This window comes from Aethalodelphis obliquidens, unplaced genomic scaffold, assembly GCF_003676395.1.
Source record: "Aethalodelphis obliquidens isolate GAN/ISIS:26980383/991018 unplaced genomic scaffold, ASM367639v1 scaffold48, whole genome shotgun sequence".
Taxonomy (NCBI): domain Eukaryota; kingdom Metazoa; phylum Chordata; class Mammalia; order Artiodactyla; family Delphinidae; genus Aethalodelphis; species Aethalodelphis obliquidens.
Window position 1 is genome coordinate 730,073 of NW_020837992.1, and position 286,833 is coordinate 1,016,905.

A 286,833-nucleotide genomic window follows, 5' to 3' on the forward strand; every position below is an offset into this window, starting at 1 on the left:
GGTAGCTTCTCTTGTTGTGGAGCACAGGCTCTAGGTACATGGGCTTCAGTAGTTGTGGCACACAGGCTCAGTAGTTGTGGCACACGGGCTTAGTTGCTCTGTGGCATGTGGGATCTTCCCAGACCAGAGCTCGAACCCATGTCCCCTGCATTGGCAGGCAAATTCTTAACGACTGTGCCACCCGGGAAGTCCCTCCTTTTATATTTGCACTCCTGTAATGATATCATTGATTTATGTCAGTGTCAAGATTGAAAAATTCTGATTCATGTGATATGTCATTAAATTACATAATTATGATAATAAGAAAATTAGAAGGTCCAGTAACAAAAGAAACTTGGTAAGTACAGCTGTATTGATGAAGCATAAGTGCACAAGCATTCTTGTCAGTGGTCAGCCTTGAGCACTTTGTGTGCCCTGGTCATCACTCATTGTGTTTTATGGAGGAAAGGGAGAATGCCAGTTAATTGGGTTAGTGAGTTGATTTAGTGTGAGTCTACTAAGAGACTTTCTACTGTTCCAACTTCATAGGGTTGTTGGGAATATTAATGAGATATCCATGTAAGATGCTTTATATTGCCTTATATCAATAGTATCGATTGACATTTTGGACTGGATAATCCTTTGTTGTGGGGGCTTGTCCTGTGCATTTTAGGTTGCTTAGCAGCATCCTCAGCCTCTGCCCACTAGATGCCAGTAAGAACCTCCTAGTTGTGACAACCAAAAATATCCCCAGATATGGCCAAATGTCTCCTGCAGAGTAAAATCATTCAAGGTGTGACCCACTGCTTTTTATGGTGCCAGGCACTTACTAACAATTTATTATGCTTTGGTTCCCTTCTCCTCTGCATCCCCTACCACCATATCTTCCACCAAAGATTCCTCTGCCTCAGCAACGTGATGATGAGTTGATGAGTCCATGAGAGAAACAGCCCTCTTGACTCAAAAGTGGGAAAGGAAAATTAATAATATATTGAATTCATGTGGCATTTTACCAGTCTTCTAATTTCTCATACTTTGGTGCTAGAAAATAAGATTGCCATCTGAGAGTTAAAATAGCAAAACTCATACACAGTGAATGAGGTGTTGTGTGGAAAGTGTGACTGAAGAGTTTAGAAATGCCTTCCAATCAAAGTAAATTGGGTGTAATTTCAGAAAGATAAAATTGTAATTTGTTGAGGGTAAGCTTAATCAATTGTACCCTGTTCAAAGAAAGATTATGTAACAGAAATAGGGAATGAACTAGTTTTGTCTTGTTTTTTTATTCTTGTCAACTGCTAAATAAAACATCTTTTACCCATATATTACTTATGATTGTACATGGATAAGTATTTCTATAGGATGAATTCCTAGAAATTGAATTAAAATTGAATAGATATTACACATTGCCTTCCAAAACTTGGTATGAATTTAGATTTCTACTCCTACCAAGGATGTGTGTGATTGCTCATTTCCCAAAAGCATGAATTATATATTATTTTGCTTTTTAACTTTAGCCAATGTGATGGGTAGAAAATAGCAAATCAGCCTTATTTTAGTTTGCTGGTGAGATGAGTTTCTAAGTTGTTCGTATTCTTTTATAAATTATCTTTTCAAATAATTGGATTGTTTTTATTAACTTGTAGAAACTTTTTATATATAATGGATAGTAACCTATTCTCTGCTCTGTATGTTGCAAATATTTTCTTCCTCTCTGCTGCTTGTCTTTTTTTTGTTTTGTTTTGTTTTGTTTTGTTTTGCCTGCACTGGGTCTTTGTTACTGCACGTGGGCTTTCTCTAGTTGTGGCCAGAAGGGGCTACTCTTCATTGCGGTGTGCAGGCTTCTCATTGCGGTGGCTTCTCTTGTTGCAGAGCAAGGGCTCTAGGCACACGGGCTTCAGTAGTTGTGGCATGTGGGCTCAGTAGTTGCAGCTTGCAGGCTCTAGAGCGTGGGCTCAGTAGTTGTGTACTTATTTGCCCCACAGCACGTGGGATTTTCCCCCACCAGGGATGGAACCAATATCCCCTGCACTGGCAGGCAGATTCTTAACCACTGGACCACCAGGGAAATCCCCTCTGCTGTTTGTCTTTTGATCTTATTTATGACATCTTTTTTCAAAAAGAAATTTTCATACTGTCAAATCTGACAGTATTTTCTTTTATGGCTTCTGGTATTTATGGTTTACTTTTAAAATAAAAACTTTCCCTGTTCAATGTTATTTTTTGTACTGCTTTTTTATAATTTGGTTGTTATTTTTCCTTATATTTAGATCTTTAGTTCACCTGGAATCTTATCTTTGGATACAGTGTTAGTTGTAATTCTAATTTTATTTTATTTCCAAATTTATAACTAATAATCACAACATTTTATCCCCAATGATCTGAAATGCCACTATGATCATTTACTAACTTCCCAATTATATAGCGTGCTTGGATTATTTATTCTATTGCACTGATTTATTTATTCCTATGTTAATACATATTGTTTTAATTACTGAAGCTTTGTGGTATGTTTTGAGATTCTCTGCTATTATTCTCATTAACTATATCTTGGCTATTGCACATTTCCCCCCAGATAAGCATTAAAGTGTGGCACTGTATTTCCCATTGTAAATATATTGATGCTCTGCTTCAAGCGTGTGGGAGTTCACTTCTGCCTGGTGCCTGGCCAACTGTGGACAGAGTAAGACTCCCTATTTGTTTGAATCAAGCACAGAAGTGTGTTCTTTCCATAGAAACCCAGTGGGCTGTCTGTCTCTTCTAAGGAATTCTACTGGTTCCAAGCCAGTGACAGAAATTTGTTGGGTCAGACTGCTTCCTCAATGCTTGGCCTGAGGGGTTGTTTAGAAAGAGCACTGCAAGTGTTCTGGGGTGACCATTTCTGCAGGGGTTCTGTTGCTTAGCAACAACCTAGGCTACACCCAGCTCTATCTTTGTTTCTTACCTACTCTTCCTCAGAGGGGAAAAATGGACTGGATCTTCTTTCTCATGTTTGCTCTCAAGCTTGACACCCAGAACTCACTATACACTTGGCCTGGTCAAAGAATGCATTTTATAGTGGAATGCAACATGACATTGATTTACAGGGTATGCAGTGGGAAGCTCTCTGGAGGGGCTTGGTTTACTCACTTCTCAGTTATGCACATTTCCACTTATGAGGACCCCTTTCTTTTTTAATCAAGGCATTAACTTGAGTCACGAAAAGGGGATGGCAGAGAATTCATCTGTTATAATTTGGCAAGATGAATTAATAATTTATTGATAAGGTCCCCATCAGCTCAGAAAGGGCATCCCACAAAGAGATTAACTACATAATTGCCCTATGTGCTTTCAACTGGGTAACCTAGGCTAGAGTTTCTCCCTTTCTTGCCATACTCCATGCAAGGTTTCAGGAAAGAACCAGCACAGTTAGTCTCATGTTTTACAGCTGTACAGTTCCCCAAAACCTTGATCTCGGTGGGCTAGACCATGTCTAGGTTCTGAGAGGCTGAGGGTACTAAAGGCCACTGGTCACTTGTCCTGAAAGGAAGAGATCGTCACACACCATTCCACTTCAGCACAACCCATATCCCATCTCAACTCCACAGCCCATTCGATATTTTCTCTGTCAGTCTACTGATTACAAATCCTCTTCTTTATACTATTTTACGTCTTAGTAAAGCAGAGGTCGCCAGATGTGGTGCCACAAGTGGTCCAAGACTGTGCTATGCAAGTACTAGTATTTTCTGTCTGCAGTGGAAATGTTTTGGAAAGCATGCTAGTAAAGAATCATTTGATTGGAAGAAGTAAAATTCACTCAAACTTGCTTTAGCAAAAAAAAGACCATGGAGATGCCTCGTAAAACCAAAAACAGGGGGCTTCCCTGGTAGCGCAGTGGTTGAGAGTCCGCCTGCCGATGCAGAGGACACGGGTTCGTGCCCCGGTCCGGGAAGATCCCACATGCCGCGGAGCGGCTGGGCCCGTGAGCCATGGCCGCTGAGCCTGCGCGTCCGGAGCCTGTGCTCCGCAATGGGAGAGGCCACAGCCGTGAGAGGCCCTTGTACCGTAAAAAAAAAAAAAAAAACCAAAAACAGGAAACACAACTGGAACTCAGAAAGAATGGAAACTTTCCTTCCTCTCCCCAATAGACCTTTTCTGTTCCATTTGCTTATTAAAACGAACATAGCTGCCTCAACCAAAATTCACATAACTTCCCACTTCCAGAAAGTTTAGGGTTTCTGAGCCCCCTCCCCCCATTTCAAAATCCTGAGACAATTTAATTGACCCAGTGTAATTCGGGTGGCCACTATAGCCATGCCTGGTGCAAAATGCAACAAAAAGGGTTATGAAGTTTCATACCCCACTAGCCTCCTGTTGGTGATGAAAGGAGACAAAAGGGGTTAGACAAAAGGCCTGGGCAGGGCAAACTGACCCACCAGTCTGCCATGAAGATTTAGGCACATACAAGGTACGGCCCCCTCCTGGGCCCCAGTGAACTCACCTGGGCAAAGGCTCCGTATGAACAGTCAGGAATCACTGGCTGATGGCATCAGTACTGGAATATCCAACAATTTGAGTATTTCCATTTGGGAGAATTTGTTGAAATTCCTTTCGATTTGTCTTTATTCTCTGGATCTCCTCTTTCTATGGAGCACAACCCTGACATTCACGGACAGGTTCAAACATTTTTTGGGGGAGGAGTGGAAAATGCCTGGATTCTTTTCAAAGGGGTTGCTACAATAATGTCACAAGGGTAACTATAGGATCTAAGGTCACCGGGAAATGAGTGGGAACTGCAGAGTAACTCATCAAATAAAATAATTTATTCTCCCCGTGAGATGTGTATCCCAGATATCCGGCATCACAATCAACTGAGGTGCTTGTTAAAATGTAGATTCCTCTAACAACAACATTATAAATCAACTATACTCCAATATAAAATAAAAATTAAATTTAAAAAAAAAGGAGATTCCTAGTCTGGCCCCAGATCTACCAAATCAGACTCCCTATGAAATTGAGCAGGACCCTGTGGGGCTCCTGGGCACCCAAAGCTCTGTCTCCAAGATTTGATTTGGCACCAGTGCACAGAGACCAAGTTTCAACATCACCTGGAGTGGCAGCGCATCTGCATTTTAACAAGCTCCCTGGGTGAGACTGATGCTCACTAATGTTTGGGAACCTCTGCCCTAGAACTTGACACTAGAGTTCATTGGAACGAGCCAACTCACACCAACACTCAGGGTCTCATAACCATTCAAGAATGCAATAAAAGCAATGGTATCTCTTCCCAGAAACACATACGTGAGTATCTACACATAAAATGTACGTGTCTTTCAAAAGCTTCACTGATTCCCTGAAGCTCTTCTGTAAACCCAGATTCCCTGAAACTCTTCTGCAAACCCAGATTAAGACCCTCTGCACTGGAGAATATATAGACCCTGAAATGTCTTAAGGGACAAAGAAGAAGATAACATACAATTTAAGCAAGTGGATCAGGGAAGGAAGCCAATTACACAAACTCATTAAGATTCTGAAGTCAGGGAGGTTTCAGTCCCAACCTTGGCTTGGTCATTTACCAGCTGTGTGACATCAGTCAAGTTAATCTCACTAGGACTCAATTTCTTCATACATCAAATGAGAAGATAGTATCTCTTAATAAGATTGAAAAGAATTTTAAGTGAGAATTTTTAATGAGATGATATATCTGAAGCACTTAGCATAATAACAATAGTAGTTGATGATAAAGAAGAGACATCAATAGGTAGGTATGTAGGTCAATAGGTCAGTAAATGATCAGGTTCTCTCTTGGAAATTCCCAGCAAGAATATACTTAACAGCGATAAGATAGTTGGGAGGACATCTCCACAAATCACAACTGTTCTGTCAGCCCATTGTGCTGACAACATTTTCACTGGAGTCTTTCCTCACCATTGATACAAAAATCAGCATGCAAATGTGATGAACACAGAAGAAACAAAGACTTAGAGCTGAAGGGAGCCTCAGGGATCAGCCAGCAAGCCCATTATTAACAAAACCTTCTGATCAGCCTTTTTTCCACATCTCTGTACATTTTGTCAAAAGTAATATTCACTTTGATGTTGCAAAGCCTTAGTTTGCTTTTTTTTTAATTATTAATTAATTTATTTATTTTTGGCTGTGTTGGGTCTTCGTTTCTGTGCAAGGGCTTTCTCTAGTTGCGGCGAGCGGGTGCCACTCTTCATCGCGTTGCGCGGGCCTCTCACTGTGGCGGCCTCTCCCGTTGCGGAGCACAGGCTCCAGACGCGCAGGCTCAGTAGTTGTGGCTCACGGGCCCAGTCGCTCCGCGGCATGCGGGATCCTCCCAGACCAGGGCTCGAACCCGTGTCCCGTGCATTAGCAGGCAGACTCCCAACCACTGCGCCACCAGGGAAGCCCCCTTAGTTTGCGTTTTGTTTTCTCTCTCCATAAGTGAATGTTAGGTCATCCTTTTGTATAGGCAAACTGCTGTGACAAAATGAGCATTATAAATTGCAACAATATAAACAAATTCTCCCAGCTCTAAAATTCTCTTTCGATTCAAACGATTGACACAAATAATTTAAGGATGATGGAATTCCTCAAGTGCAGAGGGCAACAGAGTTCATTCTTCCACAGGCCGACAGAAAGAATTGTCTCCCTGCACAGCTTGGGAGACAGGGGCTACCGCTCTCTAGGGAGGGCAAGACACTCACTGGTCCCCCTTTCTAGACAGCTTGGCACTGGAGCTGAAAGCTGACTCCTCTTTCCTGAAAGTCTTGTTAGGGGACATGGGGCCTGTGCTTCCAGGTGCCCCGCCTCTGTTGTAACCTGAGACCTTTGAACCTCTGGCAACAAAATTTCAGGCTTTTGAGGGGCCTGAGACAGGGTGATGGGGCTTGAAGGGTCAGAGCCCAGGCAGGACATTCTGTAACAATTAGGATGTCGGAGGGCTGAGGGTTACATACCACCGCTCCTGATGGTACCACCTGGGCATGCCTTACAGATGCTACCCGAAAACTGGTTCACCTCTTGGTTGGTGTCAAGCTGAAAGACACAACAAAGCCAAAGATCAAGAGAAGGAAGGACTTATTATTTTCAACAAGTAAGGAGGACACCAGGATCTTTCCCAAAGCAGTGTCTCCCCAACGGCAAAACTGGGGAAAATTTCAACTAAGAGTACAGGCATATTCATGATGGGGCTTGAGTGGTAGATACATATTCATGAAGGGGCTTGAACAGAAGAATTCAGTATAGAACTGGGGCAAAAGTCTACAAGTGTCCAAGCTTTAGCTGATTGAAGTCACCAGGGTCAGAAAAGTCAATGACATCATCTTTTAGGTTCCAGTAGATCTGGTGGTTGAGCACTCGAGGTGGGTTTAAATTCTGCAAAACAGCTCAAGAAAATGCTTCAGGCTAATTTTTAACATTGAAACAGAACTGGGAGTCTTTACAACTGATTTATTATCTTTGCTATTGTTACTTCTCTTTCCTGTTAACAGTCGTTTGTTCTTTTGTGCCCTTAAGATCATTATTACTGAGACCTGCTCAAGGGCAAGCATCGTGGCCAGGCTTAGATCCCAAAACGGCTTAGGCCTAAAATGGCTTCTCTTATGTCAAGAAAGCCAGGCTTGGTTCTCTTTCTCCGGGGACCCCTACCCTATTCACTTACACCTGGACCTTTCCCTACACTTCCTGCTGTCAGGAATTGTGCTAGGTCTGGACCAGGAGTGCCAGGGCCATCTTCCCAGGGCTTCCTTAGGAGGGCCTAACAGGACTTGCTCCTATTCCATTCTCATCTGTCTAGAAGGGAATTGAAACCACTGCAAAATGCAAGGAGGTTAGCTTTTGAAGCAAGGTTGTTTCAGTATCACGATCCTTATCATAAAGGCTCATTACTCTCCACCCTCTATAAAAACACATGACCCAACATAGTCTTGCTTCCAAACAGGCCAGCTGTGGGTGGCAGATGCTCTAAGTTTCAGGGCTTTTCAGTGAGCTGCTGAGAAAATTCCTGGTGCGAGTATCTTTCAAGAAATGAAGTTCGTCAAATGTACATTATGCTGCTGACCTCCAAGCCCACGGAGTCATTTATTAATTTATTTAAAATATAATCTAGCTCCTAGTCTATGCCAGGTGCTGGGTTACATGCTGTGGTGGCCAGAATGAGTAAGATACAGCTCCCACTCACATCTTGGGAAGATGGAAACTTAAGAACTTTACTCCAACACAATGAAATAAGGGTTGCAACTTGTTTTAATTTGGCTTCAACTCTTGGGCAAAAAAGAACTGAATAGTTCATAGAATCTAAGAAAGATTAAAAATCAAAACATGGCCAAGGCAGGGAGGTCTCAAGAACAGCTGGAACCTGCAATTCGAACACTGTCAGAATTGTCTCCCTCTCTCCGCTCTGCTTCTGCCTGCACATCCAACATGTTCTCTCAATAAAGACCAGTCCTGTTCACGTGTAAGAAATCGAGGCTGCCATTAGTCCCTGAGCTTAGTGTTTTCCAAACTCTTACACCTGAGAGTACTTAATTGTTTCTTACTTCCTGTCTGAAAAATTCTGGGAAGGCACCTTGGTCCATTTTGTATAAGGTGCCTACCCTTAAACCAACCATCTGGTAAATTATATGGCCACTCCTAAAGATGCACTTTACATATTACGGTAAGGGGCAGGAGAAACGGGTAAATGTGGGTGAGTGCTTTTATATCAACCCCGAAAGATGAGACATCATTTTCTTCCCTGGGTAGGGCTGCCAGATACAACACAGGGTGCCCAAAAATTGCATGAGACATAGTTATACTAAAAAATTATGTCTATCTGAAATCAAACTTAACTGGGTATCCTGTATTTTTGTTTACTTTTTTACATTTCAAATGTGATAATGCTATTCCTGGAGCACTTAAAGGAAAAGGGAAGCAAGTCTAGTTGCTGGATGGTTGAATAGCAGTGGGTTGTGGGAGAATGGCTAAAGATTCCAGGTTAGCTTCTTTGGTTGTAACCCTCAAGAACTGACTTGTGCTAACTTAAACAACAACGAGGAATGTACTGGAAGGCTATGGGGCAGTGCCACCTCTTTGCACAACACCAGAGATGACATGTGAATGGTTCCTCCTAAAGTTGTGCAGTGTGGTTGCTCGGATTACAGGGAAGCTCCCAGAATGAGAGGGGGACTTGGGCAACAATGCCTGGGAAGGACAGGACCTGGGGTCCTGCCCATTATGCAGCTTTCCTACCTGTTAACTCTAGTGTGAGTCTTCTCTCTCCACTTCAAGAAGACATATTGAAATGCAGGAGAGAGTGACTGCATTTAAGGATAATCTTGAATTTGCTCTAATTAATTATGTAAATTAATACTCAGTATCCAGAGTAGTGAGAATTCATGAGTCAAGACAATTCAGTCCCAACTGTTATACATCTTGTTACCTGGGACACAACACTGGGTGAGAGAGAGAGAGAGAGAGAGAGAGAGAGACTGTAGTCAGGTTTGGGTCACATGCCTAAACTTTGAAAAGAGCAGACGTTTGAACACATGGAATAGGCAGTAGGTGCTCCCTGAAGGGAAAGCAAGACACTGTAAGCAGAAGGCAGAAGGAATACTCAGGGAGTGCAAAACTGGCCCATGTTCTTTTTTATGACATCCGTGTGTTCTGTCCACACTGAAGAGCTAGCACCCCATTGTCCTTGCCCTGTGGTGCTGCAGACCGTGCGAGGGAAAGCTGACCAGCTGCAGACATGACCAATGACTGAAGCAGTCCCTCAGGCTGGTGGTTCCCCACAGCAGTGTCATTACAACCGATCCACCACAGTCAAATGAGGGGGTGAAGAAAGATTTGTTACTAATAGTGCTCAAAAGACTTATGGAGGAATCCACCTTCTAAAAAATAAATTAGAACAAATTCAAGACTCATCCTCAATAATGTCACTCCGACTCCCCTGCACTGCAATAGGCGTTCCTGAGTGGGAAGGAAGAGTGGGGGTAGGACCGGTATACAGACTACTGCATGTAACCACAGCCATCAAGCAGGGATCGCCACTCCTACTCCACGTGAAGGATCGTTAAATTGGGGGGGCGGCTATGTCTTAGTCTGAGTTTATTCATAGATGTGGGCTCTTCATATGTGCATGATCCATTGCATGGTATGTGGCGGAGACAATGAGGGCTGTGAGGCAGATACCCCAACAACCTGACCTTGCCTGGATAGGATAGGGAGGGGAGGAGAGATATGTCTGGGGTGTTGAGGGTCAGGACAGCATGCTGCTCACCAACTCACTGGCTTAGGAGGAGATTAAATTAAATGCTACGTGTAAAACCCCCAGTACAGTGATGGATACACAGGAAGCTCTCAGCAACTGTTGGCTGTGTTATTTACATAGGTATGATACAAGTTCAGCTGCTGTGACAAAGTCATGCTAAGAGTGGCTTCACCAAGAGAGAGTCCTATGGCAGTTTCACAGTGCAGGACAGACTCATCCTACTTTGTCACTCTGCCATCCTCAACATGTGGCTTCCATGTCAAGATCTAAGGTAATTGCTCCAGCTCCTGCCATCACATCCACATCTGGTCAGAGAGAAGGGGGAAAAGGGCAGTGGAGTGTATGTCTTTCCCTTTAGGGTACTACCCAGAAGTGGCACCCATCCCTTCCACTCACATGCCATTGGCTAAAACTTCACCCTAAAGCCACAGCTAGGAGCAAGGGAAGCTGGGAGATGGGGTCTTGAGCTGAGGAGCCAGGTGCCTCACTGAAATTCTGAGTTTAACTACTCAGAGAAGAAGGGATAGATACATTTTTAGGGACCGTAATCACGCCTTGGTATGCTGTTGTTTCTGACGTTGCCTTTCACACAGAGTCAGAACTTCCCAGAATTAGTTCCTGAAAACTCTCAGATCTCTACAGGTAAAATAGAAATGTGGGAGAGCTTACGGCAGTTCAACAGGGACAGAACGCTGTGCTGGGGGTTGGTGGAGGTTGTAATATCCCCTCCCCCTCCGACCATGCTCTTCTTGCCTCAGCCTTCGACCACTGATCTTCGACAGACATATGCGTCCTTTCCCGCACACCCCACCCTCTGTTGTCCCCCAATTCAGCTGACTCCTGTCCAGACCTCTTTCTTTTTTTTTTATTTCATTTTTTTCTTTTTCTTCCAGTTTTATTGAGATATAATTGACATACACCACTGTATAAGTTTAAGGTGTGCAGCATAGAAACTTGGCTTACATACATCATCAAATGATTATCACAGTAAGTTTAGTGAACATCCATCATTTCAAATAGATACAAGATTAAAGAAGTAGAAAAAATATTTTCCTTGTGATGAGAACCCTTAGGATTTACTCCTTAACACCTTTCATATGTAACATACAGCAGTGTTCATCGTATCTACCATGTTGTACATCCCTAGTATGTATTTATCTTTTTTTTTTTGGCCGGGCCACACAGCTTGTGGGATCTTAGTTCCCCAACCAGGGATGGAACCTGGGCCCCAGCAGTAAAAGCGTGGAGTCCTAACCACTGGACCAGTAGGGAATTCCCTGAATTTATCTTATAACTGGAGTTTGTACCTTTTGACTGCCTTCAACCAATTCCCCTCTCCCCACTCCCACCCCCAACCCCTGCCTCTGGTAACCACAAATCTGATCTCTTTTGATAAGTTTATTTGTTTGCCTCTTTGTTTTTGAAGTATAATTGACCTACAACACTATGTTAGTTGCTGGTACACAACATAGTAAGTCAATATTTCTATACATTTCAAAATGATCACCATGTAAGTCTCCTTCTTTCTGTTCCCACCCTAGGTGTTCCCTTCCAGGTCATACCACAGCCCCACTGTACTGCTGGAGAATCCAGGAATACAAGATGGCAACCCAGATGTTCTAAGGTAATATTGCAACTGCCCCTTAGAAAGAGACAGTCTCCTGCAGTTACTGAGACATGAAAACTGGAAAACCCAGCAGCTGGCCCCAAATGTCCCCTCAGAGGTACAGAGCCCTTCTCCTCATCGTCACACACACTTCCTTCCTATTCCCAGGGAAGCAGGAAAGACAGAAAGAGGGAGCATTGGGCTTGGCCCCAGCACCTTTCGAGAGAAAACTGGCCTGACATAGAATAAGTCACTCCCCTTTGGCCTTCCCTCCTGGCCTGGCACAGCGACCACTTCCCCACACACATTTCCCTTCCATAGCCACCCCCTCTCAACACCTCACCACCAGCTGATAACGTCCTCCCTGCCCCTGGCAGGCCTTCTCCCTGATGAACCACGTGGCCACCTTTCTGGCTGGAGCCAGCCGGGCCCGGGTGACCCCCCCTTCCCAAGCGATGCCTTCTTAATAACCTTCCGAAAGAAGAAAGATAACTAACAACCCCTGTTCTGCTTTGATGAGCTGACCCTGCTTTTTCCAGTCACGAGGACAGTCTGAGGCCAAACTTTCCATCCAGGGAGAAAGGCGGGAATCAGGGCGAGCTGGGGGGAAGGGGGATCGCGAGGGGTGGCCGCACGGCTAGTCCGTCTCCTGTCTTCTTGGTTTTAATAAGTGGGTGCCAAAAGATTCAGCCTAGTTCTAAGAGGCCAGGCACGGCTCGGGGAGAAAGGCAGAGAGAACACATTTCTATCTGATGGAAAACAGATTTGAGAGGGGGGGAAATGAGAATTATAGAGGAATGAAACCCCAGAAATTCCAGCATAGCAGCGGGCAGCTGGCCCAGCAGGACTTCCCACGATGGCCTGCCCACCACTCCACCCAGTTCCTCCTCCTCAGGGTTGCATCTCCTGGAGCACAGCCCTCTCTCTGCCCATTTTTCCATCCACTTCTCCCAAGGGCCCTGTGAGGCAGGCTGACAGGAATCACTAGCCCACTAGGTCAAGGAGAATCCTAAGAGTCCGAGAGGTTACATGGTTGTTCCAGGTCCAGCAGAAGGGAGGAGGAACGATGGGGGGCCTGAGATGTAACTACGGTGATGGCATCATCAGGTCCCACCAGCCTGCAAGGGATTTGCATGCATTTGCTTAAGTTATGCATCAGTACAAACTCTTTGCCTATATTTAGATGTAATGAAATAACTTTATCCTTTTTAAAACTGAGATGGGGGCTATTTTAAGGTAGCCAAAGGTTACCTATTCATGTATCATGCATGCAAAACTATATGAAGAATCACACAATTACACAAACAATGCTACAACCACACAGGATCCCAGAGAAAATTCTTTTTTCCTTTTCCACCACTAGTGGAGAGAGTACCCCTTCCTCAGTTTAGAAGGTGAGTAAACCACTCCCTCTTCCCCCCAACAATTAAACCCTAAGTGTTGTATTAACCACTGACCCCAGTCCTGCGATTAAGGAATCAACCAGAGGGAAAAAAGGAAACCAGGATTTTCTTTTCTTTAATTTATTTTATTTTTATTTTATTTTTGGCTGTATTGGGTCTTTGTTGTTGCACGCGGACTATCTCTAGTTGCAGCGAGCCAGGGCTACTCTTCGTTGCAGTGCGTGGGCTTCCCATTGTGGTGGCTTCTCTTTCTACGGAGCACGGGCTCTAGGCACGTGGGCTCAGTAGTTGTGGCTTGCAGGCTCTAGAGCGCAGGCTCAGTAGTTGTGGCGCACGGACTTAGTTGCTCCGCGGCATGTGGGATCTTCCCAGACCAGGGCTCAAACCCATGTCCCCTGTACTGGCAGGTGGATTCTTAACCACTGCGCCGCCAGGGAAGCCCGGAAACCAGGATTTTCATCTGCAAGACATGTAATGGCTCCTGTTTCTCCTTTTCAGTCCCTTTGAATCAGCTTTCACGGTGTCTGCAGGTGGGGGCCGACTGGGAGCCAGGCACTGTGCTGGGTGCAAGGGTTACACACTTGAGTAAGACCTCAAGTTTCTTGAGTAAGGCCGCAAAGTTCTCAGGAGAGATGGAGAAAGTGATCTTATCAGTATAAAAAGATATGTGAGAAGACAGAATTATGTACCAGTGCCGTGGGAACACGGAGGAGAGGCACTTGGCCCAGTGAGTGGGCTGGGAGTTTATGGAAGGTTTCCAGGAGAAAAAAAAAACAAACAACTGAGCAGAGTCTTAAAGGATGAGTAAGAACTGGGGGAAGAGGCTGCAGGAGGTGGGTGGCGCAGGGTTTTCCAGAAGCGGGAACAGGGTGAGGATGGCACGGAGGCATAAAATAGCAAAGGTAGGAGATGGGCCTAGAGTTGTGGGTGGGGACCAGGCTGAGGAGGGCCTTGCGTGACTGCTAAGTGTTTGCCCGTTATCCAGTAGGCAATGGCGGTTTTAAGGTGAAGAGTGGCTTGGTCATCTTGAACATGGGTGTTCCTGGTTGCACCATGGGGCTGGCAGGCTGGAGGGAGGGAGGCTGTGAGGAGGTTGAGGCAAACATCCAGAAAGGAGATGAAGGGCACTGTCAGTTGGGGTAAAGAAGAGAGAGCAGGTCTGAGAAAGACCTAGAAGGTTAATTAATCAGTAGTATCTGGATAGGAGGGAAACTATGAGGAGGAGGGAAAGCGTTACCTAAAAACTGGGTTTGCCTCTTGGTGGGTGTTGAGCCAAAAGATACAACTAAGCCAAAGTTTGGGAGAAGGAAGGATTATTACTTGCAGCAAGTAAGGGGAACACTGGGGATCTTTCCCAAAGTAGTATCTCCCCAAACAGCAAAAGTGGGAAAGTTTTATTTTATTTTTTATTTATTTATTTTTTTGGTACGCGGGCCTCTCACTGCTGTGGCCTCTCCCGTTGTGGAGCAACAGGCTCCGGACGCGCAGGTTCAGCGGCCACGGCTCACAGGCCCAGCCGCTCCGCGGATTGCGGGATCTTTCCGGACCAGGGTACGAACCTGTGTCCCCTGCACTGGCAGGCGGACTCTCAACCACTGTGCCACCAGGGAAGCCCAAAGTGGGGACGTTTTAAGCTAAGAGTACTTGCATATTCATGGAGGGGCTTCAGCAGAGGAGAATTCAGCATAGAAGTGGGGCAAAGTTTGACAGAGTCCAAGCTTTAGTTGACTGAAGTCAGGAGGGTCAACATCATGGTTCCTTCCTCCACCTGGGTGGGGGCCTTTGAGTTCCTGCGGAACTCAAAGATACATATCTGATTGTTAGGTGCTTTTCTTGAGGAGGAACTAGGACTCTGTTATATTGCTGAACTATTGTTTCTTTCCTTTTTTTTTTTTTCTTTCCTTTTTTTTTTTTTTTTTTTTTTTTTTTTTTTGCGGTACATGGGCCTCTCACTGTTGTGGCCTCTCCCGTTGCAGAGCACAGGCTCTGGACGCGCAGGCTCAGCGGCCATGGCTCACGGGCCTAGCGGCATGTGGGATCTTCCCGGACGGGGGCACGAACTCGTGTCCCCTGCATCGGCAGGCAGACTCTCAACCACTGTGCCACCAGCGAAGCCCTTCTTTACTGTTTTTAAATCAGATGATCTGCTTATATATTCTGATTTTTCTTTTCTTTTCTTTTCTTTTTAAATTGAAGTATAGTTGATTCACAGTGTTATGTTTCTGGTATACAGCAAAGTGATTCGGTTATATATATATTCTTTTTCATATTCCTTTTCATTATAAGTTATTACAAGATATTAAATATAGTTCCCTGTGGTGTACGGTAGGACCTTGCTGTTTATCTGAACTATTGTTTCTTAACTGCTTTTCCTTTGTTCCTACATTTCCTCACTTCCCTTAAGATCATTAATTACTAGACCTGTTCAAAGGCAAGCATTGTGGCCAGGCTTAGATTACAAAATGGCTTAGGCAAAAAAATGTCTTCTCTTATGTTAAGAAAGCCACGCCTGGTTCTCTTTCTCAAAGGACCCCCACCTTATCTTACAAAAGAGGACATGGAGGGGCCAGAGCACCTCTGAAGTTACTGCAGACAGCCATTGTTCTCTAGGCTGGAGCGATCTGGAAGCAGAGAGGCTAAGACTGTCAGTGAGATGGAGACCAAAGAAGGGCAGAATCCCTCCTCCTCTTTCTTTCTTTTTTTTTTTTAATTATAGTTACTTTACAATGTTGTGTTAGTTTCTGCTGCACAGAAAAGTGAATCAGCTATACGTATACATATTTCCCCTCTTTTTTGGATTTCCTTCCCATTTAGGTCACAACAGAGCATTGAGTAGAGTTCCCTGTGCTATACAGTCAGTTCTCATTGGTTATCTATTTTATACATAGTAGTGTATGTATGTCAACCCCAGTCTCCCAATCCGTGCCACACCCTCTGCAGCATTTACTGTTTGTAGATTCTTTGATGATGGCCATTCTGACCCGTGTGAAGTGACACCTCCTTGTAGTTCTGATTTGCATTTCTCTAATGATTAGTGATGCTGAGCAACTTTTCATGTGTTTGTTAGACATACAAATGGCCAGCAAACACATGAAAAGATGCTTAACATCCTTCTTTTTCTTTCTAATGGCCAAATAGGGTTGTCAGGTGGCCTCTCAAGCTGAGGAGCTGCCCCTGATTAGAGACTCTGTAACTCCAGCTGCATTCAAGCTCAGGCTACATCCTGCAGCCTCTTGAGGATTTAATTCAATTCAACAAATGCTTATTGAACAGGTACTCCTCATAAGGGAAAGGAGAAGAGAAGAGATCTAACAATTATTGAGTACTTAAATTGTGTTAGCAGAATGTTAAGTGTATTTACATGTAATCTCATCTCCAGTCACAGTCCCCTCAGCCCTGAGAGTCTGGGGTATTTACCTCCAGGGTCCTGAGAGGTCAAGTAATTTGTCCAAGTGTTGAGGGGTAGTGCCAGGATGCAAGCCTAGAAGTAGTGCTCTATCTCTAAGACATGTTCTTCCATGAACCCAGGAGGTTGCAAGTGACTGATACACAAACTATTTTAAGCAAAGAGAGAATGCACTGGCTTATTTAACTAAAAAGCACATGAGTCAGCTGGCTCCAGGCACAAACGATGTTGTCAGTTCTCCCTTGCACTTGTTCATAAATGAATAAATCCATCTATCTCCCATTTATGTTCGTCTTGGCTCATATGGAATAGCATAGCATGATAGTTTTGGGGTCCCACAGGCTGGATTCAAATCCTGGCGCCACCACCTATCTAGCTGGTATCTGAAAACAAGTTGCTTAACTTCTTAGTACCCTTGTTTCCTCATCTGTAAAATGGCTATAATAATAGTATCTGCTTCATAGTTCTTGTGAGGAGTAAATGAGATCATCCACACAATGTGCTTGGAATAGTGTCTAGTGTAAAGCCAGCTCTGAACACGCCAGCTATTATTGTTTCTGTGTCTGCTCCCTTTGAGGTAGGCCTCACTCTCTCCTGTAGCTTTCTCCATGTTGGCTAGAGAGACGGCCACAGAAAGGCCAATCTACCTCTTCCCCATAGCTTCTGGTCTTAGAAGAAGAAAGACCTTTCTCAGTGTATGCATGTAGCAAATCTCAAGGCAGACTCTTTTGTTCTGATTAGGTTGTGTGTCATCTCTAAGGCTGGGAATGGAGTATTTTCATTGGCCAGCCTGTATTTTCTGCCCAACTTTGTGGGACACCATAATTTACAGCTCCACTTTAATCATATAGACATAGAAGGAGGATCCCTTAAAAGATGGGATGCTGTGAAGACAAAATAACATCTGTCCACTGTTCTGCGCTAGGTACTGTTATGAAGGGGTGTGACAAGAAGATGAGTGAGGCACAGCCTCCTCTCCATGAAAACTTACATCAAACTAGAGAAGGTGAGGCAAAGACACACATAACAATACTAGAAGGCAGATGTTATGGACTGAATTCTTGTGTCCCCCAAAATTTATATGTTGAAATCCTAACCCCAATATGATGGTGTTAGGAGGTGGGATCTTTGAGAGGTGATTAGGTCATGAGTGTGGGACCCTCATGAGTGGGATTAGTACCCTCTTAGAAGAGACCCTAGAAAGCTCCCTTGTCCCACTTCTGCTGTGTAAGGCTTACAGCTAGAAAGCTCCACCTGTGAATCACGAAGCAGGCTCTCACCAGACACAAAATCTGCCAGGGCCATGATTTTGGACTTCCCATCCTCCAGACCTGTGAGAAGTAAATTTAGTTGTTTAAGCCATCCACACTATGGAATTTTTGTTGTGGCAACCTGAATGGACTAAGACAGCAGACTATGACACATTCCATAAGAGAAGGACAAGTAAGATTCTCTGCAATTTTCAGGAAAGAGGAGATCACAGCTAGTTGGGTGAATCAGCACAAGTCCTGTGAAGAAGGCAATGTTTAAGCTTGCCTGTGAAGTATGGGTGGCATGTTGGTTCATGGGGATGGTGCCCATTCAACATGGACAATTGTGTTGGGGGACATGGCCACCTAGGTTGATAATACAAGGTGTAAAAAGTAATCTTGAAAATAAGGCTGGAAAGCTGAGCTAGCAACCAACACACAAAAAAAATGGGCCAAGGTCAAGAATCATTAGATCAGGGGGCTAGAGAAGAAACAACTATACACAGATATTGAATTGCCGAGATTGAGAACAGAGTGTGCATGGTGTGCAAGAGAACTGTGAGTCAGATGCTGAGGTCATTTGGAAAGTCCTGGAGTTATGAGCATCCTCAGTCAAGATGGGGAGAAGCCAGGATAAGCAGATGGCCAGATGGCAAAGATTTTTAAAAGAAGAGTCTTAATTCTTGATCCTGAATGCCCTCCAGAGACTTCTACATGACTCATGTGAATGCCAGTTAATCCAAGAGAAATTGGCTTTCTAGAGGTAATTTTATATCCAGAAGCATGCAACGATTCATTCAGTAACTCATGTATTCACTCATGCGTTTACATTTGGTGGGCATTGAGCTGGGATCCAAGGCACAAATAAATGAGACTTGGTCCCTGACCTCGAGGAGCTCACTACCACTTTGCTCATACCCACTGGTCATACACTGTAAACTGATTATCTGTTAAGTGGTTGGTTCCTCACTGGACTGGGCATTCCAGTCAATAAAGGTTTTTGACTGATTAATTGTAACTCTATCTTCATCCTCCATTTGGATTGAGAGACTTTAATGAAATAATTTCATTTCCATTATGTACTGTTTTGTGCAGAGTCTGAAGTCACGATAGGAAGCAAGAGAGCTGAGCCCTCTTCATGAGAGAAGCAGCAGCTGTCATTGAAAATTGCCAGTAGGAAGCAGCTGCATAGCACAGGGAGCTCAGCTCGGTGCTTTGTGACCACCTAAAGGGGTGGGATAGGGAGGGTGGGAGGGAACCGCAAGAGGGCGGAGATATGGGGATATATGTGTATGTATAGCTGATTCACTTTGTTGTAAAGCAGAAAGTAACACACCATTGTAAAACAATTATACTCCAATAAAGATGTTAATAAATAAATAAGATAAATAAATAAATAGAAATCCAAAAAAAAAAGAAGAAAAGAAAATTGCCAGTAAAGATCTGGTTCTGTCTGAGGAAAAGTTCTATTTCACGAGGGAAGAGAAAGGGGAAGGATTACCCAAAATGAAGTTCACAACAGAAGAGGGTCCAGATGGGCCTGTGAAAGGAGCTAATAGAGGGGCTGAGATAGAGGGGTCAGGGAAAAGGGGGTGACCCTGGAGGGCGGTAATGACTGTGCAGGAACGGAGGGCTTAGAGACAGAGGCCAGAGGAAAGGGTCTGTGCTTAAGGCAGGTGAGAGGAATGCAGGAGGCAACAGGTTAGGAGCAGGTAATAGGGGAGTAGGAGGGGAAAGGACTGAGTGGGAGGCATGCGTGGCAGAATAGAAATGACCAAGAGTTTATTGACATTCCACCCAGGAAGAAGTGGCTCTATTGCTACTCCAATGGCATCAGGGCTGGCCTGTGACTGTGTTGCCTGTGTCGTACTTCTGTGTTGCAGAAGTGATGCTATGCCAGTGCCAGGCCTAAACTCTAAGGGGGCTGGGGTCTTCCTCCTTGGTCTCCTGGAGCCCTGAGCAGGTCTATCTTTAACCCTGATCACCCATAGTAGTAACTAACCTGTCACCATGGAGATCTCACTATCTCTCAGTGCTGAGCCCAAAAAGGTTACCATAGACCCCAGTACTGGTAGGTATACTCTCCTCCCATCCCTCCCCCCACCCCCAGTTTCCCAGAGCTGCTGACCTTTTCTACGAGAGTAGGTTTTACTTTCAAAACACCTCCCAGTAGTGATTTTCTTGCATCCTGATTGGGAACCCATTCAGTCCTACACTTGGCCCTGATGTCCCATTGAATTTTCTCAGTGTAGCCTGAATCCACTTGGTTTTCCTCCCTTAGACCTTAAACAGGTATCTCCGATAGGACCGTGGTAGGATCCCCTGGATCAGCCCTGGTGCCCACATTTCAGAGGTGACTATGTGCTACACTTTTGCCCTATTTCTTCTGTGTTCCAGTCTGGTTGCCATGAGTGATGCCTCCCTTGAATTCCGGTTGTTGCCCCAATTACTACTGCAGGCCTTTAGTCTTCCTTCAGCCGTTCTCTTCTCTTTCTCTGTTCATTCATAGGCTAGATCTTCCCAAGGGAGCCCTAATCCCTCTCAGAGACCCTATGTCTTCAGTGACAAATATTCTAGAAATGGGTAAATCGAAACTGCATGGGGTGATGGGGGACAGAGGAGGGGCCAAAGGGGACAGGTGTGTGCTGGCCCTGGCTTCCCCCGCTCCCCTTCTCCTCCAGCAGCATTTTCGAATGGGAGATGGACAGGTAACACTCATCATCAACACAGCTCATCATTTTCCTCATCCAAGGCTGGGAGAAAGAAGCCACTAAACCCCTCCCAATGTGCAGGGAAACCGAGGCTCAGAGGAGAAATGTACCCGTCCAAGGTCATAAAACTCGTCACATGGCACTCAAGCCTCCTAATTCCCAACCCAATTCTTTCTTAGCAGTGCTCTTTTTCACGTCTGAAATGTCATGCATCAGACCTAAAGGGTCAGATTCTGAACTTGGTTGAGATGAATGAACCACAGTCAATCTTGCTCTCCAGAAAGTGACGTCCCAGGCTTCCCTGGTGGCACAGTGGTTAAGAATCCACCTGCCAATGCAGGGGACATGGGTTCGAGCCCTGGGCTGGGAAGATCCCACATGCCACGGAGCAACTAAGCCCGTGTGCCACAACTACTGAGTCTGCACTCTAGAACCTGCAAGCCACAACTACTGAGCCCGCGTGCCACAACTACTGAAGCCCACACGCCTAGAGCCCATGCTCCGCAACAAGAGAAGCCACCACAATGAGAAGCCCACGCACTGCAATGGAGAGTAGCTCCTGCTTGCTGCAACTAGAGAAAAGCCCGAGCGCAGCAACGAACACCCAACACAGCCAAAATAAATTAATTAATTAAATAAAATAATAATAATAAAAAAAGAAAGTAACATCCCAGTGGGAAAGGGGATATTCATTCAGTCTATTAAAAAATGTTTTATTAAGCACCAACTATGTATAAGATGTATATTAGGAACTGTTAAGAATACGAAAATGAGTGAAACATGGTCTCTGACCTCAAGAGATGATCTAGCAGGAGAGACAAGACATGTACAAGTGAAGATACAACCAGCAATTAAAAAGCAGAACATAATGATGAATGTGGGTTACAGGGAGTTCGTGCAAGGAGAGGTTGAGGTGACTGGGGTGCATCTATTTGCCCTATGGCCTAGCGTTCCCATTCCCACTGTGGGAAAAACACTGCCTCGGGCTGATGAAGAGAGGTGTAAAGATTCTCATTGCAGCACAGTTGCTAGTGCCTAGGAGCTGGATAGTAACCATGGTATTTGCATATGATGGACTATTATGCTGTAAAAAATATGCATGACAACACGCATTGATCTTAAGTCATTACCATTGAGTGAACGAAGAAACAGTGAGATTTACAGCACAAAACCAATGATGCAGGTTAAGAACACACACACACAATAACATCATGAATCTTTTTTCAAGAATACACATATATCTCTATCAGCATATGAAAGGCAGACTGGAGAGCTATGTATTTAATGCACTGAAATGAGTGTCTATGGTAAAGGAGTTAACAGGAGTGAGGGAAGAAAATAATAAAATAGCATAAAACACAGGCTTAGAACAGACCAGTGACTTAAGGGACGTGATTAAATCTGTGCTTCTGAGGGGTAAAAATGAAGTCATTTAAGAGAAGTAAGAAGTCCTGCTTGAGGAGAAGCTTGGGCAGAGAGTTCCATGAATGAGATAGACCCTGACCCAGTCAATCACCACCTCATATTTCCTTGACAAAACCTACATTTCTAGTATCTGCCAGTTTCTGATTCCAGTGACTTAGCCAGATTTCTCTCCCATGGGTACCCGGGACCAGTCACTGGACGCCTCCTCTTCTGCATCAGCAAACCTACTCACTGCCCTATTGCAGTGGCTCCTGTGAGCCACCTGTACAGTCTCCCCTCTTTCCACCTCACAGCTCCAGAGTTCCCCAGCTTGGCCCTTAAGGAGAAAAAGAGGCTGGACTGCAAGGCGCCTGTGAGTACTTACTGACTCTTGAGGTGAGACAAACCTGAGTTCAAATCCAGACTCCCGCCTCTTACTGTGTGACCTTGAGCAAATTACTTAACCTCTCTGAGCTTCATTTCTCCAATCAGTAAAATATACATAACAACACTTACCTCACAGTGGGGTTGTAAGGATTAAATCAGATACTGTATAAAGCACAAAACAATGGTGGTTCCTTTGTTTATCTGTAGGTGAAATTCATGGTTCTGGAAGGGACACACAGCAGCTGGGGTCCGGGTCCTCATCCCAGCCTACACACTGATCTATGGTGCAACACTTGGCCCCACTCTCTTCCTTTTCCCCAGGCCCTGCTCCAGTCTCTTCTGTTTTCACCCATCCCTGGGCTCTGCCTGAGCAGGATCTGCTCTTATCACCAGACTCCCAAACGCTCAAGAGTTTATAAGATTAAAAAGACTGCAGTGAGAGCTGCTCAATCCTCAGACTACAGTATCCCCTTCCCCTGACCCTTTGCCCCCTTCATGTGCTGTAGAAGAAAGCCTAACACTGCAGCGCTGGCCCTTTTTCTCCTTAAAATGCCGAAAGGAGATGAACTCAGTGGGGCCTCAGGTTTAAATATGATTTCTCCCTTCTGAGGCGCTATTCGTGATGGGAACTCCAAATAAATTTATCATAGTAATGATTGCTGATTCTAGAGCATCAGGGTGACTGACAGCCATGCTACCTCACACTTGCCTTCCTGGCTTTCTCTTTCACTAGAGAGAAATTGTGTGGAGTGGTGCTGGGTGGGGGTGGCTATAATTGCTCTGAGGCAAGTAGACAGTCATGGCTCAGCTTGTTACCAACCCTGGGGTGGGAGGGACAAAGGGAGGGGTGCAAAAATAACAGTCAGCCGAGATGGCTCATAGAGAAAATTCAAAATCTGTGCGTTTAGGTGGGTTGTTTCATCTGAATGTCTCTGCTGTATCCTCTCCAGGTGAGAATATTCACCACCGAAACAGGGAAAGACATGATGATAAATGTTTCCTCAGCATTAGCAGAGTGGTAGGTCAGGAGGAGGTTGCTCTACTCCAACCTCACGGACAGACCAAGAGGAAACACGGCTGAGCTGCTGCAAGATGGATTAAGGGAGGCTTGAGAAAGGCACTTGTCTAGTTAACAAGAAGCAGTTCAAGGTACAGTTTTATTTTCCAAGGAAACATTCTGGACATTTGTCTTTCTTTTGGATGGAGGAGGAACATTCCTGCCCAAGGTGGGAGCGGGGTTCAACAGCTTTTTCTTTGCAACTTTCTGGGAGGCTCAGGGTAACAAGGGGGTGGGGAAGGTGGGTCTCAGTTTCAGGTCCCAGTGTCCTCTGACCACCCTGACCTGCGACACCCCAACAAGCAGGTGGTGAACAAACCTGTGGAGGTCTTCTCAGCTCCTCCTGAGATCTGGTGTAAGGGTGCAATTAGGGGATGTTTTGGGTTGAGGAGTGTCTCCCCAACATTCATGACCACTCGGAAACCTCAGACTGTGACTTTATGTGGAAATAAGATCTTTGCAGGTATGATTAGTTAAGAATCTCAAGATGAAGCCATCCTGGGTTCAGGGTAGGCTCCACATCAGATATCCTAATAAAATGAGGAGAAGACATACAGAGAACGCCATGTGAAGATGGAGGCAGAGATTAGAGTGATGCGTCTACAAGCCAAAGGGTGCCAGCAACAACCAGAAGCCAGGAGAAAGGCATGGAATGAGGCTCCCTCAGAGCCTCCAGAAGGAACCAACCCTGTGGACACCTTGATTTCTGACTTTTGTCCTCCAGAACTGTGAAAGAATAAACTTCTGTTATTTTAAACTCCACGTTTGTGGTAAGTTGTTTCATCAGCCCCAGGAAACTAATACAAGGGAATTGGGCAGAAGGGTTCCAGAGGTGCCCCAAGGGCCCCAAAGTACCCTGGAGTATCACCTGGTTTAATGGCCTACACTTTAATGTCTGCAGCATCTCTCAGTAGAGCATCTTCAGAAGTTAGAGATTCTATTACATAGTCCCCCCAATTCCTGCTCCCTCATAGCCACTCCAGGCGCATATGAACCCCACCCTGAACTGCCCTCTGCACCACTCAGTGTGGGCTTCAGGCCAAGCCTGAGGATTGCCACCTCCTCTCTGTACCACCACATCTGCTCACAGCTTCTGGCCTCAGTTTGCTCAGTCCTCCCCCATACAGATTTCTCAGAGGCTCAGGATGGGAGATGAGGCCAAATGGTGACTGTCCACCATGGATCTCTCACCTGCCTGACCTCCAGCGGCTCTCTCCTCAATCTCAGCCAGGGCTGCCAGTCACAGGGGTCTCTTTGGCCTGGGGGAAGCAGAGGACCCACAGGTATAAGGTTAAGGGAGGTCAAAGCCAGTGGAAACCAGGATCCCAGCACTCAAAGTAGGGACCTCAGAGAACCCGCAAAAGAAGACACTCTTTTATCCATTGTCCCCAGTTCCTCCCATAAGGTACCTGAGAAAGATCCTTCCCTTTAAATGGGGTGTATGTGCATACATGATGTTTGGGAAGAACATTCCAGAGTGGACAAAGGGCCCAACGCTGAGGCCTCTCTACTGGCAACCCACGTGGTTACACTACTACTTAGGAAGGAGCCTGATCTCCTGAGTCATTCTCCCTCCCTCCCCATACTGTGCTCATTCTTGTTAGACACTGCCCTCCTCATAAGCAGTTCTCAGCCACCTACTGGAGAGTCCTAAAATTATCACAGTCTCAAAGCTGTCTTGTCCTCCTAGAGCCGTGGGGGTTGGCAACTCTCAAGACTCAGTCTTCTCTGCTCTCCTGGGTGGGTTTCAAGCTCTGCTGCTCTCCTGGGAGCCAGGAGGAGGAGGTGGGCACTGTCTTCTCCTCGCCTGGGCTTGGACTGGGGCGGGAGATGGGGGGGCCTGGGCCACGACGCCTTGCTGAGGGTGAGGGAGCTGAGAGGAAGGGGCAGCAGATAGGGAGGAGGCAGAGGGAACATGCCCTGGAACCCTGGACTCCCTGGAGTCAGAAAGCCAGGCAGATCTTGACAAACATCCTGGGAGTTATGGGCCCAGCACGCATGGAGAGAGACAGAAAGGCCAGACTCAGAAAGGGATCATGGTCATAGCAACCATCTGTTTCATTGCAAATCTTCTGATTCATTGACCTGCCCACCCCCCACATGCATGTCAGACTGTGTTCCAATGTTTGGCTTGGGACTGTGGCCACCAGAAGTGTGGCTGTCTTCCTCCAACCAGTCAGCTGGTTGGAGCCTGGGCCAGACTGGAGCCCTGGCCTTGTCACTCCCTGCCCAGCACCCCTTCCTCCATTCAAGCCTCAGACTAACCCATCAGGGGACACTGTGAGTGTCTCCCCCTGCCTTCTACCTGCTCGCTAAATACATTTGACACCTCAACAAGGCAGGGCTTCTCTGAGTGCCCAAAGGAGCCCAAAGCCTGGTGTCTGGTCTGCACCAAGGCCGGGCTGGGCACCCAGCACTAAGGTTTAATTGCAGGACTAGTACAGCATCAGCGTTGCTTGGTTTTAAAATTTTATGCAAAAATGCCTTCAGAGCCTCCATAATTCTCAAGTAAAGGAACTCTAGTGCCCAAGACAAGGGACCAGGGATCAAGGACAGGGCTAATTTGATCCAGAGGCCTCCACGCTGGGAAGGACCAGAGGGCTGTCAAGAATTGCCAGGCACAGGTCTTCCCGGGAGTTGGTTCTGGGGAGATGCTATGAGCACATTCGCTTGGGAGGGGACCTTGCAGTTGGGGAGGCAGCTTTACTAACTACTAAGAAATGACTTTTGTTCCTAGTGAACAGTCTCAGCTTTCCGCCTCCTGCTTTCTAGGAGTAGAGCGGTCCCAAAGTTCAGCGGGTGGGATCAGGAGAGACACCCGCCCCTCGCTGCCCCTCCCACTCCTCTCAGGTAGAGAGAGTCCAGGGTTCTGGTCTTTCTTGGGTTAGTTTGGGAGGGGAGGGATCCTCAAAGCTGCCAGGAGAAGAAAGCGAGGGACGCGAATGGTAGAGGGAGAGAAGTCACCTTTGTAAGAAAGGAGAACCGAGGGTGCCAGATTCCTCCAGAAATTGCTTCTGGAACCCAGCTCTTGCTTCCCTTACCTGAGGGGGCACCTCTGTTCCCTCACTGCTGTCTGTCCTCCCTCCCCGTTTCCCAGGAGAACGTTGGGACCAGGTTAACATTTTATCCTAAGCTATTGTGAGGGGGAAAGACAGGGGCTGAAGCTGGTGGTCGACCCAAATCACTCCCTTCTCTCTGATTCCCACCATTCCCTCTCCCATCCATGTTTTGGGGTTGTCAGGGAAACTGTGCAGCCTATCTGCAGCTTCTGTTCTGTTCCTGTCAAACCCAGGAAACTTTCTAAGGCCAATTCAGTGGGAGCGCTGTCAGAGCCTGAGTTGGTCGGCAAGGAGAGGCTGCTCCCTCTTGAAGCCTCCCGCACGGATGTCCTCCCACACAGCTGTGCACACACGCGCGCGCACGCACACACACACGTACACGCACACGTGCAAGCACACAAGCACACAGGCTTGTGCTGCCCACACACACACCAGCAGTTTCAATCGCCCAGCCGAACCTAATAGGAGGAAAGAGAATGAAAACCAAACAGGAAAACAATCTGCCCTGCCAGCCTCCCGGTGGAGCTGCATGCCCCAATTACCTCCATCCTCCTCTCCTCTGAGCCCTGCAGAGCTGGCGAGGTCTGGGTGCCCCAGGCAGCCCACCCACTCGGGTAGCACCCTGCCACCTCAGGCTGGTCAGTCCAGAGAGAGCTAACAAGTCAGACTACCTGAGGGGATGAGTCCTTAGGAACAGGAAGAGGCACCACGCAGAGAAAGGAATGTGCAGGAATGATCCAGAAGCTCCACAGTGGGAGTCAGAGTGGAGTCTGACCTTGAGAAGGTCACCCAAATACATCACCCTCTGTGATGGGGGGACACGGACCTCAGCCTCTCCAGATGTTCCAAAAGTGAACTGAGATACTATGAGGCAGGGAGATGGGCTAAAAAAGCATGGTGAAAGGCAACTGGTTGTAAAGTGGACCATGTTTAGCATCTTTCTACAGCTCCTAAATCCCAGGACTCAGACCAAGGTCACCATCAAACAAGGACCTTTCCAGTGATTTGAGCTGTCCAGCCAAGACACAAGCTGCTACAATGAGTACTGAGTTTTTCATCACAGGAGGTATGGAAGCAGAGGCTGGGTACCCACTGACAAGGCTACCATGAGTGGCAACTTAGGTCAAATGACCTCTGAGATTCTGGTGGCAGGAAGAGTCCAGAGTCCATAGTTCAGAGTCTTTGCATGAAACAGGCCCTCTCAGTGCATGATGGCTGAGGGCAGGGGGCCAACCCTTCCTTCCATACACTGGCATTCACCAGTGCAGCTGACCTTCCCACTGATCAGCCAAGGGACCTGGCCACTGTTTTCCCTGGAGGACTTGAATAGACCGAAGAGAAGATGCCTAAAGAAAAACTCAATGGAAGATTTCTGTGTGTAGGAATTAGAGAAACACAACCACGTGGGGTAGAGGCCCTGACTATAAAGCCAATTTCTACTTGAAATGAAGGGTTGTGTCTTGAGAACCAGCAAAGAAAGCTTTGTTTTGTTTTGTTTTGTTTTGTTTTGTGGTACGCGGGCCTCTCACTGTTGTGGCCTCTCCCGTTGCGGAGCACAGGCTCAGGACGCGCAGGCTCAGCAGCCATGGCTCACGGGCCCAGCCGCTCCGCGGCATGTGGGATCTTCCCGGACCGGGGCACGAACCCGTGTGTCCCGCATCGGCAGGCGGACTCTCAATCACTGCGCCACCAGGGAAGTCCTTGGGGAGGTTTTTTGGTTCTTTGTTTTTTAATTTTTTTATTTTGGCCATGCCACGTGTCTTGTGGGATCTCTGTTCCCCAACCAGAAACTGAACCTGGGCCACAGCAGTGAAAGCACTGAATCCTAAGCACTAGACAACCAGGGAACATATGTACAATGGAATATTACTCAGCCATAAAAAAGAACAAAATAATGGCATTTGCAGCAACATGGATGGACTTAGAGATTGTCATACTGAGTGAAGTAAGTCAGACAGAGAACGAGAAAGACAAATACCATGTTATTGCTTATATGTGCAATCTAAAAAAATGGTACAAATGAACTTATTTACAAAACAGAAATAGAGTCACAGATGTAGAAAACAATCTTGTGGTTAGCGGGGGTGGGGGGTGATAAATTGGGAAATTGGGATTGACATATACACACTACTATACATAAAATAGATAACTAATAGGGACCTACTATATAGCACAAGGAACTCTACTCAATACTCTGTAATGATCTATATGGGAAAAGAATCTAAAAAAGAGTGGATATATGTATATGTATAACTGATTCATTTTGCTGTACAGCAGAAATAACAACATTGTAAATCAACTATACTCCAATAGAAAGTTTTTTTAAAAATTGGCTTCGTTTCCTCAGAAATCAGGGACAGAGAGGCAGTCTCTCTGGTGAGAAGGGAAGGAGGTTTGTGTCAGAAGAAAGCAAGGTAGAGGTGATACTGTAAGCTCCTTAGGGTCAGGGATAGTGTTGTGGCCTAAATTCCAGGCTATTGAGAACTGTTGTACCACCTGTGCTCTGCACAACAGAGCGAGCGAATTGCGGTTGAAATCCAGTCACGTTCTGCTAGCCAAGCAATACAACCCACAGGATAGAGGCTGCCTGGAAGAGGCACCTTTTTGCTAAATCTCCCCGAGGGGCAGCAGTGGCCCTGCTCCAATCGATCCCTGTATGGATCTCCTGTGATCTTCCTAAAGTCCAAGTCTCACCATGACCCTCCTCACTTAAACTCTTCAATGGCTGCTCATCTCCTATGAGGAAAAAGGCAAATGTCTTAGCCTGGTTGAGAAGACCCTTCATCGTGAGCCTCTGCCCCTCCTCCCAGTCTTGTGAACCCTTTTTCTTTACATTCTCCTGTACTCCAGCTATATCACCCTACCCACCTTTCCCCAAACACTGCGCTCTGCTCTTCTTAGCTTCTTCAAGACTCTTCCCAGCCTAGACTAGACAGGAAACTTGGCTGCAAACGACAGAAACCAACTATCACTAATTAAGCAGATAAGGAGTATTCTGGAAAGAGAAATTCTGGTGGCTCAAGAGTTGATGGGTAGGCTGGAGCGGTAGCTCCCACCACAAGCAGGAACAAAGGGAGGCTAGATGGCAGAGAACACTCCAAGGTCAATGACAAGGGCATCTGGTTAGACACTGCTGCTAGTTCTGCCCCCTTCCCATCCACCCTCAACTGACACCCCCCCAGGCTAGATATCTTTGCTGTGACGATTCCCAATTGTACCTGCCCTTCCTGTCAAAGTCCCAAAGACCCTGTGGGGGCATCAGATTGGCTGAGCTCAGGTTGCAGGGCCCACCCTCCCTCTACCCTTACGCTGTCCACACCCATGCTGTGGGGGAAGCAGGGAGAGAAAAAATCTGCACCACCATGCTCCCCCCGCCCCTACCCACCATGTGGAGTAGAAGGTGGAATCCTGCCTGCACTGAGACTCATGCGATAGGGAATTCCCTCTGAAATAAGAAGGGCGCTCAGACACTGGGCAATCAAACACATGACAAATGTCCACTTCACTGTCTCCTTGTCTGCCTCATCAATTCCCGTTCAGTCCTCAAATGTCATTTGTCTAAAACCTTCCTCCAACGCAGGCATGCTCAGGTGCTCCTTTCATGTTCCCATAGCACCTGGTACCCCCACCACACCTTTCTTACTTTATTAAATTGTTTTGCATATTTGTCTTCCACTCCAGACCATGAGTCCCTTTGGATCTTTGAGCAGGGCATACTCATCCATGACCCCTTGTCTGTATCCAGTGGGTGGCATTAGTGGGAGCTCAGTAAGTTTACAAGTGAAAGACGGAATGAATGTGTACCCCCGAGACCCCTCACATGGTAGTAGATCAGCTTATAACACGGTAAATGCCTGGACGCATGTGATGAATGGGATCCTTACAGAGATGGGGTGCCAAGGAGCAAAGTTAGGCTCTTACGCTTACAGGTATTAGAGAGAAAAGCCTGTTAGCAAGTTACCCTCTTCCCTAAAGGGCTGTGAAGATACATTTTCCGTAAGACACTCCAGTTAGAGGCCTAGTGGGGTGTGAGTTCAATTGTAAGCGTAAAGTCTTGGTTGCTGTAAATCTGGAATTGTGTGGGTTGAGATGAAAATGCTTTACAATCATTAAGCTCCATTGTGAAGTAATTATATAAAGTCCTACACCAGACCCCTGGGCCAGGAGTGGGCTGGAACTGCCCTGAGTGGCCCCCACAAGGGAGGATAGTGGGAGAGAAGCATCTGGAAAGATACGAGAGGGTAGCAAGAGCTGTTGAAAATAGAAGGGAAGAAGCAGAAGAGAACGTGAGGGAGGAAAGCAGCAGAAGGAGCATGTAGGAGCAAAGCCCGGGGATAGGGACAGAGGGGGAAGGTGGAGCAGAGGCTGGAGGCCAGGGCTGGGACAGAGAAAGAGGCGATGTGTGGTCAAGTGTACTGCAGCCAGGAGGAGGGGGGAGAGATGTGGAGAAGGCCAGAGCGAATGTCCACCTCCTCTGAGCAAACATTTATTAGCGTCTACCATGCGCCAGGCACTGTGTTAAGACACTAAGGATATAAAGGTATATAATTGTATATAAAGATATGCAAACCCCTTACCTTCCAGGGTTTACAGAGCAGTGAGGGAGACAAACACAAAACCAAGATATTAAAAATTGTTTGGTAGATGGATAGATACAAGAAAGAAAAAGAATGCAATTACACGTGAAAGGGACACTCCTCCTAACCTATAGGAGATGCCCATTGAGCTCAGTGTTGAAGGATGGGTTAGCCAAGGAAAGAAAGGTGAGAGGAGGTCCCTGTAAGGAAAACAACTTCATCAGACACATGGAGGCATGGGCTGATGGGGATGGGGCGGGCAGTGGCGCGAGATACGCTGGAGAGGCTGGGAGGAGCCACATGTGCCAGCCTAAGGATCTTGGACCTGCAGGGGATGAGAGCCATCGACAGGGCAAGACACAATAAGATTTGCATTTAAGGATTGTCACTTTGACAGAGGGGGATTATGTGGCAGAAGACTGTAGTCTGGGAGACCAATTAGGAGTTGATTACAGTTGTCAAAGTGAAAGATGGTGGTGCTATTACCTGAGATGAAGGACACACAGAAGAGAACAGTTAGCAGGAGGGAGGGGAGATGATGATGCGTTTGAGACTGTTGAGTTCAGAATGCTTGTAGACCATCTAAGGGCATATGTGTCTAACAGGCATTTGAATATGGGCATCTGAAACTAAAGGGAGAGATGGTGGCTGCAGATATGATGTGGGCTTCATCAGCATAGAGACAGGAGTTTTAGTAAATGAAAGTGGATGAGCTCTCCCAAAGAGAAAATACACACAGCCAAGTCGTGGGCCCAGGCTGAAACTCTGAGAAACCCCAGTGTTTAAAGGGTGCTGGAAAGGAGGGCCCTGAGAAGGAGAACACAAAAGGAGAGTTGGAGAAGCAGAGGAGATTTAGGCCGAGGGACAGCAGGCCTTTCAGGAAGCTCTGAGGACAGCAGGGTCAGAAGCAGGAGAGAGGTCTAGAAGTAAAGTGGCCACTGGAGTTTGCAAAATGGAGGTAAGCTTTTCACAAATGTGTGTTGTGTGGGGCAAGATGGAAGCCAGTGCTGAGCCTGGGTAAAAAGTATAACGAGTTCCTCTACTGTTTGTTTTTTTTTTGTTTTTTTTTTTTTGCTGTACACGGGGCCTCTCACTGTTGTGGCCTCTCCCATTGCGGAGCACAGGCTCTGGACGCGCAGGCTCACCAGCCCAGCCGCTTCACGGCATGTGGGATCTTCCCAGACCGGGGCACGAACCCATGTCCCCTGCATCAGCAGGCGGACTCTCAACCACTGCGCCACCAGGGAAGCCCTCTTCTTTTTTTTTAATTGAAGTATAGTTGAATGCCTTTACTATTCTTGCAACTTGTCTCTGGGTTTGAAATTGCATCAAAATAAAGAGTTAGCAATTAAAACAGGAGACTTTTGTTTGAAATAATACAGGTTCATTTTAAAGATCAAACAACTCTAAAAGGCATAAAATAGAAAAAGAAAATTCTGCCTTCTCTCTATCTGTATCCAAATTCCACCCCTTAAAGGTAACTTCACCATTGTTAATATTTCAATAGTTTCCTTCCAGATCCGTTTTATTTACTTGTTGCTATCATTGTTACAAAAATAGAATCATACTATCTACATCCTGTTTAGCAACTTACAAGCATATCACAAGTAGGTATTTCCCTGGTGGCGCAGTGGTTAAGAATCCCCCTGCCAATGCAGGGGACACATGTTTGAGCCCTGGTCCAGGAAGATCCCACATGCCACGGAGCAACAAAGCCCGTGCGCCACAACTACTAAGCCTGTACTTTAGAGTCCGCGAGCCACAACTACTGAAGCCCACGTGCCACAACTACTGAAGCCCATGCACCTTGAGCTCGTGCTCCTCAACAAGAGAAGCCACCGCAATGAGAAGCCTGCATACCACAACGAAGAGTAACCCCCAATCGCCGCAACTAGAGAAAAGCCCATGTGCAGCAACGAAGACCCAACACAGCCAAAAATAAATTAATTTTTTAAAAATTCTTAAAAAAAAAATCACAAGCATTTTGTCATGACAGAATACGTATTTCACTTTCATTCTTCAATACTGCACAGTATTCTATCATATGGATGCACAAAAATTCATTTTTAATTTTGAAATTTGAAAAGTACAGAGAATAAAATAACATATACTCATGTACCCACTGCCCTTTTTAAATAAATGCTAACAGTTTGACATACATGTTTCAGATTCTTTTTTAGAATATAGTGGTCTTGGATGAGACATGATTGAAAAAACCCAAGGTGGCTGAAAGTTGCCTAAAAATGCAAACTTGACCTCATCACATCCCTGATTTAACCCTTTCAGTGGCTGGGATCAGGGCAGGCTCCACAGCATGGTGTTCCCAGGCCCTCTTGAACCCTAGGTCCATTTCTGCTTGCATCCCCTCCCCAATGGCAGCTGGGTCAGGCTGTTCAAATTCCAGCATTTTTTTTTGAACTTTTTTTTTTTAAATTTATTTTTGGTTGTGTTGGGTCTTTGTTGCTGCACACAGGCTTTCTCTAGTTGTCTCGAGCGGGGACTACTTTTCGTTGCAGTGTGCAGGCTTCTCATTGCGGTGGCTTCTCTTGTTGCAGAACAGGGGCTCTAGGCATGTGGGCTTCAGTAGTTGTGGCACATGGGCTCAGGAGTTGTGGCTTGCGGGCTCTAGATCGCAGGCTCAGGAGTTGTGGCACACGGGCTTAGTTGCTCCATGGCATGTGGGATCTTCCCGGACCAGGGCTTGAACCCATGTCCCCTGCATTGGCAGGCAGATCCTTAACCACTGCGCCACCATGGAAGTCGGCATTATTTATTTATTTATTTTTTGCGTTACGCGGGCTTCTCACTGTTGTGGCCTCTCCCGTTGCGGAGCACAGGCTCCGGACGCGCAGGCTCAGCGGCCATGGCTCATGGGCCCAGCCGCTCCGCGGCATGTGGGATCTTCCCAGACCGGGGCACGAACCCGAGTCCCCTGCATCAGCAGGCGGACTCTCAACCACTGCGTCACCAGGGAAGCCCAAGTCCGCATTTTTTAAACAGGCTTTTTCACATGTCCTTTCCTCAGGCTCATCTCTTTAGCTAGATTAATTCCTCACTCCATCCTGCTGCCCCACCCCACTCCTGCCCCAATCCACCTAGAGAACACTTAGTCATCTTCAGGACACAGTCACCTAGGTGCCTTTCCTCACTCCCCCCACCCCCACCAGATAGGATTGGCATCGCCACACTTTGGGCCCCATGATGTCCTCTATTTGCCTCCATCACAGTGCTTTTATCCTTTGCACTCCTCTGTTGACCTGCTGACTGCCCGCCCCTGGACTATAAATCCCTTGAGGACAAGATCCACGCCTTATTAATCTCCAGCTCTTTAAAGCCTGGCACACTCAGCAAAGGCTCTTTAAATAGCCTGTGGATTCCTGAAGCACTGGTGACAAAGCAGAGGGTTAGGTGGCCCCAGCCTGACTGTTTCTGGAGGCCTCCCACAATGATGGTGCCCAAGACTGCTCTGGATCCTCCAGGGCACCTGCAGAAGCACTGCCCCCACTTTCCCCTGTGTCCTGACTGAGCTGTACAGCCTCCGGCCTCCCCTGCCCGTTCTCTGGCTCACCCACCCATGTTCCCAGCCAGATCCCCCCTCCACAGAGTCAACAGGGAGCACTCAGTGGAGTTCATTACTTAACAGTCAATGGCCTAGACTCCCATCTCCCCTCAGAGTCCACAGAGGCTGTTTGGAGCCCAGCCCCGGTTCCTGTAAGTGGAAAGCAAATTGCACTCATTCCCAAGATGAATCATTTTGTTTTAATCGCCCGTCCTTTTGCTGGCACGGCCACTGCCACGGCTGCCTGCTCTGCCTTTTGGCCGTCTGTTGGCAGGATGCCCTCCCAGGCCCTGCTAATAACCAAGAAGAGAGGTACAAGGAGGAGGAAGGAGAGGGAGCCCCCTAGAAGGAGCAGGTAGTGTGCAGCAATGAGCCAAAGCTTATGAAAATGACACCACTGTCCTTCTGGAACCCAAGCAAAGATTCCAAACAGGCAGAGAGCAGCTTCCAACTTGCGGCGCCCTTGGGGGGCTGCTCCAGAGACCAGATGGCTAACGTGGTGGAAGCACCCCACCTCTCCCAGCCTCTAAGGAGAGCCTCCCCACCTGGAGTTCCTCTGAGCTGGATGGGCTGGGTGACCCGGGAGACCATGGGAGGAGGAGGCTAACAATGAACAGGGAAATTGCAAGACCCAGAATTAGTTCCCTGGATTCTGGTATGAAATGGGTAGCAGGTAGGGAGAAGCAAATCTACACCCATTTTCCTTCTCAGGCAGCGATTCCAGGAGACCATGTAGAATGGCAGCCATGTTTTCTTCCCACCTACAGGAGGGCTCATTCTAGATCTGTGGGGGAGAGTCCAGCCTGCCGTCGGCAAGAGGCTGCCCAGGTTCCAGCCTCTGCCACGGTGCTGGCACTGGGCCCCACAGACTATTGGCACTGAAGCCTAGGGCACAGACTGTGCCACTGAATGAAGTGCTTGTGGCCACCTGGAGCCTAAGGAGGTGCTCGCCCCTCCACAGTGGGATGGACTTGTAACCTTGCTCAGGTCCTAAGCTGGCTGGAAAGGGGTTACGTAGGGACGGGAATTCTTTGCAAGGGAAACAGGAAGATTGAATGACCCAGAGGACACTGGTCTCCCTTTCTGACCAGTTTGCCAGTCAGGAGGCACCCAAGGTGCCTGCGGCAGAGGAATGACCTCTGGAGGACTCTTCCTGCCCAAGGTGCTCAAGGTGCTTCACAAACATGACCTGGGCCGGGAGGGTACGGAAACAGTGTTCTCTCTGCACCTGGTAACCGAGCCTCTGGGAGAGGTTCCCTCCACCCCAGCCCAGCCATCTCTAAAGAGTTTGTGGGGTTGAGAGGAAACACCTGTTTGTAATAATTTACTCTGCAGTGGCAAGCCTCGAGTGGCCGTGTTTGGAGTTTGCCAAGAAGAACCCTGTCCTCCACTGTGCTTTGCTCCACCAGAGGAAGGGATGGTCTGGTATTTCCACAGCAGGGTACTGAGCCTGCTGGGAAGCCAGGACCCCAAGGAAGCTGTGTGAGAACATCCAGAACCTGCATCTCTCCATGTGCTGCACACACTGCTGCCAGGAGCAAGTGCAGGGGCAGAGAGGTGTGGGCTTCCTGGGAAAGGATGTCTCTCTGAGGGAAGAAAGGATGGGAGACTCATTCAACAAATATTTTTCGAGGGTCTACTATGCACCAGGCACTGTTCCAGCACAACTGTGCACAAAACAGGCAAAGTCCCTGCCTCATGGAGCTTACATTCTACTGCAAGTTCGATTCTGGAAGGTCAGAATTGTTCCAGGCCTTGAGAAATAGCCCCTGAGCTCCCACCAAGGAGGAATTGAAGCCTTGAGAGGAAGAGTGAGTGAGGAGTAAGCCCCAGCCTCCCAATCAGCAGCAGGAGAGGAGAGAATGGACATAGGCTGTGACTCCAGTCCAGTATCCTTCCCAGAGCGCCTGTCAAGGGCAAGGGTTTCTGTGCTGATTGGGGAAGATGAAGAGCAGTGTTGAGTCCCCTCGTCCCTCCCTCTTCCTCCCCCTCCTCCCCCTCCAAGCCTGTTACGCAAGTCTCCAGCTGACTGTCTGCTCCATTCCTGGCTTGGAGTCTTGAGTCAGTGACAGCCAGGAGGCCCTGTAAACTGTTTCCTTGACGCAACGACTCCAAGACAGCCCCTGGGGATAGAAACTCAGAGGGAATGTGGACCTGAGTTCCAAAGGCCCAGATGGAGGAAAGGTAAACAGGGAGAAGCTGTGGGAGGCAAGGAGTTACCCTTAGACTGCAGCTGCCTAGGTTAAACTACAGAGATAAGGTGTGTGAAAGCTCCCAGCAGAGCGCCTGATATGTCAGCGCTCAATAAATACTAATCTTCCTCCTTCCCTCCCTCCCTCCCTCCCTCCCTTTCTTCCTTCCTTCCTTCCTCATCTCCACTGGACAAGCCTCCATTTCAAATGCCCTATTAATCATTTACAACATCACTGATAGTAATAAGATTCATAAAAACTGAAATTGTAGGAGGTTTACCCCACCCTTCTGGCTTCAGATCGGAGAGCTACATATCCCACCTTCTGTTGGGAAAGAGGAAGCACTATCCTTTGGAATTCTCTCGCCCCCATTTAGGCTTTCCATTCAGATTATCTCACTCCTTTGGATGTCCTCAAGAAACATGAGTGTCTCACCTGCCCAGAATGTGGCTGAGATATGGATGAACAGGCGACCATGCCCAGCCTCCTTAATGCTTGCTTTCCTCGGCTGCAGTTCCAAGGCCCCCAATTGGCAGGTGTCAGACAAAACGCCAAGGACCTCTGTGTCCATGCTGGGTCCTAGCATCTGATCTCAGGCTCTGGCCTCCTCTCTGCCCCTTTTCTGCTGTTCATGCACTGCGAATGGATCTCTCCTGCATGAATTCTTAGCACCTGCAGATACATGCCTTGATTTGGATAAAATCTTTATGTATTGCCATTGATTTTAAAGATACCAACAGGAGCAAGTTTAACCTCTAATGTGATATAACAGTAGCTCCAGATCACAAAACACACCAACCTCCCAAAGGAATTCTGAGGACTTACCAAGTTCTTCTCTGTGCACGCAACTGTTGCCCCCAGTCCCGGGAAAGTAAGACAAAGTGAAGCCAATGTTTGTTGGGGAAGCAGGGTGACAAGGGGATGGGGTGGGGTGTGCTTATTTGAGAGGGTGGGAGAGAGGGGTTAATGTTTGGAAGCAATCGGTAAATGCATCTTTTTCCATTCTTCCTCCTGGGGCAGGCAGACACACGGTGAGAAGAGGAAAGCAGACCTCCCCCACCCCCTGCCCATGGCAGTCTTGGCTATCGTCAGGCCTGGGCTGGGTGCCCAGAAGATGTGGGTGCAAACCTCTCCCACACTCTCCTGCACCCGCCAGGCTTCCAGTGGTTTCCTGCCTGCCTCTGTCTCTTCCCTGCCACACCTCCCCATCCTCTTCAGTACCAATTTACTTCTCCCCTTGTCAGCCATACTCTTAAAAGCTTGAGGGGTGTCACTCTTAGAAGCTGGAGACGGGGTGACCAAGGACAACTTGGTCCCTTCCCTACCAGCCCTCCTTGCCCTTTTCAGCCAAGTCTTAGTTTCTGCCTTGCATTGGCCCCATCCATCTCTCCGTGAAGGGCCCTCCTCTGTCAGCCTGCTGCTCTGGCCAGCTTGCTTTAGTATCTGGCTCTTGGTCTCAGCAGGAAGTGATCTGTCCATCCTTAGGCTCAGCGGCCTTCCCCCTGCAGCCCCCAGGTCAGCCTTGCAGACAGGCCCTTCCACAGCATTCCTTGCCTGCCTCTCAGCCTCACTCCCCTCTTCTTTTATTCTATTTCTTCATCTCCCTTTATGGTGTTTGGAAACTTGCCTTCAGTCAGACCAGTGGTTCTCTTCTGTATGCACGCAGCCCCTCGTCTGACCAGTCTCACTATACAGCCAGACAGAATGATCCATTATCAGGAGCAAGTGAGTGGAGTGACTGCATAAAACCACCGAGGGCTGGTGAGCTGTTTCAATAGCTCTTATTGATGCCAATGAGCTAATCTTCCAACTTATTTAAAATCCCACCAGATAGGGGTACGGGGGCCAAGCTGAGGACTGGAGACAGAAGGGCTCTGCATTTGAACTCTGACTTTGTTACTCCCAGATGTGTCTGTCTGGCTAAAATGCTAGGTTTCTCAGGGGTTCCCTACTCTGATAGAGAAAAGTAGTGATTTTGTCCTCTGGTTTCCCAGACGTCGTAAGAGGACATATAGATCTTCATAAAGTGCTTTGGAGGTTTCTTTGGAGGTTTTTGGAAGAAGAAGCTGATGAATTTGCTCCATGCTCTCACCACCTTCCTGCCAGCCCAGGACTCCCAGCAGGAGGCAAGTTTCCCAATCAGTCAAAACCATGCTCAACCCCCATCCCCACCCCCACCCCACTGGGCACCCTACATGCCCAGAAGGCAGGATATAGGGAAAAGGTAAGGAGCCCTTAAGGGGCTCCATGCTGGGGACATATGGCCTCTGCCCTGGAAATTTCCAGTCTGATCCCTGCTTTCTGAGACGGCTACCTGCAGAGAACCAAGGGCTACGTGAGGGCAAAGGGCCAGAAGCTTGCCCAGATTATTCTCATCCGAGGCAACCAAGGCTTCTCTGACAGTCAGAGGGGAAGACTTGGATGCTGGTGTGTGCTGGCCAAGCTTGCCACAGGCTGGCCCATCCGCGCCCGTTCCAAAGTGCTGCAAGGGGCTGAGGGCCCACTCTGTTCTGCCCGGCCCAGCCTGGGCTGCTGAAGTAGGAGGGAGGAGGGACAAGGAGAGAAGAATGGTAAGAAGGTGGGAAGGTGCCAACCTGGTGATTCCAGTTTTAGCTGCTGAGCTTCCCTGGAAAAGGAAAAATTCAGGAGAAAGCCAGGGAAAGTTTGGATGTAAGGAATCCCCTGCTCTGTCACAACTATCCCCACAGAACCCAGCAAAAAAGAACCTCATTAAAACATATGTTGGGTGAGCTTTGGTGAATCAGTTCCTAAAAACTACCCATCCTTCTGGCCCTCCTCCCTGCAGGCTGGGCTGTTACCAGCCTCATCAGAGAGGAAAGCAGAGTTTCTCCCCATTTGATTCCATCTGGGCCCGGGCCTCTCCGCAGCCAATTTGCAGCATCACAGTGCAAAACGATGCAGCTGAGCCCAGCCAAATCCAAGGTCCCAGATCCCATCCCCTGATCAGCAGGAGAGCTAGATGGGCCCTCAGGCCACAGAAGAGAAACACCTCAGAAGGACCAAGAGGGTTTGTTAATAATAACAGTCGGGGCGGGACTTCCCTGGTGGCACAGTGATGAAGAATCCGCCTGCCAATGCAGGGGACACGGGTTCAAGCCCTGTTCCGTGAAGTTCCCACATGCCACGGAGCAACTAAGCCTGTGCGCCACAACTACTGAGCCTGTGCTCGAGAGCCCGCAAACCACAACTGCTGAAGCCCACGCGCCTAGAGCCCGTGCTCCGCAGCAAGAGAAGCCACTGCAATGAGAAGCCTGCGCACCGCAACAAAAGAGAAGACCCAGCTCACGGCAACTAGAGAAAAGCCCACACGTAGCAACGAAGACCCAATGCAGCCAAAAATAAACAAATAAAAATTAATTAATTAATTTTAAAAAAACAGTCGGGGTATGGCCCTGGGTCTCATGTACATACATACACATACGCTCCCATTTACACAGATTTACAAAAACATGTCTTTTTCAGGTACAATTTAATTTTTAACTTTTTTTTTTCTTTTTGGCCACGCCGTGTGGCATGTGGGATCTTAGTTCACACATAGACTCATAAAAGCAGAGATGCATACTTTAAGATCCTGATGTACCCTCCCCCCCCCCACCCCCACATACGAGAAAGTCAAATGAAATCACTCACCTTCTACCCCACCTCACCTTGCCTCTCCCTCCTGCAGGGTGGGCTTCTCCCAAAAAGCAGTCTAGGGGGCTCAGGGCTAGGGGAGTAACTGCACCATTTGCATTTTTTCCAGGAGGGGAGTGGCACCAGCAGCCCAAGAATCTGCATGTCCCAGAGACTGACAGTCTGACATCCTTGGATTTGACCCAGTTGCTCTGGGGAAACCTGTCTTCCTGCTGTCCCTTCCCTACCAATCTAATTTCATTATGATGGTTCTTGGCTCCAACCTGTGAAACTAAATGCACAGTTCCTGAACGCAACACAACCTGGGTACCCTCACCTGCCCTCTGAGAGGACCTGGGCCATTATTCTCTATCTTGGTGTCCGCGCCCTCCCCCCAGTCCTCTTTTCAATCCCTGCTGTATACTCACCTCCTCCAAGAAGTCTTCTCTGATTAAATCTGTTTTGTTCTAAATGGCACGGCTCTTCAGTGCTCAGGAAGAAAATTGCTTTCTATTTATTGCTTGTTTTCTGAGCTTGTGTCAGGTCTGACTCATGAGAGTGCTGACTCTCCCATTAGATGAGAGCTTCCTAATCCTCCAAACAACGTCCCCTCCCTCCAGGGTCCTGCAGAATCCGGACCTGGGAGTGGACTCAGAGAAGGAGTCCATTGCCTGGATGACACGATTTTCAAGGCCTTGCTGTTGGTTTGCAGAGGACCCTGATGGAGACTGGGGCCCTTGGGAAGTAGGAGCAATAACCATGGGATAGGAGCCATTTGGGTTCCAAGAGTTAAGAGCTGTTCCCAGAAATGACTGATTATCAAACATGGCCTCCGTGGACAGCAGCTACCTGTCTGGTTTCTTTTCGCTCATTTCCTTGAATGCACTAAGGAGGGTCATCCTATGCCTTGAATAGAGGAATGTGAAACAGAGCCAGCAAGGTGAGAAGTACAGTCACACAGAGGCCCTGGAGGGTAGGAATCAGGAGAAAGAAGGAGGGAAAGAAGAAGGGAGGGAGGGGGTGGAGAGGAAGATAATTAAGAAAGTGGGTTGGGGGAAAGGTAATGAGAGAAACAGAAAGGGGAGAAAGAAAAACTGAAAAAAAAAAAAAAAAAGAGCTATGACAGAATCAGAAACGAGACGACACAGAAACAGACTAAGACAAGGACAAAGATATAAGAACATCTCCATCAGGAGCTTCAAGAAGCTTCCCGGGAATTGAACTGCTCAGGATGGGGGCTGGGGACTTTAGGATTTTAGCACCAATTATGGACCAGCTGCATTCTGTACATCAGATCATTTACCCATGCAATGCCCCATGAGGTAGGCACTATCATTATTGCCTTTTTACAGATCAGGGAACCCCAGAGTAGAGAGGTGAAGTGACACCCCCCTGTCACACAGCTGATATGTGTCAGGGCTCAGGTTCAAATCCAGGTCTGACCCCAAAGCTTGTGACCTTTGTGTCACGCTTCCCCAGCTATGAAAGCACCCTCACCTGGGCTGATTTTTCCCCAGCGTTTCAACTAACACTGATTAGGTGCCTGCTGTGTGCCCAGCGCCATCACAGGAGGGGTCTCTGCCCCCACAGAGTTTACAGTCTGACTGGGGGACTTCAGGAATGCTATAGGGTTGCTGCCCAGAGCCCAGAGAAGGAACAACGTCCCCGACAAAGCTGGAGGAAGAGCAGGTAGCAGGATGCCGCCTGGGTTGTGTTGGGGTCTTGGGAATTCCTTCTTCAAAGCTTTAAACTTAGGCTAGAACATCACCAATTTCCAGTACATTGCTGAAGTCTTGCCTACAGGCTTGAGGAAGGAGTCAGTGAACTCTCAATGTCACTAAACAAAATGTATTATGAACTATTCAGACATAGAGAAGGATACAAAGAACAAGATCAGGAACAGGCGTGTAGCCCTTCTTCGCTTAAGAAATAAACCACCACGAATACCACCGTAGACCCCCTTGGTCTCTCTGCTGGCATGCTCCTCGTCATGAGTGCTCGAGGTTAGCACTCTTCTGAATTTGGTGTGTACCAACCTCCAGGGTGTTCTCCACCCTAGGATTCCTGCCTCTCCTACGGGGAGAAGGCCAAAGAGGGCCTTGGTCAGCCTTCAGTGTGAGCACTCTATCCATCCAGGGCTGCCTGATAGGGCTCTCCCCACTGCCCGGCTTCGCGCTCTCTCTCTCCCTCTCTCTCTCTCTCCCTTCCCAGATGGCTGAGCAGACAATCAATATTTATGTGAATCCACCAGGCCAGCTGGACAGAGAGACCCAGCAGACAGAGGCAGAGTCGCCATCCCCAACATGGGCAGGTTTCAACTCAGACACAAAGCAGGTGACCCAGGTGCCTGGTGCCTCTGGCTAGACTGAGGTCAGCATGAGCCAGGAGCCAACCAGGCCCTGCCACTCCAGTGGCCAGATCTGATGTGAGCCCCTGCCAGACGTTTACAGGTCCCTTTCACTCTGGTGTTTAGCAGGGTGAGCTGCCTGGGTGAGGCTGAGGGGAAAATAATAAGCAGTTTATTCCCCCCTACAGAGCAAGGCAGCAATACAGCTGCATGGCAGATGGGAGCTTTGGAGAGGGGCCCATACTGCCCCAGGGCCTCAGTCCACCTACCAGCAGCCCTCTTAGCTCGTCACACATCACTCTCCTGAAGGGACACCCCCCCTCCCCTCAGTGTGGCCTCTTGGTTCTGGTCCCACTAACCTAGCTCCAGCCTCCTCAGGAAGCCTTTCTTAGTTGAGCCTCCCTGGCCTTGAGCACTCATGCCCCATGTTCGTTCAGTTCTCACAAAATTAGTTGGCACAGTGGTAATTTCTCTTATGAAAATACAGCCTTATGTGCCATGAATGATCTTCCCTGGTACACTATAAGCTTCTAGAAAGCAGGGACCATGGCTGATCCATTCTGTGCATCTTTCACAACCATTTTCACAAGTGGCTCCATAAGTGTTTGTTGAATGACTGAATGATCTCTGCCCCCACATTTGCCTGAGGGTTTCTCAAGGATGGGGCCACCCATGTCTTATCTTTTCTTAGAATCTCCCAATAGAACCAATAAAGGGATACCCATTCCTGATTGTTGAATGAGTGGAGAAAAACCCCAGAAAAGTCTCTGCAGCTAGCCCACTCAGCCTCTCTTCCCTACCCAGTGCTCACCTGCCCACCCATAGGTCCCTCCCAAGCAGCAGGAGCAGAACTAGCACAGCCTCATCATGTTCCTTTGAAACCCCTGGAGGATCCTGTTTTGGTTTGACTTGACTTGAGGCCCATTTCAGTCTCCACAACTGTTTGTAACACAACCATCCTAAGAAAAAGAAAGTGTGCTTCAGGCAGATTTCCTGCTAACACAGTGCTTTTACTGTATATTTGATCATCACAGGTGCATCTCCATTCTACAGATGAGAAAACTGAGGCTAAGGGAGTTGGAGTGAAGGACCTGGAGCTCACAGTTTGGACAGATATCTTCTGACTCCAGCCTGCCAGGTCACCTGGCAGCCCTCTGCCTCTCTCCCCACCTGATGTGGGGGTCACACAAAGTGCAACCTCCAGAAAGTCATCGCCTTTGGTCTGGAGAGAAAGTCTTTGAAGACAACTGAAAGCTCCTTGCAGAAAAGAAGATAGACATAGCCTTCAAGTTGGAGCAAGGCTGGGGTTGCCCTCAGGGTTTCTGGCCAGATGGAGACTTTTGGTGGGGCCCAGCAGTTCCCGGTGGAGGCCAGCTCTGCCCAGGCAAGAGGGCGCTGCTACTGAGCCAGCACAGCCAGCGTGATGAATTCCATACTTCCTCCTGCCCCGGCAACTCAGAGGACGCCAGGTTTTCAAGCGGCACAGGTATGCTCAGGGATGCTCTGAACCAGTGAGGCATCAAGAAGCAGTGAGGCGTTCCTACTCCTGACCAGACATGAACAGCACCCAAGCTCTCCTTCTCTTTGTTTTTTCCAGGGCCCATGGTGGCACAGCTGCCACTTTCTGAGATTCAGCACAGAGAGGTACTCTAAGTGCCTGCCTGCACCGTCACCCGTCTTCCCCACGAGGAGGGAGAGTCCCTAGTTACATGTGTCAACTGGGATTCAATGAGGTGAAGTAACTTGTCTGAAGACCTGGAGCTGCGTCAGTGTGCAGATCCAAATCCAGGTTTTTCTAAAGCCAATATCAACAACCTCTCCACTGCTGCCCTAAACTGTCATCTCCACCTTCCTGCTCATTAAGACTGCACCTCGCCTAGGCCAGGACATTTGTTTTTAATTCTATTTCTTTATTTGTAATAGGTCATATATTCAAAAAGCCCAAAACTCATGTTACAAAAGAACATACCATGAAAAGTCTTCCTCCACTCTTGATCCCCAAACATGTAGTTACTCTTCCCAGAAGCAACTACTGTTACCTGTTTTCTATACCTCCTTCCATGGATACATTGTGCAAAAGAAGTAATTATGTATAAATATTCTTTCCCCCCTTTTAAAAGAAATGATCATATATTAAACACATTGCTCTGTGCTTGTATTTTTTTACTAAACAATGTGTTCCTGTAATTATTCCATATCCATACATAAAGTGTTCTCCACTTCTTTATTATTTTTTTTTAAGAATCAATTTTATTTATTTATTTTTGGTTGCATTGGGTCTTCATTGCAGCATGCGGGTTTCTCATTGCAGTGGCTTCTCTTGTTGCGGAGCACGGGCTCTAGGCATGCGGGCTTCAGTAGTGGCACACGGGCTTTGTTGCTCTGCGGCATGTGGGATCTTCCTAGAACAGGGATCGAACCCGTGTTCCCTGCATTGGCAGGTGGATTCTTAACCACTGCACCACCAGGGAAGTACCTCTCCACTTCTCTTGATGATTGCAGGGTATTCCATTGTCTACAAATCCATTTAACCAGTCCCCTATGATGGACACTAGGTCGTTTCCAATCCTTTGCTATGAAAAAGGATGTTACAGTGAGCAACTTTGTATACAAGGTCATTGTGCTCACGTGCAAGGACATCTGTAGGATAAATTCCTAGACATGAAATTGCTGAGTGGCAGGCTCTGGAATTAAACATTCCCAATGGGAAACAGAACAGAATGGTGAGGAAAAGACTGCTATCTTTCATCCTGGCTCTGTCACTAACCAGCTGGGTGACCTCCAGCAAGCTATATGACCTCACTGATCCTTGGTTCCCTAGTCTGTTAAAATATTTGCTTCCTTGTAGGGTAGCTATGAGGGGTCAAGTAAAAGGTAATGTATATAAAGTGCCAGGCACAAAGCCTGGCTCACGGGGGTAAGGAGGCGATGGAGCAGTGATCATCCCTGCCCCCCTCCCGCCCCATTCCCCATCCTGAGAAAGAGCTTCTCCCATCGACTTGTCCTTCTCGCCTTCTCTATCCCCCTCCTGTATGACTTTGTCATGCTCCCAGTGCCTGCTGCGCCATCTGCCTAGTACCACAGTTCTTTGTGTAGTTCAATATGTCTCTTTGCCCATCAGACAATAAGTTCCTAGAGGACCAAGACCCTCTTACTCTTTCTGAAACACCTCACCACCTGTCAGAGGTCCTGGCACACAGTAGAAGCTTGGTAAAAGTCTACTGAACTGGGCTTCCCTGGTGGCGCAGTGGTTGAGTGTCCACCTGCCGATGCAGGGGATGCAGGTTCCTGCCCCGGTCTGGGAAAATCCCACATGCCGCTGAGCGGCTGGGCCCATGAGCCATGGCCGCTGAGCCTGCTTGTCCGGAGCCTGGGCTCCGCAACAGGAGAGGCCACAACAGTGAGGCCGCGTACAGCAAAAAAAAAAAGCGCCTACTGAACTGAAATCAGCTCTGGAAATTACTCCTCACGGTGCAGCCTCCTGGATTCTTGGTACCTTAGCGAAGACAGGTGTCACCTCCAGCTGTCAGGGTGAAGAGGCAGCCAGCCTCCCTGTGCCGCTCTCTGAGGTTTGGTAATCAGGAAAGGTTTTCCAAAGGTACCATATTTAAAATCCCCGCTTCTGCACCCCACCCCATCTCCCACACCACCCCCACACCCAGAGCCCAGTGTAAAGCGTTCAGATATGCCACCCCTGGGAAGGGGGTGGAGGATCCTCCCTGGCCCCTGTCCATCCCTTCCCTAGTGAGTCCCAGGTTTGGACAGCACACCACCGGGAAGATCATCGCTAGGGACCGTTGCCCAGAGAGCGTAGGGAGGTGGGAGGAAATCATTTCGATTTCTCTCTGGAAGCATAAATGCTTTTTTAATTGCTGTCAAAGGCGGCTCCTTAGGAATGTATTATTGATAGCGATTGAAATGAAAGAGATGGAAAAAAGCAGCAACCTCTCCCTTGCTGGCTCACTGCCCTCCCTCCCCTGTCCTCCCACCTACCTTCTTCCCTGGGGCCTGAGGCGGCCCACTCCTCAGAGCTCACAGGCCTCTTTCTCCACACCCCCCATCTCTCTCCCCCACACCTGCCTCCTCCTTTCCTCTTCCCCAGCGTTCCTGACTTTCTGTCTGTCCCTCTGCCTGCCTTGCAGTAGCTCTGTCACTCTCACCCTCCGCCTCTTCCCTTAGCCTGTCTCCAGGTTCTCCAACCTCACGTCTTGCTTCTCCTCACCCTGCTGTAGATCCCTGGCCCACCTAAGTTCCTAATTCAGCCATTGCTTTATTCTCTCTCCTCCCTTCCTTTCCCATTCCAGCTCCTTTAACCACTGCGTTCTTACTTTCCCTTAGCCCCTCATTCTCTCCCTTTTCTGCCTGGGCTCCTTTTTTGGGGGCCTTGGACCCTCACCAACAAGGAGAAAGGCCAGGCTATCATGTGGTTTGAGCTGTTTCCTGACCACCAAACTTAGGATTTGAAAATTTTTATTTCCATCCTCCGATTGTACCTAGGCCTCTACCCATTCCCCAGATTCCCAGCCTTTAATCTTCGGTTCGTGTCAGTCGGTCCACTGAACTTCTGTCTATCCTGCTGGCTGTGTTTGGGGCCAAAGCCAGCAGTACCCAGGGAAGCTGCTCCTGAGGATGCCAGGTGTAGAAAACCCCCACGCTCCCTGCACCACTCACACGGGTGTCTCTTATCCTGTGCCATCAGCGGCTTCTCCTGCAGTAGGTCTCAGTTGCACCTCTCTGTTTTAACTGGAAGATGCCCCGGGTTCAAGTGTGGGCCGGACCCAGTCTCTCCAGCAAGGGTCTCCTGTGCCTTTAAGAAAGCAGGAGCCTGGGGCTCCCCTGGTGGCGCAGAGGTTGGTTAAGAATCTGCCTGCCAGTGCAGGGGACACATGTTTGAGCCCTGCTCCCGGAAGATCCTACCTACACACCACGGAGCAACTAAGCCCGTGTGCCACAACTACTGAGCCCATGTGCCACAACTACTGAGCTTGTGTTCTAGAGTCCGTGCTCCTCAATGAGAAGCCACCGCAATGAGAAGCCCGCGCACTGCAACGAAGCTCTCCGCAACTAGAGAAAGCCCGCGCACAGCAACGAAGACCCAATGCAGCCAAAAATAAATAAATTAATTTTAAAACAGGAAAAAAAAGAAAGCAGGAGCCTGCAGGCAGCACCAGCTCCTCCCCTCCCCCTTCCCCGGCTAGGGGGAGGGGAGCAAAGATGGATATGCCCGCAGTGCCCCCTTCAGAGGAGCTCATAAATAATGGCTGATCTTCCCTCGGGGGACAGGAACCGTTCTGCTCTGTGGAGCCTGGGAAAAGGGTGACAAGGCTAATTTATCTATCTCCTCCTGTGCTCACACACCAGTGAGAGAACAAGCCACTTTCCCCTCTTTCCTTGCCCAGTACTCCCTCCCAGAATCTGTGAGAGAAAGGGAATGGGATGAGGAAGAGAAATGCACCAGTCTCCTGCTTCCCTGAGGCTTTGGATATGCCCACCCTTCACCACCGCCCCAAACTGGTTACAGAGCAGCCTCAGAGCAGCAGACACACCCACCCTCCCTCCAGATCTCCACTCACCTCTCACCCCACAGAGCCAGCGGCCATGGTCAGAGCCTACCCCACACCCCAAGGGGCCAGAGCACTTGCTGTGAAAGCAAACCTAGCTGCATATGATGCTCACGCAGTTTTAGGTTTTAGACCAAAATGCAGTGGACTCTCCAAACCCCTCTGACAGTCTTCCAGTTCCTTCTTCTCCTCCCATGTGCCTCAGCACCCCCTTCCCTCCCCACAGAACCACCCCCACATTGGGCTCTCCACAACCCACCAGTTCAGCCAGCTCACAGTTGGCTTCAGCTCAGCTGCTCTGCCCCGACTCATTTCCACATCAGTGCTGCCAGGTCATTTCTTCCACCTGCCTGTTACGTCCATGGCCTCCACAGGGAGGGGTTTGAAGCTAAGGAAGAAGATTTCTGAGGCTGCACTCTTTCACTATACTATGTCTTAATCTTACCCTCACTCGGGACAGGCCATCCTGAAGGGCACACCACCACCGTCATTACCACCCTACCCCCACCCAAGGCCAAAGGCAGACTGGCTGGGACCCTAGGCCCCTTAACTGCTGCCTTGGGGGTAAGGTAATGTCAGGTCTGGCTCCTAATGAAGATGTGGGGAGGCAGGCAGGGATCTGGAGAAGCGCACTGTCTCTGTGCTAGTCATCACCGCAGCAGATAATCAATTAGCAAGGGCTTTCAGCAGTGGCCAGAACCCAAACCTGGGCCACCCCAACCTATCCCTATCCCAGGCGACCTCTGTTGTTCCCCCTGTGCTCCCTCCACCAAGCTAGCACGTTTCACCAGTCAGGACTGCTGAGATTTACTGTCGTTCCCAGGGGCTGATTGATCTCTATCTCTCCAGCTCTCTTTCTCATCTCTTTCCCTGCAACTCTTTTCTGCATCTCTTCGTATTTTCTCCCCATTTCTTCCATTTCTTCTCTGCCTCTCCCCTGCTCTCTCTCTCTCCCTCAGACCCCGGCTGCCTCTTCTTTCTCCCTCCTTTCTTCCCTCCTCCCACTCTCCTCCAGGCTTCATTGCCCCCTCTCCTTAGTCCCTCCCCACCTCCCAAACCAGCACCACCTTGCCTCCCGTGACTATATTTAGCTCAGAGGCGGGGTTTTACAAAGGCGCCTCAGGAGCTGGCATCTAGGCTTGAAGGGTCTGTCAGTGTTTCCATAAGAGGCTCAGCTGGAATGAGTTTATAAGTGAGCTGTTTCCTTTCCTTACCGGCACCAAGTCCTGGGCTGAGTGAGGGCGGGGAGGAGGGCTTCAAGTACATTGAAGCGTTCTCCCCAGAGGTGGGTAAGCTCTTCAGGAGAGAAAGAAACTGCAGGTTAATTTGGAGGGGAGCGACCAGGTGCCCAGGTGACCAGGCAAATTAGGACTCTGCCAGTCCGCCTGCTAATGCAGGAGACACAGGTTCGAGCCCTGGTCTGAGAAGATCCCACATGCCGCGGAGCAACTAAGCCCATGCGCCACAACTACCGAGCCTGCGCTCTAGAGCTCACGAGCCACAACTACTGAGCCCGCACGCCTAGAGCCCGCGCTCCGCAACAAGAGAAGCCACCGCAACGAGAAGCCCACGCACTGCAACGAAGAGTACCCCCGCCCTCCACAACTAGAGAAAGCCCGCGTGCAGCAACGAAGACCCAGTGCAGCCAAAAATAAATAAATCAAGTAATTAAAAAAAAAAATTAGGACTCTGCCATGGGTTAGGACTTTCAGGAGCCTAAGGATAGGGCCCATCCTAACCACAGAGCAAGCAGTAATGTGACCTGAGGGGAAGTGGCTCAAATGTCAGCTACTGGTGTGTGCCCAGACCTTACTGTGCATAAACATCCATCCATTCATTTCCTCCTGAGGTCTGGGGGATGGCTTGGAGTGAGAGGTAGGGCCAGCATTATAATGCCCCTTTTGCAGATGTAGAAATCAAGATCCAGAGGGAGAAGTAATCTGTCCAAGGTCACAGCTAATTATTTCATTCATTCACTCACTCCATCAGATATTTAGTGAGCACCTATTACCTACAGATGTCGTGTTATATACTGGGCATACTCAGTGACAGCTAGAACCGGAACCCAGGGTCGGGATACACAGGCCCATGAGTTCTCTATGATGAAACCACAATGCAGCCTTCAGGCCAGAGTTATTGGTTCAGCTGCTAAGTGGTGGTTGAGCCTGAGCAGTAAGCAAAGCCACGGCCCTATATGGACCATCTCCAACACTTTCTTTGGCCTTTCCCCTCCCTGGCTTGAGAGGGGCCCCACTGCAGAGTTCCTTTGACAGGTGGGCAAAGAACAAGAGGAAAGAGAGCCTGAGCCAGCAGAATTCTTGGCTCCTTGGGCCTTTGTAGGTACTTTACCTTTCTAAGCCCAACCACAAATGCCATATTGACCACCCCACGGGAGGCCGGGTGGGAAGAAATCCTGACTGAGTTCAGAGCAGGGCTTCAGCAAATGAGAAGAGGTATGGGGCGGGGGGCGGGGGCGGGCAGGGAGGACGGGATTCCATTCCATCCATTTTTCCACCTTTCTGCGACAGAGCAAGTTACTTCCCAGTTTCTCTCTAGTGCCACACTTATTTCTTCCTCCTTGGCTGGGAACGTCGTCGTTTATAACGTGAGATCTTGTGGATGGGTTAAAGGACCGGGGAGCCGGGAGAGTTGTTCAGGACTTGTAAGAAGGACCATGCGGTGACTGGATGTGCAGTTTCCCTAAGTCTCATCCATCCATCCATCCACTCAACCTAATTTACTGGACACCTAACAGACAAAAGCTGCCGTGCATTTTTCCTCTTTCTCTGGCTTCTTTCTCTTCACGAGATCTGTGGGTAGGAAGGGGGAGACTTTTTAGAGGTCATTTCTTCAGCAGATAGACTGATTTCCCCAGGTAGCTCGCACCTATAGTGAATAATCTTTGCCGCCCAGAAGCTTTTATTATGTTGAACCTGAAGGCCTCCAGCACCATCTAAGCTGTGTTCACCGCCTCCCTGACTCTTCCATTTCTCCTCTTTGCTGCCCTGGTTTTCATTTGTTTCCTCATTCTCATGGCTCCGGGACAGAGCTGTGGACTTCAAGTCAGAAAACTTCCTTTTGAATTCCAGCTCTGTCACTCACAGTGGAATGACCATAGCCTTCAATTCTTTGAGCCTCAGTTTCTTCCTCTGTAATGAGTATAATAATAATACCCAGTTGCTGTGAGGATCAAATGAGATAATGAATGGGACGCAGGTTTGTAAACTGCCACACTCGTGTGAAAGCTTAGCACTAATTTCCCCTGTTTGTTGGGCACCACAGAGAGAGGAGCCGGGAAAGCAGCAGAACTCCAGGTCAATGCATCTGAATTGGAACTCTGCCCTCTGGCTCTCCTGGCGACCCTGGGAAAGTGGCACAACCTCTGAGCCTCAGTTTCCCCATCCGAAAAGGAGGAGTCATTAGACCCATTTGCGTCCCCTAGCTGAGGAGGTGAGTTGCTCATAATCAGTGTTGCTCAGTCTATTTCAGAGACACTTCTGAGCTCACCACTGTCAATTACAGTTTATTGAGCACACAGATGCAGTCTCCTGGGCTGGATAAACAGATCTTTCAAAGGTCTAGGCCTAGCCCAGCCCTGCCAAGGAGCACAGCAAGGTACCTTCTCACCACACATGGCCTCTGCTCCTGGATGAACTGACCTGAGCAGAAATGACAACTGGGTCTCTCTCCTGGCACAGGCCACCAAAGCCAGTGAGACCCTAAATGATCAGAAAGAAGGAAGGGGTTCCTCATCATATCTGGGTCCTCTCTTCTGTGGAGATCTACTGACCTCTCCTTCTCAATGTCCTTTCTGCTTCTGCTGTCCTCCTGGAGGTGTCTCAAGGTGACATCGTGGCAGGAACCTCCTAACTGGTCCTCACAGCTTTGGCCTCGCTTTTCTCCCATCCATCCCACTCACTGCTGTCGAATCAATCTTCCTAAAATACTCCTGTAGCCTCTTGGTTTCCTGCTTGGCACCATGATTCCTCATGGCCTAAAGGATAAAGTTCAAGCTGGATGAGGTCTGACGTAGAGGGAAAAACAATTTCAGAACCAAGAGAATCCTGGCTCTGCCCTTGACTGGAAGGTTACTGCAACCTGTCTGAGTGTCAGTTTCCTCAACTGCCAAATGAGGCCCATAGTACTGATATCGTAATACTGTGATTCAACTTTAAAATACATATAAGGCACTGTGCCTAGGCCATGGAAGTCACTCAGTATGCATTAGCCCCCTTCTGCTTTCCTCGCTGTTACTTCCCTCCACATCCCTCCACAAGACGCACAGAGTGCACCTAACTGCAACCGCACCCTGGGAATTCTGGGAGACAACCAATACACCATGTTTACAAGGGCCAGGAGAGGGGCACTGAGAAGAAGGTAAAGGGCTTTGGGATAATGAGCAGGCTTCTGGCACATCAGGCTTAAGGCTTCAAACGAAAAGGGACGATAAAACCTGTTCCAAGTACTGTGAGCATATGGGGAGCTCCGGAAAGGCAAGAAACTCACCTGAAATGACAACTCCTGTTCTTGATGTAGAAGAAAGGCTTTTTTAGATAACTGAGCACATCACTTAAATGGCCCTGGCTCAGCCCTTGGGGAACCTGGTCCATGTTCTTTTAAAGAAGAAACTAAAACCAAAAACCAAAACAAATGAACAAACAAACAAACAAAACAGGCAATATTAGCTACAGAGTTCCTGCTCCAGCAGCCAAGAGCCCCGAGGAGCCCGCGGACACGGGGCCAGTGGGCGCAGCAACATCAAGATGACTTCATTTACTGAGTTATCAGAAACCACGATGTCTGCCAAGAAGGAGTATGAGTCACCAGGACCCACAGGAAGGAGGGCCAGGGGTGGGGTGGGGTAGGCAGCATGACAGGGTAAGAAAAGCAAGTATTCTGAGGACACACAGGTTCAAATACTGACAGAGCTCTGGGGCCTTAAAGTCTCTGCGCCTCAGCTTCCTTATCTTTAGAAACCCGGGATAACCTAAATGCCGATTGCATAGCATTGTTTTAGGGATTAAATGAATTAATCTGTGCAAAAGACTTCAGCAATAAATGTTACTTATTTTGACAGCTGAGTTCTTAATTTTCCCCAAAGTTAGAGAAAGAAGGGTCACATTCTCTCCTCATCTTCCACTGCCCCTGACAAGAATCCTTGGCTTCAATTAGACGGACCTCAACTCTGATATTCTTCAGAGGGATTGCTCCCCGAAGTCTGGGCCTCCCTGAGTTCCAGCCACTCCCTGGAAGGTCAGACCCACCTGGTCCAGATCCTTCAAAACTTCAAGACCTGCATCAATCCAGACAGACTTTTCCTGACAATCCCAGTGCCAGGCATCTTGCCGTCCTCGGAACACCCACAGCACTTCCCTTCTGATTCAAGCAACGACAAATCACAGACCATATTCTGGGACATTCTTTGTCATTCACATCTCATTTTATTATGCTGTTGGGTAATTTTCATGGGTGTAAGTTTTTACAGCCAGCTACACTATAGCCTTTTTTTTGTTTTTCTTTTAAAGAAGATGTTGGGGGTAGGAGTTTATTAATTAATTTATTTATTTTTGCTGTGTTGCGTCTTCTTTTCTGTGCGAGGGCTTTCTCTAGGTGCGGCGAACGGGGGCCACTCTTCATCACGGTGCGCGGGCCCCTCACTACGGCGGCCTCTCTTGTTGCGGAGCACAGGCTCCAGACGCACAGGCTCAGTAGTTGTGGCTCACAGGCCTAGTTGCTCCACGGCATGTAGGATCCTCCCAGACCAGGGCTCGAACCCGTGTCCCCTGCATTAGCAGGCAGACTCTCAACCACCGCGCCACCAGGGAAGCCCCCCACCATAGCCTTTTCATAACTCTTCCTGCAGCTACAACAAAACTAGTCACATACTTGACGCTAAAGCTATTTTGAATGAGCAAAGGAGCTGAGCTTAGCTAGACCATTAGGCTAATGAGATCAGGGCTCAGGGTCCAGGCTATAGATGGTTCTCAGAGTCCAGGCCACCCAGGCTGTTCTGTGCTGCTGGTCAGTCAAGGATGGGACAAGTGAGCATGAATGAACCTTCCACCACTTCCCACCACCACAGCCAGAACAAAGGCACCTGCCCTGCAGAGGGGGCGCAGAGCCTTTTCCTCCTTCACCTTACTGCTTTCTGTGATACTGATCTAGTTCAAAGCGACTGGGACCTTGTAGGAGAGGAAACGACCAGATGGAACCGGATTGAGACAGCAATGCAGATGCTGCTGCACAGACTAGGGCTGGAGAAAACCTCGGGCAGGCTAGGACTAGAGTCCAAAAGAACAAGTGTCTCTGTGCTAATGTGAAAGTAGATGGTGCTGGGTATCTAATCAGCCTGATAGGGCACAGCAGCGGGTAATGCAGGGGGCAGCCAATTGTTTGGAGTCCACGAGGGTGGTGGCCACTGGGAGAGCAGTTGAAATACAGAAGGACCCCAGCCAAGGTAGCATCCAGACTTGGGGAGGCACCTGTGGACTGGGCCACAATCGAGCTGAAGACAGAAAGGCACTGGTTCCCTGTCTGATTGGAAAGGGCTCCCAGAGGGGACACAGGAGCCTGGTGGGTGTGGCTGACTCATTAGTCCTAGGTTGGAACATTCTTCAGCTTCCCTCCCTCAGGCATTTCTAGCTAGGATATTCTTTCTTTCATCTCAGCACAGGCCAGAGGGGAAGAATATTGTGGAGATAATTAATACAAGCCCTGCTTCTCACAACGGTAATTCAAAAACTGGATATGGCCAGAAGCCAAGAAAGGTACAGGAACCAGGGAAGACAGAGGGAAGGAACAGACAAAAGGAGTGACTGACAAATCTGTCTGCAATACACCAAAGAGTCCTGTTAGTCTAATGCATTAAAACAATACCTTGTATGTAGAGAAATCCCCTAATAGGGTGACCTGTCCAAAGTGTGACCTTTAGATGTGATAATGCATACCTGCAAAATTTCAGGTCCCTTTGCTCTTGTGGGTAAAACCACACCCAGCTGATTTCCTGAACGGTGGGATCTTGGATAGAAAAGGATAGAAGCAAGACCTCCAGGTATTGTGGAGTTTTGAGGCAAAGAGGACAGTTATTTCAGTATCAGGAGTCAGAAGGTGCAGGGTGGACAACATCTCAAGAGGCTGTACAATTGCCCATTGACGGACTGCTACTCCCTCACCCAGTCTTAGTAACCTACCATCCTTAGGGCTGTTCCTGGGAGTCAGTGCAGCTGGGGCCACCCTAAACTGAGGACTTTGCTTCTGAATCCCTCCATGGCCTCACCTGCCCCATCAGGACAGTAGTGTCTGGAGGCTTGCCCCTTCCTCCATCATCTATACACTCTTATCCTGATGAAGTCAGGCTAAACCAAACTCCAGGGACAGCCTGGAAGGGGAAAGGAAGTAAGAAAAGGTCAGTGTATAGCAGGAGATGTAGGAGGAAGAAGAATTCACTCCTGTTCCTTGAGGCTAGTGGGACAAGGCAACTTTTTTTTTTTTTTTTTAATGAATATGGGCCTCAGGTCCAATATTAGTCAGGACTTTTTCCACTGCAATGAAAAGAACCCATCTATACCTGGCCTGAGCAAAATCCATGAGTATATCAGGCCTGGCTGCATACAGAGATCTCATAACATGGTCAGGACTGGTTTCTTTCCCACTTGCAGCTGGACTTTCTACATTGGCTCCACTCTCCTGGAAGCATTGACAAGATGGCCCCACAACTCCAGGTGTTAATCCTACTAGCTTCGATTCTACCAGAAGGGATTTCGACCAAAGTCCCAGAATTGGATCTCATTGCCAGGTTTGGAGTCAGGAGTGGGGTCAACTGTTCCCAAACTGCAAGATTTTAGCATGAGGAAGCAGTGATTTTTCAAAGAAAAATCAAAGTGCTGTTACCAGAAGCAGACAAACATACAAATGACCACTACTGACCCTATCTTTAATCAGTGGGTCAAGTTTCCTTAATATGAAAACATCCAATTTAACTACTAAAGTATGTTTCAGGGGGCTTCCCTGGTGGCACAGTGGTTGAGAGTCCGCCTGCCAATGCAGGGGACACGAGTTCGTGCCCCGGTCCGGGAAGATCCCACATGCCGTGGAGCGGCTGGGCCCGTGAGCCATGGACGCTGAGCCTGCGCGTCCGGAGCCTGTGCTCCCCAACGCGAGAGGCCACAACAGTGAGAGGCCCGCGTACCACAAAAAAAAAAAAAAAGTATGTTTCAGGGTTAGGCAAAGCATTTAAATAAATGGATGCCATGAGGAACTTCTGACAAACTCCTGGACCCTCAAGAGCCAGAGTCAGTCTTATCCACCTTCGTTTCTTCGGTCTTAAAACAGCGGTCAGTGCATTTGACTTGAATACCTCCAAGGTATTTTTAAAAAACTGTGAGTTCAAGAAAAATGGAGAATGTTTAGCAAAAATTTCATCTCTCCTGGGTGTCCAGTAGAGGTAGAAACCACTTATAAAATTCTGGTTTTCGTAATTCAGAGGATGCAATGACTTCAGATTGAGAGAGCTGTGATGAAAGCCGAGATAATTCAGAGCCCAGACAGAGGAGGTGTTGCTTCCTGTGTGGCAGAAGAAGGTAAGAGAAATATCCCTGGCTATGGACTGGGACGGAAGGAATGGGAATCCAGGAAAGGGAACTGGAAATGCGGCTGTGATAGCTGGTGTGTAAGGGAGCCCCTGCCAACCCATCCTAGAGGGCAGAGACTGCATCAGTTACCTCATTGGGGTTGAGTTTATACACCAAGATGCCAGACCCAGTAATAAACTATTTTGTGAACTCTAAACTTCTGACTAAATGTTAAGAGAGGGCGAGTAAAGGCAGAGGGATAGGGATGGAGGAAAGTCAGAAGTCCAGAAGCCATGGGCCCAGGCTTTGGAAGAGAAAATATGGGCTTTAGAGTAAGGAAACTAGGTTTGAAAACTAGTACTGCTACATACCAACTGTGTGACCTTGGATAAGTTACTGAACCTCTCTGACTTTCACTTTCCTCTTCAATAAAATAAGGATAATGATTCAATGAGGATAATGAGTTTTCATAAACTCAAATACAGTAGCCTAACTAAAACCTTTATCACCTTGGAAATTCAGAAGCGTCTGATCAATGGTGGGTACAGACCCCACCCAAGACTTCCCATTTCAAAGGGTTCTGAGCATTTCAACATTGTTCTGCCACAGGCAGCCTCAGAAACAGATGAGGGAGAAGAGGGTGAGTTCCCAAAGGGAGAACCATTGACCCTACTCTTCATCTCCTCACTTAATATCTGTGGCTTGCAAGGAGGTCAGAGACCTATATCCCTGTTCCTAGGCCTGGCAAAACCAAAATTAGCCCAGACCAGGCAGATGGCATGTTGCTCCTGCTTAAAGACCTCCAGGTGGCAGACTTCTCGGCCTGCCTGCTTCTGGAATCTGTTAGTTAGGATGCTCTTGTGACTAACTCCAAGCCCTCCAGCACCAACCAGAGTTTATATTCATTCAAGTATTCATTCAGCTGTTGATTCATTTTTGCTATAATAAACTACTGGGCACCTGTTGTGCTAGGCGCCATGCCAGCTTCTGGAAATACAAAATGAATAAGATGCTTTGCCCTCAAGGAGCCTGGAGTCTAGTGGGAAGGAGACACAGCAATAGACCATCATCATAGTACACAGTAAGTGCCTCAACAGAGGTCACCTCTGAACACTTTGGAAGCCCCGAGGGGCACCTAACCTGGGTTTGGGAGAGAGAACTCAGGGAAGGCATCTCAGAGGAGGTGACACTTGAGCTGAGTCTTAAGGGACTGCTGAGCAAGCAGATCTGAGCAACAGTTACTTTGAGAACTATTTCTCAGCCTTTATCACACAAGAAGCCTAACAATTGGTTACTGTCAGGCTGATTATCTCATGGAGATGATATCACGCTGAAGGCCCTGGGGTAATTACCAAGCAGAAGTTACAGCCCAATGCCTGTGATTCCAGGGTGATGACAACTTGGGCACCATGGACTCTTATGGTGAATGATGCCCTAAGGTCCTTGAAGCAGGTGGTCCCGTTGGAATGCACCACAGGGGCTGCTGCAGCCTCCATGTTCAATGGAAGGTGCAGGAATGGAGGCCTGGCCCACTGGGGAAGGGTGTGGAATCATTTTCTCTTCATGAAGAATCAGCTAGATGGGATGGTGACAAGGACCGTCCGGCCTGGAATGTGGAAGGGAAGAACCAGATGACCTCGGGAGGCTCCTCTGATAAGAAGTTTCAGAATTTGGCTTTATTTCTAACTTATCCCAAGGATCTTGCCTCAAAGCGCTGCCATTGGTCTTTCCCTCAAACTAATTAGCCAGGTTTCACACCACCACAGGAAAGGCATCCATGCATCCCACTCCCATGCTTCTATGCCGCAGGTGTGGGGAGCCCACAGAGGCCTACAGAAGTTGAGCACTTTGCAAAAGGCCACTCAGGGAACCAAAAATAGAACATTGTCTGTGGCCACTCCAATGGGTCAGGTAAGCCACACCCCTCCAAACAATGCAAAGAAAAACAGCTTTTCCTGCCTACACACTTTCTCTCCACCCCCAACCACCAAATCCCAGAAGAAACTAAGCAGATAAATGAAGCCAGCCTAGAGCCAACGGCTGAAGCAGCCCCTATGCGCCTGTTCTTGGCTCTGGTGGACGCACTCCCTCCAGCACCCTCACTTTCAGCTCCAGCAGATGAGGGTTCCTCTAAGGCAGAACTGCAGACCCCAAATGTCAGTGTGGCACGGGGTGCTGGGGAGACTCAGTAAGTCTTAAAATGCCCCCTATCTCAGTTATCGTCCTCTTTCTGTTTCTGGTGTGTGCCTGTCAGAATCTGAATAAGAAGGATTCAGGTTAGACCTTCCGAAGAATTTACTTATTTCTAATCGATAAAAGAGGAACGTGTGATAACCCAAGGAGGCAGCAGAGTTTCCTTCTCAGGGGGATTTTGAGGAAGAGGGCGCTCTACCTGGTGAGCCTTACAAGGGTCTGTTCGGAGGCAGGGGTGTGGACAAAGTGACTTCCCGGGAGCACAGGGCGTGGCTCCTCCAGAGGTCAGGCTGAGACCCCAAGGGCTCGGGGCAGAGTGGGGCAGACAGTTGTTGGGGAGGGACACCACCCCAGCCCACAGGACCCTCCCTTCACCTGGGGTCTGCCCTCCATCTGCCTACTCTCCCTCTCCCCAACCCTCCCCACGCCCAGGTTAAATACAGGAAGTAGGTGTCCTTTTCCCAGAAATGTTCTCCATCCTCAGTCCCTGCTTTCTGGAGGCTGTTAAACTGAGATGGAGGGACTTCCCTGGTGGTCCAGTGGTTAAGAGTCCGCCTTCCAATGCAGGGGATGCGGGTTGGATCCCTGGTCGGGAAACTAAGATCCCACATGCCGCGGGGCAACTGAGCCTGCGAGCCACAGCTACTGAGCTCGCGCACCTCAACGAGAGAGAAAACCCGCATGCCACAACTAGACAGAAGCCCGTGCACCGCGACGAAGACCAGATGCAGCCAAAAAAAAAAAGAAAATAAATAAATAAATATTTTTAAAAAAACAAAACTGAGATGGACAAGCAGACTAGCCAGACATTTAAAACCTCTCTTTCCTCCCTGCCGTGGCAACTCTGGGTTGGTCTGGACACTGTACTCATATGTTCATTGTTTCTTTTAAGTAGCACAGAAGGGTGAGGGCACAGCAGGCTTGGTCAGAATGTCTAGAACTGGCCCCACCTCTGTGACTTACTGGTTAGCAGCCCTCTCTGAGCTTCATTTCCCATGAAATGAGTGTAATGCCACCTACTTCTTAAGACCACCAGGGTGAAAGGAGATAAGGCAAGTGAGGTGGCCTGCCCATTGTCTGGCACATAAATATTAGTTGGATGAATGACTGAAAGGCAAGTGTCCAACCTAAGCGTTTGCCCAGGCCCCAGTGGGAACACTTCAGTTCACTCTGTGTTTGGAAGGGGTCATGAAGATGGGGCCTAAGGAGCTGCCTAAATAAGGGGAGAGACTGAAGGGCCCTAGATCCTGGGGTAAAAAGCCTGAGCCTCCCCTGCAGAGCAAATTCCACCCGGGGTTTCTGTGAGGGTCCATCTCCTGTGGTCTTTCCCAGGTGAAAACATGAAGGAAGGAGGATTTCTGGAATCCAGGATCCAGTGTCAGCTTGAGAACAAACCAGAGGGGTTAGAATTCATTTCCTGGGATGGAGGCAGAACTACTGCTACCTCCCCTTTGCTGCAGCCCTTCCCAGCCAGGGCTGTTCTCCCCAGGTCTCCCTGGTACCACCCAAGCCTAGAAAGCCTGAAGCCTGAAGAACCGGCCCAAGGTGTGCAGGGTGAGAAACCCTGTCACCTCAAGGTAGGGGCAAGAGCCTAGGTCAGCAGCCAGAGGAGCTCGTTACAGTCCTGCCACATGAACTGTGTGATCTCATGCAATCCTGTCTGAGCCTCGGTTCCCCAACTGGAAAATGGGAATAATAGCTCACACCCTATTCTCCCTACCATATAGGACTACCGCAAAGATCCAATTATTCTATGCAGAAAAAGTGCTTTGTAAACTGCAAGTACTGTGCAAACACGGAAGAGCTATTAAAGGCTCTGGAACAGAGGACATGTGAGATGGGACAGATTGTAAATTCTTCCTGTCTGGCAGGGGGGCCAGAAAGAATCCTTCCAATTGGTTTTGCTTTGATCTTCATTTGAAACTTAATGAGCACTTAAGGCATTGCTGACACTCTAAGTTTAAAAATTAGGGACTTCCCTGGTGGCGCAGTGGTTAAGAATCCACCTGCCAATGAAGGGGACACGGGTTCGAGCCCTGGTCGGGGAAGATCCCACATGCCACGGAGCAACTAAGCCCATGCATCACAACTACTGAAGCCCGCGCGCCTAGAGCCCGTGCTCCGCAACAAGCGAAGCCACCGCAATGAGAAGCCCACGCACCGCAACGAAGAGTAGCCCCTGCTCACTGCAACTAGAGAAAGCCCGCACGCAGCAACAAAGACCCAATGCAGCCATAAATAAATAAATAAACAAATTTATTTTAAAAAAATTAAATTTAAAAGTCATCACTTGTTCCCTTCTTTCCACACTCACTTCCTCAGCTCTATTGAGCACAACCATTAACCAAAAACTATTTTTAACTGTCACTAATTTGATGTAGACTGAAACAAATGAAAGACAAATATTTTGTTAGAAAAACAGATTATGAACCAAACTTGAGTTTAAAAAAACCTAGCTAATGAGTTCAAAATGAAATTAAAACCAAGCCACTGCAGCTTCTAAAACAACTGAACCATAATGAAGTTGGAACAGCAAAATATGCTCCCAAGTAAATCAAACTGATTCTACATATCATCAAAGGCCCTGGATCCAAAAAGCGCTTCTGGCCCTCACCTCTGCTGGTCCACGCTTTCCCACGTCAGATTCTGCACTCCTTCATTTAACAGGATGCCCCAGACGTCCCAGATGTGCTAAGTCCCAGATGTGCCAAGGATGCAGAGATAAGGAAGAGACAATCCCTTCCCTCCAGGAGCCTATGGCCCAACACACAGGTATTTCCTATTCAAACATGCTCCCACTGCCCATCGCAACTGCCTCCCCACTCTAAACCCTCTTCTGCCTGAGACCACAGAGTGAGATGGAACTCTCGGCACCTCCACAAAGCCTCATTATTGCCAGAATCAGAGCGTGAAACCAGCCATAAAACAAAACACCAAAAACCCAAAAAATAAAAGTTGAGCCCCAAAGGCCTCTGTGGTGAGGTGCTCCTGAGACCAGTCCTTCCCAGCCAGCAGAGAAAGCATCCTTTGATTTAATTCTGCATCGTACCCTTGCAGCTCAGACATGCTTTCTAATGATCTCTAAAGATTGTCCCATCATCCAGTCCTCTCCACAGGAATCCCAGAAAGTGGAAAAAAATGAGATTGTTGCTTGTCTACGGTAGGCGACCACCCACACTCAGCAAGGGGGTGAGCTGGGAGCCAGGCCTCCTGTGACGGGCCCAGCAAAGTTCCTGCAGTGGAAAAATAGCCCTGGCTTGCTGCTGCTACTGCTGCTGAGACAGCTGCTGTGATTAGCTTCTCTCCCACACTAACAGCCAGAGCTATCCATCCTTTAATAGTCCTTGGACCCTCCCAGCTGAAATCACTATTGCCTTCCAGGATAGAGTCCTCCCTATCTGGTTCCTGGAACAAACCTCACCACAGACTTGAGAGTTAGTTGTCTGAGTGCAGATGAGCTTGTCTTGGCTATCTGTGTTCTTATCTAGTTGCAGCCTTCTTTTATCTCCTGTCATCTTGGCCCAGGCTAATTCTATGGACTTCTGTCTTGATATCTCTGCCTAGCAGTCTGACCCCCAGTTACTAGCAGGTACTCTTGTCCCCCAACCGTTGAAACCAGCCTGCGGCCAAATTAATTTCCTAAGTCCTGTCTTCCAGCTTCCTCTCCATCAGTAGCCTTGTCCTGGATTATGTATAAGGACAAACAAAGGGCATGGAGGCAGAAGTTGCTTGGATAAATGCCTCTGTCTATCCTGCCTTCAGCCATCACCAGAATTGTTCTGCAGGGCAGTGGGAGGAGAGACACTGGGAAGAATTTCAAAGTCCAGCTGGAGTCCCACCAACACTAAAAAGCCTTCCCCAAAGGCTCCAGCCCATCTTTACCCTTCCCTTCACTAGACCCTCACTGGATTTTTCACCTGGATCCAAGTTTTAGACTTAATCACACACTTTGTTTTGTGATCTGTTTTATGTGTCTCCACAACTGATCAGAAACTTCTAGAAAATATGGACTATGTTAAATATAACTACATTATATAAAATTGCCCAGCATTGCACTGGGCGGGGATTATCCCTGCCTGCCACCTAGGTTTCCAAGCTACCAGACACACTGCTGCCACAGCCAGCTTGCTAAACATAGACCTGAAGTGGCCACTCAGGGCTCTGGACAGTCCATTCCCAGCCCATCTCCCAGCCTCCACTCTCTACACTTTCTGCTTCTGGACCTTTGCTCACAGCTCCACCCCAACCTGCCCGCCCCCCCCCTCCCAACACCAAAAACAGGCTAAAGCTTACTCTTCAAGATTTTCCAGGTACCCCCAAATACCATCTCTTTCCTAGAGCCTTCTAATGTTTTTGTCAGAAGTAGTCACTCCCTGGAATTTCCAGAGAAGTATTTTCATACTCCATATTTCAACATATACTGTCTAGCACATAGTAAGCACTCAATAAATATGTTTAAAAGAATAACTAAACACCTTCTATTGTGGTTATTTATGCTATGAATACCTCTTTTTCCTCCACTAAACTATAAGCTTTATTATCTCTGTATACCTCATCTGGGCCCAATAGATGTTGAAACAGTAGACATTCAATATGTGTGTACTGAATTGAATAGTAGATATTCAGTAATGAATAAAATGAATGAATAAAATTCACTGAAATGAGTGTATCTAAGTAGTAGGTACCAGCATAAAAGGTTTCTATATTACTTAGTACAAGTGACCAAAAAACCCAGTTTAGTCTAGATTATACATTCATAATGAGTCATGTAACTAACTCATCTGTAGGAACAGCAAGGGTACAGTAGGATATGAGGTAGAGTTGATTCAAATGCTTCCAGAACTTGCTCTTTAGCTTCCTTCTCTGTCTTTCTCTGCAGGTAAGCTTTATTCATTCCTATGGCAGGCTTCTTTCATGTGGCAGGGAATATAGTCCCTCATACTTCCAGAGCTTCACTCCTCTGAGTGTCCACTGCTGGAGAGAATCAAGCCTCATTTTCTTTTTGGCCTTAAACTCAAAAATCTCAGGAAAGAATATAATTGGCTCAGTTTGGGTCAGGTAGAGATGGGGCCTCTAATACAATGACAGTTCCCATATTAACAATGAGGAGAAAGACCACCTTAAAGAAGACCTGGGTCTGGGAGTGGGGAGGATATCTGCTGTTCTAGACAGATAAAACAGTAGATATTCACAGGAAGGAGAGGTATAGTCTGCATTCAAGAAATCTGGGGAGAAATGACACAGGTAATTTGGGGAACTCAAAGTGGGACTCTCAAGAGGCCAGAGGAACATACTCTGTTAACAGCTAAGGGAGAGACAAGGCTGACTGCATTTTCTTCAAGTAAGAGTCAGCTTGAGGACAGGGTCCACAGTGATGGAAGCCCACTAGACTGACCTGCTCTGGGGAGGCCATGACACCTGGATGAGGAGAGCGGGGCTAGAGCTCAAGAAGTAGAGAACATGCAAAGTCAAGGGCATGGCAGGGATAAGAAGGAAAAGGGTCTAGTCAGAGGCTAGTCAGCCAGCCATACACAACAGCCCAACTAGGAACTTTCGATGCTAGAGACAGTAACCCGCCTCTTGCCATGGTGGGGGAAGGGGCACAATTCTACCCTCCCACACTTGGCGGTTACTTTTTTTTTTTTTTTTTTGCTGTACGTGGGCCTCTCACTGCTGTGGCCTCTCCCGCTGCGGAGCACAGGCTCTGGACGCGCAGGCTCAGCGGCCATGGCTCACGGGCCCAGCCGCTCCGCGGCATGTGGGATCTTCCCGGACCGGGGCACGAACCCGTGTCCCCTGCATCGGCAGGCGGACTCTCAACCACTGCGCCACCAGGGAAGCCTGGCAGTTACTTTTATGTGTAGATTTATCTTTATCTTTATCCATTCTAGATTTCAAGCCCGCTGCTAAAAGAAACAAGGCACCAAGGCTCTGGGTTTCCAGAAAACACTGGAAGGCTTCAGGGGCTGGCTCAGTTATAGAGATCAGGTAGGTGACAGCCACCCCACTCCCACATTCTCCCTCCTGTCTACAAGGGGGCTGGAGTTGGGATGGGGTCGGGGCGTTCTTCCCTCATCCCACAAACCCCCACCGGTGAAGGGGACACTGGGCAGATCTACCTGACACTGGCCCAGGGACCCCAGCCAGCCAGAGGCAGGACAGACTTCAGAGCCCCTTTGGGCAGCACCTGCCCTGCACAGCCTGCCTCCCTGGAACCCAAGGAGTTTGAGGAGAGGATCTAGCCTTTCAAATACTAACCAGGCATCATTTCCCGGCCCCCACATGCCAGGCAGCCAAAGCAGACTCTTCCTTTAATGGGCCCACACATCTGGCCTAAATTGTTACTCCTCCAAGACAAGTTTACGGAACAGTTAGGCAAGGCCTCCGCGCACAGCCACTGCAGACAAGCTTAAAATACACTTTAATACATTTAAAGCACCATTTCAGAGACTGCCTTTCTCATGATAAAGATGCAACTGACACTCACTGGGGACTAAAATGTCAAGCGGTTGCAGTCCGGCAGGGAGCCTGACAAGCCATTAAATCTGAAGCTCTGTTCTGCTGATTCCTTTCCTTCCATTGCCCTGTCTTCCCCAACAATTGATCTGGGCTCCTGAAACTGACATTTTGGTAGGACCTTCCAAACTCTAACAAGGTACCATCTCTATCCCTGCCATCAGTTCTTCCACTGAAATGCCCTGGGGAGTGGAGTGGGATGGACCAGAGGAGTTGGAAGAGAGGCGGGGAGTGAATGAGAGCACACCTCACCTTTGGTGTCCTCTAAATGCCAAAGAGGAGGAGACTTTCAATCTCTAGGAAAAAAGGACTGCTTGAAAAACAATCCATGATGACTTCCAAAGAGGGTGACCCTAAACTCCCCTCCACACCCCTGGAACCTTCCATCTGCTGGGCTGGGCTGGAAAGGAGAGGCACAAGGATAGGCAGGGGCTTATTCTGGATTCAGCTCCCAAAATAGATGGCAGTAGGCAACCTCTAGCACCACATTAGGAAACTCTGAGTTCCGAGCCCAGCCCAACCACTCTAAAAAGTTTCTTTACTTTTGTCTCTTTAACTTTCCCTGGCTCAGAAATAGGACATAGATGAGTTATTGAGAAATATTAGGATAGAAAAATAAAGAGAGGAAAGAAAGGACCCCAATGTTAGGACACTGGGAAGGGTGTTAATAGGCAGAGGGAAACCAGTTGTGTCTAATCCACAACTCTGTTTCTCCACGTGCACATGGTTCTTCATCCCAGGGTAGGGAGGTCGGATGGCAAAGGAGGACAGGTGTGGTGTGAGGTGTTGAGTTAGGATGGGAGGATCAAAGAGGTCTCTTCCCAAACCCTGAAGCTGTGGCCAGTCACCCGTCTTTCAGCATAGTTTACAACTCTAACCTCTGAGGTCTGTGTTAACCTGCCTGTCATTAGCATATGAATGTGTGTGTGTGTGTGTGTATGCGCCTGCTGAGGTAGGTGTGGGAATATATCAGTCAATGAAGACATGCAGCGAGAACCAGTTGATGGTGCACGTTTGCACCTGAAAGCCAGAATTTTTCAGGCAAAATCTAGGAGTGGCACTGTTGCACAATGCTGGTGGGTGTGTGGCTGCTGGGTGTGATTAACAGTTTATAGTCTATGTATAAGTGTGCATGGATGTCTGAGTGTGTGCAAACTAAAATGGAAATGTGTGCCAGAACACGATACAAGTGCAGGAGAGTACACAGGCTTTGGAGTCAGTCTGACTTGGCCTTGCATCCTTGCTCTGTTACTTACCAGGTGTGTAATCTTGGGCGAGTCACTGATCCTCAATCTCAACTCTGAAATGAAAATAATAAGACCCTTCAAGATTGCCATGAGCATTATAAACCGTATATACAAAGCTTGTGGTGCCATAGCCCACACAGAGTTGAGCTAAAAAGTAGGCAGCTGTTGGGACTTCCCTGGTGGTCCAGTGGTTAAGAATCCGCCTTCCAATGCAGGGTATGTGGGTTTGATCCCTGGTCGGGGGAACTGTGGGGAACTAAGATTCCACATGGCGCGGAGCAACTAAGCCCGTGCACCACAACTCCTGAGCCCACGCGCTCTGGGCCCCAGCGAAGATCCCACGCGCCGCAACTAAGACTTGAAGCAGCCAAATAAATAAATATTAAATAATTTTTAAAATGTAGGCAGCTATTTTCATGCACTGTGGATGTGGGTACAGAGGCAAGAGGGAGCAAAATGTGACCTGGGAGTGTGTGTATGAAATTTGGGTGAGGAGTGCGTACTAATGTGTGTGTATAAGCAAACGGTGTACAGGTGTGTGCATCTAAAGCAATGCCTTCGCCTTGTCCAGTGGGCCCCCTACTCAGACAGGGGCTGGAGGGTGGCAGGGGGCGGTCCAAGTTTTCGCAGACACCTTGGGTTTCTGGGTCCTGGGTCTAAGTGAGTAAGAGGTTGAGAGGAGCTGCAGGAAGCCAACCGCCGGCAGAAGCTTCCTTTTTTCCCTCCACCCAGCAACAGTTGAATACCGCCACCCACATCCACTCCCGCTCCACCCACACCCTACTTTGCTTTCAACAAGGGAGAGAAAGGGCGGGGAGGAAACTCCACAGGAAAGAGGATTCCTCCCCTTCTTTCCCCATTCCGCCTTAAAACAAACCAGGAAGCAGCCACAGCTCGCAATCGAGCCACCTTAACAGTGGAGTAATGGTCTGGCTTCTCGCCAAGTCCCACCCCCGTTCCGTTTCTCGCTCCTCCTCTTTCTCCTCCCGCTCCGGCCGGGCTGGTGAGCCAGAGTCTGCCCGAGTTGGCTGGAGCTGTTGCCATGACAAGCATTTTCTCAAGAAAGCTCTGCTGTTGAAACCGTCTAAAGCTGGGGGTTGAAAGGGGGCACGAACTTCCTGGGGAACTATCCCTCCGAGGAGAGTAAGACCAGAGACACCCGCCCAGCTCCCCTGCACCCTTTCCTTCCAGAAACCTGAGAGGTCCTTCCCTTTGGGAGGGCCGGGGGAGGAGACCCAGCCCACTCCCTGGTCGTGGCTGGAAAGGCAGAAGAGACCAGCCAGCATCTCCGGCGTGGTTGCCACATTGGACCGCTGGGTGGTCACCCCCACCCTACCCCTGTGCATGGACAGCCAGAGGGAGAGTCCCGCGTGGAGAAGCCTGGATCTTTGCTAGAAAGAGAGGTAGGCTTGCAGAAAATGAATTGAATCTTGATTTGTAAACTTAGTTTCTTTCTTTCCTCTCAATGGCTTCTAAAACTCCCTGAATTTCCTCTGACTAGCATATTTCTTGCGACTGGGTTTAGGGTGTGTGTACGTGTGTGTGTGTGTGTGTGCACAGATTTGTCAAATACTGTATTTCCTTCCTAGATTCAGCTCTTAGAAACCATATAATCAAACAAGTGATTTCTCCTTTCTTCCCCCCTAGTTTTTGTCATTCCTGGCCTGTGGGTGTAGGGAAGTGGAGGGACTGTATTCTTCATACCCAAATTGAGCTTTTGGAAAAAGCATTTGTTTTCCCCCATTCGTTCCTGCCCTCCCCCTCCCCCTTGGCTTGGGAATGAGACGCAGAATGGAAAACTGTTGCAAAAATATTTTCCGGGTCCGTTCCCTTTCTTGAAAGCACCAAAGAAAAACGGAAAAAAAAAAATGAGTATGAAATCTTCAACAGGAAGGAGGGACACCAGTGGGGACTGAGGGAGGGGCTCACTGGGGGGATGGCTGGAGGTAGGAGCTAGGAGAAGCTGGGGGTAGGGAAGGGGAATGTACAAATTAAATTTCCTTGGCTTTGTAGAGAAACCTCAGCAATTTCTCTCTACCGCTTGCAAAACATCCTCAGACTTTCACGTCTATAATTAGTCGTGGAAAAAGCCGGGAGTTCCCTCCTACCGTTGTTGTTTGGTTGTTGTTTGAGTGTGTGCGGAGAGTCAAGAACCAACTGTATGAGTGTCTCTGAGGGCACTGCCCCATATATAGCTGTTCCCAAAGGGGAGAAGAGGTGAAGTTGGAAAGTTTGCAATTTCAAGGCTGGTGACTGTGGGGCTGGTGAGTGTTTGGTGGTTGGGGGTTGGCCACAGGCATCCTTGGGAGGGTCCCTGAGCATCCTGGGCCACTGCGCTGTCTTGCTGAAGAGCTATAAATTAAGGCCGGGATTGTCCCTCCTGCTTTCATCCACAAACATATTCACTCAAACACTTGGCTTGCTCTTGGTGTGGAAGAGGCAGGCTGGCATCCTTTCCAGACGAGTCCAGCCTCACACACTCTTCCATCTCACTGAAGGATCCACCACTCTTCTCTTGCTGGGTGTGGGGGATGCGAGAGTGGCTAACCACATCCTGGGAGAGAGTGGGCACTCTGCTGGCCAGAGACAGTACCCTCGTGGGCATTCCTGCCGGACTTACAGTAACTTGCAGTCGGTACCAGCCAGCCTGGTAGGGGGGAATCTCAGCTGAAGGAATAGGCGGGCACTCAACTGGCATCACTTGCGGAGGGGAAGTAAAATCCCACTCTACCAGGCTACCTCCTCCTCTGTGTGGGGTGTCTGGCAGGCAGTCTTAAGATTCTCTTCTCCCTCCTTGAGACTCCCCCCAGAGCTGCTCCTTCTGGTCCTTCCTATTTGGAGCCCCCCCCCCTTTCTGCTCCCTCAGGTCCAGGCCCTCTTTACGAGGAAGGAAGGGAAGGGAAGAGACCTGGGTCACCCTAGGCTGCGACAGGCCACAGAGAGGGACCTAAAGGGTTAGGAGGAGCTGGGTGAGGGAAGGTTTAAGAGAAGGAGGAGGCCAGGAAGAGTTGTGGAGCTGGGTTCCCTCTCTGGTTGGCTAGGGGTGGTGGCCTGGGAAGCTGACTCTGGGAGGGGGTAAAAGGGTGCTCTATGGGGTGGGTCCTGTACCGAAGCTGGGGAGGGGGGTGTTGTGCGTGGGAAAGAAGCACCTGCCCCCTGTCCCAGCTAGTTTGGCTGGAAGAGTGGTAAAGGCAAGAGGTTAGAAACTGGAAAGAAGGAAGCAAAAGAATTGGAGGATAGCAGAAATGGGGGCCGGGAAGCAACAGGAACCAGTTTTCATCCTGAGGTTTTGGATGACTGATCCGCCTGCACCCAAGGACAGACAGCTCGTCTCTCCCTAGATTCTGCTGGAGATGGGAATGAGGCCTTACCCAGTGGGCAGGGGACCCATGACAGGATCCATGCCTTGGTTCTGTAGAAAGCCAGGGAGGAGAACCTATTTCTTTGCTTCTGCCCGGGAGCCCCATCCTCCCTGCCACCATCTTGCAGAGGTACAAACCCCGAAATCACACCGCCCGCCACCCCACTGCTTGCGCCCTCCCATTCTGGGAGCCCATAATCCCACCGTTCCTGCAGCCGACCTTCCCGTTTTCAGTGCTCTGACTAGGGGTAGATTCTGGTAGGCTCGGAAGAACTTCTTGAGAAGCAGAGCGCGCGCCGAGGCGCCTGTCCCGTGGCCTGGAGTCGTGGGTGGGTGGGGCGGCGGGGGGGAACTCCCCGCAGCCCCCTCCCTTCCCGCCGGGGCCGCGGGGCGGGGTCGGTGCCGCCTCACACCCTCGGCCCCCTCCCCTCGGCGGCTCTGCGGCCACGCCCGGTCGCAGCCACTCCTGCAGCGCCGCTCCACCCTCGGGCTCTGCGGGAATCTGAGTACTCCTTGCACCGGGCGCTCAGAGCTGGAGCGGAGGTTACCTGCCTCTGGGGCCGTGCTGAGCCTCGGTTCCTTCCACTCCCAGTTACCATCTCCGTGTCCCTGGCTGGATTCAAGGTCAACTCGAAGGAACACAGCTCGTTTTTACCTCTAGGATTCCTAGCACCTAGGCGCTTGGTCAATGTTGGAAGAAGGAGGTGGCATTTTGGGGGAGTCTGGGAATCAGCAGATCTGGGGATCCACCTCATTCGGGCTGACTCCTAGCTTGCCCTGTGGTCTTCGGTTTCCCCCCTGCAAGGTGGAAAGCTTGCTCCCGCAGTAATGGTGGGAGGGAGTGCTGAGTCAGATTTGTGGGATTTCTACGGCTTTTGGTGTCAGAAGAAAGTCAAAATGGGAGGGCGCAGTTAGGGGCAGAACTGGCGCAGTTTGCCTGAGGTGTGAGCGCCAGAAGTCGTCAGGTGGTGTGGGGGAGGGGCAGAGGTCCCTGAGCAATGGGAAGGGGGAGCCTTACTCTTTCCCACTCTGACCGCAGCCTCTTGAAAAGAAGAGGGGTCCTGGGCCACTCAGCCCAACACCGACCCAGCAATTCAAATATTACACAGGAAACTGCCTCTTATTCAAGAATTTAACTTCTCTCAGCAACCCCCATGAGCCCTTTTCTCTTTTTTTCTATTATCCTGGCCTTGGACCCAGCACCCAGAGAGAGGGATAAGGCCTGCCCATTCCAGATCCACCAAAGCCTTGGAGGGAGGAAAGGAGGTTGTTCATTCTTGGTCCCAGGACCTTAAGAATCACGTTTGGCTTAGGTTGACACAGGTATTTGGTTTGACTTTGAAGAGGAATGCCCTACCCTAGGCCTCGCTGCCTTCCCAGAGTAATTCTTCCTGCCCTCTGACCTCTTCCCCCCAGCCTACCCTGAGATAGGGCTCTCTTCCCAGCCAGTTCCTTGCTCCTCAGACATGCATGCATTGACTTCTGTCATCTCTGATTGCTATTTGGTGGATAGAGGTGAGAAGGAGGGAGGGATGAGAAAGGCCAGGTCTCTGGGTCACAAGGAAGGAGAACATCTGGGCAGAGTCAACTGGGATGACATCCTTTCCCCACTCATTTCCCCCTTCTGTAGAATGGGTCAGAGGAATAAAGCTGGCCCCCCCCCCCCGGGGCTGGAGTCCAAAAGGGTTGCGTGGAATGTTTTGTACTCTGCTTCCTCTCCCAGCATCTCTCTTTGTCTCCTCTTTCCTCTTTCCCTTGTATGAGCCATTCTTGTTCCACTGACTTATTTCCTCTGCACGTGTTAAAACAGAAATGACAGGGACTTCTGCCTCCACCTTAAGCCAGTCCTCTGTGTTCAGCCCACATAAACGCGGGCTGAGGAGGGAAACCAGGCAGGACCTAGTTAGAACCAGAGCCAAGGACTCCCAGTCAGGGGAGGAGCTTTTGGAGGCAATTTGCGTTGGGAGAGGGGGTAGCAGAGACACCAAAGGAGAGAAAAGGGAGGTGAGAACGTAAGTGTCAAGGGCCGAGGGTCCCTCCCTCTATTTGGACTCTCCTCACTCTAGTTCTTCTCTGGCTACAGCCTTCTGCCTCATCATTTCTCTCTGCTCTGTTTTCCCAAGTTAAGTAGAAAAATCTTTGGGATAACTCAGGGAGATGGACAGCAATGAAATCAGTGAGATTCCTTTGCTTTTGCCTTCTTGCCGGATCGCTAGGGCAGAAGGAGCTTGGGGTATTGTGTTTATTGGTGGGGAGCTTAAGGACTCTTAGGTAAGCTCAGGGTAACTCTCAGCTCAGAACACTTCCTAGCATCTTGCTATGATCTTCCACCTAGGTTGCAAAATCAATGTCAGGGGTACAAATTAGTACGGCCCCTATGGAGAGCAAGTTAGCAACATCTAACAAAACAACATATGCATTTACCCAGCAATCCTATTTCTAGAAATTCATCCAGAAAATGCACATTCACAAATACAAAAAGATGTGTGCACAAGGTGATTCTTTAAGACATATTTGTAATAGCCTTACAATATTTTTCTTTAAATACCCTTCTAACAAATTTATTCACTTTTTAACCATTCCTGTGTGGTAAAAGTCACACTTTTTGGTGTCCAGTTCTATGAGTTTGGACAAAAGTGATCATCATATAATCAGCACCGCCATGAGATACTGAACCACGGTGTTTGCCTTTTCCGAATGTCCTATCGATGGAATTGCACAGGATGTGGTCTTTTGTGTCTGACTTGCACTCAGCATGACACAGTTCAGAGGTTCCCATGTTCTTGTGTGTCTCAGGAGTGTGTTCCTTTTTATTACTGAGTAGTGGTCCATTGTTTCAGGTTGTTTATCCATTCCCTAGTTGAAGGACGTTTGGGTTGTGTCCAGATTTTTGGAGATTGTGAATAAATTCGCTATAAACATTGGATTCAGGTTTTTGTGAGAACATCGTTCACTTCTTTAGGGTTATAATTTATAAGAACCTGCCAGACTGTTTTCCAAAGTGGCTGCACCATTTTGAACCAACACTGCATGAGAATTCCATTTGCTCTACATCCTTACAAGCACTTAGTATGGTCAGTTTTTTTTTGGGGGGGGGGTAGTGTTTTAGCTAATCTCATAGGTGTTCAGAGGTACAAAATTAGTTGGTAATTAGACTTATTTGATGTCATCAGCCTGAAACGCCATCACCTAGTAAGAAATAAAGCAGGCATCTCTGGATGTTATCAACCAAAAAACAAAAAAAAAGCAAAAAAAGCGTCTGCTGGGGTAGAATGAGAGCCATCCTACATGATAACTGAGACTTCAAAAAAGTGAATTCATTAAAAAATAACATTAAAATTATGTGTTTGGGGAAAAGGGTGGGGAGGTGGAAACCAGTCTAGATTTAAAGAAACTAAAGAGATGTTATAGCCAAATGCAATGCAGAAACCTTAATTGGATCTTGGGTCAAAAAAAAAAAGACCATAAAAGACATTCTGGGACAATTGGGAAATTTTTAATATAGATATTAGATGACATGTAATTTTTGTTAATCTTTAAAGGTGTGCTAGTGGTCATGACAATGGTTTTATAGGAGAATATCTTTATGAAAAAGTATTCAAGGGCACAGTGTCTGCAAGTGGTTTTCAAATGGTTCAGCAAAAAATGTATATATATACCTCAAGAGAGGGCATACAAGATGCTAACAATTGGTGAATCTAACTGAAGGGTATGGAGTTGTTTATTGTACTATTTTTTTCAACGTTTCAAATTTGAAATGTTTCCTAATACCAAGGTATGGAGAGAAGTACATGCTAGGAAGGACTCCCAGATTCCTAGACTGCCCTCACTCATTGCCCTGACTCCGGACCGACTGACCAAACGGGGCATATTTTCTGAGCTCTCTAGCACCCCCCCCACCCCAGCTCGCTCGCCACCCTCCCTGGGGAGTCTTTGTTTTCACTCTCACTGCTGTCAACATCAGGCTTTTCTTTCTGGGTGGGAGTGGGTGGGGCACAATGGGCTGGGCAGCTGGGCGGGCCAGGAGCAATGGGTGGAAGCAGGCACTTCCCCACAATGCCATGGGCCAGCTGAGGAAGCCTGCGGTTTGAGGGCTTCCAGAATCACCCACCTGCCTTCTGAGGAGGGTCCCCAATTGTAAGAGGAGGAATCCACCAACAGTCCAAAAGTTGTTTCTGACCAACCTTTCACATCCCTTCTGAATTCTATAATGAGGTGCTTCTGAGAGAAGCCAGCTGTGCCTGCCCTGAGCCTTCATGTGTGGGCTAAGCAAGGGCTCCTAGGTCCTCCCTTGCTGGAGCCTGCATAGCAGCTGCACTGTCACTGACCCAAATTACTGTGCTGTCCACCACTGCCTTTTCAGCCTGGTGCTAGCTCTGGAGAGATATCAGGTTTCCAGGAGGTGTATCTCTCTCTCCCCCTCTCTTTTCTCCCTGAAAAGCTTGGGACTAAGGCTCTGTGTGACTCAGTGTTTTTTTCATGTAGCAGAGGGCTCTTGATCCTTTAGTCAATTCACCTTCTGTCTTGCTGAGGGAGGCTGAAAGAGCAGAAGCCAGGAAGTTGAAGGGGGGCAGACAGGGAGGAGTTTGTTCTCACGCGCTGCCAGGCCTGCCAGAAGAACATGGGACTGGGAGTCAGAAAACTGGTGATCATGGGACTTCCCCGGTGGCGCAGTGGTTGAGAGTCCACCTGCCGATGCAGGGGACACGGGTTCATGCCCCGGTCCGGGAAGATCCCACATGCCGCGGAGCGGCTGGGCCCGTGAGCCATGGCCGCTGAGCCTGCGTGTCTGGAGCCTGTGCTCCGCAACGGGAGAGGCCACAACAGTGAGAGGCCCATGTACCGCAAAAAAAAAAAAAAAAAAAAAAAAAAGAATCCGCCTGCCAATGCAGGGAGCACCGGTTCGAGCCCTGGTCCAGGAAGATCCCACATGCCATGGAGCAACTAAGCCCTTGAGCCAGCCACAACTACTGAGCCTGTGCTCTAGAGCCTGTGAGCTACAACTACTGAGCCCGTGTGCCATAACTACTGAAGCCCACGCGCCTAGAGCCTGTGCTCCACAGTAAGAGAAGCCACCGCAATGAGAAGCCCGCATGCCACAACGAAGTGTGGCCCCCACTACTAGAGAAAGCCCACGCACAGCAATGAAGACCCAATGCAGCCAATAAATAAATAAAATGAATAAAATAAATTTATTTAAAAAAAAAGAAAACTGGTGATCTGGGCTTTTGACTACTGTGTGACCTTGACAGAGTCAGGTGATGTCTCTGGGCCTTCGTCTCCCCCACTATAAATTGAAACCAAGCTTGGACAAATAGACATTTCTTTTTTTTTTTTTTAATTTATTTATTTATTATTTTTTATGTTTTTGGCTGCGTTAGGTCTTTGTTGCTGCGTGCGTGCTTTATCTCGTTGTGGTGAGCAGGGGCTACTCTTCGTTGTGGTTCGTGGGCTTCTCATCACCGTGGCTTCTCTTGTTGCGGAGCACGGGCTCTAGGCACGTGGGCTTCAGTAGTTGTGGCTCGAGGGCTCTAGAGCGCAGGCTCAGTAGTTGTGGCACACAGGCTTAGTTGCTCCGAGGCATGTGGGATCTTCCCGGACCAGGGCTCAAACCCGTGTCTCCTGCATTGGCAGGCGGATTCTTAACCACCGCACCACCAGGGAAGTCCCAAAAAGGCATTTCTGATTCAAGATTCTCTTTTTCTACAAAGAGGCAAAACTCTCAACACCCAAACCAAGCTCTTTATCGTAGTCTAGCACAATGTAACAGCCTGTAGCTAAGTTCCATCCTTCTTCCCAGGATGACCAGACATAAGGAGACCTAAAAAGATCTGCCTTGTGGACAGCCACACCCTCAAGTTTTGGGACTAGAACAGGTTCTCAGAGTCCCCATCTCCACCTGTCTGTAAGTTCAATTGAGTACCTACTCAACACCTTCTAAGGCCACGATTCTGCTATGTCCTAAGCTAGAGAAAGAAAGATTAGCTAGAGATACAGAAATCTAAGCCTTCAGGTAGTATACTATCTCCTAAGGAAAATGATCCCCCCCACAAAGAGTTATTAGGTCCAACCATATGAAATTGCCAGTTTGCAACCGCTTTTAACCTATAAAAGGCAATTTAATATGATTCAACATAATATTAATATTATTAGATATTGGAAATCAGGAACTACAGTCAGTGCCATGGGATGGAGAGATGAGATTTTCATCTGAACAATGGATTGGGTTTGGAGAAATTTGGGTAAAGCCACCAGTTGCTAGGCCGGTCTGTCCTACCTCTCTCTCAATCCAGACTTTTGGTCCTGGAGGTAGACACATTGGCCGAGCCCTTGTCCAGACTTTGGTTGAGATTTCAGCATTAGCATTTCTGGTAACTGGCCAGGGCAGCTGCCCATGGGTAGAGAGGAGAGTGCTGCCCATCTATAGTCCACTATTCCTGTGCCCTGAATGCCCTGCTTCATATCTTGGGAATTGAGAATGGAGGAAACTAAGAAAGGAAGAAATAGGAAATATCCATCTAATTTCTCCCCCCTCTAGTGGCAGACAACAGCGGGGACACACACTTGAAGCCTCATCTGGCACAGTGATACGGGAGCTGAAGGGGTATTAGAGGGAATGTGGGGACCAGAATTTGGCAGGGCTCACCTGAAAATTATTCTTGGGGGAGGTGATTGCCAAACAGGATTTGAATGAGGAGAGAAAATAGCTTTGATGAAGGAGAAGATGGGGGTGGGGGTAGATGGGAGGAAGGGTTGTGCTGCTGCATCTGGCTGAGGACACTCAGCCGTCGTGGAGAGCCGGATGCTCTGGCAGGTGAGGGAGGCTGTCTGCTCCCTCCTGCTGAAATGCCTCCAGCCCTCTGTCTGAGCCAGCACCTGGGTCTCAAGCAGGATGGCATCTGGCCTCAGCAGCAGCCTGCTGCCTGCCTACTCTCCTGGTGCTCATGGACCATTAGGGTGAATTTTGATGTTTTCTCCCCTGCCTGTACTACAACCTTCTTTGTGGGGAGCACTCATAGGACATCTGTTAGGATGCTAGGATAGGCAGAGCCGGCATCCAAACTTCCAGGGGCTTTCTGACCTTGGTACAGGGGAGGTCAGTCACCAGGCTTTGGGCTGGGGGGGTAGCTCATTTTATTGAGCCAGGCATTTGAGATGGATAGAGTTGGAGAAATGGTCCAATTTCCCTTTATCGCAGTGAGAAAACTGAAAACTAGAGACTTGCCCAAGGACACCAGACTAGTTGGAGGCCAAGCCCAGTTCTCCCCACTCCAAGTCAGTGACTGGGCCCCTGAGCCCCTCAGTGCATCACTGCATGAGCCAGATCAACACCAAACCACGTTGGTACCCGATTTCTCTACCCACGTAACTGGGAGAATTATTCCAGCCCCTCTTAGGATGACGTGTGACACGATGAGGTCATGTGCTAGAAGCTTTTTGGAAGAAAGATGCTAGAAACCATAAAAGTGCTGTGCTGTGATTGCTATTATTGACAATTAAGGTCATTAGGACTAGAGAATATGCAAAGGAGAAGCACTTTTGGCACCACCCTTATCACTGTGTATCTCCTGATGGACCTGGTTTTCTTCCACAGCCCCTCCCAGGCAGCTGGGCCTTGAGCTGGGAGAGGCAGGATAATGGAGAGGGGAAGCAGAAGTCCTGGAAAAGGACCTCCTTCTGCCTCGGTGTCCCCAGCCCAGCCCTTTTCTCAGGATGTGGCCTCTCGGAAGGAGTGTGGAGGGGAAGCACTCTGACCTTCACTTCTTCCCTGGCAGCTGACTAACCCAGGTGGGCTGGGAGCTCTGATTTTGGGGCTAAGAATCAGCAAGGTTGAGCCACTGTAATGGGACAGCACAGATCGATTTTATTGCCAGAGCCAATCTGTCACTCATTTGCTCGTTTATTTATTTATTTGTTCATTCAACAAACACAAAGTAAGCACAAACTGTGTGCCAGGCGCTGTGTTAGTATTTGGAGAGAAGTGGCGTCCGGAAGGCAGGGAAGGACTAAAAATCACCTACTTTCAGCTCAAGGACAAGTGTCCTGAGCCTGGGCGCCCACAGCAAACTCTGATTGTAGCAGTGTTCCAGAGAACTTGCATTTGTGTTCTTGGAGAATACCTGTAACTCCCAAACTCAGGAAGATAAGGCCTAGATTCCGTGAAGGATTGAGCTGGGAGAGGCACCTCTGTGTTACCAGTGAGCCTGTGGCCTGATGATGAAGGACTTGCCCTTGTCCTTTGCGTTCTGGGCCAGGGCCTGGTGCTGGAGCTGGGTGTTTCTGCAGCCTGGTATACCCAGTCCTTGGGCTGGCATCCCAGTGTCATCTGACTTTGTAACCCCCTGCTTATGTTCTCAGAATCTGATGGGGCAGAGACGTTCTGTTGCCGGGATGTGCAGAGTTCCATCTGAATGGAACCTCGGAATGAAAATGAACTTCAAGAGAAATCCTCCAGTTTCTCCTCCAATCCTTACGTCTCATTTCAGCCCTTCCACCCTACTTGTGATATTGAAGGATAAAAGAGTGGATTTAGATTCAGTTGATACATGTTATACACATCTTTATTGAACCTCAGTTTTCCCATCTATAACGTGTATATAATACCACCTTTCCTTATCTACCCTATAGAGTGTTGTGATGGACAAATGAGATACAGTGGATGACAGCATTGGGTAAACGCTGAAGTGCTGGATGTATGTAAGGCTTATTATTCCAGTGGCCCCCTTCTCATTTTCCGGTTCGCATTTCAGTCCCCTCTACTGCCCAGTCGTTTGACGCCACTTGCCAGCACATCCTTCTCTGATCTCTCACTGTCCACTCCAGATTCTGCTCTTACCGTGTCTTCTCTCCTTGCCTAGATCAAGATCTAAAACAACACTTGTTGCATCTTAAATAATACCAACAGTAGAAGTAATAGTCTGAGCTAACATCCATTATGTGCTAGGTATTAAATTTGGATTATCTCATTTAATATTCTTTTTTAAAAATTTATTTATTTATTTTGGCTGCGTTGGGTCTTCGTTGCTGTGCACGGGCTTTTTCTAGTTGCTGTGCGCAGGCTTCTCATTGTGGTGGCTACTCTTTGTTGCGGAGCACGGGCTCTAAGCACGTGGGCTTCAGTAGTTGTGGCTCACGGGCTCTAGAGCGCAGGCTCTGTAGTTGTGGCTCAGGCACTTAGTTGCTCCACGGCATGTGGGAGCTTCCTGAACCAGGGCTCGAACCTGTGTCCCCTGCATTGGCAGGCGGATTCTTAACCACTGCGCCACCAGGGAAGTCCCATCATTTAATATCCTTAGCAGACAATAAAGTAATACTAGTATTATCTTCATTTTACAGATTAGTAAAGATGTTCATAAAACACAGGCTGAGGTCCAACCCAACTGTAGGCCATTTCTGAATTTCCTCTTTCCATTGCTGAATGACTGAGTGGTTGACAAGAACAGGGAGAGATTCGACAGCATTTATTGAATGTCGAGTAAATACGCTGATTTCAAATTATGTCACAATAACCACCTTCTGAGACAGGTACTGGATTTGTCTTAGACATCATCTGTTTGCAGAACAGAACCAACCCAAAGAAGCACAAGTAAAAGGGGGCTTTAGGAGGTTACAGAGAAATATCACAGGATTAGCAGCAGGCAGTGCAGCACCCGGTGGACCGCGTCTTTTCTCTGGAGCTGCTAGCACTCTCTTCTCTGCCTCCTGGTCCACATGCGCAGCACCCATTGTGGTTCACCAAGCAACAGGTTCGATCTCCAAATTGATATGACCTTCCTGCTTAGCTCTCCAAAGTAAATTAACTCAGTTTTTCCATCCAAATGTCAAGAGATGCTGATTTCCAGCTCACGTCCAATGTCCACCCCTGCTAGTTATCCGTGGCCTGCTTGAGGAGAGGGTGGAGTAATCAAATCATGACCACCCAGGTCTATCCCTTCAACAGGGCCTATGGGTGGGAGCAGATGTTTCTAGAGGGGAAATCCTGGACCTCAGGTAGATGCAAACCCAAGTATGCTCTTTACCACACCGGACTGTCACTAAGGACATCATGGAGATGATGCCCTGCAATGCAGCCCCTGAAGAAGAGAGCATGTGAATTGTCCCAGAGTCTGCATGTTCAGGTGGGCCTGGAGAAATAAGAATACCATTTTTGAACTCTGCTATATGCCAAGCATTTTATGTGCGTTATCTTTTATCCTTACAACATCCCTACAATGTGTCATTGTTTCATTTTATAGATAAGAAAGCTAACACTCAGTAAGCTAAGTTAGGGCTAGGCTGATATTTGACCCAGGCCTGTCTGACACTAAGACCCTTTCTAGTAACCAAGACTCACCAAAAAAAAAGATATTTTACATTGATCCTGCTGTAATGTATGCTCCATGAGGGCAAAGATCTTAGTCTTTTTGTTCACTTATGTATCCCACCTAAAATAGTATGTGGCATATAGTAAGTGCTCAATTAAAAAAATCATTGAGTGGATTTTGTTTTAGTATCTTCTGCACTCCTGGGCTTCCCATGGTCAGAGAGAAAAGGGTAATATTCTAACTGTTGGAGGATGGGCCACTGAAATAACTGGGGTAACCCTCTGGGTTTGCCTCTGATCCCTACTCAACTCTACTTTGATGAGAGACATTAGGAACAGTCCCTCAACATGAAGGAGTCTAAAGGCAAGTATGGCCCTATATCCATCTGTGTCTCCTGTCCTGTACATCTGACCTAAGACACTTAGCCCTGTGAAGGGAGCAGGTGAAAGGAGATTTCCCAAACACTGGAAAATACACTTAATGGAACAGGAAATAGGATGCCAAGCTCCTCTGTCCCTAGAGAAAATAATGCTAATTTCCATTGGGTTTCCAGCCCCAGGATCCAGAGTTTACCAAATCCTGAATCTCTTCGCATGCCCTTCTCTATAGCAATGCCCTCTGTCTTCAATCACCCAGACAGCCTTCCCAATCCCAGATTTGGGAGAGTCAAACGGAACTGGGTTCAAGTCTGCCTTGCCATCCTTGTGACCATGGACAAGTTTTTCCGTGACTGGACTCAACTTTCTCTGAAAAAAGAGGATAACATATTAACAAAGAGTGCTACGTGTTCTGAGGACCTGGCCCATAGTAGGTCCTCGTTGAATTTCAGTTTTTCCTCTTCCATCCCTCCAGTTCTCCCTTCCTTCTCCGTGGATCCCACAGCCTGCCCACCTGCTCCCTGCTAACTTTTGGGCTGAGTACCTTTATAAAAGGGTCATAGTCCATTGTCTCCAGGTAACTGAAAGGCCCAGAAGGCCCCAGCTTCCTGCAACTTTCCACCAAAGGGCTTTAGGGACTGACTGCGGACTCCATCGCTTCCGCATGGCAGGTTACCCTCTCAGTGCCAGTTCCAAGATTGTGCTCGATCCTTGCACAGCAAGAGTCCTGGCAAAATAAGGCAGAGTGGCAGGTGGAAAGCTACAGTCACCTCACCTTATTTGCTCCTGGCTTGCATTCCTCCCCCGGGAGGTATACTGTAAGAGCCATGCCGGGAAATCTCTTGTTGATGCAGGGAGCCAGACTGGGTGACGGTGCTCTACTTGGTTGTAGAAGCTGTGGCCCAAGGATGCCATTGCTATCATGCAGATCATCTGCCAGCTGCCACTGGACTCAAGCAGGCTACTTAATAAACAGGCCGGGGGACTTCCCTGGTGGCGCAGTGGTTAAGAATCCACCGGCCAAGGCAGGGGACACGGGTTCGAGCCCTGGTCCAGGAAGATCCCACATGCCACAGAGCAACTAAGCCCGTGCGCCACAACTACTGAGCCTGTGTTCTAGAGCCTGCGAGCCACAACTACTGAAGCCCATGAGCCTACATCCCGTGCTCCACAAGAGAAGCCACCGCCATGAGAAGCCCACGCACCACAACAAAGAGTAGCCCCCGCTCACTGCAACTAGAGAAAGCCTGCACACAGCAACAAAGACCCAACGCAGCAAAAAATAAATGAATAAATATATAAATATTAAAAAATAAACAGGCCGGAGAGTCCCAGTCTGGGATCTCCTCCTCTCTGCCCACTACACACCCACACAAACTTTAGCTGGTATGAAGTGGCAGCTTGGCCAAGGTAATGCATGAACCAGAACTTGCCCTTCCTGCGCTGGAAGGGGCTTGGCAGTGAGAGGGTTGGTTCTTGCTCCTGCTTCCTATGGATTACTTAAGTGCTCCGGGCTCTCTTGGAGCGGAGGAGATTCTCCAGCCCCCTCCCAGTCTCTCAGGGAAGGCATCCAGTGACAGGAGATGCTTTCAGAAGAAGTGAGCATGTGAGTATTAACCAAGTTCGTGTAAGCAGGCCTATGGCAGTGTGGTTGCCGGGACGTGTCAACTTTTGTGGCTCTGGCTACAGCATCAGCCGGGCCCACACACAGCCTATGAGCTGCTTGAAGGGAGGAGTGGTGCCTTCGTTAGCTCTGTTTAGCCAGTGTTTAGCACAGCTCTTGGTTCAAGGAATGATCATCAGTAAACGTTGGATGGATGAATGACTGAATAAACAAATAGAAATGTTTCTGTAAACTAGAGTCAAGATCACAGCAGAGTTTACGTTTCTTCTTCCCAGGGTCACCATCCCTGTTCAACACTTCATCATCTCATGCTGAATAATTGCGAAGGACTCCTAGTGACGAGCAGGGTGGTCTAGAGGAACGAGTTCTAGATTAGAAGTTGTGAGATGTGGAATTTGAACCCTTAAAGTTGCTCTGTCACTTTGGGGATAGATCGGGGCTGCTGTTTGTTCAGGTGCAAAATGAATAGTCTGGCCTAAGTATACTGCAGGGATGTTCTAACTCCCAATTCTCCTCATACCCAAACAACCCTGCAGATTACTTAGAGTTGGTTAGCAAATTTTAAAAATAAGATTTTCCATAGAAATCCAGATTTCTTGCCTCTTCTCCAAAAGTGGAAGTCTGACAAAAATCCTGCCTTTTTTCCATGGCAACAGTTAGCAGGAACTAAGTAACTGCCGCCCCATTCAGACATGCATATGCTTGCTAGTTTGCCACAGACTCCTCCTCTCCCTGCTGCCTACTGCCTAATGCTCAGCCTGCTTCACTCATTTCTGTGCCTGCCTGGTCTGTGTAGGCATTTGAATTTGCAGACCTAGAATGGGGAAAGCAAAACTTCTAAGGGTGGAGGCAAGGGCACCTAGGAGGGGGTAACAGCTCAGCTGGGCTTGGTGGCAGAGACCGGGGGATCTTCCTGGGAGGTTGGTGACTGGGTTGTGAAAAGAAACAGTAGCCAGTGACCCAGGAGACTTTGCTTAGGGACTTGGCCTCCAGGATTTGTTAAGCCTGTCTGAGGAAGCTGTCCCCACTTCACCTGTTTCCTTTTCCTCGGACCCCTGCTGGGAGATTTTGAGGCTCCCTGGGGCTGCCTCTGTATAACTTTACCTGGCCACTACAAGGCGGGGAGGAGGGCTGGGGCTCCATCTTAGAACCCTGGCAATGGCGGTAATTCCCTTTTCACTTCTCTCACTAGTGTTTTGGGCACAAACAGGTCAGACCATTGGAATAAATACAACATGAGGCAACCCAGGATCCCAGCTGTATTCAGATTCGTGAAGTGCACGTTCTCCTGTTAACTTACTCAGCTTATCTCATGCACCTGTTGCTGTAAACAGCTGTACTTCAGAGCTCCGCAAGGCTGGCCAATCCCAAAGTCCCTCGTCTAACTGGAAGCTAACTCGTGCCCCAGTGTAAGTCAGGACTGTTTCTTACTCAGCTCCTTAGTTATCCTGTCTAAGCCCTAGGCAACTCTGCCTCTCTCTTACCCTAAGCAGGCAGAACATCCCCTGCATACCCACTCACAGAATCTGTTTTTCGTACTTTCTGGTTTGCATGCTTTTCTTAAGGGATAAGTAAGACTTGCATAAGTCCAGAGATAATTGTTAACATTTTGGTGTATTCTCTTTTATTCTTTTATATATGTAGGTGAGGTGACTAAACATTTTTAAAACAAAATTGGGACTACATTGAATATCAAGTTTCTGATTCAAATTTTTTCTTACCCAATACTAAGTCATGAGCATTTTCCTACATCCTAAGAAACTGGCCACAAGTCAGTTAAAAATATGGTCCATGGGCTTCCCTGGTGGCGCAGTGGTTGAGAGTCCGCCTGCCAACGCGGGGTACACGGGTTCGTGCCCCGGTCCGGGAGGATCCCACATGCCGTGGAGCGGCTGGGCCCATGAGCCATGGCCATTGGGCCTGCGCATCCAGAGCCTGTGCTCTGCAGCGGGAGAGGCCACAACAGTGAGAGGTCCACATACCGGAAAAAAAAAAAAAAAAGGTCCATGGAATCAAATAATATATCAGGCAACCTGAGGCGAAAGGTTGATGTGATTTTGGAAGGGAAATAAAGATACTGTTGCCTGCACCCTTTGCCTTGAAAGTTGACAGTCTGGAGCCAACCTGGGTGGGGCACAGGGGTCTGAACCTGGGATGAAGAGATCAGAGAGGGGAGAAAGCTTGGAATTCTTGAATTGCCTTTGAAAATTCTTTCCCTCTGTGTGTCTGGATCCCACATGAGGGTCCAGGCCAACTTGTGTTTGAAGTGAGAGTTAAAAATGTAAAGTGGCTTTTACACAGGCTCCGTTAAGGGCCGGGCTCTCTGGAAGAAGATGTGGAACGCCCTAAATCAAGCCCCTGTAATGTAAAGTGGCTTTTACACCTGTGAGTGGAATTACTCATTAATGGCAGAGAGGCTGGCTCCTCCTGCTCTCACATTAGCCCCTGGTTGGAAAGAACCACATGGCTTTCCTGCCTTCTTTCTCTTAAATGGGTATGTGTGGAAGAGGCCTAGTATATTTTATCTTGGGCTGCATATATTTTTTAATTATTATTTTTTCAATTATTTTTTAAATTTTTATTTATTTTTGGCTGTGTTGGGTCTTCATTGCTGTGCACGGGCTTTCTCTAGTTGTGGTGCACGGGCTTCTCGTTGTGGTAGCTTCTCTTGTTGCAGAGCATGGGCTCTAGGCATGCGGGCTCAGTAGTTGCGGCACGTGGGCTCTAGGGTGTGCAGGCTTCAGTAGTTATGGCACAAGGGCTCAGTAGTTGTGGCTCATGGGCTCTAGAGCACAGACCCAGTAGTTGTGGCGCAAGGCTTAGTTGCTCCACGGCATGTGGGAGCTTCCTGGACCAGGGATCCAACCTGTGTCCCCTGCATTGGCAGGCAGATTCTTAACCACTGTGCCACCAGGGAGGTCCCATCTTGGGCTATATTTTTAAAGAAAAGAAATGTTTTTGTTTTTGTCTTTTAAATAATCATCGAGGACTAGATCAAGGAGGGGCAGAGAGAAAGGAGTTAGGAAGAGCAAGAGGCTGCCACCACCACCAAAATTAGCAAACGTAGGGCTGGGGACAAAGACGAGGTCAAGTGCATATGATGGAGACAGAAAGTCCCTGTGCTTTTGGTAGGCAGCTCAACACCCCTCAACAGTTAGGATGCTTTGGAATGAAAGCCTAAGGTGTCAGCCTCTTAGAGGTTGCACGAACCAGCAATTATACATTTGAGAGTGACAAAGAGTCTTGGTGACCACCATGATGGATATAGGCTTATCTGAAGAATGTTGGCACTTGTTCAGTGCAGGCTCAAGGGGTGGGACATGAAGTCTTGGGTTCATCCACGAGCTGGTGCCACCTCCCTATGTGACTCTGGGGAAGCCTTCCACCACTTTGTGCCCTGGCCCACAGGGAGGTTTCACCTTCGCACTTTCCTCCTTCCTAGGGAGGTTTCATCCCTGTACCTTCCTCCTTCCTAGGCCATCTTAGGGAGATAGATGAGGAAGATGGAGGGAGATGCTTTGGTTTCCATCATAAAATAGAGGAATCTTTGTTATTATACTAGTTACTCCAGAAACTCCTGCCATAACACAGGAAGATAACAGACTGGGTGTTATCACTGCAGGTGTCACCCAACTGCTAAACTTCAGCCTTTTCATTCTCCTTAAAATATCAGATAATATAATTCTGAATACCTTACAGGATCATTACAAGAATCATATGAGACAGTGGGTGTAAAAGTACTTTGTACAACGAAGATTCTTGAGTGGGGAAGCCCCTCCTCACTCATGTGACTCCTCTGAGGTTTGGAAGGCCTTTTCTCCAGCTCATCTAAAATTTGAGCCCTCTTTCTTAGGTAGGGTGGGTTCTCTCCATGCTGTAGATGGAGGGTGAGACCCAGCAAGTGTGAATGGTTTGCTCAAAGTAGATAAAAAAGCTGGAACTCTAGAGGCACTAAAAAGAGCCCCTTAATGGAGTTCCACTCTTGACCATGCCACTAGCTAACAGCACGACCTTGAGCAAACCCCTTAACCTCTGAACTGAGGTTTCCTCATTTGTCATTTGTTTCTAACCATGAGAACTGTTAATAGATAATCTAGGGGGAGAGTGTAGAATCTAAATAGAAGTATTCTGAGAAGTTAAAAGCACTATACATGTGTGAAAGTACGCTGTTAGAGCTCAGAGGTGTTCCTGAGGATGTCAAGATGAACCAGTGTTTAAGGCTACAAATCCTAGAATCCTATTATATCAGAATTGGAAGGGGCTATCACTCAACTCCCTCAATTTTACAGACGAGAAAAATTGAGTGCAGGGAATCCACACAGTCCCCACTTGTACCCTGACCAGGTCACACTCTACTCTAGGGCTCAGGTTCCCCACATGTGTGGGGTGCCCTCCAGTTTTACCTCTCCCTCATCCCAGTGTGGAGGAGTGAGGACTGAAGAGATCATGCACTCTGCATACACACCATAGTGTCCTGTGTCAAAGGCTCTCAGATTTGCCACAGCCTTCCCTTCCACTGGGATGCTAACATCTAGAAGCACCCCAGTATTTGTCCCTGTCCTCTGACATCATGCAGCCGCCGATAATCAACATTCGTGAAGCGGGCGTGCTGGGCAGAGTGGGGAACTCGGCCCTGCGCCCAGCGGTCACAGCAGCGCCGGGACAGGGCTCTCTGGAGGATCAACTGTGCTGAGCAGCCGGCTGAGTCATTGAAAGCGCAGGGTTGAGCTCTTGAGTGTTTAGGGAGGCTAGGTGAAGGGCGGGGTGAGACCTGGAAGGGTTCCTGAGGCTGAAAGGTGGAGATTCCTCCCCGGGGTGTGGCACGGAGAGGACTAGAGTCCTGGGGGAGGATCGGGGGCTGCCGGGCCTGACGGCGCGGTGAGTCACTGCCTCCTCTGAGCAATCGCGGGGCGGAGGGGTGGAGGCGCCCGCCTTCTCCCGGGCTTTGGTGCAGAGCCAGACTTGGAAAGGGCCGAGGCATTTGCTGCCCCAGCTGCTGCCGTGGCCAGCCCGGGCGCGTTGGGAGCCGAGCTGCGACACGTCGGAACCCGGCCGCCCCGGGCCAGGGCGAGGGCGAGGACTAGACCGGCCCAGCGAGCGGAAAGGGAGGCCCGGGGAGCTACGGCGGCACAGCTGCTACCCTGGGTCTCCGCCCGCCTACCGTACAGAGGCCGGCGAGGCAGCGTGTGGAGGCTGGGCCGAGGATTTCGTGCTGGCGGGAGGCTCGAGAGCTCATCGCTGGCCTCCCGCGCCTAGAGCCTGCATAGAGCTCCTTGTCTGGGTGGGGTTGGTGGCAGCAAGAGGACCCAGGAAGTCTCGGCGGGAAGGGGTGGGGGTTCTCCCCGAGCTATTTCACTTTGGATCCAAGAGGAGACTGGCGCTTAGGCCTCTGCCCCCAGTTGCTGTCTCCCTCCATTGTGAAATGAAATGCCTGTCTTTCACCTCTCCCCACCCAAAGGGGGGGACCAGGTCACTGCCGACTTCTCCCTCCCACCTTCCTTCTGTGCCCCTCCCGCCTTCTGGCTCTCTGGTCTCTAGAGGAATAATGCAAACCAGCCCTCTGCCCTGCTTCCCTTTACCCCCACGTCTACCCAACACCGCGCCCAGCCCACCCCCTCACCACGCCCAAAATCAGAATTTCTAAATTGGTTGATATGTTACTAGCTAACATGGTCAAATGCAGTACATTGACTGTTGTTAAATGGCAACTTTAGACCGTGAAGTCGACAACAGAAAGTCTTATCTAAAAGAGTCTTGCTAACTTAACTTTTGGTTAAGATCCATGACTTTGATCATGCGGATTAAAAAATGTTGCTGGCGGAAATACTGGAAACATTTTTCTTTCTTCTCTCTCTGATCTCTAGCTCTATCTTTTTCTTCCTTTTATTTCTCTGGTGCACAAAAATGGATGTTTCATGGTACATATTCTTCACTGGTTTATGTATGTCTCTCTTTTGCTACTTATTTATATAGGTTATTAGTGTATTTTAATAACCTGTTAAAGACACCTAAACTCACCACCCAATCCAAAAATGAGATCACTACCATATTTTGCATCCACCTGTAATCCCTTTCTATGCTATCCCCCTACCTCATCACCCATCCCAACCACTATCCAGAATTTTGTGTTTACCATTCTTTGGATAAACATATGTACGCCTAAACAAATATATTATTTAATCTTACTTCATATTCTTTATTAAAAATATATACTGTGTACAGTCTTCTGGGGCTTGCTTATTTTCATTCAATATTATAATACTAAGATTCATCCCTGTTGAGTGTAGCTGCAGTTCATTCATTTTCACTGTTATGTAATATTCCATTAGCGAAGCTATCTCCCTTTTTCACCATAATGAACAGTACTACCACAAACTTTCCTGTTCATGCTTTCCTCTGCAAGTCACTCCTAGGTATCAGGCTCAGAAGGGAATTGCTAGGTCTTAGTATGTGAACATTCAGCTTTATAAGATAATGACAGATTGTTCCCAATATGTTTGTAGTGCTTCTGCCTCTACCAGTAAAGTGTAAGAGATGCTGTTGGTCTATGTCCTCTCAAGGGCCTGGTATCATCAGACTTTCAAATTTTTGCCAACTGAATGGTGTAAATAGTGTCTCTTAGTGGTCTTAATGGGCATTTCTCTGATTACCAATGAAGTTGAACAGCAGAAATAACACTTCACAGATCAGACCCACAAAAATTGCAGACATTGGAGTTATTGGATATAGAAAAATTTTTAATATATTTAATATGTTAAAAGAAATAGGAGGGTATTGAAAGAATGATGTAGGGACAGGAAACTCAATTGACCAGGCAGATATCCAGAGAGAACTTCTAAAAATGAAAAAAATACAATAAAAGAAATTAAAATTTCAATGAATAGCTTAAAGTAGTATTTTGCAGCTAAAGATAAAATTAACGAGTTGTAAGATATTTCTGAGTAATTATAGACAATGAAGATGGAAGAGATGAAGATGGAAAATGTGGAAGAGGTATAGGGGCATAGAAAATAGATCAGAGATTGGCCACATAGTAAATATTTTAGGCTTTGTGGCCCATATGGTCTCTGTCATAACTACTCAACTCTGCTGTTGAAACATGAAATCAGTCACAGACAATATATAAATGAATGGATGTGGCTGTGTGCCAATAAAGCTTTATTTACAAAAACAGGCAGCAAGCTAGATTTGGCCCAGGTTATATAGTTTCCCCACCCCAGGAATAGAGTAAAAAGATCCCGATATACACTTAATTAATGCTCCATACTGAGATAATAGAGAAAATAGGAGTATGACAATGTTTAAAGCAGCAGTGGTCAAGAATTGATGAAGTAAAAAAAAAAAAAAAAAAAAGAATTGATGAAGTATAATCATTATATTTGTGAGGCCTAATGAATCCCAAGAGGGACAAATAAAATTCACCATTAGACACACAATAATGAAACTACGAAACACCAGAGATAATTTTAAAGTAACCCAAAAGATAAATTATCTTCAAGGGAATGACAATTAGACTGACAACAGATTTTTCAACCTCAACAGTAAAAGCGAGGAGATAGTGGAATAATATCTTCAAAGTTCTGAAGCAAAAAACTGCTAACACAATATTCTGTCATCAGTGAAAATCTTCCAAGAATGAGGGCAAAATAAGGCCCTTTGTAGACAAACAAAACCAGGTTTCTACCAATAGGCCTTCCACAAAAGCAACTTCTAAGGGAAATAGTTCAGTTCAAGAAGAAGAAAAATTACCCACAAAGAAGGTACAAGAAAGAATGATAAGCAAAGAAAATTGTAAACGTGGTGCTAAATCTAAATATTACTCACAAAGAAAATAAAGATAACAGTGTCTAATTTATAGCAATAAAGTGAAGCTGTAATTAAATTTGCCAGTGACAATAGCATATAAATTGGAAGATAAGCAGAGTTTAAGTGTTCTAAGGTCCGAGTATTGTTTGGGAAGAGGTTAAAGATATTGATTTTCAGAAGTTTTTAAGTTAAATATACATTCTAGGATTCTTAAGATTTCTAGGCTAACACTAAAAAACTAGGAATAATATAACTTCCAGACTAGTGGAGGGGAAGAAAATGGAAAGAAAGAAAAGAATGAAGACAACAGGAAATGTGACAGTTTAAAAAGGTTAAGGCTGTGATATAGAAGAAAATAATAACTGTTACCATTTATTGAGTAGATGTCATGTTAGTCATTTTGAATCATTAATCTTCATAATTTCATGTAATATACAAAAGAGTACCAGGCACAAAGTAGGCATTAAAATGTACAGTTTCTATTATTACTATATGTCTGTGCTTAAAACAAGATCTGGACCTTAGTAAGCACTCATTTATTGAAGAATGACTTAAATGGGAGTGAATATTGATTCCTATCTAAAGATGAACAAACTGAGGCTCTGAGAAACATGATAAAAAGAAAAGCATCAGGCAGCATGAGAATGAAACTCCACGACTCTTCTACATAGGAGCTTTGTGGTTCTGAGCATAAATGCCCCTCAACATTCTTATTTGTGAAAATAAGTCGAACAGTGATTGACACGTGACAATGCTCATTAAATGCTTAGTGCTCACTAAATGATAGATGCTATTGGTAGGGAACTTGTGCAGAGTCACAGAGCTTGGATTCCAATCCAGGTATTTGGAATTCAACCATACCTACTTCCCGCTCTACCATGTAGTAGACTTTCCCTCTTTCTCTGATGCAGAAGTATCCATACAATAGCTGAGAACAGGAGATTTGGATTCAGGCTGACCTGGGTTCATGGCCAGGCTTGACCACTATAGGACTTTAGTTAACTATAGGACTTTGGGCCTCAACTTCTTCAACTGTTGAAAGGGGATAAAAAAAAAAAGAAGCTATTTAAAAAGGTGGTTGTAAGATTGTGAGACTGCATGCCAATCACTTTGATGGTGGAGATCACAAATTAGATCCCAGTTTAATATAAGAGAGAGTACGAGCTTTAGGGAGCAGTAAGAAGAGAATGGTTTCTAACACTGGAAAAGAGATTAGTCTGGATGACCTTAAGGTGTTCATTTCTTCCTTAAGCAGAAGCAAGGGAAATACTGCAGTGCTTCTCCACTCACCTTCTGATGGTGAGCAGGTCTCTAGTGACTCCAGACCCAACAGTTGAAATGCGCTGATTGATGGTGTTAAATAATAACCACAGTAATTATATTTGAGTGCTTACTGTGTGGCAGCAGTGTGTGCTTTTACATGGATTATTCAATTATCTCAAAATCTTGTGAAATATTTTAAGTGGGGTTACTATTATCATCCCCATTTTATCAATGCCAAAATGGAAGAGCAGAGACATTAACTAACTTTCCCAAGGTCAAGCAGGTAGTGATGGTGGATCTGGGGTTTGGGCCCACCTGCCCACAGAGCCTGCACTTTTGATCACTGCACTATACCTTATAAGGTGACTGGTCCCTGAGAAAAAGAACCCTCGTGTCTGGAAAGCACCTTCAAGGCAATAATGTGGGAAAAGTGTGGCCTTTGCCAAACTCGGGTTTGGATTCTGGCTCTGCTTTAGTGTGTGGCCCTAGACAAGGTATTTAAGCAGTTTTCTTCTCTGTAAAATAAGGGTGGTAGTATCCACTTAGTTTGTTGGATCAACTGAGATCGTATATGAGGTCCTTAGGAAGACTGGAGACCCTGTATTTCCATCATGGGTCAGGAAGGCCTTAGCTGTACCTGTTCTAAGCAGATGCCTATGTGCTCTGAGCTGATGATGGGGTGACTTTGGGAGAGTGAGTAGATGAAAGCTGACTTTTTTCTCTGCTTCTTTAAAAGGTGATTTATACATTGCCCTCAACCCTTCTACATCCCTGCCCCTACCCCCTCACCACCACCACACACACACACCACATACACACAGAGCATGGTATTCAGAAAGCCCCAGTCTGGACTTCCCTGGTGGCACAGTGGTTAAGAATCCGCCTGCCAATGCAGGGGACACAGGTTTGAGCCCAGGTCTGGGAAGATCCCACATGCTGCGGAGAAACTAAGCCCATGCGCCACAACTACTGAGCCTGCACTCCAGAGCCCACGAACTACAACTCCTGAAGCCCACGTGCCACAACTACTGAAGCCTACACGCCTAAAGCCCATGCTCCAGAACAAGAGAAGCCACCGCAATGAGAAGCCCTGCACCGCAATAAAGAGTAGCTCCCGCTCGCCGCGACTAGAGAAAGCCCGGGCACAGCAACGAAGATCCAACGCAGCCATAAATAAATAAATTTATATTAAAAAAAACAGGAAAGAGGGGCTTCCCTGGTGGCGCAGTGGTTGAGAGTCCGCCTGCCGATGCAGGGGACACGGGTTCGTGCCCCAGTCCGGGAAGATCCCACATGCCGCGGGGCAGCTGGGCCCGTGAGCCATGGCCGCTGAGCCTGCATATCCGGAGCCTGTGCTCCGCAACGGGAGAGGCCACAACAGTGAGAGGCCCGCGTACTGCAAAAAAAAAAAAAAAAAGGAAAGAAAGAAAGCCCCAGTCTGCTTCCCCTCCCCCTGGCCTTGCCACTCAGCCTTGCCAGGTCCCCTGTTGAGTTGTTTGATGTTGTGCTAGGCCCTCCATGGGCTCTCAGCTCTGGGCAAGTCTGTGATAACTGACCTCTGCGCCACTGGACCTCCACCACCACTGCCAAGACGGGGCTGAGCTCCTGGTGACAGCAGCAGCTGGATTCCACAGTCCTGGACTAGACTGTTCTTCCCTTCTCACCTGTTTGTACCAGCCCTATTCCATTTGCTTTCCTGTCTTCTTTTTTTTTTTTTGCGGTACGCGGGCCCCTCACTGCCCGTTGCGGAGCACAGGCTCCAGACGCGCGGGCTCAGCGGCCATGGATCATGGGCCCAGCCACTACACGGCATGTGGGATCTTCCCGGGCCCGGGCACAAACCCGTGTCCCCTGCATCGGCAGGCGGACTCAACCACTGCGCCACCAGGGAAGCCCCTGTCTTCTTTTTTTTTTTAAAAAAAATTTTATTGTGGTAAAATACACAGAACGTAAAATATATCCTTTTTAACCATTTTTAAGTATACAATTCAGTGTCATTAATTACATTCACATTGTTGTGCTACTATCACTGCTATCCATTTCAAGAACTTGTTCATCACCCTAAATAAAAACTGTATCCATTAAACAATAACCCCCGTACACTTTTCCCCTCAAGCCTGGGCGACCTCTATGCTACTTCCTGTCTCTATGAATTTGTGTCCAGAGTAGGTACTTCACGTAAGTGGAACTGTACGATACTTGTCCTTTTGTTTCTGACTTCTTTCACTTAGCATAATTTTTTTCAAGCTTCATCCATGTTGTAGTATGTATCAGAATTTCATTCCTTTTAAAGGCTGAATAATATTTCATTGTATGGATATACAACAGTTTGTTTATCCATTCATCTGTTGATGAATGCTCTCTTTTTTAAAAAATTAACTTATTTATTTTTGGCTGCATTGGGTCTTCGTTGCTGCACGGGAGCTTTCTCTAGTTGGCGGTGAGCAGGGGCTACTCTTCGTTTCAGTGCGTGGGCTTCTCATTGCAGTGGCTTCTTCTGTTACCGAGCACTGGCTCTAGGTACGCGGGCTTCAGTAGTTGTGGCACGTGGGCTTAGTTCCTCTGCGCCATGTGGGATCTTCCCGGAGCAGGGCTCGAGCCCGTGTCCCCTGCACTGGCAGGCGGATTCTTAACCACTGCGCCACCAGGGAAGTCCCTGCTCTCTTTTCTTTAATCGAACTTCTTTGGGCGTATCATAATTTGCAATAATATGGAGAGAACAGCTTCTTGCAGCAGAACACGGAGGGGTGTCACTGTCCCAGGTGGTGGGAGAGGGTGCAGCCAAGTGTGCTGTTTGTAAACTCTTCTCTGAAGCCTCTTCTGGGGTTTCACCCTTCCAGAGGTCTCTTCCCAACAGGTACATAACGTGCTGACGTCACCTGAACCCAGAAGTGCTAGTGGCAAAGGAGAGAAGGGATTATCTGGGGCTACAAGCTTGCCTTTGCCTGCCTTCCTGGGGACAGAGCCTACTGCTGCCCCAGGGATGCTGTGTTTTCAGTGCTGTAGGCAAAGGGTCTAGAGACTCTAGAGCAACTTTGGTTTTCCTGTTTATATTGTTAAGTTTTTGTTTTGTATATTTCTTCTCATCAATCTCTGTCATTTCTGGTCTCCTGCTTGACATGTCAGTATTTCTGTGTGTACTATACTATAATCGTAGGGTTTATTAATAGAGACGTGTCCTGTCTTCTTTATTTAGACTTCTGTATCTGGGAGTTCCCTTAAGGGAAGGGCTCTCTTCCTTTCTCTGAATCTTCCTCCACCCTTTTTTGTTCTCCCTTCTCTGCTTCTCTCCCTTTCACACCCCCTCAATGCACCAGAGCCGCATAGCCTTTATGTGGACCACAATCTGTACCCTCAAGGTGTCCGTGGCTAAGATGATGACACACACCGTCATCACACATACCCTCAGCGTGTCTCACAGTTACTTCTCAGGGGAAGTGGGAGAACCTATACTAATCCTCTGAGCTCATCAGGACAGGAATCTCCCAGCTTCAACATCCTGGGTTGGGCCTAACATCATCTGACTGTTTTATATAGGCTGCTCTCTTACCTCTATTCCTGTTTCTTTCCACTTTCTTTATAGGAACTTGTAGCATGTAGCATGTCTTAGCTTCTAGGCTCTTCCTGTGGTTGCGTGGCCTTAACTGAGTCATGTCACCTTTAAGACCATGTGTTATAAAATCTGTAGAATGAATAATATCATCAGTCCTGTTTATCTTAAAAGGCTGCTTTCAGATCACACATCAAAGTGCTTTGAAACTACGAGGCAGTACCCGGATGTGAGTTCTTACCTCAATCTTCTTTGACTCTCATGAAGTTTTCTGCCTTTCTCCTCAGTCTTCCTGACACCACTTAACAGAAAACCTCAGGCAGACAGATTCCCAAGATAAAACTGCCAAAGTTGGAGATTATGGAGAGATCCGTGAATGGGGAGTATCAATGTCTTCCTGGCACACAGAGCCAGGATCCAGACCCAGTACTGGGAGGTATAGGAACAAGGTGGCCAGAGGCACTGTGAGCCTCTGACAGAGGGGCAGCCTTGGTTGCCTCCATTCTGCAAAAGCTTCTTAATGCAACTGATCTTCATCCAAAGGCAATGGCCCTTTGGATACAAAAGAAGTAATAATCCTCTCAACTTCATATGAGGCCAGTTACTCTCATTATCTCCTTTTTTCAGATGAGGAAATTAAGGCCTAGGCAGAATGGATTTGGAGGAGAGTGTGCTGAGGGGAAGGCAAGCCTAGCACTACTTGGGAAGAACTGTTAAGGGAAAGCCTGTGAGCTGTGAGGGGCAGGAGCCTGGCCAACAGTGGGCAGATCTGGCCCCCAGGCAGAGCTCCATCAGGGCCTGGGCCCACGGGGCTGGCTGCTTCTGGTGTATCCTCTGGTCACACTGGATTCACTTCTGGTTTTCTTCCTTAGATATTTCTTAGGGTCCGCTGACCCAAGTCAACGTGCCAGGTTGACGGTTAAGTGCAACTGCCAGCCCATAAGACACCTTTATAAAGATGTTAGCAAGGTGTTCCCTTCAGATGAACGCAGCGCATTGGGTGCGTAGCCTACCTGGCAAAACTTAGCATGTCTCATCTCCCAACCCGCTCCTTACCATGGCTCATCACATTCAGGGCACACTCTGCACACCTGCATGTAGCAGCTCTGGAAAGCTGTAAGAAACCTCTGCTTTGCTCAGGGTGTGGGCTGAGCCCAGAGGTGGGGGGTGGGGGTGCTGTGAGTGAGCTCTCCCTGGCAGTCACGTGACGGCTGCAAGCTGGCCTGCAGAGCAGACCCTGGAGGTGTTGGATACACACAGGTGAATGGGTAAGTGAGGTATTTCCGCCCTTCATTTGACACCTAAGACAGATTTCTTCGCATCATCTGCCCCCTGCTTTCCCATCTAGATTTTCTTAAATTAATTAATTAATTATTTTAAAAATTTATTTTATTTTTGGCCGCGTTGGGTCTTCGTTACTGCGCGCGGGTTTTCTCTAGTTGCGGCGAGTGGGGGCTACTCTTCGTTGCAGCGCGCGGGCTTCTCATTGCAGTGGCTTCTCTTGTTGCGGAACACAGGCTCTAGGAGCGTGGGCTCAGTAGTCGTGGCTCGCGGGCTCTAGAGCACAGGCTCAGTAGTTGTTGTGCACGGGCTTTGTTGCTCCGAGGCATGTGGGATCTTCCTCGACCAGGGCTCAAACCTGTGTCCCCGGCATTAGCAGGAGGATTCTTAACCACTGCGCCACCAGGGAAGCCCCTAGATTTTTTTTTTTTTTTAATATTTATTTATTTGGCTGCGGCAGGGTCTTAGTTGTGGCACGTGGGATCTTCGTTGCAGCATGTGGGATCTTTTAGTTGTGGCATGTGGGCTCTTAGTTGCAGCTTGCAGGATCTAGTTCCCTGAACCCAGGCCCCCTGCATTGGGAGCACAGAGTCTTAACCACTGGACCACTAAGGAAGTCCCCCATCTAGATTGTATAGTCTTTTTGTCCTAGTGCCCAGCACAGTGTTTGACTCATAGAGGCTTCAGTGTAAAATGAGGGGATTTGTATTAGGCTTTCCCCAAAGTTCCCTACCGGGCTGTGATTCTGTGATTCTGTGAGGTGTTTGCTGTAGTTGGTAGGAAGAGCAGAGAGGATCTGCTCCTGGGAAAGCCAAGGAACGTACTCTTGAGTGCAGTTACTAATAATGAAATTGTGATTAGGTCTGGCCTGCCTCCTATCTTGTGGCCAGTCAACCCCTGGCCCCACTCTGCTTTGAGAAGGTAGCAGGGCATACATGGTACTTAACCTACAAAGGTGCTGCAGTCACTGCTTCTGGGTGTAGCGGAGTCCTGAGCAGGTCTGTCTCCTTTCCATCTCTCCAGTATGAGTCAAGCTGGCAGCAGCTCTAGAGGAGGCATCCAGGGGGTTCTTGTACAATGCAGAGAGCTGCCCATGAGCATGAAAGGGAATTCCTAGGCCAGGTGGCCCCATTCACCTGCCAGCTCCTGCTGGAAAGACATGGTAGCATTTTGGCACTTGACACTATTTTGCCCCATCTGGCTCCTTTTGGAACGAGAATAAAGAGTCCTGACCAGGGGGCCTGGGGAGGCAGTACGCTGATGCTGGTATAGGGAGCGGCCAGTGGGGTGGGCCTCAGTTCTGGGGAACAGCACCTCTACGTGTCACTTTTGGGGATAGTTGCCTCACCTGTCTCTTGCAGGCAAAACTCAGAGGCTTTGGAGGTCCTTGCCTTTCCCAAAGCAACTCAGTTTCAGCCTCTGTTCTCCTTGCCTCCTAGGTTAGGTTGGCTGGGCATTTGAAGAGAAGTTGCTCATCTTCCTAGGTAATTCCTAGGTTTATTTCACCCCCTACATAGTGCCTTATCATCCTAAAAATGGGGCCTTCACCCTAGCCTCCCCAGGAAGAATGGGGACTATCAAGTCCATTTTCTGTCCCCTGTAACCTTCTGTAAACTTCTCTTCATTTTACGATATGCCCCTCCTGTCTTAGCTCTTGAAACTACTCCCATTGGAAAAGAAAGGCAGTTCACCCTCCTACCCCTCTTTAGGGCCATATTCTGTTTGTTCTCTTGGAAACCATGGCAACTTGGCCTAAGAGGCCACTTCTACCACCTTGGAAGTTAATGCTCCAAAGCCTTGTACTCACAGCTGCGAGGTCTCTAACACGTTTTTCCAAAGGGGGACAGGAGCCTCTGAATTTTCAGTTCTGCTAAAAGAAGAAAGTTTCAAACAAACCAACCCCGATATAATCCTTTCACAAGTTGGTTAGGAATGGGAGCAACATTCCCTGTAAGATCCAGAGTATGAATTCAGGCAGCATTAACTGGGAATCCTGAAGCGTATCCTGGAGTGTCTGGTCCACACTTATTTTTCTTATGCTCTTTTCTCCTTTCCCTTCTCACAATTACTCGTTGCTTAGAAAATTCTGTTGGAGGTGCTTATCTTTTAGCTCACACCAACTTTTTTTTCTTTTTCTTCTTGACATGTTTGTACTTCTTGCTCTGGTGCTACCTTTTAAAGCCCCAAGTAGGGAATCCAGGGAGCTGTGATGATTGACTGCAGGAACCCGGTAGAAGAATTCCACAGCCTTAGACGGCGAAGTTTCCATAGCCTCACTGCCGAGGGACTTCCCCCACAAGGAGTCCTCTTGCTTGAATTGGCCGCTGGAGGTGGGAGGGGAGAGAGTGGGCTGGCCTGTCCTTGGCTTCTCTTTGGACTTGGAGGCTTGCAATGGGAGGGTTTAGTGGCTGAAGCCTTGAAGGGAGGGCACTGACCCCTCCCCCCACACTGAAAAGGATTTTCTCTGGAGATAGAGGTCTTAACTGATTTGGAACAGCTGGCCAGGGCATGTGAGACTGGAGCTCCCACAAACCTTTGCAGAAGCAAATGTTGGGTAAATAGTGTGAGATGCCTACAGAGTTCTGGCTCTGCTGGATTAGGATGCCTTCTGCTGCTCCCCCTCTGGTCCCCTCTGCAAATCCTTGAATCCTTGCAGGTGGTGGGGAGAGCTAGGAGAAGGTGGCCATGTCACCAGGGAGCTGAACGTTTGCCTCCATCTGTCTATACCCAGCCCCAGTTTTATAGGCTCAGAGTGGAATTCAGGTGGAATAGTGGAGCCACCTTGCAGCTTGTGGTTGGGTAGGACTAGTTTATCATGTTCAGTTCTGAATTTTCACCTTCTGTGGGAGTACTGAAAGGATCCAGAGTCCAGTTGTAGCACAAGGTGTATTTTACATCTGTCTGATCTCCCAGCCTCTTCCTCCATCAGGCCACTTCCTATTTATACTGGATTGGGAACGGCTGAGCATACTAAATCCTGACTTTACTTTTTAATCCATAGGAATAGTTTCATATCCTTCCTCTCCCCCCACCTCTGTTAGGGCTTCTCACTTCTGAGTCCTCAGTGTTTGCCTCTGCTTCAAGCATGGTTAGATACTACATATTCGACTTATCCAGGCAAGCTCCAGGTAGATTTGGGAGAATGCAGATTGGTTCATAGAGTTCATCCTGTGTGCCTTTGGGCCCATCATCCATGACCCATGACACGGATCAGCCCTGTGTTGGCGCTAGCTGTGGCAGCCCCATGAGTTCCCGGCTTGCCTCTCAGCACTTCCATACTCTTTCGCTATTTGAGCCAATGTGGACTTGACAGGGCTGATTGGTTTCAGAAATTACCCAGGTAAGGAGAATGGAATTCTGTCCAATTAGGTTGTCCTTGGAGATGTGGAAAAGAGAGAATGAGAGAGATTTTGAGATTGAGATAGATAGATAGATAGATAGAGGCTATCTATTTCACATCTCTGTATATCTCTTTCCCTTCTTTAAAGATAGAAGATAGATAGAGGAGGTGAGAGGAAGAGAGAGAGAGAAGGAAGGAGGCAAGAAGAGAGGGAGAGATGGGGAAAAGGATATACAGAGATGTGAAAAAACAAAGTGAGAGGCTTGGAAATGAGGTATAGAGAGAAAAATGAGGAGGTGGAAAGAGATTGGTGCTGGGTATTTTTCCCATGATTTTTGGTAGCTCAGTGCTTCAAAAATAATCCAGAAAACACCCTTTTTTGCCACTTCCTACAGACCTCCCCCCAACCACCATCATCATAGTTCTCCCAGGTTTTTCCTTGGAGGTATGGCAGTGATGTTCAAAATGCTGTGTGTGGGAGTTTAGAATCAAATGGGTGTTAGGAGAACTTGAATTCTTTATAGTTTACCTTTGCTTCTGCCTAGAGAGCGGATGATTCCTACAGTGATGGCTGGTTTCCCTTCTGTCTGTACCAGAAAGGCCCTGTGACTGTGTCTTGGAGAACAAGGGTGACGTGCCTCCAATACACCAACACTATATATCCCCAGAGGGAAGAGGGACTTACAGACAACTGATTCTCTGTGCAGATTGGGTCCCCTTCTGGGCCTTCCATCTTTCTGCTTCCCTTAGAAACAAAAGCATACTGGAGCAGAGAAGAGTGGTTCATTCATGAACTCCACATGTTAGGTTGGGCGCTGGGACAGACACTGGGAGAGAGAGGTGATACAACCTTTCTGCTCACTCAGAAGAATAAACGGTACCTTCCTCTTTCTCTCCCGTGAGATTTCCATAAACAGCCACCAGCTGGGGCTGAGTCACCTCTCTGCCTGCCCGTTGTTTCTTTCAACAATGGGCCCTGTGTCCATCACTGTGGATCTGAGCCCTTTTGAATAGATGCTCTTTCCAACCATGATTTTTGGAAGCTTACTCTACCTTGGGGGTTCTGAGACATGTCTGTTTCTTTGTCTTTTATGTATTCCCAAGTAACGGCCACTCAGCCTGAGTAAATACCCTGAGACTTAGGAACAGAAACACTGGTGTCTATGATGCTATCAGCCTCCAGTGCCCCATATTGGGCCCTTTCCTCACCTCCTCTCTTCTCCCTTCCTACCCTACAGGAACAACGGGATGCTGATGACAGTTGCTTTGACAAGCCTAGAAACCATGTGTGCTCTGCTCTTTTGACCTCAAGGTGCTGCCAAGACTGATTTGTGTCCCAAGTTCTGATTTTCCCAGCAAGATTTTATCAGCTCACCCGGCTGTCAGTTAGGACTTTGACCTCTCCTGGGGCAGCAGAGGGTGCTTCCCTTGTGGAATCAGCAGCAGCTTCCCGCTTCCTCCTCCCTCTTCCCCTTGGGGGCTGTTCTCATTGATAGCCTTTCTGAGCCATAGTGGTATCTGCAAGACATTCACTTATAATCTGAGATGGACGGAATTGAACAATCTGTGAGATTTGCTCTTCTTAACACTGCCCTAACTTTATTTTTTAATCTGATTAATATGCCCATCGGCAGTGGGGTTTTTTCTCCTACTAAGTGTATAACAATCCAAAAGGAACTGGAATAAGGTGGAGAAAGAAGAATGGTAGAAATCCTGCAGCACCTTTTGTTTTCCCAGCAGCTGTTTCTGGAAGGCGTCTCTCTTCCTTAGGTATCATTTAGTGACTGGCATATTTATCGGTCAGCACACGCTTTCAGCTCAGTTGTGTGTGTGTGTGGGTGTGTATATGTGTGTGTGTGAGATTACCACATGGTAATGTTCCACTGTCTTGCCCCACTTGATCTGCCTATGCCTGATGGCCCATTTCTTTGTTCTCATTTGTTACTCTAAGTTTGACTGGGCGAGGGGAGAAGGTAGGAGGCTATAGTGCCCCATCCAGTAGCCAGAGGTAGGAGGTACTCGCTATTTCTACCAAAATCTTTTCCCAAGTGCCTAGTGCCCTGGAGACATATGTGTCCAAGGATAAATCAACCTCGCTTTTGGTCATCCTTCAGCCTCTGACTCCTTGGTGCTGGTGAGAGGTCCTCACCACCCTGACTAGAACCTTGAATCTTGTTGTGCAGGAGTATCCCTTCACCCCAGAGCTCCCTGAGGAGTAAGAATTGGATGAAAGTTCTCTGTACAAGTGGCGGAAACATGTGTCTCTTAAGAGGTACCTCAGAGATCATTTCCGGCAGCCCTCCAGCCAGGAGTGACCAGGCTCCATGCTGGGTGACACTGCACGCAGGTTGTAGGGGGTGGGGCTTGCTTTGAGGCTCTCTTCCCACGACCCCTGGTGGAAGTCTCCGTATTTTCATCCTGATGTTACAGGCAGCCAGTGGGGGCTGGTAGGGAGTAAGGGGATGCGAGGAATGCTGCTGGCTGGAGCCAGCCTTTGACAGGAAGGAAGAGGACAAAGCGCCTTTGTCTCTCCTCAGTGTGAGTGGTGCAGAGGTGAGAAAACCCTGAGTTTGGGCCTTTCTCCTTGATGAGCTGAGGCAGAGGCATGTAGGGGCAAGAAGCCGTACATTCCTTTCTTTAAAGGAACTTACTCTACTCCTCACTTCAGTGTTCCCCCTGCTGGCTCAAACCGCATGCTCTATAGTCTGGCCATACTCTTTTTGTTCCTGAGAAAGTTGTGCTGACATTTTTTTTAAAGCTGTTTTAGGGGGTTGGGAAAGGAAAACTTTAAAAGTAAAATAATAAAAAACAGACCACTCTGCCATTACAGGCACATAAATAGCTCCACCATAGCCAGGCTGCAGACTCACTTTGCCATAGCAACCTCGACGAGTGTTTATAGCAGCCTGTCGCCCCAACTGGAGAACGGCAGCTGGCGATGCTCATCAGCTGCGCCCATGCCGCTGCCTTGGCCTCAGCATAGCAGGCAGGCACCCCCCCACCCCGAGAGGTGGCGCAGGGGCCACAGACCAGCCCTTCTGCGGGGGCCGTGGGAAATGACAGAGCAAAAGCAGCATGGGATTCAGATGTGCTGGGGGGCAGTAATATTTGGGGAGCCTGAAGTGAGTGGTGGGTGTCTTTTGCGTCCGTGTTTCCCCCGCCCCTGGGTACCACACCGTCTCTCATCTCCTGCCGAGTAGGAAACAGGAGGGCAGAGGGTGCTTAGCTGCACCAGAACCCGAAAGGGGTCTGGGTTTTCCTCTGAACCTCACCAGGTATCTTGTTTTAACTTTCTGAATAAATCTTGGCTTCAGTTGCAGCCTGTTCAGGGAGGTCCTCTCAAGTCTATTTTCTCAAGGACTCACAGGAGAGGAGCTTTCCTTGGGAGGATCATGGGTCTCTCTGGGAAAGAGGGCTGCCCCAAGATGAATGGAAGCAGAGATCAACATTCTGGAAGGACTAAAGGAGGGTAAGACGTGACAAGAGCCTCCTGTGCCTCCCCTGTCAGGCTGGATCTGAGGACAATGTCGGGACTGGGCCCCCAATCGAGGCTCTCAAAGTGCTTTAGCCTGGTGTTGCTGGAGATCCTCACGACGTTGTAAACTCGGCATGGTTCTCAAGTGTGGTACCCAGACCAGCATCAGCATCCTCTTGTTAGGGAGCTTGTTATAAATGCACATTCCCAGGCCCCACCCCAGACTTCTTGAACCAGCAACTCTGGGAGCCCTCCTGGGAGTCCTGATGCTCAGTCAAGTTTCAGGATCACTGCTCCAAGGCACAACAGAAGTGCAAGAGAGTATGGTCTGCCCACTTTCTAAAGACCAGAACTGGCTTAGCGCCTCCTGTGTGAAGAAGGAAGAGTGAAACTGGGGGGTGAGGCGACAGCTATTCGGGAATGCTCTCGGCTCTCTTTCCTGGTGAACTCCATCTTCTCAGCATGGAGCCCTTGTCCATTCGCCTGGGAATTCCGGGAAGTAGCTGGGCTGAGAGAGCCTGGAAGAGGCAACGGCGGGGGCTGGCTCTCTGTAGGCTGTACCGGCAAGACGGCCGTGGACTGGGGGAGGCGATGGGACGCCGGCAGGCACGGTGTCCAGGGTGTGGCACTCTGGCTAGTGTCTGGGTCCCACAGGAATGTTATTTTGCTTCCTCTCCTGCTGAGCCCCTGGGACAGCTGCCCCGGCAGTCTCTTTTAGGTAGATGCCATGTGGCCTCCTCAGTCTGAGGCCAGGCAACTTCCCTCTCATCCGGAGGCCTCCCCAGAGCCTGAGGCCCGGGAGCAGGGAGATCCTGACTGACTCCAGTAGTCAAGGGAGATTGGCCCTCCTCCCCCCTCCACGAGCATGGCAGTGATTCTGCTGAAATTTGTTTCTAAAAATAACACAGGATCCAACCCAGCTGCTAAAAAGCCCTTTGATTCCCTTGGGACCAAAGTGTGGAAACACCACAGCAGCCTCAAGAAAGGCAATCTGTGTTGCCCAGGAGAGTGTGTGTACTGGATATTTGAATGCTGCTGTAAGGGTCTGCCTCTAACCGTCCCAGTTTTGAGCAGCTGCACCTTAGTGTTAGAGGCAGGTACCCTTCTAACCCACATCCTGAGCATTTCCCACAATCTGGCCAGCACTCCTTTCATTAGACAACAGACCTGGCTGGCACTGTTGCTCCCACCTGAAGTCACCTCTTGTCCTCCCTAATCAGCTGAAGGAGGGGGAGGTTGCTGTTCCATCGTCTACATTTTTTTTTTAGCTCTGGCTTGCTGTGAACATTTCCTCAACACCCCTTGAGTCACAGGAGTCCGCGGAGGTGACCCGGACCCGTATGACTCATAGTATTTGGAAAAGAGGGTATATTCCCTATGGCTCTAGGCTCAAGGGACTGCCCGTTTTCATCTTGATCTGTTGATGCTATTATTAGGATGAATGCAGGGGAGTGACAATGCCCCACTAGACACATGCCAGCTTCAGTTTCCCAACCCATGCTGTGAAGCTTCCTGTCTTCATCTTGTTGGTTCCTGGAGTCTCTGAGAGGGGCCGGATCAACAGGCCAGATGATCAGGAAGAGACTGTCATCGGCCTTGGGTCAATTCTTGGTATCACTGTTGAGAGAAGGCTGTGCTATCTATGGGCCTGACCTTCTCCCTGCCCTCTGAAAGCATCTGGCCAGAACTGATAGGTTTTGTCCTCATTGTCATAGCATATCTTAGACAGTACAGCCCCTCCAGGCTCCAGCATCATAGTATGTTTTATTTTTTTCAGACCTCAGGTACAGACTATTCAGTCAATCATACTAGGGATTCATGGCCCAGTATTATCGTTGGTCCATGCAAGGCCCTTCCTGTGCTCACTGTTTCCCCATAGCCCATGTCTTTTCCCTTCCTTGCCTAGGAGCAGCATTCTCATGTGTTAATATGTATCTTTTTGTTTAAATACATCCCTTAAAATGTATAGTTTTGCTTTAGATGCATGTGTTTTTAACTTTTGTTAAAGCACCTTTTTTACCTCCACTAAGCACTATTTTTAAGATAGCAATATTGTTGTGTGTATATCTGATCTGTCTTTCTAACTGTTGCATAATATCCCCTCTTATCTAGCCCACATATTTTACCTGTCCATCACTGGGAGAGGGGATCCCAGGTTGCCTTCAACTCTCTGTCACCACAGATAACGCCCCAGTGAACATCCTTACACATGCCCTTTTCTGAACCTGTGGGAGAGTTTCTTTGGGAGAGGTACCCACTTGATGACTGGATCCAGGGTATGCATAGACTTAGTTCGGTCAAGTACGAGGTGGCTCCAAGGATGAGGGGAAACTCTGGATCCCTGAGACCCAGGGGCTGAGAGCAAGACATTTTCTCCAGATGGATGCTTTGATTCTAGCACTGCATTTCTGCTGCTGAGTTGAAGAAGACACTCTCAGGGTAGCAGACTTGGGGAGGGGGAGGGTAAGGGAGGGACCCTCATGTATACCACCTCCTAACCAGCAAGTGATGTTTTCTCTTTAGGAAGGGAGTACCCACCAGAACCCAAATCCTAGGGGCTGGCTGAGAATTAGCATCAAGTTCCAAGACCAGGACCAGAAGCACAGGCTACCGTATGCCATGCTGAGGCGTGGTTTGGGGCCTCAGCCCTCACTTGGCTTCCTGGCACCAGCATGGCTATTACTGATGAAGACAGGTGGTGCCGCCCACTACCTGAACTTTAGCCAACATCCTCTGCCTCTGACCTTCTTCCCATATGCCTCCAAAGGGCCTCAGTAGACTGAAGGAGGGTATGTGCGCAGGTCTGCTCTGCAAGTCAGCAGGCATTAGGGGGGCAATTAGGGCAGGGCGGGCATGGGGAGGGAAAGAGAACCTGGAACCACGATGAGGATGGCTGCTACACCCAAGTGGTGGGAACTAGCGCAGGTGGGCTAGACTCTGGGTTATGGGAATAAGGGGCCTGTAATGAGGAGGGAGCAGAGCAGCCTTCGTGTAGAATTTAGACTTTCAGAGAGAAGGGCCAACCAGGGATGTTTTCACGCTGGGCAGCCTGCCACGTTCAGGTGCTTGCCAGCTTTCTTGAAAGCCCCTCTAAGAGGTATGACAGTGCCGAGAAAAGGAGTGAAGCTTAAAACACTGTAGATAATGGCCGAGGAACTGCCCCCACTGGAGAAAGGAGGGAGAGAATCTAGAGCCAGGGCTCTCTGTGCCTCTCCCCAGTCCCTACAGGCTGCAAGGCCCTGGGTGCAAAAAGAGGAGTGGAGGGAGCCCTCAGCCCCACTCCTTCAGTCTCTAGGTGGGAACTGGATATACTTGGAATCATGCCAATCCAGAGCTAAGGGCATTCTGGCTGGGGGGGTACGTATGTGCGGGGGTGGGGATGGAGTGGGGAGTGTCTGCCCCTCACAAGCTGTAGCTCTACCCCTACGCCTGCCCTGATGTGTTGTAGAGGCTTCAGGGGTTGTGGGCCAGGGACAGATAGATAGGTTTATATGGGCCTTCTGATCAAGCTGTAGGAAGTAAATCTGTAGCTTTTTTTTCATTTTTCTTACAGGATTGTCCTTGTACTTGAGGCAGGGTGGCTTTGGATTCAGACTAAGACACAAATCCTGGTTCTCTGAATCTCTATTTCCCTGCTATAAAATGGGGTGCCCTCCGTATAGAGCTGTTAGTGAAGATTCAGTGAAACAATATGTGGAATAATGATAAATAACTACTGTGTATGGACCAACCACTACATATCAGCTGCTATGCTAGGCTGCTGCCTATACACTACACCGTGTGTGCGCATGTGTGTGAGTTTACATATATGATTTCTCTTGGGGAAGTGTGGGCTCGAAGCAGGTTTCATACTTCAGTTTGGTGCATTCTAAGGTGGGCCCAGCCTACTCCTGTGCCACCCCCCTCCCCACCCGCACAAGGTCTTCCCTCCCTGGCACTGACGCTCCAAACACAGCATCTCTGAGTGCCACCAACTCACTTCTGAGCAGAGGCTCCCAGCCCAGCGAAGAGGGCAGGGCATGAGAGTCCACTCCACTGGACAGCCCCTGCCTGCAGCCCGGAAGCCAGAGTTGAGCACAGCTACTTATTATTCCAGGCAAGTCTGGCTGCAGTGCTGCACCAGCCTGAAGCCCTAGGCCCCTGGCCCCTCCTGTTTCCTTTCTCCTCTTTCCATTCATACTTCACTTCCCATGCATCACGCCAGATTCAATAGGAGCCTTTGGCAGGGGAGATTCAGGGGGTGGGTTCCTTTCAGATTCTCAGAATACCCTACTCCCTACATAGGGGGTTACCCTTTTTCCTCATAGCCTGGGGATGCACCCCAGGAAAGTTAAGAGTAAGGGATTTCTTGACAAAATTGGAGGAAACAGTGTCTGACTGTTGTTTGTGGTTTGGTGACTTAAGGCATGAGGTTTTTGTCTCTGGCAGCTCCTCAGTTTAGAACTTGCTAGGGAGCTTAGCTGCATATTGAGTCATCAGGAAATATAGGATGGTCTGCTTCTCAGGCATGTGTAGGAACAGGAGGGGGTCTCTTTCACCCTCATTGCCTGGGATGTGATGTAGTTGATTCTGAAAGAGAAAGAGCAAGGGTAAGAGTCAGCATTTCCTCTAAGCGGTTATGTGTATTCTCTGTATCCCAAAGCTGCCTACTTTTTAAAGGACTTATATTTGTCAGAAAATGGGGAGGTCCAGACTTGAGGGAAGGAGCAAGGTATAACAAAAAGAGGACCAGGCAGTCAAGGCCACTGACTTGCCAAAGAACAAATCACTTTTTATGTCTTTGGACCTCAGTGTCTTCATCTGTAAGGTGGGAGTCACAGCTGTCCTGCCTAAAATTGATACGACAGTCCTTTTACATGTCACTGCAAGGTGTAGAACAGATGTTACAGAACTTTAGGAGGAAAAAAATTAAAATGATTTAATGATCATATAAGTAGTATGACTTCTTGCCCCCGCAGGAAAGGATGAGAGTTTGCTCTTCCGTCCCATCATCATTAAGCTGGCAAAACGCTAGAAACGGGGAGTGAGAACATACCTCACCCAGGAGGCCCTGAGCCGAATGACTAATCCTGACCTGACAAGAGGTGGTACCTCCCTGGCATCTGAGCATTGCATCTGAGGCTGAGCCTGTGTGAGCATTTACATACTGTTCTTTGCCAGTTGCCTAATAAGGTTAGGGGCTAGGCAAGCTCAGCCGTTGCTCTTATTCTAGGAGCTCAGAGAGGAGTATCGGCACCAGCTATGCCTCTGGATTCCGGAAGAACTTTCGCGGAGAGCCCAACTTGAGAAAGGGTCCCGAATGGGCACCGTCCCTGTGACTTTGTGCCAGCAGCTCAGTGCTTGACCTCCATGTGTGTCTCTAGAGCAACCTGAAGCAGACAAACCTCATTCTTTTCTACTTGTCCCATGTGTTCTAATCTTAAGTGACCTGTTCTCATTGGTTGTCTGTGTGAGTGGAAGAATCTCTCCTCTTTGATCTCTTCAGACTGCCCCTACTTCTCTGGAGATCCAAGGCCGCATTGCCTAGTGGTTACAGCAAATGGTTATAACCTAGCTAATGGTTACTGCTAATGAAGCTGCCTTGGAATTTTCCATTCTTTTGGGGGTGTGGGAGTTCCCCCTGGCAAGGAAAGATGGAGGGGCACATGGAAATTATTGCTCTTCTGCTTAAAGGGCTAGATAAAAAAAGTTCACTAAGATCAAATTAAGCTTTTTCTCATCACTTGAGTGTCCTATACTGGACACTGGTCATCTTTCATCTAAGATTTCAAAGCACTATTTCTATTTATAATCCCTTCCCTTTATCACTTTCTTAGGATGGTGTGAAAAGGTAGGGCTGATTCTTCCCCCAGATAAAGATGGGAGGAGCTGAGCCCTAAGAAAACTGAACACTAAGAAGGCCAAGTGACTTGCCAAGGGGTACCTGGGAAGATGGTGAATCTGGTTCTGAATCTACTACTGGTTATTCAACCAAAGGAATTAGCTGAATGCCCGCTCTGTGCAGGTGCTTATCTAGGCACTGGAGAGAAAGCAGTGAAGAAGACACATGAAAAATCTCTGCCTTCATAGAACAAACACGGCAGTGGGTAGAGAGTAAAAAAAAGTAAAATCTTCTGATTTCCAGCTAAGCTCTCAATCAGCACTGTCCTCAACATCCTCTTGAAAGGTTAAGGGGTTCAACTTAAGGGTCAGCTGGGCTTCTTGCTGCTATAGCCCTTCCCACTGCTTCCAGACTTGGAGAAGAAGGTGAACTGGAGAGAAAAGTCTGTGGTACTGCCTATCCCTATGCCAGTATGATTGAAGAGAGTTTGACACTCTGCCTCAGGTTCTCTCCAGACCTCCTTGTTCCCCAGGATTCTCTGATGACATCTAAAAAGAAAGGGAATATGATGTTTAAAAAACAATAGCAACAACAACAAAACAAAACCCTGCTTGCGTAACCCTTTGTAAGTCAGAGTAGCTCTAAAAATTTATAGTAGAAGGAGGAGGCAGAGGGCAGACTGGGAGAGGGAGGGGTTTAACCACCTCCATCCCCGTGGAACCTGCCAAGGACAGGATTGATTACAATTAGCAGGAACTTTGGCCACATGAGATTTTTGGAAAATTAATTGATAAAAGAGTCAAGTCCTTATCTGATGGTCCTTGTGCTCCCTCGTTCACCTTCTAGAAGCAAGGATGTCATCCATTTATTAGAGAGGGGCTGGGCCCCCAGTGTTCGGGTGCTGTGTTCAAGAAGAGCCCCTTCACGTTTAAATAGCCAGTGTGTGGCAGTCCTCCTGCAAGCCACACAGCAGCCCCTTTCTGATGCTGAGAACGGGGCTCAGGATAAGACTTTTCACCTTCAACCTCCCTGTTCTCACCTGTCCATACTCCTGACCCTCTCTCCCTAGTGAGCACGTGTAAGAGGTAACACATGCCTTCCTGAGGGGAGAAATGCTGGTTTGAGACCCTCTGGTGTCACTCACACGCAGACTAACTTTGCTCCCCTACTCACCTTGTTGTGGCCCTAGGCTCTATCTGAATCAGTAGCTGTCGTATTCCTGCCACTCCAGAGGAACTTTAACACTCATAGGCTTCAAACTCACTATCTTTCCTCCTCAGAGGTCCTTCTGTCCCCTTTATGTAAAAAGGTTCCACCCTGTATCGCCTACTGACAGAGCATTTTACTCATCCTTTCCCCCCAAAAGCTTTTTGGAGCAGTGGGGGGCTTAGCTCCTGATCTATTGACACCTGTGGCATCCTGAGGAATTTCTATACAGCATCAGGCTGAGTATTCTGAGGGGCTGCAGAGGATTGGGCATCTTCTACCAGGCTGTCCTCCTGGTTTGTAAATGTGTGTGTTAGGAGTAGGGGAGGGTGCAAGGCATGGGGGAGGGTGGCAGACTGGCAGGCCACCCTCCAGATCACTCTGGTCTGGACTCCTTTTCTGACCTCTTCTCACCTCTTAGAAGTAAGGTCAGACTAAAAGATTCTATAGCAGTTCCCTCAAATAGACAGGGAGTGCATTAGAACAATTAGAGGTCATAACCTTTTATTTCCAAGTTTCTGAAGTTGCAGGATTTGTGTTACGTGGTTTGGAAGAGGTGAGGTATGAAGACTGGGGTGTATCTGAAATTATTGGAGTCTACAGGCTGCTGGGGCCTCCCAGGGAGGAAGGGGCCTCAGCTCAGGCCTCAGCTATCAGTTCAGCTCAGACATCAACTGTCACCTAAACCCTGTGCTAGAATGAGTACCTCTTGCCCTTGCAGATGCTGGATCTCCATGCTGCTCTAATTGTTTCTTTTTGTCTATCTTTGAATCTTTATTCCAGAGATCCTGTTGTCATCGGTATCCAGGGAACCCTCCTCTTCCTCCTCCTCCTGCCACCTCTCTACCACCGCAGTCGCTGGTTGTTGCTAAGGTTGCCTCCATGGTAACATGCACATCCTGTTTACACCTCCATCTGTGCAAGTTGGTCTAAGCTAGGAACCTACCTACCCTGGACAACCACTTCCATCACCACCTGGGGACACCAATCATCGTGACACGTGGTCCAGTTCCACTCAGTTCCCCCATCCTCTTCCTCCTCCTACTGCCAAGCTTCATACCCAGAAAAGGATCTGGGCTACGGGTTGCTACTCTGAAGCTTATTGCACAAGATATAGTTGATCTATTTCCCGTCTGGGCTCCCAGTGAAGCAAAAAGTAAGAAGTGAGGCAGAGAGGCAAGAGACCCTGATCAGTGGAAGGGAAATTTCACATTTTCTCTGGTTGAGGGGCTTGGTAACAGCAGGCAAAATGACAAACCCAACAGAACACGCCTTGCCAGCCAACTCGATAATTGAGAGCCATGAAGGGGAATTTGGCTGCACGGTAATGGACCTGAGGAAGCTCATGGAGCTGCGTTCAGCTGATGCAATAAACCAGATCAATGTCCACTATGGAGGAGTAATGAATCTCTGCAGTAGACTGAAAACCAACCCGGTGGAAGGTAAAGGCCGTACCAGGGGTGGGGAATCGGAGGAAGGTGGCTAGTGTTAAAATATATTATTTTCCCAACTTCTAGAGAAGGAACATTTCTGGAGACCTTGCTGGTATATCTGTGTCTGGTGGGTAAAGTATAGTATCTGAAGCGCTGAAAGGAGGTGCGACTATGGAGAGAAATGTCATCCCAGAGATGATGTTGAGTGACTGTGGTATTCTCTGAAGATCATTCTTTCCTCCTTTTTCTGTATCAATGTACAGAAGGCAGAAGATCTCTATTTTATAAGTGTTTATGTTAGAGATGCTTTTATCAGTAATCAAGTCCCTTATTCTGTATCAGTCTTTGATTGCAAAGGTTGAAGATAAAATTCTTCCCCACACTGATCGTACAGTGTAATATGAAGAAAAGTGGGTGAGTCCATCTACCTAATGTAGCACTTCTCTATGGTACACAGTTACAAACGGGATGGTAAGTCATAACGCAGAGAGTTGTACCCACCATATCTTTGGATTACTCACATTGTTTTCTTTCAGGGAATTATTGATGACTTTTTCAACCCTGTCCTATGCACTTTTAGTATAATTGTTCATAATCTATTCTTAAAAGAAAATGAGGGCTTCCCTGGTGGCGCAGTGGTTGAGAGTCCGCCTGCCGATGCGTGGGACACGGATTCATGCCCTGGTCTGGGAGGATCCCACATGCTGTGGAGCGGCTGGGCCCGTGAGCCATGGCCGCTGAGCCTGCGCGTCCGGAGCCTGTGCTCCGCAACAGGAGAGGCCACAGCAGTGAGAGGCCCGTGTACCGCAAAAAAAAAAAAAAAAGAAAAAAAAAGGAAAAGGAACAATCCAGCTTCATGCTTACCTGGCTCAGCCCAGTTGCCCAGTGAGCCATGATAATTTTGCCTCATTGAAATGGAGAGAGTACCAGAGGAATCTTATTTTCTCCTTTGCCTGGTTTCAGCATCTGTTACAGGTCCTTGCTTGGTCCTATCAGTCAGGCAGGCCATGGTTGAGTAGCTTGAGATAGAGCAAAGATCTTGTCCTTTAGATGCCTTCAGCCTCTTGAGGTATACCATTTCTGACCCTTCCTTGGAGGCCACATCATACTTCTTGCCAATTCTAAGAAGTTTTGACCCCTAGCCAATGTTATAAGTTACTGACTTGGAGTCCAGACTCTCTAGGATTAAAAAAGGAAGAGATTTTTATCTAGATATCTGTACATTGCCCATGTCTTATTTTATTTTATTTTATATTTTGCAATCAAAGAGAGCTGCCCTACACGTTCTCTGTACTTCTAGAATTCAGTTTCTTATCTCATAGGCTCTAAGTTCAAATATTACCTCTGGGCTTCCCTGGTGGCGCAGTGGTTGAGAGTCCACCTGCCGATGCAGGGGACACGGGTTCATGCCCTGGTCTGGGAAGATCCCACATGCCGAGGAGCAGCTGGGTCCGTGAGCCATGGCCGCTGAGCCTGCGCGTCCGGAGCCTGTGCTCTGCAACAGGAGAGGCCACAACAGTGAGAGGCCCGCGTACCACACACACAAAAAAATTACTTCTACCATTTACTAGCTGAATAGCATTGAACAGTTTGCTCAGCCTCCCTAAATAAACATCATTTTCTTCTTTGAAAATGATGTTAGTACCTAGGCTGCAGAGTTATTGGAATTAAATAATGTAATGTTGTATACAATGCCTACACTTATAACGGGTGTTCAATAAATTAGTCGTCTCACATTAAAATGGAGTCCACGTGTCTGAAGATATTTGCCAGAATATGAGTGCCTATGCAGTGCAATGTGTTTTTACATCTGGAGAGGCTGCTGCAGTCTACTTGCAACCACTGTCCATTTTCTCCATTCACCTGTTGATGTCAAAAATCCTGGTTAAGATGGCAGTGCTTAGTTGCTTTCATGTGGCTTAGCAAAGGCCTTCTGTTTAGTATCTAATGACTGCCCTTTGGATAATGCCTACTTCTTGTCAGCTAGATTTCTTTATTCTGCCACTTTCACAGTAGCATTGACCTTAAAGAGAGGGTATTCCTATTATGTTTAACTGAGATACTGCAATACTTTTGAAACATTCATCAGAATTTAAGCAGGATCTTTCTTTTTCCCTTCCTCTTCTGTTCTTATCCCTTGGGTCAGTTGTTTCTCTCACAAAGTGAAACTCAGAAGTCCAAATAAGCTGGAACCTAAGAAACTCCTAAGAGCCGGGTCCAGACTTTCCTCCCGATTTTCCAAACCCTTTCTCATAGCTGTTATTGTTAACTTCCTGATTCCCAGAGAGCTTCCATTCCCAAAGGCCAGCATATATATTGTACTTTAATCTCAACATCAGATATCGAATGCTTAGATTCTTTCCCAGTCCTGGTTTCAGACCTGTAGTTGAAAGTCACCCTTCTGATGTCAGGTGCCTCTGTTGCTACAAACCCTGGGCATGCCTATATCCCAGTACCCCTACCTTTGTCACAGTTGTCCACTGCCATTCTCCTGCTTCCTTAGATCACAAATATGTATCCTGATTTATTTCATTACGACTTACCCATAGGGCCGGTCCTGGAGCTGGGGAGGCAGGGTGTCAGAAAATAACTTTTCCGTGACTAATTTCTAGCCCCCAGTGCCAACGATGACCCCCTCATATGTGAGAGGAGTAAAGGGACAGGAAAAGGAGACACAGAAGAACTATGACACAGGAGTCTCTCCCCAGACGGGGATGGTGCTGAGCGGTTTGGTTGGACAGGCTGAGAAAAGAGCATCAATATCCAGGTGCCATAAAAAAACAGCCTGTTCACAGAAGACTGCTCTGAGGTGCCTGACAGCCTAGCATAGCTGTGCGAGGCCCCTGCAGGCTAATAATAAGAATAAAGAAATTTTCCCGGTGTTAGAATTCTGCTGATTGGAAACCAAGGTGAAGTAAGATAGGGGAGATTGGTTCCTAGAATATGACTCTTCCCCTTTATTTTCTGTTGGATTGATAGTATCTTTAGTATAGATTGGTAGATTGTTTTATTTTTTTTAATTTATTTTTTTTTTTTGCGGTACGCGGGCCTCTCACTGCTGTGGCCTCTCCCGTTGTGGAGCACAGGCTCCGGACGCGCAGCCTCCATGGCATGTGGGATCTTCCTGGACTGGGGCACAAACCCGTGTCCCCTGCATCGGCAGGCGGACTCTCAACCACTGCGCCACCAGGGAAGCCCGGTAGATTATTTTAAACCATAGCTACTAAAGGGTCTTATGGAACTTGGAGTTTATAACATTTCAAACACTAACATGTTTTTTTTTATTCTGTCTCACTCGCTCGCTCTCTCTTGCTCATAACAGACCAAAAGGTTTAAATGACTTGCCTAAAGTCTTACCACAGGGTAGAACTCGATGGAATAATTCATGTTTTCTGATTCACAGTCCATTAATGTTCTGCTGCCCCTTTGGCTAGAGCAGCAGCATGGAGAATCTCAGAATCACAGATAATTTTACAGTTTGTTTTGTATTCCAATGCCTGATAAAATGTCTAACCGTGACCCAATGCTAATGTGAGTTTAATGTTGGCTTGCGTTCCTTGAGTACAATGGCTAGTTGGAACAAGAGGAGATGCCCCAGTGGCCAAGAGTTGGTTACATTCGAGATGACGTGGAGGTGCTCAGCCTCCATGGCATTCAGCAACGACCAGACACAAGGCTGAGTGTGAGCAAAAAAGGGAAGGAAAGTTGGGGAAACAAAAAGGGGTGGGGGAGACGTGAAAGACGACACATGCTTTCATCTAAGCCACTAAAGAGTTCAGCCTTCATGGCCATGTTAAAGAAAGGCAAAGAGGCAGAGGTGAGGCTCTAGTTCCTGGATAAGTGGTGGTTGTGTGCCTGAGGTTTACCAGTAGGGAAAACCTGAGCATTTTGCGCCAATGGAATCTGTTTAGTTTGCTTGCTTCTTTCCTCATTCCAATTTCTTTATCCCCCCTCTTTCTATTGCCTCTTCTTTCCCCATTACATCCCAACCCCAGCCAATCTCTCCAGTCCCCAGAGAGCTGAGCATTTTGGGTGCTACCCCCTAGAAGATAGCCTTTTATCTTCTGATCAGTTTTCCATGCCATCTCCTGGCTTCCAAGAGCAAGAGAAACCTTTGTGAATCTGGAATGACAACTACCCGTGGCTTAAGGGGAAGAAAGAAGAGGTATTTTTCTTTAGTCTCAGTCTCCCTTTGTGTGCAGGAAGCAGAGAGGATCCTAGTTGAGAGATTCTTTGGTCTAGATAGAAAGTTGTATGAATTCTTCTTTTCCATAGAACTTTTCCACATTGGTCCTCAGCTGTGTTACCCTTTTTAGGAGGAAGAATGATGTTTTCTGAGGAGGAGCTAGGCCAACGGTTAGGGGGGAGGTCTGGGCCCAGATGAGAAAGGGCAGAGAAGGGGAGCCTTGACTAAACAATGAGTCATTACCTGTGGACTTCTTTCGTAAAGCTAAAGACTATTTATGTTGAATTTGGATCTAGAAGAACGTTGGTGGGAATTTCTGTCTCATGTTCCCTCTGTACCCTGCTATTCCTTTCCGCCTCTGCAGAGTTGAGGGTGTGACAGTGGGATACAGAGGGTTTCTAATTTCTCTTCAACCACATTAAACAAATATTTAATGTCCAGCAGGTGCTGGGGACACAATGGTGAACACAACAGGGACAGGTCTTGCTTCCATAAAGCTTACAGGCAATAAGAGGATACACAAAAATTAAGGCAATTTCAGAAATATTGTCATAGTGCTATGATGGTATTATGGGAGCACACAGTACAGGGACCTAAGCTGAGGGGATTGTAGGGAAGGAAAAGGGGGCCTAGGAGTCAGAGGTAGGACTCCTCCATCGTGTGATTGCCTAGGGAAGCTCTGGCCTGGCCATGCTCTGTGGTAATTGCTACCACCTAGTAAATGTTCCTGGCATAAGATGCAAGCATCTTTGCCTTGCCTAATAACTGAGCACCTACTAGGTTTTGGGAGCTGAGATTCTTTGGGGAGTAAACAGCAGGAGGGGGAAAGAATCTGTTTTAAGACAGCGCAAACTTTGATTTTGGTTCATTAACTGCAGGATTTAGGTTAATATCTCCTGCCACCTTAAGGTCTCTGGGGTTTAGCTGTGTTCCTGTTGCCATGCCTTTTGAGGTCAGTGGCATGTTCTACCAAGAACTATCCATTTTCCCATAAGCTGGGACATACTGGGATTGGGCTCTTCCTCAGTGTAGGAGATTGAAATTTCCAGTAGCATTGTCAATCTGAAAGAAAATTGCACACGTAGCCCCAATAAATGTTCACCTACAGTACTTCTAACACTAATATTATTTACATAGTAGGATCTACAAGAAATAGAAATGGATGAAGTAATACAAAAAGTTCCAGTACCTTTCCCACGCTCTAACGGATGAATGCATGCCCCCCATTTAGAGACCACTGCTTTAGAGAATGTTGATGTTGCAGGGGATGTAAAGAAATGGGCAAGTGGATATGGAATGGAACGGATATGAGAAGAAGATGGGCAACTGGCTTCTCTGAGATTTTCCTCCCTATCTGTAGGGCTTATAGTCTGTTTTAGAAAATCGACTTTTAGGAGTCCATCAATTTCAACTTAGAAGCATGGCCAAGCTACCTCTCTTTCCTCATGCCCTCTGCCCCATAGCCATCACCTGGAAGATGCCAAATAAATTATTCTAAAAACAATTCATGTGGGCATGACTGCTGAGAATAACCATCTGTGGTCCTCTCTGCCTATCACACTTTGGGCAGACATCTTAAGTTTAAGGTATGACAGAGACTCATGCCAAAAGAATATCTTAGAGGGAGGAGAAGGGTTAGAGATGGGCAAACCAGCTCAAACAGCCAGAGAGCAGCTACACTGTGATGTGAGTAGCTGTGAAATATTTAGTACTTGGCAGAGGGGTGGGAAAGGTTTTCACAAAACCTGGGGGAAGCAGCATCCACAGTGGGATGGTAGATGATTGAGAAAGACAGGAGAGAAAAAGTGCCCTCCCTTAGTCCCTCCTCCCCCTGCAGGGAATTCCACGTTGCATCCTGGGAGTTCCCTGTCTGGTTTGAGTTATATGCCTAGGGCTGAATTAGGCCAACCATGCGTGACAACTATGGGCCTGCTCTTTCCCAGGCCAACCCCAGGCTCTGTGAATTCTTTTCTATCCAGCTCCTCCTTGCCCGAAGCAAAAAGTGTTGTTTTGCTTTAAACCTTCTTGTCAGTGCCTTGCACTGGACCATCAGCTAGGGGAAGGAAGAAAGATAGCATCCCCTCCTTGGCTGGGGCAGATGTTGCATCCACCCTTGGAAGTGGAGCTTTCGCTCTTTGTGTTTAGCTCTGAGGTATGAGTACTGGGGGGTGTGACACCACAGGGGAGTGTGTGCGTGCAGCGTGGGAGAGGGCGGCCGAGCAGAGGGTGAGGAGGGCGCTCTGGGGAGCTGTCTCTTCTCTATGCCAGAGTTGGAGTGTTCACAAAAGGCATACAGCAGAGGGCCAGATAGGGGGAGACATTCCCTGAGGAAGCTGTCCACCTAGGGCAGGGCTTTAGGATTGCGAGTGAGAAAGGGGCATTCTTCTCTAAGTCCATCATCCTCTTGTTGTGACCTTAGGGAGACTGCCTTCTCTCTGGGGGCTGGAAGGCCAGCAGGTACGGAGCACATCTCCAAGCTGTGAGTGTGTTAAGCTAGAGATGCAGAAGCAGGGAAACTGCTCTGAATCCTCGGAGGAGTGGCAATGGGTTAGCAGCAGTAGCTGACTGAAGCCTGTCAGTCCTTATGTTGATTTTAGGCTACTCTTCCCTCTTGCCCCCTAATCCAGGGTTTTTAAGGTAGGACTTGAAAGGTATTCTGATGTCTGTTCTTATATACCAAATAGGATTGCCTTCAAATCAACCCAGAGAAACCTCTCCCTTATACTATCTTTGTAGGAGAAGATTCTGCTGTCCCATTGGCAAGGTATCATAACTCAGACAGCTGGGAAGTCCCTCATGATGTCTAACCTAGCCCCACCCTTTCTGGGCCTGGGCTGGCTCTGATAAGGGGTGCCTCTGCCAACAGTCCTCGGCCTCCTAGGGAAGCTGGCCCTGGTCCTTCCCTGCTGGAGCCAGGCCACTGAGGGCTGGGCCTCTGCTTCTCCGCCCAAGCCCTGGGTCCCCGCACAGGCTCATAGCAGACACAGATTTTCCACTGCTGTTTATTCCGTCTCCCGCCAGCCTGGGCAGGGCTGTGTAATTCCCCAGCGTGGGGTGGGGGCAATGACTTCACAGACTGACATTCTTGTCACCTCTCCTAGCTCATGTGTTAAGTCTGGTTCTTCGGGCCAGATGTATTCCCAATTTGGGTAGGATTTTCTCTCTTATGTTCTTGGGGACAAGGTTTCTTCTCATTTTCTTGATGTATTTTTAGGGGAAACCCTTTTCCAGTGTTTCCAGCATTTTCTCCCTGCCAAGTCTTCCTTCCCCTCTTCGGGAAGCGGTATATTTTAGAAGCAACTGTGGAGATAAGGGACTAAAACCCCCTCCTGGGCTGGACAAGTATTTATGTGAAATCACAGCTGCTGAGATCAAGGCCTGAGAGCCTCTTAGGGGCAGGAAGAATGGGAATGGAAAGCCCAAAATTGGGGATTGGCCGAGCTCCCAGTCCCACATGGCTTTCCTGTGCCATGCCACATGTCAGAGAGGATTCCCAAGGCTACTACACTGACAGCCCCAAACTGCCCCTCCCTGCCACAGGGCATGCTGGGAACTTGGGCAGCCACTTGACTTCTTAAGGTAGCTATTGTAAGAGCATAGGGTGACTTAAGGTGGAGCAGAGAGATGAGAGAAAATGGCAAAAGGGAAGTAAATGTGTGACTTTGAGGGCATCTAAGTGAGAGCAAGGCCTGACCTTTTTTGTTTTCCATAACCTGTCTTGTTTCATTTGCTTGGGTCCAAAAAAGGCCAGTAATGAACCTCTTATTGAATACAAAATTCATAGATTAGACTCTGACAGACCTGGTGTCACCATCCCTGAGGACGGGAAAAGATGGGACTAATTCACCCCGGTTGTAAATAAAGAGTGGGAACGGGACTGATTTGCCTAGAGGTGTAGAGAAAAGCAGCATGTGGGCCTGCCCTGAGGTAAATAAAGGAGGGTGGGGGACCAACCATCCCTGTTTGCCTGGGGCTGAGGGGCCGTCCCAGGAGGCAGGAGCTCCAGTGCTAAAACCTGGAAAGCCCTAGACAAACCAGGACAAGTTAGTCACGCCAGAATGAAGCCTCAGCTGAGTGCGGCTGCCTCCACACCCCAGCCCCACTGTGTGTAGGTTGGCATCCAGCTGCTTCCTGTAGAGCGGCATAGACTGCCGCGCACTTACTTGAGTAGTTAGAAAACCTCTCCAGGCCATAGTGTGCTTATATGTGAGGTGGGGTTAATAGCAGCTACTGCATAGGGCTTTGCAGTGTTTCGGTGAGAAGACACAAATGTGCCTGGTGAAGCATCTGGCACAATTGTAATCGCTTCAGTGTTCACAGTCTTATTTATTACTCATTCATGCAGTTCATTCAATAAATCTGTGTGCATACTGTGTGTCCAGCACTGTTCTAGACCTAAGGAACAAAGACAAAAATCCTGCCCTTGTGGAGGGGCATAGACAAACGTAGGATAAGTATATAATCTGTTCTGAGAGAAGACCTGTAGAGGGAAACGGTTAAGCAGGATAAGGGGATCAAATGTGCTAGGGGCAGAAAAGTCTGTGTTAAATACGGGGGTCAGGGTGGGCCTCACGAGGAAGGTGGCGTTTGTGCAAAGACCTGAAGGAGGTGAAAGGATGAGCCCTACCTAGTGAAGAGGAATCTGAGAAAGGAAACGTGTGCAGGGGCCCTGAAAAAGAAACGTGTCTAGTGCATGCAGAGAATGGCAGGAAGGCTAGCTTGATGGCATCTCAGTGAACAAGGGGAAAATGGTAGGAGTTAAGGGGTGGGGGGCTGGGGGCTCATAAAGGGGGCTTGGCTTATAGGCCATTGTAATGTCTTCTGTATCCAGTTTCATTCCAAGTAAAAGGCACCAGAGGATTCTGGGTAGATGAGTGTCATGGGTTGGGCTGTAAGAGATCATTCTGGAAAGAGAAGAGACTGAGAACAGAAAGGCAAGGGTGGAAGCAGCAGGCCAGTTAGACAGTCGCAGTGGTCCAGGCGAGAGATGACCGTGACTCAGACCAGGATGGCAGCTGTGGAACATGAGAAGTGAGGGAACCTTGGATATATTTTGAAGATAGAGCTGACAGATTCCCTGACTAAACGGATATAGTGGATAAGAGGGAGAGAGAGAGAGAGGAGTCAAGGGTGATTATGAGGCATTAATATGAGAGCAGGGAGAGGCAGGGCTACCTCAGATGGGGTGCTTTTAGCGAGACTGTTCTTGTGGTGTTGATGCCATTTTGGCCTTCATTAGACTTACTGGGATGTCCCTTGATGATAACCTCTAATATCTGATGTCTTGATTTGCCCTCACCCTTGTTAAGGAGGGAATAACATATCCTCCCTTTACATTGTGAATCCTGCTTTCTTGAGAAACATCCTAGGTAGATTAACAAATTAGCAGAACTCCTATTTCCCTCCAGCAAGCCTGGCCGTCCAGCACAGCAGTTCCAAGTTGGCACAGACTTGCTATCTCAGGTCCCTGAGAGGAAGAACCAGCAAGGCCCTGTCCCCTGGCAACTCTGCCTCTGCCTGCCTGGGGGTCAAGATGCCCTGCCCAGAAACACTCCTTTCCCAGGCCCTGGATTTTCCTTCCTGCTGAGAACTGACTTCTCAGAGTGGTAGAGGCAGGGATTCTCTGGCAGGCAGCCCAGCTTGCTTCTAGCGCTTTGGTCAAACCCGCTCCCCTGCAGAGCTCTGCTGTGCCTCTCAGCTTTCCAGCCAGGGTGGTGCTTTTGGGCCCAAGGAGGCAGGAGGCCCTGGATAAGAGCATCAGGCACCACTTCCCCTGTTTCCCTCTCCTGAGCACTGGCAAGAGGAAGTGGTCTGCAGTCCTCACTCCACAATCGCGGGTGCCAGTTCACACCCCCACTTCACCTCCAGGCGGGGTCCCCAGGTAGATTTCAAGTACCTCTCCTGATGGTTTTTGTTTTTAGGGTGGAGAAATGGACCCCGCAAACAATACTCCCTTGAGTATCTATTTTTCCATTTTCAAAATCTTGCTCTGTCTTCCTTAGTTCTAACCCAAATCTCTCTCCTTGCCATTTAAAGAAACACTCTTGCATCCTATTCAGTGGAGATGGAGAATAGATGTCTGCCCTCCTGCTAAGCCCCCATTCCCCACCAGTGGAGTAGCCCTTCACGTTGACTAAAGTGTGAAGAAGTCCTCTGGCATCAGTATCCCCATTTTCTCCTTGCAGCTTCCGGTCATCTGCTTTTCTTGCACCTCTGTGTGAAGCTGGGTTAAGTGTCCCCATCCTTTGATTCTAACCCTCCTCAGCTGCTGATCTTTTTTCAAGACAAAGGTTGCCTCACCCTGACTGTGGGGATCCCACAGTATAGCCAACAATGTCCAGTGCCAAAACCAGGGCTAATTTGCTAATCAAGTTGTGTAAACAACTTGATAAATGTCACCTGGCATTAATTAAAGTTAGAAGCTGTCTCCTCTTCCCTTAAACTATAACACCCCTAGGGCCCAGGAGAAGGGCCTAAATATGAGGAAGACACTGGGAATAATTCTGCCTCACTCTTCTTCTCTCTGGCAACATGCCTGGACTGTGTGTGCACACTCACACAGGTACGTAAGCACATGTGTGTTAGTGGGGGGCATGCTGATAATCAAGGACTGAGTACTACCTCAGTGGCTTCACCTTCATTGTTCTCTTTTTATTCAACCTGAATAATAGTGCTTCTCCTAGTACTTTGTCTAAGTAGTACTTCTCTTAGCACCTAGTACATCTCTAAGTACATAGTACTTAGCAGAACAATAGTGCTTCTTAGTGATGTGTGTGTGTCTATGCATGTATGCCTCTGTGTGTGACAGAAAAGGATGACTGTGTGCAAAAAGGGGATGCCCAAAGTTGGAGTCTCGAAGCCTCTACTCTGTTGATCTCCTGAAACCACTGAAACTTGGACAGGACAACTGGTTGGGCTCTGTCTCCTAGCCTCCTAGCATGACCTTGGGCAGATAGCTTATTCTTTCTTGCTTTTATGTATGAGCCACTGGGTGGAAGCCAACTCTGTTTTTAGTTTTTATTTTTTTTAACATTTTATTTTATTTTTTAATTTTTGACTGTGTTGGGTCTTCATTGCTGCACACGGGCTTTCTCTAGTTGCGACAAGCAGGGGCTACTCTTCGTTGAAGTGCATGGGCTTCTTATTGCGGTGGCTTCTCTTGTTGCAGAGCATGGGCAGTAGGCGCGCGGGCTTCAGTAGTTGTGGTGCGTGGGCTCAGTAGTTGCAGTGTGCAGGCTGTAGGGTGCACGAGCTTCTGTAGTTGTGGCACGTGGGCTCAGTATTTGTGGCTCACGGGCTCTAGAGCACAGGCTCAGTAGTTGTGGCGCACAGGCTTAATTGCTCCACGGCATGTGGGATCTTCCCGGACCAGGGATCGAATGCATGTCCCTGGCATTGGCAGGCAGATTCTTAACCACTGTGCCACCAGGGAAGTCCCAGCTCTGTTTTTAAGTCATGAACAGCATTTACATGTTAATGTGAGAGGAAAGTTCTGTGTGAGTCTCAGGAAACATTTTAATGTTTGTGCTCTTAGAGCTGGAGCCTGGAGCAAACCCCATGAGGAAGAGATGAAGTTTTAGGTCTAGGTTAGCTTACCCTGGAGACCAAGAGGAGTGAGTGGCCCCTGTGACCAACTTGTCTTGGTTTGCCCCCATTTTTAGACTGAAAGTTTCACACCCCCTGAGTCTGAGCAAAAAGTCTGTCAGCCACAGAGACCAGTCACCCTAACTGGATCTCATACTTGGGCAGATCGGGAAGCAAGGTATCTTTTTTAAAGGGATCTTTTAACTGCCTTCTTCTGTCATTCATCTCTACCCCTTTTTTCTTGCTCATTTGCTCCACTCTTATGTCTTTTTCAGGCCTATCTGGAAACCCTGCAGATCTGGAGAAACGTAAACAACTATTTGGACAAAACTTGATTCCCCCCAAAAAGCCCAAGACCTTTTTAGAATTAGTGTGGGAAGCCCTTCAGGATGTCACACTCATCATCCTGGAGATCGCGGCCATCATCTCCCTGGTCCTGTCCTTCTATCGCCCCCCTGGGGAAGAAAATGAACGTGAGTATCTTGAACAGACCAGCATGACTCTGATCTGGGTTCTTTCCAGCGCCACCAAAAAGCACTTAGTATTCATGTTGACAGATTATAGCTTTAAAATGCCCCCCCCCCGCATTATCCAGAGCGGGTTCTCCAAAGGAAACTAACAAGTAGCTAGTAAGCTATTCTTCCAAACTATCCTGATTCCAGGGTCTTTTCCCCCTTTTCCCATCAAATCCTTATTCAGAATGTCTTAAATTCTCTATGCTCACTCAACCAACAAAGCCCTGCATCTCAGAGTTCCCCCAGTTGTGTGAGCATCATAGGAAGTCGTAGTGGGAACTACCATGTTGGCAGTCATAAGTTCTTTATATGTGACTTGCCTGTAATTTGTATTGATATGTTTCATGCTAGTCATTTGCTTCTTTTAGGTAAACATAAATAGTTATATTGGTGGTGAGATGACGCCCAATCCTGCTGTCCTCCAGTATCCTCGGAGGAGAGCTATTCTACCCAAGAGAATAGCTGTTATTCTCTTTCCCTGTCTTTCTATTCTGGGGGGTTGCAGAAGCACCACCCCCATTTTTAATGTCAACAAAAGCCCCTAGGTGACCCTTCTTTTCTCTACTTTCCCTGGGCTAGAGTGCGGTCTAGCCGTAACTAGCCCAGAAGATGAAGGGGAGGCAGAAGCCGGCTGGATTGAGGGGGCAGCCATCTTATTCTCAGTGATCATCGTGGTACTAGTGACTGCCTTCAATGATTGGAGCAAAGAGAAGCAATTCCGGGGGCTGCAGAACCGCATTGAAAAGGAACAGAAATTCTCCGTTATCCGAAATGGTCACATCATTCAGCTCCCTGTGGCTGAGATCGTGGTGGGGGACATTGCCCAAATCAAATACGGTAAGAGCTCTGTGTTTCTTGTACCTGTGCCACCCTCCCTATTTCAAGGCTAGGTCCTTTGGCATAAGGGGGCTGCTTGGAATTGCTGAGGACCCAAAAAGATAAGACCCCAAATTGTGTTAGCTTCTAGGTTAGAGTTTAAGGAGGTTATGGAAGAGAAATTCACAGAAAGCAGTAACTGAAACTCCCAAAGACTGTTAGACTGTACCCTGTGTGGCTTAGATTAAAAGTATATAATATTCAGGCCATGGGAATGTGTTTGGGGATCAGTAACTATTTGAATTTATAATACCCGGAATGGAGTCTTATCCCAGGTTGTCAGAGCTGAAGTTGTCTTTCAAATGCTCTCCAGATTCTCCCTGGGCCTTTGCCGTATAGGCAGGGCCCATGGGAGCAGCCCTGAGATGGGGTTGGATGGTCCTTACCTACCCTCTTTCCCTGTTGCCCCTTCACCTCTGTGTACTAGGTGACCTGCTGCCTGCAGATGGAATCCTGATCCAGGGCAATGATCTCAAGATTGACGAGAGCTCTCTGACTGGGGAATCGGACCATGTCAAAAAGTCCCTGGAAAGAGACCCCATGTTGCTCTCAGGTATGGCCTCTGGCTACACCAGCTCCCATTCTACCTCCCCCCAGACAGTCAGCCACAGAGACCATATCCAGACCTTGCTCTCCCTTCTGGCCCTGCCCCAAGGTTCAGCTGAGGCAGTAGCATATTAGTGGGTTGAATACAAGGATATCAAGCAACCTATAAGAGGTTGCCTATGAAGCAGGTGCTATAAGGGCTCTGCTGGCTGGGGGTGGGTGGTGGGAAAGGAGCCTTACCCTAAAGCAGTTAGGCACATTGTTTTCCTTACCCCCCAGTTTGCTTGCTCTTGATCTTTTCCTACTATCTGCTGAGTATATCACTATCCACGGGAGAGGAAGAAAGAGGGATTGCTTTTTTCCAGGTCTACGTTTCACACCAAAGAATGGCCAGGTATAAAAAAAACAAAAAACACTTCTCTTGTCTTCTTTCTCATTTAGGGACCCATGTCATGGAAGGTTCTGGCCGAATGGTAGTGACTGCTGTGGGTATCAACTCTCAGACTGGAATCATCTTTACCCTCTTGGGGGCCAGTGAGGGGGAAGAGGAAGAGAAGAAGAAGAAAGGTAAAGGGCTTTCGGGACGAGAGTCTTTTCCCTCCCACCCCCGTGGACAAACTAGGAAAGGGAGCAGGTCTGGATGCAGTACCTGGTTGGAAGAATCTGCAGGATGATGAGTACAGATATCCAAACTCCTTGTTGAGCTAAGGGTATCATCCCTGGCTCCCCACAGTGCTCTAATGGAAACCAGATCCTGGCTCTAGGCTCCCCAGTCAGGTTGCATTGATTCCTGTGTCTATTGGTGGATTGTAAAGGGATGAGGTAGAAAGCCTGCCCCAAATGAGCTGGCGAGGTGCTCAACTCCCCTCTGTGTAGTCCTCCGACCCTTGCCCCTTTTTTCCTCAGATATGGGGGACTATATGAATCATCAAGGCTAAGGGAAAACTGTCCAGGAGAAGAAACTGGATTCCTGCTGAAACTATGGGCTGTCAGTGGAAGAGAGACACGGCCAGGAGAGTTAGCCCTGTCTTTGCCATTCACTTGTTCCTGAAAGAAGGAAAAACAGAAGGCAAAAAAAGATAGCAAACCATATCTACACCTTTCCCTTAAGAATTCCTTCTTCCCTTGGAGGAGAGAAGGATTTCTACCAGTTGGCTGGAGGACCTTCTTGGGCTGTTTAGGGAAGGGGAGTTAATGAGAAGGAGACAAAACACATTCACTCAGGAGCTAGACTATCCGTTTCTGCAGCTGCCTGCAAGTGAATAAGGAGGACGCTTGCTTGGCGCTGGTAAACTGACATGGAGGCACCTTGCAGGGCCTTTGCCACCAGGCAGAAACAGTTCAAACCTTTCGCTTCCTAACCCCCACCCCATTTCTCCAAGTGGTGTGACTCAGGCTGGGAGCACCCTCCCAACAGCAGCTGTGCTCCAGGAGAAAGCAGCTCAGAAGTGGGTGTGCACTCACCTGCATGAGTGGCCTGGTCCATACCCCAAGGATTCATGAGAGCCCTTAATGAAGATGGAGGTAAACAGATGTGAGCTTCCTTTACATTCCCTTTCCTGCAACTCAGCCCCTTTGCTGTTGCCCTTTTGGGCTCTGAGCAGGACCGAAGCATTGGATATCTGATCTCTTAATAGTCACTTTGGGTCTCCACCCCATTTTTTTCTTTCTTGTTCAAACAGGTAAAAAACAAGGAGTCCCTGAAAATCGCAACAAAGGTAACCTTTCCACCCACTCATTTACCATCTCTACCTGCCCACACTCAAACCAGGCCTTCCCAGGCCATCTGCCTCCTCCCTTTTCCTCTCCATAAATTTGTTATCTGCTGCTGTGGCCCAGATGCCTTATCCTGAGGAAGGTGCAGAGATTTGGGGGTGGTCTCAAGCTCTCAAACCCAATCTAAGATGGGACGACAGCATCCTCTGCTGTTGGCTCAAGGAACTTTATGTCAATCTTGGAGAGCCTGTGAGATTGATCTGCTCTTCCCAGGGTGCTGAACTCTTTGCTTCACTGCCCTAGGCCAGATTTAAACAACAACGGTCATCGGTTTCTGGGTTGGAAGACTTCAGGGTCCTTATGGTGGAAGGAGTTGGGATGGGCAGTCCCTGCACCCTCCTCTGTTGGCTTCCTCGTCGGTGTCCTCTTCTGATCTGGATTCCTTCTCAGCTAGTCTTCTCGGGGGTGGAGAGAGCCCTTTCTCCGTGACCTCGCTCCCCACCTCTTTCTTTGTTCTCTCCACAGTCTGTTTTCTTCCTCCTAATCTGATGTGTGTTGCTTTTTTGGTGGCTGTGTTTACATCCTGTCTCTGTCTTGTTTGTGAGTCTGACAGCAGAGACAGTATCTCAGGAAGGGCATCTAACCAAAGGAGTCGAGCTCTGCAGGGGTGAAATTGGAGGGGTGCCAGGAACCAGCAAGAACTGCTCTCTTGAGACAGCTTCTAGAGATTTTTTCCTTTTGTAACCCACATCATAGTAGTTTTTAGAAATAAAGGCATCATGTCGGAGAACCAGGGCTCCACAAAAATAATTCTTTAATTTTAGATTTCTTTAACTCTTCTTTTTAAAGCAAAGTGGATTTATATGTCTGTCTTTATCCTGGCTTTCTCTCATTCCAGGGAGTCCCTCACACCAGCTTCTTCCCTTTTCCCCTAGGTCCCACTCCGTACCTCCCTACCTTCATCAGACAGGGGAGGAAAGAGATTTCCTTCCCCTATCGTTCAACTAATACGAGAGGGAACTGGAAAATACCCTGTGTCTGGGGTCCGTGTTTCTTCCTTGACAGTCGATATAGATATAGATATAGATATAGATATAGATATAGATATAGATATAGATATAGATATAGATATAGATTAGATATAGATATAGTGAGAGAGAGATGAAGTTTTCAAAGAGCTGACTAGGACCCTTATGCTCTAGGAATATCTACCAGCCTTCCCCTTCAGCCCCTTTCTGCAGTAAAGATTCACTATATTAAGCACTGAATTCCGGGAAGGATGGTTGTTGGTAATAGCACTTAGTGGCATGACTAATCCTCTTGCTGGAATAAACCTGGCTTGGGACTCTGAGGTAGTGCCAGGAAGCTGCCACTGAAGTGGAAATCCATACCCTAAAAGCACCATATTTCACCTCCAGTTGTTAAGATATCATTCCAAAAGCCCTAATAGAGGGTCAGAGTCAAGTTCCCTGTCTGGCATGGGGTGAGGGTGGTCAGATCTGATGTCAGGGGTCCAAGGTATATTCCAGGAATAAGACAGAAGGATTTGTTAGTTTCCACTTGCCTGCTACTCAGTGCTACTACCTTGCCTGCTTACCTGTCCTATTTGTGTGTACACCCTAGCAAAGACTCAGGATGGAGTGGCCTTGGAAATCCAGCCACTCAACAGCCAGGAGGGGATCGACAATGAGGAAAAGGAGAAAAAGGCAGCCAAGCTGCCCAAAAAGGAGAAGTCGGTGCTGCAGGGCAAGCTGACGCGCTTGGCTGTACAGATTGGGAAAGCTGGTGAGTAGGGTGGAGCCTTCTTGGTTTGTTTATCAGTGCTATTCTGGATCCTCGCTACTTTGCTTGCCTTCTTTCTACACCAGCCAGGTCTGGCAGAAAGAAGCTGAAAATTCCAAGTGGCTAGTGCAGTCCAGGTAGCTGTGTCTCTCTCTGCGACTGTTTAGCTTTTGCAGAGAGAGATGTTCTCCTGTGTGTTAGGGTTAAAGGCGCAAACAAATGGGAGATTTATATTAGCAAGAAGGAAGACTTTAATAGCTACTCACCTGCTTGTGTATTGGCTTGTAAATTCCTTAACGGTAGAGAAGGCTGTTGTTTGCTGAGGGCAATTCCCTAGCATAGGAATGGCCAGGCATAGAGCAATCAGTTCAGAATAAGGACTGGAGGGAAAAGGAAGACTGATTAAAGAGGCGCTTTGCAGAGCAGAGGTCAGTAAAGGCACTCCTGTACATCGTGAGAGGAAGCAGCTTCTCCATCGCTCGCCTCTGCACGCTCCTCTCTCCTGCCTTCTTTCAGTGGTGGGGTGGGGCGGGGGATTTAGAGGAAGGAACAAAGGAAGATCGCTCCTTCAGCGCACATATCCCTTAAACTAGTCTTTTTCCACTGTTTATTTGCTGACCTCACCTCTCTGTTTACTACAGTACATTTCTGTGTGGGGCCTGAGATTCTGCGTTTCTAACCATCCCCCAGGCGATGGCAGTGCTTGCTGCTCTGCTAAGCACACATTGAATAGCGAGAATCTATGCTGTCCACTACTGCAGCCACTAGCCATGTGTGGCTGTTTCCGTTTAAATTAATGAAAATTAATGAAATTAATGAGAATTAGATATAGTTAAACATTCAGCTCCTCAGTCACATTAACCTATTTCAGTTGGTCAATAACCACATGTGGCTACTGGCTGCCATATTGGACAGTGCAAATAGAGAACGTTTTAAGCACCACAGAGAGTTTTATAGAGTGTCAGTCTGGCCTATTCATCCAGTTCTAGTACCTAGCTAATTTTGACCACCATGAAGTCTCTTGCATATAAACAATACACAGATGAGGGACTTCCCTGGTGGCGCACTGGTTAAGAATCCGCCTGCCAATGCAGGGGACACGGGTTCAAGCCCTGGTCCGGGAAGATCCCACATGCTGCAGAGCAACTAAGCCCGTGCGCCACAACTACTGAGCCTGCGCTCTAGAGCCCTTGTGCCACAACTACTGAAGTCCGCGCACCTAGAGCCCTGTGCTCCGCAGCAAGGGAAGCCACCGCAATGAGAAGCCCGCACACCGCAACAAAGAGTAGCCCCTGCTCGCCGCAACTAGAGAAAGCCTGCGCGCAGCAACTAAGACCCAGTGCGGCCAAAAATTAATTAATTAATTAATTTTTAAAAAGAAAAACACAGTACACAGATGAGATAAATTGCAAGTGTGGAATCAAATTGCTGAGCCTGGCACACGGGTTTGAAGCATTAAACAGATCCTACTGTTGTGCTCCTACTCCCTAGCTTATTCTTTAGGGAGGACAAGCCACCTGAGGGCTAGCCACTGGTCTCCTCTGTTTATTCATTTCACACATCATCTAGACCAAGGACCAGGGGGAAGCAAGTGAGGTGCCTGGCACCACCCTGAGAGTGAATGCCTCCTTAAATTTTGCAGCCTAGGTGCCTTGCTTGCCTCACCTCTTAGGGCTGACCCTGATGAAGCAAAGTACAAAAGAATATGCTTTCAATGATACAATCACCTGTAGCCTCGTTCTGATCCCTCTGAATCACTGGACCCTCAGGCAAAGCAAAGACACAAATCAAACTATGATTTGAAGTGGAACTTTTCCCAGATATTGTGCCACAGGTAGATACAGATGCCCTCAGAGCAGCCAGGCAGCACCCAAGGCAGCTGGAACCCCTAGACCAGTTGTTTTCTGATCTTGAGCAGGTTCTTCCATTGTAGGATATGTAGGATGACCAACTATCCCAGTTTGCTTGACACTTTCTCAGTTTTAGCACGGCAAGTCCCACAGCCCAGGAAACTGCTCAGTCGCAGGCAAACCAGGATGGTCGGTCCGCCTCCAGTGTGCTATACCAAGACCTCTCTGTGCCTTAGAGAGACACAGAAAAGGGGATGATAATAGTAACATCTCACAGGATCGTTGTGAGGATTAAATGAGTTAATACCTGTGACGTGCTTGCCTGACTCATAGTAAGCACTATATTAATAGTTGTTATTATTGTCATCTTCTGTCTGTGCCATGTCAGGAGAAAGGTTGGGAAGCACCGCTCTAAGGGTTAGTTATGTAGGTGATGTGCTAACACCATAGGGGCAACACTGTGAACAAGTTGTGAATTGCCTGACATTCTCAGGCTACTAGGGAAGAAGTTAAAATTGATAAACTACTAGGAAATAGGCACCTGTAGTCACTACATTATGATTTGTAGGAAGAGAGTAGGTCTGAGATAGAAGCATAGAATGCTATTTTAGAAAACTAGACCAATCCTCTTATTTATGAATGAGGAAATAGGCCCAGAGAGGGTCAAGACCAGTCAGAAGCCACAAGTCAAGTTAGTGCAGTGCTGAGAATAGCACCCCTGTCTTTAGGATGCAAAGCCACCTCTTTCCCCTACACTGTAATGTACAAGCGCCAGAGAATGGATAGGGGCTTTGGGTATGACTTAGAGAGTCATTTTAAAAATGGATAGCAAAGGCTACAATTTATGCCACCCATCTCTGGCTAGGGCCCGAGGAATACCCTGAAGCCTGGGTTCATTTGACTTGTTTCCTGGACAGGTCTGATCATGTCTGCAATCACAGTTCTCATCCTGATTCTGTACTTTGTGATCGACAACTTTGTGATCCAGCGCAAACCATGGCTGGCTGAGTGTACTCCCATCTACGTCCAGTACTTTGTCAAGTTCTTCATCATTGGCATCACTGTGCTGGTGGTGGCTGTGCCAGAGGGGCTGCCACTGGCAGTCACCATTTCACTGGCTTACTCTGTGAAGGTGAGACTGGAATGAAACTGTGTCTTCTTTCAGAGCAGAGACCAGAGGGGAGGGTACCGTGTAGCCTCTGGGATGGGCCACTCTGTCTTCATAAACTCTGGGTGATGCCTTCAGGAGCAGAAGCCACTGGCACTTTGGAAGGACCATCTGGATCAGTTGCATCAACATTTAAGTAATCCAGTAGAATCTTAAGAGTATTTACAAAAATGGTATCCTGCATTTTTGTGTGGGACCAGAGAATGAAATGTGGAGAGATGCTGGCTAGGAAATGGCCTTTGACCTGTATTTGGGAAGTCTTTTCTCTTCTCCTTTGTAGAAAATGATGAAAGACAATAACCTGGTACGGCACTTGGATGCTTGTGAAACAATGGGCAATGCCACGGCCATCTGCTCCGATAAGACAGGCACACTGACCATGAACCGCATGACTGTGGTGCAGGCTTATATCGGAGAAACCCGTTACCATCAAATCCCAAGCCCTGATGTCCTTGTGCCCAAGGTCCTGGACCTTCTTGTCAATGGTATTTCTATCAACAGTGCCTACACCTCCAAGGTTCTGGTAAGCGTTTCCTTTGCCAGGACACTTAAAATGGGTAGGTGGAGGGAACCATTCATTTTCTCTTGTTTATTCTGCCTGAATTGCCATCCCACATCCCATTTCCCACTCCCCAGTGAACATGTTTGGGGTGAAACTAGGAAATAATCCATGGGAGTAGATTGGGGGATGGGAGGGCAAGGGGGAGGCAGGTAGGAATCTATGGCTATGAAATGACCTCCAATCACCAGGTAAAGGTAGTATGTCTAAAAACATCTTGGGACTTCTCTGGCAGTCCACTGGTCAAGACTTCGCCTTCCAGTGAAGGGGGTGTGTGTTCGATCCCTGGTCGGGGAGCTAAGATCCCTCCCACATGCCTCGGGGCCCAAAAACCGAAACAAAAAACAGAAGCAATATTGTAACAAATTCAATAAAGACTTTAAAAATGGTCCACGTCAAAAAATCTTAAAAAAATAAAAATAAATAAATAAAAAGAGACCTCATGCTGGTCAGGAGTAAATTACTCAGTTTCTAGAAACTAAGAGAGAGTGTTAGAATAAGACCCACACAGGGTGAGACACCAGCACCACTCCCAGGGCAACTAAAAAATCCCCAAGCCCTGGGTGGCTCAGGGACCACAGTCGGCACCCCCACGGGCCCTGGGTACATGTGTGAAAGCCTCGAGCGGAGTCCTTCCCTTCCTAGGTTCTCTCCCCAGCTTCGGCACCTCATCCAACACTCCCACGTGTGTTTTTCCTCTCAGCCTCCGGAGAAGGAGGGCGGCCTGCCGCGGCAGGTGGGCAACAAGACCGAGTGCGCCCTGCTGGGCTTCGTCACGGACCTGAAGCAGGATTACCACGCCGTGCGCAGTGAGGTGCCCGAGGAGAAGCTCTACAAGGTGTACACCTTCAACTCGGTGCGCAAGTCCATGAGCACCGTCATCGAGAAGCCCCGCAGTGGCTACCGCATGTACAGCAAGGGTGCTTCTGAGATCATCTTGCGCAAGTGAGCGCCCCTCCCCCGCTTCTTCCTCCCTGCAGGATCCTCCCCTCAGGGAGGTCAGAGTGCCAGGCCTCACACTGAATCCACCTGGATGATGAGTGAACCCTCCTTCCAGGCGGTGACATCATGACTAACATCTGAGCTTGGTTCAGGCCAAGCCTTGCTGTTAAGTACTTTGGATACTGTACTTACTCTTCACAGCTCAGCGAGGTAGATGCTGTCATTATCCCTGTTTTACGGATGAGAATTCAGAGGTGCTGGGAAGTTCAGTAACTTGCTGGAAGTGATACAGCTCTTAGTGGCACAGCCACGGTTCAGACCTAGGCAATCCAAACTTCCATTTCCTATTCTGAAAAGAGATAATAATACCCACCCATCTCACAGGGTTACTCTGATTAAGTGATTCAATGTATGTAAAATGCCTTGCACATAGCAAGTATTGATACTAGAAATGTTAGTTCTGCGTTCCCTTTTCCTTTTTATTCTCAATTCTGATCACATGAAGTTGCATAATCAAAGTGGCTAGATGATCCATAGGTCATTAAAAGGTGACCTACGTGGATCACCTACGTGGATATAGGGCCAGTAGCTAAAAACCAGTGCCCCAGCTTGGCTTGAGCCACCCCCTTTCGAGTGACACGTTCTTGTTGAGAACACCCTCTGCACTGAGCACTCTAGATACTGAGGATTGAGAAAGTGTCTCTACCTTTGTGAAGCTCAAAGGAGCAGGCAATCCACAAATGACCCTTGATATCGTATCCACATAAGAGTAGGAGCAGACAACATGGGAGAATCAAATGCTCTGCCCACCTAGACGTTACCCACCTACTGGCCACCCCACCTTGGAAAAAGGGGCTCAGCTTTGGGTTATGAGTGGAGATTTATGGCCACACGACAGTGTCTTTAGGAGTAATGCCGAGTGGCCAGAATGTCTGTAAATGACCATGCAAGCACATGGGGGGATGCTGCTTTCTGACTGTGTGCCCCACCAGGTGTAATCGAATCCTGGACAAGAAAGGAGAAGCAGTGCCGTTCAAGAATAAGGACCGAGATGAGATGGTCCGCACCGTCATCGAGCCCATGGCCAGTGAGGGACTCCGGACTATCTGCATAGCTTACCGGGATTTCAATGACGGAGAGCCCCCATGGGACAATGAGAGCGAAATCCTCACTGAACTGACCTGTATTGCAGTGGTGGGCATTGAGGATCCTGTGCGCCCAGAGGTGAGGCTTTGACTTGAAAAAAGGGCTAGGAAACATGAATGGAAGTCTTACAGTGGCCCCGGCCCATGCGCCGGCCCAGTGTGACCTAATGCGAGGCCACCCAGGAGTTGCAGGAACTGGGGTACTAGCTCCATTTCTAGTTGTAACTTAGGAAACTTAGGCAAGTTTCCTAACTGTTTCTCATTTGCTGGGATAGATGTGTCTGTGCTTCCTGCTTCACAGAACTGCTGTAGAGTACTGAACTCATAGAAAGTGGCATTCCTACGGTTCATGCTGTCTGAGGGGTAAGAAGCATAGGTTTTACTGGGATTATTGTTTGGTACTCAAGAATCGTCAGGAGATGGAATTAACTGGAACACCAGCTTTGTGTCTAGCCACCTTCTTTCAAGCGACACATTCTTGTCGAGCACCCCTAGAATAGCTAAGCACCACTCTCAATTGTAGGGCATTGAAAAAGTCTCTGCTTCTAAGAAGTTCAGACCAATGGACTATCAACCATCAAGACCCAGAGGCAAGACAGTGTGTCGTGCATTTGGGAAACTTAAAAGAATTGGTATTGTTGGAGTATGTGCCAGGGGGGCGGAAGGTGGTTTAAACTTCTGCTAGAAAGGAAGGCAGTGGCAAAATCTCAAAAGGCCAGGCGTGCCCTGCTAAGAAATCTAGATTGTGAGTGGGAGAGTAAGCGTTCACACCCGGCTCCTGAAGCAAATTTCCCCTTCAACTCATGACACAATAAGGCAAATTCAAATGTGAGTATCATGGATAGGACAGAAGCAAGGTGGCACCAAGCGATATAAAAATGACCAGACTTAGCCCACGCCCCATGGTTCTGCTTCCAGGGTGCCTCTCCGCTGTCCACCATGAGGGGACAACTGAACAGGAACAGCCTACCAGGCCTCGCCACCCCCACCTCCTCCATTCCTCTTGCCTCACTCTCCACAGGTGCCGGAAGCTATTGCCAAATGCAAACGAGCTGGTATTACTGTCAGAATGGTGACAGGTGACAACATCAACACAGCCCGGGCCATCGCCACCAAATGTGGCATTGTGACACCTGGGGATGACTTTCTGTGCTTGGAGGGCAAAGAATTCAACCGACTCATCCGAAACGAGAAGGGAGAGGTGGGTCTTGGGTGGGAGGAATCAGGGCCTCCTTTATTAGGCGAGGGCTGGTTCACGTGTAAGGCATCTGGGACAGGTGGGAGGAAGTGGGTGGTTTTTAAACTAAAATCTATTCATAGTGAGATGTCCCTTTTACCAAAGCTCTTCAGACAGTAAAACTGGATTTTTTTCTTCTCACTATCTTCATTCACAAGCCATCTTTTGAGACAGTGTCACTAACCTTTCATGTCTTTCCATTTTTTTCAATTGTGGGATGATTCTGTACTGATTTCCTTCTACCTCACCCCTCCTATGTCACTGCCTTGTGACTGACAGTGGCACAGGTTGGTAGGAGGACATGGTCTGGGTGTGGAGCAAGCCAGAGCTACATTAGGTCAATGTAGATATTGAACCTAAGACCTCAGAAGCACTACTTTAGCCACCTGAGCCAACAGCTAACCCTGGCCCACCTCTGTCAAGGGTCTAAGAAATGCGGAATTGGGGCTTCCCTGGTGGCGCACTGGTTGACAGTCCGCCTGCCGACGCAGGGGACACAGGTTCGTGCCCCGGTCCGGGAAGATCCCACATGCCGCGGAGTGGCTGGGCCCGTGAGCCATGGCCGCTGAGCCTGCGCGTCCGGTGCCTGTGCTCCGCAACGGGAGTGGCCACAGCGGTGAGAGGCCCGCGTACCGCAAAAAAAAAAAAAAAAAAAAAAAGAAATACGGAATTGGCTCCCAGGTAGGGAATTGGCAGGAAAAAGAAGACAAGCGGGGCCTAAATGGTCACCATCCGTGAATCTGCCCTGGAGCCTGAGTTGGCTGCTTCACCTCCACTGGAGGCCAGGATAACACTTCCCCGGGGGCCGTGGAATACCAGTTCTCCCAGAAGCTCAGCGTGGGTAAAGAAGTAAGATTTTCCCAGATGGCTGTTCTGAGCTTGACTGACCCAGGTGTGGTCTGGTGTTGGCAGGTAGAGCAAGAAAAGCTGGACAAGATCTGGCCTAAGCTCCGGGTGCTGGCGCGATCCTCCCCCACTGACAAGCACACACTGGTGAAAGGTGAGGCTGGTTCCTGAGGAGGTACCTAGGATAGAGGAAGGCAGGCGGGGATGAGCACAGATCAGAGCCATCAACCAAAGCAACTCTCCTGTCCTGAGTAGGGAGGTCCTAGGAGAGCTTCCCCGCTCATGGGAAGAACATACAGTTTAGCAAACATCTGAGGCCCTGGTGAGTATAAGATATATAATATAATAAAGTTGTTTTTAAACACTATCCTATCTTGTTTGTTGATAGTACTGTGAATTAGACAGTACAGGTTAAGCTAGTCCCATTTTGCAAATAAGGAAGTTTGAGGCTGAGACAACAAGTAACCTATCCAAATTGCCCAACTGGTAAGTGGAAGTGTTACCATTCAATCCCTGGGTCTCTGCCTTCAAATCATCCAGTGCTTTTTCTACCACATAATAGCTGCCTTGGGGCACCGGACAGGATATTCGACAAGGTTAGACTTTCTTAGCTTAGAGTGCTACCCGTGAAACAATTTACTGCCATCAGGTGACGCTACAGAACCTCTAGCATTGGGAAAAAAAGAAGGAAAGAGCGTAGAAAGGGAGGTGGTGGCAGGGACCGGAGAGGAAGACCATAAAACTGCCTTTCATGGGGAAATGGCCTCAGATGGCACATGTGGAACTCACTGTAGTGTGTCTGTTTTTCCCAGGCATCATCGACAGCACTGTTGGGGAACAGCGGCAGGTGGTGGCTGTCACTGGGGATGGCACAAATGATGGGCCGGCTCTGAAGAAAGCAGATGTTGGTTTTGCCATGGTAAGCAGCTCAGCGTAGTGTGTCTCTCTGCTGCAAGCTGCCTCCTCCAGTGGGAAGCCAGGACAGGCTTCTGGTAACCTGCTGCTTCCCGTACCTTCACATCCCCCTTTGTACTCTTTCTCTAACTCCATCTCGCCTCCCTACCTGGCCAATAATAATATGTATAATGAGGGACCCATCAAGTATGAAGGCAGGGAAATCATGAGGTATCATTACCCAGCAAAGCAAGACCAACTGAAACTTGCCCATGGACATGATGGTATTGTCTGCCTAGGCACACTATGGAAAATTCACATTCTATATGGAAAATGTGCACTCTATAGTTAGCACTGTTCGTCACTCTGCTTTTCACTTGTGAGGCCCAGAGCATCAGAGTCACTTGGAAAGTTCATTTAAAATCATATATTCCAAGGTTCCACAGTCGGCTATCTTGATTCAGTAGCATCTGAGCTGGGTCCCAGAAGTGTTTGGATTTTCTGAACAGGTACACTTATTGATTCTAATGCTCGGGGACATTTAGAAGTCCCCGGATTGCAAAGTACATTCTCACACTCAAGTAACTTATGATTGTAAGCTTCCCATACACATTGAACTGTTGGTGATTTTTAAGAAGTGGAAGAAGATTCAAGAAGAAATCTGTCTTTAGGGTGCTCTCTTTAGCCAAAAGATAAATTTAAAAAGTTTTTACTCTAGGAAATTTCAAGAATATACAAAAATAGAATAGTTTATTGAATCCTCATGTATCTGTCACCCAGCATCAAATATCGACACTTGGCCAATCTTGGCCCACACATACACATTTCCCCATCTACACCTGAATTACTCTGAAGCATATCCAAGATATTATGTCATTTCATCCAGTATGTGTCTCTGGAAAATATATATGTATCAATAAAATATCTAAAAGAATCACAGTACCATTGTCTCACAACAAAATTAATTCTTTACTATCATTAGATATCTAGTCAGTGTTCACATTTCCCCAAATGCTTCATAAATGTTGTTTTAATAGATTATTTTTCTAAATCAGAATGCAAACAAGATCCATACATTGCAATTGGTTGATATATCTCTTGAATCTATTAATCTATAACAGCATTTCCTGAAGTGTGCTCTTCCTTCCAGCTCTACCTGGAAACCTACAGAAATGCAGATTCTCAAGCCTCACTCCAGATCTACTGAATCAGAAAGCTTGGAGTTGGGGCCCAGCAGTCCATGTTTTAACAGTCCCTCTGGGTGACTCTGACACATCGTAAAGTTCAGCAGCCACTGACCCTGTAGGATCTATGTGTCAGGGGTCACCAAGACCACCCTTTTGTGCATTCACTGGAAGGACTCAGGGGACTCAGCATACAGCTGTACTCATGGTTCAGGTTTAGTCCATTGGTATAGTAAGAATCTAGTAAGGCAGAAAGTCACAGGTAGAGTCTGGAATCCACACGCAGGGTCCCTTATGATCTCTTCCTCCCATGAGGGGTCACAAAGAGCACCTTCTTCCCCCAGCAATGAAAATGCAGCAGTACATGTGATGTTTCTGCCCAGAGAAACCCACCAGACACTTGGTGTCATAGGTTTTTATTGGGGTTGGTCGTATAGGCACCTTCTGCCTAGCATGTGCTAAGATTCCAGACTTCCAGAAGGAAGTAGGTTTTCAGTGGAAACCATATGTTTGGGCACAGTCTAGGCACAGTGAATCACTAATTAATTTTCAGTTAATTATTGACTGAGAGCCAAGTTTCCAGGTGCTAGCCGAGGGCCAACCTTGCAAACAGAACTTTCTCAAGAAAGCAGTCTCAGGCCTGCTATGTAACTCTTTTCTGCACAATCCCTTTCCATCTTTTTTTCTAGCTACTTAGTTTTGAAGGAATAAGGTTGTTTTTCTACATAGACTATCCCATGGCAGGGATTTTGTTGGTTGTATCCCCATAGTGTCCTTTAACCTGTTCTTTCAGCCCTTGTATTTCCTATAAACTAGTACTTAGTTCTATGAGCAATCAGATTCTACATCCCATCTTTCATTAGGGATTGCAAAATGACAATGTTCTGATTTTCTTTATTTATTAACTTGAATACTTCTGTAAAAAGAAATTTGCCCTCATCGATTATTTGGTTACTGTGAGGTTCACTTCCTACATGAAAGACAGGTTAAATGCTTGATTTTTTTTCCCTTTATTTACCAGTTTTCAAAATAATGAGTTGACTTTTTAGGATCCTCCAAAGGTGACCAATGAATTGTTCACTTTTTAAACTTACTAAACTACTAAAAGTTAATTGTTTTTTTTAAATATCATTATGAGCTCATGGTTTTAAGTATATGTGATATGTTTTGATCCATTGCCCTTATTATTATTCTGATGTTTATACTGACCCATCATTAACCTCTTCAACACTGCTAAGTCCTTTGGGTACAACCTCAGTTGTCTTTAATAGCTTTCTTGGTCGCTTGCATGATAAGATGTTCCAGATTCATCATGCATATTTCTTGTCCTAGATCTAGAATCGTCCACTTCTCAAAGGAGTTCTGCTTCATTTCAGTGAGAAATGATATTTAGAGAACACAATCTGAATGTCAGGATGCTCCTTACTTCTTAGTAAATTATTGTTTCTAGAACTTTTCAGTGGACAAAGCTAGGAAATATGTCTTTTATGTCTCTTTTTGTTTTTGTGTTTCTTTGTTTTACAGATAAATACTTCATGAATCCATATTGGCATTTCCAATTCAGATTTAGAATTCTAGAACTCTAACTTCCTATTTTACTTCCCTGATTTTATATTTATCGCTTAAGCTGAAAAGTTTGATTCCTAATGGCTTAACATAATTATTATTTGCTTTATCCTAAAATATATGTAATAGTCTCAAAATAGCAATAATAATACAATTACTCTACTAAAAACAGTTAAAGATTTTTCTTGTAGTTCTTTTTATCCTGTAGGTATATCCTAACATCAAGTTACTGTGTTTTTCAAAAAGTCATTTGGAACTTTTCCCTTGGTATGGTTGTGCTACCAACTGGTTATACCAGTTCATTTATATCATGGGGTTTTTTTTCTTCCATTTTTGAGATTGGTTATTTTAAACTTAATTTTGTTTTATACTTGTATAAAGTAGTTACATAATTCTAAAGTAAAATATCTATTTTACTTTAGAGGTCTATTCATAGAAGTCTAGCTTCTATCCCTATCACCTCCACGCTGTTGCCTCCTTCTTAATCCCACAGATAACTTACTTCTTTGATTTTTGGTTTATCTTTCTGTTTGCTCCTTTAAAATACAATCAAATGTGTAGTATATTTATATCCCACTCTCTTAGATAAGTGATACTTATCTATATCTATCTATATACACACTATATACTCTTTTTTCCACCTTCCTTCTTTTAATTTAACAACCTAACTTAGAGATTATTCTGCAGTAGTACATATATAAAGATACTCTTTCTTTCTTTCTTTCTGTCCTTTCTCTTTACAGTGCATGATACAGCATTGTGTGCATGTGTTAGAGAACTTTTTGATGGGGAAATTTAATTGTATAGTCTATCTAACAGATATTCATTTGTTGCAATCTGGATAGGAAAATAATACTGCCAGGTAAATGGTACAAATAATCTACTAGTGCAGGTCAGATTCACAAACAAGCCCCTCTGTAGGTTACAGGGGTTGTAAGACATGGAATAGAAGAATAGGCTGGGGATGTAAGGGACAGCTTTGCCAAGCAAGCAGGGCTTAATTAATTGAATAGAACCTTAAGGACAGATAGGATTTAAATAGATGGGGAAAGAGGATGTTCCAGGCTTGGAGAAAAGGGTGTAAGTAGAAGACTGGACTCTAGAAGTAAATGAGAGATTCAGGGAATTGTGAATAAAGCAGTAGGTTTTGAGCAGAAAGATATAGCAGGTTGGAAAATGAACCAGAGTTCACTTGTTGAGGGCTTTGACTACCAGACTAGAAAGTTTACTGTTTCTAAAACACTGCTTTCAACCACTGATCTTTCTATTTAGAAACCTGTGGTGGTTCCCCAGTGACAGGATTTTGAATAAGGACAGGACATCTGAACTGTGCTGCCAGACTACTCCTCCTGGGAAAAAATGTAGAGTAACTTCAAGGTGCGGGAGAGATAAGGATTTAAATTAAATATTGGCAGTGGCAAAAGAAATTTTAAAATTTAGAGGTAGAACAGATAGGACTTTTTCTCTATCTTCTAATTATTTTCTAAGGTGGGGAAGTAGGAGGGACGGGAGAAAGGAATATCAGAGATAACTGTAATTTCCAGTCTGAGTTCAGGAGTAAGGTGGAGGCATCATGGCCCAGTCCCCTTTCCCACAGAGTGACAGTGACACATTTTCCCTTCATTTTCTTTTTGGGAGAGAAGACCGCTCAAAATATGGTGGTTTAGTCTGTAGGATTTGTGTGGCTAGTGTGCCCTCTAGTGTTTATGCTGAGTTCTGAAGCTTCTTGGAGGTCAAGATATGAGTTCAGAATGTGCATGAATTTTGTCCAGTTCCTCACTGTTTTCCTTCCCCTTCTTACCTCAGGGTATTGCAGGCACGGATGTGGCAAAGGAGGCCTCTGACATCATCCTAACAGATGACAACTTCACCAGCATCGTGAAGGCAGTGATGTGGGGACGAAACGTCTACGATAGCATCTCCAAGTTCCTACAGTTCCAGCTCACTGTCAACGTGGTGGCTGTGATTGTGGCCTTCACTGGAGCCTGTATCACCCAGGTGAAGGGAATGTGGGGTGAGCTGAGATGGGAGGGATGAGGCTGGGGCTAAGGAACAGGGGGTGCGGGGTACAGTATGTCAACTGAGGAGTAAGAACCAGAGTTTCCGAAGGGGTGTTGGGGCAGGAATAGCTCTACTAGGTCTCCATCTGCTCATGTGGGATGATGATAATTTATCTACCATTAATGTAGTACTTACACGTTAGCCAGTGTGATGAGCACTTATATGTAGTTTCTCTGTTCTTCAAAAACAACCTTGCAAAGTAGGTATTATCCCCATTTTACAGGTGAAGAACCCAAGGCTCAAAGAGGTTAAATAAGTTTCTCAATGTCACTCAGCTAATAAATGGTGGATAGCAGGAGGCAGGCCATTTCAAGGGCAAAGATGAGGCTGATGAGTGAGGTGGGGGGTGGTCTCCAAGGAAAGCTAAAAGGAGTGGTTCTTCCTCCCACCAGGATTCCCCACTGAAAGCCGTGCAGATGTTGTGGGTTAATCTCATCATGGACACTTTTGCCTCATTGGCCCTGGCCACAGAGCCTCCTACAGACTCTCTGTTGAAGCGTCGCCCCTATGGCCGAAATAAGCCTCTGATCTCACGCACTATGATGAAGAACATCTTGGGTCACGCCGTCTATCAACTCACCGTCATCTTTTTCCTTGTCTTTGCCGGTGAGCCAAGGCGGGGGTGGGTGGCGGCATTTGGAGTGCTAGAGGGAGATGGGGGCAGAGAGCAGCCCAGGGAAAGAAAGTAGCAGGGAGCAAGCTGAGCACAAGACGGGAATGATAGCAGCTTCGCTTACTGAGTGCATCCTCTGTTCCCGCTACGTGGTGCATTGTGCCATTTTATTACTCCTCTTAAGAATCTCCGTAAAAAGAAATGAAAGTGAGTTATTTGTAGTGAGGAGGATGGGCCTAGAGTCTGTCATACAGAGTGAAGTAAGTCAGAAAGAGAAAGACAAATACCATATGCTAACACATATATATGGAATCTAAGAGGAAAAAAATGTCATGAAGAACCTAGGGGTAAGACAGGAATAAAGAAGCAGACCTACTAGAGAATGGACTTGAGGATATGGGAAGGGGGAAGGGTAAGCTGTGACAAAGTGAGAGAGTGGCATGGACATATATACACTACCAAACGTAAGGTAGATAGCTAGTGGGAAGCAGCCGGATAGCACAGGGAGATCAGCTCGGTGCTTTGTGACCACCTAGAGGGGTGGGATAGGAAGGGTGGGAGGGAGGGAGACGCAAGAGGGAAGAGATATGGGAACATATGTATATGTATAACTGATTCACTTTGTTATAAAGCAGAAACTAACACACCATTGTAAAGCAATTATACTCCAATAAAGATGATTAAAAAAAAAAGAATCTCCAAAGGTGGCTTTATGTTACCTTTTTCTTAGATCATAAAACTGAAGCTTAAGTCACATATTGAGTAAATAGTGGCACGAAGATTCAGACCTATGTCTGCCAGACTCTCGTGCACATAGTTCTACCACAATGCAGCACTACGAGAAGGCAAATAGTGATGGAGCAAGCTGAGAGAGAGGGTCAGAAATGTTGAGGGAGTTCCCTGGTGGTCCAGTGGGTAAAAATCCGCCTTCTAATACAGGGGGCACGGGTTCGATCCCTGGTCGGGGAACTAGGATCCCACATGTTACATGGCACAGCCAAAAATATTTAAAAAGGGGGCTTCCCTGGTGGCACAGTGGTGAAGAATCTGCCTGCCAATGCAGGGGACACGGGTTCGAGCCCTGGTCCAAGAAGATCCCACATGCCGCAGAGCACCTAAGCCCATGTGCCACAACTACTGAGCCTGTGCTCTTAGCCCGCGAGCCACAACTACTGAGCCCACGCGCCACAACTACTGAAGCCCGCGTGCCTAGAACGTGTGCTCCGCAACAAGAGAAGCCACCACAATGAGAAGCCCATAGACCACAATGAAACGTAGCCCCCTGCTCAATGCAACTAGAGAAGGCCCAGGCACAACAACAGAGACCCAACACAGCCAAAAATAAATAAATAAATAAATAAAATTTATTTAAAAAAAAAAAAAAAAAAGTGATGTTGAGACCAGAACTAACACTGAAAATATTTGATGACTGTTGTGGTTCGGATACTGACCAGTTAGAATGGACACCAGTCATAAGCAACCAGTGAGGCCATACTCAAGTGTTCTGACTCAACCTGAACCCTCCTTGAGAGCATACTTATCCTCCGATGCATCCCTTCTCCCAACTAGGTGAGAAGTTCTTTGACATTGATAGTGGGAGGAGAGCACCTCTGCATTCACCACCCAGCCAACACTACACCATTATTTTCAACACCTTCGTGCTGATGCAGCTCTTCAATGAAATCAACTCCCGCAAGATCCATGGAGAGAGGAATGTCTTTTCGGGCATCTTCCGCAACCTCATCTTCTGCTCTGTGGTCTTGGGCACATTCGTCAGCCAGGTGGGATTCTAGCTGGAGCTGGGATAGGAGGTCTGGGACGATAAAGGCCAGAAGCTGGGGGCCAGGATTCCCTGAGCACCCGGGGAAAGGAGTGAGGGAGTGATGGGGACTCAGGCTGTGGGTTGAACACTTTGGGGTTCCCAAATGCTTCCGTTTGCTCATTGCTCTAGAATTGGATCCTGCTGTGTCAAGTGCTCCAGTGCAAGGCAGCATGTTGGTAGCGAATAAAATAAAATTAGTGGAATCCTTTCCTTATCTTTCTAAAACACAGCAATTTCACATAGTGACCAGGAGGAAGATCACTGTCTTCTAACCCCTTTCCATGCCTCCTGCCAGCATACTTGAAATGTGCATGCAAGTGCTATATGGGATCTCTCCCTGTCCCTCCTTGCCCCTTTGTTCAGAAAGGGCTCATGGTAGAAAATGGTATGCAATTCAGAGAAAAAGAGAAGACATGGAATGCTGCCATATGTAGTTGACAGATAAGCCTGACATGGGCTCCTTCTGTGGGAAGTGGGGTCAAGGGCATGGCTGCCCTGGTGGTGAAAGGATTGAGCCCCTTCCTTCTTGCCCCAGTCAGAGGTACACTAAGACATCTGCCAATACAAGAGATTAGGAGCCTGCCCTGTAACAAAAGAGCTCCTGCCTCACTCTTATTTGTCCCGCTCCTAAACTCCTCTTCTCCATCACTGTGCCTTCTCTTTGTCACCTACTGGCTTTAGTCACAAGAAGCCTCCAGCTACCCTTGCTCCCCCAGCCTTTGCATTAATAGTGTTCATAGTAGCTGCATCTGTCTCCCCATCAGAGTGCTCTGTAAAGACTGTGTCTGTCTTCCCTTCTCCCCACCTGGATCTCTCCTTTCTCCTTCCCCAACAAGCAGATCAGGGTTCACACCACAGGGACCCTGGGGTAGGGGGCTGACGTGGCTTTGATGGCCTTGACTGGAGGGCTGGCTACCTGTTACCTCCCAATGATGGGCTGCCTCTTTCTCTGTTCTAGATTATCATTGTGGAATTTGGGGGGAAACCCTTCAGCTGTACGAACCTCACCCTGTCCCAGTGGTTCTGGTGTCTCTTCATCGGTTTTGGAGAATTGCTGTGGGGCCAGGTGAGTACGGGCTCACCCTCCTCGTGCAGTCACATGGCCGGCAGACACCCCCCCCCGCCCATGAGATGGAACGAGCAACTGTGGAGACGCCCAGCTCCTCGCCTTCATATCCTTCCCTCTTCTCTCTACCACCAGGTTTTCAAGTTCTTTCCATCTTGTAGGAACCCAAAGCAGAATGATCTGTGCCCACCACTTCAGAGGCTTCTGATCTCTTCGCTAATCATGCCTGGAGACAGACAAATCCCTTAGCTTCTCTGAGACGGAAGTGGAAATTTTCAATGGAATTTTGCTAAAAAAAAAAATTAAGGGTCTTAGAAGTAGAAGAGTTTGCAAAGCATATGTCTTCAATGAAGCCGCAGTCTGGCCGTGAGCTGCTGTGCTGTCATAATGTAGGGCTCCCTTGCCTCTTCTGTTTCTCACCATTGCCTTATCCAGGATGGGTGCCTGACTGTCATCTAAGATAAATCCAGACTCACAAGGTCTCTAGAGAAGCAGTATAGCGTATGGTTCAAAGCACAGACTTTGGAACCGACCATCTAGGTTTGAATCCCGGTTCTTCTTTTTACAAGCTGCATCATAGTGAGCAAGTTTATTAGCAACTCTGCCTCAGTTTCCTCAACTCTGGATAACAGGATCATTGTGAATCATTGTTAATCAGCAAATCAGTTTCAATACAGAAATGACTTAGAACAATGTCTAGTACCCTGTAAGTACTCAATAAATGTTAGCTATTAATATTATAATAATATAATCAGGTTTGATAAGAGTTTCATTCCTTCCCTAATACCACTTTGCGAGTCCCTCTCATCCTCAGCTCTGGCCTGGCCTTTACCTTTGCTTGCAGACCCCAGGTCTCTACTGATTGGTGCCCAGCCACCTGGGTAATGGAGGCTTTGCTCTAACTGGCCCCAAAGATCCCTCCCTAGGGCTGCAGGCTTTCCCCCATAGACCTGCTAGTTGTTTCTTTCATAGCTCCTAGATGCCTCCCTGATTAATCCCTATCCCCGTTCCTAACACAAGTCCTTCCACCCTGCTCTGTTTGCTGAAGTTATTTACCAGTGGGTCCCTAAAGCGCTTCTACACTGGGGCGGAGCTTGATGATTTCATGTACTGTTTGAAACTCTCACCTGGGTCTAGTCTCACATATGGCCATGTGGCCTTGAGGCCAGGTAACAACAGCCTTCCTTCTGTATCACAACAGCTCCTTCTAACATCTAAAAGCAGAACGTGGACATTCTTTCCACTTCAAACACTTGACTCCATGTTGGACTGCTCACACAGTCCCCCTTTCCCAGCTGAGCCCTTGTCTTATTTGTAAAGGAGAACTGACTGACAGCTTATAGAGTGATTTATTTTGAATTGCAAGCCCCAGCCTACTGCTCCATGTCTTCTGATAATACTCATATGTCCCTTCTATGGGCTATCCCGCCCAGTTCCTCACCCCAAGCCCAAGAAAACTTTTAGTATCCTCTCACTATAGTTTTATAAAAGAGGAATTACTTAGCATATGGTAACTAAGAAGAGGGTCATTCCCCTCCAACACCCTTCTTTTCCCCGTGCCCATACACATACATTTTGACCATCCTGTCTCCAGACTTGTTTTCTCCCAGGTCCTTGTCTCTGTCTCTTCCTACTGTGTATCATGCATTATGGTTCTACTTCCTTTAAGAGACAGATGGCAAAATACAAAGAAAGAACTGAGACAGGAGGAAGAGAATGAAGTATATAACAAGGCAGATGGCTGGTCAAATACTAGAATATAAGTTCTCTTTTGTACGTCCACAAGTACAGAAAATCTTCCTGAGGGCCTGACAGCTGGTAGGCACTTGGCAAACGCTTGCCTGAATGGGTTGGCACTTTTCCCAGCGGGAAGGTTTATAGGGCAAAGAGTGACCTACCCAAGGGCCTGACCCATAAAGTTGAGAGACAGCTCTTCTCGCCCTGATTCTGGTGTCTACCCTTTTGCTGCACCTGTTCTCAGGTCATCTCCACAATACCTACCCAATCCCTGAAGTTCCTAAAGGAGGCTGGGCATGGCACCACCAAAGAGGAGATCACCAAGGATGCTGAGGGGCTGGACGAGATTGACCATGCAGAGATGGAGCTGCGCCGAGGCCAGATCCTCTGGTTCCGGGGCCTGAACCGTATCCAGACTCAGGTACTGTGATAGTGGCCTGTCCTCGCCCTGGGAGAAGGAATCTCCCCCATCTTTCTTGGGAGGTGTTGGGAGGGCAGCAGTTCTTGCTGGCCAACGTCTCTCCCCTTCCTAAGGCCCTCTCACTGGAGGGCAGCCCGAGCTCCCTTGCTTCAGGACAGACAGGCAGAGGCAGTGGTATGGGCTCCTCTGAGAGGAGAGTGATCATGGGGGGCCGAGAACACGGGACACTAACTGCTAGCATCATCCTCTAGCTTTAGGTTCATCTGAAGCCCACTTCCCACCCTCTGTCGGGTGGGCCATCTTCCCACATAAGGTCTCTTGTAAGCGCTAGGCCTAACCTCAGGGTGGGAAATGTTCAGAGTCTTTCCTGACCCTGCAGAGGGTAGGATTTAGACAATATCTCTATGCCAGCATCCCCAGCAGACATTTACTGTATATCCTCAAGCTGCTATTAGGGGAATGTAGATGTTATCTGGATTGATCTTTGTAAAAGAAACTCGCTCTCTTATGTCTTCCCCACTCAAAATTTAAGGCCATGATGGGGAATCTGATGGCTAAGTGTATATAAATGAAAATAGTCTCTCAGTGCCTGAGTATCTTTTACAGGATTCAGACTTGCTTCCCAGAAAGCAAGAAGCTATAATTTCTTCAAACCTTTTCCCTTCCTGCAATTTCTAAAATGGGATAGAAGCTGCTCCTGCTGCTATTAAGTCCCCTCCTATAGCCCTACAGTAACTTTTTTCCCCCACTTCCCATGCAGCAACTGTAACTACCTTCTCCTGGGTAAATGGGCTGGTCTAGACATTGATAATCCTATCACTTTTCCTGTTCTTACCCCACATACCTCTATTGTGTTAGTCCTGAGATTTCCCATCTCAAGAAATTGTAAATCCCCAAGTTCTCAAAGGTGTTCACCAGAGAACAGGCCTGTCCCTCTTTGCTAATTGGCTAGAGATCCCAGAAGTAAATTTCACTCTCTGAAATTAGCCTTGCAGATGGTTTCAAAAACTCCCTAGTGGAGCCCACCACTTCCTAGGGAAGAGGTGAAATGAAAAGTCTAAGCTAAATACGGTAGTCCCTCGCTTATCCGTGGCTTTGCTTTCCTTGGTTTTAGTTACCCGTGGTCAACCACAGTCTGAAAGTATTAAATGAAAAATTCCAGAAATAAATAACTCATAAGTTTTAAATTGCATGCTGTTCTGAGTAGCTGATGAAATCTCACGCCCCCCACTCTGTCCTGCCCTGGACATAAGTCATCCCATTGCCTATCACATCCTCGCTGTATAAGCTACCCACCCATTACTCTAGGAGAAAACATAGTATATACAGGGCTCAGCACTATCTGCAGCTTCAAGCATCCACTGCGGGTCTTGGAACGTATCCCCCACGGATAAGGGAGGACTACTGTAGCAGCTGGGCATTGGTCTCCTATAGACAAAACAACAGATGCAAATGGGAAAGCAGGGCTAGGGAGGGAAGCACACTGGGGCTCCTCTTGAGTTCCCCTTCCCGGAGAGGGAAATCTGCATGGGACCCGCAAACACTACCTCAGCATGTCCAGAGTTTCCACACGCACCCCACCCTCCAGGCTGCCAAGTCCATCACGAGCAAGGGCCTCACGTGCCCAGAGAACTTGGCATCTTTGGCTCATGTCTCTAAGGCCTCGGTGCTTCCCTGTAGGTCTGCTCTTTTCAGAATAACCTGTCTGCTTTTCTTCCCTTCAGGATCGTCTGCCTCCTCTTCTACTATGTAATTTTTTTCCTAGCCAGAATGCCCTCGTTCCAGTGTCTCCTGGCTCCTTCCCAGTCTTCTCTCCCGGGGCTGAGATTCATGGATCTTCCTTCCCCTCCACTACCAATTTCCATTCCCTCGACTATATACCTCTCTGGTTTCGCTGTCTACATAGCTTTAGGTATACTACCTTTCTCTGTTGGAGCAAAAGGCAGTTGGACCAGAATGACGTTAAAGCCTAAACTTAGGCAGCAAAGGCAACCTGTTAAAGATGCCATGATGAGCATATCTATGCCATCCCACCTGACTCCATAAGCAGATGACTGTGCTAACCTGCATCCTGGATCCTAAAGCTCTCTCCTGGCATCAGCTCTTCACCTCAGCTGGGTTCTAATGAAATTCCCTGCCATCCGATTGTTGTTCCTTGTTGTCATTCTTGCAACACTTATGGGTGGGAAGTGTTGCCAGGCTATTGTCCCATCCTGGTCCCTTTAGCTTTGGGAGAGCTAGAAGCACTAGAAAGCAGAAGATTGGGAAACTTGAGGTCTAGAATCTTGGGAAGGTAAATCTGGGGGCCAGTTTCATTGTGGAGGTTGGGACCTTGTGACCCTAATAAGCACTGAGGAAGGTGACTCTCCAGCCCCTTCTTCCGTGTGGCTGAACCCTCCCCACATGCAGACCTTTTCCTCTTACAGCATCAGGCTCCTCGGTCCCCTGGAACTGAAAACCGTATCATGTGATGAAGAGTGGTATTTTAGCTCAAACTTGGTCTGAGTCCAGAAACTAACCCTAAACATTTCATGGCTTCTCAGGAAGCTTTATAAGTAAGAACAACTGTCTGACTCACAAGGTACCTGCTTTCCCACCTTCTCACCTGGGGAAGTTAAGTTAGATGAGTGAAATCAGCACCTTTCCTACATCCCTGGTCAGCTGGTCCTTGGTCAGGCAGAGGTCAGGGATGAGGATGGTAGGTTTGACTGAGGCCCTAGATCAAGACCGCTGTTGGAAAACAAATGGCATTCATTGCCTCAGTCTCTGAGGAGTAGCACACTGAAAACCAGAGACAACTTGTATGGGGCTAGACTTGCAGCTGCTGCCACCACCGCCAGCCAACTCTTCCTCCCCCCACCCCGTCTAACTGCTGAGTTCTCATCTGCACTTGTGCCAGCCTCTCAGGATCTCCAGTGCGCGAATGCTGCCAGTGGCATTCTCTCCACAGAGCCTGGCCACTGGGTTCCTGAGCTCCACTTTCAGGGGCCTTATCCACTTCTGCCCAAGGACAGGGAGTCTCAGAGAAGAACCCAGAAGAGGGTGAGCCCAGCAACTCATGGTCCAGGAGCCTTTCCACCATGGCACCTGTGTATGGATTACTACACGCCTCTGTTTAAACACATGAGTTGTTTTCCTGGAAAATCTGCAAAAATAGGTAGTCAATTTAATTGGTTTAGAGGTTCCTGAGCCTCAAAATTCAGTAATATATACACTTTGCCTACTATCTTAAATTGCATGCCTTATTTTTTTAAGAGTGCAGGTCAAAAAAAAAAGAAAGTACAGGTCAGAGCATAAGACAGTGAATAAGCTGTCACTCTCTGTCAGGAATCATGAGTGGGAAAGTCCATTTAAATTTTTAGATACTTTTGGATACCAGCACACCCAAAATATCCATCGTAGGCTAAAAGGGAAGAGAAGACTGGATTCTGGCTGGGTATTTAGACTCCATGGCAAACTGTTCCTTAAATGAAGTGTGATGTGCAATTAATGTTTTTCCCCCTTCTCTTCACCATTGTCTTGTGTGTAACGGACTCTCTCTCTTGCTTTCCGTCTCCTGTCCCTTTTTCCCAGCTCTTTCCAACCCCTCCCTAACCCTCTTGGACCCTCCCTTCCTCTTGCTTCACTTCTTTCTGACTGTGGAGCAAAGCTGTCTCACTTTCTGATTCTTTGCAGATCGACGTAATTAACACATTCCAGACGGGAGCCTCTTTTAAGGGAGTCCTAAAGCGCCAGACCATGGGTCAACACCTTGATGTAAAACATGTTCCTAGCTCATCCTATGTAACAGTTGCACCAGTCAAATCTCCCCCCACCACTTCTGTTGCTGCTGCTGTTTCATCTCCTCCTCTGGGCAGTGAGTGATAGTCTATTATGATGCATGATTTGCTAAAATGACCACAAGAGAGCACGTAGCATTCACTTTAACCAGCTGTGGTTATCTTTTCCTTTTGGTTTTTCCCTTTGATCTTTGACTTAAGGGAAGAAAAGCGGGGCAAAAATTCCACTCCAAAACCGGGCTGTGTGCCATTTTATTTAATTTAATTTTATTTTTTTATGTTGAAAAGCTCTTAAAACCGTAACCATTTTAAAGACAGTAATCCTGTGTTCTGATTGTTCCTCTGCATTGCCTGGTCCTTCCTTGAGCTTTGTTTGTTTGTTTGTTTTACTTTACTTTGTTTGTTGCTGTGTTTGAATATGTTGTTCCTCTTCTCTCCTTCTGCTCCTTTGAGTCTCAACTCTGTCTCCTAAGGTTAGGGGTAAAGGTAAGCCGAATGAAGACTCAGGAAGTCTTTTGTTTTCTTTTAGGAATTTCCGAAGAGCAAACTTTTTTTTTTTCCCTTCTCCTTTCCTCTAGTTTGTTTTACTTATAGCCAGCACTTCATATCTTATTTTGCATGTAAAGTTTGAGGAACCCCTTTCTCAGCCAGCCTATTAGCCGGAAAGCTGTGAAGGCTCAACCTAAGATCTGGTGGATTATTGGTAGATTATTGGATTCTTGCTAATGCTTATGCCTTCCTATTCCTGATCTTTTTACCTTCCCCAAGTGGGACACAGAGAGGAAATGGAAGGCTCTTTGCTGATAATGCTATTAAGGTATTTGGTGGGGAAGGAGTCTCTCTGTGTTAAGTATACTCTGGGCTTCAAATATCTGAGTGTTTGAGTCTGTTTCTTCCTCCCCCACTCCCGTAACCCTGGGATGGGGGATAAAGAAAAAACAATTGCACTATCTGTGGTTCACTTGACTGTGAGTGTGTAGGTTGATCAGACTTAGCTTATCTGTTGTCTTTCTAGCCAACTCTAAGTGTTCTCGTGTGAGAGATGAGGGGCAGGGGGAGAGGAGGTTTATATAGAGGCATATTCTTTTTTTTTTTTTTTTTTGCGGTACGTGGGCCTCTCACTGTTGTGGCCTCTCCCATTGCGGAGCACAGGCTCCGGACGCACAGGCTCGGCGGCCATGGCTCACGGGCCCAGCCGCTCCGCAGCATGTGGGATCTTCCCGGACTGGGGCACGAACCCGTGTCCCCTGCATCGGCAGGCAGACTCTCAACCAGTGCGCTACCAGGGAAGCCCTAGAGGCATATTCTTTAGGCTCAAAGGCAGTCAAAGAACTATGTAAGTCTTACCCTACAGATATGCAAGAGCCTCTCATTCTAGTCCTTCCATATTCCTCTCATTTCCTTTTTTCTTCTAGTTTTGTCGTGTCCTTCTAACTAGTTACTGTTCTTTCTTAAATCATGCCTCTCTGTTAGAAGGAGTAGTGTCAGCTGCCCTGGTAATTTGAAGGTAGAAGGAGACTAAGGAAAAGACAGAGCCCACTGGGCTCATGTAGTAGAGTTGCTGGTGGAGGATATGGTGCAAACCCTCAAAGGCTAGAAACTCAGGAGAGTCAGGCCGCACCTGCTCTTTCTCCAGCTGTGCCTTCCTATTGGAGGGCCTAGAAGTTATAGTCATGCATTTTAAAACCCATTTCCCATTCCAGAGTTCCAAATGAATTCATTTATTTTTCTAACCTTCAAGTAGATAAACCTCTAAGATTTCTCTCTGTAAGAAGGTCCTAATCCCTTCTCTGCCCCTGGTTTCTGACAAAGGAGCAGAAACCTACAGAATACCAGCTGAGGAAATGGAGTCTTCATCTGCCCATTCATTGGGCTCCAGAGAGTGGCCCTTAGTGCTCATACCTAACCTAAGGTCCAGCCTGGTTTGGGCTTCTGAGCCATGAGAAAGTGTTGTCCTTCAGTCATCCGCTTTCACCTGTAGGATAGGGGCCACAGAAGAGACATTTCCCAGAGACTTTGAGAGATGATGACTGGGGAAGGAAGGGTTGATTGACTGAGTGGAGAGGACCTGAAGCTTTCACAGCACCCACCTCACTATCTGTGTCTTATTCCTCATACACTGCTCATGCACCAGGCACCATGCATCCAGAAAGGAAGATGCCACCACTCGGGGTGGATTGGTGATGATGTAGCTGTGTGATTGTTCATCGGCATGCACTATATAGTCTCTGAGGCCAGTGCTGGAGTTGAGGAGCATTCTGGCACAGCCCCACCCTTCTCTCCACCTGCCAGGCCACAAGATGGTGCTCCCTAGCTCTCCGACTCCTCTTGTCTTGAGCTTCCCTTACAGGTGGCTGCTTTCCCTTTAGATTCCAGAAGTCCTGTTATCTAGCTGGATGACTGTTCCTTGCTCCCCCAAAAAAGAAATTGTCCCTATCTTTTCCATCTACCCATCCCCAATTCACTCTGATCTCCCTTATTGTTTACCTGTAACAGTGATTGATCACCCCAACAGGTGAGAGGAAAAGCCAGCAAACAGGGATCCAGACCCCCATTCCAACTCCTATTTTTAAAAATCTGTTTTCTAGATAGGACTTCACATATCATTATTTCAACAAAGTATTCAATTGCTTCAAAAAAAATAGAAGCAGGAAGTTTGGAAATCAGTGATATTGAAGATGATCAACTCATGGTATAAAGGTACCTGTTCTCCTGTAGCACTTGTTAGAAATGCTGAGATCTGAAGAGTGAGTGAAAAGTGTGGGCTATATTATCACTCCTACAGGGGGTGGTATGGCTTTGAGCCCATTTCTTGACTAGGGCCAGGGGAGAAGGCATTGGGTTTGGGCTCACTTAATCCAAGTTGCCTTGCTCTAAGATGTTTGGCATAGATCCATTAAAACTTGGGATTTCCTGAAAGCCAGATGGAACCTTTATTCCATCTGATCTCACCTAAAGATAGAAAAGTAGGTCCTAACTTTCTGTGCAGCATGGTGAATGTGTGCCCAGGTTCCTTGATTCTTCTTGGCTGAAGCGTTGAGCGGATTCCATTGAGTGACAGAGTCCTTTGCCTTCTGAGCTCTGAGCACCCTCCATCCTGGGTGAGTCTGCCAGTCTGTTGTGGAGTGAGGCAAGGTAAGGAAAGCCTTAGCCAGTGGAGACACAACTTTAATGAACCTTCTTTGTGCACTACTTTTGTAGGTTCTCTACAGTGATAGGAAACACTGAGACAAGCAATCCAACCAGTTTGTTTGCCTGCCTCTTTGGGTGCTCTGATGTCTCCACATTCTTGCCTCTTTTCCAGGAACATATTCTTTGCTTAAAGAGCAGAGTAACGAAAGATGTGCCCTACCCCAACCCTCATCATTTCTCCTTATCCCCCTCCCCACCTCAACAGTTTCTCCTGCATTACTTCCATTTCTTTTCTGAGGAAAGAACCTTGGGACAAGACTAGGATCAGCCACCTCCCAACAACTAAAACTGTCCTAGGACCACCTTCTTTTCCCCTGGCCTCTCTCTCCAAACTCTCAGGATCCAACCTTCTCCCCTCCTCCAATTCTACCAACCCAAGTTGCAAAGCATACCTCAGCGAGGCCCCCAGTTCAGAAAAGGAGCTGCTCCCTGTGGATAAGGTGAAGGCTGGGCCCAGGGATCAATTATTGTCAATTTTTCCTCTTCTCTAAACTGAATCCCTTCCTTTGTTGTGCAGTAGAACAAAGACTTTGACACTTATAGGGCAGTGCATTTCCCTTTGCCCAGTCAAACTGCAAATTGTTTCCTTTCCCCCATCCTCTTGGTCCCCCCCATCAGAAAAGCCTCTTGTTTGTAGCACTGCCTCCTGGATGGGGTGTTTTCTGTCCTGGTCCCATCCTTTCTCTTCTCTACATAAGATCACATTCCTCTTCATAATTTACAAACAGCTGGAGAAAGCTGCACGACTGGGCACAGCTGCTGTGTGTCAGAGACATGGCCATGCGTGTCCGGCCTCATCTGAGCTGAGAGAGCGGGCCTTCTGTCAGCGTCAGGGGGAGGCATCTTTTGATGCCTGTATTCATTCACCTCTTCCAGGGGAGGGACTGAAGGAATGGAGTTCTACTTTCTTTGGGGGAAGAGGACATGGTGGAGGCTGTGGACTATATATATATATGCATGTTTCCTGACTGAAAGAGCAATTACTAATTGGAGAATATAAGAGTTTTCATTTCTTGCATGCTGCTGACACAAATGAAGATTGGTTTGTCTGCCTTGCTGAATGGTATTCATGGTCACTTATCACCCAAAGTGTATTGCGTGCGAATTGATATATGTTTGGCTCTTTGAGGGTTTTAAACAGATAACTAAACTTCAGTGTGTAATTTTCCATTCCACATTCACAAAATGTTTGGCTTCAACACAAAAATCCACATGTCTGAATTATCTTTTAAGTTCGGCTATTAATTTGCACCTAGTTCCAACGTCCTTGCCCTCCATCCAAAAGAACTAATGAATCGTTTTGTTTCCTGTTTCATTTTAAGAGTGGATTGTTTGGGAATGCTAACTTTGCTTTGGGTTTTCTGCTTTGTTTTTATGCAGCTTTTGAAATATTCCGGTTGTTTGCCATTACTCACTCTCCCCACCCCACCTCAATGCTTGAAATTTGAGCCACCTGATGTTTCTAGTGTTTCATGATCTCCTCTCATATGTTTGGTTTTGGTTGTTGAGCAGTAGTGTCTTGTAGTTTGGGTCTTGTTTCTGTCCTCAAACCCCCCAGTTCCTTGTTCTACTAACCAATTCTTGCCTCCGTATTTTCTCATCCTCCTTTTCCTTCCCCTGGTGTAGATCAAAGTGGTCAAAGCATTCCATAGTTCCCTCCATGAAAGCATTCAGAAACCCAAGAACCAAAACTCCATCCACAACTTCATGACCCACCCTGAATTCGCCATAGATGAGGAGGGGCCACGAACACCACTCCTGGATGAGCAAGAAGAGGAAACTTTTGAAAAGGTCTCTAAGCCTGGGACTAGGATGCTCCCGTCGGATGGTGAGGTCACTCCACAAGCCAACAAAAACAACAATGCGGTGGATTGCTGCCAAGTGCAAATTGTTGCCTGCCACTCAGACAGCCCTCTACACAGCCTGGAGACATCAGTTTGAACTTCATTCTCTGACTCCCATTCCTGCTTTCCCTATTTCCCTTTTCATCTGCCCCGTCACTAAGGGGATGATGGGACTTTTCACTGTCATGTCAGCTGCTCCCAAGTATGTGTGAACCCCCACCTGGCCATGAAGAGGCAAGAGCACAGACCTACGAGGACTTCAGCTGAAACCTGAGTTGGGGTTTGTAGCAGGACCCAGTTAGACCCCAGGCAAGTAATGAATGGTAGATCTATACTCCTTGCCTGTATCAGTTGTCATTTTTAAAGAAATGACAAGAATCCTTTTGGCATTGACCCCAACCTAAATTCTCACCAGTATTCATACCTGTGTCAGCCATCTCCTCACTTCTGGATTTTTACCCTATGAGTCTGTGCTGTTTACAGGCTCAGTTAAAAGTTCAGAGTGACAGATATCCTCAAATGAAATGTGTTGAGGTAAGAATGGAAGGTACAGAATCAGCCTATAGAGTGATTGTTTTAAAACAATTTTTCCATTTTGAAAACTTATACCTAAAGCCCTTTACCTCTTTCTGCCCTTCCAGTCAAGCCTCCCCATGGTCTCTTGGTCTTTTGTGACCATTGTCTTCCTTAGCTTCACTAATTTTTTTTTTTTTTTAAGTTGTGATGATTAGAAAATGGAAAGGACATGGATGAGTTAAGTCGACTTTGACCATTCTCCCTTCTGGCCCCAGTGGAGCCCTTGATTTAGTTCTAGAGGCAGATAGTTTTCTTTGCTAACAGGCTCCTTTGGAAGCAATTGAGAGCTGGTAAAAATATATTCCTGTTGTTGCCAGGTTATCTGCTTCTAAACTGCCATGTTGTCAGGTGTGTGTGCTTTCTAAGCACCAGGGAGATCAGCATTGACGTGAAGCTTGCATATATGCGGTTTGTAGTTTTTACCTGAAGCCTGAGCTTTCTCCTCTTCCTAAAGTGGGGGCAAAGGAATGAATTAAGAATGACCTTGCCTCCTAACTGGACTTGGAAAACAGACCATCAAAGTCAACTCGGTGGAGTCCTCCTCGGGGTGACCACTACTGCTTTCAAAGCCATCCACCAAGGCTCTTCCAGGGCAGGACCTGATTGTTGGGACAGTGAGTATTGAGAAGCCTTGGGAGAGGCCAAAGTTCCATTCCAGCAGCATCTGAGCAAACCTTCCTCTCAGAAACCAGAAACCTTGAGCTTAGGTGGCTGGGGAGCAGCTTTGACGTGCCCTTTAGTTTTTAATTCTACTCTTTGCCATGTCCGCCAACATCAGTCTCTGAAAAGACCCCAGCCTTTCTCAAATATTCTGATTTTGAAAACATGTATCCAAAGTGGGAGGCTTCATTGACGCTTTCCCGACTTAAAGGAGCAAAAGACCCACCCTGTAAAGCTCCCCTGCTTCCACCCTCCCTCTTGCACACCCCACTCAAGCCCCCTCCAGAATGTGCTCAGCACTGCACAGTTAAGCCCTGTGCCTTCTCTCCCTGAACACTGCCCAAAGCGTCCCCTTCCCACCTGTCTCTCAGGAGCTGGGGACTTGGCTAGGAGATTTGTTAAGTGTTCCTTAATGCAACAGGGTGGAGCCGCCTTTGCAGGATCTCCATTTCTATCCCTACCGTGCTGCTGTAAGCTCTTCCGTGTAGGGGTCAGCTCATGTCTGCCAATTCCCATCTCCCACTGGGTAAATGAAGCCTACCCCCTCTTTCTAGAGTGATGGGAGTAGGGAGAAGGGGCTTGAGGCTGTTAGGAGCTGCCGAATTTCCATTTGGGAGTCAGGTGACCCGAACCTCTCCTCTCCGGCCTTTTCTTCTGGATCCCTCCTCCCTCACCCTTTCACCTGAGCTGCCCTAGGAAAGAAGAATAAAGAAACAGTATCCCCTGCACATCCCTATTACTACATCAGCGACCAGATCTGATTTTGGTTTTGTAAAGGTTACACGTTTCAGTGATCTTTTCTCTGTCTTCAATACTAATGGGGGAAAAAATAGCTCACCCGAGGCGTTAGGTGTTCACATATATATTTATTAAGTACAGTGGAAGATTTAGTTCTGTCGAGTCTTTTTTATTACCTCAGATCAGTTTTTAAAACAAACTTTGGAGGCTATTTTATCATTCCTGCTCCCAAAAGACTCTCATGGTGCCTGACAGGTTACTTGTGAGGGCTTGTGTCTACTTGTTTAAAGTCAAAGGGGATTTTGTGTGTATTCTAGTTTCCATAGTAGGAGAGAAAATATAGAAATATTATGCAAAGAAATATAGTTTTCTTTAGATGAGAAACTGATATTTTTTGAGTCAGCCATATGTATTTTGTTTAAAGGATTTAAAATAAAGTGCTGTCATGTAACCCTGTGGAAGGGAGCACATAACCAGCTATTAGACATGGCAGGTGACTTATAGTATATTTGCAATTGGTTTTAAAACCAATGCACCAAACTTCCTTTCTCCAAACAGCCATCTTTATACTTAGGGGAAAAAAAATTTGTTGGGTTCTAGAATGTTTTTAATATAAATTTGTTGATATGGAATTAAGTTTAAGTATTTATGTGCATATATTTTTTATATAAATTTTTTTTCCTGTTCAGTTGCAGTGATCCAACTGGCAGTGAATAAATATGGCATAAGTTAATAAAGCTTTCCCCAAAAATGGTGCTTTGGATTTGAAAAGGGTCTGATGGGGAAAAGGGGGAAATATTATCCTAGATTCCTCTCTTGATAAACCTAGGAGAATGGGCAGTGGATTACGGATGGGAAGGAAGGCATCCAGGAAGAAGGGACAGCCAGCAGGAAATGAGTGTGCACCCCCATGGAAATGGGTACCAGGAACTAGTGGTCAGGATCAGGGACCTCAGATAGATTTATATTTCTTGAAGAACAGCTGGCAGAGTGGTACCCAAGACACTGGGCTGCAAGGATACTCTCTCTGATTTGGGGTTTGCCTTTTTTATGGTTCTTTTCACCTCCTGTTTCCCCTGGAGTTTTCCATTAGCGACTTTTTATGCAAGGATTTGATTTGAGACTTCCTTCCCTCCCCTAGAAAAGTTTCACGTGATATATTAGTTGGGAGGTAGAGCTCTAAGTGGAAAAATAAAGGCTGGTTCTAGCCTGGGTGACAGTCTTGACTAGATCCTTCCCACAGGTGCCCTCTGCCCTCTGAAATGACTCTCCATCTCTAAAGGTTGTAGAGAGACCACCGAGAAATCCCACCAGCACATGTGAGTTCTTTAGAGTTTGTGTTCCTTCTTCCCGTTGAGCTCCAGAGGGGGGAGTCTGCACACTTAAATCTGAGTGATGACCTTACTGCCAAACACCAGAGGGGTGTGGCAAGCTCACATGTGCCCTGAAACCTCTGAACACGTCACTTCCTTTCTTTCCTCCTTTCCCTGCCTAGCGATTGAAGCAGCCCATGATGTCATCACGAAGTGTGTACTTCCTCACTCTTCCTCACTCTCCGTATCTGAGGACCACCCCACTACTGTGGTGGGGGTGGGGCACTTATAAATGTCTGCTCTTCTTAAGCCATTCCAGGCTCTTCCTCAGAAAAGACCAGACACCCTTCCATTTAGCTCAGTGCTGTCCTTTGCCTTTCCAGCCCTGCTGTTGGGCCTGCTGTCCCCTTTCCTCCTGATTAGGAGAGATGGAGGGAAGTGAGCTCCCCATGACTGAATTGGCCTTTCGTACATATTTCTCCCCATATGTATATGTGCCATATGTGAATATGCCATATATATGTGCCAACAAATCTATCTGTGTTGTTCTTTTCAAATCAGCAGGTAGGAATTTTGAGTTTCTTCTTTTTTTTTTTTTTTCAGTAACTAGTATAACAGGCACTGGTATTTTTATATAAAAGGAAAAAAAAACAAAACAAAAGATTGACTATTGTGATCTGCATGACATAAACAAACAAATGGTGATATCAAAGCAATGTGTACCCCAGCGTGTGTTGCCGTAATCTGCAGTTCAGCTAAACCGTGCACCCAATCTGTATTTGCATTTTGATATTATTTAAGCTCTCTGTACAATGTTTTGCATGTATTTATAGGGTTCTTAGGAAAAAAATGCTATAAACTGGCAAATCTGAAATTCAAATATGTTGTTCCATTGAGAAAGGAAGACTAGAAGGGGAGTTTTAAAAGAAGGAAAAAGAAGGGTAATTTTTTTGGAACCAATAAAGCTGTTGCTGATGAGCAGAAACCAAACTGTTGCGCACTGAGAATAAAACCCATGCCCACTGGAGACTGTGCTGTGCTCAATGTGTATCCACTTTTGGGTAATGTCAATGGATGTCAAAGCTGAGAAGGGGTCTGCCACGGCTACATGGAGAGCTTACCTGTGCAAGCCCAGAGCTTAGCTTGTCATTGGACCCTGACATGCTTCTCTGCCAATGCTTGCCTCTGGTGACTCGCAGCCCTGGTTTCCAGTTTCATTCCCTTGGAGTACGAGCTTTGCTCTGCCCACCTTGGTTAGAATCTGCAGTCAGAGAACTGTGAAGCTGAAGCTTTTGAAGAAAGGATGAATTTGGAAGGATGAAAAAGAGTCAGGCTTGGCAGTCCTTTCTTTCTTTTCTTTGTTTTATTTTTTTGTTTTTAACAAAACGCCTATCGGGAAAATTAGTTTCCTGTATAGCAGCTATTCCCTATCTTTCTTCTGGGGTTCTCCAGTTCCCACCTTCCCAAAGGTTTTTGGGGAGGTTGGGAGTTTGTTTTTTGTTTGTTTTAGCTGTTCCATTCACTGGGTCTCTAGCATGACTAATAGCAGGCCTTAGTTTCAGGTCAAAACAGCTTCCTGGCAGGTCATTTAAGTTCTGAGCTCTCATATCTGAGAACACAGAACTCCTTCCAGCAACTCTCATCCAGGCACACAATCAAGTTCCCTTCTCTCTTTTAAAACAGCAAGGAGGATTTCCCTGGTGGTGCAGTGGTTAAGAATCCACCTGCCAGTGCAAAGGACACAGGTTCAATCCCTGGTCCAGGAAGATCCCACATGCCGCAGAACAACTAAGCCCGTGCACCACAACTACTGAGCCTACGCTCTAGAGCCTGCAAGCCACAACTGCTGAGACCACGTGCCACAGCTACTGAACCCACATGCCACAACTACTGAGCCTGCAGTCTAGAGCCCGTGCCCCGTAACAAAGAGAAGCTAGCACAATAAGCCCACACGCCGCAACGAAGACCCAACACAGCCGAAAATAAATTTAAAAATAAATAAATTTAAAAAAAATAAAAATAAATAGGGCTTCCCTGGTGGCGCAGTGGTTGAGAGTCTGCCTGCCGATGCAGGGGACACGGGTTCGTGCCCCGGTCCGGGAAGATCCCACATGCCGCAGAGCGGCTAAGCCCGTGAGCCATGGCTGCTGAGCCTGCGCGTCCAGAGCCTGTGCTCCGCAACGGGAGAGGCACAACAGTGAGAGGCCCGCGTACCGCAATAAATAAATAAATAAATAGAACAGCAAGGAAGGAAAGGACTTTGTCGGCTCCCCAAGGTATTTTAGGAAAAGTATGATGTTGAAGAATAGCCCAACTCTCCTGGCTGTTTGAACAGGCTGGTTCCGAAGGAGGAAGGAGCCCTTGAAAGAGTCTTCTGTAGTGAGAAGTCTCGTCCCCACTTTTCCTTCCTGTCCCAGCTTGCTCGCCACAGGCACAGCCACACTGCCCTAGTTTCTTTGAAACATGTTGGGGAGAAAATAATTAATAACCAACCAAATAAACGGGCTGGGACTTATTTGATAACAAATCTTTCACAAAACAGAAATAAAGCCTCTTTCTTTCCACTGTAGCTTCCATCCCAAATACCCTTGCTTAAAAGGGGTGCAAAATACACAAAATATACACACCCGCACACACACACACACACACACACACACACACACACATACAACTAGAGTCTTTCTAAAGCTTGGCCCTATATTTCCCCTCTTACTCTCACCTTGTCTTCGTTGGGCCCTAGAACTGTGCCTCTCTGCTACGCCAAACAGGATCTTTTTTTTTTTTTTAATTTATTAATTTATTTATTTTTTGGCTGCATTGGGTCTTCATTGCTGCGCGCAGGCTTTCTCTAGTTGTGGCGAGTGGGGGCTACTCTTCATTGCGGCGCACGGGCTTCTCATCGCATTGGCTTCTCTTGTTGTGCAGCACGGACTCTAGGCGCATGGGCTTCAGTAGTTGTGGCACGCAGGCTCAGTAGTTGTGGCTCATGGGCTTAGTTGCTCCACGGCATGTGGGATCTTCCCAGGCCAGGGCTCGAACCCGTGTCCCCTGCATTGGCAGGCGGATTCTTAACCACTGCGCCACCAGAGAAGTCCACCAAACAGGATCTTAAGGACCGTACCTCCTAACCCCAGTGTGTGGTGAGGCATGAAGAAGAGCTACAAAGTAGCTTTCTGGCAGAGACCAGTGTTTCCTAAGACATTGGTTTCACGGGGTGTAAAGCCAGCTCAGCTCCTTAGGCCTAAATTACCATGTGGAAAAAAAGCATGCTCTTTCCTTCCATCTTTTCCCTACCTCCGCTTCTAAAAAAAGTAGTTTCTTTGCCCTCCATCTTTAATAACGGCTTGTGAATCTCTTTCTCAGCTACCACATCCTCTCCCTGTGGTCATCGGGTTTGTTTGAAACTCTCCATCAAGACTGGCTGATTCCCCCACCCCCAAGTATATACACACAACTAGGAACACCCTGGCTTAAACTCTGGGCAAATCCAAGGATTACTCACTGGATTTGAGTGAGTAAGCTGGTTACCAACCAGTATGCTGGTTACCAACCCCTGACCTGGGTCTATTAGGGCACGGCCTCCATGTCACTGCAAGCAGGATAAAAATGCTATGTCCTTTACCAGCAAACTTTGAAACCCTGTTGTAAAGAAAACACACCTATTACTATCTCTGTGTTATGTTGTTAACATCCAGTTGTCCCCAACATGAACCTAAGCCCCGAGAAGCAATAACTAGCTAGATTCATAGACCAGAATACTTTTAGCCTTGACTCTTAGCCTTTTAGGCAGTGAGTTCTGGGTTCTGGACTTGCCCATATCTTGTTGGAACTAATCTTCTCTGAAATTTATTTCAAAGAACACCTCCCAATCCTCAGAAAATACACACATAGAAGGGAGCGGTCTCTTTGGAATGTCCTCCCAGTGTCACCTCCTGGGAGGCTGGTGTCAAAACCAAAATGCTACTTCACACTTACTTACAATGAGAATTTAAATGACCCACGTATTTGGAAACCCAAATTATAATCAGAAGTTTAACTGATGCTCATGAAGTACTTGAGCTGTCTGAGTGGCTGGCGCCATCGCACTCAGAGCCAGTTGCATCGTTCCCTAGTCGGATAGACCTGGTCCCTGAGTTCAGGCTCAGGCCCCACTTGGTTTCTCTGATGTCCCCTGTACTAACGGCCATGCAGACCATCCTCCAAACAGCACAGTTGATTAGGTTAATTTTCTTGTTTTAATTCCAGATCTTCATATCCTGGCCTTATTTAAAGCAAATATAGGGAATTCCCTGGCAGTCCAGTGGTTAGGACTCCATGCTTTCACTGCCGAGGGCGTGGGTTCAGTCCCTGGTCGGGCAACTAAGATCTCGCAAGCCGCTTGGCATAGTCAAAACAATTAAATTAAAAAAATAAAGTAAATATATATGAAAACTTTTGAAAGAGAACGTGAAGGTGAGGAGGGAAGGTCTGGAAACGTGATTGCCTTCAGCCACGGTTATCCAAACCCTTCATTTGAGTCAAGCATTCCTGCACCTTTTGCATTAAACCTTTGAATTGAAACTGCTGCTAATCAGGTAGGAGAGCAAAGGGTTTGAATGTTTTTCTGCTCACCCTTTAGTGGAGGAGCTTAAACAGAAAAATTAGATAGAGTAAAATCCTGATGTGAAGTCTGCTTCTAGACTGGCTTGATTTTCCATCTCTACAATGAGAAAGTGGAACTACATCAATCATTTTCCAGTTACACTTTGAAGACCTGAAAGGGATTCCTCAGCGATGATTCAGAGCCCACAGTGTTCATTTTTTCTTTTTTTTAAGTGTTTATCTTCCAGGTCAGCTGTAGCTTTAAAAAATGACTTAAAAGCACTATGAACTAGCCATCTAAGGTCCCCCAGCTCTGGAATGCTAAGGTTCTAATTAACAAATCAAATAATCAGTGCTGAAATGATCCCAACTTAGGTGACAATGTCACAACAACTTGTGTGATTAAACACACAAGCAAGCGTAATTGGGTTCCTGTCTTCATTGTCTCCCATTATAATTATCAACGTAAGCATAAATAATATAGAGTAATGGATTATAGTAGTCCATTCTGCTGAGATTGTTATCTGGCTGTTCTGCTTTGGAATTTGCTGTGAAGAAGAACAGTAGTTCGGAAATCCAGAGATCTAACCCAATGGAATGGCATAAAATTAGAGAAGCAAAGTGGCTCATTTGAGCTTTGGTGGAAAGAGCTGGCCTGGGAATTAGAAGGCCTGTGTTATAATCCCAACCCTGCTGCTAATTTGCTGTGTGACCTAAGGGTCTCTCCAACTCTGACACTCTTTCTTTCTCTGGTGTCTAAAATTGCTATTAATAACCATAAGAGAATGTCTAGATGGTGTTTCTCCATTGCTTTATCTTCCCTGAAATGCGGCATTGTGTGTGCATTGAGCACTACTGCATACGGGGCAGTACCTGCAGGCTTCACTTGGGGCTCAGCCACTCACACCTGCAACAAAGACAAGTTGTTCCATAGCCCTTAAAGTACAAGAAATCTGTTTCTCTTCTTTTCTAAATCAAGTCAAATCTAGCACCAAACTAGCTAGCACTGGTTAAGATCTGTGAGAGGCCTCTGCTAGTCATTTTTTATGGTCTCATCTCCTCCACTTGAATATTGGTCCACTCATTCGTTCATCAAGTATTTATTATGCCAGGCATCAATGTATGCACGGGGGATACAAGGAACAAAACAAAGACCCTGACCTTTTTGAATTTAGTCTTGTGGAGAGAGACAAAACAAACAAGTAAATACAGAGCATATGGAATGGAAACAAGGACCAAGGAGAAAAGTAAAGTGGCGTGAGGAAAACAGGGGGCACAGGGCATGAGGGTTGCTCTTTTGTAGAGTGGTCAGGGAAGCCTTCTCTGACAAAGAAGACTGTGAAGAGAAGTGAAGGAAGTAAAAGGGTGAGCTAGGTAAATATGGAGAGGAAAGAGATTCAAAACAAAGGGCATAGCAAGTGCAAAGGCCCTGAGGCAGGTGCTCTTGCTTTGTTTGAGGATAGGCAGGGAAGCCAGGGATTGGCACTGAGTGACCAAGTGGGAAAGTGAAGAGATAAGTTCGGAGATGGAGGGCTGGTAGTGGACGCAAGAACCTATAAGCCAGTATAAGGTTGGCTTTCATGAAACAGGAATTCATTGGAGGGTTTTAACTGAGGATTCCAATGATCTATCTTACAGTTTAAGGAGGTCACTTTGGCTATTGTGTGGCTGCAATCAAGGGAAGATGGAAGGACAGCAATGCAGCTTTAGCTATAGCACACATGCCATACATGGGCCTAGGCTAATACTAAGGGATACAGGTAAATTCAAGCCCCACTGTCATGCTGTTGTCTATGACACACAAAATAGTGAAAAGAAAATTCTTGTTCAGAAAAATTAAGATATATTGCTTGCCACCCCAGCTTGTGCAGGGTGCCCTAGTTAATGAAATGATTGAAATAATATTTTATTCACTCACACAAGAAGGAAACAAAGAAAACCATCTTGACCTGTGCCTTCCCCATTCCAACTTCCCAATCCTGTTGTCATGCTGCTGCCTGGTCCCCAGGCAGGCCCTCTGCTCTCAGCGCCTCCTCTGACCTGCGCTGTGCTCTAATCTGATTCTTGGTGTGACTACCCACCCTGCTCCCTCTGCTGAGGAGTCATCACCTTCCTGCCAGAGCCTCTCCGCCTGTATGGGCTCAGGGGATGGAAGCCAGCTCTCGCACAGCTCTGGGGCTGAGGGAAGACCGGGCTGTCAGCCTCACAGCTATCTATGCTCCGTGGCTCTCCAGCTGCCAGGACTCAGGGGGAGGCTGCCAAACGAAGAACTCCAGGAGGACCAAGCTGGCCGAGGTCGGCCTTCTCTCAGGACACCAGGCTTAAGGAAAGGGCTCGCTTACCTGTCGGCAGTGCCAACCCGCCTCCTCCATTGGAGCTTAGCGGAGGGGACAGAAGCTATCCCCTAGTCTGGTCACACTCCTTGCTTCCAAATTCTCCTGACTCTTCCCAAGGACCTTTGGTTGAGTGGGGACAGGGAGCAGAGAGGTGGAAGAAATATTTCTGTACTTTCTAAATCGTTTTGTCCTAATCCTGCTTTCTCACAACATTAACTTAAAAGGAAGGTGTTCGCTGCCTTTGTTCTGTTTCAGACATGCCTGGACCGGAGAAGCCCTCCAGGACACGAGCAAATGAGCGTAGAGGCGTGGGCTGCCATTAAGGCTCCAGCTGTCATCCTGCTGCACTGTCCCAGCCCCCAGACCTTCGAAAACAAAGCCTGGCTGCAGTTGTCTTTCACACAGGGCAATTTTGGCATTTTGGGGGGCCCAGAAATACAAAAGCCACTGTTAACCCCTTCCTAGGACAAAGGAGACCCAACACAGGACGTCAGGTTGCCCTTCCTGTGAGGTGCAGGGAGAGCAGTGCAGAGATGGCTTTGTCCTTTGGCCCATTAGTGCACAGCAGGAAAAAGACAAGGACACTCATTTCTTTCTCAATATCTCACCCTGTTACACACTTAAGTCATAAATTCACAGCAGCAATAAGCACCTGAGAGAACTTCTCCAGTCAGGCACCATGCCAAATGCCAGAGATGTAATAACTTAAAACACAGTCTCTGCCCTGAGAGGGTTCAAAGTCTACTTGGGGAGACATACATTTAAACAGCTAATCCCAACAACTGAGAGGTGCTATTTATTACACACGGTGCCACAGAAGAGCAAGAATCCAGTTCCAGGTGCAAAGGGCTTCACAGAAGTGGTGATGCTTAGGGCACATTTTTTAAAATAACAATTTTATTTTTTATAAAAATGACACTTGGGCTTCCCTGGTGGCGCAGTGGTTGGGGGTCCGCCTGCCGATGCAGGGGACACGGGTTTGTGCCCCGGGAAGATCCCACATGCCGCGGAGCGGCTGGGCCCGTGAGCCATGGCCGCTGGGCCTGCGCATCCGGAGCCTGTGCTCCGCGGCGGGAGGGGCCGCAGCAGTGAGAGGCCCGCGTACCGCAAAAAAAAAAAAAAAGACACTTGATCTTTGCAATAATTCAAACAATGGGTCCAAAAAAGAAAATAACAAAATACCTCAAGCCGCACAACCCAGAAATAACCAGTATAAACTCTTAAAATGTGATTTTATTGGAATTCTACAAGAGAAAAAGAATCCACTGGTAAAATGAAGGAACTAGTGCAAAGGCCTAGAGTCCGAAAGTAACAATGAGCCGGGTCTGCTTGGAGTGCAGAGTGCCTGCAAGGGGGTGGCCATCCAAGACTGACCACGGCAGGAGAGCTGGGACCGCTTCTGTTTTATGTGCAAAGCCAGTGCCTGGTACTGTGCAGTGGGAGTTGTCCCAGAGATATGTGCTTAAAGAATAAAGGACCACGCAGAAGGTAGGCAGACTAAGCATCGAGAAAGGAAGAAAGGCGTGAGAGAGCAGTCCATTAAGTGTAAAGAAATGAGTCTCATGCATTAGGAGATGACATGATAGTAGCAGCCCCATTTAATGAGCTGTTGCATAGCCAAGAATTTTTCATTGTTCGTCCAATTAATTCTCACAACAGCATTACCTAAACACTATTATTATCGTCATTTTGCATCCAAGGAAACAGCCAAAAAGATTAGAGGACCTGCCCGACATCACCCAGGTAGTCATTTAAGATCTGATACTCTTAACCCAGCGCTCTGTCTTTCCTGAGAGGATTCTGAACGATTTTTGGTATTAGCAACAACGTTTAGCGTGTAGCCCCGCCCCCTCAAAGGGCTTTGCTTGCTTGGATGGTTAAGTTCTGTCTATTTAAAACCAATCTTAATACTTTAGAATCATATGTCACATTCAACCCCTCAAGTCACTGAGTGGTTAAAAGCCAACACTAGAGCAATCAGGTTTAAAACACATACGCTGTCACCCAGGAGTGAGTAGTTTTCTTCCGCTATCACGATGAATAACTTAGGGTATCTATTTTGTGTTTTGAGTGGTGGGTTTGATTGGTTTACGTACCATGGGGAGGGAAAGAACAGGGGAAAGTGATGCAGCCAGGGCCTGGCAACCAGAGCTCACTCTGAAGCCTGGGAACTTTCTATGAGGAGGCTGTTTCACTCAAGCGTGGGGCCAGGAGAAAAGCAGAAGACCGGAGAGATTAGTCTAACTAAAGCAGACTGGGTAGATAAGATAACATGATAAGACCTTGAGATGATCACAGGCAGGGGGAAGTTCTTGAAAAAAAAAATTTTTTTTAAGTAGCTGTCAGTGTGCTGAGGTTTGGTTCTATCTGCACTTCCCATGTACCATCTTCCAAGTTCCCAGTTCACACACCATCCCCTATTGGCACCAATGGCTCCGGACAGGCCTGTAGAGCCCTCTCTCTTCCTTCGGTCCCAGCCACAAGTGTGATGCAGCAATGGATCTTCTTCCCCTGTGAGGAGTCCTAGTTCTTAGACCCATCCAAAGGAGAGGTGGACAGAGACCCAGGTTCCAGTTCTAGAACCAGCTGCCTCTGAGTCATCTCTACTTCCTGCCAGGTAAGGCTACTTGGAGGGAAGGCAGCAAGGACCTGCACTGGCAGAGCCCAGAGGAGAGCTGGCCAGGGCCAACCTGCAGACCTTTCCCCTGGGGGCCCTCTGGGAGCCTGGACACAGGGCAGGCACCGACACCTCAGGGAAGCTGAGGCCTCAGTGTCCGCTGGGATGACATAAGGGAGAAGCATGTTGGACTTCCCTGGTGGCACAGTGGTTAAGAATCCACCTGCCGTTGCAGGGGACACGGGTTCAAGCCCTGGTCCGGGAAGATCCCACATGCCGCGGAGCAACTAAGCCCATGCGTCACAACTACTGAGCCCGCGTGTCACAACTACTGAAGCCCGCATGCCTAGAGCCCGTGCTCCGCAACAAGAGAAGCCACCGCAATGAGAAGCCCACACACTGCAACGAAGAGTGGTCCCCGCTCACCGCAACTAGAGAAAGCCTGCGCGCAGCAATGAAGACCCAACGCAGCCACAAATAAATAAATAAAACAAATAAATTTATTTTTAAAAAAAAAGAGAGAGAGAGAAGCATGTGATGAGGCACTGGCTGGCTTCCCTGCCATCCAGCTGGGAATCCATTTCCTTGTGGAAAGTGACATCAGAAGCTCTTCTTCACTAATAGTCTTAGTGGCCCCTTCTCCTTGGACTCTCCCAAGATGAAAGAGTGTCAGGAAATGCGTAAAAGGAAGAGGGGGAGAAAGCTAGAAAAAAAACTTTGAACAATCTTTGAAGGGACTTCCCGTGTGGCACAGTGATTAAGAATCCGCCTGCCAATCTTAACAAGAAAAGAAATGGTTCTGAAGAACCTAGGGGCAGGATAGGAATAAAGATGCAGATGTAGACAATGGACTTGAGGACACAGGGAGTGGGAAGGGTAAGCTGGGACGAAGTGAGAGAGTGGTGGACATATATACACTACCAAATGTAAGGTAGATAGCTAGTGGGAAGCAGCTGCATAGCACAGGGAGATCAGCTTGGTGCTTTGTGACCACCTAGAGGGGTGGGATAGGGAGGGTGGGAGGGAGATGCAAGAGGGAGGAGATATGGGGATATATGTATATGTACAGCTGATTCACTTTGTTATAAAGCAGAAACTAACACACCGTTGTAAAGCAATTATACTCCAATAAAGATGTCAAAAAAAAGAATCCGCCTGCCAATGCAGGGGACACAGGTTCGATCCCTGGTGGGGGAAGATCCCACATGCCGCGGAGCAACTAAGCCCGTGAGCCACAGCTACTGAAGCCCACGCGCCTAAGCCCGTGCTCAGCAACAAGAGAAGCCACCGCAATAAGCCCGTGCACCACAACGAAAAGCAGCCCCCTCTCGCCACAACTAGAGAAAGCCCGCGTGCAGCAACGAAGACCCAACGCAGCCAAAAGTAAATAAATAATAAATTTATAAAAAAAAAACTTTGACGTTTGGGACACTTTGGGTAGACACGGGGAGTGAATCTTCCAGGTTCTGAGACAGGTGCACAACAGGCCAGACTGGGATGGATCTTCTCTTGAAGAGCCCTGTAAGCAAGCCAGCCAGCAGCCGGGGGCCCTGAGGGCAGGCCCCCGGGGCCATGTCAATCCTGCTTCAGCTTCATTCTGGGGCTCGTACCCAGAGCAGAGGTCCTCAAAATGTGAAACACAGACCAGTTCTGTGAAAATCACCTGGGAAGTGTTTATGAAAACCACCAGTCCTCCTCTGCCCCCTCCGCCCACGTATCAGCAGCCGGTGCCAGAGATCTGCATTTGTTTCTAAAAAGCACCTCCCAGTGCTGAAACAAACATTGTAAATCTGGAGGCTTATAAAACTCTCCGTGTCTCAGAAACCCAGGGCGAACAATCACAAATCCCCCACCACCTTGCCCCATCTTGAATCACGCTCCCCCCAGAACACAGCGCGCCGGGCAGCCCAGGGAACGGGGTGCAGACATGATTGCTTCTACCTTATTAAGAGCTGAGCAGCCTTTCCTGGGCCCCATGCTTCATTAGCACGTTGGTTGTGTTGCTTCCTGTAGCTGACTCTCTGTTTCCATTCTGGCAAAGTGTTTGCTCTCTTATCTCTGCTTTGGGGGTTGGGGGAAGATGAGCTTCTCACGGAGCCTGTCTCTGCCTTCTTTGCAGTTTCCCCGTCAGTGCCCCTCACATCCCCCTCACTAGGCAGAGACCCTGGCTTCCCCCTGAGCCTCGCTGCGGAGCACCACACCCAGAGGAGCTCGCCCCTCCTGCAGTCGGCATCGCAGCTACATCCAGGTAGAACCAAACCTGTTGTTTCATATTTTGGGTCAAGTCAGCCTGATATTTAAGGGATAGAGGCAAGGTAGGGAGTTGATTGGGGGGTAGAAAGTTCTAGAAAGATAGATGGGAAGCTTTAGAAAGAAAGAAATAAAAACCAATAGACTTTATTTGTGAGGGACTTTGGTAAATAAAGATTTACGAAGATGAATTTTGAGAGTAAAATGTTGTATGTTAGGGAATGTTCGGAAGACATGGAGACCAGGAGGAGTTCTGTCATTCTTATCTACTAAAAAAAGTGGTTATACCACACAGGATTATATGTAAAACACAAACCAATTCTGCCTTTTCTCCTAGGAGTCAGCAATTTAGGAAGAGCCAGGGAAAGTGGCAGACAGGCTGGCAAGCAGATGACGATTAAGAGAAGGCTTAGAAGGAGGAGCTGAAGCCAGAGACGGTCCTGGGATAATGGATGTCACCATACCGACCTGCTCAGAAATCAGAGCGAGGACCTCACAGCCCAGCACTCTGCAGGGAACCCTCGGCAGCCCAGACACGTAAGTGGCCCGGGTGGTGAGCTCTCCCCTCCCCTGATTTAGACAGAGGGCCCTGGTCTACCCTGGGATGCTTCTATCCCAGCAGCATTGCCACCCCTCACCAGGGTGGTCCCCTGAGACCAATAAACTCTAGGCTCAGAGAAGTTTACTCAGAACTGCTTGGAGGAAAGAAATGGGTATTGAGGAGAAAAAGGAGTTGATAGGGGGAGACAAAATATGATAACACAACATTTCCTTAGAGCTGGCTGCCTGGCCTGGTTGGATTTCTCACGCTCAGAGGTCCTGATTGCTGTCCTCGATCATTACTGTCTCAGGTCCCACCAATCACTCCTCAAAGAAATAAAAACAAAAACTAGTTCCCACTCTGATGGAAACAGAAAGCCCACTTTTTTCATGTGTTTTTAGGCCCTAAAAACTTGCCATGAATAAAAATGGAATCATAGATATGATAAAGATATATCCTTAGAACATAAAACCCCACAGAACTAATCGTAGATGTAAATTTTACAGCTAAAACTTCAATATTATATTAAATAAAAAATCCATCAGCCATTGAAACTTTGACAGTGGGAGGTATAAATTTCAGTGCTATCATAACAGCACAGCTCAAAATAATAAATTTTAAATCACTGTAGTTTGGGGCGGTAAGTATCATTACCATGACAAACAAATATATGTCACTTGCAGGTGGACAGAGGCATTGATGGGGAATGAATTCGTAAAATGTCAGAACACTGCAACTCCCCCAGCAAAAAAATCCTATCTCTATATTCATTCATTTGTTTGATAATTTACTCATTCATTCATTTAACAAATATTCATAAGGCCCCTACTGAGTACCAGGCACTGTTCCAGGCACCAGGTGAACCAGACAGACAAGTTCATGACCTCCTGGAGCTTACAGTCAAGTGGGAGAGTCAGATAGAAACAGATGAACAAATGCATGGATAACATAATGTCAGTCAGTCATAAGTGCTCTGAGGAAAAACCAGGGCAGAGTAAGAGGACTGAGAGTACGAGGGAGGGTGTGGCCAGGAAGGACCTGTCTGAGGAGGTGACATTTCAGAAGAGACCTGAGTGAAATGAGGGACTGAGCTGTGGGAGAGGGAGCCGCAGGTCTGAGAGACAAGACTGCTTTGCCAGGAACAGCACGGAGTCCTGGAGGTCAAGGTCAGAGGGAAAGTGGTAGGAAATGAGGTCAGAGGCAGGCAGAAGCCAGAACAGAAGAGGCCATGAAGTTCTCACTGGGTACGGACTATGGATGTTATCCCAAGTGTGATAGGAAGTCATGGGGGGTTGCAAGCAGAGGAGGGACGTGATCTGATTTACCGTTTAGAGGATCACTCTGGCCCGAGCATGAAGATAGTGTGTTGGGGCCAAGAGTGAAAGCAAGGAGACCCATTAGAGAGGTTCTTGCAAAGGTCCACGTGGAATGCACGGTGGTTCAGACCAGGGTGCTGGTAATGGAGGAGCAAGAGGTGACTGGTTTGGATAGATGCCCAGGGATGAGCAGACAGAGTCTGCTGGTTAACTAGAAGTGGGGTGTGAAAGAAAGAAAACATTCAAGGATGGCTCCAAGGTTTTTGGCCGAGTCATTAGATGATGGGAAACACCAGAGGGGCAGGTTTGTGGGGGGAGAGCAGGAGTTCTGTTCCAGACATTTTTGGTTTGAAATGTCTATTAGGCAACCTTGTGGAAATGTCCAATACAGAGTTGGGTAAACAAGCCTAGAACTCAGGAGGACAAAAATCTTCCCTGATAGATGACCTGGTTTCTAGTAACTGGGGGAGCAGGTCTGCTAGTGAGTCCTTCTGTAACGTCAGTTGGCTGCTTCTTATAGGCAAAGCAGAGCAGTAACTCCGTGCCTGCCTGGGAACTGCAAGTAACCCAGAACTTGCTCCGTGCATTTGCTAAATTCCGCAGAACAACAGAGTGTTGCTTGGAGACCAGCTCCACAAGTTGGTGCTACAGGGGTTATTCAAGTGCAGGCAACATGAACTCTTGTCCCAGAGCTGCTCCCTAATTGTAAGTTGGGTAATCTTCTACTTCAGGCAAGACAGAAAGCCCAGGAGCAGCGAATGGGGGAAGCGGGAGCAGGTGGACTTGACATTACAAGTTTGGAAGACAGTGTGAAGCCATAGAAAGAAGAGTCTTTGGGCCCAAACAGACCTAGACTCACATTCCATCATGCTCTTTCCTACCTGTGTGATCTTTGACATGTTACTCTACCTTTCTGAGTCTAATTCTCGGATTCCTTGGTCACAAAGAGAAATGGGATTGTTGTACAGATTAAATAAGGTTCACATGCAAAACACTGGCATCCAGTAGGCATTCAAAAAGGATAGGTCCCGTCTCCCATGTCCTATTTCCCCTCTCCAAGGGAAGATGACCCTCTCTTCTACCATCCAGCCCACCCCACTTCAGCTTTCCTTCACCGGGCTCTCATTCCAAATCCTCAAGCCCTACCTCCTAAAGGAAGCATCTTCTCCAACTTCCCACCCTCCTATGGCTGGGTCATGGCGTCTGGTTTTCCTCGCAGAGCTAAAGACCACAACAGCAGCATCTTTTCTGGGTTTGCGGGACTCCTTGCCATCCTCCTGGTTGTCGCAGTTTTCTGCATCCTGTGGAACTGGAGCAAATGGAAGAAGTGTGAGTCCCTTGTTTGTCCGAAGTTGAGACACACTAGGATCAATCAACTAGCCTGATATTTAAAGCCCAGTTTACCCTCCAGAGATAAACTGTTGAGCTGGGCAGTCCTCTGTTCTTACCTGACACACGGGTCATCGTCTCCCTTGGGATCCTAAGCTGTGACTCCATAAGGCTCAGTGCTGAGTGGAGTTCCATTTCGAAAGTCATTGCCCTGGTATCCCTGTGCCCTGCTTCTGTCCACTGAGTCCCCTATGCTTCCAGCTCAAAGGGAATTGGTCAAGTCTGAAAACGTATTTTTCATGATACATGGTGAGGGTGGGCAATATTTTCAGGGACCATCTCATCCCCAAGGGGCCCCGCATTCTGTGCAGCTGGGCCCAGCCATGACCTCCGTGTCTCTCATTGCCTTGCAGGGCGAGTTCCTTACTTCCAAGTTACCGTCATGCCCTTGTTGACTCTGCCTCGACCCAGACAAGGAGCCAAAAATATTTATGACCTCTTGCCCCGAAGACAAGAAGAGCTGGGTAGGTTTTTCTTTCTAATCCATGGAGTCCAGACCTACAGAACTTCTACCCCCGGAATGTACCTCTCACCTGGACGCAACTTTCTCTAAAGTTGCAGACCTTTCTGCCCTTCAGGGAGCATGAGAGAGAATGGGATAGATAGACTGCAAGATGCAACTCCAGTGGGGGCTTGGAGAGCTCGAAGAAGGGAGCGGGAGGTCATCTGGGTTGGGGGTTTTGTTTGTTTCTTTTTCCAATTTCATTGATAAAAAATTGACATACATCACCATATAAGTTTATGGAGTACAGCATGATGGTTTGATTACATAGACAGCAGCTTTGGTTTTTCCTGACGTAAGTTAGCAGGCGACAGCTGGGTACGTCTAGCATTGGGAAAGACATACAGAAGGAGAAAATGGCCTCCAGCCTCAAGGCAGGGAGGGTTCGCCCCAGGAGCCTCTTTCCCAGCCTCCTCAATTCCTGTGCTAGTGTCCTTTTGTCCTCAGCTAGCCGAGGAGGGTTCCGGGTCTCCTAGCACATCATCCCTGTAGCTCTGACCCTCTCCCCACAGAACGCCAGGCCCCAAATCCCAGACATCACACAAACCTACTTCACCCAAGATGCAGGAATTGTACAGGCTGAAGCACTCGGAGGACTGGCTGACTACGTTCAGGGTTTGTTCTCTGTCCTTTCAGGAAGACATCCGTCAAGAAGTATTCGTATTTTCAGTACCGAGAGCCTCCTCTCCAGAAATTCTGACAGCCTTCCCTCTGAGCATGTGGTAAGAGCCAAGTGAAATGACAACCCATTTGGGAGAAATGATATGTCTCTGGCAGAAGAGCTGAAGTGCAAGAGTGCTAGGTCTTGGCTCTAAGCCTCTGCAAACAGCTTGTCCTTTGGCACACACACACCACCCGCCTGCCCCCCACCCCTGAGGCCCTATTAATAAATTGGGAAGACTAGCCTCAGGACTTCCCTACCACCCAAGGCAAAAAATTTAGAAAGAGAGGAGCAAGCACTTGGGATTTTAGGAAAGGCACCAGGGCACGTGTATTCAAGGACATGATGTTAGAACTGAAATGTGTTTTCCAAATGAGTGTTGTCCCCTTCAAAGTAATCACCTCGGGAGGGTACCTACATATTCCAACAGTGCTGTTGGTACTCAAAATACTCGTAAAGTCCTACTTTGACAATTACTTCTGAGCCTATGTCTAATTGTTTCAATCCTCCTCCATAGCAGAAATACTCGTAAGTTCACTCAGCACTGTAACTGGTGTAGAAAGCACTGAGCACGTCGGGGATACCTTTGAGGTTACAAGGGGACTATTACAATTAATAACAATAATCCCTTGTGTTTTGTAGTCTGGCTCTGAAGGCCGCTCCCCAGGAGGAGTCACACCAGGGATAGTAGAGGGACTATTTTGAAGATCAGGGTGCTTATTTCCATAGATAAGTTCTCATTAGCTTGTTAAAAGAATCAGTTCCTTTGGTTTTGTGACCATCCTTGGGTAATACAGCCATGCTGCAGCTGCTGCTAATTCGGTTGTTACCCAGCCTTTCTTCACTCAGGGGCTTAGGTTGATTACCATGCGGCCGCTCCACGTTGCCACCTTTGCTTCCCCTTCCTCTTGCATGTCCCATCCTTGGGCTCTGCTCCTGCTTCTAAGACTTCCTGGGGCAGCAAGTCTAAGGGACTGATAAAAGGAAGAGCGGAGGAAACTCCACTGCTAAAGCGACTTCTAGGACTCAGGGGGGCCCTGAGGGAATTTTGCATCTAGAGTTTAGATTTCAAACTGGCTTAAGCCCACAAACATGTTTGGATTGTACTCTGTAGTGTTTGAAGGACATTTTGAACCAGTTGGCAACATTCAAAAACCTAAAAGATTTCATATTAAAGTCCAGATGTCCAGCTTTTCTTGAAAATCAGAAGTTCTGGAAACAACAGACTAGCATCTCTAATTGGCCATAATCAGCTGACCTGCGTATCAGCTGCCCCTATACTAATATAACAACAAGCATTTTTTAGTGTTTTCTTTGTGCCAGGAGCTATTCTAAACACTTTACGGTCCGTAATCCATTTACTCCTCACAAAGCCCTCATGGTGTAGATATTATTATGATTATACCCATTTTATAAGTTAGGAAACTAAGGCACAGTGAGATTAGGTAACTTGCCCAAACTCAGCACAGAGTGGTGAGGCCTGGACTTGCACCCTCAGTCTGAGCCTAAGCCTCTACCTTTAACCACTATGCCGCGCCTCAGTGTGCTCTGGGGTGTGGCAGGCTCTCTCCAATTCCTAATACTTCCCCCACTCCCCATTGAAACCCCACAGTGTGGCCAAAAATCTGTTGCAATTTATTGTCAAATTTACACTGCTGTTCCCTTAAACTCAGCCTACTTCACTTATTCCTACCTAGCATCTGAAGCCTTGAGGTTTGAGATCCCTGATTCAGACCTTTTCTCCAAAGTGAAGAACTGAGAGGAAGAACCATTAGATGTAGTAGTACTGGGCAGGGAAGAAGAAAGGTTTTGTCCATGTTTCTACTTCTATCCTGTCACTGGCTTTTTCTTCTTACTCATAGCCCTCCCAAGCAGGTGATGCCCTCCATGTGCACAGAGCCCATACTCATGCCATGGGGTATGCAGTGGGCATCTATGACAATACCATGGGGCCCCAGATGTATGGAAACCTCACTCCCTCAGCGCACTATGTCAATGTCAGAGCTTCAAGAGATTGCCCAAGCACTTCTTCAGAGGATTCAAGAGATTATGTCAATATCCCCACAGCAAAGGAGATTGCTGAGAATTTAGCTTCTACCAACAGCCCTCCTGGGAACCTCTTCATCCTCCCAAGTTCCAAGGTGCTGGAGTTGACTGAAGAAATAGATGAGGGCTGTGGGAATGCCAGTGACTGCACCAGTTTGGGGTCTCCAGGAACTGAGAGCAGTTATCCACTCAACGATGGTGAAGGGTCTTCTCAGACCTCAAATGATTATGTCAACATGGCAGTGTTGGATCTCGAGACCATCCAAGGGAAGCAGCCCTGGGGAACTTTTCAGTGCTGCAGAGATTATGAAAATGTACCACCAGATCCCAGTGGAAACCAGCAGCGGGAGGAGAAGGAAGTGACATCCTCAAACACAGACCATGTAGAGGGCAGGACAGATGGTCCAGAGACCCACATCCAACCTGTCATGCAGTCAGGGAGTTTCCTGGCCTTAAAGGATTATGTGGCCTATCAGTCATCTGCACAGAGTGAGAACAGTCAGATGAAACATGGAGAAGAGATGTCAAATGAAGACTCTCATGACTACAAGAATGTGTGAGCTGCCAAGGTAGGAGCTAGGGACTTTGAGCAGGGGCCTGACACATGGCTCCTTCCTGATGAATTAACACCCAGCCACCCAGCTGGAAAGTCACGTGGAGTGGTCTATCCTGCCGGATCCATAGCCATTACAGGGTCTAGTGAAGACCCTTGACCACCCTTGTATTTCAGTGCATTCGTTTGGTTACGCTAAAAAGAAGCTGAAATGAGTAGGAAGCTAAGAGGCTCACAAAAGCAGAGGTTTGAGAAAGTCAGAAAGAAATTCTTCTCAGGCAGGGTGCTGTTACCTCTCATACCAACTTAAGAATGCTGAAACTGCCTTATAGGTCTGTGAGGAGGTTAAAAATGGAAGAGTGCTTTAGTACACAGTGGAAACATGAAGTAGTCTAAAATCATTACCTTCACTAATACCAGCAGGCTGCAAAGCAGGAATACAGATTATTTGGTAATCCAGGCAGAGGCCAAAAGGAACAAGGAAGTTGGGCTGGGGTGGGGGGACAGTTTCCACTCTAAAATGAGTGTGGACAACCAAACGCTGGAGAAAATGCAGAACAATAGGAACTCTCGCTCATTGCTGAAGGGATTGCAAGGCATAACATTCACTCTGGAAAACTGTTTGGCAGATTTTTTTGTTTGTCTTTTTTTTTGTGGTACGCAGGCCTCTCACTGTTGTGGCCTCTCCCATCGCGGAGCACAGGCTCCGGACGCGCAGGCTCAGCGGCCATGGCTCACGGGCCCAGCCGCTCCGCGGCATGTGGGATCCTCCCGGACCGGGGCACGAACCCGTGTCCCCTGCATCAGCAGGCAGACTCTCAACCACTGTGCCACCAGGGAAGCCCATTTGGCAGTTTCTTATAAACATAAACCTATTATACAGCCCAGTCATTCCACTATTAGGTATTTATCCAAGTGTGAAATTTGTATTCACAAAAAAACCCATACAATGACTGTTTATAGCAGCTTTATTCATAATTGCCAAAATCTAGAAATAACCCAAATGTCTTTCAACAGGTGAATGGATAAACAAGTGTCCTATATCCACACGATGAGTTTATCCACACTCAGCAGTAAAAAGGAGTGAAGTAGGTTCATGCAACAACATGGACAAATATTAAACGTATTTTGCTGAGTGATAGAAGCTAGACCTAAAAATCTACATATTGTATGGTTTCATTTATATGACATTCTGAAAAAGGCAAAACTATAGGGGTGGAAAACAGATCAGTGGTTGGCAGGTTTGGGGAGAGGGAAGGGGTTTACAACAAAGAGCTGTACAAGGGAATTTTTAGGATAATTGTTCTGTATTGTACTATGATGATGGATACATGACTGTATTCATTTGTCAAAACACACACACACAAAAAGCTGTATAGCACAAAGGGTGACTTTTATCATATGCAAAATTTTTAAAAATTCACCACGCTGTCAGGGGAACCCACAATAAAATGCAGATTGTAAAAAATGAATCTAACTGTTTCACAAATGTATGATATAATCTCACTGAAGGGAGTGGGGGAAAAAATGAACTGGCCTAAGTAACTTTGGAAAACAATGTTTTGCTTGAAACTGTAAGCTAAAGACACAAAGAACTGAAAACAAACACTGCAGTCTAGTTGGTAAATTTGTAGGGCATACTTGAATTGAACAGATAAGTAAATATATTACAGGTAGGGAGAGGCAGGTTTCTTGCTGTCAGAGAAAGAAGTGACAAATAAGCAAGTAGAAAAGGAAATATAGACGTGTATATACATAGGCTAGCATACATATATACTTCCTAACTCTGTCCACTGGAGGGTCTAGCAGCAATCATGGTCCAGTAGCAGTGAATGCACTTAGCTCTCAGACCTGGGTTTCTAAACTTGGTAGACACCACCTTAACCATGTGATCAAGGTCAACTCACCAGTAATAAGTTATACTGCTATATGATCAAGGAGAAGGGTACTTCACCGCCATGGTATTCTTCCCCCAAATCCACAACCCCAGTCTTATCATGAGAAACATCAGAAAACTCAAATTGAATGACATTCTACAAATACCTGACTGGAACTCTTAAAAGTGTTAAAGTCATGAAAGACAAGGGAAGACTGGAGAAACTGTCAGACTGGTGGAGACTAAGAAGACATGATGACTAAAATATAACATGATGCCTTGGATGGGATCATAGTACAGGAAAAGGGCATTAGTGGAAAAAATGGTGAAATGAAAAACAAGAAAGTCCATATTTTAGTTAATAGTATTGTATCAATGTTAATTTCTTAGTTTTGATCAATGTGCCATGGTTATATAATTAACATTAGGGGAAGCTGGGTGAAGGGTATACAGGAACTCTCTGTACTATCTTTGCAACTCTTCTGTAAGTTATGTCAAAACAAAAAATAATTTTAAAACATGGACAAAGCTGGAAGTGAAGACATCTGGGCTCATTCCACTTAAATAAATGTGCCTTTGTTCCTTTTTCTGCAAAATGGACATAATATAAAGCATATGCTACTGTAATTGTTCTGAATATTTGTCTGTTTTCTGCATTGCTCTGTTAATGTATGTACTCAGTCTCTCCTATCAAACTGAAATCACTTTGCCTTTAGGAAAATATAATTAAATCCTTTGTATTCACCCTAGTTCTTGGCACGAGGCCCAAGATGAACTCAGGTTATCGATGTGACACTTGATGATGTGGTTTCAGTGCATGTCTTTATAAAATGTTGAGTGAGGTTTTTTCTGTGGTTCAGGAATGGAGACTAAGTATCAAAGGTGTTAAAACATCCCACATTCTGAGTTCAGAGCACCACCAGCTGTTAGGGATCTGCCAACACCACTCAAGGCTTACTGAGAGTAGGAAAATTAGTCCTACGATGTACTGCTCTCCACCGCATCGCATCCCTTCTCCACAGGAGAGGACTGAGATGTGATTGCGGTTAGCCTTTGAGGACATGCTGGTCAGGAAGAGAGTTTCTTTCCTCCTTCACTGCCCCCGTCCCCAGGGATGCTAACCATCTCTTCTGCAGAGCACCTGATGCCCCAGTAAAAGGAGAAAGAGCAGTGTGTTGCCAGAATGGAGAGAAAGGGCTGTGGAGCAGATGGCCACCCACTGTTGGCCATGGCAACAATAAAAGTGTCACCAGAGGAAGGCAACTGGACCTGGGTCATTTTGTTGGCACCACCTCAACAGGGTGCCAAGGCAAGAGGCCTCTAGGCCTGTGAGGTATAGACCATCTGAGGTGGCTTCACAAACACTTGGGTGGGTGCTATAGACTGAACATTTGTGCGCCCCCAAAATTCATATGTTGAAACCTAATCCCCATTGTGAGAGTAGTAGAAGGTGGGGCCTTTGGAAGTGATTAGGTCATGACAGTTGAGCTCTCGTGAATGGGATTAGTGCCCTTGTAAAAGAGGCCCAAGGGAGCTCCCTCATCCCTTCCGCTCTGTGAGGACACAGCAAGAAGATGGCTGCCTAGGAAGCAGGTGTCAGGCTCTCACCAGACACCAAATCTGTGAGTACTTTGATCTTGGACTTCCCAGCCTCCAGAACTGTGAGAAATAAATGTTTGCTGTTTAAGTCACCCAGTCTATGGTATTGCTGTCATAGCAGCCCAAGCAGACCAGGACAGTGGGATAAAGACAGATTTTTACAGGAGCTAGCTCTCTCATACCTGGTGGCTATATTTTGGGTAGATTTCTTCATTGCTCTCAGATTCACTCTACATGTGACCAGCATTTAAATTCCTGCCACACAGAGGGTACCACATCAGTCTGATATTGATGGCCAGTAAAGGTTGGCCTGGGAAGCAACAATAAGCACAGTCAAGTAAGGAGAGATTTGTATCAGATGTGAGATGAAGATTCAGACAGAACTGAAAAACACTGGCATGTAAGGATTCTCATAACCAAGAAACAGTTACGTAGTCGAACCCAAGTCCATGTGCCCGACATACAGTGAGGCCAAACAAACTGAAACGTCGGTGTTTGGAGCACAAAAAGGTTTATCGCAAGGGCCATGCACGGAGAATGGGTGGTTCATACTCGGAAGACCTGAACTCCCCAGTGGTTTTCAGGGAAGAGTGTTTTGTTTTGTTTTGTTTTGTTTTGTTTTGGCTGCACCGCTTGGCTTACGGGATCTTAGTTCCCCAACCAGGGACCGAACCTAGGCCACAGCAGTGAAGGCGCTGAGTCCTAACCACTGGACCACCAGGGAATTCCCAAGGAAGAGTTTTTAAAGGCAATATTTAGGGTGAGGGCTGCAGGGTGTACAACTTTCTTTGGACTAGTTGGTGGTGAGGTAAACAGGGATCTCAGTCATCAACCTTCTGGTTCTCACCAGTCTGGCGTCTCAGCATGTATTTACCATCCTCCAACTGGATGGGGGTCTTAGTTCCTGCAGAACAACTCGAAAATATGTATCAGATTGTTACGTGTATTCCCTGAGGCAGAACTAGGACTCTGTTCTATCACTGAATTATTGTTTCTCGACTGCTTTTCCTGTGTTTCTGCATTCTTTAATTAGTAACTGCTTGAATTTGAATCTGTTCTTTGGAACTCAAGGAAGGCCTAGGAGACTAAAGCCTTCTTCTATAAACAAGAAGTGTGGGGGTGTATCTTTTGTACCTGGGAGGGGCCCACAGGATCCTGCTCAGTGTCAATCCCCCCTTTTCTTTGATACTCCTCAATCTTGAGGGGAACAGGGGCAGGACAAGAAAAGGAATAAAGTTTTGGATAGAGAGGTTAATCATAAAGTCAGCAGAGGAACTCAGTTTTAGGGGGACTCAAACCCAGCCAAAACCTAGATGGGACTTGAACCCATGGTCTCTTTTTTTTTTTGTCTGTTTTTAAATAAATGAATTTATTTGTTTGTTTCTTTGTTTATTTTTGGCTGCGTTGGGTCCTCGTACTGCTCACAGACTCTCTCTAGTTGCAGTGAGCAGGGGCTACTCTTTGTTGCAGTGCGTGGACTTCTCTTTGCAGTGGCTTCTCTTGTTGCAGAGCATGGGCTCTAGGCGTGCAGGCTTCAGTAGTTGTGGCACACAGGCTTAGTTGCTCCATGGCATGTGGGAACTTCCCGGACCAGGGCTCGAACCCATGTCCCCTGCACTGGCAGGTGGATTCTTAACCACTGTGCCACCAGGGAACTTTGAACCCACAATCTTTTAATTGAGATCACACACTTGGTCTCAGGACTTAACGAAGTTCAGGTTCTTAATGTCTCATCACAGAAAGAATTTAGTGAGAGACAAAGTGATAGGTAAGAAGTGGATTTATTTAGAGAGGAACACACTCAACAGAATGTGGACCATCTCAGAAGGCGAGAGCAGCACCAGGTTACGAGGTTGCCAGTTTTTATAGGGACGGGTAATTTCATAGGCTAATGAGTGGGAGGAGTATTCTAGTTATTTTGGGGAAGGGGCAGGGATTTCCAGGAACTTGGCCACCGCCTACTTGTTGACCTTTTATGGTCAGCCTTGGAACTGTCATGGCACCTGTGTGTGTGTCATTTAACTTGCTGATGTGTTACAATGAGTGTATACTGAGGCTCAAGGTCTAGTTGAAGTCTTGTCTGCCATCTTGCACCTAGTTGGTTCTAACCAGTTTATGTCATGTCCTATGGCTTTGTCATTCTTTTAAAGGTTGTGCCCTGCCCCCCTTCCTTTCTGTTTCATTTTCAGTTATGAGATGAAAAACTATGGGATCAAAATGAGTTGTTAAGAGAGCTACCACCCAGTAAGAAAGGGAGGTTCAACCTACAACTTGGGTGGCAGGTCCCAGAAAAAAGAAAGCCAGCTCATGCTTATACCCCAATGAGCTGGACACCTCAATAAAAAAGAAATAACAAGCCCCAAATGGAGTCATTTGCCCTCCACTACATCAAACCACGGCTTAATTGCAGTGTCAGTTCTGCCCAGAAATGTGACCTGTAAAACAATATGAAATTTCCTGATCAGTACAAGTGAGGTAATCTGCATGATAAAGATCCTTGCTATTCCCTTCCCCTCAAAAAGACGAGGATCTGGCCCAAAGTAACCTTTTTCTTTTGCTAATAACTTTCTTGTCCCACCCTCCTTCCTATAAAAGCTTTCCATTTTGTACCACTCCTGGAATGCTAGATGGGATGCTGCCTGATTCTTGAATCGCCTAATAAAGCTAATTAGATCTCAAATTTACTTGGCTGAATTTTGTTTTTTTAAACATCAGTTACCCTTATATACATTCTCCCAAATTGAGAATAATTAATAAATTATTTTCTCAGATAGGTAACCTTTCTGTTTATTTCTTGTTCCGAGAATTTTTACAAATGAATGGATGAAAGACTTTATTATAATTCTTTCCCCTTACAGTTTTGTTGCAGGAAGGGGGACCCCTTCCATGGCCCAAGAGTGAGCTCTTTTCTAACACTCGGAAATGAATTATCCGAGGAGACACACATGCTGACAGAGCAAGAGACTTTATTGGGAAGGGACACCCGGGCGGAGAGCAGGAGGGTAAGGACTGCTTTGTCACCTGACTCACAGTCTCAGGTTTTATGGTGATGGGATTAGTTTCCGGGTTGTCTCTGGCTAATCATTCTGACTCAGGGTCCTTCCTGGTGGCGCACACATTGCTCAGCCAAGACGGATTCCAGCGAGAAGCATTCTGGAAGTTTGGTAGGATGGACTGGCATCTCCTTTTGACCTTTCCCAAATTCTTCCGGTTGGTGGTGGCTTGTTAGTTCTGTGTTCCTTACCAGGATCTCCTATCGTAAAATAACTCATGCAAATGGTTACTGTGGTGCTGGCCAGGGTGGGCGGTTTCAGTCAGTGTTTCCCCAACAGTTTTATTTTCTCACATTAGTTGCCAGGAAATTTGAGTTAAATTGAATGCCCAGTTGTGAAACAGGAGGGAAGGGGGGATGTCATCTTTAAAAGAATGACACAGCCATAGGACATGACAAAAACTGGTTAGAACAAACTAGGTCCAAGATGGTGGAAGATTCGACTTCCAGTAGGCCATGAGCCTCATTATACATTTATTGTAATACATTAGCATGCTAAATGACACACCCATCAGCACCATGACAGTTCTGAAGGTAATCATAAAAGGCAAAAAAATGGGTGGTTGCCCAATTCCTGGAAATCCCCACCCCTTCCCCCCAAATATTTGGAATAATCCTCCCACTCATTAGCCTATGAAATTACCCAGCCCATAAAAACTAACCACCCCGTATTTCAAGGCCTCTTGCCTTCTGATGGCCCACACTCTGTCTGTGGTGTGTACTTCTCCCAAGGTCACTCTCGCCTTTTGAGATGGACCACATTCTGTCTATGGAATGTGTATCTCTCTAATTAAATCCATTCTTACCTATCACTGTGTCTCTCACTGAATTCTTTCTGCAATGAAACTTAAAGAAACTGAGCTTCATTAAGTCCTGAGACCAGGTGTGTGATTTCAATTAAAAGACCATGGTTTCAAGCCCCAATCTGAATTCTGGCTGGGCTCGAGTCCTGGCACGTGGGTTCACATCCCATCTGAGTTGTGCAGTTTCAGCTGCAGTAATTGTCCCATCTCATATGCCTGATAATGCTAAATATGAAGACATTTTTTCAAGATCAGGATGAGAAAGTAGATATAAAACTAACTTATTCAGTATGAGTCCTTAATTAGTTAAATATAGTAAGTTAATTATTCAAGCTTGTAGCATATAGATTGTGACTTCCTTCAGAGTACTGTTTAGTATCAAATACAGAAGCTGGCTAAGTTTCCTCCTTCTCTCTCTATCATTCACCCTCTAATGGTGAGCAGAGGACATTCCCTCTGGCATGTCTCCTTCCTGAACACTCCATTAGTGTCACGGTGCTTTATCGTCATTTCTGATTTTCCTTTGGGCTGAGAGCCTGTATGAACTTGCAAATACTTCCAGAAACTCTCAGTCTTAAATGAGTCAGTAAGCTGTTGTCACAGAAGGAAGGCAATGGTGGTCTAGGAAACACAAACAACCAAGGAAATCTATCATAGCTATTCTTACTTTGTTACTGTTGCCCAAATAATGGCTTCACCTCTTTGTGGGTGTCAAGCCAAAAGACTCAACCAAGGCAAGGAGCAGCAGAAGGAAGCATTTATTACTTACAGCAAGTAAGGAGAACACTGGGGATCTTTCCCAAAGCAGTGTCTCCTCAAACAGCAAAAGCGGGGAAGTTTTGAATTGGGGAAAAGGTTAGAGTCCAAGACTTAGTTGATTGAAGTCACGAGGGCCAGAAAAGGTCAATATCATCATTCTTTAGGTTCCAACCATTTTGGGGTCTTAGCAAGTATTTACTATCCTCCACCTGGCTGGGAGCCTTAGTTCTTGTAGAACAACTCAAAGATGTGTGTCAGGTTGTTATATAAAAACAGTTCCATGAGGAGGAACTGTGTTTATATAACTCTGTTTTATCACTGAACCATTGTTTCTAGGCTGCTTTTCCTGTGTTCCATTAAGATCATTAATTACTGAGATTTGTTCAAGGACAAGAATTATGGCCAGGCTTATATCACAAAATGGCTTTGGCCAAAATGGCTTTTCTTATGTCAAAAAGCTATATCTGGGCTTCCCTGGTGGCGCAGTGGTTGAGAGTCCGCCTGCCGATGCAGGGGACACGGGTTCGTGCCCCGGGAAGATCCCACATGTCGCGGAGCAGCTGGGCCCATAAGCCATGGCCGCTGAGCCTGCGCGTCCCGAGCCTGTGCTCCGCAACAGGAGAGGCCACAACAGTGAGAGGCCCGCATACCGCAAAAAAAAAAAAAAAAAAGCTCTATCTGGTTCTTTTCCTCCTGGGACCCCCTACCCTATCTATGTACATTATTTCCTTGTATTGGTTAACCACTTATGTTTGTAGGGGAGCAGAATTTTGCCACTGCAAAATATGCCCTCTTGACATAAGGATTATTTTAAACTGGTTATTTTAAAGAAACTGCAGACACAGGAGAAGCTCTGAAAACTGAGTAAAATTTACCCCTTTGTAAGAGACATTTACATTTATAAGGGAAATCTCCATTTGGAAGGGTGTCTCCCTCACTGTACCAGGAAGAGGGGGATGACTAAATCTTTAGAAACTCTTATCATTGGAGAAGGCAGCAACTTAAATCTGCATAACAACCTTACCCTTGTTTACTGTGCTTTTCCTGGTGATCGCCCATAACTGACTCACCATCACCACATCCTTTGTCTTTAGCTGAAGATGGTATTTAAGGTGCCCTTTTCCACCACTTTGAAGAGTTACTTACTTTTCCTAGGTCTGTCCCAAGGATACATGTTATTAAGCTTTTGTGATTTTTTTCTTCTGTTCATGTGTCTTATGTCAGTTAGGCCAGCCAAGAAAGTTAGAAGGGGAGAAGGAAAATCTCCCTCCCTGCCCCCGTTGAAAAAATTCCATTATCAAGAAAGGGAAAAATAGGCGAATCCATGGTTTGTTCTTCTGTCTGCCCTTACTCATCAAGTCAAAATTGGAGAGTGTTGATAGAATGCACGTCTATTGAGCAGTGGAGTTAATTTTTTTAATATTATGTATTTATTTATTTATTTATTTTTGGCTGCATTGGGTCTTTTTTTTTTTATTATTTTTTGCTGTACGCGGGCCTCTCACTGTTGTGGTCTCTCCCGTTGCGGAGCACAGATTCCGGACACGCAGGCTCAGCGGCCATGGCTCACGGGCCCAGCCGCTCCGCGACATGTGGGATCTTCCCGGACCGGGGCACGAACCCGTGTCCCCTGAATCAGCAGGCAGACTCTCAACCACTGCGCCACCAAGGAATCCCCCAGGGTCTTTTTTTTTTTTAAACATCTTTATTGGAGTATAATTGCTTTACACTGTTATGTTAGTTTCTGCTGTATAACAAATGAATCAGCTATATGCATATGTATATCCCCATATCCCCTCCCTACCACCCCTCTACGTGGTCGCAAAGCACCTAGCTGATTTCCCTGTGCTATGCAGCTGCTTCCCACTAGCTATCTATTTTACATTTGGTAGTATATATATGTCAAGGCTACTCTCTCACCTCATTCCAGCTTACCCGTCCCCCTCCCCATGTCCTCAAGCCCATTCTCTACATCTGCAACTTTCTTCCTGTCCTGTCCCTAGGTTCATCAGAACCATTTTATTTTTTAGAGTTCATATATATGTGTTAGCATGCAGTATTTGTTTTTCTCTTTCTGACTTACTTCACTCTGTATGACATACTTTAGGTCCATCCACCTCACTACAAATAACTCAATTTCGTTTCTTTTTATGGCTGAGTAATATTCCATTGTATATATGTGCCACATCTTCTTTAAACATTCATCTGTCAGTGGACACTTAGGTTGCATCCATGGCTATTGTAAATAGTGCTGCAATGAACTCTGTGGTACGTGACTCTTTCTTTTTTTTTTTTTGCGGTACGCGGGCCTCTCACTGTTGTGGCCTCTCCCGTTGCGGGGCACAGGCTCCGGACGCGCAGGCCCAGCGGCCATGGCTCACGGGCCTAGCTGCTCCATGGCATGTGGGATCTTCCCGGAATGGGGCACGAACACGTGTCCCCTGCATCGGCAGGGAGACTCTCAACCACTGCGCCACCAGGGAAGCCCCATGACTCTTTTTGAATTATGGTTTTCTCAGGGTATATGCCTAGTAGTGGGATTGCTGGGTCATATGGTAGTTCTATTTTCAGTTTTTTAAAGAACCTCCATACTGTTCTCCATAGTGGCTGTATCAATTTACATTCCCACCAACACTGCAAGAGGGTTCCCTTTTCCCACACCCTCTCCAGCATTTATTGTTTGTCAATTTTTTCATGATGGCCATTCGGACTCGTGTGAGGTAATACCTCATTGTAGTTCTGATTTGCATTTCTCTAATGATTAGTGATGTTGAGCATCTTTTCATGTGTTTATTGACAATCTGTATATCTTTGGGAAATGTGTATTTAGGTCTTCTGCCCATTTTTGGATTGGATTGTTTGTTTTCTTGATATTGAGCTGCATGAGCTGCTTGTATATGTTGGAGATTAATCCTTTGTCAGTTGCTTCATTTGCAAATATTTTCTCCCATTCTGAGGGTTGTCTTTTGGTCTTGTTTATGGTTTCGTTTGCTGTACAAAAGCTTTTAAGTTTCATTAGGTCCTATTTGTTTATTTTTGTTTTCATTTCCATTTCTCTAGGAGGTGGGTCAAAAAGGATCTTGCTGCGATTTATGTCATAGAGTGTTCTGCCTATGTTCTCCTCTAAGAGTTTCATAGTGTCTGGCCTTACATTTAGGTCTTTAATCCATTTTGAGTTCATTTTTGTGTATGGTGTTAGGAAGTGTTCTAATTTCATTCTTTTACATGTAGCTGTCCAGTTTTCCCAGCACCACTTATTGAAGAGGCTGTCTTTTCTCCATTGTATATTTTTGCCTCCTTTAGCAAAAATAAGGTGACCATATGTGCGTGGGTTTATCTCTGGGCTTTCTATCCTGTTCCATTGATCTATATTTCTGTTTTTGTGCCAGTACCATACTGTCTTGATTACTGTAGCTTTGTAGTATAGTCTGAAGTCAGGGAGCCTGATTCCTCCAGCTCCGTTTTTCTTTCTCAAGATTGCTTTGGCTATTCGGAGTCTTTTTTTTTTTTTTTTTTTTTTGCGGTACAAGGGCCTCTCACTGCTGTGGCCTCTCCCATTGTGGAGCACAGGCTCCGGACACACAGGCTCAGCGGCCATGGCTCACAGGCCCAGCCGCTCTGTGGCATGTGGGATCCTCCCAGAGTAGGGCACGAACCCACGCCCCCTGCATCAGCAGGTGGACTCTCAACCACTGCACCACCAGGGAAGCCCTATTCAGAGTCGTTTGTGTTTCCATACAAATTGTGAAATTTTTTGTTCTAGTTCTGTGAGAAATGCCATTGGTAGTTTGATAGGGATTGCATTGAATCTGTAGATTGCTTTGGCTAGTATACTCATTTTCACAATGTTGATTCTTCCAATCTAAGAACATGGTATATCTCTCCATATGTTTGTATCATCTTTAATTTCTTTCATCAGTGTCTTATAGTTTTCTGCATACAGGTCTTTTGTCTCCTTAGGTAGGTTTATTCCTAGGTATTTTATTCTTTTTGCTGCAGTGGTAAATGGGAGTGTTTCCTTAATTTCACTTTCAGATTTTTCATCATTAGTGTATAGGAATGCAAGAGATTTCTGTGCATTAATTTTGTATCCTGCTACTCTACCAAATTCACTGATTAGCTCTCACAGTTATCTGGTATAATCTTTAGGATTCTCTAGGTATACTATCATGTCATCTGCAAATAGTGACAGTTTTATGTCTTCTTTTCCAATTTGGATTCCTTTTATTTCTTTTTCGTCTCTGATTCCTATGGCTAAAACTTCCAAAACTACATTGAATAATAGTGGTGAGGGTGGGCAACCATGTCTTATTCCTGATCTTACAGGTAATGGTTTCAGTTTTTCACCATTGAGAACAATGTTGGCTGTGGTTTTTCATATATGGCCTTTATTATGTTGAGGTAGGTTCCCTCCATGCCTACTTTCTGGAAAGTTTTTATCATAAATTAGTGTTGAATTATGTCGAAAGATTTTTCTGTATCTATTGAGATTATCATATGTTTTTTATCCTTCAATTTGTTAATATGGTGTATCACATTGATTGATTTGCATATATTGAAGAATCCTTGCATTCCTGGGATAAACCCCACTTGATCATGGTGTATGATCCTTTTAATGTGCTGTTGGATTCTGTCTGCTAGTAGTTTGTTGAAGATTTTTGCATCTATGTTCATCAGAGATATTGGCCTGTAGTTTTCTTTTTTTGTGACATCTTTGTTGGGTTTTGGTATCAGGGTGATGGTGGCCTCATAGAATGAGTTTGGGAGTGTTCCTCCCCCTGCTATATTTTGGAAGTGTTTGTGAAGGATAAGTGTTATCTCTTCTCTAAATGTTTGATGGAATTCACCATCCAAATTTATTTTTTGGATGAGTATGCTGTATTCCTGTCTCACTGGTTGTTTGGCCTGCGACATCCAGCACTTGAGTTTGCAGGCTGTTGGATAGAGCTGGGTCTTGGTGCTGAGATGAGGACCTCCGGGAGTCCTCACTTCGACTGATATTCCCTGGGGTCTGAGGTTCTCTGTTAGTCCACCAGTGTGGACACAGAGTTACCACCACAGGAGCTTGGCCTGACCTCTGGCTTGGGATAAAGATCCCACAAGTTTCATGGTGTGGTTAAAAAAAAAAAAGAAAAAAAAAAGGAAGAAAGAAAGAAAAAAAGGAGCAGTACAATATCAAAGAATAAAAAACAAAATAAAATTTGAAAGATAAAAAATATATTAGGAAAAATAAAACTATAATTGAAACAGCTGCAACAGGTAAAATGAAACCACAATAGAAAAAGGAAAAGAAAAAGGGGTGTGTGTGGGGGGGGGGGGAAGAAGCCAAAAGGAGAGAACAATAACAAAGTATAAAGAATAAGACAAAATTAGAAAAATAAAAGACTTGTTAGGAAGAATAAAAATATAAAGGAATCAATAACAGTGAATCAATAAGGTAAAATCCTATACACTAATCCTATACACAATCCTATACACTAATGATGAAAAATCTGAAAGTGAAATCAAGAAAACATTCCCATTTACCACTGCAACAAAAAGAATAAAATATCTAGGAATGAACCTACCTAAGGAGACAAAAGACCTGTATGCAGAAAATTATAAGACACTGATGAAAGAAATTAAAGATGATACAAATAGATGGAGAGATATACCATGTTCTTAGAAGAATCAACATTGTGAAAATGAGTATACTAGTCAAAGCAATCTACAGATTCAATGCAATCCCTATCAAACTACCACTGGCATTTTCCACAGAACTAGAACAAAAAATTTCACAATTTGTATGGAAACACAGAAGAACCCGAATAGCCAAAGCAATCTTGAGAACGAAAAACGGAGCTGGAGGAATCAGGCTCCCTGACTTCAGACTATACTACAAAGCTACAGTAATCAAGACAGTATGGTACTGGCACAAAAACAGAAATATAGATCAATGGAGCAGGATAGAAAGCCCAGAGATAAACCCACGCACATATGGTCACCTTATTTTTGATAAAGGAAGCAGGAATGTACAGTGGAGAGAGGACAGCCTCTTCAATAAGTGGTGCTGGGAAAACTGGACAGGTACATGTAGAAGTATGAGATTAGATCACTTCCTAACACCATACACAAAAATAAGCTCAAAATGGATTAAAGACCTAAATGTAAGGCCAGAAACTATCAAACTCTTAGAGGAAAACATAGGCAGAACACTCTATGACATAAATCGCAGCAAGATCCTTTTTGACCCACCTCCCAGAGAAATGGAAATAAAAACAAAAATAAACAAATGGGACCTAATGAAACTTCAAAGGTTTTGCACAGCAAACGAAACCATAAACAAGACCAAAAGACAACCCTCAGAATGGGAGAAAATATTTGCAAATGAAGCAACTGACAAAGGATTAATCTCCAAAATTTACAAGCAGCTCATGCGTCTCAATAACAAAAAAACAAACAACCCAATCCAAAAATGGGCAGAAGACCTAAATAGACATTTCTCCAAAGAAGATATACAGATTGTCAACAAACACATGAAAAGATGCTCAACATCACTAATCATTAGAGAAATGCAAATCAAAACCACAATGAGATATCACCTCACACGAGTCAGAATGGCCATTATCAAAAAATCTAGAAACAATAAATGCTGGAGAGGGTGTGGAGAAAAGGGAACACTCTTGCACTGCTGGTGGGAATGTGAATTGGTACAGCCACTATGGAGAACAGTATGGAGGTATGAACTACAAATAGAACTACCATATGACCCAGCAATCCCACTACTAGGCATATACCCTGAGAAAACCATAATTCAAAAAGAATCATGTACCAAAATGTTCATTGCAACTCTATTTACAATAGCCAGGAGATGGAAACAACCTAAGTGTCCATCATCGGATGAATGGATAAAGAAGATGTGGCACATATATACAATGGAATATTACTCAGCCATAAAAAGAAACGAAACTGAGCTATTTGTAATGAGGTGGATGGACATAGAGTCTGTCATACAGAGTAAAGTAAGTCAGAAAGAGAAAGACAAATACCGTATGCTAACACATATATATGGAATTTAAGAAGAAAAAATGTCATGAAGAACCTAGGGGTAAGACAGGAATAAAGACACAGACCTACTAGAGAATGGACTTGAGGATATGGGGAGGGGGAAGGGTAAGCTGTGACAAAGCTAGAGAGTGGCACGGACATATATACACTACCAAACGCAAAATAGATAGCTAGTGGGAGACAGCCGCATGGCACAGGGAGATCAGCTCGGTGCTTTGTGACCACCTAGAGGGGTGGGATAGGGAGGGTGGGAGGGAGGGAGACGCAAGAGGGAAGAGATATGGGAACATATGTATATGTATAACTGATTCACTTTGTTATAAAGCAGAAACTAACACATCATTGTAAAGCAATTACACTCCAATAAAGATGTTAAAAAAAAAAAGATACAAGTTACCTTAAAAAATAAATAAATAAATAAAAGAGGAAAAAAGAAGAAAAAAAAGCCTTGGGTATGGGGGCGGAGTTTAGGCTGGGGTGGAACTTAGGCAGCGGTGGGGTTTAGGGTGGGGCGGGACCTAGGCTGGTGGGGGAGGGTGACGTAACGTTTGAGCGTGGGGTGGGGCCTAGGCTCTGGACCCACGTAGCTAGAAAAGGCTCTGGCGGCGGGGCGTAGGCGGGGCAACATTCAAGTGTGGGGCAGGGTCTCTGCTTAGGACCTGAGCGGAAGGAGAGAGGCAGCACGACGAAAGGAGGGCGTCTGGATTGTGGAGTCCTGGAGTTTGGAGGTAGGGCCCTGAGTGAGGGTGTGTGGGTGGGGTTTAGGCCCAGTGTGGTTAGAGGGGGTCTCAGAGGGGGTCTCCGAGTGTAGATTTAGGGCCCTGGGTGGGGGTGTAGGGGTGGGGCTTGGGTTCTGCACTGCTGGAGGGAGGCTCCGAGGACAGAGGATTAGGCCTGGGAGCCCAGCAGGGTCCCCAGTGCCTAAGTGGACAGGGAACACACTGGCCATGTTCCCTTCCGTTCCTTTGCCCCCCTCCCCCACTGTCTCCCTCAGGGTCTCCCCCGTCGCCGATGGACCCCTAACCATGGGTGGGTCCCGCTGGATGTAGGAACACCTCCCCTCCCCCAGCCACCCCTCAGGGGTGCCATTCCTGGGAGTCCGGCCTTTAGTTTTGCTCCCCGCCCCCCACTCCCTCAGGACCAGCACGGCTGGAGGGGTCCCAGGTGGGCAGAGGATCAGGCCCGGGATCTCAGCAGGTTCCTAGGGGCCCAAGTGGGCAGGGGAGCCCTGGCCATGCTCCCTTTTGATCCTTTGCCCTCCCAGTGGTTCCCCAATTTACCCCTTTGGAGTGGGATCCCTTCCCCTCCCCCAGCTTCCCCTCAGGGGTGCCAGTCCCATCTCACCTCCACTTCTCCTCCCCCTTCACTCCCCCCACGCTGCACGTCCTATCCGGTTGCTGGGGGTTCCTCCTGTCCCCTTAGGTGTCCGTGGTCCCTCACCGGTGCCTGGTAGATACCCTAGTTGTGAAGAGATGCGAATTCCACATCTTCCTAGTACGCCATCTTGACTCTCCCCTACTGCACTGGGTCTTCGTTGCTGTGCGTGGCTTTTCTCTAGTTGCGGGAGCAGGGGCTCTCTTCGTTGTGGTGCGTGGGTTTCTCATTGCAGTAGCTTCTCTTGTTGTGGAGCACGGGTTCTAGGCGCGTGGGCTTCAGTAGTTATGGCATGCAGGCTCAGTAGTTGTGGCTTGTGGGCTTTAGAGCACAGGCTCAGTAGTTGTGGCATATGGGCTTAGTTTCTCTGCTAAGAATCGGGATCTTCCCGAACCAGGGATCAATCGCATGTCCCATGAATTGGCAGGCAGATTCTTAACCACTGCGCCACCAGGGAAATCCAGAATTAACAATTCTAATCACCGATTACAGCATGTGGGGAGTTTCTGCACATCAGGCAATTCTCCAACACAGCTTGGTATCCTACAGTTCAATTCAGTTCTGACACTATCTACCCTGAGATAGCATCAGTTCCCACAGGTTAAGGGTTCAGTCCTACAAGACTGCCTTCCATTTCCAGTGCCAACTGCAAATCCTGGTTGTTACCCATGCTTCTGGTTATAAATCAGAGTTTCTCACAACCGCCTTCTTGGGTTCAATTAGTTTGCTAGAGCAGCTCACAGGACTCAAGAAACTAGTTAGCTCACTAGATTACCAGTTTCTTACAAAGGGTATTAAAGGGTATGACTCAATAACCAGATGAAGAGATATACCAACTAAAGAAGGTTACTCACCATCTGGTTCTGAAACCGAGCAGAACCCTGTGGAGCTCCTGGGCACAGAAGCCTTTCTGTGTCCCCCATTTCTTGTTTGTAGGGAATATCCTTCAGCCTCCATAAACTTCCCTGAGTACCAAAAGGCGGGTTCAAACAGTTGCTAATCAGGGAAGGGAGGGGATGCAGAGACAAGGGAGGAGGAATCAAGAAAAAATAGTGCAGCCTTGGGGCAGAGTCCTGGTTCCTCCTCAAGGGATACACATAACAATATCTTTGAGCCCTTCTGCAGAACTGAAACCCCCAACAGCTGGAAGATGTTAACTACTTGACAGAAGCATTCTTCATTACAGAGAGAAGGGCACAGTTTGATAACCTTGAGAATCACAGAAGTTCCTCAGGAGACCACCTGAGGCCAGATTAAAGGAATGCAGGTCCTGCACACACCCTGATCCTTATCAGCAACCCCGCCCTTGAACCACTGCTATAAAACTCCTCACCAAATCCCCCCTGGCTTGGGACACATAGTTTTGAGGGCATGAGCCCTTTGCCTGACAAAACAATAAAGCTATTCTTTTCTACTTCACCCAAAACTCTGTCTCCAAGATTCAGTTTGGCACCGATGCACAGAGGCCCAGTTTTCAGCATCGGTTCTACAAGCATTAAGTCATTAGCCTCTCAGTCACTGACCTTCAACACACCCTGTAAGGAATTCAGGGTGGAGATCAGGAATTAGGCATTCTGTGCTCTGGAAAAACTGGCAGAACAGGCCTTCAGATAGTTAGCTATTTTCAGGAGAAATTTTTTGTGAATCTGCATTCTTGCATCTTCCCATTCTTAGAAAGTCACTAAAACTGTTAGGGGAAACACTGACCAAAACCGTCCACCCTGGCCAGACAAGATAGTAGCCGTTTGCACAAGTTATCTTACAACAGGAGGTCCTGGTAAGGAACACAGAGCTAACAAGCTACCACCAACTGGAAGAATTTAAGAAAGGTCAAAAGGAGGGAGGAGACGCAAATCAATATGTCCTACCAACCTCCCAGAATCCTTCTCGCTGGAATCCATCTTGGCTGAGCAATGCATGCACCACCAGGAAGGACCCTGAATCAGAATGATTAGACAGAGACAACCAGAAACTAACCCCATCACCATAAAACCCGAGTCTGCGAGCGACATGGCAGAGCAGTCCTCCTGGTTTCCCTTACCCTCCTGCTCTCTGCCCGGGCGTCCCTTCCCAGTCAAGTCTCTTGCTTTGTCAGCACGTGTGTCTCCTTGGACAATTCGTTTCTGAGTGTTAGACAAGAGCCCACTCTGGGGCCCTGGAAGGGGTCCCCCTTCCTGCAACAGAACTGTTAATTAAGCTATCTAAGCTATCTAACTGAGTTCCTTATGACTAGCAGCAACATTCTACTGAAATGTGTGCTTTTTTTTTTTTTTTTTTTTTTTTGTGGTACGTGGGCCTTTCACTGTTGTGGCCTCTCCCGTTGCAGAGCACAGGCTCTGGACGCGCAGGCTCAGCGGCCATGGCTCACGGGCCCAGCCGCTCCACTGCATGTGGGATCTTCCCGGACCGGGGCACAAACCCGTGTCCCCTGCATCGGCAGGCAGACTCTCAACCACTGCGCCACCAGGGAAGCCTGAGATATGTGCTTGATTGCACCTATACCCTTCGCCAAAATCACCTACACCCTTTGCCAAAATCACATACATACTGACCTCCCCCCTTACCTTTTGAACAGTTTCTCAGAGCTATCTGAGAGGCTGTCTCCCAGGCTATAGTTGTCAGTAAGACACTGAATAAACTCAGCTCACAGCTTTTACGTTGTGAATTTTTTTTTCAGTTGACAGACATCAATACACAGGGTGCCATCCCAAACAAAGGAGCTTCTATCATCATAGTGGAAGCACTCTGGTTCACCAGCCTGGAAGCTCTCCAAACTCTGTCCTTCTCTGTTATGGAGGTTTTGTTTCACAAGCAGATTGATCAAATCATTGATGACTGGCGATGGATTCAACCTCTAGCTCCTCTTTCCCTCCCTTCCCTTCCCTCCTTGTCCTTTCCTTCCCTCTAATCACATGGTTTGTTCTCCTGACAATCAGCCCCCTTCCTTAGGTGGGGCCAGTAGTCACCTCAATAACATAAAAAAAGGTATCTTTGTCATCCTCATCACTTAGGAAATTCCAAGAGTTTTAAGATCTCTGTGCCAGAAATGGGGACAAAGACCAAATATATATTTCTTATTATAGGTCACTATATCACAGGAGTTAAAGCAGTTGTGTTAGTTTTGTACAGTGTTTCCACTGCTCTGGTAAGAACGAAATACAATTGATTCTTGTTATTCACGGTAGTTATGGTCTAGAAAGTTACCACAAACACGGAATTGGTGAATACTGAACCACAGTGCTCCCAAGGGAAATACAGAGTTAGGTTCCTGCAAGCTTCTGATCACATTTTCATCAACAGATCAATACATAACCTTATTTTATGTGTGTTTCTCTTTAAAGACACTTTATTTAACATACAGTATTGATTCATTAACATTGAACTCACAGTCAACTGCACTAACTCATGCCTAAAGGAGGCTTATCTAGCACACATATTTTCTCCATAAGGCACATCACAGCTTTCTTGCCCTTTGAACCTTCAGCACTACACTTGGGGGTCACTTGAAACAGTGAAATCATGAACAAAAACCACAAAAATGCAAAAAATGTGACACTAAATAGGCCACAAAAAAGACACTTGTTTACAGTTTGAGACCTAAAACAAGAAAGCAGAACTTCACCTCTTTCAACCTGTAAGAAAATTAATAAACAGAAACCTCAGTTGAATAGAGTGGGGGACTAGAAGGGGAAGCTGTCACCCCTGGGATGATGGCAGAGCCCAAAAGGAAAAAGGAAGACTCCTCTGCTTTCTCAGCAAGGAGCCAATGAAAAGCCATGGACTCTTTGTTTGCTACAGCCCTCCCAATTTCCTTTTCCTCCTTGTCAAGTACCCTTCCATTGCCATGTGGGGGCTTGCACATGGCACACCATGTTCACAGACCTCGAATTGCAATTCTCTGCTGTTTCCGAATAAACCCATCTTTGCTGGAGAAATATCTGGCAGTCTATTTGTTTTAGGTCAACAAACCTAAAAGGTTTGCTGGCATGTGGGATCTTCCCTAAACCTTCCTTAAAAGGTTTGCTGGGAGGGAGTATGCATGTTGTCCAATTCCAGTTTTTCCCAAACTGTGCATGCACATGTCCATGAATGACCAAAAGTGCTGAGAGTATTGATTTTGAGGTTACAAATAAATTTTAGCTAGTAGGCAAATTCACAAACACAGAATCTAAAAATAGTGAGGATCAACTATGTGTATGCATGTACAAATTACAAAATAAAAATTGTGTAATTTTGGTGATTCCACTGATGTGTTAGTTAAATGCTGATATATTTACATTTAAAACTGGCATTTGCACAATATAAAGCTGAATGGTAAAATTATGTTAACAATTTAAAATTCAAGCTTTACTTAGAATGACATTAAGTAGTAAGTGAAAAAACACAAGTCAAGGGACTAGAAGAAGGGAAAACGTTTTCTATTTTAGCACCTTTGACAACACTTTTTTTCCTGATTTTTGAAGAATGGGTCCCACTTTTTCATTTTGCATTGGGCCTCGTGAGTTATCTGTCTGGCCCTGTTCCCAGGGGCCTTCTTTCCCTGTCCTCCAGTTGATGTGCTTGTCCCAGTGTTGCGTATTGGTTTGATATGATTTCAAATCCAGGTGTTTATCACCTAGGTGAAGTTGTTTTAATCTACTTGTTTATGACTAAGACAAAAAATGTTGTTTTTAGAAGTAAAGTTGTTTTCATATGAGAATGAAGTAAGCTGTGTCAGGATGTCATCATCTCATCTGTTGTTGATAAGCAGTCAGTAGCTTAGTGGCTGAGGGATCCGGAAGGGGGCTTTTCCGTAGAAGATGTGGAGAAGGAACTATGGCCAGGGAACATTTAGACTATGAGTACCGAGATTTTTGTCTGGGCAGAGCTACTCTTTATTAACCTAGTTCTCCGAAGACCTTGGGGCACTGGCTGCTTTGGTAAAGGCAACTTCTTTATTGGCAGTGGTGACCAACTGCTGGGAGATCAGCCAGCCTGCCAACACAACCACCATCGTTCCCTAGCAACGTGCTTTAGCAACCAGGGACTTTTATTTTTGTGCTGGCGTCGGATGTTAACTCTAACAAGAAATCAAAGCTCATAGAAAAGGTATTCCCTCAACTAAATTTGGACTTTATTCTTTTCATCTCCCCTTGCCTGGAGCAATCTATATTGGTTTGGTGTATGTTGTTTCTTTACTGGCTTATTAAGAGACACTATCCTGTATGCTATTGGCTTGTGAAATCATTGTAATTCCCGCAGTGAACCTGTGTTAAATAAAATATTTAACAAGAACAATCTCAGTCTCTGAGCATAATTTGCCACCCCCAAACAAAGTACTGAGTCTCTTTACGGGAATATGGGACATTCGTCTTCCCCACTCCAACCTCAAGAAACACATCCTTTCTCACAGGGAGAGCTCTGGCTCCCTCAGTCCTTCACTCTCCCCAGCACTCTATGCCCCAAGCCTAGGATTTGCAGGCTTCAGTGTCAGCTAGACAGACAATAAATGACCATCCCTACCTATGCTAGCAGATTCCTATAGAGAAAGACAGGCCCAGTCCAAAGATCAAACAGATAAAGACTCTTCCATCTATGTTTCCTTCTTCTATTATATCAATACAAGATACAGACCTCTGGCTGGTTCCTTTAATTAGTCAATCTATTAAACTAATAAAATCTAAAACCATGGAAGTTTCAAATGAGACATGGGGAAAAGGTTTATAATCTCAGAGTGGCAAAGGTCTTTCTGAACATGAACCCAAACTTAGAAAGCTATAAAGAGAAAGATTGATAAATTTGACTACTGTATTAGTTTTATGAGGCCATAAACTTAGTGACTTAAAACAACATAAATTTATTATCTTACAGTTCTGGAAGTCAGACGTCTGAAATGAGTCTCACAGGACTAAAACCAGGGTATCGGCAGAACTATATTCCTTCAGGAGGCTCCTTGCCTTTTTCAGCTTCTAGAGACTGACTGCATTCCATGGCTCATGGCCTTTATCCTTCATCTTCAGAGCACACACTCCAACCCTGTTTCTGTTGTTGTATCTCCTATTTTTTGATGGTGCCACGCAACTTGCAGGATCTTAGTTCCCCGACCAGAGATTGAATCCAGGCCCAGGTGGTGAAAGTGCCTAACCACTGGACCACTGGGAAATTCCCTACACCTCCTTTTCTGACTCTCACCTCTCTTGTCTCTTGTCTCCCTCTTATAATGACCCTTGTGATTACATTGGGCCCACTCAGATAATCCAGGATAATTTCCCCATCTCAAAATTATTAATTTAAAAAAAAAAATTAATTTAGTCACATCACATAGTCCTTTTTACCACATGGGGTAACATATTCACAAATGCCAAGGACTGAGACATGACCATCTTTGGGAGGGACATTATTTTGTCTACCACAACTACATAACAGTTTAACATATCTGATGATAGATGAAGCTGATAGCATCTGAAGCTCTGTTATAAGATTCAGAAAAGTAAAATGATATGTGCACACATAGGCATACACACACATCTGGGTTTTAAAAGAAAAAATGAGAGTAGGAAGATGGCTGCTAGGCCTGGCACATTTGCTGGTTTCTTGATAAACTGATTTAGATTATGTACCAGATAGTGTATTAATTTAGTGGAGGTGCTTCCTTTCATGGAAATCACAGCAAACGTCAAAGCAGAAAGCAACCATGTAGAGCCACCAATGCCCTGGGAGATACCAGGCAGGTATCAGGGGATACATCAGGGGAGGCTTCCAGTTGGCTAAATTTATTTAAAAATCCCTGAGTAGCTTACACTTAGATACTTAGAATCTCTGACAAAAGCTTGGGTTTGTCACAGGTGTCCTGGCTAACCCTGATTCCCTATAAGAGGTATGTGTTCTTGATAATCTCAGATAAAGGCATAAGTCTCTAAGTGTGTTCTAATTTTGCAGAATCTCTCACACAAAAAATATGTATTCATCTGCTGCTGAGTGGAATGCTCTGAAAATGCCAGTTATGTCAAATTGGTTGATAATGTTGTTTAGGTCATACATATCCTTATTGATTTTCCTTCTACTGGTTCTATCAACTACTCAGAGAGGAGTGTTGATATCTTCAAATGTAATTGTGAATTTCTCTATCTATCCTTTCAAGTTCTACCCATTTTTTCTTCATGTATTTTGAAGCTCTATTGTTAGTTGCATGCACGTTTAGGATTGTTATGTCTTCTTTTTTAAAAATTTATTTATTTTTGGCTGCTGTGGGTCTTCATTACTGCACACAGGCTTTCTCTAGTTGCGGCGAGTGGGGGCTACTCTTCGTTGTGGTGCGCAGGCTTCTCTTGTTGCAGAGCACAGGCTCTAGGTGTGAGGGCTTCAGTAGTTGTGGTGCATGTGCTTAGTAGTTGTGGCTTGAGGGTTCTAGAGTGCAGGCTCAGTAGTTGTGGCGCACAAGTGTAGTTGCTCCGCGGCATGTGGGATCTTCCTGGAGCAGGGCTCGAACCCGTGTCCCCTGCATTGGCAGGTGGATTCTTAACCACCGCACCATCAGGGAAGCCCCTGTTATGTCTTCTTATTGAATTGACTCTTGTCATTATTTAATGTCCCTCTTTATTGCTGGTAATATTCCTTGTTCTGAAGTCTACTTTATCTGACATTAATATAGCCACTACCTACCCCCCTTCCTTCCTTCCTTCTACCCTTCCTTCTTTCTTTCTTTCCTTTCTTTCACTTAAAAAATGTTTAACCCTTTTTATTTTGAAGTAATTTTAGACTTACAGAAAAATTCCAAAAATAATACAGAGATTTCCCACATATCCTTCATCCAACATTCCCTAATGTTAACATCTTGCGTAACTGTGATATGATGATAAAAACTGAGAAGTTAACCTTGGTACAAGATTACTGACTAAGCTGTACACTTTATTTGACTTTTATTAGCTTTTGGCCAATGTCCTTGTTCTGTTCCAGGATCCATTCCAGGATCCCACAGAACACTTAATTGTATATCTTCTTAGGCTTCTCCAGTCTGTGGAAGTTCATCATTCTTGCCTTGTCTTTCATGATTTTGACACTTTAAATGAACAGTACCTGTCAGTTATTTTGTAAAATATTCCTTGATTTGTGTTTGATGTCTTCTCATCATTAGATTGAGGTTTTACGTCTTTCAGCATGATGTGCCCTTCTCAGTACATTATATCTGCAGGTACATGATGTCAATATGTCTTATTACTGGTGATGTCTAACTTGATCATTTGATTTAGGTGGTGTCTGCAAGATTTCTCCACTGAGAATTGACTATTTTCTGCTTTGTAATAAATAAATATCTGGGGGAAGATACATTGAAACTATTCACATACCTAATTTCTCCTCAAATTTTCTCCCATTAATTTTAGCATGATTGGTGAATCTTGTCAGTGACAATTAATACAGTCATCTCATAATGATAATTTTCTATTTCCTTCATTCCCTCTACATTTATTAACTGGCATTTATCTGTAAAGGAGAGCCATTCCTTTTCTCCTGCCAGCTTTCTTTTTGATTAGTGTTTGCAGATTATATCCCTTTCTATACTTTTACTTTTAACCTATCTGTGTCTTTAAAGTGGGTTACAGTTGACCCTTGAGCAATGTGTGTTTGAACTGCATGAGTTCACTTATATGCAGATAATTTTCAATAGTAAATACATGGTCTGTGGTTGGTTGAATCCATGGATACGCAGGGCCACTCTAAGTTATATAAGGATCAACCTCCTCATTGTTCAAAAGTCAACTGTATTTGTATGTAGCGTATGTTGTGGTAATTTTAAGAAATCACTTATTGAAATGAAATATAATAATATAAAATTAACACTTTTAAAGTGAACAATTCAGTGATATTTAGTACAATTTACAATGTTGTGCAACCGTGATGTGGTCTTTTTAAAATACAGTCTGATAATCTCTGCCTTTTAATTGGTATATTTAGACAATTTACATGTAATATAATTATTAATATTACTGGATTTAGGGTTACCATTTTATTATTTGTTTTCTGCTTTTCCTTTCTATTTCTTTTGCTGTTTTTGTCCCCCACTGCTCTGCTTTCTTTTTGATTATTTGAATATTTTTTATTATTTTACTTTATCTATTGGCCTTTTGGCTATATTGTTTTGGATTTTTATTCTAGGGGTTGCTCTAGGAAATTCAGTATATATATATCTAACTTTTCACAGTTTACTCAGAGTAAATATTTTACTGTCTCAAATAATATGTAGAAGCTTTAAACCATATAGGCCTCTTTACCCTTTCTCCTTTATATTATAGCTGTCATATGTATTATAGGAACATTTGAAAACTCCAACAGACAATGATATTATTTTTGCTTTCACTCAGTCATATATATTAAAGAAACATGAGAGATGAAAAATAGACTTTTATATTTACCTAGCTATTTACCACTCCTGTTGGTCTTCCTTTATTCTTAAATTTCCAAGTTTCCCTCAAGCTTGAAGAACTTCCTTTCTTCCTGTTCTTTTAGAATATGTCCATTGATGACAAATTTTCTTAGTTTTCTTTCATTTGAAAATGTCTTTTTTTTTTTTTTTTTTTTTTGGCTGTGCTGCACAGCTTGCAGGATCTTAGTTCCCTGATCAGGGATTGAACCTGAGCCACGGCAGTGAAACCACCAAGTCCACTGGACCATCAGGGAATTCCCAAAAATGTCTTTATTTAGCCTTCATTACTGAAGAATATTTTTGTTGAATGTAGGACTCTGGGTTGACAGATATTTTAGTACTTTAAAGATTTTGGTCCACTGTTTTCTAGCCTCCACAGTTTCTGTAACAGAGATGAACAAACCTGACTCCATATTGTATCTATTCAATATGCTCTAACCTTTGTGCTCTGTTGCCTGTGCCTAGTCATGCTGGCTTTGCACCTTTTGCAAAAGAATGTTGCCTATAGCCTGAAATATACAGGATAGTCCATTCTCAAGGCTCTGACCTTTAAAGGTATAACACTTTTCCTTTAAAAAGTTGCAGAACAGAGAATAACATTTGTCTTGTTGGAGGTTTATAGGAACATTTTGACCAGACCTAGGTGGACAGCTGCAAGAACAAGGGTTCCTACACTAAGAAGTTTGCAGTAACCAACTTCACCCCCTCCCCTTTTAGTATAAAATAAGCCTGAATTCTAACTCAGGTAAGATGGTTCTTTGGGACACTAGTCCACCATATTCTCTGTCTGCTGGCTTACTGAATTAAATTGTTATTCTTTGCCCCAACACATCATCTCTTGATTTATTGGCCTGTTGTGCAACAAGCAGTACAAGGTTGGACTCAGTAACATTTCTGATGAGAAATCTGCTGTAATTCAAATAATTGTTCATCTCTGTGTCCACTATATTTCATTTTTCTCTAGCTGCTTTCAAGAATTTTCTTTATATATTTTTTTTAGCAGTTTAATTATGATGTGTCTTCATGTGTGCGGTTGGGGGGTTTTGGGTTTTGTTTTTTTTGTTGTTGTTGTTTTAGTTTTTCCTGTTTGGAGTTCACCAAGCTTCTTGAATCTGCAAATTTATATCTTTCATTAAATTTGGGAAGTTTTAACCTATTATTTCTTCTAACATATTTCTGCATCAATCTGTCTTTCCTCTTCTTTGGAACTCCAATGTCATAAATGTTAAAATTTAAAAAAATTTTTTTATTCCACAGAAACCTGAGATACTGTTCATTTTTCATCCTGTTTTTCTCTTTGTTCTTCAGATTGAATACATTCTATTGATCTATTTTCAGGTTCATTAATTCTCTCTTTTATAATCTCCATTCTACTGTTAGCCCATCAAATGAATTTTTAAATTTCATGTGCTGTATTTTTTCAATTTAAAAAGTTTTCTATTTGGTTCTTTTTTACAGTTTTAATTTCTCTTCCAAGAACTTCTATCTTTCTATTCACTTCAGGTATGTTTACCTTTAGCTCATGAAGCATAGTTACCATAGCTGCTTTAAAGTCTGTGTGATAATTCCAACATCTGGGTCATCTTGTGGTTGACATTTGTTAATTGTCCCTTGAGAACTGATCACACTTACCTTTTATTTTTATGTAAAGTAATTTTAGATTATATGCTAGGCATTTTTAATATTATGCTGTATAAGGTCTGGGTCCAGTTAAAATCCTCTTAAGAATGTTGATTTTTTTTTTCATTATAGCAGACAATCAACCTAGTTAGGGTCAGATTGCTAGTTCTGCTTCATCTTCTGTGGGCAGTAGTTTCAATCTCAGTTCAGTTCTCAAAGCCTTTGCTGTACTGATTTCAGTCTGTCCCACGCAAGCACAGTTCAACATCAGCCCATGACATGTATAGGTTCATACACAGAATTAAGTGATCCCTTCTCCAGTTCTCTCCTCCTCATGAGTCCTCTCACACTCTCAGGCCCTCAGGGCCACCTTTTCCAGTTCCTCTGGCCAGATAGAATTTTAACTGAAATTTTAATTGCCTACATTACCATCAAAGTACAGCTTTGTGCCCCATTTCCACAACTAGGGCCCCATTTCAAAGAAAAGGTAAGAGAGGAAAAAAATGAGGATCACATACACATACTCTCTTCAATCCTCTTTTCTTGTTTCTTCTTTTTAGAAAGATGGGGTTTCTACTACAAGTTTAGCCTCTTCTGCCACCACCACACAGTGTTATAACTGGTACCTGCCCTCCGGTCAAAGCTATGAGAAAAAGGAGGAAATTTTTTTAAAAAACAAAAAATTCCCATCTGTATGGCTCATTTCTCTAAGTTTTGACTTTTCTTGACAATTTATCTTCTTTTTTTTACTTTCCAGATCCTCATGTAGTTGCTTTTCATGTTGTGTCCAGAGTTATTAGCTGAATCCATAGGAGACGGAGGATGTAGTGGTCTTATTCCATCTTGGAAAGAACCAGAAGCTTCACCTTTATTATTTTTTATGTTTGAGTTATTTGATTAAAAAGAAAAATGTTCTGGCTTATTCAGCCTTATACAGAGTTCATTCTGGAGTCTCTTGTATCTTCTGTCAGATACAGTTTCTCCCAGTATTAAAGCAGGTTTGATAATATTCGTTGAAATGTGATGGTTGAGATGTTACATAGAAAGGTTGAGAACCACTGAGCTGACAAGCTATAGTTCATCTTCAGTTAGTTACAGCCACTCTGTTAGCCAAAGGTCAGCATAAACACATTCAGCTGGCCACCTCACTAGGGTTTGAGCCAGTGTTGATTTTTTTTAATGCTATTCTCAACAGGCTTAGCCTCTTAATTAATTAGAGAATTAAAATTTTTTGTTTGGCTCTTTTTTATATATCTTAAGCCCTACTGTGTTGTACTGTCTGTGTGCCCAGGGATACCAAGCAGTTCTTAAAACAAACAAAAATAATTAATTAATTAACCCTTAATCAACTCCCAGAAGCCCATGTAAGGAAGAGAGCCTGTTTTATGCCTTTGCACAGTTAGCCTGTGTTCAGGTCTGGATGATGGGGGAAGAGAAGACTCTTCATGTATCAGTCAGTCCATCAAATTCAATCAGCAGAGACCCCATCAACACTGAATAAGTCATCTGATGCTCACTGTCCCACATGACACTTTGGCAATACATGGATGGGTCTGAGGGCTTAGAAAACCAACTGCTGGTAGATCTGTCCTGTAGTCTTGGGGTATGTCTGAGCAGTCCCAAGCCCTCTTCACCATCACACTTCCTGAAGCACTGTAGTAGGCACTTTCACAAATATTATCTTGTTTCATAGGCAAAGACTTATCTGGATGCCAATTTATGGGGCCTTGGATGGCCCTGGGCTACCTCACAGTTGAAAAATCTGCTTGATCTAGTATGAAAGTTGACAGCCAACATTTGGGGCAAATTTTTTACCATTCTTTTTACCAAAATTCCTTGATCTCTTAATTGTGGGAAAAGGCTCCACCTTCGATGCAAAGTTCTTCAGGAAACCTTTGCCTTTGGCAGAGTCTATATTCTCAACAGTTATACTAGTCTTAGAGGATATCAGGGATGACTCCTGGGTTTGGGACCTAAGCAAATAGATGATGAGTAGATGGTATGTCATTTGCTGGGGTGGGGAAGACTGAGGAGAAACAAGTTTCAGAGTGGGGAATTAAGAGCTCTGCTTTGAATATATTATGTTTGATATATTTTAGAGAGCCGAGTAGAGATGTGAAGTAGCTAATTAGATGAAAGTTTGGAGTTTAGGGAGTCACAAGCCCGTAGACAGTATTTAAAGCCATGGAAGGGGAAGTGGTCCCCTAGGGAGAGAATCAGGATAGAGGAAAGAAGGAGATGCAAGTCCCAGTTTTGGAGCTCCATCATTTGAAAGTTGGAGAAAAGAGCCAGGAAAAGAGACTGATTGCCTGATGCTATAGGAGGAAGACCATGAGAGTGTGTTGTCATAGAAGCCATGTGAAGAGAGTGTTCCCGAGAAGTAGTGGTCGTCCATGGCCAACGATGCTGAGAGGTTGAGTGAGAAGGGGCATGGAGATGTTCTTTGGATTTGCCAACATAGAGCTCATAGTGACTTCAGTTTCTCTGTCAGTAAAATGGGTTGTTCTGAGGATTATAGATTATAGAGAGTCTATATCTAAGTTGTTGTTAGCCTGAGTTCAAATGATTTTACTTTTTAACTGAGGTATAGTTGATGTCCAATATTATATAAGTTTCAGGTGTACAACATAGTGATTCACAATTTTTAAAGGTTATATTCCATTTATAGTTATTATAAAGTTTGGCTATATTCCCTGTGTTGTACTATTTATCCTTGTAGCTTATTTATTTTATACATAGTAGTTTGTACCTCTTAGTCCCCTTCCCCTATCTTGCTCCTCCCCCTTTCCCTCTCCCCACTGGTTTGTTCTCTACATCTGTGAGTCTCTTTTTTGTTATAATCACTAGTTTCTTTTATTTTTTTGATTCCACATATAAGTGATATCACACACCGTGGAAAAAGAATGTCGCCTGCCATTTCAGTAAACAAAGGATGTTGCAGCCATAAAACCGTCAGCTAGCTACTGCAGCAGCCCCTGATGGTGCAACCTGAGGGGAATTCAGGATGGAGAAAAACAGGATACTGGCCCTAGATAGTTAAAATGCATATCAAAAGAATAATTTCAATGAGCCCAGACTCTTGCATCTTCCCATACATAGAAAGGTACTAAAATCATTACTTGAGATGGCAGTAATCTTTTGATGTTTGAATACATGGGGGGTTTTTTTACAGCAAAAACTCCTATATATACTGGCTCCTCTCTTTTCTCCTTGGAACAGTCCCTCAGAGCTATCTGAGAGGCTGTATCCCAGGTTTAAGTCCTCAGTAAGTCTGCCAAATAAAACATAATTCTCAACTTTTAGGTTGTGCACTTTTTTTTTCAGTTAACACAGTGTTTGTCTTTCTCAGTCTAAATGATTTTACTTTTGCAGTGATGTTCTATCAGTAATTCTCAAACTTTAATATTTATTTGAATCACTTGGAGGGCTTGTTAAAATACAGTTTTTCTGATTCAGTAGGTCTGAGAATTGTATTCCTAACAACACTCCAGGTGTTGCTGAGTCTCTACCTGTTTGACAAATAAGAAGCTACAGCCTTTTCCAGGGGTTACTTTCTGCCTCTGCTTTTGAGGATCCCCATGACGCCTATATGTCCATAGATAGGCCTGATTACTGCTTGTTACTTCAGCCCATTGGTGAAAAGGAGACTAAAATACACTTTGAGCTGGGCCCAATTTCTGGTCCCTGACCGCCCCTCAGAGACACCAGTCTGACCAAGTCATTCATGCCCTCTGGCCTCTGCCCCAGTGTGGACAGCCAGGCACCTGCTGCCACTGCTAATAATGGAACCACAGATCCACCACTCAGTAGAGTTAGAAATCCATCAACGGCACTGGTATCAGTTTCTTGGCTTACACCCCAGAAATCCTGAAGGAATAAAACCCTAGTCTACTGACTCCTAAAGACCTTAGTTTAGACCTCTCTAGGTTTCCACAGACAGCACAACTTTAGTGAAATGGGAGGAAACATACTCCATTTCGACTAAACCCAAGGCAAAACTGCCTGGCTCTGCAAGTGGTAAGCTCATTCAATTCACATGCATACACTCCTCCGGAGTCACCACCACTCAGTACACTATCAAAGGGACTCCCCTTTAGACCTTTGAATTGAATTTGCGTCACTGGCCCAAGTCCATTTTACCCTGTAGGGATTTTCCTGTTAGGAATCTGATTGTCCTTTCCTGAAAACTTGCTTTGCCTGGGCCTTCCCCATTCATCAGTCATGCTGTTTTTGTTTGTTTAAGTTTATTTATTTATTTTAATTTTATTTATTTATTTTTTAGCTGCTTTGGGTCTTCGTTGCTGCGCCTGGGCTTTCTCTAGTTGTGGCGAGCGAGAGCTACTCTTCGTTGCAGTGCACGGGCTTCTTATTGCAGTGGCTTCACTTGTTGTGGAGCACAGGCTCTATGCATGCGGGCTTCAGTAGCTGCAGCACATGGGCTCAGTAGTTATGGCTCGTGGGCTCTAGAGCACAGGCTCAGTAGTGTGGTGCATGGGCATAGTTTCTCCGTGGCACGTGGGATCTTCCCGAACCAGGGATAGAACCTGTGTCACCTGCATCGGCAGGCAGGTTCTTAACCACTGTGCCACAAGGGAAGTCCCATCAGTCATGTTTTTGTAACCTTAAATCTCAGTGGGGTCAGAGTTCCTGTTCCCTCTGTTTTGTGGGATGGATTAGTTTCTAAACAAATTCATGGCTGCAGAAAGATACAAGGGATTCCACCAGAATCCACCAACCACAACAATCAAACCCCAAAAGCAAATAGATGCACTGGGGGAGGGGCATTGTTAAACTCTCAGCAAAAGCTCAAGGTCCACCCAGGCCTGTAAAACACTTAGCATGTACATGGTACAGATGTTCAATAAATGGTAGCTATTACTATTATTGCCTGTTTCTGCCTATAAACTCTCCTTCTCCCCAAACCAGTTTCCCCTTAGGCTTTCCCTACCCATCCCAGGGCCACAGCCCTAATATTAGTCCTCATTTCTTTATACCCAACTTACTCCCAACATCTGACTATCTAATCTCTCCCCCTCCAGCCTCTCTCTCTCCCAGTCCATTTTGTCACGTCATTCCCTTGCACAAGAACAGTGGTTCCTTATTTGTAATTATACAAATTCCTCTCCCTGGCTGTTAAACCCTATTCCCCTATGTATGCAATCTTAGCAGTTACTCCCCAAAATTCATTCAAACACATATTGAATGCCTTGAGGCACTGGGGCTATGAAGATGAGCAAGATGTTTCTGTTCTCAATGAGTTTACAGTGTGTGGAAAGAAACAAATGAGCAATAAGCCGATTCCTAAACCATGTGACCAAGCACAGGCTGCTGGAACTTAGGGGTAACCAGTCAGTAGGTTGACTGAGGGTGGAAAAAAGGAGTTTGGGGGCAGAATAAACTACATGTGTAAAAGTATGGGGGCTTGAGAAGTAGGACACATTCAGGTTACTGCAGGTTATTCAACAAGACAAAGCAAAGAACTGGAGGAGAGTGGACTAGCAAGTTTTCGGGATGAATAGGTAGGCAGGAGTAAGATTTTTAATAATAATAGATATTAATAGAAGCTTAGAATTTATCCTAAAGGCAATGAACAGGATTGGAAGGATTTTCAATAGGGGAGTAATGTTTAAATTTAACATACAGGTTTGGAATTGTTCTGATTCATAAGTCCTAATTAAGGGGCATGTTATGTGTTTTGAAGAGCTTATCAGTACAATACAGAGAGATCACGTGTTTGTGAACATGGAAGAGAGGGTAAGAGGAGTGACCTTTAGTGACCTTCAGTAACACCATGTATACCAATGTAGAAAACCATATTTAGCCAGACTATCAGGGAATACAAAACTAAAACCATTACTAGTATAACGTTCCTTCATTTTGCATAAAACTGTGTATCTGCAAAGAATGAGCGATAAAGAAGCTTGGAGAAGCAAGATAGCTTCCAGTCAGTATAGGACAATCCAAGTGAATTGTGCCTCTTTTCATGAAATGGATTATATTACCTATTAAAATTATATGCATTTAAAAAATTTTGCATAGATTAATACATAAACATGGTATAAAATTCAAACACTATAAGCCAGTGAAAGTAAGCTTCCTCCCATGCTACATAGGAGATATCCCCTGTCCCCTTGTCCCTCCCTAGAAGCAACTACTGTTTAAGTATATTAAAAAATCTTTCAGAGATGTTCTGTGATATACAAGTGGTATATCATAGAATATGCTCTTTTGCATGTTCATGCACATTAATACACAGAGGTACATAGTACAAAGCACATCATTCTTCATGACAGCATAGAAATTCATTGTATGTCTGTACTATTTTTGTACTTAGCCATTATAGTATTTATTGGCATTTAGGTTATATCATATCCATGTACATATGTCACTTTTGCTCATGTGTATGTACAAGAATAGGATAAACTTTTAGATGTAGAATTTCTCAAAGTATAGAGAAGTCATTTTTAAAAACTAGTTTTTATATAATAAAAGTAACACATATATAGTAAAATAATATTTGAATCAGTACAAAAAAATATAATAAAAGTCTCCATTCCACCTCAGACATCCAGCTCCTCTCTCTTCAATTAACCACCATTTATAGATTCTTCCAGAAACTTTTCTGTGCATAAGTGTGTGTGTGGGGTGTGTGTGTGTGTGTGTGTGTGTGTGTGTGTGTGTGTGTTGTTTACATTATACTTGCATTTTAGAAAGAGAAATTCTGTGGTAGGGAGAAATTCTGTTTGGAAGGGAGACTAAGGAGAGGGCAAGATGGACAGGCAGCAAAAGCAATGAGGAGGCTGGCTGTGGCAGCAATCTGGAAAATGAGCAACAAGTGATAAAGGCCTAAACTAAGCAGAAGAAATGGGAATGGAAAAGAAAAAGGAATATTCGAGAGATATTTAGGAGGTAAAGTCAATAGGATTTCCTAAGTATTTGGATATGGAAGGTGAGAAAAGAGAGAAGTCCTCATTGATTCCCAGATTTTTTTTTTTTTAATATTTATTTATCTGGCTGCACTGGGTCTTAGTTGTGGCACGTGGGATCTTCGTTGCCGCATGTGGGATCTTTTTTTTTTAGTTGTGGCATGTGAACACTTACTTGAGGCATGTGGGACCTAGTCCCCTGACCAGGGGTCGAACCCGGCCCCCCTGCATTGGGAGCGCAGAGCCTTAGCCACCGGACCACCAGGGAAGTCCCCATTCCCAGATTTCTGACCTCAGTAACTGGGTGGATGGTGAGTGGCACCATCCACTAAGACAAAGACTTCAGGAGGAAATATAGGTGTTGGGGACAAGATGATGATTTCAGTTTTTGTTTGGAATTTAAAGTACCTCTGAAACATCTGATCAAAGATTCCTAAAGCCAGTTGGAGAGAGATCTGGGTCGGAGATTCAGATCTGAGAGTCACCACATATAATTAATTCATAGTCGAAACCAAGGAAGTGGATGAAATAACCCACGGAGAGAATGCAGAGTGAGAAAAGATGAGGGCTGAGGACTGAATCACAGCTAAGTGAGAGATGATAGAGGAGGGGAAACCTACAAAGGAACTAGAGAACAGGCAGCCAGAGAATCTGGAAGGAAACTGAGACAGAATTTTGTCCTTTAAACCATGGGAGGAGGAGTTTAAAGAAAGAAAATGGTGAGTGAGGCCAAATGATTGCATAATGATTTGGAGTTGGACAGACCTGGGTGTAAATCCTAGTTTTGCCACTTACTGACAATGACACCTTGGACACATCACCAGAACTTTATAAGCATTTGCAAAAAGAGATTAATAATATTACTTATCTAATAGAGTTATTGTCCGGATTAAATTAGATAATGTATATAAAGCTATTAGCACAATATCTGGCACATAATAAACTATCAATAAATGCTGATTAATAAGAAAAATAAGCACAGAAAAGGATCCATTCAATTTAAAACTAATGACCCTACTACAGTAATTTCAGAGAAGCCACACAGATATAAATCCAAATGAAATATATAGAAGCGTGTATGAGAGGTGAAGAAAGAGCCAAGGAATTCGGCAATGAAGATAAAATGAGAAAGTAGGGGCTTCCCTGGTGGCGCAGTAGTTAAGAATCCACCTGCCAATGCAGAGGACACGGGTTCGAGCCCTGGTCCAGGAAGATCCCACATGCCACGGATGCAACTAAGCCCGTGTGCCACAACTACTGAGCCTGCTCTCTAGAGCCTGTGAGCCACAACTTCTGAGCCCGCGTGCCACAACTACAGAAGCCTGTGTGCCTAGAACTCGTGCTCTGCAACAAGAGAAGCCACAACAATGAGAAGCCCGCGTGCGCAACGAAGAGTAGTTCCCAGTCGCCGCAACTAGAGAAAGCCTGCGCACAACAACAAAGACCCAATGCAGCCCCAAATAAATATAAATAAAATAAATAAATTTATTTTAAAAAAATGAGAAAGTAGGTGTGCCAGAGGGAAACAAGGAATTGAGCATAATGTTCGCCTACACCCATACCCCCAGCCTTTTTAAAAAATGGAATGGGGAGTCATATATGTTACTAGCCTTTGGGGAACAACTTAGAGAGGAACAAGTTAAAATACAAGAGATAACTTGGATTGGGAGAATTCATATTGTTAAAATGGCCATACTACCCAAAGCAATCTACAGATTGAATGTGATCCCTATCAAATTACCCATGACATTTTTCACAGAACTAAAACAAATAATCCTAAAATTTATATGAAACCATGAAAGACCCAGAATTGCCATAGCAATCCTGAAGAAGAAGAAAGAAGCTGGAGGCATACCCCTCCCAGACTTCAGACAAAGAAGTCATCAAAACAGCATGGTACTGGCACAAAAATAGACACTGGATCAATGGAACAGAAAGAGAGCCCAGAAAGAAACCCACATACCCACATTCAATTAATCTTTAACAAAGGAGGCAAGAATATACAGTGGAGCAAAGACAGTCTCCTCAGCAAGTGGCGTTGGGAAAGTTGGACAGCCGCATGCAAATCAATGAAGTAAGAGCACCCCTCATACCACACACAAAAATAAACCCAAATGGCTTAAAGATTTAAATATAAGACATGGTACCATAAAACTCCTAGAAGAGAACATAGGCAAAACATTCTCTGACATAAATCATACCAAAGTTTTCATAGGCGAATCTCCCAAAGCAACATAAATAAAAGCAAAAATAAACAAATGGTACCTAATCAAACTTACAAGCTTTTGCACAGCAAGAGAAACCATAAACAAAACGAAAAGACAACCTATGGACTGGGAGAAAATACTTGCAAATGATGCAACCGACAAGGGCTTTATTTCCCAAATATACAAACAGCTCATACAACTCAATAACAAAAAAACAAACAACTCAATCGAAAAATGGGCAGAAGACCTAAACAGACATTTCTCCAAAGAAGACATACAGATGAACAACAGGCACATTGGAAGATGCTCAACATCTCTAATTACTGGAGAAATGCAAATCAAAACTGCAGTGAGTACCACCTCACACTGGTCAGAATGGCCATCATTAAAAAGTCCACAAATACAAATGCTGGAGAGGGTGTGGAGAAAAGGGAATTCTTCTACACTGTTGGTGGGAATTATGTTGCAGCCACTATGGAAAACAGTATGGAGCTTCCTTAAAAAACTAAATATAGAGTTGCCATATCATCCAGCAATCCCACTCCTGGGCATATATCTGGAGAAAACTATAATTTGAAAAGATATATGGACCCCAATGTTTATAGCAGCACTATTTACAATAGCCAAAACATGGAAGCAAACAAAATGTTCATTGACAGATGGATGGATAAAAAAGATGTAGTGTACATATACACAATGGAAATACTACCCAACCATAAAAAAGAATGAAATAATGCCATTTGCAACAATATGGATGGAACTAGAGATTATCATACTGAGTGAAGTAAGTCAGAAAGAGAAAAACAAATACCGTATGATATCACTTATATGTGGAATCTAAAATATGACACAAATGAACTTACTTATGAAACAGAAACAGACTCACAGACATAGAAAACAAACTTATGGCTACCAAAGGGGAAAGGCAGGGGGAGGGATAAATTAGGAGTTTGGGATTAGCAGATACACACTACTATGTATAAAAATAACAAGGTCCTAGTGTATAGCACAGGGAACTATATTCAATATGCTATAATAAACCATAATGGAAAAGAATATGAAAAAGCATATGTATATATATGTATAACTGAATCACTTTGCTGTACACCAGAAACTAACATAGTTGTAAATCAACTATACTTCAATAAAAGAAAAATTTTTTTAAATACAAGAACCCTCTTAAGTGCTCATAGTGTCCCCCTCATACCCTAAAAGCAAAGACTCAAATGGGTCAAGATCACTCTTAGTGGAGTTGTCAGTAGAGAAGCTGCTGCATGGCTCTGGGTGTACCCTACTCTGCAAGTGGGAGACTCAAAACTCTTCGTGCAGAGCTCTTTGCATCTGAACCAGGGTTGAGGTGACACACACGTGCCAGCTTAGAAAGAACTCCAGATAGTTTTAAGTGAGAAGAACAAGTCTCAGAATGGTACGTACAGTGTAGTGCCATTTTTTAGAAAACAGTGACAATGGGGACTTCCCTGGTGGTCCAGTGGGTAAGACTCCACGCTCCCAATGCAGGGGGCCTGGGTTTGATCCCGGTTGGGGAACTAGATCCCGCACACATGCCGCAACTAAGAGTCTGCATGCTGCAACTAAGGAATCCACTAAGACCCACACAGCCAAAATAAATAAATAAATATTTGAAAAGAAAACAATGACAATAAAAGCTATGTCTTACCTTAAAAAAAAATAATACAAGAGACCAGAGGGGGTCATGGGTAGGATCAATAAGGGACCACTCCTCGATTCTCCCGTTGACTCTTTACTGTCATCACTCCTGCTGAACATCACCACTAGTTTAGACTTTATGAAACACAAGTTTGCAAATGTCACATCCTCTACCTTTCTGTCCCTGTTCCAAAGTCTTCAAGGAATTCCTAATGTCCAAGGAATATTATTCAAATGCCTTTCCAACATTCAAGGGCCTCCATAATCTTTCTCCAACCTACTTTTACAATGTTCTCTCTTCCTATAGTCTGTAGACTCTTCCCCAGCTGAATTTCTCTCCTAGCTCCTTCAGGGATCTCCCTAACATAGTCTTCACTTACCTCTCACTCTGTCATAGTTTAAGGTCAGCTTAGGTCTCACTCCCTCCAGGAAGTATTTCCTGGAACACTGCACTTTTCAATGACCACCTCTTCCTTTCTAGAACTAAAGTAGAGTTGCAGGCCAGGCCATGAAGTGATTTTTTTGTTTGTTTCATTTGAATCAGCTCAATCATAAATTTTCACATAAAAATCTGAGTTCCTGGCTTCTATTGAAAAATCAGGCATTCCCACCTGGCAAGTCTAGGCTGGAGTTGAATGTAACAGTGGGACCTTTAGCTAGGGCATGCATTCTCAAGTTTTATTCTTTTTTTTAAAATAATTTTAAAATTATTTATTTATTTATTTACTTACTTGGCTGCGTCAGGTCTTATTTGCGGCATGCAGGATCTTCATTGCTGCATGCGGGATCTTTTCATTACAGTGCACGGGCTCTTCATTGCGGTGCACGTGCTTCTCTAGTTGTGGCACACAGGCTCCAGAGTTCACGAGCTCAGTAGTTGTAGCACGTGGGCTTAGTTGCCCCACGGCATGTCGGATCTTAGGTCCCTGACCAGGGGTCGAACCCACGTCCCTTGCATTGGAAGGTGGATTCTTAACCACTGGACCACCAGGGAAGTCCCTCGAGTTTTCTTCTTACACCTGGCTCATCATTCTCATATACACACGAGCCTGGCTCACGTAAGCATTTGAGTTTGTAATCCCAGGTCTAAACTGTAGCTGGACACTTGATGTACAGTACATGGCAGTTACTTATCTTTACGTTTATCATGTCTTCTGGAAAAGTTCCACATGGGCAATTCCACATATTATGCCTATTTGGGATTCCTCACAATGCCTAGCACAGCAACCTAAACATAGAAGAATACTTAGTATAAGATAAACGGGAATGAGAACCTAATCTGCTTTTTCTTAACTAACCCATCACCCAACAGAACTACAGTTACCCCACTCCAAAATTAAATACCAAGGAAAAAATTCTATATAAGGAAATAAGAAAAGCACTGGGAGTGAAGAGGGGAAGGCAGTCCTAGGAAGGTTGATTTCAGTGATACCAGCTCTGGTCTTGCAGCTAGAGCAAGAAGTTTTTAATTTATCCATTGCAGTTAACAGGTATTTGTGACTCCTGTGCAAGGCTCCTCGCTAGGAGACTCTGTTGGTTCCTATTTCCTTACTCATGTCAGACATTTGAGACCCAAAGGCAGGAAGAAAAAGAGGAAGGTTGATGGATAGTGGTGATGGACACTGGGTCAGAGAAGGGACTAGCTACTCATGTGGTAGTTCCCCTCCCATTCTGTTCTCTAATGTGGGAAGTACAAAAAGAGGGCTACTGCCAACTTGTGGAGCCCACAGAGTTGGCTAGAGCTTCAGAGGAGGGACAGGCCAGGATTTGAATCTAGATCATATGGCTCCACAGTCAACATACTATACCAAGAGAGGAAGATTTAACATGAAGCTAAAGAAGTTTAACCTTCAGGCCCCCTACTTGCACAAGCCCCCTTCAAGGCTCTGGGCAAGGCCTTAGCAATATGCTCATGTGGTTATCATAAAATTCCATAAGTAAGATATTTTCATAGCAATGACTAAGATCCTTGTTTCTTTTCACTCAGACTCTCTCTCCAATACCTTCCCCTTGTTGGACATTTTTGGGATCCTGCTAAGAGGAAGTTGAGTTGGGATACAAATATTTTGGGTTTTATTTATGTGGTGTACAGTCACTTAGAGTTAAGTTATTGCCAGACATTTAGGTGTAGAAATGGCTTTCAACAATACCCCTATTACCTGCTATGTAGACTCATCTGGCATTATGACCCAAAGTTGTAGGGCCAGAGGTCATATCTTGATATAAGTGGCATGTACATTGTGGAGGAGAGACAAGGTTTGAAATTTATGTAACCAGAAACTAATGTTTGGAAAAATCCTGAGCAGCCCCGTGGAGAGGTCCACATGGTAAGAAACTGAGGTCTATATGAGAGAGCTTGGAAATGGATCCTCTAGCCCCAGTCAAGCCTTCAGATGACTTGTAGAGATGGCCAACAACTTGATTACCATCTCATGAGAGAACCTGAGCAAGAACCACCCAGCTAAACTGCTCCTGAATTCCTGACCCACAGAAACTGTGAGGTGATAAATGTTCATTGTTTTAAGCCAGTAAATTTAGGGATAATTTATTATGTAGCAATAGATAACTAATATATCTAGCAAAAGTGATTGTTCTCTCCTGGTCAAGAATATATTAAATAATTCAATATTCTATGAAGTCTTAGTGCTTACATATGTAAGAAACTTGATGGAAGTTTCCCTAAATTTGACAACAAATCTATAATTTTCACCAATTTGACCAATAAGCTGTGAAATAAGAGACTTTTCTAAACTATCATTGATAAAACTATTTTTATTAAAAATTCCAGAGGGAAGACTGATGTATTTTTTATTCTTTTTATAGAAATATTACAAGATTGTCATATGAAGAGGCAATCAAAAACTATGCAGCTAAATATATAGAAAAGTCTATTATAGAGGATTATAGTTTATTGGTTAAAAAAAAGTATGACTTTTTTGAGTTTGTAATATATATAGTACAAGATTTTTTTATGTGTAATTTATTGTGATTTCCTTTCCTAGTCTAAATATTCACTTTTGAATCAATTCTCAATAATTTTGCATTATTTTTCTAGAGGGCTCTACAAAACCTTTGCTCTCACATTGCACATGGTAAAATGTTTTGTCAATTACTTACTGAAGAGGTCTAAAGATTGTTTGAAATTCATTTAGAATCAAGGTGGGGTGTGAGTAGGGAAAATCTGGCATTGTGCCCTTGGCCTAGATAATTTATCCCCTTTTAACAAACAAGGGGCAAGCCCACATCCACCCCTGAGAATTCTGTTTGTATATATGGGGTGGGGTGGGGGGATCCCCATGTGGGTTCCCACCTGGACTTCAGAGGATTTCCTAACTAGTTCTCCCTCTTTTTAATAGCCAGAGGCTTTTAACTTCTGCATTCTTCAGTGTCCCTATTACTCCATTATTTCTCTTTTCCCCCTTGGGAGAGACTAATGGAGACGGAAACAGGATTATTTCCATCAAAAAGGAACTTGTGAAATTTACTGCAAAACAGCCTTACCATGGTATGAGAGCTGTTAAAAAGAATATGGTAGGCCTCTAAGCACTGATGACCATTAAAAGATACTCAAGATAAATGGTAAAGTGGAAGAAAAAAAGCAAGTTGCAAAGCAATATGCATAGTTTTAGCCTGTTCTTATCCTGAAATTACTGTATTTCATTCATTCTGAGATGAACATCCTATCAAATTTTAATATCTCTGATCAATGGCCTGTCAGAGTTTAAGCGGCAGTTTTTTCTTTTAGAGGCCTGTAAAATAAGATGCACGCTATAATCAATGATACCTTAGATTTGATTAAATATAACTATTGTTAAAGAACAAATCTTGAGCCGAGTACATTTAAAGATGAAATTGGCTTTATTCAACGTTTCATGAACCAGGCAGCATCCCATCTAACAAATAGAAGGAGGGAGTTGTATAAAATGGAAGGTTTTTACAGGCAGAAAGCAGGTGGGACAAGGAAGTTAAAAGTGGATTCTTTTGGGGAAATTTACCCTTTCTTAGAGAAAGGTAGGGGGGAATCTTATCAGGCAGATTGCCTCACTAGTGCTGACCAGGAAATTAAAATTTCCCTCCTGGGAGAGGCCGAAACTACAGTTTGGTTACGTATTAGGTCTTGGATGCGGCTTGAAAGTCCTAGTCTGGAAAACATTTCAGCTGTTTGGAAAGCCTTCTGTTAAACTGAAAAACCCTAGGTGTTGTGGCATAGACAGAAACTGGTTACCAAGAACCTACTTGTAGGGCTGGTTGACATGGCAACAGAGTATTGTTATGTTATACAGGGATTGGTGCTACGATTCTAATGCTGTGGCTTCTCACTTTAAAAGGAGATAGCAGCTCAAGTGTGAAGAGACTCACCCGTCTGGATTGGCTGGGACGCTCTCACTAGGCTGGCAGGTGGGGAAACAAGCCCAAGAGGAAATAAAAGAGGCCTGGAATCCCATCAGCTTTACCATCAAGTGTATCCTTTCTTAGTAGCAGAAATGGATCCTTTATCCAAGTTCTGTTGAGCCTATAACCCAGGGGGTATCTTGGGCTCCTGCTGTATCAGTGCAATATATTTAAGTATATTTGCATACAAAAAAGTTAGCAAGAATACATGTTAAATTAATGAGAGATTATTTCTCAGGAATGAGGTTAACGCAGATTTAAACTTTCTACGTTTACATTTCTCTATTATTACCTTTAAAAAAAACTCATGCATTACTTTATAATCGGGGGAAAAAAGGAAAGACATTCAAGTGGGAAAATACAGGCTAATATCAATAATGAAGTGGGTAGGCAAGTGATCTTTTTCCTTTTCACGTCTCAATCCTTGTCAACTTCTTAATGAGCATGAATTGTTTTTCCAAAACGAAAATTTGTTTTAAGAAATAAAAGAAACTTCCCTCAAACCCATTTCACTTCTTCAAATAAAAATAAATGCACAAATCCTTCAACATTGCAAGAAAAAAGTAGTTTATTTCTAAATCAAATTAACACAGGATTTGGACGATTTATTCATTAAGCAAACACTCTGGTGAGAATAAACTGAGCGCCCACTGTCTGGTAGAGACAATTCTCGCGATTTCCTCGCTTATTACGTGAATTTGATTAAAAATTTTTTTTTAAATCAAAGACGGTTTCAAAACACCCGTAACTTTCTAAAACGCGTGCTTTATAAAGGAAGGGACGCCACCAGTTTATCGCCTCTCCTCTCACGTGACCCTCTCTTACCCGGGGAAGCCATCTTAAGCCGCGCCTCATAGAGGAAACTACATCTCCCAGAACCTTTGCGCTTTGCGTCGTGCTGGCACTTTTAGTGGCCGGGTCTTAGAGCTGAGCCTGTAGCTGGGCGCCATCTTTGACTCTGGCAGTGTTGGGTTTCTGCTGCTGTTGCTGCTGAGAGGACGGCGGGCGGCAGCGGCTAAGAAAGAAGAAAGACGTGGCAGCAAACGGGAGTCGGGGATAGTGTCGACGGTTCGGTAAAGTTTCTGTTCTCTGGTAACTAGACCCGTTTTTTGCTTCCCGGGTGGCTTGGGACCGGGGAGGTGGGGGAGAGGGCGAGGGGAGTGGCCACGGCCTCCCCTCGCCCCTGGGTCGCGGCCTAGCCCGGGAAGTCAGAGCGGGTCCTTCGGCCCCGCGGTAACGACCCCCTCCCCCACCTCCCGGCCGCTGCCGTCGCCGGGGCGGGCTGGGAGCCCCAGGCTCCCGCTCCCATCCACCCCACCCCCACCCCACTTCACCCCACCCCACCCCCACGGCGCCTGCTCCTTTTCCCAACGAACCTTCTTCCCCTCCCCCACATCCGGTGTTGGTGAAACTGTAGGAGCCCGGAGCAGCCCCAGGAAGCCGACTTGTTTCCCTACTCCCAGAGGAGAACTGACACTAGATTGCTTTCTTTGGGGGCAACAGTTTCCGTAGTTGAGCGGACCCCCGCTGCCTAAGTCAAATTGAGTGCCAGGAGCTGATTTTACCTACTCTCATTCCTCTCCAGGGTCCCACTACTTGGGAGATTTTCTCAAACTCCACACACAGAAAGCCACCGACCTTATTCCGGTATCCTACACCCCTTCCCTACCTTAATTACACTTCCCACTCCCAGCCCTCAGCATCGGAGTCAAGAGCAACAGGGACACTTCCGTTCTCCTTGTAGGACTGATGAAACCGTAATGAAGAACACCCCCTAAACTCCCATAATCGGTGCGGATTCCTATGGGGAAGGCCCATATTGTTGACATCTTCCAGGCCTTGGTTCTGGACCTTGAGAAGGAGGCTGAACTAGTGATAGCGATGCTTTTTAGGGTAAATGTATGTAGGTATTGGGGGAAGGGGAGGGATCAACCGAGAAGGCATGGAAGTGGTTTAAAGCTAATATTTCAGTTTTTGCTGCTCATATAGAGTCCAACCTAGGAGTTACTCATTTACAGGCTGTAATGCTTCTCCAGACTAAAAATGTTTGAAAACCAAGCATGGATTAACTCTCCATACGAACAGTAAATTGAAAATTCAGCTTCTGAGTAAAATTTAAAAATTTTACTCCCAAAGCATTTTTTTTAGGTACCCACATTTTAAAAAAATTGTGTTACTTTTAATTAGAGTTGAAAGGCCTCAACTAGAATTTGCTGTTAATGACCAGTATGTGGAGTCTGATTTAGCTTTCCAGAATTGACATTTTGGGTTTTATTGCCAAATCACAGTCCTAAACGATGAATGTTGAATGATGCACTATGTTTTTGTTTAAATGAAATTTACTGAGAATAATTAACTTAAGAATTAAGGGAAATTGATGTTGCTATCATGAGGCAGCATACAAAATACATATTTTAAAAACTGAAGACATTTCAAGCAGGTATAGTTCTTGAAGCAGAAAGAACATGAACCTGGGATTTGGAAGACCTGGTTTCTAGCTGCTACTGATCAACTCTATTACTCTGGGAAAGTAGGCCTCAGTTCTTTTTCCTGTAACATGAGTAAATTGGACTGTTTGAATTCAGAACTCAGAAAGTTGGAAGGGATCTTAAAGCCCTCTGTGAAAGCGTTTGGGAATGTTCTCCATTGCTGTCATTTTTCCTCCAAAAATAACCTGGTTTGGAAGTCATTGGTCCAACGGAAATTTGACTCCCCATAGAAATTGGAGAAAAGGTAATGCAAGTAGAGAGGAACAGCTGTATATCTGTTTGAGGAGTAAACCCACCAATAGATTCTGGTACGAATTTCAGAGACATAAAAAGAATGAGTGTATGTGCCTTAAGTGTACCAGTTTCCTCACTCTCTCCTGGCAGAAGATGTAGCACTTTTAGTGGTGCTGGGATTCTGGGATGTGTTCCTATTACGTCTAATACAGATGAAGATGTGGTAGAGGGAAAGATGGTGGCAGAAGGACTGGATAAAGAGGCAAAATTGCCCGCGAAAAAGAAAAGAAAGAAGGGTTTGCGAATTAAGGGGAAAAGGCGACGAAAGAAACTGATCCTTGCGAAAAAGTTTAGTAAGGATTTGGTATCTGGGAGGCCAGTTGCAGATGCCCCTGCTTTGTTGGCTTCCAATGCCCCTGAGCAGGATGAAGAAAGTCTTTTTGAGAGCAATATAGAAAAACAGATCTATTTACCTAGTACTAGAGCCAAGACCTCCATCGTGTGGCACTTCTTTCATGTTGACCCCCAGTACACCTGGCGGGCTATTTGTAACCTCTGTGAAAAAAGTGTTAGCAGGGGTAAACCAGGTAGCCATCTCGGGACATCTACTCTTCAGCGACATCTGCAGGCAAGGCATTCACCTCACTGGACCAGGGCAAACAAATTTGGAGTTACTAGTGGGGAGGAGGATTTTACTTTGGATGTACCTTTATCTCCCTCTTCCGCGGGAAGCAGTGGAAGCTTTGAATATATCCCTACTGATCCATTGGATAATAATGGAATGGGGAAGAAACGTGATAAATCAGTATCTGATGCCCTGAAGGCAGAAAGAGGGAGATTTCTCATCAAAAGTAACATTGTCAAGCATACCTTAATTCCTGGAACAAGAGCCAAGACATCTGCAGTTTGGAATTTTTTCTATACTGATCCTCAGCACATCTCAAGAGCTGTCTGTAATATATGTAAAAGAAGTGTGAGCCGGGGTAGGCCGGGTTCTCACTTAGGAACTTCGACACTTCAACGACACCTGCAGGCCACACATCCCATCCATTGGGCAGTTGCCAACAAAGACAGTGGTGCAGTTGGAAATGGATTAGATGAAGCTGAGACTGAGAGAAATGATCTCTTGAGTGATACTTTGCCTGGAGAGAAGTCTACAGGCAGCCAGGATGTAACAGCTGAGGACCTTAGTGACTCTGATTCAGATGAACCTCCTGTATTAGAGGTTGAAAATAGAAGATCTGAGAGTCCTATTCCTGTTGCAGAGCAAGACACTCTAATGCATGCACAGGAACAAGAAACAACATATTGTGAAAATTCAACCTCAAGTCAAATAAGTCAAGCAATTATTCAAATGATTGTGGAAGATATGCATCCTTACAACTATTTCTCAACTCCAGCCTTTCAGAGGTTCATGCAGATTGTGGCCCCTGACTATAGGTTACCATCTGAAACTTACTTTTTCACTAAGGCTGTGCCTCAATTATATGATTGGGTCAGAGAAAAAATTTTCTTAACTTTGGAGAATGTTCAAAGCCAAAAGATCCACCTGACTGTGGACATATGGACCCATGACCCATCCACTGACTATTTCATTGTGACTGTACACTGGGTCTCTTTGCAAACTACACCTTCTTCCAGTAATGGCAGGATCCCCAATTTTAGAAAGTGGGCAGTTCTCTGTGTAACAGGTTTGGCCAAAGACTGTTTGATAACCAACATTTTACAAGAATTAAGTGACCAGATTGGTCTGTGGCTTTCTCCTAATTTCCTCATCCCTAGCTTCATCGTTTCTGACAATTCTTCTAATGTAGTACATGCAATCAAAGATGGTGGTTTTACCCATGTGCCATGCTTTCTGCATTGTTTAAATACAGTCATTCAAGACTTTTTCTGTGAGCACAAAAGCATTGAGAACATGTTAGTGGCTGCTAGGAAAACCTGTCATCATTTTAGTCATTCAGTCAAGGCCCGTCAGATACTACAAGAATTCCAAAATGATCACCAACTTCCATGGAAAAATTTGAAGCAGGATGAAGCTGGCCATTGGATTTCTACCTTTTATATGTTAAAATGGCTCTTGGAGCATTGTTACTCAGTTCACCATAGTCTTGGTAGAGCCAGTGGAGTTGTGCTCACCTCCCTTCAGTGGACTCTAATGACGTATGTTTGTGATATTCTTAAACCATTTGAGGAGGCCACCCAGAAAGTGAGTGTGAAGACCACAGGATTGAATCAGGTGCTACCCCTAATCCATCATCTACTCCTTTCCCTGCAGAAACTCAGAGAAGGTTTTCAAGTTAGAGGTATTACTCAGGCCCTCAATCTGGTAGACAGTTTATCTCTGAAACTTGAAACTGATACCCTATTAAGTGCCATGCTCAAATCCAGGCCCTGTATCTTGGCTGCTTTGTTAGACCCTTGCTTTAAAAACAGTTTGGAAGACTTTTTCCCTCAAGGTGCACATTTGGAAACTTACAAGCAGATCCTTGCAGAAGAAGTTTGTAACTATATGGAATCTTCATCAGAGGTCTGCCATATTGCAACTTCAGAAGCTTCTGGTTCCTCAGCCATAGTAGGAGCTGATTCATTTACCTCATCTATAAGAGAAGGCACCTCCAGTTCAGGGTCTGTTGATAGTTCAGCTGCAGATAATGTTGCCATTGGAGGCAAAAGCTTCATGTTTCCTTCTGCTATGGCAGTAGTGGATGAATACTTCAAAGAGAAGTATTCAGAGACCTCAGGAGGTGATGACCCTTTGATTTACTGGCAGAAGAAGGTGAGCGTATGGCCAGCTTTGACCCAAGTTGCCATTCAGTATCTGAGCTGCCCCATGTGTAGTTGGCAGTCTGAATGTATCTTTACTGCAAATAGCCACTTTCATCCAAAGCAGATCATGAGCCTGGACTTTGACAATATAGAACAGCTGATGTTTCTGAAAATGAACTTGAAAAATGTTAACTATGATTATTCTTCATTGGTTCTGAGCTGGGATCCTGAGAATGAAGTTATTCAAAGCAATGAAAAAGAAATATTATCTTAATTTCTTTTTCCTTTCTCCATTTAAAATGGGCAACTTATTGCTATGTTACTGTGTCCTAATTGCTATAATTGTTGTATACAGTTATACTAATTATTCTTTATGCACAATCTGGGGAAACCTGAAAACACAGAAAGGGCTGAAAATTCCTCAGGGGTAATATAATGTTGACAAAGTGAAGATTAAAGATTTCATAGTAGTAACTCAGTGTAGCTGTCACTTGAAATTTTGTTTATACCAATTGAGAGAAAAAAAGACTTTTTTAATTAAAAAAATATAGTGCAGCATTGAAAAGCCTTAGGCTATTTCTGGCTGGTAGATTGAACTAGTAATTGGTTTTAAGTAAAAATTTCTCTCAACCTGGGAGGTTTGATTGCTCTGAAACCAATGAAATAGAGAAAAAGCATACTAAACTGGTATCTCTCCCCATCACCACCATTTTTCTATTTCTTTAAAAACCCTGATTCATACTTACAGCTTGGCAAAAACAAAGTTCACAAAATTGTTTTATATTTAGGAATTCCTAATTGCCTCCTCATACTGGTCAGCGTTATAATTTCAACTTACTGAGTGTGATAGAGTTGCCCTTTATATTTAAGATTGGGTCTATATATAGAGAAAACATTAGAAAACAATTAGGAAGAAATTACTTTTAGTCTTTGAATTGCCCTTTTTAACTTTTATTGTAAAAACAAAGATTAGCTACTTTTATATTATTTATGGGTAAATGACAGAAAGTTTACAGAATTGAAAAAGATTGAATGGAAATTGGAATGAAAGCCCCATGAGTATACTGTGACAAACCAGTATCCCTTTCCCACAGAATGTTTCTCTGATATTAAGTGATCTTAAATGTCATTTAAAAATTATACTGAATGATCCATAATACTGTATTCTTAACTATGAGATTATTTTGGCCTTAATTCTTATTTAAAAATAAGCAGTCAATATTTTCATGTGTTAGGAATCATTGCCTCACTGGTAAAATGAGAGAATTGATCTCAATTGATCTTGTCCCTTTCCACTCTGGAAGTATGTTTTTGTGATTGAGTGGGAGGCCATAAATGATGACTTTTAGTAAAAGTCTATTAAAAGTTTCAGACTGAATAACTAATGTAAGATCCCAATTTTTCCTTTTTTTCATTTTAGATTTGGGGATATTCCCTGCCCAAAAATTTCCTGGAAAATTGACTAGTATTAAGTGTGAGTAAAAGGTGTCCACTTTTTTTTAAGTTTTGATTTTAGTTTTGTCTTGGGTAGTATTTGGCAAGATTTAGCCTAGAAATTATGTAGTATTTATTACGTGAGAATCAAAATTGCTTTGTTACTGGGCTGGTTCAAAATTTAGAACTCATTTCTATGTATCAAAATTGTTTTTTGTTTTTGTTTTTCGTTTTTTTGAAATTCTTAAATGGTAAATGTACCATTGTGAAATGAAATTTCAACTCCAAAAGTTTACCCTTTTACTAACTGGAGTAAATGGATAATTATAAAGTCTTTAGTTGAAGCCATCACTAGTAAAGAATTTGGAACTAGGCTGCATAAGCAAGCCTTTGCAGGGCCACCATTGAATGTCATGCCGGTGACACTGGTGTTGCTATAACAGAAGGAAAACATCTTCCCTTATTAGATAGAAGCTTTCTGTAATTTTGACAGTGCCAGTTCAGGATGACTATAATGCTGCTCTGCCTTCTACAGCTTGCTGCACCGCTCTGTAGTTACTCTATAACTATACATTTCTATCTTTTTTGGTTAAACACTCCCTGAAGGTGATAAAAGATGATGTGATGATATATATACATCCACATTGTACACATCGATATATGTGTAAGGATTTCCCTTCATCTTTATTTTGTGGGCTGGGCAAAATTTAGTGTAACATATTAATATACTTCATGATACTTTGGTAGAAGAGGAAGTTCACTATTTTTATAATGAACCCAAATTTAAAAGCTTTTGTAGTGTATTTTAAAAGGGAAAACTTACCCAAATGTTTTATTTCTACACATTTGTGTATGTGTGTGTGTGTGTGTGTGTGTATAAGCCAGTTAGTATATATGTATATGTATATTATACATAAAACACTTTATATTTTTACATACAAGTATGTTTTTATTATACAGATAATAAAGATGGGGGAAGGTTTCTGTTTTTTTCTTAATAGGTGAAGAAATCTTGAAGACCAGAAATTGGATCTTATTGAATTTTGGTGTTCTTTTTCTTTTTTCTTTTTAAATTAATTGTTCGGCTATGGAAGATGGATCTTTTTTTTTTTTTAATAATTCTTTGAATCTCAAGTTCATCTTTATATGAACTCTTTTTTGTTGTTTTTTTGTTGAGGAGATAACTAACCCTAGCTGTCTCCAGTTTGACAAAGGTTGTTTGAATGGACTTAAATCTCTCAGTAGTTGGGAGATGTTTTAAAAACACGCCCTGTGTTTGAATTGTGGCTGAGAGGTTTCCTTGGCAATGTGAGGAGGAAAATTCTTTCTGCCTCATTATTATTAATTCATGGATTGAGTGTTGGTTCGACCTACAGGCGTAATAGATTGGAACTCAGTGAAGACACAGACATTGCTGCTGAGAGCAACCAGCTAATAATGTAAGTGTGGAAATGTGTTCTTTTTTTCCCTGATTAAAGGAGTGAACATTTTTGTAATTTAAGGCATAATTTTCCTGAATCAGTAAGAAAATCAAAAAAATATTGTCAACACATTTTTTTCTTGTAATTGTTCATGAGTTTTTAGTTTTTTTGAGGGAAATATCCCTACCCCCTCTTTTTTTGATAATATATGCACATTATAAAAAAGGTAAAAACAATATAAACAAGGTGGACTCTTCCTGTAATTCCACCTCCTCAGAGAAAAGCACTGTTAATAGTTTATCGTGGCATAGTTCAGTGTCCATACACATAGCTCTGCCTCACCTTTTTCTAATGACTACATAGTGTTCCTTTATATGGATGGATGTGCCATAATATATGTATCCCTGATTGGTAGACATTTGGGTTTTTGCCATTAAAAACAAAAAAGCCCTGCATCCAAAAACAGCTCTGTACACACATATATGTGAACTATTTCTTTGAACCACTTCTTAGATGCGAATTTGTAGAATTGTTAAAATTCCTAAAGAGATTATACCAATCTACTGAATTAATGAAGTCTTTTTGATTTTTAAAAGTTCTTAACACATCCCTTTTAGTGAAGATATTAATCTTTGGCCATGTTGCTGGTAAACCTTTTGCTATATGAATGTTTTTCATTTTATGTAGTGAAATCCATCAGTTTTATTAAGGTTTGTAACTTTGGTGTCATGTTAAGGACAGGTGTTTTTCATCCTGAGCTTATAAAAAAAATAGCATGCATTTTTTTTTTCCAGTACTTGGGTGGTTATATATTTTATATTAAAAATGTAATCTGGGCTTCCCTGGTGGCGCAGTGTTTGAGAGTCCACCTGCCGATGCAGGGGACACAGGTTCGTGCCCCGGTCCTCGAAGATCCCACATGCCGCGGAGCGGCTACGTCCATGAGCCATGGCCGCTGAGCCTGCGCGTCCAGAGCCTGTGCTCCGCAACGGGAGAGGGCACAACAGTGAGGGGCCCGCGAACCCCCCCCCAAAAAAAGTAGTCTAAGGATTGTAATTATATGACATTGCCTCTCTTCCTTCCATTAAGCATTGTCAAATATTGCTTGTTTTTTTGTTCAGCATAGTTACAAATTTAGAATCTTATATAGTGCTTTTAGTGAGCTAAAGCCTCTTTGCCATGCTTGCTTTTATTCCCTTGGAACCTTTTTGTATGAAGTAGTAATTGTTTTTTTCAAATGGGTAGCTAATTTTTTGGTTAATTTCAAATGCCACCTTTTCCAGAAATTGCTTGGATTCTGTTAATCTTGTACTCATTTATTTGCCAGTATTACATTTAAATGTTATCTTTCACATCTATGATAATATCAGGAAGCGCAAGGCCTCTCATTCTTTTTAAGATTTTCTTTATTTTTCTCAGTTACTCTAGGTTGTTTTGCAGTCTGTCAAGTTCCAGTAAAAATAAAGTATCACTGAGATTTTGAAATTGAATTGCATTCAGTGTTATTATCTGAATGATTGTTGCTGGCACAGGAAATTTATTGATCTTTTAAATATCTTATTTTAAATTTCTTTAGTTGATTGTTAGATTTTATAGTTTGCAAGCATATAATGTGCAGATACTAAATTTTTTGCCTCATCCTTTCTAATCTTTATACTTTTTTTTCCTTATTGCATATACTGGACTCTGGAACAGTGTTGAATGATGGTGCAGACGGCGAGACTTTTTTTTTGCCTTTTTTTTTTTTTTTTTGCCTTGAGTGCTTTACCTCTAGTGTTTTACCATGTCTCATGTATTGATAGTTTCTGATGAATTAGTACATTCATGCTAAGGAGGTTCCTTGTAATTTACAAAGAGTTTTTACTGGGAGTAGATGTTGTGTTGTAGCTTTCTTTTTTGTTAAGCCATTTTAACTTTAAAAAATTATAATTTTCAATCTTTATTTTCCACCGTTTTTCTGTTTTTGAAATCTTAAGATACCATAGAGTTTCTGTTTTTAGCCCCCCCTTTATTCTATTAATGTAATGAATTTCTCAGTATTAAACCATTTTTTGTCCTGGAATAAACCCTCTTTGATCATGTTATTTTCTTTAAAAAATTTATTTTATTTATTTTTGGCTACATTGGGTCTTTGTTGCTGTGTGCGGGCTTCTCATTGCGGTGGCTTCTCTTGCTGCGGAGCATAGGCTCTAGGTGAGCAGGCTTCAGTAGTTGTGACTCACGGGCTTTAGAGTGCAGGCTCAGTAGTTGTAGCTCACGGGCTTAGTTGCTCTGCAGCATGTGGGATCTTCCCGGACCAGGGCACGAACCCGTGTCCCCTGCATCGGCAGGCAGATTCTCAACCACTGCGCCACCAGGGAAGCCCGTCTCCTGCCAATTTTTAAATATTTATTTATTTATTTGGCCACACTGGGTCTTAGTTGCAGCATGTGGGATCTAGTTCCCTGACCAGGGATCGGACTTGGGCCCCCTGCATTGGGAGCGTGGAGTCTTAACCACTGGACCACCAGGGACGTCCCCCTCCCCCCCAATTTTTAAAGTTACCTTTTGGTGTACCCTACAAGGCGGAATGCATTCCCTGTGTTTGCGGTCAGAGGAATCCTGGTAGTGGATTGGTGAGGTGCTATTAAAGGTCCAGTCCTTTGTGGATCAGTGATGGTCAGGTCAGTTAGGGCAAACTTAAATTTTTTATGTCTGTGTTGCATTATATTAGAAAACTTAATGTTATTCTCAGCATAAAACAAAATAATCAGTAGCCACCTGTAATTCTACTACCATAGCCGTAACTACTGCTAACATTTTGGTCCGTGTTCTTCTAGACTTCTTCCTGCTACTCATCTTCACCAGCATTTGGTGGTATGTTTTTGGATTTTAGCTCTTCTAAAAGGAATTTGCAATTCCCTGTGATGTTGAGTATCTTTTCATATGCTTGTTTGTCATCTGTATGTTTTCTTTGGTGAGGTGTCTGTTTCAATCTTTTGTCCACTTCTTCCAGGAGTGTTTATTGAAAAGACTATCCTTTCTCCATTGACATTGCCTTGCTCCTTTGTCAAAGTTTAGTTGACTGTATTTATAATCTGTGTTAGTTTCCTAGGACTTCCATTACAAAGTACCACAAACTGGGTGTCTTAAAGCAACAGGAATTTATTATCTCACAGTTATGGAGTCCAGAAGTCTGAAAAGGTGTTGGCAGGGTCATGCTCTCTCTGAAACCTGTAGGGAAATGATCCTTCCTTGCTTCTTCTAGCTTCTGGTGTTTGCTGGCAATCCGTGTCATTCCTTGGCTTATAGATGCATCGGTTTTTGAACATTTAGGTTTCTCAGTGGTTTTCCATTGTTAGAAGAAGATGGTGATGAACTTTCTTATGCACTATTATTTTGCATATTTGTTGAATTTTAATCTCAGGATAAATTCTAGAAATGGAATTGGAAGTCATAGGGTATGTACATTTTGAAGGTATGTTTAGTAACATAACTCTTCTAACCTTGGTTGCTGACTTAAAGGCTGGTTTTTGTCATGGCCTGCTGTTCTTGGATTAGGAATTGTTAGTAGGAAATATGAAGGAATTTGATTCAGCTGATTTCAAATTGTAGCTCAGTGTTTCTGTTGTTGTTTTTGTTGTTTCTGGCCGCACCTCTCAGCATGCAGAACTTCCCCTATCGACTGCACGCCCTGTGCAGGGGAAGCACAGAGTCTTAACCGCTGGACCACCAGGGAAGTCCCTAGATCAGTGTTTCTGAAACCTGATCTTCTGATGTAGGAGTTTGTAGAAACCCCTTCCAAATTCTGGCTTGTGCTCTTGTCATGTATTTTTACTTCTCTAGAAGCTTTCTTTCTTGAACCCTTTAGTGCAGGGGGCCTGGGTATGGCAAGGACTGAGGCGGGAGGGAATATTGGTCATTTTGCATAAGCACTATTTTATGGGTCAAGCCCTGAGAACTTCTTTTGCTCCTTGTTTGCAATTGGTGTGCAGCTCTTTGTCCATCTTAATTATATTAGCTATTAGCTCTACAGATTTTTCAGGAGTAATTGTTTCACCAATTTTTCTAGTGAGACAGTTTTTCCCACATACTTATAATTATATACTTTTGAAATAACAAAAATGCTTGTGAAAATATTGGAACTTCTGTTAGATGAAAAAAAATCTGGTTTGTCAGAAATGTAGATTTAGCAAATTATCTTGTGTAAAATAATCCAAGTCCCATTAATAATCTAAACTGCAGATCATTTATTGAGCGTGCAGTGCTTACCTAGGTTATGCTGAAGCACCATAGAGAGTGCAAAAGAAAGAAGCATGACTATTCTTAACAAAACTTTTACATTGTAGATGAGAATGTACAACTTTCACATCAGAATAAAATGTGAATCAGTTTTCATAAGGCTCTGTTATAGGCAATATAGACATACTAATACAATTAAAATTTGGTTTTAACAATGTGATCTCATTGGTCAAGGTGATTTGGAGGAGAAAGTTGGAAGAATTTACCTGAAATACTTTCGTTCATTGACTTCTCATTTTAGGATTACGTTTAAAAGACAATTCCTGTGATTGAGTTGTCTTTTGGAAGATTAAACCCATATCAAGAGGACTTGGAGCTGGTCCTCGCCTTGAGGAAGCAGTGGCTTGTTTTCAAGAAGCCACTTCTCATCTGAGGATCTACTCAGCATGCCTAATCAAGGAGAAGACTGCTATTTTTTTTTCTATTCTACATGTACTAAAGTAAGAATTGGCATCTCTAAATCATTTCTTTCTATGATTTCCCTAATAAAATTGGGTAAGATTTTCCCAATATACCAAGTCGTCTCTGTGTTTTGCTCAGCTATTTATTATCTGCTGTCAGTTTTTAGTAAAGGGTAGCATTCCTAAGGGAATTCATTCTTCATCATTTTTTTCTCTTCATTTTATGTTCTCCATATTCTCCAAAAATAAAAAGGTTCATAGCATTTAATCATCATTCAGTGTTCTTCTAGCTGTAATTAATCTGTTCAGGGTGCTTTCGGAATTAGGAACACTTTAACTGTGGCTGGCCAACTTTGCTTTTATTTACTTTGTGTTAAATGAATGGGTGGGTTGAATTTGACTTCTTGCTTAAGATTTCCTGCTGAATACTAAAGCCATTTTCTAAATAAGCTTTTGCAGCTTTATTGCTTTTTCTTTGTCAGAGCTTCCTGTTTTTCAGCTTGATTCTTCTATAGCTCCATTTAGATCTGTCTGCTGTTTTCTGTTCTTTTATGACTAATTCTATGCATGTGTATTTTTTTTCAAAAATTTTTCTTAAATCATATTGGTGCTATGTTTAAAATTGTCAGTTTTGAGCAAAGCTTTGATTTTATATAGCAAGTTGCACAACAGTAGCATTTTGTTTCAGATATTAACGTTGTATGAAATACATAGTGAAGTATGGAATTATACTTAAATTCTAATCTATTAACTTTCTGATTTTCCATTAAAAACTAGTTACACAAGTCAGGATGTATGAAATGGTTTTGAAGATTAACAGTAAAATATATTTTTAAACAGTACCTAATACTCCCATTTGTCTTTTTCAGCCCCGTCTCTCAGCTTGTGTCATTCATGTTGTCAGATCAGATGTAGGATGCTGTCAAGAAATAGGTTTTAGGAAATTAAAAATTTGTTGACCTCACATTGTTCGTGTCATCTCATCCCAGTTGTTTTCTACTTTATCTGTCTCTCCTTACTGCTTTGTGTTTGTCTAGATACCAAGAAATGTACAGGGAACATTTTGCCTGGGATCTAGTTTGGTACCACAGTTCTTTTCTGTATTATTCTCTTGTTTACAGGGTGACAGCTGTCCATTCCGTCACTGTGAAGCTGCATTAGGGAATGAAACTGTTTGCACATTATGGCAGGAAGGGCGCTGTTTTCGACAGGTGTGCAGGTTTCGGCACATGGAGATTGATGTAAGTTTTCAGTTTGTATTATAGTAAGTAGTCTTGTGTCCTAATGGGCCAATAAAAAATATGGGGGTAAAAAACAACATTTCATATAACATGTGAGTTAAATTTTTTTAATGACCTACTGAAATTTCTCTCATTAAAATGTTCACTTAATATCTAGATGTTATATGGTATGAATTGGTATCATATTTCTTAAAGGTAGTTTGGTAATCTGTCCAAAGTGTAAAAATTATATATGTATATTTGGGGGGTATTTATATTTCTATGTTTATTTTAAAGCAATCTGAACTTAGAGAAAACTTGCAAGTACAGTATTATAAAACTTTCTTCTAAGCCATTTAGGGGTAAATTACTGACATTTCCTATCACTTCCAAATACTTTCATGACTGTTTCCTACAAACAAGAAAGATACTGTCTTCCATAACTGTGATACAACCATCAAAATTAGAAAATTAACATATATGTATTATTTTCATTGAATCCTCAGATCCCATTCAAGTTTTGCCATTGTACTAGTGATGTCCTTTATTGCAGTAGGAGTGAGGCCAGAATCAAGTGTTGCATATAGTTGCCATAACTCTTCAGTCTCCTTCTGGGTCTAGAACAGTTAGTTTTTTCTTGCCTTTCATTGGCCCTGACATTTTTGGTAGTTTGAGGACAATTATTCTGTAGAGTGTTCCTCAATTTGGGTTTATCTGATATTTTCTCATTACTAAATTCAGGTCATGTATATTTGGCAGGAATATCACAGAGTCACCTCTTATTATTCTTCTCATTGCTTATCATTGGGTGGCATACAATATTAATTATCCCATTACTGGTGTTGTTAACTTTGATCACTTCATTAAGGTGGTATCCACCAGATTGCTTCACTATAAAGTTTTCCTTTTTGTATTTAGTAAGTATTTTTTGGAGAGAAACTTGGAGACCTTGTAATTATCCCGTTCCTCATCAAGTTCTCAAGGTTTTTTTTCTAGCTTTTTATGTGTGAACTCATGGTTTCCTATTTTATTCAATGTGTTTTATGTCACTACTACCATTTGTTATCCTCAGGTTGACTCAGTTTGGGCCAGTAAGAGACCTTAAAGCTGGTTTTTGTGTCTTTTTGATGTTTCCATCATTCTTTGAACACGTCTTCACTTTGTGGCCTAACAAGATTATCTAGGTTCATCTGGTACTTTTCCTCCTCCAGTTGTGGAATCAGCCATTTCTGCAAGGAGCCTTGGTTCCTTCTAGTGTAACTGCTTCTGGAGTGTCACTGCTTCCAGGCATGCAGTGGACAGAATAAATGTGTATACATACATTTATATCATTGTTTATTATTTTATGTATTGAAAATCATGAGTTCACATAGATGCTTCCAATTTACCAACACTACAGTGTTTTGTGTAGGCTTCTCCTTATTCATACTTGTAACTCTTTTCTCCAAAACTTGATTTCCATTGTTCTTAATCTTACTTGATCAGTCCCCTAGTTACGTAAACTAGACAGTGTATTACAGCCTGTTTCTTCCTCTCAGGCTCTGATGTCACATGAGGCTGCTCCTGCACAGGACATCTTTCTCACCTTGTTTCTATTCTGACATCCTGTACCAGGGCAGGCCTCCCACCTTGCTCCACTGTGAGGACTCCTTCCTCACCCTGCTCCGGACCTCATGGATGCCTTTTTCACATCCTTGGGCTTTGATACTCTGTGTTGGGCAGCCCTCCCATGTGAGATGCTTGCTTTCCTCACCCTGCTCATTCTCTGACTATACCAGGACCCACTCAGAAGAGCCTGCCTTCCTCACCTCACTTGATCTTTGATGCCCATTCTAGGCTGACACTCCATGAGTATACCCTCCTCACCCTACATTAGGATCCCTTCTGCATAAAAGCCTTGCTCACCCTTCTCAGGCGCCAACCTTGTGCCAGGCCATCCTCCTACACAAATGCCTTACTAACCCTGACACCCTATGAGCTGGTTCCACCTTGTCACATGGATACCTTCCTCATCTCAGTCAACCTCCAACACCTTGCTCTGGGGCACTTGCAAGAGCCCAACATGGATGCCTACCTCTCTCAGCTTCACCTAATGACTTTGGACTGAATTGTTTGAGAGGGGGTGGGGAAAGAAGAAAGAGACTAAATATGCAATTTGTATGCCTGTGGTTATATAACTACTCCATTCTGGTTTCAGATTTATGGTCTCTCAGCTACATTCTATGCTGTCTTCCAAATAGGGAATTCACTAAATACATTCAGAAAAAGAAATACTCTGGAACTTTCAAAAGATCATGTTGTAACATTGCGAGCAGAGTGTAAACTGGCACAACTCCTAGGAAAGGTGTATCAGTCTCTAAGAACATCTGCGTTTGGAGATTTTCTAAAAAACTCGTGGGACTTGGCATATGGTTTATTCATGGCTAAGATTTATTACAGTGATATAGTAAGGTTACACTGATCATAAAAGAAAAAAACACAGAGACTGGAGGAATCCATGTGTGGGTTTCTTTTATTATCTTTCCCTCCCATAAGGGGTCACAAAGAACATACATTTCCCCCAGTGGTGAAAATGCAGCAACATGTGTGGGGTGTTTTTGCCCAAGGAAGCCCATTAGATCAGCATCCAAATTTTTTTATTGGGACTGGTCACATAGGCACCCTCTACCTAACACATACCAAAACTCTAGTCTCCTAGAAGGATGTCAGGTGTTCAGCATAAGCCATATTGTTTGCATGAACAGTCCAGGCACAGTGATCAGTTAACTGACCAGGAGCATTATAAGAGCCAATTTCCCACATGCCGGGAAAGGACCAGCCTTACAAGCAGGCTATCTGAGGACTGCAGGCTTAGGGCTAGGCTACTCTGTTAACTCTTTTTTGCACAGAGGCTTGTTTGGCTGCATCTTTCAAAACTACTAACTACTTGTACCTTTGTCTCATCTGTACTCATGTGCAAAATGAGATCTCTGCAGAATTACTCATTGTAACGTAATTTGTAATATGTAAAGTGTATGAAGCAACCGAACCTTCATTTAAAATAAATTTTATTACATTCATACAGTGGAGTGCTGGGCAGCTGTTACCAAAAAATTTTAAAGGGATACTACTTATTTATTTATATGAAAAGATCAGGATATAGTGTCACTGAAAAAGCAAAGGACAGAATAAAGTGTGTAATATACTACCATTTGTGTTAAAAAAAAAGATAAGGAAAAGAATTTATATTTGTTTTTCACTCATATATGCATTTTAAATATCTCTGGAAGTATAAAGGAGAAACCTAACAACAATGGCTATAGGAGAGTGGAGATGGGAATGGTAAGGAGTCGGTTTACTGTATACCCCCCTTTCTAGATGCATCGACTTTCATTATTCATGGGTTCCATATTTGCAAATTTGTATATGTGCTAAAATTTATAACCCCAGAATCAGTACAGATGTCCTCTTCATGATCTATTTAGTGCCATGTTTGTTTGCATTTTTGTGCTTTTTGTTTGTGATTTTGCTGTTTTAAATGGCCCCCAAGTGTAGTGCTGAAGTGCTGTATGTAATGTCCCTAAGTGCAAGAAAGCTCTTATGTGCCTTGTGTAGAAAACACGAGTGTTCGATAAGCTTCATTCAGGTGTGAGTTACAGCGCTGTTGACCTTGAGTTCAGTGTTAATGAATCAATGATACTTATTTATTTATTAAAATTTTATTTATTTTTGGCTGCATTGGGTCTTTGTTGCTGTGCACAGGCTTTCTCTAGTTGCAGCGAGTGGGGGCTACTCTTCATTGCGGTGTGCGGGCTTCTCATTGTGGCGGCTTCTCGTTGTGGAGCACTGGCTCTAGGCACACAGGCTTCAGTAGTTGCAGCACATGGGCTCAGTAGTTGTGGCACGCAGGCCCTGGAGTGTGCGGGCTTCAGTAGTTGTGGTGCGCGGGCTCTAGGGCATGCGGGCTTCAGTAGTCGTGGCACATGGGCTTAGTTGCTCCGCAGCATGTGGGATCTTCCCAGACCAGGGATTGAACCTGTGTCCCCTACATTGGCAGGCGGATTCTTAACCAATGCGCCACCAGGGAAGTCCCCAGTGATATTTATTAAATAAGGTGTCTTTAAACACAGACACACATCAAACAAGATTATGTATTGATCGCTTGATGAAAATGTGACCAAGAGCTTTCAGGAACCCAACTCTGTTTCCTTGAGCAGAATTGTTCAGTATTTGCTAATTAAATAATGTGAGCATTAACTATATATCTTTGGACCATGTGCTATGTTACTGTTAAAAAGTTAAAGGAGGGGCTTCCCTGGTGGCGCAGTGGTTGAGAGTCCACCTGCCGATGCAGGGGACGTGGGTACGTGCCCCGGTCCGGGAGGATCCCACATGCCGCGGAGCGGCTGGGCCCGTGAGCCATGGCCGCTGAGCCTGCGCGTCTGGAGCCTGTGCTCCGCGACGGGAGAGGCCACAGCAGTGAGAAGCCCGCATACCGCAAAAAAAAAAAAAAAAAAAAAGAGGAGTAATCATACAGGAGAATGTTACTATGGAGGATGCATTGCTAAGTGAAAATGTACAGAATTATATGGAAGAACTTTCTTTTAAGTGTGAATCAATACATTCTACAGGTTTTTGTTTTTGTTTTTTAAGAAAAAGAATTCTATACCAAAATAAGTGACTCTCACTGGGGAATGGCCTAACAGGCATTAATTTTATTTTCCAAGTCATCTTCTTTGCTTATGTATTACTTTTTATTTTGAAACAAAATTCAGTAAAAGTATTAAACAGATCAAATAAACGTCATGTGACTCCTGTATAAAGAGGATGCTATCACAGTAGTCATCCAGTAATTTGAAGATTGCTTTCAGGAAAGAAGTAAAAACTTAAGCAAACAAAAATCCAGGAGCAAGGAAGATTGGCATTAGATTCTGCCTCAAGGAGTAATAGAATAATTGTTGTTATTCTAAAAAACAATGGTATCTATTATACCTACCTTTTAAGTGTAACGGGAGACTAATAAATTCTATCCAGTTTTTTCAGAGGCAAAGTTATTTGCTATACTTTTTTTTTTTTTGCGGTACGCGGGCCTCTCACTGCTGCGGCCTCTCCCGCCGCGGAGCACAGGCTCCGGACGCGCAGGCCCAGTGGCCACGGCCCACGGGCCCAGCCGCTCCACGGCACGCGGGATCCTCCCGGACCGGGGCACAAACCCGCATCCCCCGCCTCGGCAGGTGGACTCCCAACCACTGCGCCACTAGGGAAGCCCTATTTGCTATACTTTTTAAAAATATGTGGCAGTAAATGCAGGACATAAATTTTTTACGTAGTTTTTACCCAGTCACTTTCAGAGATGTTGAGCTAATTTATATTTTCATTATCAGTATGTGGGACTCCATGATTCTTCCACATCCCTACCAACACAGTGTATTATCAAATTATCAGTCTCCCAATATAGTAGATATTGGGATCTTTGCCCCTTTTGATACATTTAAGGATCTTTTTGTAATGGTCATTGTTCCTCTGTTTCTTTCCTCCATATTTAAAGATTTCTGAAGTAGTGCTTCTGTTCTTTCCTGGAAATTTAATCCTTAGGCTGCTTATTATGAGAGATCCAACATAATGCAGGTTATTAATCAGAATTTAGTTGCTTTTCAGAAGTGCTTATCACGTCTTTTTTTTTCTTTATTGAACTGTTTGTTAAAGTATATATAGAAATGTGCACATATCATAATCTTACAAGTTGAAGAATTTTCACAAAGTGAATATACTTACTAGACCAGCACCCTGATCAAGAAATAGAACATTTCCAACACTCTGTCTTCCCCCTTTATCTCTTCATTGTCACTCACCACACCCCCAAAACTAATCACCGTCTTGACTACTCTGCAATAGAGGAGTTTTAACTGTTTTGGTCTTTACATAAATGGAATTACACAGGATGTGCTCTTTTGTGTCTGGCTTCTTTCGTTCTGCACCCATGGTGTTAAGTTTATTCCCTCTCATTACTGGATAGCATTGTATTTTATGAATATACTACAATGTATTTATCCTTTCTAGTGTTGATGTACATTTGGTTTGTTTCCATTTTGGAGCTGTTACAAATAGTGTTCTTTGAATATTCTTTATATACATCTAATGTGTATATTAGAACTTATGTATGTGTTTCTCTTGGACATATATCCTGTTATCCAGCAAATCATTCTAGATGTACCAGTATTCTTGTTTTTCTTGTTCCCCTTTATAAGAGCGAGGTAGCTTGGGAAGGAAAGATAACCATCCTAGTGTGTTACATGAACCTTTAGAAGTCACGAATGGGAAGAGGAAGAATTTTTCCAAGTCTTGAACTCTCAGCTTCAAATAATAACTGCAGTTTATTGCGTCTTTTCTGTGTGCTAAGTGCTTCATGTACATTATTTCATTTAACTCTCATGAGAAACTAATTAATAGCTACTGTTACTCCCATTTTATAGCTGAGGAAAGTGAGACTAAGAGGTATTAAATTATTTGACATCACATGGTCAATAAGTAACATAATAGAGATTCTTGACTCTTATCCTTGATTCCATAGTCTTACCTACTATATTACCCTGCTTTTCTAAATTAAATGTAGACATTTAGGAGTTCAAGGATTAGGGCAAGGAGGAAAGAATAGCAGACTACTTCCCTGTTCCTTTCATCTCTCTGTCATGCTAGAATAAGTTACTTTCAGCAGCCCTTCTTCCTCATACTCAAAATCATTTCACATGCCTCAGATTTTTTAACCTTGTATGAACTTTGTCCAGAAAACATGACCAAATTAATACAGGTCACACTATTTTTTATTTGAAAATAATGTGTTTTTCCTCTTACAGAAAAAACGCAGTGAGATTCCTTGTTATTGGGAAAATCAGCCAGTGGGATGTCAGAAACTAAACTGTGCTTTTCATCACAACAGAGGACGTTTTGTTGATGGCCTTTTCCTACCTCCAAGCAAAAGTGAGATTCGTTTCAATTTTGAAAGAATAGTTACTGTATAATGAACACCTACATGCACAATGTACAGAGTACTTTATAAACATTGCCTTCTTTTAGTCTTGTGAGAGAGCAGTATTATTTTCACTTCACAGATGAGGGAATTGAACTTTATTAAGGTTAAATGACTTGTACACAGTCATAAGCCAATAAAATAGCAGTCACGATTAAAACTTTGTTTCCAAAATCCATGCTGCTTCACAAATGTTTCTTGGCAAGATAGTTTAGATTACTACAGCTTATTACCTCATTTCCCATTTTCTTATCATATCTATAGAGATTTTCAAAAGAAACTTGATTCTCCAGGCCAGGGGTGTTGGCAAGTCTGGTCTTCCACCTGTTTTGTAAAATAAAGATTTATTGAAATGAAGCCCTGCCCATTTGTTTATATATTTTCTGTGGCCAGATTTTTTTTTTTTTTTAAATAAGGAAACACAAGCTTTATCTATTTATTTATATTTATTTTGTGCGGTATGCGGGCCTCTCACTGTTGTGGCCTCTCCCGTTTTGGAGCACAGGCCCGGCGGCCATGGCTCACGGGCCCAGCCGCTCCGCGGCATGTGGGATCTTCCCAGACCGGGGCACGAACCCGTGTCCCCTGCATCGGCAGGCAGACTCTCAACCACTGCGCCACCAGGGAAGCCCCTGTGGCCAGATTTTGTGCTACTGCTTCAGAGTTGAGTAGTTGAGACAAGATCTACAAGGCCTAAAATATTTACTATATACCTCTTTACAGAAAAACATTTGCTAACACTGCCCCTGCTCTAGGGTGTAATCTAAAATGAAACTTACACTCTGCCAAAAGCTAGTATTTAAAGTCCTTTTAAAGTAATTTCCTAGTGGAGTGATCAGCCATTTAAAGCCACATCTGCTATGTGATTAAAATTTGATGGATATATATTTTTATCTCTATTTAAGGGGAAAAAGGCTCACCCCTTTCTGGTATAATTCAGAAGTATTGCCCGCTATCTCTTTAAAAAGCTGCTTCTTGATCAAAGAGCCTAGAATTTTAGTATTAAAATTTAATGTCTAGAATTTGTAAATAGTTGCTGTGCATCTAGCTTCCTGTTTATTCTCTGTTTTGAGCACCCACTTTGAGTGTGTTTATGTGCAGTGAATAGTTACTAGTTGAAAGCCACATTTTCCCTCCCTGGGAGTTTAAAACCTAATTGGGAAAATGGGGAAATTAAAAATTAGATTAAAATTTTTTTTTTTTTTTTTTGCGGTACGCGGGCCTCTCACTGTTGTGGCCTCTCCTGTTGTGGAGCACAGGCTCCGGACACGCAGGCTCAGCGGCCATGGCTCACGGACCCAGCCGCTCCGCGGCATGTGGGATCTTCCCAGACCAGGGCACGAACCCGTGTCCCCTGCATCAGCAGGCGGACTCTCAACCACTGCGCCACCAGGGAAGCCCAGATTAAAATTTTAATTAAAAGACATGAATTAAAAGGACATAATGCTCAAAGAAAATCACCAAACTTAAGATAGGTGGTTGGAGATTTTTTTTTTAAAAAAAAAATCTTTATTGGAGTATAATTGCTTTACGATGGTGTGTTAGTTTCTGCTTTATAACAAAGTGAATCAGCTATACATATATCCCCATATCTCCTCCCTCTTGCATCTCCCTCCCACCCTCCCTATCCCACCCCTCTAGGTGGTCACAGAGCACCAAGCTGATCTCCCTGTGCTATGCAGCTGCTTCCCACTAGCTATTTATTTTCCATTTGGTAGTGTATATATGTAAGTGTTACTCTCTCACTTCGTCCCAGCTTATCCTTCCCTCTCCCCGTGTCCTCAAGTCCATTCTTTACGTCTATGTGTTTATTCCTGTCCTGCCCCTAGGTTCATCAGAACCATTTTTTTTTTAGATTCCATATATATGTGTTAGCATATGATATTTGTTTTTCTCTTTCTGACTTACTTCACTCTGTATGACAGACTCTAGGTCCATCCACCTCACTACCAGTAACTCAATTTTGTTTCTTTTTATGGCTGAGTAATATTGTATTGTATATATGTGCCACATCTTCTTTATCCATTCATCTGTTGTTGGACACTTAGATTGCTTCCATGTCCTGGCTATTGTAAATAGAGCTGCAATGACCATTGTGGTACGTGACTCTTTTTGAATTATGGTTTTCTCAGGGTATTTGCCCAGTAGTGGGATTGCTGAGATATATGGCAGTTATATTTTTAGTTTTTTAAGGAACCTCCATACTGTTCTGTCAGAGATTTTTGATGAATTGGGACTGTATCTTCTATTTTTAATTTATGACTAACTTTGTATGTCTAGCTGTGTTGCCCACTGTGCCTGAGTCACCAGAAGAGGAAGTGAAGGCTAGCCAGCTCACAGTTCAACAGAGCAAATTATCTGTCCAGTCTAATCCCTCTCCTCAACTGCGAAGTATTATGAAAGTAGAAAGTTCAGAAAATGTTCCTAGCCCTACACATCCACCAGTGGTAATCAATGCTGCAGATGATGATGAAGATGATGATGGTAAGCTTTAGCTCTTTCTTTAAGGCAAGTAAATGATCAGGGTAACTTAGTGAATTAGAATCAGACTTGAAGCTCTAGTAGACCTGTTTTTAATTGGGAATTTGCCTTAAATTTTGATAATATAGATCAGTTTTCTGAGGAAGGTGATGAAACCAAAACACCTACCCTGCAACCAACTCCTGAAGTTCATAATGGATTACGAGTGGCTTCTGCCCGGAAACCTGGGGTCAATTTAAAACAAGGTAAGAAGAGGCTATATTGATGCTGGTTCCTGCTCATAAATCTTACAACACTGTTGAGTGAGTCCAGACTATTTTAAATACCTTTGAAATTTAGTTCATGATTACCACCACCTCCATCTTCCTTGCGCCCATTATACACACACACACACACACACACACACACACACACACACACACACACTTAATTTCTCTTATTCATTGAACAAACATTTGAATGCCAGCTGTGTACAAATAAACTGCAGAGGTGAAATGGTGCTGGTTCCTCATGTGGTTGCTATTTGCATTCCTAGGTGAATGTTTGAATTTTGGGATAAAAACTCTTGAAGAAATTAAATCAAAGAAAATGAAGGAAAAATCAAAGAAGCAAGGTGGTGAGTTATCAGGAGTTTTGACATGGAGGATTTTTTTTTTAATAAATAAATTTATTTATTTATTGACTTGGTTCCCCCGGGTCTCAGTTGCGGCAGGCAGGTTCCTTAGTTGCGGCATGCATGTGGGATCTAGTTCCCTGACCAGGGATGGAACCCAGGCCCCCTGCATTGGGAGTGTGGTGTCTTAACCACTGGACCACCAGGGAAATCCTGATACGGAGGATTGAATGTTGCTACAGAAGAATAGAAAGGACACTTCTGCAGCAATGAAGACCCAATGCAGCCAAAAAAAAAAAAAAGATACTTCTGATAATAAGGACACTTGACACCAACCAAAATGAGCAAATAGATTTTGATTTTTGTGGCTTCTTTGAAGTAAAACACAGTCTTATTTAAATCACAGTTGCTTTTTTAACCCATTGCAGCTGTTTCAGTCCCTAACTGTTCAGAGCTAGGCACATACAATGAAGAACCTGAAAGAACTTGTTTATTTTGAGAAATATAACTAAAGAATAGCATATAAGGTTTTTGTTTTTTTTGTTTGTTTTTTTGAACGCATTGCATGGCTTGCAGGATCTTAATTCCCCAACCAGGTTATTGAACCCATGCCCCCTGGAGTGGAAGCATGGAGTCCTGACCACTGGACCGCCAGGGAATTCCCTAAACTATTACTTAAAAGAGGAAAAAGTTCATTTTGTAGTAGGTGAATTCTTCCTCAAGAGCTGCTAGGATTTTCTTCTGGTGCTTGCCTTAGCCTGGTTGATCTATATTTCCAACCCTAAAAATTATATAGTGTGAAATGCATTTAGAGAGAATCAAATGGTTGGTTCTAAGTGCCTTCTTGCTAAGGATTGTTCCGTAGCAACTTTGGAGTTGTGTTTTGCAGATAATTGAATATAGATGGAAAAGATTGAATTAACACACTTAATAGCTAATGTGCTTCTGAGGTTAACTTTAGAATAATGTTAGCCTTCCTAGTAAATAAAAGTACATTGAGTGCCTGAGTCACTCAAAACAGTTTTATATTTTACTTTCACATTGTGCCAAAGGCAGATAAAAAATAAGATTATCTCCCCTTTCCCTACTCCATTTCACTGTAGGCAAACAGGAACACAAAAACTGATTGACTTGTAGTCCAGTGGTCTGTGTTGGATTTACCTGGTCTCAAAAACAGAATTTCTTGACTTCTGATAGCTGTATTTTCCATAAATTATTTACTGTTTTTGACTCTCTATATTTAGAAGGTTCTTCAGGAGTTTCCAGTCTTTTACTCCAACCACAGACCATTCCAGGTCCTGAAAAAGAGAATGTCCGGACTGTGGTGAGGACAGTAACTCTGTCCAACAAACAAGGTGAGGTATAGGTAGGTCTTAAGAGGTGTCAGCCTACTACTTTTAAATGACTGGGAGAGCAAAATGCTTGGGTTGGGTATATTGGTGGATTTGCAGGGAGTCTTCAGTATGTTGATTGGATAGAACGATGAAAAATTAGTGCATTTGCCCCTACTGTTTAAAAAGATGAAATTCTTAATCATGCAGCTCTCACATTATGTATTGTATTTGATTTTTACATATACTGTTTATTTTATCCAACAAATTTATTGACTGTCCATTGTAAGTAAAGAACTGTAATATACCTTTTAAGTTATAGAAAAATGTAAAAGTCTTTTTCCCTTAATAGTTTTAAATCTGATAGGGAATATGACACAAGTAATTGTAGTATGCAGATACATTAAAATGTGCCATTCAGATAACAAAGAATCAGAGGAAAGAGATCTCACTTTTTGCTGGGGTGATCAAGGAACGTTATATAGGAGAGTTAGCAGTGGAGTAAAGTATGATTTCATTTAACATATGGAAGTGCACAAGCAAAAGTATAGCTTGGGTTTTGTAATCAATTGGTTAGACACAGCTTGTCTTTGTGTACTTAGCTACTATTAATTAGGACTGTGCTATTGCTTCCCTTTGGACTGTGCATTTGGTTATTTAAATTATTATTTAATAGGTTGATTTTTTTTTCTTTTAATGTGGGTAGTTTTCCTTAAGACTGAGATCTGATTTCCAAGAGACTTTAATATCAGAGCATACTTTGTACCCATTAGTAGTTACTGAATACGGAAAAATTGGCTAATGGTAGAGAAATTCTGTTTTTGCCATTTTAGGAGAAGAACCTTTGGTAAGATTGAGTCTAACGGAGAGACTGGGGAAACACAAATTTTCAGGAGGTGAGATAAGTTTTGAGCATATCCTTTGTTTTCTGCTTGTTTGTGCATTACATATCTCCTCCAAAATTCTCTTTATACAAATGCCGTGTCAATATTGATATTAACTCCCTTGTATTTCTGGCTGAAAGCATGTATAAAATCTCTTCATGTTTTTAACATGTGCGAAGTTATACAAATTTATAGTGTTTTAATTAGATTATGGCCAACTTTTTAGAAGGTACTCGGTTTAAAAAAGAGTAAAGAATACCTCTGTTTGTATGGATAAATTGAAATTTGAGTTTTTAGAGGGAAAACAAAGTGTCCAGTTAATATAAATTCAGTCCTTGAATTTATTAGTGCTATTTTATACTTAGGGAAGTATTTTACCATGTAACTGAATTACTGTGTACTGACCCTAGTGTATCTGTCTCAAAATAATTATTTTGAAAATCTTATCTGACTTCAGAGGTTCCTTCATACTCCTTTAAAATGTGCTTATGAATATGAAATCTTATCTGTTTTGTGTTTTGTTTTATACCATTCTCGCTGCCTGAGAAATTTAGGTAAAAAATTACGGAAATAATCTATTTTAATATCAGCATATGTGTAATAAACCTTGTGATTTGGGGTTGTATATTTAAATTACAAATAAGAGGAGAGAGAAAAGTACATTCTGTGTAGGGTCTTTAAAGTTTTTATGGGACCCTGCTAAAGTTCTACCTTCAGTCAAGTGATCCAAAGAATAGTTTTTAAAAACTTTTGACATTTAAACAGCTTGTATTGACCAGTGTAATGCAATAAACCAGGAGTCAGGAAACTTGGTTCAAGTCCTGGCTCTGTCACTAATTGGTGACTTGGGTAAGATACAGCATCTTTCATAACCTTAGATTTCTTATCTGGAATCGAAGAAAGGGGCTCTTTGGCCTTTGGAGTCTTCATGTCCCTGGAAAATTTTTAATTTTATGGTTCTTTTGCTGTCCTCCTAATCATCCCAGTTGTATTTAATCACAGATCGACCTAGAATTCAACAGTTGGCCAGTTAAAGATATTTTTTGTGCATGAAGATTTTTTTTTTCACATATTCCTATTCCTGAATTTCAGCTTTAATCAGGGTTTATAATCCTCCATTTATAGTTTTAGTTATTTGGTAAATGTTAATTTGTACATTCTAATTTTTTTATCTCCTTCCTTACCTTTTTTTTCTGGGACATTTTTATTCCTTCTCTAACATTGAGTTATAAGGAAGCTAGTGAATGAACACATCATATAAATGCAGAAAACTTACAGAATTATTCTACATTGTCTGTTTTTGCCTGTATTTCTTGACCTTGCTAAAGGTTGGCTTGAAATCTTAAACTGAGTTCCCTCTCTCTGTTTGTAGGTTGCGACAGTGATCCTCCATTAAAGCATAGCCTTGCACAAAGGCTAGGGAAGAAAGTTGAAGCTCCAGAGACTGACACTGACAGAACACCAAAGAAAGGTACTTTTGTTCTAATATACTTTGTGTGTGTAATCTTGACACTTGTCTCTTGTAATGTTAACAGGTATGGTTTGTCATTCTTTTTGTTCAGGTTAATAAGATTATTATCTTCTTGTGTCTGTTTTATTATTCGTTCAACAAACATTTGAATGTTTACTCTGCTGGATTCTAGGTAGACACCATTGGATAAAAATAAACACCATCACAGACCTCAGAAGCTTGTAGTATAATGGCAGATAGGAATCTTTACATATATTGTAATAAATTCTGTGACAGAGAAAGTACACAGTGTTATGGGAGCACATAGGAAGGGCACCTAATCTCACCATCTGTCAGGGAAAGGTTCCCAGAGGAAATGATATTGAAGCTTAGACCTGAAATATGATTTAGCCAGGTAAAGTTGAAGGGCCAGAGGCAGAGAGTATAATACACGGAAGGCACAGAGCTCAAGGGACTCACTGTGACTGAATCAGAATTGGAATGAAGAGCATGGTAACTGGAGAGGAAGAAGGGATTGGTCGTATAGAGCAGGAGTCCCCAACCCCCGGGTCACGGACAGGTAGCTGTCTGTGGCCTGTTAGGAACTGGGCCGCACAGCAGGAGGTGAGCAGCAGGTGAGCAAGTGAAGCTTCATCTGTATTTACAGCCACTCACCATAGCTCGCATTACCCCCTGAGCTCTGCCTCCTGTCAGCATTATGGGGAGTTGTATAATTATTTAATTATATGTTACAATGTAATAATAGTAGAAATAAATGCACAATAAATGTAATGCGCTTGAATCATCCCAAAACCACCCCCTCCCCACCTTGGGTCCGTGGAAAAATTGTCTTCCACGAAACTGGTCCCTGGTGCCAAAAAGTTTGAGGACTGCTGATAACAGAACCTTTTAAGCCATATTAGAGAGTTTGGGCTTATCCTAAGATAGTAGCAAACAATGGGAAGGTTATAAACAAGGATCAGAGATCCTCATATTGGCATTTTGGAACCATCATCTAAAATATGTAGAAAGGGGATAAGAGTGCTGTCCAGGAATGAGTTAGCAGGCTGTTAAAATAATCCAGGCAAGAGGAGTTAGTGTCATAGATTTAGTGTTCTGGAAGTTGGTATGAAGAGATGCAGACTAATTTGAGAGATATTTGGAAGTTAGAATGATTTTATAGTTGAAGTGTTACTTATAGAAGGAAGTAAAGGGTTGGATTTTTTTCCCCTTGTCTCACTTGCAGTGAAGCAGTGGTGTTAATTACTTGAAAAAAAAAATGTTTTTTCCTTCTTGTGTTTAGTTTCAACTTCTGCCGAAGATAAGACACTTCTTTCCACTTCTCCCCTAGCCCGAGAGGCTTTGACGAGTAGACTTTCTTGTTTGGGGGCTTTCCTGTATTCTGAAAGCTGTAAACAGAGGTTAACTTTTTTTTCTTTGCAGTCAAATTTCCTTCCCTTTTGCCTATCAATCGTATTGAAGACTCTCATAACTAAAGAGCATATTTCAGATGGATCTAGGGGGGAAAAAGCCTTTTGATGCCAATAAGATTTTAGAATGATAAGATTTTAGAATGTTGCACAGTAACAAAATTATTTCCTTAAATTCAGTAATTTTTGCTTTTCAGATGTAAAAGAGAGGACTTTTTCTTTGTGCTTTCCAAGTGCTCTAGAGAATCCATTATTTGTATAGATCTATCTGTACTGTGAAGAAGAAGTTGTAAGACCTGAAGAGATTTTTGAAAAGCATTTTCATTAGAAAACAAGTATAAGCCTAATTCGTGACCTTTGAAAAAGATTTTTGACCTATAGAAAGTCTCTGTTCAACTTTTTTTTTTTTAAAACAGTGTTTGTTTATTGATTGATTGATTGATTCATTGATTGCTGTGGGCTCTAGGTGCATGGTCTTCAGTAGTTGTAGCTCATGGGCTCTAGAGCACAGGCTCAGTAGTTGTGGCACATGGGCTTAGTTGCTCTGCAGCATGTGGGATCTTCCCGGAGCAGGGCTTGAACCCGTGTCTCCTGCATTGGCAGGCAGATTCTTAACCACTGCACCACCAGGGAAGTCCCCAACTTTTTTTTTTTTTTTTTTTAAACAGTTCAAGTTTCCAAGTCTCTGAAGGAGCGATTAGGCTTGTCAGCTGGTCTAAACAATGAGGAGGCAGCAGGTAGGTAAACTCTAATGCCAGCTCCTGATATTTTTTTCCTTGCTGTTAAAATCTTTGGTTTTTCTCCAGTTTACCTTTTGAGTTATGTTGGGGCTTACGTTTTCTGTTTTTTGTGGGTTTGCTTTTTAAGTAATAGTTTTCTCACTGGAATGAGTTCTCTTTTTGTAGTTAAAGGTGGCAAAATGATTGTTTATGATAGCATTAATAACCAGAAATTAGAAATAATCTAAATATCTAACAAAAAGGAATTAAGATAGTTATATACTAAAATAATTGCTGTCATGAAAAGTCATGTTCTGAACAATAATGATATGGGAAACTTATCTCCTTGTATTGAACGAAGAAAGGTTATGAAAGTATATACAAGTGCTTTTGTCTTAGGGCAACATATGAATCTTTTTTTTGGGGGGGTGGGGAATGAAATTTATTTTCTTATTATAGAAACATATTCCTTAGGGAAAATGTCCACATGTGAGATGATTTCCAGTTTTTTTATATCTATATGTATGAACGGTGTTAACCTGTGCTTTTCCTTTTTCATCCTATCCTTGTCTTTAGATAAGTATCATAAAAAGGGAATCTGATGTCAAACATTCTTTTGTAAACAACCTGAATTTACTCTTCAGAAACTTTGAGGATTTCCTCTTATTTCTTCCTACTAGGCTGGGACTTCACTATGATAGATCTAAACATGGATCTTTTTGTTCATTATGCTCAGTGTTTAGTGGGTCCTTTGAATTTAAGGACTTAACTAACTTTTTTTTTTTTTTTTTTAACTAAATTTTTTAGTTGTAGAAAATATTCCTCTGATTTCTTTGAGCATGTCCTCCCCACCCTTCTTTTTGTTTTCTCTTTATGGAATTGTTATTAGATGTTGGAACTTTTGGACATACGCTCCATGTATCTTAACCTTGCCTTCATACTTTCCATTCCTTTGTTTTTTTGCCTCACTTTCTATGACTTTTGCTTGGTTATATTTTCTAGATTAGGAATTGACACACTTTTTCTATGAAGGATCAGATGGTAAATGTTTTAGACTTTGAGATTCACAATCTCTTGTTGCAACTACTCAACTCTGCCACTGTAGTGTGAAAGCAGCCATTTGCAGTATGTAAATGGATGAGTATGGCTGTGTTCCAGTAAAGCTTTATTTATAAAATTTAGACCATGGCCATATTTGGCCCATGGACTATATAGTTTGCTGACCCTGTTCTAGATGGCTGATATTCTACTAGCCTTGTCTTTTTTTTTTTTTTTTTTGATTAGGTTGGATTTATTTTGTCACTTGGTTTTTTATTTTCCAAGAACTTTTTTTAGTTCTCTGATTTCTCCTTTTGTACAGCCTGATTTCAGGCAGTTCTGGGGCTTCTTTCTTTTTTAAAAAGTAATTTATTTTTTATTTTTAAAAATTTATTTTGTTGAAGTATATAGTTGGTTTACAATGTTACATTAATTTCTGCTGTATAGCAGAGTGATTCATTTATACATATATACACATTCTTTTTCGTATTTTTTCCATTATGGTTTATCACAGGATAGTGAATATAGTTCCCTGTGCTATAAGTAGGACTTTGTTGTTTATACATTCTATATGTAATAGTTTGCATCTCCTAATCCCAAACTTCTAATCCATCCCTCCTCCACCCCCCGCCCTTGGCAACCACAAGTCTATTCTCTATGTCTGTGAGTCTATTTCTGTTTCATAGATAAGTTCATTTGTGTCATATTTTAGATTCCACATGTAAGTGATAGTATATGGTATTTGTCTTTCTCTTTCTGCTTACTTCACTTAGTATGATAATCTCTAGTTCCATCCATGTTGCTGGAAATGGCATTATTTCATTCTTTTTTATGGCTGAGTAATATTCCGTTGTATATATGTACCACATCTTCTTTACCCATTCATCTGTCAGTGGACATTTAGGTTGCTTCCATGTCTTGACTATTGTAAGTAGTGCTGCAGTGAATATCGGGGTGCATGTATTTTTTCAAATTATATTTTTCTCTGGATATACGCCCAGGAGTGGGATTGCACGATCATATAGAAATTCTATTTTTAGTTTTTTGAGGAACCTCCATACTGTTTTCCATAGTGCTACACCAGTTTACATTCCCACCAGCAGTGTAGGAGAGTTCCTTTTTCTCCGCACCCTCTCCAGCATTTGTTGTTTGTAGGCTTTTTGATGATGGCCATTCTGACCAGTGTGCCTCATTGTAGTTTTGATTTGCATTTCTCTAGTAACTAGTGATGTTGAGCATCTTTTCATGTGCCTGTTGGCCATCTGTATGTCTTTGGAAAAATGTCTATTTAGGTTTTCTGCCCATTTTTCAATAGGGTTTTTTTTTTTATTTTTTGTTGAGTTGTATGAGCTGTCCGTATATTTTGGAAATTAAGCCCTTGTTGGTCGCATCATTGGCAGATATTTTTCTCCCTGTCTGTAGGTTGTCTTTTCGTTTTGTTTATGGTTTCCTTTGCTGTACGAAAGCTTGTAAGTTTGATTAGGTCCCATTTGGTTGTTTTGTTTTTGTTTGCTTTAATTTCTATTGCCTTGGGAGACTGACTTAAGAAAACATTGGTACGATTTATGTCAGAGAATGTTTTGCCTATGTTCTCTTCTAAGTTTTATGGTGTCATGTCTTACATTTAAGTCTTTAAGCCATTTTGAGTTTATTTTTGTACATGGTGGTGTGAGGGTGTGTTCTAACTTCATTGATTTTACATGCTGCTGTCTAGCTTTCCCACCACCACTTGCTGAAGAGACTGTGTTTTCTCCATTGTATATTCTTGCTTCCTTTGTCTAAGATTAATTGACCGTAGGCATGTGGGTTTATTTCTGGGCTCTTTATTCTGTTTCATTGATTGGGGTTTCTAATTTGAATCTTTTTTTTTTTTAATGGGTTTGTATGTTATTTTGTCTTCCTCATTGCTTCTCTTCATTTTGGTTCATTTTTAATGTTGCTTTTTCATAGTTGTAAGTACTGGGCCGAGGTTTCTTACAACCTAGAATCACTGGGCCTGTGATTCTAAGGATCTTTTTCCCAAGTGGTCCTCTCTCCTGGCTGGGAGGTCTGTTTGCCTAAGTAGAGAGGGTGCACTAAATGGCAGCCTATGTTGGTTGTAGGCTCCAAGGCTGAGGGCTCATATGATTACTATGGTAAGAAAGCCTTTCTTTACTTTCAGAGTGCAACTAATTTCATTTTCTAGCTTTGCTTTTTACTTTTCTCCCTCACCTCTCGTCTTTCTGCTTGGTATTTGTGAAAGCCTGAAATTTTCATGCTCTACTTCTTTTCAGCCCCAACATCCTCATAATGTGCTCCCTTCCCTGACAGATTCTCCTCTTTTTAGGGAGCAGTTCTCAGGAGAAGGTCTTGATTGATCCAGCTGTTCTGTTGTAAACCATCCTTAATTTCTACCACTGTTAATTTTCATACTAGTTTGGCAGTTTTCTTTGCCTGTTTTTTGAAGAACAGATCTCACTCCTATGGTTTTATCTATTCTTTTTCTGTTTCTGTAATTTCAGACATCTTTCTGTCTCAAATTCCTCAAGATTTATGTTCTGCCAGTAGCATCCTTGTTTTCCATTGCTATTGTGGATTTATTCTTTTAATGTCTTCTCTATTGTTTTGATGAAATTTTGTAGTGTAGGGAAACAGGGTCTCTGTGTCACCATTCACATCCTTTTTTTTTTTTAATACATGTATTATTTATTTATTTTTGGCTGCATTGGGTCTCCGTTGCTGCACGCAGGGTTTCTCTAGTTTGCGATGAGTGGGGGCTACTCTTCGTTGTGTTGTGCGGGCTTCTCGTTGTGGTGGCTTCTCTTGTTGTGGAGCGTGGGCTCTAGGCACGTGGGCTTCAGTAGTTGTGGCACGAGGGCTAAGTAGTTGTGGCTCACGGGCTCTAGAGCACAAGCTCAGTAGTTGTGGTGCACCTGCTTAGTTGCTCCGTGGCATGTGGGATCTTCCTGGACCGGGGATTGAACTCGTGTCTCCTGCATTGGCAGGCGGATTCTTAACCACTGACCATTCACATACTTTCTTAAAGTGGTTTTGAGATCAGACTACCATCTTGAAATGGAAGAATTTTTATTTAAAAAACCTAAGAAAATCAGTGAGTACTTCCTCTGTAACAGGTACTGTACTAAAATAATTAAACATAGTCACTGTTCTCATGAAGTATCTAGTATGGTTGGAATTACAAGGAGTTACCCCGTACTGTGTGATCAGTGCTGTGATCAGAGAAACAAACTAGACTGCTGGAGGGTGTCAGGTTCTAAGCTGAACTCACTTTAAACTAACTAAGCAGCAGGAGAAATGAGACCAGTAGGGAATATTCCATATAGAAGGGACAGCATATTCAAAGATTCAGAAGGTGAGACAGAAGTGATATGTTTAAGGTTGTAAAAGGATATTTTTTGTTTTGATCTTTCTTTAAAAGGTGTTGGTGATTAAATATGTGTGTGTATAATCTCCAAATTGTTCTTATTTTTCTCACATTGCTTCATTATTTCTTTAGGCCCTTCAGTAATGAGGACAGGCATATGTGCCAAGTGTGAAATTTTCTCTTTAGTTTAAACAAATATAGAATGATTAATGTATCATTAAAAATAGCTCTTCAGTGGCATGCCAGTCTCTGGGCCTTTCTCATTTTTCTTCTGTCTTGTCACATGTTCTACTTCCTTTTCATCCTTTCAATGTCACTTAAATATTACTCTGAAAAGCTTCCCTTAACCAATCTGTAGAAAAAGGTTGGTGTTCTTGCTGTATGCTCCTACATAGCATTATACAATTGACCCTTGAACAACATGGGTTTGAGCTGTGTGGGTCCACTTATACGTGGATTTGTTTTCAATAAGTATGTACTACAGTACTACATGTTCCATGGTTGGTTGGTTGAATCTGCAGATGTAGAACCATGGATACGGAGCCCAGTTGCAAAGTCACATATGTGGGTTTTCAACTGCATAGGGGTTGGTGCCCCAGTACTCCATCCCAACCCCTACATTGTTTAAGGGTCAACTTTACCTCCTTTATCAAAGCTGTTATCATTACCATACTTTGTTGTTGTTTAATTATTGGTCCGTTAGACTGCGAACTATCAATACATGTGGGCAGAGTTTGCATTTTGCTTGCCATTATATTTCTAGCATACTGTCTAGCATGTGTTTATATCTGTGCACGAATGGAAGAATTTATTTTTATTGGTAAGATTTATAATGACAAGCTTCTCTAACTAGTAAATGGCTTTCAGGATCCTCAAGAATAAGCTTCTGAATAGCAATCCAAATCACTAATTTTTGCCTCCTGAGAGTTTTCCTTGAGGGCCACTATCTAAAATTGAGATTGAAACTAATGTGCTTTTGACCATTTTAATTGCTTGCCTAAGTGATACCACTCTATTGGACTCTGTCCTGATCCAAGAATAGAGAGATCGTAAGTCATTAAGAGATGAAATCCAAGTACAGTGATTTGTTTTTCCCCCATGAAAGCAGAGAGAGTTACTAAAGTTGGTGAGATCCACGTGAAGACATTAGAAGAAATTCTTCTCGAAAGAGCCAGTCAAAAACGTGGAGAATTGCAAACTAAACTCAAGACAGAAGGACCTTCAAAAGTTGATGATTCTACAACAGGAACAAGAACCTCCTCCACTGTCCGAATCAAAACGTTCTCTGAGGTCTTGGCTGAAAAGAAACACCGGCAGCAGGAAGCAGAGAGACAAAAAAGCAAAAAGGATGTAACCAGCATCAAGCTAAAGACTGATAATGAAATCAAAAAAACAGTGGTTTTGCCACCTGTAGTAGCCAGCAGAGGACAGTCAGAGGAACCTGCAGGTAGAGCGAAGTCTATGCAGGAAGTGCATATCAAGACGCTGGAGGAAATTAAACTGGAGAAGGCTCTGAGGGTGCAGCAGAGTTCTGAGAGCAGAACCAGCTCCCAGCCTCAGCCTGAGGCCACCCCAGGGGCAAGACGGCTTCTCCAGATCACTAAAAGAACAGGTAACAAAAGAATTTGGTCTGTAGTACCACTTCCCCAGATCATATTTCAAAGGGCGGTATTCTACAGGATATTCATAGGAATTCTGTGAGAACTTTTCTTTACTCAGATAACTTTGAAAACCACTGGATTAAAAGAAGTTAAGCTGGGCACTGAAAGAAGTTAAGCTGGCAGTCCAGTGGTTAGGAATCTGTGCTTCCACTGCAGGGGGTATGGGTTCGATCCCTGATTGGGGAACTAAGATCCCACAAGCTGTGAGGCGTGCCAACACCCACACCCACCCCACCCCCCAAAAAAGTTGTTAAAGCTCTTTCTTTACAACAACTGTATATAGACCTTGATATTTTAATGTGCATTTTGAATCTGTTTGAGGACTAAATAGATTTTGTCCACAATTTTTATTTGTCCTATCTTATCATTACTTTTATTAAGAAAAGTTTTGTTTAACTTCATCTGTTACAAGGTTGCAGCATGAATAAAATTACTAGTGATGTGTTTAATGTGAATCTAGGTATAAAAGAAGAGAGGAAACTTAAAGAAGAAAGTGTTGTTGCTTCTCAGAGCAGTGTTACTAGAACAGAGGCTAAAGAGGTGAGTTTATTTAGAATCATTTTATAATTTTGTCCATGGCAAGCAAAGGCTAGATGAATGGTATATGTGCTTTTTAGTTTTAGTTTATAAGTTTTCTATTTAACACTTCACTGATATATTCAGGTAAACAGTCTTTCACTATGCTTATAATTTTCTATGAGAGTTTTCTGTACTTCTGTGTATATCGGTGTTTTCTGCCCTTTTAAAGTTGTTTTTAATTGGCCATTCATATTTTTTAAACTAAGTTTTCCCTTGCCTTTGAGAGTAATGCTACTCATTTATAAAACTCATGAATTTTTATTTTTTAAAAAGAATGAGAAACTCTATAATTCCACATTCCAGATGTCACTACCCTTAGTTTTTTTGATGCATTTCTTTCAGGCCTTTTCTTTGTATATGTATGTACGTGAACTTGTTTAATGTTTAACTCATATTTAGAACATAGGCGAGAACTCTACAGTTATCATTTTGCAGCCTGCTTTGACTTTACCATATTAATAATTCTTTAAGACAATTGCTTTTACCGGCCACGTAGTGTTCTATTACACAAATATAGTCTGTTGCTGGACTGGATTTTGTTTTACCCAGTTAAGATAATGAATGTCTTTGTACATACATTTTTGTGCAAGTGTCTGATTAGGAACCATTTGTGTTAGACTTACGGTCATGATAGTCTAGCTTATAGAATTTGGGTTTTTATTGTTCCACACATCTTTTATCTTGATCTTTCTATTTAATATCATATAAAAGGCAAAAGCTCTTGTGTTCTAGATCATGTGAAACTTTGCTTGACTTAGATGTTAGCTTGGTAACTTATAAACAATAATTATCATCATACAGATTGTTGGAGGTACTAGATTTTAATTCTGTCGTTTAAATTTATCCATAGACTTCAGATGAGACCACAGCAGTTGACGTCACTAAAATTCAAGTCAAGAGATGTGAGACAGTGAGAGAAAAGCATGTGCAGAAACTGTCGGAGAAGCAAAAATCAGTTTTGGCACGCCTTCGGGGAGATTTAGACACTTGCAACACCCAGTTAGCAGAGAAACCAGTGCTCGCTACCGTGCCAGACATCACACGGCTCCTGACTAAACGGCCTCATTCAAAGATATCCCAGAAGACAGAGGTGGAAACCTCAGGGATTGGGCACTCAAAACTGAATGTGAAAGGTGCAACACAGACCTTGGAAAAAAGGGGTAAAGGTGAATGTTTTTTCTAGTGCATTTTGCTTTAGAATTTCAAAATTACCAAGTTTCAGTGACTGCCTGGCAATAATTGGGTTGAATTTCATTTGCCTTTGTATACTGATCACACAGGTGGGTAGTAATATTTCTGAAAATTCTATTTAAAAAGACAGAAAGACTAGATGAGTTCCTTTTTCACAATTTAAAATTGCTGTTTATAAGGCTTTGTCTAAAACTTTCCATGGTGCCTTTTCCCTCTGGTTTTGAAGGAGAAAAACACCAGGGAAGCAAAGAGCAGTAGCAAATTCAAGAGGCACTGAAAGGAATTGTTTGAGAGAGAGAGGAGAGGGGAGAGTGTGTGTGTATATACATATATGTACATGCACACACACGTATGTAGATACATGTGTGTATATATACACGTGTGTGTATATATTACGGCCAAGTGTAGTGCAGATTGCTGGTGGATCATTTTCAGTCTGGTTTTCTTTTTTGGTTAGTTGGTTCGTTTTTTTACTTACTTGTGCTGTTCCTAATTGCTGAGAAGGAATTTTGATATTCTGAGTTATTCTCCATGTAAAAGGGGGATTATTCTAGCTTTTAATCAGATGTTTTCTGTCTTGTAGCTAAACCTAAAATGAATGTGAAGCCATCTGTGGCTAAAGTTGTCTCATCACACAAAGTGGCCCAAAAACGCAGGGCAGTGGAGCCCCACTCTGCTGTCATTGCATCTGTGAAACCACTCACCTCCAGCAGTGTCCTGCAGAAAAGCCCAGTCAAAAAAGCAGCTGTGGTAAGAAGGAAATCCACCTCAGTGGTGCTTTAGTCTGTGTGGTAGGAAAGTGGGCAAGATGAATTCTCTGTTAACTCTCTGTATTATGTCTAATAGTTTGTCAATTCCTAAGCATTTTAGTTGTTTAGGTTGTTACTGTATATTATGTTTACAGCTTAAACATTTGCAGTGGCAGGGTGAATTTTTTTTTTTAACCTAATTAAGATATTTTGCTTATTTGTACCCTCAGTCTTTGGGTTTATTCTTGGATTCCCAGGCTTAAAGAATGGTTCTAAGAAGGCAGCAGAGAAAATGAATCTGCTCAAATTTAAAAGCCTGACTCTCCCACTGAATTACCTCACTCTCACTTTTGTAGGCTGTTGTCCCACTTCTCTCTGAAGACAAATCAGTCACTGTGCCTGAGACAGAAAAACCTAGAGACAGGTAATACCTTGCAATTCTTTTTAACCAAAGTTTAGGCCGCTATTATTGTTTATGCTCTCTAGAGAATAACACTGCTAAATAATTTGAAAAATTTACAGTTTAGCCACATCTAAATAAATCTGCTAAACTTCATATTAATTGCAGGAAAACATGATATTCAAGGTTGCTGTTCTCTTTTGGTGCTGTTGTTTATATTTTGCCTGTATTATTGAAAACAGTTTTTAAACACCTGTCTGGATTCTCCTTTAAAGGATGAAAATGCTTTATCCCAAATCAGTAAAACAATTCTTTGTTTATGTGTGTCTTCAGAAACAACTCTTTGCTAAAATTCTTTGTGTACCTGAGACTGGGTGGTCCAGCCAACCATTGATGAAGGGCAATTATCTAATAATCCTTCGGGGTTTTTTTTCTTACAGTTTTGTGCTGCCTCCAACCCAGTCCTCTTCAGATCCTTCCCCACCAGAAGTATCTGGCCCTTCCTCATCCCAGGTGGCCACAAAAACTCGCCGACTCAGCTCTGCCTCAACAGGAAAGCCGCTACTGTCTATGGAGGATGATTTTGAGAAATTAATATGGGAGATTTCAGGAGGCAAATTAGAAGCTGAGATTGACTTGGATCCTGGGAAGGATGAAGATGACCTTCTGCTTGAGCTATCAGAAATGATTGATAGCTGAAGGTTGTAGTAGAACATTTAAAACAAAAACACAAAAAAAAGACTCACCAAAAACTGGACTTAGTTTCATCTATTATAACATTTATCCAAAATGATCATTTCTTTAGTCTAGAATTTTCCCCAAATAAGAAATATACCTCTGAATTATCCATGTGTGTTCTGGATTCCTTGGGGTCAGATTTTTAAAGTCCCTTGGTAGTCGTTTTGTCCATTTGATGCCATTGTTTAGCATCTTTGAGAAAAAAGTTCTGTCTTACCCCTCTCTCCACAAAAAGACTGAGCGGGAGACCTAAGTGAAAGGGTACAAGAAAACTTAGTGACTCCTTGAGGTGTTTGTCAGTTTTGACTTTTTTCCCCTTTGTTGTATTATTTCTTTTATGTATTATCCTAATGTACCTACTGTTACCTGAGTTTGAAAAGGATGAAGACAGCTGCTACCATTAAGGACCAAATTTCATGCCACCACTAAACAAAAAAATCCACTCAGTCTGTGTTAAATTGTACGTCTTTTTAAAGGTATTTGGAAAATTCAACTAAGCCTCTAGAGACAGCTGAGCAGCTCAGGAAACCTGTAATCTGGACATAACTTTTTGGATGTGATTTTCATGCTTCTACTGCTCTGTAAGCCTCTGAAGAGCAATAGCTGATTTATTATTACTGTAAGTTTTTAAGGCTTTAAAGTGCCTCAGGGGTCCTCTGAAACTAATTTTCTATTTCTGGGATTCCTTGGATTCTTAATAAGAGATGGTGACATAATGATTACAGGAATTTATTTTTTAGTAAGAAAGTTGTCCCTTCTCTTCTTCAGTACTTGCCACCTTACTAGCATTGAATTATCACAGGGATAAAAATTGGTTAACTTTTAATTTCTAATTCTCCTAGCAAACTCCTCTTGCCCAGTATTTATTTGGTGCCCTTTAAACACCTGAGGGGGGCGGAAATGAACTCATTCAAGCTGCCATTATTTATCTATGGACTGTAGCAGTATGCTGAATTGTACAGTAGCAGGGATTATCAAGATGCTCTGGGGGTGTATTGTATACCTTCCAGTTTTCTTCATTTCCGAATTGAATTTTCTTTTCTTGATGTTGGTGTCCTTCATATCACCTCAAGGTTTAGACTGTGAAGGAACAAGTATGATGGGAATAATAGTCTTGAAAGGAGACATACTGTGCATAATCAGAAGGAAGAGGAAAGGACCTGCCCATTTTGATATTTTGCTATAGGTGGCTGGTTTTGTTTCTCATAGGGAAATCTGACCCACCTGTCATGTTGGCTCCTAAGGAACTGCTGTTGTAAGCGGCTCATCAAGAGTTGAACTTCATGTAGCGTTTTTGGGAATATGGAAAAGGAAGAAAGCCACAGGATTGCCCATTCAGTTTTGGGAAGATCTGGATGATTCTACACAAGCAAAACTGACTTGAAATTTATGTACAGACACTTCTCTACCAATCCATCTTCAGCTGACTGAATGTTATCTAATAGCCCTTCTCCAAAGCAAGGGTGGAATGTTCTGGTTTCACCGCAAATTTTCTACTCATTTCATTTTTGGAATCGGCTTGTAGATTCCAGGTCCCTTTTGTATATAACCTTTATTCTTTTGCTTTTTTAAAAATTTTGTTTCATATTTAAAGCCCTGTATTAGTCAATGATTCATTTTCAGCATTATTTGAACCATTTGCCATTACAGAAAGAGAAATACTTTATTTGTGTTTTAAATAAAGCTGGTGTAGGAAAGTCTTGCTGTTATGAGTTAAGTAGTCGTACATCACTTCAGCCTGGGATCTGCCTCAATAGAGGCCCAGTTTCACAGATACTATTGGTCTTTAGAAACCTTTTACAGAGACATACTGCCAGACTTCTCCACAAGTATGCTCAGTTTTAGTTGCATTTGCTTTAGGTAAGAATAAATACTATTATATGTGAGGATTTTTTCTGACACTGATACTTAGCCATTAGCATTGTAACTCGAGTAATGTCATTAATTTTTTTAAAGGAGAGAGGGTTTAGAAGTGATCTTAGATGGTTCCAACAATTTAGAATTTTCAAGCATGAAGGCATATAAAATTTTTACTTCAGGAAAGTCCAGTTTTTTGTTATGGGAATACATATAAATTTTATAATTTACCAGAGAGTATAGATTTTCCCAAATAGTCTAAAAGTAGTCCCCAAAAAGTTGAGTCAGCTTTTCACAGAAAGCAGAACCGATTGTTCAGTTTTGAGTGATGATGGTTTTCAGTTTTAACAGGAAAAGGGCCCAAATGTTGTAGAACTTGGTCATAGCATAGCCAGAACTTTCAAGATAATTTGCAGCTCATGTATTTGTCTCAATAAATGATCCTTAAAGTTCTGGCCTTAACCTCAAGTTCCAGTGGATCCTCTCACATACGACCAGAACATAGTTTGTTTTCATCTCAACCAATCTTTGGTCGATGTTTAATTACAGTTTCAGAAATAAAGCTTGTTCTCTATATTGATCAAAGTTCTATGATCCTTTTCTAAAATTGTGGCTTCATTTTGCAGAATATTTCTGCAGTTCTTTAAAATATTTGCTTTGAATTTGTCAGGAACCAACAGGAACTGTGTAGTCTCCAGTTGCTATGTAACACCACTCTAAAGTAGCTAACATATATTGAGTACTTAATTATGTGCCTCTTAATTCACATATCCATTTTGACACTAAATCCTACACTGCCTTGGAAGATTACTGCTTTTTATCTCCACTGGAGTGTCAGAATCAGTGTGTTCAGATATAACAGTAAGAAAGTATATTTTTATGTGCAGTTGGGTTTGATTCGTTGAACCTTTCAAGAACTCTTTTTTTCTTAAATCTGGTCTTTGAAAGCTGCTCAGTAAGTCTGTGGAAGTTTCCACAACCTACACATCTAACTGCATTAATAATTTATTCTCCAAACTAATTTATATGAATTGCAAAATGTTAGAGGCATCAACACAAAATACTTGGCCATTTTCTTTTCTTTTTTTTTTTTTAAGCATTGACTAATTTAATCCTCACATCCACGGTGGCATTGGTACTTTTGTTTTTAATTAATTATTTTTGCTGTGTTGGGTCTTCGTTTCTGTGCGGGGGCTTTCTCTAGTTGTGGCAAGCGGGGGCCACTCTTCATCGCGGTGCGCGGGCCTCTCACTATCACGGCCTCTCTTGTTGCGGAGCACAGGCTCCAGACGCACAGGCTCAGCAATTGTGGCTCACGGGCCTAGTTGCTCCGCGGCATATGGGATCCTCCCAGACCAGGGCTCGAACCCGCGTGCCCTGCATTAGCAGGCAGACTCCCAACCACCGTGCCACCAGGAAAGCCCCAACCATTTTCTTAACATTGTACAATAAAATTGACAGCATAAACAATGGCCATAAATAAGAACAGCAATTAAAATTTTATATTTTAAAAAATAGGAGTCATAAAATTTACTGAGTGGGCCTATTAGTAAAGTTTGGTTGGATTTAATTGGGAAAGTGTTGCAGTCTGAGTCAATCGTGATGAGCAACAGTGGATTAAAACTTGGTAATGCCTGTTCCTGGGCTTTTTGGTCTTTAGATTCTGTGACTGATTTGTGTTCAGATAGGAGTAAAGCAATAGCCTACTGAGTTAAGGGTGTAAACACCCGATATTCAGACTGAAGAATGCAGAGGAGGAAAAATGATTAAGTAAAAGACTACTGTGGGACTTCCCAGGCAATTCAGTGGTTAAGATTCCGCGCTTCCACTGTATGGGGCGTGGGTTCAATCCCTGGCTGGGGAACGAAGATCCTGCATGGCGCGGCCAAAAAAAAAAAAAAGACTGCTGTTTGTTGAATAGACAAATGACTGAAATAGGACATTGGATGGATCAAGAACACTCAAAGGAGGAGGAGAAATTTCAAGGGGATGGAGAAGCTAAATAAGAAGGAACCCTTCCCTGGTAGGTGTATTTGATTAGTGAGGTCACTTATTTAGGTTGAGAGGTCAAGGAAGGTAGTCAAGTTTAGAAAAACTGTAAGGAAATGTGAAATATGTTACTGCCGCAAAGTGTTTTGGACTGCCTTCCCTTGAAGAGGCTCAAATTAGAACATTATGAATTCTAACCATCATTAAACACTGCTGGCCACTAGGGATAGATTAAGGTAAACTCCTGCCTTTGAAATACTTTTAAGGATAAAGTAACAAGAGTGAAATGGGTACAAGTAATAAATAGATGATGCTGTCTATAAAGGGGATGAGTGAGAAATCAATGAGTTCAAGACTGATCAGGGAAGTTTTCCTTGAGGTGTTAGATCTGGAGTTTTGTGTAGCTTAGCAAAGGAGATGATTTGAGCTGCAAACAAAGCCAAATTGAGCAGGTAAGGTTTGTTTTTAGTGACCTCTGACAATCCCGTTGGTATTCTCAGAGTCTGTCTTGTCTCATTCTTGCTCAGTTTGCTGTCAGCTGTTCTTGGCTAAGGAATAAACTGGTCTTTTACAAAGAAAGAAGGATCTATTTTAAATGTGAATCTGAGTCACTGTGTTTCATGAAATCCTCCTGTGCCTTCCCCTTCCCTCCAAAATTAAAGTCCCTTAGAATAGCATGTTGTACCAGCCTCTTCCATCACTCACCCTTCATGCTCTACACTAGCAAAATTACTGACAGTCGACTTCGCTTATACACCAATCTGTCTCTAGCTGTTTGCCTTTGTTAATGCTGTCCTCTATTTAAAGGTCTCTTTTCTCCTCTTTTCATTGGCTGATTCCTACACACTCCATGACTTCCAGGTTACCTCTCCCAATACCCTGTTCTCCCTCTCCCCAAACTGGGCTCTGGTGCCTGTCTACTAGACATATACTCTTTGTTTACCCTCATTGTTTTGAAATTGTTTACCTCTCCATCAGCAGAGTATAAACTCCTTGAGATAGAGATTCTTACTAACCTATATATTCTCAGCAGCTAGTACAAGTCTGGCACATAGAAGGTATATTAGTTTGTTAGGGCCGAAACAACATACCACAGCCTGGGTGGCTTAAACAACATAAATGTATTTTCTCACAGTTGTGGGTGCTAGAATTCCAAGATCATGGTGTTGGCTAGTTTGGGTTCTTCTGAGTCCTTTCTCTTTGGTTTGCAGATGTTCCCCTTCTCACTGTGTCCTCACATGAGGCATGGCCTTCCCTCTGCATATACATGTCTGTATTTTAATCTCTCGGTAGAAGGACACTAGTCACCTTGGATTAGGGCCCACCCATATGACCTCATTTAACCTTAATTTCCTCTTTAAGGGCCTATTTCCAAATAGTCACATTCTAGAGGTACTGGGGGTTTAGAGCTTCAACACATGAATTTTGGGGGGCACACTTCGGAAAATAACAGAAAGCATTCAATAAATACTTGCTGCCCATTTCAAGGGCTGTTGATCTTTGTTAGGCTGCCCCTGTCTCTTCCCAACCCCATTCTTTGTCATGCTTCATTCAGCAAGTTTTGAGGCTCCTGGTTGATATGCAAGAAACTTTAAGCTGAGAGGAAGGATGTTCTTCAATATTCAGAAGGCCTGGAGGTGACTCTTCTCAGGATATGTCCCTTTGGACCAGTGATTCTCAGGGTATGTCTCTGTACCAGCCATTTGCAGATACCTTGGGAATGTCATGAAAATCTCAAATTTTACAAGAACATTATGATTAGTTGGAACAAAAAAAGGGAAACATGTCATAGTACTTTCCACTATCTAATAAATTCATTGAATTGGTGATATTCATTCACAAGTTTCAAACTTCAAAATGTGTATAAGGGTATACAGTAAAAATCCTCCCTCCTACTCCTGCCCCAGCTACCCACTTCTCCAAAACCAATGTTCTCAGTTTCTCAGGTATTCTACAGATATTTTAGGCACATATAAACAAATATACTTCTATATAATATTATATATAAAACGTGATATCCTGCACCTTGCTTTTATTATATTTATTATGAACAGTTTTAAATTATGAATTACAAATTCATGACAAATCCTGTTTCACCTATACCCATACCAGCTATCCATCCCCTATTCTGGCCCCCAGGACTGGGGCTAGGGTGAGGCAAGCAAGGTACCTGGGCATAATTTAAGGAAGTGCTCACTCTCAGGGTTGTACTTGTACATGCAAGTGTGACTCATAAAATTTTATTCCTTAGGCTTGCCCCATCTGAGATCCAGCTCTGCTGGCTCCACTAAATTATTCTGAAGTTAATCTGAAATGTATCATAGCTTACTTTTTCTCTTACTGTATATTGGATATCTTTTCATAACAGGACACAAAGAACTGCAATTTTTATTATAGTTGCGTAGTGTTACACTATATGAACATGCAATAATTGAGCTAGTTCCTATTGACAGACATTTAGGTTGTTTCCCATCTTGGTATTTTAAACAATGCTGCAATGACTATATTATTTCACACATGTAAGTTTGTATGATTAAGTGTCTAGAATTGGAGCTTAATAAGGTATATTACCACCAGTTTTTGATCTTTGCCAACCTAGTGAGAGAAAATGATTTCTCAGTATAGTTTAGTTTGCATTTCTTTTATAATGAGTGAAGTTTGACCTCTTTTCATACCTTTGAAGACCATTTGTATTTCCTTTGCTATAAAACTGATTGTTCATATCCATTGCCAATTTTTATTTTGGGTCTTTGTGTCAGATTAGAAATGGCTGCAAATTCTTTAATACACCTCCAATAAAGAGTTGGGCTCTATTTTTCCAGCCCTTGAACCTGGCCTGGGGTGTGAATATTATACTAGTTCCAGGCCTGGTCTTAAAGGGTACTGTTAGCTTCAGCTTTGGCTTCTTAGAGCCTTGGGCCCCCGTATAATAAAGCATATTCCTCTGCCAGAGAGACCATGAGGTGAGGCCCTGAGGCTATATAGACATGGAGACTGACTCAGGTGGGGCTAGCCTTCTAAATACACATGCCAAGGCCTTAGACCATCTGAAGCAGAAAAATCACCCAGCTGATCCCTGCCCTAACTCTTGACCCACAAAGGTCACAAATTAAAAAAAAAAAAAAAAAAAAAGTATGCTGTTTTAAGCCATTAAGTTTTGGAATATTTCTTGCACAGCATTTTTTTTTTTTCGAGTTCTTTATATATTAGTAAAATCACCCACTTTTCTGATGTGGTACAAACATACTTTTCCCAGATCTTCTCATTTTGCTTATTATGGTGGCTTTTTAGTGATGCAAAACTTTATAATTTTTATATAATTGAATGTATTACTTTTCTTTAAAAACCAGTTAGAGCATACAATTGAATAAAAGACAATTTTTCAGTCCAAGAGAGATGAAATATCTATGATTAAACTGGATGAACTAGAAAGAAGAAACTAAAAACTACAGAAAATTAAAAACTTCTCAAAGACTCAAAGGAAAATTTGAACAAATAGAAAGCCATCATGTACTTAGATTTTTAAAAATTAATTCTACGGGGCTTCCCTGGTGGCGCAGTGGTTGAGAGTCCGCCTGCCAATGCAGGGGACTCGGGTTCGTGCCCCGGTCCGGGAAGATCCCACGTGCCGCTGAGCGGCTGGGCCCATGAGCCATGGCCTCTGAGCCTGCGCATCCAGAGCCTGTGCTCCGCAACGGGAGAGGCCACAACAGTGAGAGGCCCGCGTACTGCAAGAAAAAAAAAGAAAAAGAATTCTAAGTTGTTCTAGATTTAATGTAATCACAGTAAAAATACCAAGAAGATTTTTTTAAATTAGATAAGTTTATTCTAAAGTTTTAAAGAAAAACCAGAATAACTAGGAAAATTCTATGTAATTCTAGTCCTAGCAAATAAGAAAACATTATAAAGCTACAAAACTTATAACAGTGATACTAGTCTATAAATAGACACTAAGATCAACTGAACAAAATATAAATGCTATACATAAAAACACATACCTACACACACACATACACTTGGTATATCATAAAAGTGGAATTTAAAATTGAATGAGGAACAAAGGATTATTTTTTTGTAATAGTGATGGACAACTGGGTAGCCACCTAGAAAATTTTAAAATTGTATCAGTTCTAGGATATACTGGGATAAATTCTAGATGGATCAAAGATTTGAGTTGTATAATCAGTCAAATGATTGGTTATAGAGATCAATCCTTAAAAGTTTAGAAATCATGACTTCAGAAACAGGAAAATGCAAAAACAAGTAGCTAAGTATCTCTACATATGAGATGGGCTAGGTATACTGGTGTGTTCTAGTCACACTGTCTTCAAATTCAGCAAATCTCAACTTTACTCCACGCACATCATGACCCTCTATTTGGTTTGGGGGGGGCTGATTAAAAAGAAATAATTATTCCGTGTGTTTTCTAGCTCTCTCTTTTTTTATTTTTATTTATTTGGTTGTACTGGGTCTTAGTTGTGGCAGGCAGACTCCTGAGTTGTGGCTCTCCAGTTCCTTATTTGCAGTATGTGACCTCTTAGTTGCAGCATGCATGTGGGATCTAGTTCCCTGACCAGGGTTTGAACCCGGGCCCCCAGCATTGGGAGCATGGAGTCTTATCCACTGTGCCACAAGGGAAGTCCCATCTAGCCCTTTTTAAAAAATCACTTTCATATCCTTTGATCTCACATTTTTATGAGGTTGCCATTAATATTATCCTCATTAAACAGAAGGCCTTGAAACTGAGCAGGACCCTGCAAGGCCTTCCAGGGGACAGACCCCCTTGTATCTCCTGCCTCTTGTTTATAGAAAAGCTTTAACCTCCTAGGACTTCCCTGAGTTTCTAAGAGTAAATTTAATCAGAGAAGTGAGAAAATGCAGAAACAAAGGAAAACAGTCAAACAAGACAAAATCATGATAGTTTAGCCATAAAACAAAGTCAAGGGCTATAGATAATATCCTGAGCCATATCCTTGAGTTGTTTTTCAGATACCAAAACAACTAAGAAGCTAACTGCATCTTGACCATAAACACCTAGCCTCCAGACCACTTGGAGCCTGAGGATTGATAATGCTGACCCCTGTGACCTCACGTGGTTACCTCAACACCCAGAGAATTGTGCATGAGCTGATCATGTACCTGCAAGCCTCTCCCTTACTTTGTCTTTAAAAATCCTTTCCTAAAAGCCACTGGGGAGTTCGGGTCTTTTGAACGTGAGCTGCCTGTTCCCCTCGCTTGGCCTCACAATAAACACTGTACTTTCCTTCATCACAAACCAGCGTCAACCGCTTGGCTTTACTGCTCCTCCGCTGAGTGGACCTAAGTTTGGTTTGGTAACAACCTCAGTTAAACAAGTTAAGATTTTGCTACTTGCCCTACGTGGTGTCCCCTTTGACGAGCCCCTTCAACTCTGAGCTTCAGTTTCCTTGTCTATAAAATGGGTATTCCAATTAAATGAAATTTCTGCCAGCCCACAACATACCCTAACAAATTCCAACTCCTCCCCTTCCAGCTGTGTTACCCAGGAAAAGAAAAGGTCAAACATTGAGACCTTAATGTGTACACATGTATACTACTACTTCATTGAATCTTTAACTCCATGAGGAAAGAACTTTCTTTTTTGGTTGTGCCAGGTCTTAGCTGTGGCCAGCGGGCTCCTTAGTTGTGGCATGCGAACTCTTAGTTGCGGCATGCATGTGGGATCTAGTTCCCTGACCAGGGATCAAAGCCGCGCCCCCTGCATTGGGAGCCCGGAGTCTTAAACCCCCGCGCCACCAGGGAAGCCCCCGAAGGAACATTGTTATCTCCACTTTGGTAACAACTAAGCCAAGACATGGCAAGGCTGAATAACTTTTTTTAAAATAAATTTATGCATTTATTTTATTTTTGGCTGCGTTGGCTCTTCATTGCCGTACGTGGGCTTTCTCTGGTTGTGGCGAGCAGGGGCTGCTCTCCATTGCGGTGCGCGGGCTTCTCACTGCGGTGGCTTCTCCTGTTGCAGAGCCGGGGCTCTAGGCTCGCGGGCTTCAGTAGTTGCAGCACGCAGACTCAGTAGTTGTGGCTTGCAGGCTCTAGAGCGCAGGCTCAGTAGTTGTGGCACACGGGCTTAGTTGTTCCGCAGGATGTGGGATCTTCCCGGGCCAGGGCTCGAACCCGTGTCCCCTGCATTGGCAGGCGGATTCTCAACCACTGCGCCACCAGTGAAGTCCAAGGCTGAATAACTTATTCTTGGTCACAAACTATAACAGTGCCAGATTTGAAGCCAGAAATCAGACTTCAGGGTTTTCATGCTACATAGATCTTCTGTTGCCACCTTACAATTAACTCCTCACAAAGTTGATGAGAGTTGAATCGGTTACTGGAGCAAACCAGAGCATCTGGCTATTGAATTCGGATTGCTGTGGCCGAAAGTGTCAGCTGTGGGAGCCCTGAGTTTGGGCTTCTTGCGGCCCTACCCTGTCCACCACAACGCTGCTATCAAGCCTAAATTCCAGGGAAACAGGCCTCAGAAAAAGCACTAAACCAACCTATTTCACAGACAGAGGTACGCAAGGGGACGATCTGGCTCTTAAAGCCGACTCAGAAAACGAAGTCGCGATGGCCAAGCGCTGTGCACCGCCTCCCGGCAGCCGAGGCACAACCGAAGCCGCTAGGCTCCACCTCCAGCCTCCCTTCAGGTGGCGCTGTAGGACTAACCCACGTTCCAAAATGCAGTCGCCCCAGTTGCTACAAAGCACCGAGATAAGCGGAGCCCGTGGCTAGAGAGGTATTTCCCAGGAGCCTCCCAGGTCGCCCCGCGAGCACCATGCACTTCCGCTTCCGGCTCTTTATTCCGGAAGTTGCTTTTTGAGGTAGTGTGCGGGATAGTGTGGTCTTTGTGAGCTTCCACCATGGCGTACCGAGGCCAGGGCCAGAAGGTGCAGAAGGTGATGGTGCAGCCAATCGTATCCTACTCGGGATGTGAGAAGGAGGAGGTTCGGGTCAGGAAATGGGGGGCGAAGGAGCAGACGGAGCAGGCCAGAGGGAGCGGAGTCCGGCCCCTCATCCCATGAGCCCCTGGGGCGGCCGAGACTGGGAGAAAGCGCGGGTAGTTGAAGAAGCAATTACAGGTGGGAGGTGGGCTTGGCCGACCCCTGCGGTGGGAAATGCAAGAATGGCGGGGGTGAGCTGTTGGAAGACAACCTTAGTTAAGTACTCAGTGAAAGCGGGAGTTACCGGTCTCGTGCCTGAGGAAGATGTCGGCGCCGAAGAAACTCCAGGAGAATGAGAGTGGGAGGGGATTCGTTTACAGTGTTTAGGGAGCCCCAAATGGGTGCCTAGTTGGGCACTTTGCATAGGCACAGACGTCGCGTTCAGAAAAGTGAGATGGGGGTAGGGTTGACCAGTTCCAGGAAGCAGAGTCTATGCTATGCGTGTATTTTTTCCTTAACTACTGCTGCAGAATCTCATCTTCAGATACTTGCAAAATGTAAGTTGTTTGTTGTTAACTGTTTCATAATTACTTTTTAAGTTAAAGGTGAATTTATTTGTCTGTTTGTTTCATCCTGTCTGATCATTGTTCTAGAGTTAAATGTAGATGAAACTGGAGATTGTGAGAGTATTTGAGGGGAAGGAGTGCTGGGAAAGCTCTAATGTGTTAAAATGGTGTGTAACCATGCCAACTCCAAGCATGCAAAGAATTGTGTCGTAATTACTCTACAAGACCAAAATTACTAATTTCAAAAAGTAATTATTGGTTGACATGACAGTGGTAATTGGGTACTTTTGTTGCAGTGGGTATGGCCAGAACATTGGAACCTTTCCCCCTTCCCTTTAGGATGAGACACTGGAAGAAAAATTCAGTCGGCTTTAAACTAGGTCATAAAGTGGTGTGTTTAGCACTTTGCGGGGTGGGGGACACATATTTATAGAAAAGACCCAAAAAAAGGAAGACAGGAAGGATAGGTTTAGAGGATTTAGTGGCAGCCTTCTTTCCTTTGAGGGGAGTTTTAGCAATTCAAAATTTGACTTGACAAGGCGGAGTATTTAAGTTATCTCTGAAAGAAAATGTGGCTCCTGTTGTTCTGACAAACTTTAGTGTGTGACAACACAATTGAAAAACAGATTAATATCAAGCTCTTGTAATTTTTAATCACAGGAATTGAGAGTCCCCCTCCTGGTTATTAGGTGTGAGACATGGAGAACTGAGTACCTAGAGAAAACTGTCTTGGAGCTGGATTTTGCTATAGGAGATAAGAAAGAAGCCCTTTTAAATGCTATCCTGTCACAAATTTTCACTTTAAATGTATAGAGACTAGAAGCAGTGGAAATATGATTGAGTTCTAAGTTCACAGGAAAATTATTAACTTAGTTCCAATATATTTATTAAGTGAGAATGTTTCTTGATAAGTAACTAGTCTTGGCTTTTATTTGTTAAGGTTTTTTTAGGAGCCATGGTTGTCTGTTGTTTGACCAAAGTGGTTGGATTTTATTTACTTATTTCTTAACATTTCTATTTTTGTTGATTATTTCAGAGATCTCGGATTCAGGTGTGGCTTTATGAGCAAGTGAATATGCGGATAGAGGGCTGTATCATTGTGAGTACCCAAGATATTTTATCTCAGAGCAGTTTGTTTATAGAAAAAGACTTACCAAAAGATAGCAGAGCAATATACAAAAAGTCAAAGACCCAACCCACGGAAAGTTCTTCAGGACCCACTGTCCTTGTCTCATTGTTTTGCTTGATAGGGATTATGTAATTCATAAAAGAGAGGGAAAATTATTTAAACAACAGTATTAGTCCTTAAAGGAGGGGTCAAAAGAAATAAAATGGGGCCGGGGAGATGGGATTAATGGAGTATTAGTTCTGGGTTAGGTGATACCTGAATAGAACTGGGTGGGGTTAGTTAAATAAGATGTCCAGGATGGCAGAATAGCCTAAATAATGTTTTTAAAAAGGAAGATATGGATGGAAGTGTTATGCTACGACTCTGGTATTTCTTTTAGACAGTGTAGATTCCATCAATAATCTCCCCTTCCCTGTTTACTAGTTAGAAAACAAGCACGGTGGTTGGTGGTGGTAGTGTCTTGTGGGGAACATGGGAAGAATTAATTCATATATGTACACACACTATATTGAGCACGTTATAAAAGATAAGGGAAATGGCTCTTTGGCATAGTTAATGAAATCTTAAGTCCCAAAGGTTCCAGAAGTAATGTGAAGTACATTCCATCTTCCTTTATTTAAAAAGAGGCTTAGGGAGTTTCCTGGTGGCCTAATGGTTAGGGTTCTGAGCTTTCACTGCCATGGCCTGGGTTCAGTCCCTGGTCGGGGAATTGAGATCCTGCAAGCCGTGCAGCATGGCCAAAAAAAAAAAAAAAACAAGGCTTAGGACGGGGAGGTGGTGTTTCAGCTAAAAGATCAGTGGAGAGGTGAGTTTCTGAAGTTAGCATCTCTATATATAGCCATTTTCATTTAGAATGGTTTGGATATGATCTTATGTGAAGATGACAGTCAATTGGCTTATTTTTCTAGGGTTTTGATGAGTATATGAACCTCGTATTAGATGATGCAGAAGAAATTCATTCTAAAACAAAGTCAAGAAAACAACTGGGTAAGACTATAGATGGCCTTAAAGAATTGTAGAAATTTTTATTCACTTACAGAATTGAATTGCAACTCATTTCACGTTTAAATTTAGTTTGCATTTGAGAAGTTATTATTTGGGAGAGAAATATACTCTTGAAATCATCCTTTGCCACTTATTCTTTACCCCACTCCATTTTTGCTTTTGTCTCTCCACTCAGAGAGCTCTCACAAAGGTTACCAAAGACTAATGGTGTTAAATCGAATGGTCCTCATTTTATTGCGCTCTAAGCAGCATTTGGCTCTGTGGTACTATAGTCAGGTTTTTGCTTTTCATTACTAGTTGTTCCTTTTTCAGACTTTTATATATTCATTCTTTAGGACCCAGCCATTAACTGTTTGAGTTGCTCAAGTCTTGGTTCTACGTCCTTCTGTCACTCAGTATTATTTTCCTAGGCACTCAAGACTGCACCTTAAATTACATTTATATGTTGACTTCCAAATTTACGTTTGTAGCTCTAGACCTCTCTGAGCCTATTCAACATTTCTACTTGGATGTCTCAAAGGCTCCTCAAAGTTAGCATATCAGAAATCAAACTCAGTTCCAACCCCTCACACACTGTTTAGAGCAGTTTTAGTGTTCCCTGCCATGCTGAATGGCACCAGTTCTATTCAGTTTGCTAATAAATTTCTCTGCAACTACCTCAGCTCCCTCCAGTTTGCTCTGCAGGCTCCTGTCATCTTTTATTTAAAACACCAATCTGAACTTGTTATCTCTTTGCTAGAAAGCCTTCAATGGCTTCTTATTGCTCATAGGATAAGGAAATCTTTAATGTATCCTTCAGGGTCCTTCATGATCTGGCCTTACCTCCCTCTGCTCATTTTGTATCACTTTGCACTTCATATTCTGAGCTTCACCCACACTTCTTTCAATTCTTGGAATCTGTACATTTGTCCCATCATAAATCTTTGTATATGCTGTTACCTGTTTCTTGGGACTCAGACCAAATGTCACTTCCTGCCAGGGTTTGGTTTGGTTTTGCTTGGGGTGGGGATTGATGGAGGGTGTGCTATGCTGAGTTTGTAGTAAAATATTCATTACTGGGATTATTAATGTCTTTGCCACTGGACCACATGCTCCATTAGTGCATGAGTCCTGTCTTTTTTGCTCCCTAATATGCTCAGTGCCTAACTCAGTGCATGCCACGTAGTAGAAATTTTAAAATATTTGAACAGTGAAGGCAGTTTATTAACCCACGTTCTTTAGGATTCATGGCTTCATCAAGACCTACTGAATCATTTCTGTTAAAACTCCATTAACTTGAGGTTTATTTAGACATTTTGTCTTTAATTGTTTAATGCCCCACTTCAGAGCTCACTAGTATTTTTATCAGTGGTGGGTTTCAGGTGCCTCTTTCTTCCAGTCCTTGAGGATTCTCTTGAGCCTATACTAGCTCTGTGGAAAGTAGATTCTAAGGAGTGGTATAATGTTTGGCTTTGCTTTTTCCTGCTTAGGCTATTTTTGTGAAAGCCTGGATTTTTCGAATTTAAACATGTCTTGCCAGGAAGGCCAAGCTAACCTTATTGATGTTATTTATAAATTATTTGCAAAATGTTGATTTCCCATGGTAATATCCACCCTGTAGAACAGATTAATATTACCTGTTGTAGAAGCCTGGGAAAGTGAAACAATTTAATTGCTATTGGTGTTGATTAGAATTTCTCAAACTGTTTTACTGAACACCAGTGTTCCTGAAGATATTTATAGATATTTCTCAGGAAAAAAGTATTCTCTGCTCAAATAAGTTTAGAAAATGTTAGGTAAAACTTAAACAAATTTGTGTACCACAGGATGAAATCTATTAAGAATTGTAGAAGAGATATGGGAACATATGTATATGTATAACTGATTCACTTTGTTATAAAGCAGAAACTAACACACCATTGTAAAGCAATTATACTCCAATAAAGATGTTTAAAAAAAAAAACTAAGAAAGGGATTATAGTAAATATGCTGCATTTCCTAAAAAAAACCAATTTCTCAACTTCTACAAACTTGGAGCATTAGGAAATGTTGGGGTAGTTGACTTAGTCTACAGAAACTACTTTTTGTAAAATAACATTTCTCTACCTTCATTATGTTATTGTTGGAAAAGTGCACATGGTCTGATATGCACAACCTTTCAATATATGAATATTGGAAAATGTCACATACCTTCTCAAGAGAGAAAGCATTTTCAAAATCACTCAAGAATGATATGAAATTCTGAGGCTAAAAGGTGGTTACAAAGTAGTCTGAGTGGCTATTAATAGCTTTTTTTTTTTTTTTAATTTTGTGTTGCAGGTCGGATCATGCTAAAAGGAGATAACATTACTCTGCTCCAAAGTGTCTCCAACTAGAAATGATCAATGAAGTGAGAAATTGTTGAGAAGGCAATACAGTTTTTTTAGGTGTGCTTTGTTAGAAGTGTAGTTCTAAAGCATTTATTCATATTGTTTTGCTCACCTTTATGTTATTACCAGATGACAATAAATGCTGTGGGATTGTTTTTATTAAAATATTTACATTGTTTTCTTTTATCCAGTTGTAGAGAGTTTTTACACAATGGCACCATTAGCTGTTAGTATTTATTTTAAGGTTTTCTGAAGATGGCACTTGTCCTGGGCATTTGCTTTTCACAGAACTGGGATCTGTAGATTCTTAAGGCAAAGAGTAGGAATTCTGCCTGACATGTAATCTTCTGATACTGGGTGGTGGAGAAGGGGAGTGTTCACAAAAGTAAAGATTATGGTGCCAATATCATCAGTTCTAATTCTGAATGCTGGGACACAAGGGTTTCTAACCACAATAGGTTGGGGACATTATAGTAGCTCAGTTTTTGCTTAGCACTCTCTTAGAGTTATTGTGTAAGGCCTTTGTGAATTCTGATTAAGATCAGAATGTGAGAAGTATTTGGATATAGGCAAAGAATGAAAGTTTGTTAAAAAGGAGCTCTGTTAAGAGTTAACTGGAGGGAGACTGTGAGATTGGTAACCTGAAAAAGACCCACAGGCAACACTGGTAAGTTGTTGTTAGGCAGAACAATAGTATGTTAGTTGGGGAAACACCTCTCCTATTCTTATCTCCAAGAATTTTGGTTCCTCCTCCAGTAATTGCTTATTTCCTAATTAAATTATGTGGTCAGTTCTCTCTTGCCCCAATATCTCAAGGTTGTTATAGTTAGAATTCTGTTAAATGGTTATAGAGCATCTGCTATTAGTTGAATATATACAGTGAAACAGGCTGATAAACATAGCTTTAATACCACATGCTAAGTGTTATTTAAGTTGAATCTTGAAAGATGAATAAGACCTACCTTAAATTCTGGTAATGGGCAGTATTATTAAGGGTAGGTAAGGAAGAATCAAAAAGTCCAGTTCCTGCTTTTCCAAGTGCCTATGAGGGAGATACAGAACTTTCCTTTTTTTTTTTTTTTTTTTTTTTTTTGCTGTACGTGGGCCTCTTACTGTTGTGGCCTCTCCTGTTGCGGAGCACAGGCTCCAGATGCGCAGGCTCAGCGGCCATGGCTCATGGGCACAGCTGCTCCGCGGCATGTGGGATCTTCCCAGACCGGGGCACGAACCCGTGTCCCCTGCATCAGCAGGCGGACTCAACCACTGCACCACCAGGGAAGCCCAGAACTTTTCTTTAAACTGAGTGAAAGAATCACTTCATGAGACAGAGGAGATTTGTCGGTAAGTGTAGAAATCAGTCTAGCTTAGAACTTGGCATTCTAGCTGTTCCACTCCATTTGAACTTGTGCCTTTTTGGTCATATTTTGAAATAAAGGGCTGCTTTAGCTCTTTTAACATATTTGAGTTTGAAATTCAATTGAACCTGCTACAGCATGCAAAGAAAACATTGGGCAGCAGAGGGAGTTGCAGTCCTGAGACTGCTTCAGCCTTTCTGGTGAAAAGCTTTTTGAGAGCAGAGCAAAGACCTCCCTGCAGCTTTCTTGGCACCAAAATAGCTGGGAAGCAGGATAAAAACTGGAGCAGTATAATCCCTAAGAAAACCTGCTGGCTGCTTTTTCCAGTTCCCTGTATGGCCTTTCTGACCTGGCTGCCCTATGTAAGCAAAGCTGTGCCTGCTGTGGCTTATCCTGAATGGATCAAGACATGGAAAGGTCTATTTTTGACAGAGCAAGTGGTGATAGTGAGAAATAAGGTACAGTGAACTCTTAAAATTGAGCTCTGTATTTAGAAATCTCTGCTTGCTTTCCTGCTGTACTGGAGCCTGTGGTGTTTACTTTTTAAGTTGTACTTTTCCACAATCTGGAGATCTTTTCTTCCAACCAGAATTTGTATTACAGAGGGAGTTGCTGTCTGCTTCATTAAGGTTATTAAAACATGCTGCTGGGAAGCTGCTCTTGTTGGCAGCCCTTGGTATGTGAGCGGTTATTTTTCTGGAATGGCTGTTGGTTTCCGAAGGGGGTCTTGCTAACCACCCACGAACTCTCTTGTAACATTATTGAAGTGAGGGGTGGGAGGAGAATCAGCCTCTGAAAAAGTAAGTGCTGATTTGGGCCTGGTGTTCTGTAAGTAGTAAGTAGGGAGAAAGAAGGATAAGAATAGTTTGAAAATGCTAGAATTTTGTATATGCAGGCACCAAATATTATTGTATCACATTTGTCAATTTCAAGACTAGAGAGTAGATCTCTGTCTAATTTGGATTAAGGCATTATTAGCCAGGAAGTGTCACGGGCATTTTCTGGGGAAAACCTAATAGCACCATCTCATGTTAACTGGATGACACAGGATCTTTTCCCTAATTAATTATTTGTATTAGAACTGATCATAACCACATACTCGTGGCATGCTTTTTTGAGGGGATGCTTGGTAAAACTTAAGGTGACATGAGAACTTAAGTCTGTTACTACTTAGAATTTAATTTTAATTTAAAAGTTATATCCAGTGGAATTTTTAAATATTAAAAGCATTAACTTAATACATGTTCATGATCAAATGTAAACTATACAGAAATATACAGAGCAGAAAACAGAAGTCCCTTCTTTTCCCATCAGTGTTCTCCATAAATAACCACTGTTAACAGTTAGGTGCTTTCTGAACTCTTTACAGATATGTATAGCTTGGTTTGATTCTCATTTTGGTATTACTTTAAAATTTAGGTAAAATTTTGGTAAAATACACATAATATTTACTATCTTAACCATCTTGTTTATTTATTTTATTTTTTTTGGCTGTGCTTCACGTCTTGCGGGATCTCAGTTCCCCAACCAGGGAACCTCTGCCCCCTGAAATGGAAGCGTGGAGTCCCTATCTTCACCATTTTAAAGTGTACAGCTCAGTAGTGTTAAGTATATTCACATTGTTATGCAACCAATATTTAGAACTTTTTTATCTTGCAAAAAACAAACTGTACCTATTAAACAACAACTTAACCATCCCTCCCTTCAGCCCTTGGATTTGATTTTTTGTTTCTGAGTTTGATTAGGCACCTCATATAAGTGGAATCATACAATATTTGTCTTTTTGTGACTGACTTACTTCACTTAGCATAATGTCCTCAAATTTCATCCATGTTGTAGAATGTGTCAGGATTTCCTTCCTTTCTAAGGCTGAATAACATTGCATGTATATATACCACATTTTGTTTATACATTTAACTGTCGATAGACATTTGGGTTGCTTCCTCTTTTTGACTTTTGTAAATAATGCTGCTGTGAATCTTCGAGACCCTGCTTTCAGTTCTTTTGAGTATGTTCTCTGAAGATTTTTGAGTAACCATCATACTGTTTTCCACAGTGGCTTCACCATGTTACTTTCTCATCAACAGTGCATAAAGGTTGCAGTTTCTTCACATCCTTGGCAAAATAACTTCTTTTTTTTTTTTTTAAGAGAAGTCTGTGACTTTATTGGCCGAGCAGGCTACTTGAAGGGGGTGAAGCCAGAGGAGTGGCCCTGATGCCAACCTGGCTGTGTAGATGATTGAGAACTCAGGCTTGATTCCACCTGGTTGAAGGCCTTGACCTTGTAGACGCCCACCATGCTGCCCATCATCTCAGGCAGGATGATGATGTCCTCCAGGTGCATCTTTGCCACCTCAGGTGGCTCCTTGGGCAGTGCCTCCTTCTTGGCCTTGCACTGGCGCTTTAGCAGGGTGTGCTTCCTTGGCAGTCCTGGTTCAGCAGTAGCTGGGTGCTGTACAGCTGTACCAGCTGCTTGTAGGACACGGCCTACAAGGCCTACGCTGCTGTAGGTGAAATTGCCGAAGGTCTGCTGCTTCTGCTCCATTTCTGCTGTCTTGTCGATTCTTCGGAGAGGTAAAACTTCTGTTTTTGATAGCAGTCATCCTGATGGTTGTGAGGTTGTGGTTTTGATTTGTATTTCCATAATGATTAGTGATGTTGAGCATCTTTTCATATGTTATTGGTCATTAGCTTGTCTTCTTTGGAGAAATGTCTATTCAAGTCCTCTGCCTATTTTTAAACAGTTTTTTTTGTTGTTGTTAATTTGAGGGAATTCTTTACATATTCTGGCTTAAATAAATGATTTGCAAATATTTTCTCCCATTCTGTGGTTGCCTTTTCATTCTGTTCATTGTCTTTTGATACACGGAATTTTTTAATTATGATGTAATCCAGTTTATCTGTTTTTGCTTTTGTTGCCTTTTTTTTTTTGGCCTTGCTGCAACTTATGGGATCTTAGTTCCCCGACCAGGGATGGAACCCAGGCCCTTGGCAGAGAAAGTGCAGAGTCCTAACCACTGGACCGCCAGGAATCCCCTGCTGCCTTTTTAGTGTCATAGGTATTTTTATTTATTTCTACACACATACTCTTTGCAGTTCTGCTGTTATAACAAAACTTGCACATAGTTCCATGTTAAACAGCTATGTTGTATTCCATTATATATGAGTCTCTCAATTTAAGTAATCACACCCTATTGATGGGTGTTTTAGGCTGTTTCTCATTTTTTACCATTAAAAAAAATTTTGTAATGAACGTCTTCATGCCTGTCTTTGTCCACTTAACATTTTCTGAGATGAATTCTTAGAAGTGGAATTGCTAGATCAAAGGATATACACATTAAAAAAAAATTATATAGGTACTTCTAAATTGCCTTCCAAAGTACATGTGAGAAAATTGTTTTCTTCATACTAGGCAACCGTTAGGCAGCAGCTTTAATGAAACTCACAGGCTTATTGTGAGGATACTATGAAATAATAATTGCCAACATCCTAAGGATGCCAGAATAGAAAAATGGAAAAAATTTGGCCTTTGATGACTTTGGAACCATTGAATTAACTCTGGAACTTCCCTACCACCTAACTTGTTATGTGATAGCAGAAAATTCCTGGTTGGATTACAATTAAAGCATTGTAACTGAGAACAGTGTCAGAATGGGGCCACTTGTCTTCAGTACCTCTTAAACTTGGGATGGGATTAGTTGTTTAATGAAGATTCGTTAAATGCCATAGTTAAGAAAGTTGGCAATTGAAGTGATAATCTTGGACTGTAGGAGGGAATACAAATGAATTGATGTGACTGATTTTATTCAATAAAACAGTAAACTTCCTTAGTTAGGAAAATAATTCCTGAGAAAGATGATCTTGGGTCACCATTCTATGTCCATAGAAATTGCTGTCTCTGGAGTATTAACAGATTAGCCTCATCCCCAGAGCCACCTGAGTTTGTGATGTTTTGCAGGGCTGGGAAATTGCAGAGAGGAACTAGGGAGAATAAACAAATGAGTGCCTCCTTTTGATGGGCTGATACTAAACCAGAGATGGTAGGAGTAGAGTGGGAAAGGGAGGATTTTCCCCAGAAAAGCATCTTTCTTTAGATCCTACACTTGATAAGGTACTCTGTTTGGGAAGTTGTTTTTCACCAGTGCCAGTTTTTATTTGCATGTTATATGTTAGACATAGTGAAGAATATAAAATTTAGTCCCTGGGCTTCCCTGGTGGCACAGTGGTTAAGAATCCGCCTACCAATGCAGGGGACATGAGTTCCAGCCCTGGTCCAGGAAGATCCCACATGCCACAGAGCAACTAAGCCCGTGCGCCCCAACTACTGAGCCTGTGCTCTAGAGCCCGTGCTCCGTAACGAGAGAAGCCACCACAGTGAGAAGCCTGCTCGCAGCAACGTAGACCCAACTCAGCCATAAATAAATAAATAAACTTACTAAAAAAGAAAAAAAGTTTAGTCCTTGTCTTTGGGGAATTGGGAAAGCAGCGAGGTACAGAGGGAAAAATGACCTTGGTAGTCCGCATACTCAGGTTTAAACGGCAACTTTGGAATTATCCAAACCTCTTAACCTCAGTTTCATAGGGCTGGTGGAATAATTTCATGAGATAATACATGTAAAGTACCTATCAGGCCTCGGGAATGCTCAAGAAGTATTATTTGTCTCGTTACAAATGAGGATAGATCTGTCGTTTAAAAGATTTATTTAGGAATGTGTGGGGAAAAGGTAAACTTGTTCCACATAGAACAAGACAGATCACAACTTCGGGAATCTGTTTTGTTTTTCATGGTTCAGTTTACTGAGGCATAATTTACAGATACTGAAAGTCACACTTCACACGTGTGCACTTTGATGACATTTGACAAATGTATAGTCATGTAACCTCTGCCACAGTCAAAACATAACATTGATATTTCCATGATCCAAAATGGTTTCCTCAGGCTCTTCACAGCCAATCCACTTCATTCACCCTAGCTCCTTGGCAACTACTGATCTGATTTCTGACTTTACAGTTTTGCCTTTTCCAGAATGTCATATAAGTGGAATCATACAATGTATGGCCTTTTGTGTCTGGCTTCCTTCATATAATGCTTTTGAGATTCATACATGTTTCTTGTATCAGTGGTTTTTTCCCTTTTTATTGCTAAGTATTCCATTGTATGGATATACTACAATTTGTTCATCCATTACCTAGTTAATGGACATTTGGGTTTCCAGTTTTTGGCAAGGGAGTGGTGTGACAGTCAAATGATAAGTGTATGTTTAACAAGAGACTGTGAGACTTTTGAAAGTGGCTATACCATTTTGCATTCCCATTAGCAATGTATGTGAGTTCCAGTTGCTCTGCATCCTCACCAGCAATTGGTATTGTCAGATTTTATTTTCTCCATTCTAACAGGTATATAATGGTATCTCATTGTTTTAATTTGCATTTTCCTAATATTGAATAATTGTGAGTACTACAGTCATTCTTTGGTATCCTTGAGGGATTGGTTTCTGGGTGGCTGCCCCCCACCTCCTCCCACAGGATACCAAAATCTGCAGATGCTTAAGTCCCTCATATTAAGTGGCGTAGTATTTGCATATAACCTATGCACATCCTCCCCATATACTTTGTCATCTCTAGATTACTTATAATACCTAATACAATGTAAATAGTTGTAAATACAATGTAAATGCTATGCAAATAGTTTCTGGTGTGGGGGCAAATTCAAGTTTTGCACTTTGGAACTTATGTAATTTTATTTTTCTGAAAATTTTTGTTCTGCAGATGTGGAACCCTCAGATGCAGAGGAGGGCCAACTGTCTTTTCATGTGCTTATTTGCCTTCTGTATCTATGATGAAGTGTCTCTTCAAACCTTTTGCTGTTTTAAAACTTGGGCTGTTTTCCTCTTTTAGTGTTGGAGAGTTCTTTATATATTCTGCACAAAAAATTCCTTATCAGAGAGGGGTTTTACAAATATTTCTTCCCAGTCTGTGGCTATCTTTTCATTTCTCTGCAATGTCTTAACACAAATTTTTCATTTTTTCAATTTTCAAGGTTTTCCTTTATCAAAAAAATTTTTTTATGGTTTATGCTTTTTGTGTCATAAGGATTCTCTGCCAAACCAACGGTGACAAAGATTTTTCTGGTGCTTTTTTCTAGAGATCTTAGGTGCACCTTTAGATCTATGATGCATTTTGTGTTAATTTTATAATACAGTGTGAGGTATAGATTGAGTTCATTTTTTTGGCAGATGGATGACCAATATTCCAGGACCATTTGTTCAAAAGACTGTCATTTTCCATTGATTTACTTTAGCACCTTTGTTGAAAATCAGTTGACCGTATGTGTGGGTCACTTTTTCGGGGCTCTTTTGTTCCATTGCTCTGTAGGTCTGTATTTTAACCAATACCACATTGACTTCACTATTACAGCTTTATAATAAGCTTTGAAATCAGGTGGTGGGAATCAGCCAGCTTTGTTCTTTTAAAGTAGTTTGTTCCAGGGCCTTAGCTTTTCCATATAGATTTCAGAATCAGCGTGTCGATTTCTACAAAAAAATCTGCTGGGATTTTGGTTGAGATTACTTGATGTAAATAGTTTTGGGGAGAATTGACATCTTACTATCATCTTCCATTGATGAACGTGATATCTCTCCACTTATTTAGGTTTTCTTTTATTTCTCTCATCAGTGTTCTGCAGTTTTCAGCATAAAATTCTTGCACACATTTTGTTAGATTTATCCTTTCCTAAATATTTCATGTTTTTTGATGCTATTATAAAGTACAGCTGAGTTTTATAAGTTGACCTTGTATCCTGTGACCCTTCTAAACTCAATTATTAATACTAGTCTCTTTTTTGTGGATTGCTTGGGATTTTCTATATACATGATCATTTTGCCTGCAAATAAAAATGCAAGAAATAAAAATTCAAAGAAAAAGTTTTATTCCTTCCTTTCCAGACTAAGCCTTTTATTTCTTTTTCTTGCCTTTTTTCAATGGCTAGGGCCATTCTAGTATGAGTGGTAGGAGTAGACATCTTTGTCTTGTTCCTGATCTTAGCAAGAAAGTATACCATTAATGAAAAAACATACTATCAAGTACGATACAGTTGTAGGTTTTTGGTACATGTCCCTTTAGTTGGTTAAGTTCCCTCCAAATCTAATTTGCTTAGCGTTTTTTATCATGAATATGTGTTGAATTTTGTCACTACTTTTTTCTGCACCTATTGGGATGATCACATGGTTTTTCTGTTATTGTCTGATAAGGCAAATTGCATTAACTGGTTTTCTCTTTTTTAAAAAATATTTATTTATTTATTTTCGGCTGTGTCAGGTCTTATTTGTGGCACGCGGGATCTTTCGTTGAAGTGCTCAGGCTCTTTGTTGCGGTGCACAGGCTTCTCTCTAGTTGTGATGCGCAGGCTCAGTAGTTGCAGCGTGTGGGCTTAGTTGCCCCACTGCATGTAGGATCTTAGTTCCCCGACCAAGGATTGAACCTGAGTCCCCTGCACTGGAAGGCAGATTTTTAACCGCTGGACCACCAGGGAAGTTCCTGCATTAACTGGTTTTCAATGTTGAACTAACCTTGCATTTCCGAGATAAACACCACTTAGTCATGGTGTATTATCTATTTTATATATTGTTAAATTCAGTTTGCTTATTTGTTTAAGGTTTTTTGTGTCTGTGCTTATGAGGGATGTTGATCTGTAGTTTTTTGTGGTGTTTTTATCTGGTTTTAGTATCAGGGTAATAGTTTCAAAAAGTTGGGAAGTGTTTCCTCATCTTTTATTTTCCGGAAGAGTTGTATGGGATTCATATCATTACGTCCTTAAATGTTTGGTATATTTTTGCCTATGAAGCCACCTGAGTTGGAAGTTTTCTGTAACTTTGCCCCCTTGGAAATCTTTATCATGTGACCTATCCTAAGGAATTTACAGACTTGCTTAGGGCACTCTTACACATATAATCAACAGAGAAAATAGTACAAGGCACTATATAAATACTAAAGATTAACTGGCATAATAAAAAAGAACAAAATAATGCCATTTGCAGTGACATGGATGGACCTAGAGATTGTCATATTGAGTGAAGTAAGTCAAAGACAATATGACAATGACAATATGACAGTGATATCCTATAACATA

General features: G+C 44.6%; 5 protein-coding genes, 2 long non-coding RNA genes and 1 pseudogene across 20 annotated transcripts; 5 read left to right on the plus strand and 3 right to left on the minus strand.

Moving 5' to 3' along the window:
- Positions 1–6,300: 6,300 nt before the first annotated feature.
- Positions 6,301–45,104, minus strand: LOC113607415 (uncharacterized). The gene is made up of 3 exons (XR_003427941.1): positions 40,883–45,104; positions 24,626–24,693; positions 6,301–6,996 (listed from the first exon to the last, which is right to left on the minus strand). It is a non-coding gene; the product is annotated as an uncharacterized LOC113607415 (long non-coding RNA).
- Positions 45,105–49,958: 4,854 nt separating this feature from the next.
- LOC113607414 (uncharacterized) lies at positions 49,959–69,849 on the minus strand. Of its 2 annotated transcripts, XR_003427939.1 has the most exons (5): positions 69,295–69,849; positions 66,898–66,941; positions 52,869–52,990; positions 52,153–52,356; positions 49,959–51,172 (listed from the first exon to the last, which is right to left on the minus strand). It is a non-coding gene; the product is annotated as an uncharacterized LOC113607414 (long non-coding RNA). The 2 variants fall into 2 exon arrangements; XR_003427940.1 differs by lacking the exon at positions 52,153–52,356.
- On the plus strand, positions 67,883–172,378 carry ATP2B4 (ATPase plasma membrane Ca2+ transporting 4). 6 transcript variants are annotated; one of them, XR_003427938.1, is made up of 22 exons: positions 67,885–68,291; positions 111,080–111,738; positions 123,775–123,972; positions 124,594–124,851; positions 125,318–125,443; positions 125,878–126,003; positions 127,119–127,154; positions 128,776–128,937; positions 131,702–131,916; positions 132,233–132,475; positions 133,215–133,456; positions 134,446–134,677; positions 135,620–135,799; positions 136,748–136,835; positions 137,494–137,600; positions 142,132–142,323; positions 142,779–142,992; positions 144,569–144,780; positions 145,780–145,887; positions 147,869–148,045; positions 171,801–171,929; positions 172,269–172,378. XR_003427938.1 is itself a non-coding variant. In XM_027082680.1 (22 exons), exons 2-22 carry the CDS (start codon positions 111,546–111,548, stop codon positions 156,955–156,957), a joined length of 3,732 nt encoding a protein of 1,243 aa, XP_026938481.1. In that variant the 5' UTR covers positions 67,885–68,291; positions 111,080–111,545; the 3' UTR covers positions 156,958–161,174. The 6 variants fall into 6 exon arrangements, 5 of the variants coding, with proteins under 5 accessions (XP_026938479.1, XP_026938480.1, XP_026938481.1 ...); XM_027082680.1 differs by lacking the exons at positions 171,801–171,929; positions 172,269–172,378 and adding exons at positions 151,721–151,828; positions 156,643–161,174; XM_027082679.1 differs by lacking the exons at positions 171,801–171,929; positions 172,269–172,378 and adding an exon at positions 151,721–152,955 and having other exon boundaries at positions 67,884–68,291.
- LAX1 (lymphocyte transmembrane adaptor 1) lies at positions 172,269–179,647 on the plus strand. Its single transcript, XM_027082681.1, has 5 exons — positions 172,269–172,468; positions 175,008–175,117; positions 175,531–175,641; positions 176,316–176,401; positions 178,203–179,647. The coding sequence occupies exons 1-5, from the start codon at positions 172,380–172,382 to the stop codon at positions 178,944–178,946; spliced, it is 1,140 nt and encodes a 379-aa protein (XP_026938482.1). The 5' UTR covers positions 172,269–172,379; the 3' UTR covers positions 178,947–179,647.
- A 42,988-nt stretch (positions 179,648–222,635) lies between these two features.
- Positions 222,636–263,978, plus strand: ZC3H11A (zinc finger CCCH-type containing 11A). 6 transcript variants are annotated; one of them, XM_027082687.1, is made up of 18 exons: positions 222,636–222,754; positions 229,965–230,027; positions 234,532–234,730; positions 235,813–235,932; positions 242,745–242,868; positions 245,198–245,401; positions 245,527–245,643; positions 245,934–246,014; positions 247,256–247,366; positions 248,176–248,238; positions 249,599–249,697; positions 251,775–251,843; positions 257,333–257,839; positions 258,349–258,428; positions 259,318–259,633; positions 260,242–260,408; positions 260,764–260,831; positions 261,248–263,978. In XM_027082687.1, the coding sequence occupies exons 3-18, from the start codon at positions 234,677–234,679 to the stop codon at positions 261,504–261,506; spliced, it is 2,439 nt and encodes an 812-aa protein (XP_026938488.1). In that variant the 5' UTR covers positions 222,636–222,754; positions 229,965–230,027; positions 234,532–234,676; the 3' UTR covers positions 261,507–263,978. The 6 variants fall into 6 exon arrangements, with proteins under 6 accessions (XP_026938488.1, XP_026938487.1, XP_026938490.1 ...); XM_027082686.1 differs by lacking the exon at positions 222,636–222,754 and having other exon boundaries at positions 229,573–230,027; positions 261,248–263,248; XM_027082689.1 differs by lacking the exon at positions 222,636–222,754 and having other exon boundaries at positions 229,573–230,027; positions 259,318–259,627; positions 261,248–263,248.
- Positions 223,570–229,985, plus strand: ZBED6 (zinc finger BED-type containing 6). Of its 3 annotated transcripts, none has more exons than XM_027082685.1 (2): positions 223,570–228,639; positions 229,590–229,985. In XM_027082685.1, exon 1 carries the CDS (start codon positions 224,486–224,488, stop codon positions 227,426–227,428), a length of 2,943 nt encoding a protein of 980 aa, XP_026938486.1. In that variant the 5' UTR covers positions 223,570–224,485; the 3' UTR covers positions 227,429–228,639; positions 229,590–229,985. The 3 variants fall into 3 exon arrangements, with proteins under 3 accessions (XP_026938486.1, XP_026938484.1, XP_026938485.1); XM_027082683.1 differs by having other exon boundaries at positions 223,570–228,628; positions 229,549–229,985; XM_027082684.1 differs by having other exon boundaries at positions 223,570–228,628.
- Positions 263,979–272,204: 8,226 nt separating the features above from the next.
- Positions 272,205–277,536, plus strand: SNRPE (small nuclear ribonucleoprotein polypeptide E). Its single transcript, XM_027082693.1, has 5 exons — positions 272,205–272,335; positions 272,833–272,859; positions 273,905–273,967; positions 274,906–274,984; positions 277,301–277,536. Exons 1-5 carry the CDS (start codon positions 272,282–272,284, stop codon positions 277,354–277,356), a joined length of 279 nt encoding a protein of 92 aa, XP_026938494.1. The 5' UTR covers positions 272,205–272,281; the 3' UTR covers positions 277,357–277,536.
- Positions 277,537–280,884: 3,348 nt separating this feature from the next.
- Positions 280,885–281,250, minus strand: LOC113607375 (40S ribosomal protein S15 pseudogene; annotated as a pseudogene).
- Between the last annotated feature and the right edge of the window lie 5,583 nt (positions 281,251–286,833).

Excerpts from the sequence above, each read along its gene's own strand:
- ATP2B4 (XM_027082680.1), top strand. The coding sequence starts at position 111,546 with ATGACAAACCCAACAGAACACGCCTTGCCAGCCAACTCGATAATTGAG. Across the intron at positions 136,836-137,493 it reads CAAGCACACACTGGTGAAAG|GCATCATCGACAGCACTGTT; the intron begins GTGAGGCTGGTT and ends TGTTTTTCCCAG. Across the intron at positions 142,993-144,568 it reads CTTTTTCCTTGTCTTTGCCG|GTGAGAAGTTCTTTGACATT; the intron begins GTGAGCCAAGGC and ends TCTCCCAACTAG.
- LAX1 (XM_027082681.1), top strand. The coding sequence starts at position 172,380 with ATGGATGTCACCATACCGACCTGCTCAGAAATCAGAGCGAGGACCTCA. Across the intron at positions 172,469-175,007 it reads ACCCTCGGCAGCCCAGACAC|AGCTAAAGACCACAACAGCA; the intron begins GTAAGTGGCCCG and ends TTTTCCTCGCAG. Across the intron at positions 175,642-176,315 it reads CCGAAGACAAGAAGAGCTGG|GAAGACATCCGTCAAGAAGT; the intron begins GTAGGTTTTTCT and ends CTGTCCTTTCAG.
- ZBED6 (XM_027082685.1), top strand. The coding sequence starts at position 224,486 with ATGAGTGTATGTGCCTTAAGTGTACCAGTTTCCTCACTCTCTCCTGGC.
- ZC3H11A (XM_027082687.1), top strand. The coding sequence starts at position 234,677 with ATGCCTAATCAAGGAGAAGACTGCTATTTTTTTTTCTATTCTACATGT. Across the intron at positions 249,698-251,774 it reads TGACAGAACACCAAAGAAAG|TTCAAGTTTCCAAGTCTCTG; the intron begins GTACTTTTGTTC and ends TTTTTTAAACAG. Across the intron at positions 257,840-258,348 it reads CCAGATCACTAAAAGAACAG|GTATAAAAGAAGAGAGGAAA; the intron begins GTAACAAAAGAA and ends ATGTGAATCTAG.
- SNRPE (XM_027082693.1), top strand. The coding sequence starts at position 272,282 with ATGGCGTACCGAGGCCAGGGCCAGAAGGTGCAGAAGGTGATGGTGCAG. Across the intron at positions 272,336-272,832 it reads AGGTGATGGTGCAGCCAATC|AATCTCATCTTCAGATACTT; the intron begins GTATCCTACTCG and ends CTACTGCTGCAG. Across the intron at positions 272,860-273,904 it reads TCTTCAGATACTTGCAAAAT|AGATCTCGGATTCAGGTGTG; the intron begins GTAAGTTGTTTG and ends TGATTATTTCAG.